Source organism: Bos javanicus, chromosome 3 (genome assembly GCF_032452875.1).
Source record: "Bos javanicus breed banteng chromosome 3, ARS-OSU_banteng_1.0, whole genome shotgun sequence".
In the NCBI taxonomy this organism is placed as follows: domain Eukaryota; kingdom Metazoa; phylum Chordata; class Mammalia; order Artiodactyla; family Bovidae; genus Bos; species Bos javanicus.
The window spans coordinates 55203431-55491788 of record NC_083870.1 but is presented as its reverse complement, the minus strand read 5'-3'; the positions used below and the strand labels follow the sequence as shown (position 1 = coordinate 55491788).

The following is a 288358-nucleotide window of genomic DNA, read 5'->3' as shown; positions in this document are numbered from 1 at the left end:
GTCATTTGAACCTTCAGTGAGTCATAATCTTTTTGCTGATGGAGAGTCCTGCTTGGAAGTTGATGGTTATTGATTGATCAGGGTGGTGGTTGCTGAAGGATGGGGTGGCTGTGACAATTTCTTAAAATGAGGTTTGCTGCACTGGTTGACTTTTCCTTTCATGAACGATTCTTCTGTAGTATGCAGTGCTGTTGGATGGCATGTTACCCACAGTAGAACTTCTTTCAAAACTGGAGTTAATCCTCTCAAATCCTGTTGCTGCTTTATCAACTTAGTTTATGCAACATTCTAAATCCTTTGCTGTCACTTCAACAACCTTCACAGCATCTTCATCAGAATCAGATTCCATCTCAAGAAACCACGTTCTTTGCTCATCCATAAGAAGCAACTCCTCACCCATTTAAATAGTATCATGAGATTGCAGTAATTCAGTCACACCTTTAGGTTCCACTTCTAGTTCCCTTGAAATTCCTCCTTGATCCATGTGTTGCAGAATGGATGTTGTGTTAGCAGGCATGAAAACTACCTTAGTCCTATTGCACATCTTCATCAGAGATCGTGAGAAATCAAGTGCATTGTCAATGAGCAGTAATACTTTGAAAGGAATGTTTTTGCTGAAAAGTAGATCTCAACAGTGGGCTTAAAATATTCAAAAACCACATTGTAAACAGATGTCCTGGCATCCAGGCTTTGCTGCTTGCATTTGTAAAGCACAGGCAGAACAGAGTTAGCATAATTCTTAAGGACCCTAGGATTTTCAAAATGATAATTGAGCATTGGCTTCAACTTCAAGTCATCACCTGCGTTAGCCCCTATCAAGAGAGTCAGGCCATCCTTTGAAAGCTTGAATTCAAGCATTGATTTCTCCTCTCTAGTTATGAAAGTCCTCTATGCCATCTCCTTCCAGTAAAAGGCTATTAGATGAAATAGAAACTAGACAAAGTTAAAAATCTGCTATTCGGTGCAGCCACTTTCATTAATGATCTTAGCTAAATCTTCTGGAAAACTTGCTGTAGCTTCTTTGTCAGTACCTGCTGCTTCACCTTGCACTTTTATGTTTCAGAGATGGTTTCTTTATTTAAACCTCATGGACCAACCTCTGCTAACTTCAGCCTTCCTTTCTGCATCTTCCTCACCTCTTTCAACCTTCATAGAACTGAAGACAGTGAGGGCCTTACTCTGGATTAGGCTTTGGCTTAAAGGAAAGTTTTGACTGGATTGATCTTCTATTCAGACCATTAAAACTGTCACCATACCCGCAATAAGGCTATTTCACTTTCTTATCATTCGTGTGGTCACTGGAGAAGCACTTTTAATTTCCTTCAAGAATTTGTCCTTTGTATTTACAACTTGGCTAACTGTTTGACACAAAAGCCTAGTTTTCAACTTGTCTCAGCATTTGATATTCCTTCTTCAGTAAGCATAGTCATTTCTTGGTTTTGATTTAAAGTTAGAAAAATGCAACTTTCTTTCACTGGAACACTTATAGGCTATTATAGGGTTATCAATTGGCTTAATTTCAATACTGTTGTCTCAAGGAATAGCAAGACCAGAGAAGAGGAAGAGAGGTGGGAGAATGGGCAGTCAAAACACACAACATTTATCTGTTAAGTTTGCCATCTCATATGGGCACAGTCTGTGGTGCCCCCAAAACAATTACAATAGTAACTTCAGAAATCTCTCATCACAGATCACCATAACAAACATTTGTTGTTGTTCAGTCACTAAGTCACGTCTGACTCTTTGTGACCCCATGCACTGCAGCATGCCAGGCTTATCTGTCCTCCACCATCTCCCAGAGTTTGCTCAAATTCATGTCCATTTAGTTATAGAGGTCATCTAACCATCTCATCCTCTTCTGTCCCCTTCTCCTCCTGCCCTCAACCTTCCCCAGCATCAAGGTCTTTGCCAGCGAATCAGCTCTTCACATCAGGTGGCCAAAGTATTGGAGCTTCTGCATCAGTCTTTCCAGTGAATATTCAAGGTTAATTTCCTTTAGGATTGATTGGTATGATCTCCTTGTAGTCCAGGACTCTTAGGAGTCTTCTCCAGCACAATTCAAAAGCATCAATTCTTTGGCGGTCAGCCTTCTTTATGGTCCAACTCTCATATCTGCACATGACTACTGGAAAAATTATAGCTTTGACTATATGGAACTTGGTCAGCAAAGTGATGTCTCTGCTTTTTAATAATATGTTTAATAACAAACATAATAATAATGAAAAATTTGAAATATTCCAAGAATTTCCAACATGTGACACATAGACACAAAGTGAGCAAATGCTGCTGGAAAAATGGTGCCAATAGATTTGCTTGATGCAGAGTTGCTACAAAACTTCAATTTGTAAACAATGCAATACCTGAAAAGCACAATAAAACAAGTTATGCCCTTTTTCATTTATCTAAAAATGATTTTACCTTCTCTCAAATCACTGTTAATTTAATAGTCAGTTGCTCCATTGCCTTATGGTAGGCATTCAAGAAGAACTCATTATTGGGCAAAAAAGACATAATTAAAAACAGAAACAACAGATGCATTAAAAATTGAACAGTTTCTTCATATCATTTTGCTGTCTTTGTAAACGAAGTTGAACTGGTTTCATGGGGGCCTTTAATATGATATTCTGCATTGTGGATCTACATTAGAAGAAAAGATCAGCATTTCTCAAATGTATTTCAATTCCCTTCTTTTGTGTAAAGTATCTCTGAAGGAATGACATTCCAAGGAATACAACTTGGGAAACCCGCCCTCAACACTTGTCCATCTTGTTTAATGAAATCACCCTAGCATCAGTCCAGCTGAAGTTTCCATCGTCCTCACTTCTTGTTGTGGACTTCATCTTGACTCCACTCATATTCCCCGCCACTATCATATCCCATCTTTTCATTTGCTATAAGTTGCCCACAAGGTGCTGAAGTCTGTCAAATACAAATCCTCTGTACTTAAAGCACTTCTTGTTTGTCTCTCCTACTAGACTATGAGCTCATTGAAAATAGTAAATATGTATAGCTCATCTCAGTACCCCCCTAATAACTAGCATGGTGTCTGTAACATTGTAAGTCTTATTATATCTATTTATAATTATATAGACATTATCTATATCTATATATAATGTATCTATTTGAAGAATAGATACATTAAATAAGTAAATGAGTGAATAGGGTAATAGGTTTGTCAATAAAGACTAGAAGGAGCAGCTCAGTTCTAATAATACAAAAACATAAAACTTGCATTAAATATGCTAACATTAAAATGGCTTCCTCATTCATTCATTCAATCAAAAAACGTTAAATACATTGCAGACATTGTGCTAAGTATACAAAAGCCAATAAAAAATAATTCAGCCTTCAAGATGTACAAAGTGTAGTAGATAAAAATTTATTTAATGCTTCAAATATTTTCATGTCTGATATTCACAATAATCTAACAATACATATTTTTCATATCTACATTTTAAATCTTTTAAAAAGTCATTTGTAGCTACAAAAGAACCTTATACAATTGTGTAAGACATAAAGTAGAATGACTAAACAAGCTTCTGTGTAGGCACCACCCAATTTAAAAAGCAAAAACATTCAGATCCTCCATCTCCCCTTTTTATTTCCCCCAAGAGAAAATGCAAACTTGAATTTTTTCTTTATCTTTTTTTTCCACTTTATATTTAACTATAATGGTTTTATTAAGCAATATACTACATACTTTTCCATGTTTGGACTACATGTGGAAACATACTGGAAACTTGCTGTTTCTACCCAACATTGCAGTTTTGTCTTGTTCATGTAAGTCTTAATCCACATGGATTTCATTTTTCTATATGTGGTATGAGATAGATCTCCAAAGTCATTGTTTCACTTTCAGATTACCAGTTGTCCCAACAGCATTTACTGAAAAGTTTATCTTTTCCTAACCAATGTGCAGTGTCAATGTCATCTCAGTCATAGGTCAAATTTCCATTTTTGGTATAGGTCTGCATCTGAGCTCTCTTTTATATTTTGTTGGTCAATGTGTATACCCCTGCACCTAATCCCAGACCAAATGAAGAAACAGAGATGCATAGTAAATTGTTAATTTCTCATTTAAAAAAAAACTAAACAGTTCTTTCACTTTGTACTTCTTCTTTAGGAATGTCTCTTTTATTCTTAATCATTTGCTCTTGCATATACATTTAAAACTCATTTTGCCGTATCTCCTTTCATATGTAACTGACTTGTACCTTAAAATGGTTCACAACGAATTATGGTGAAGCCAAATATTGAACCCATTCCAGGGTTTCTTCCATCTAATACCAAGCATTACAGAGGAAATCTATTCTCACATCTTCCAATAAAAGACAAACTTATAAAGCTACTTCAGAATGTATCATGAAACAAATTTATCAGGAGATTCTTCAAAATGTAAAATGTTCTTTAAAACAAAGGGTTCCCTACGCCCATACTAAGGTTTTTCAACATATAGTTATGACGAGACTGCTAGTACTGATTCATCATTCATTCTCCCATTGTTTCTCACTGACAAAACCTTCTTTTTGTTGGGAGATGAGGGCAAAGTGCCCAGCTAATAAAAACTAAATTCCCCAGCCTCCATTGTAGACAGACATAGACACGAACAGAGGTATCCATGTGTCAGAGTTCTGGCCTAGGAGATATAAGTAGGTGTGTGAGGCAGGAAAAATGAAAATACCTAGGGGAGGTGGGGACAGACTCAGCTGGCATGCCCATTCTACACTCTGTGTCCTTTGCTCTCTCACCTTTCTGCATCTTCAAGTGCAGACACGATGGCAGGTGCTACAGCAGCCACTTGCATTTGATCACAAAGGAAAAGCTAGCAAGTCCTTAGAGAACTGATATCCTGCAGTTTCTTACCATGCCTGCCTTCCTGCATATTTTTTGTATCAAGAAATAAAATTAAAATTTTGTCTAACTCAAGCCACTATTATTGATATTTGGGTGTTTTACTACACACAGCCAAATTTAAGCCATACTTGATAAAAGAAATAATTGAATTGCACATTTGTAAAGTTATACCTGCTTACAGTTATCTCTCCCATAGCATATAGCACAGAACTTTAGGGCTTCAAGCAGCCATTAAGTTAAAGCTCTTTGCCAGAGCATAAAAGAGGCTCCAGCTATAGGTATGCCTACCACTCAAGTTGATGGTCAGAGTTAGCCACCTATAAAGCCTTCCTTGGACACGACTGAGCTACTAAACTGAACTGAACTGAACTGAAAGCCTTCCTCAGCGATCAATGCAAAGAAATAGAGGAAAACAACAGAATGGGAAAGACTAGAGATCTCTTCAAGAAAATTAGACATACCAAAGGAACATTTCATGCAAAGGTGGGCTCGATAGAGGTCAGAAATGGTATGGACCTAACAGAAGCAGAAGATATTAAGAAGAGGTGGCAAGAATACACAGAAGAACTGTACAAAAAAAATATTCATGACCCAGATAATTACGATGGTGTGATCACTCACCTAGAGCCAGAGATCCTGGAATGTGAAGTCAAGTGGGCTTTAGAAAGCATCACTATGAACAAAGCTAGTGGAGGTGATGGAATTCCAGTTGAGCTATTTCAAATCCTGAAAGATGATGCTGTGAAAGTGCTGCACTCAATATGCCAGCAAATTTGGAAAACTCAGCAGTGGCCACAGGACTGGAAAAGGTCAGTTTTCATTCCAATCCCAAAGAAAGGCAATACCAAAGAATGCTCAAACTACCACACAATTGCACTCATCTCACACGCTAGTAAAGTAATGCTTAAAATTCTCCAAGCCAGGCTTCAGCAATACGTGAACCGTGAACTTCCAGATGTTTTTAGAAGCTGGTTTTAGAAAAGGCAGAGGAACCAGAGATCAAATTGCCAACATCCACTGGATCATCAAAAAAGCAAGAGAGTTCCGGAAAAACATCTATTTCTGCTTTATTGACTATGCCAAAGCCTTTGACTGTGTGGATCACAATAAACTGTGGAAAATTCTGAAAGAGATGGGAATACCAGACCACCTGACCTGTCTCTTGAGAAACCTGTATGCAGGTCAGTAAGCAACAGTTAGAACGGGACATGGGACAACAGGCTGGTTCCAAATAGGAAAAGGAGTACGTCAAGGCTGCATTTTGTCACCCTGCTCATTTAACTTATATGCAGAGTACATCATGAGAAACGCTGGGCTGGAAGAAGCACAAGCTGGAATCAAGATTGCTGGGAGAAATACCAGTAACCTCAGATATGCAGATGACACAACCCTTATGGCAGAAAGTGAAGAGGAACTAAAGAGCCTCTTGATGAAAGTGAAAAAGGAGAGTGAAGAAGTGGGCTTAAAGTCCAACATTCAGAAAACGAAGATCATGGCATCTGGTCCCATCATTTCATGGCAAATAGATGGGGAATAGTGGCAAATAGTGGAACCAGTGGCAGACTTTATTTTTCTGGTCTCCAAAATCACTGCAGATGGTGATTGCAGCCATGAAATTAAAAGATGCTTACTCCTTGGAAGGAAAGTTATGACCAACCTAGATAGCATATTTAAAAGCAGAGACATTACTTTGCCAACAAAGGTCCGTCTAGTCAAGGCTATGGTTTTTCCAGTGGTCATGCATGGATGTGAGAGTTGGACTTGAAGAAAGCTGAGCACTGAATAATTGATACTTTTGAACTACGGTGTTGGAGAAGACTCTTGAGAGTCCCTTGGACTGCAAGGAGATCCAACTAGTCCATTCTGAAGGAGATCAGTCCTGGGTGTTCACTGGAAGGACTGATGCTAATGGTGAAACTCCAATACTTTAGCCACCTCATGTGAAGAGTTGACTCATTGGAAAAGACCCTGATGCTGGGAGGGATTGGGGGGCAGGAGGAGAAGCGGACGACAAAGGATGAGATGGCTGGATGGCATCACCGACTCAATGGACACAAGTTTGAGTAATCTCCAGGAATTGGTGATGGACAGGGAGGCCTGGTGTGCGGCGATTCATGGGGTCGCAAAGAGTTGGACATGACTGAGCGACTGAACTGAACTTAGCTGGATGCCCCATATAAACTTTGATTGTTACTTCCCTCCAATTTCCCTCATTCTGGGGTTTGACATAAATCATGCTATTTTAATAAGCAGATATCAACACTTCAAATACTTTTCAAAAGAGTCATAAGCCCTTGAAAATGAAAGTGAAAGTCACTCAGTCATGTCTGACTCTTTGCAACCCCATGTACTATACAGTCCATGGAATTCTCCAGACCACAATAACTGGAGTGAACAGCCTTTCCCTTCTCCAGGGGATCTCCCTAACCCAGGGATCAAACCCAGGTCTCCCACATTGCAGCAGATTCTTTACCAGCTGAGCCACAAAGGAAGCATAAGCCCTTAAATGCAGGCAGAATTGTTGCAGGAAGGGGGACCCCTTCCAGGGCCTGAAACTGGGCTCTTGTCTAACACTCAGAAATGAATTGTCTGAAGAGACACATGTGCTGACAAAGCGAGAGATTTTATTGGGAAAGGGCACCCGGGTGGAGAGCAGTACGGTAAGGGAACCCAGGAGAACAGCTCTGCCACAGTCTCGGGTTTTATGGTGATGGGATTAGTTTCTGGGTTGTCTTTGGCCAATCATTCTAATTTGGAGTCTTCCCTGGTGGCGCATGCATTGCCCAGCCAAGATGGGTGCTAGCAAGAGGGATTGTGGGAAGTGGACATACATGCGGTGTCTCCTTTTGACCTTTCCCAAACTCTTCTGGTTGGTGGTGGCTTATTAGTTCTGTATTCCTTACCAGGATCTCCTGTCATAAAACAACTCATGTGAATGGTTACTATAGGGCTGGCCAGGGTGGGCGGTTTCAGTCAGTGTGCTTCCCCTAACAACTCCCCCCTGAGAGACTTCATACTCAAGATACTTCTTGGGAATTGGGGCAGAGGTCTCTTTCTTCTGTAACTTCTTCCTGCTGTGCATGGGTGTAGGCCTGCCTAGTAGAGCAGAAGTCTCTCTCTACCTGATCAAGGTATTTTTTGCCTGAAACCAGCATTCACCCTTGTAATAACAGCAATTTAGTTTGAAACTGTTGGCCCCTCTCAGAGATGAAATAGACAGGGGCCAAACAGGAGACCTAACAGGATGGTCATTTCTGGTCCCTGGAAACAGACGGCAACATTTGGGGTGAGGGTGGCAGGGTTTGTGACTCTTTTTGATTGGTTGGTGGTGAGGCAACAGAGCTGTGCTTCAGAAATATTGAGTTCTGTCTGAAGTTACCATCCTCCACCTGGGTGGGGGCTCAAAGACGTTGTTATGCATATTTCTTTGAGTAGGAACCGGGACCCTGTCTGGAGGCTGTACCAACCTTTGATTGTTTCTCCTGTTTCTGTATCCCCTCCCTTCCCTGATTAGCAATTGTTTGAATCCGCCCTTTGGAATTCAGGGAAGGTCAAGGATGCTGAATGAAGCCTATATCCTACAGACAAGAAATGGAGAACACAGAGCAGATCTCTGCTCCAGAGCCCAACAGAGTCCTGCTCAGTTTTAATTTAGGGAACTGGGCAACTATGACTGTGATAACTCCCTGTCAAAATGGAGCATAGGACTGCCTCAGCTTGGAGAATAGACACTGAATTGGAAGTATTTCTGAGTTCCAAGTTCTAGATCTGAGTCTTGTATGATTAAAATCTCAGTCCCTTGGTCTGCCATTTTTGTGTAACAGATCCAGTTAGAAGTAGTTGGAGGAGTGATAACTGGAATTTAGTAGACAAAATAAATCTCATTTTTTTTTAGAAGAATAAGCCTGAAACCCAGTCTGGACCTGGCACTTCAGGGAGACTTGTAGCCAGGTAGCCAGTTGCCTAGTTTTATGAAAAGTAAGGTTGCAGTTACTAGCTTCCAGAAGACATTGTTTTGAGAATGTTGGCATCCAAGCCTGACACGACTCAGAAAACTCAAGTGTTTAGCAATACAAGGTCTAGTCTGAAAGTACACCCATAGCATCACCCAGTTATTTCCCAGGATGTCTGAACCATAGCTACTCTATTTTGACTTTTAATTGTAAAGTTTTCCTTAATAGCCAAAGCAGATTTCACTGTTAATGACATCAGTGTTTCTCTAGGTATGAGAAGATGCAAGAATTGGGACTTATAAAATCTTCTCCTGAAAAGATCTAACTATCTGAAGGACTGTTCTGCCAGTTTTTTTCCCAGAGCACAGAGTGCCTCGTTCCTGATTTTCACCCTGAACTCCTTTCAGGGAAGTTGAAGGTCAGCAGTTGCAGTGGTCATGATTTAATCTTTGTAGATGTAGATGGCAAGTGTCAGTCTTCAGTTGGCAGAGTCTCTTTTGGCTCATAAACTTGACCATGATTTTGAGGGAGGCATTTCATGACCATTTTATCCCATGGTGCTGAGAATGTCCATTCTCAGGTTTGGCAAAAATTTTGTTGACAGGCCACTCAATGTGCTTGCTGTTACTGGACTAGGCCATAAAACAGTATCCAAAATTCTCTGGACCACTGGTCTTACTAGCCTTTTGGTCCAGGAAAACATTCCCTCTTGTTGCTTCTTCCAATATCTAGAGTTACACTGTTACCATCATCGATCTCATGTGGAACTATATATTATCCTATCAAAGGCCTCAGTCACACATTTGGCAGTGTAAGAAACAGCAATTCTGTAAAACAGGTGAAATACAAATAACATAGCCAGCAGTATTAGTAAAGTCACAAGTAAGACTTAAGAGCTTCCATTAGATGTAGCCTAGTATATCCCAGGTCATCTGACTTAGTCTACTCTGTACGAATCTTTATCTTCCAGGGAAATTATATATTGGCACTGTCTATAAGGCACATAGCCCAGTGTTCTAGTGTTACTAGACTGAGATTTAACATTTTTTGAAATATCCTTTTTTTCCCCTAAAGTTACTCTCATTTTTATCAAATATAACCAAATTAAGGCTAGTTGGTTTGCAAAATAAGTCTGTTCTCACTAATTTTGGTCTGATGATTTATATAACCATAATTGATCATAGACTTTTTATTTTGCTGAAACATTTATAGAATCTCAGACTGAACTTTTAAAATAAAACAGGACTGGGAAACACACCAAAGGCTTATCACAGATTTTGCCTAACAAATCTAGGTGAATTCTTCCCTTTTTAAGGTCTCAAAAATTCCTTGAGATTTTTGTACCTGTTAGTGAGATAATCTTCCTAGCTCATTTGATAAACTTACTGGAAACCTAAGAGTTTCAAATTTCTGGAGGAGTCAGATAGAGAGAAATATAATTGTTTTGTTTATAACATATAATTTTACCAAAGCATTGTCATAATTAGTTTGAGAGGAAGGTTTTCTCTACTCCCGGAAAATGTAAGATTCAAATCCATAATTTTTCAGATAGAAACCATAAAAGTTATAAGCATATTCGCTGGTTCATTCAGTCCTTTTGGTAACTTTTGTGAAGTCATCAGGTTTTCCATTAGAATACCAGGACAGATCAGAATGTTAAGAACTCCATATAATTTCTAGGATATCTGTATTAGTAATTTTACCATACATTATAACATGAGCAGATGTATTACTCATTTGATAATTTTTTATGTAATTTAATGAACCAAATAAACACAGTTTAATATCTCTCTTTGGGATGTTTCAGGGGCCCTCTGAAGCACCCCGAAATTAGCTAGAGGTCAAAAGAACTTCAAAAGAATTCTATTTAGGAAGTTTTATCGAAAAGATCAATTAAAAGGATTTAGAACATTCGGTCAGATTTAGTCCGTGTTGATGGGTGTATCATTTTGCTTGTTGATATGTCACAACAGGCTTAAATACCAAGGTTCAAGGTCTAGTGAAAGTCAGCTCCGCCATCTCGGACCCAGTTGACTCTAACCAGTTTTCTTATGGCTGTGTCATTTCTAATAAAATCCATTTATCTAACTAACTGTAATCCAATTTTAGAAAACCCTGATCATGCATAACTCTTTTTAGTATTTTTTCATACCTTTTTCTTTTTTTTTTTTAACTGAAAACACACTTCTTACTTTCCTTTAGCAACCAAGAACTAACTTTTATATTAGCATTTTATAGATTGGTGAGCATAATTACCAGTGATAATTTCTAAAACCCTGCTTTCTTAGAACATTTTAGGATGGCACCAAACATTATTCATTTATAGTCCCAAATGTCTTTAGTTTCTTTGTAAAAGGAAATTAGTATTTAGTAGTAAATGTTTCAAAATCTTATTTTATTTGGAAATGACCTAACTGTTCAATAGACTTCCAACACTTAGCACACTTGGCACAACCCTTAGAAATTTAAGTTATGCCAAGCTGGAGAGACAATTTTAGACAGATATTTCTAAAGAATAATCATTCTTAATAGAGTTTACATAAAAGCTCATATCTCATTTACATTTTTTTTAGAAGTTTCTTCACTTGAGGTAATTTCCTTGTTGACAAACTTGTAATAGAAATAATATTTAACTTATATTAAACCTAGGTACAATGAAAATATTCTACTTAATGTTAATTACTCTAAGACATGTCTATATTAGATAGGTCAACAAACAAACATTAATATCAGGTATTTAATACTGAATATTTCCCACTTCACATGAAACTAGAATTTATTGTTTAATTTAGAATTATTTGATTTGTAAGGACTTACTTTTCTTTAAGCCAATTAAATAGAGTTCATTTACAAATTAACCTCAAAAATATTACTCAGAGACAAAGACATACCAAGACATATTTAGACAGACACAATGCAAGATCTAGCTTCATTTTCTAAGTTTAGTCATGAATTAGATATTACAATATAAAATTTACTAATCTATAAAAAAACAGTTGAAAGAGATGGTCTAGATAAGTGTTCCTGAGAGCCCTGGTCTCAAGGCACAGGGAAAGAAAATCAAGTTCTAACAAAATGGCAGCAGATCTAAACCAAATGGTAGCCAGACAAAGCAAAATGGCCATCAAAAATCACAACATAGAACACAGAGTTAAAACACACATACATTCCTGGCAGTCCTCATCAGACACTCCCTTAAATACAAGTATACAGTCTCTCAGAAAACCTCCTATAAAGACACAAAACTTCAGATCCAAGTACTAACAGAGTAAATGAAAATATCTCAGGTCTTCAAACATTTCAAAGGGAGGAAAGGAAGCCAGGTTGAAAGAAGAAGGGGGAGGAGGAGGGAGAGGGAGGCGAAAGGGGTGGCCTTACGGACGTCTCCTGCCACCTGCAGATACCCAGGCGTTATGGGACTTTACCCTGGGCCTCCAGAGAAAGGAGGACTAGAACTCGGCCCTACCAGAACCAGAATTCAAGTTCTCTGCCAAGAGGAGGTGATCAATCTCCAATCCTCAGCTCAGGCTGAGGCCCTTCAACCAGATTCCTGCGTCCAGGACCCGGGGACTAGAAAAATGGGGAAGGATAGGAAAGGTTAAGGAGAGGAAAAAGAGAAGGAAGGGGAGAGAGGTCAATAAAGTCTCTTGTTCCTTACCAGTCGAGGCACTCTGGCCAGTTGTCTGCGTCAGGAGGAGACTAGGGACAAAAGGGTCCCAATTGCAGCTGCTGGGTCTGGTCCATTGGCAGGCAAGCTGGCCCCTAGGTACCCCGAGTGGTCAGGATGTCAGTCTCAGTGAAGAAGAGTCCCCACCAGAGTCGCCATTTGTTGCATGAAGGGGGACACCTTCCAGGGCCTGAAACTGGGCTCTTGTCTAACACTCAGAAATGAATTGTCTGAAGAGACACATGTGCTGACAAAGCGAGAGATTTTATTGGGAAAGGGCACCCAGGTAGAGAGCAGTAGGGTAAGGGAACCCAGGAGAACAGCTCTGCCACGTGGCTCACAGTCTCGGGTTTTATGGTGATGGGATTAGTTTCCAGGTTGTCTTTGGCCAATCATTCTAATTCAGAGTCTTTCCTGATGGCGCACGCATAGCCCAGCCAAGGTGGATGCTTGCGAGAGGGATTCTGGGAAGTGGATGTACATGCAGTGTCTCCTTTTGACCTTTCCCAAACTCTTCCAGTTGGTGGTGGCTTATTAGTTCTGTATTCCTTACCAGGATCTCCTGTCATAAAACAACTCATGCAAATGGTTACTATAGGGCCTGGCCAGGGTGGGCAGTTTCAGTCAGTGTGCTTCCCCTAACAGAATGGTAGGATTTAGTCCAATTTCCCTTGCAGATCTCTGTCATTCTAGACACTGATCATCTGGCAAGGCATCAAGCTAAAAGTTATCAGGGAATCAGACACTTAAGATATAACCCTTGTCCTGAAAGAGTTTATAATGTAATAAAGAAAATAGACTCACTTGATGATTCAGCCTTCTGAGGTTGGGACTCAAATAGCTGAGATATGAGATTGAGTGAAAGGTCAAAGGGAACCAGTTCATTTCTACAGTTCATTTTTCTGTCATGGACCCAGAAAAAAAAAAAAAAAGAATTGTGGCAACATTTTGCTTATCTCAGATGTCAGAGAATACCTGTTTCCTTAATTTTACATATAAGATTTCTGTTCTGTTTTATTCCTATTTCCTTATTTTGCATAATGAGTACTATCCCCATTAAATCTGTACGTCCCCAATCCCTTTAGAAAAAAGAACATAAAACTAATTTATGTGATATAATGCAAAGATCATTTGTTTTTGAATGGTAAATATTGGTTCTAAGACTCATTAGCTATGTGATTCTGAGCAGGTCATCTAACTTTTCTTAACACCATGCCTCTCCCCACAGCCTGAGTAAAGCCCCTTACCATAAGGAGTTCTTATGAGGCTCAAATGATAAAAATAGGAATTGAGCCAAAAAAAAAAAAAGCAATGCATTGCAAATCTATCATAAACAAGCACTATTCAAAACATAGTGAATGAAAAAAGACACTTCCTGCCCACATGTACTTACAGTATGAAAGTGAAAGTGAAGTCGCTCAGTCGTGTCCGACTATTTGCGAATTACAGTATAGAATGTGAAAAAAGACATGTATAATAGTATCAGTAGTGAAAGTGTTAATAGGAAAAATAAAGCAGGCTATGTAATTATCATTATAGTTGAAAATAAGGCACTATTAGGGGGAAGTACCTTTTTTGGTATGCTCAACAAAGAGGAGCATCATTTGAACAGAGTCCTAAATGAAGTGAGACAGACTATGCAGGTATCTGGAGAAAAGCAATTTCAAAGAGACAAAAAAAGGTAAAGGCCTAGAGGCTGGAGTGTGTTTAACCTGTCAAGTACCCAGCAGTTATCTAGTTAGCAGGACAGAACAGTTCCTTTGCAGCTCTGGGAGTTCCAGCTGACCGTTCTGAAACGAAGTTGCATCACTGCTTTATCTCCTTTGCTCTGGACTCTGTACCATGACACAAGCTCTTTCTTCTAGATTCCAATAACACAAGCATTCTCTCTCTTCTTCTTTTACTTTTAGCTTAAGCCTAGATTCTCACCACAGATACTTATAGTGTTCCCTTTTTTTAAGTTAACACACATTGAGAGCTAAACATATATCGAGCACTTTACTTACTAAGCAGTTTGTGTATCTTAGGTTATTTGATCCTCACAAAAATCCTAGAATGTAGCTATATTGTGTTCCACAAATGGAAATAGCTTTGAGAGGTTAATGTGGTCACGTTCACACAGCTAATCAGAGCTTGAGTTGGAACTTGAACCTAAGCCATCTCAGGTTTATGCCCAACAGATTAACCACCATTCTACGCTGCTTGCTTGCAGTTGAAGAAGGATCCTGCAAGCCCATTGATGAATAGATTTGACATAGTCTGTTTCAGAGAAAATCCATTTTCATAATGAAATGATTCCCAGCTCTAGCCTTTCAGAACTTCTAGGGTATTTGCATTCATGCATACAACATTTCTTGAGCAAAAATTATGTGTAAGGAGTTACGCGGGGTTCTGGGGACACAGTAAGCTGCTGTGAGTTGTCTTTGTCCTAACAAGTCAAAGGTATAGAAAAACCATAGAAATGAAATTCATTTTCTTCCTTTAAGAGCATGATGTCACACAAATAAAATAACAAAATAATTATAAACAAACCGTTACTAAACTCAACTGCAAAGAAAAGTTGAAAATCACCTCTCTAAAGAGGTGGTCTTAAGTAGTCTGCCCTGTCCTAATCAGGTCCCATTTACCATCCCAAAGGGACTTCTCTCTACTATAGATTTTAAAATATCCCATTATAAGAATTAGCATTAGGTCCAAACATGTTCTTTATTGTTTGATGGTCTCCATCTATGTGCATTTTTACTACTTAGGGTTTGACAGGCTACAAACTAAATTTCAAAAACCATAAAATCTTAAAATGCTATTAACTCTCAGTGAACTTATTCTTTCATTTCCTGCTCCTTCACCCTTATTAGAATTTCACCTTTTCTCTTTCCTCTATGAATTCCAGGCTCTGTGTGCCTACGCAGGTGAATGGCGAGCAAGCAGCAAGACTATATTGATTCTGTTCTTATGCTCCACAGAAGATTAAATCCTGTCCTTCAACTACAGACTACAAGCCAGTGAAGCTGAGGAGCAATCGAATAGCACACTCTGTTAGGCAGCAATGAATTTTATGACGTTTAAATGATCCCTAATGACTTTGGGGGAGAAAATCCAAGCTAACACCAACAGCACTGTGGAAGAGCATTTTCTGGGATGACAGAAACAGTCTGTGTGTCCAGTTCAATACAATAGCCACTAACAATGGTGACAGAGTATTTGCAATGTGGCCAGTGTGACAGAGGAATTGAATTTTTAATTTCATTTCATTTTAATAAATTAAAATTTTAAACCCCATATTTGGCTGCTGGCTACCATATTGGTCAGCACAAACACATAAGGGAAAGATTTCCCTTGATGTTTAAATATTCCTAATGGCATGAAGACTGCTAAAATTCTTAAACTGACTTCTATCATAAAACAATCATTTCATAATCCTCATCTTAGGGCCTGTACTGCGAATAAAAGGTGGCATTAACCTGATTTGTAAAATTACATTTTCTTCTCGAGTGGCAACTGCAGATGTTATAGCTTGTTCATTAATGCCACAGAGCTAAATGTGCTACTTTAAAGAGATAACATTTACTAGAGCAAGATTTGGGGCATATTCAAAATGAGACTCTACCTAAAAGGCCAAACAAAGCTTTTCAGTCCATCAATGAAAGAACTGACAAAATGTGGTTTATACATAAAGTAGAATATGATTTAGCCTTAAAAAGGAAGAGATTCTGACACAATCTACAACGTGGATGAACCTTGAAGACATTAAGTGAAATAAGGTGGGCACATAAGGACAAATACCACCTGATTCCACTTACATGACTTCCTAGAGTCATCAAAACCCCAGAGACATACTGTAGAAGGGTGGATGCTGGGGGCTAGAGAGAAGGGGTAATGGGAGTTATTGTTTAATGAGTGGAGACTTAAGACTTAAGACTTCCAGTTAAGGAAGAGGCAAAGTTCTAGCAATGGATAGTGGTGATGATTGTACAATAACATGAATGTAGATAATGCCATAGAACTACAAACTTTAAAATGTCTAAAATGAAAAATGCTATGCTATATATTTTTTACCACAATAAAATATTTTTAATAACTAATTCTTTAAAAAGCACTTCACATGATGAGTTCTTACAGAGCAAATCACACACTACAATGAAGCTAATCCTCAGTCTAACCAAAGCTCATAAAGGAAAAGTACAGCTCAGATTCAGCAAATAGTTCAGTTCAGTTCAGTCACTCAGTTGTGTCCAACTCTTTGTGACCCTGTGGACTGTAGCACACCAGGCTTACTTGTCCATCACCAACAAACAGAGCTTGCTCAAACTCATGTCCATCAAGTCGGTGATGCCATCCAACCATCTCATCCTCTGTCGGTGCCTTCTCCTCCTGCCCTCAATCTTTCCCAGCATCAGGAATGAGTCAGTTCTTTGCATGGCCAAAGTACTGGAGTTTCAGCTTCAGCATCAGTCCTCCCAATGAATCATCAGGACTGATTTCCTTTAGGATTGACTGGTTGGATCTCCTTGCCGTCCAAGGGACTCTCAAGAGTCTTCTCCAACACCACATTTCAAAAGCATCAATTCTTTGGCACTCCACTTTCTTTATAGTCCAATTCTCACATCCATACATGACTACTGGAAAAACTATAGCTTTTACTAGAGACCTTTGTCAGCAAAGTAATGTCTCTGCTTTTTAATATGCTGTCTAGATTGGTCACAGCTTTTCTTCCAAGGAGCAAGTGTCTTTTAATTTCATGGCTCAAATTCCTAATAACTTAGACACACTCCTTAACTTGAGAATGTGTGACTGGGTGATTTTTACTTTTTGTCTTGGGATCAACTTCATCAGTAATGTTGGCCTGTGGAAATATTGAATTGCCCTAGGGTGCACTACTGACAGCAACTGGTAGCAGAGAAATTCTGATCTAACTTAACTTCCAGTGAAAGACTGCACTGAGCACATAAACCACAGACTGATAATGTGAAGGAGGAGGGAGCTATTAGATTGGATGGGCCAAGGTCATGTCAGTGGCGCTCACAGCTGCAAACTTAAGACCCAGAATATGCCTCTATATAGTAGACATTTAACAGGTGTGCTGATTGTTTTCAGCAAAACAATGAATTAATTAATCAATAGGAAATATTTCTGCTTTGAGCCTAACCTGCATCTCCACATGTTGGGCTGGTCAGGAAAATAGATGGTATGTTATACCTGAATTCTATTCACTTGTGGGATTGAGAAATAATCAGGGGAAATAATTCTTCTAAGAGTCAAGCATGTGCCCTTGACTCAATAACAATGTTTCAGTTACACAGAGAATATTTATTTTGAGAACATCAAGGTTTGTGTTACTCATAATTGTCTTCCATCCCAACACCTAGTCTTGTTGTGAGCCCTAAGGAAAGAAGAAACCATGCAGAAAATCTCGATTCACTAAAATGTCTATGGCATCTTGGAAGCCTTCATCAGGATTTCATCAAGACCAAAGATGGGGGTGGGAAGTGATTTAAAGTGTAGCAGGATGGGTAGTGGCTTGAGTTGACACCACTGGTTTTAGCAGAAATGGCAAGACTAACATTCTCTATCAACGGCTTTTGAGAGAGACTAGAAATTACACCTGACACAGACTTCAGTGCCCTCAAAATGGACACTTTCCAAGTTTCCCATAGTTGAAATTAAAGGGATGTTTACAAATATGAAATGCATCCCGAAGAGTTTCAGAAATATTTGAGGACAGTTTTGTAGAATCCTGGAGGTGGATGAAGGCAAAATTTCAATAATTATTATCTGTTATCATCATTGTGTTCCCAGGTTGATGTTAACAAAGATGGCACACTTCCACTTGAACACTGTGACTGAGAAGATTACTGGGCTCATTCTTGATGGCACAAAGCCATCAAGAAAAAAAGGAAAGGATCACACTCCCCAGTCTCCTTTGTAGCTGCGAATGACCACATGACTCAGTTCGAGCCAAAGAATGTGCGCAGAAATAAAATATGCTCCCCTAGCGGACATCTCCCCAGAGTAGGAAATTGTAACCCACTCCAGTATTCTTGCCTGGAAAATTTCATTTCTTAGCACCTCGCAACCCTTTCTTCTTTTATGTGCCGGTTTCATCTTCGGGCTGTTTCTTTAATCAGACAAAATGGTAGAAACATTTCTAAGCTTCATATCTTCACCTTCAAAATCCAATGGAGAGCTTGGAGAGAGGAGCCTGGCAGGCTACAGTCCAAAGGCTCACAGAGGGTTGACCACAACTCAGCAAGTGAGCATAGTGGATATTTGGCTGGCCTGGAGTTACTTTCATTGATGCAACCAGGGTAAGGGGGATGCTACCAGCATCTAGTGGATAGAGGGATGCTGTTAACCATCCTAGAGTATACAGAACATCCTTCATTAACAAAAAATAATCTGGCCCAAAATGTCGATAGTGCTAATGTTGAGAAACTGATTTAAAGAAAACAGACATATCCTTGTCTTCTTTGCCCCTTCCATTGGAATTGGGACACAATCATGACCCATGTTTGACTGTGGAGATGAAAGCAACACCCTGGAGAAGATGGAGCAACATCCTAGTCCTTTACAGTTTTACAGCACAAAGTTACTACACCATATCAGATTTTAAATGAAAGTGAAATACACTTCTATCTTGTATAATATATTGTTATTTTGAGTCTTTATTTCATGGGTTGAAATTATTCCAACCCATACAAAAACTAAAAAAATTTTAAGTAATTCATTTGTTTGTTGGTTTGTTTTTTAATTTTTGGCTGCACTGGTTCTTCATTGCTGCCCACAGGCTTTCTCTAGTTGTAGCAAGTAGGGGCTACTCTTATTGCAGTGCACGGGCTTCTCACTGTGGTAACTTCTCTTGTTGCTTGTTTTCTCCATGGCATGTGAGATCTGAGCGCTTCCTTGGTGGCTCAGTGGTAAAAGAATCTGCCTGCAATGCAGGAGACCTGGGTTCAGTCCCGGGATTGAGAAGATCCCCTGGAGAAGGGAATGGCTACCCACTCCAGTATTCTTGCCTGGGAAATCCCATGGACAGAGGAGCCTGGCAGGTTACAGTTCATGGGGTCGCAAAGAGTCGGACACGACTGAGCTTCGGACACGACTGAGCTACTAACACTTTCACTTTTCATGTGAGATCTTACCAGTTCAAGGATTGAACCCATGTCTCCTGCATTGGCAGGCAAATTCTTTAACACTGAGCCACCAGGGAAGCTCTCCATTGGATTTTGAAGGTAAAGATATGAAGCTTAGAAATGTTTCTACCATCGTGTCTGATTAAAGAAACAGACCAAAGATGAAACTGGCACATAAAAGGAGAAAGGGTTGTGAGGTGATAAGAAATCATTTGATCCCCCAGATCAAACTGCACCTATGACAAGACCTACCTCTGGCCCTTTTATTTGAGCCAATAAACGTTTTGTTACACAAATTTGAGTTAATTACTTGGTCACCTGCAACCAAAAGATTTCCAAGAGATACAGAAAGTTTTATGGTGGAAAAAAAATTCTGATAAGAGAAGGTTCACATGTGGGATCTTTTCATTTTACTCAAGAGTTAGGACATCATCTGCAACATTTCCTGTATCAGGAAAACAATTACAACAGAAGTTTCACCACTGCCTGTGTACTAGGGGACTGGGTGTAAAGAGATTTGAATCACTAATGTTTCTTGGTGTGACATATGCCTCTTAGACTTTAGTCTACTACCCTCATGTATGACACACCTGTTTCTCTTCCCCTTACTTAACCTTACCCAGGTATCCAAACAATCAGACTGGAGAGGAACTCTATTTTCTTTCATGTTGTTATTCTTGTGTGTTTCATGTTGTTAGTCAAGGCTAGAGATGTTTAGCAATCATTCTGAGTATGTTTGATTGCTCAATTTCCCTAGGAATCATAAACTGTCATCCCTAAATAAATTGACCCAAATTTGTATTTGGGTTTTGTAAACTTCCACTTCATTTGCCTTTTTCTTATTCCTCAGTTCCAGGTTCCCATTTTTATTAAACATTGCTTAAGAATTTATTTTCTGCTCAACAAGCTATCAACTTTAAGAGAACTTTGGGAGAAAATTCTTGTTTCCAAGATTTAACTGTTCTAATAATAGGATGTTAGGAAGGTGCCATGGCAGGTAATATTGTGGATGCTTTCAGACTAGAAGACTTGATCACTCAGACCAGACAGTTAATATGCTTGTGTCCATGATAAAAGTTTTAGTTCCCTTGTTGTCCTGTATTGTTGCAGTTAGTGGTCAGCCTCTGTGGTTGTTCTTGATCTTCATATATTACAGTGGTCATGCTGCTCTTGATTCTAATATATGGAGAACATTGTTGCCCCAGGTCTAGCCTATACTCAATATAATAGCCATAATTGAATGGCTCTGTAACCTAGGAAAGAACACTGGAGTGGGTTGCCATTTCCTTCTCCAATGCATGAAAATGAAAAGTGAAAGTGAAGTCGCTCAGTCATGTCCGACTCTTAGTGACTCCATGGACTGCAGCCTACCAGGCTCCTCTGTCCATGGGATTTTCCAGGCAAGAGTACTGGAGTGGGATGCCATTGCCTTTTCCTAACCTAGGAAAAGGTATCGAAATGCTCCAAGACCCAAATGAGAACAGATGGGAACCCAAATGAGAAGAGTGGTATTGGGTACCACTGGTAATTACAGTGTTTCAACTCAAAGAGTCATATCCTACAACCAAAAGCTTTGGAATCTTAGCAATCCACTTCCAGGGATTTATTTTAAAATAATAAAAGACCTAGAGAGCTGTCAGGGATGTTACATTTCAATCTAAGACTTGAGGTCAAAGAACAGTTGCAAATGGATAAACTCCACACCTTTCACATATCAGATAATCAATGGAACTAACTACTACATTGGGCTTCCCTGATGGCTCAGTGGTAAAGAATCCACCTGCCAACGCAGGAGACACAGATTCGATCCCTGAATTGGAAAGATCTCTTCGAGAAAGAAATGGCAACCCATTCCCGTATTCTTGCCTGGGAAATCCTATGGATAGAGGAGCCTGACAGGAGTCAGTCCATGGAGTCGAAAAGAGTTGTAAACAGCCACTAAAAACAACAACTACTACTACATTATTCATAAACAATTCAAGAGAAGATTACCTGGCAGAGCAGCTACCTTGACATTTTTATTAAACTACACTGACGCTTGTCTAGGGCCTTGGCATACAATGTTCTCTCTACTTGGAACAGTCTGTCTCCTCTCTGCCCTGCTGTTACCTGTACTTCCCATGAGACCTCAAGATAGCTCATATTTTCCCATGAGAGCTGAAAGATCAGCTCTTTTTGTGGAAAACCTTCCCTACCTAATCTAACCATCCCACAGTTTCCAAACTATGGTCTTTATAAAACTTAACATAAAACTGAGTTTAAATTGTCTATTTATTGCTTACACAAGAGTATAACTTCCATGAGGACAGAGATAGCTGTTATACACAAATACTAAGTTCTCAATAAATACTTGTTGAAGCAGCAGATTGATGGATAGCTGAATAGTAGGAAGGATGAATAGATTGGCACAGTGCATTTTCTCATGGTTGCACATTGTAAATCTGAAAAATGACAGGCCCACATACAATTGCAAAGCATTCTTAATTTTCAAAGTGTTTTCTTTACCTTACTTCCCTGAGTGAGAAATAAAACAAAGGAAAATCTTTTAAAATATGTGTGTAAAGATGGCTTAAAAGATAAGAAAGTACCAAGAGTTTTAAATGACTTAAGAAAACATAATTGTATGGAAATCTGGATTTCTGAATTCTAACTCTGTATTTGTTTTGTTTATCCATATTCCTCTCCAGGATTTGGAACAAGGGCTTGAGTATTGAAAAGGCCATTGAGAAACCCAAATAGCGTGACTCTTCATACACAGTAAGATGTTATTCTACTGCCATCTTAATATCATCAATCATTTGTACTAGTTAAAATGAAGATATACTCAATGATGTTATCAAGAAAATGAATGAGGTTAATTGAATATGACCAAACTGCAAACATATATGATTGCTTTGACTCTACACAATGGCCATGGGTTTTGCATATTGTTGTTTTCTACGGGGCTGAAGATTACAGTTTTGATTAATTCTACTAATTCTGGGACTTAGAATCAAACTAAGAGGTATGCAATTCTTAGGCCCTTTCTTGTCCTTTATAAACCTTCCTTGGGAAGTCTTGAAAATGACTTTCAAAAACTGAAATTAGTTTTCTTTCTAATCCCCTAGAGATCAATGCAGTGAATTTCATCATGCCATGATGATTAAAAATGCTGAAATGAGTCATGATATAATTAGGAATTTCTTTGTCCAAATCAAGCCCCATGAACTATATCTCACACTGATTCAATTTATAAAAATCCGTCTGTTCTTCCTGATGCAGGAGATGAATTTTGGCAAGGAGATTTAAAAATCTCATAACTTTAAGTATATTTATTTAATCAGTCAATTTTTCTAAATGGTACTAAAGTGACTCAGGATTTTCCAGGTGGCTCAGCAGTAAAAAATCCACAGGAAACGCAGGTTCTATCCCTGGGTCAGGATCCCCTGGAGTAGGAAATGGCAACCCAGTCCAGTATTCTTGCCTGGAAACTTCCATGAACAGAGGAGCCTGACTGGCTACAGTCCATGGGGTCGCAAAGAGTCGGACACAACCGAGCAACTGAGCACACAAAACATCTCAGGAAGTTGGCAGCTTATGCAAAGACATAGTAACAGAGAACAAGGAACACTACAAAACCTGCAGGAAATTCATGCAGTACATGCAGCATGAAGTACATGTAACAAAATGAAGGAACTTTTCCTCTTAGCCACTGGTAGGATAATTCCTCTAGGAGCTTAATTGACATCATATTTTTATTAATAAATAAAAAGTTTAATATGCTACTTGGGATGAGAGGTGAGACTACAAGGGACATATTTAAACTAAAAATAATGGCACTACACAAGAACGGAATCTAGAAATAGAAGGCACTTTGTTTTGTTGAGCTCTTGGATGGAGTTGGGAATGTATATTTATAAACAGGGGTTAGAACAAAGCCAAATTGCTCAGTATAACAAAGGGATGAGTGTAAAGAGCTGGGGTGTGGTGCAGGCATGAGTGGATCCAAGAAGACTATATACCTTGGGGGGAAAGTAAAGACAAAGGGAAAAAAATTCTAGGAGTTCCACAGAAGAAAAGAAACTTCGGGGGGAAAAAATGTCAGATGGTAAATTGGGGATTGTTACTCTACCACATGTGATGGAATATTCCCTTCCTATCCCCTGTGAATTCTTAGTGCTTCCCACTAAGACTTTTGTAAATATGAATTTGGAAAGAGAATGTGAAGACATGCAAGTGTTCTATGTCCATGTGGGTGTAAAGTAAAAATAAGGCTTGCTTTTACAGAGGAGACAGCTGGCCCCTGGGCGTCTATACATTGTAAGAGGACAGTGAGAAGGAATGAGTCTGGAAGGATAAGCAGGGTAATTTTATGACAGATCATGTGAGCCATCTAAAAATGTGTGCATCTTATCTCAGGGCTAATAGCAGTGAAAAAGATTGAAGGAGAAGAATGACATCATCAGGTTTGTACTTAAAAAAAAAATTACTCTAGCAACAACTCAGAGAATGGGTTAGAAGAAGTAAGATAGAGGCAAAGAAAAGTTACAAAGCTTTGCAGCAGTCTAGACAAGAAATAAAATTGGCACTTAGTAACCTTAGTTCTTGGAGAAGGAAATGGCAACCCACTCCAGTATTCTTGCCTGGAGAATCCCAGGGACAGAGGAGCCTGGTGGGCTGCCGTCTATGGGTCGCACAGAGTCAGACACGACTGAAGCAACTTAGCAGCAGCAGCAGACAAGAAATGGGAAAGCCTTGTACTGATTGCAGTAGCAGTGGAGATGGAGAGAACTGACAGCTGGACATACTAAAAAGCTAAGAGTCAGTGGGTCTCAATGACTGACTGGATGAGGAGGAAGGGGTGACCAGCCTCCTTAGTTTGCCCAAGATGGAAGGGTTCCCAAGATGTGAGACTTCCAGCTTTAAAATGGGGACAGTTCCAGGCAAGTCACTCCAGTTTCCATAGATGTAGGAACTTCTATGCTAAAACCCAGAAAGTCCTGGAAAAACTGAGATGAGGTAATTATCTTAAATGGGAGTTGAAGTTGTGGATGAGTGAGTATGATATCTAATTTCTGGCTTGGGAATGGAAGTATCAGTCACTGAGACAAGGAAGACAGGAATAGGAACAAATTCAGGTGGGAAAACAAATACCATTTCATTTTGGGACATGTTTCAGAAGCCTATAGAACATGAAAGAGGAATATCTAGGAGACAATTAGAATTTTTAAAGAATCTGGTATTGGGGTAAAGAATGAAGGGAAGAGATAATTGGGGACTTTGGGATCAACATGTACATACTCCTATATTTAAAATGGATAACCAACAAGGACTTACTGTATCACACATGGAACTCTGATCAACGTTATGTAGCAGCCTGGATGGGAGAGAAGTTTGGGGGAGCGTGGATCCATGTATATGTATGGCTGATTCGCTTTGCTGTCCACCTGAAACTATCACAACATTGTTAATTGGCTATACTCCAGTGTGAAATAAAAAGTTTTAAAAGATTAAAAAAAAAAAGAATCTGGTACTCAAGCTATCTTTCTTAAGAAAGGAGATTGAATTTTAAGTATAGTGTTGGGAGTTATTGGCATATAGTTGGCACTTGAAGCTACGCGAATGAATAATATTGCCCAGGGATAGTTTATAACTGAGAAGAAGAGTGGAGGAAAGGAAGAGGAGGGAAGAGAAGGGATAGGAGGGGAGGGAGCTGAGGACAGATCCCTGGGAAACATCAAGACATATTCACAAGACATAAAAGGTGACTGAGATGGAGCAGCTATAATGGCAAGATAAAAACTAAGAATGCACTGTCTAGAATTCAGGACAAGACAATGTTGGAAGGAGGTGAGGTCAGTGTCAAGTGTTGCAGGCAGATCAAGTAAGATAAAGACTGAAAATTATCCTTTGGATCTAAGCACAACAGATCATTATTGATCTTGGTGAGAGTACTTTTAGAGAAATGGTAGAGAGATGCTAGACTGAGGAATGAATGGCAGATAAGAGAACAGAGATAAAGAGTAAAAACAAACAAACAAGTCTATTTCAAAAAGTTTCAAAGGAAGAGAGATATAAGTAGAATATATGGAGGAAGATGTGGGGTTGAGGAAAATTTTTTTATAATCAGTATCTTAGCCTGGGTCCTCTAGGAAACGGAGCCTGAAGTAAAGATCAAAACACTCTTGTTTGTGAAATCTGAGTCCAGGGATGTAGGGGTAAGGAAAGGGGGAAATAAGGCAAGCAGAGGTGCAAAGCAATGTTATAAGCTGCTTGGAGCCCTGATTGCCACTTTATAATGATGCACAAAGAAACAGGGGAATCTGCAGGCCTTTTTGAAAAGCTGTCAGAAGCAATCACACCTCAGTAGAGCCCGCAGAGAGGAAAGGTTGAGGAATTTATTTTATCCCTTCCTACTCTTGAATCTCACTGGTCATTTCATTCCACTGGGCACTTACTCCTCCACATTCTAGGCTATATCATCTGGCCTTAGCACTCATCAGGATGTTAAATTCCATGCCTGTAATGTAGTTTTTAATCCAATATGAATGAAACATTAAGGGCACCTTGGAACAGAGGATTCAACGTGTGGATCCAGGTGCTAGTGATGGCTGTGGTTAATAGCCCAGACCAGGGACCAGCAGTGTCTTTGTAAAGAAAGTAACCAGGATAGTCTCAGGTGGACAGCAAAGGGACAATCACAACATTGTTTATCAGATATAATCCAATATAAAATAAAAAGCTCTTTAAAAAATAACCAGGAAAATCTGAGAAGGTGCCCAAAGTTTGTGTTTCAATTACTGGAAAAGACTTAACACATTTAGTCGCTGGGGTGGAGTCAATAGAGAAAAGGTTGAAGGCATAGGAGAGAAGGAATCTCTTTGACTGAGAGGTTTGGCTACCGAAAAAAGAAGGTGGAGACAGAAGTAATTTCACAGGAAAGATGAAAGGAGATTGTCAATTCCCCACTTAAACTCTATTAAATTTCCTCAGTCCTTGAACATATTTATTTAGTGCTCACCTCCCTGATACTATTTGAGCTGGGCACCAAGAAAAGTCAACACTATAGTCCACCAACCTTAATCTAATCTTCCTCTAACTTTAGAAATCGTATGTAGAGTTCTGTGCTCTTTGGGGACAGAGACAAAGATATAGGGTAGAATAAGATATATTATATATTATAGGGCTTCCCTGGTGACTCTGATGGTAAAGAATCTGTTTGCAGAGCAAGAGACCCGGGTTCGATCCCTGGGTTGGGAAGATCCCCTGGAGGAGGAAATGGCAACCCACTCCAGTATTCTTGCCTGGGACTTTCCATGGGCAGAGAAGCCAGGTGGGCTACAGTCAATGGGGTCGAAAAGAGTGGGACATAACTGAGCAATTAACATTTTCACTTTCTGGTGGTTCAATGGTAAAGAATCTGCCTGCAAGGCAGGAAACCCGTGTTTGACCCTGGATTGAGAAGATCTCCTGGAGGAGCAAATGGAAACCCACTCCAGTATTCTCGCCTGGGAAAATCGCATGGGCAGAGGAGCCTGGTGGGCTATAGTCTACAGGGTTGCAAAGAGTAGGACATGACTGAGCAAGCGACTGAGCACACACGCAAGCTATTATAATCAAATATCGTCAGGAAAGTAACAACCCAGATAATATCATCAAGGAATAAGGAATGGCACACTGCAATTTTCTGGGAAGGCCTGTTGGGCAAAGATTGGAGAGACTGGCAGTGAGCCACCATCTAGGCTTTTAGCATTTCTGTAAGACCTGGGTGCTGATCTTTCTTTGTCATCTACTGATTGTATCTGCCAAAATTACTTAAGCTTTTTAAGTCTTAGTTTCCTCTTTTGCAAAATGGAGATGATAATAATTGTTCCTAACACATTGAGTCAGAGAAGGCAATGGCAAGCCATTCTAGTACCCTTGCCTAGAAAATCCCATGGACGGAGGAGCCTGGTAGGCTGCAGTCCATGGGGTCGCAAAGAGTCGGACACGACTGAGTGACTTCACTTCCACTTTTCACTTTCACACATTGGTGAAGGAAATGGCAACCCACTCCAGTGCTCTTGCCTGGAGAATCCCAGGGACAGGGAAGCCTGGTGGGCTGCTGTCTATGGGGTCGCACAGAGTCGGACACGACTGAAGCAACTTAGCAGCAGCAGCAACACATTGAGTTTCTGTATTAGATAATATATGACAGGAAAACAGTTTGCACAGCACCTGGAACATGCTAGGCATTGTTTTTTTATGGAACCTAAAGCTGTGCTAAGTGTTGAGGATTAGCATGATGAAAAACTCACAGATCCCTAAACCGGATAACCTTGCCAAAGGGGTAAAAAGGTTCATATCAGACACAGATCATCGATGGGGAAGCCTCTGCACTCTCTGCTTCTGCCCCACTCATGACACCTCTGCCCTGGCTCTAAACACATAGAAATTCTGGACACAATTTAACAACAATGACAAACTTTAAATACACAGCTAAATTGTGAACAAGAAAGAAATACTATCTAGTTGTTAGAAATAAAGACAGAATTCAAAGTGAGAGCCATGAGCAGAAACTGAAGCCAAAATTTTACAAGGTGATTCAAAAAAATAGAGGCCTGGAGTCTTTAATACCTACCTGAGGGACAGGGGAGTCTAGGGCTCAGACACCTGATCTCTGGGACCTGGAACCAAGCTACCTGCATAAGCCTAGGAGCAAGGAAGGCTGCTCAATATGTGACATGGACCTGAAATAGGATCATCTAGGCTAGAAGCAGTTCTCTGTATAGTACAGCAGATTAAAAACTTCTAAAAAAAAATTAAATCTGTGGTCTAAGTTGCACAGGGGCATGTGGTCTGAATTCAGACTACCTGTAAGTGAGGAAACCTAAGCTAGGAAGTTGACATAAACCTGGGCCAGAACAGATGGAACTTTTAAAAGTAAAAGTAAGCTGGACACTGTTCATAGGAATATTTCCAGGACCTAGGACTCCCATGAAAAACAACTTACAGGAAGAATCAATGCACATTAAAAAAAAAAAAAAGAATGTTTATCTTTAAGAACAAGAGGAAAATAAAAATCTAAAATAAACTTCAAGATAAAGGGAAGTGTTCAAAATTATAAAAGAAGAATCTAATAAGGCAGTAAAAGAACAGTGCTTCTGTAAAACACAGATCAAATAAAAAAAATTCTGGAAATTAAAAATATAAGCACTAAAATTAAATATACAATGGATAGGTTGAAATGTAAAGTAGACACAGCTGAAGAGAGAATTGATTAATTAAAACACAAAATCTAGAAAAATTACTCAAAATGCAACCTAGAGAAAATAAGAGAGGAAATAAATGAAAGCAAAATTAAGAGAAATAATGGATAGTGTGCTGCTGCTGCTAAGTCGCTTCAGTCGTGTCCGACTCTGTGCGACCCCATAGACGGCAGCCCACCAGGCTCCGCCATCCCTGGGATTCTCCAGGCAAGAACACTGGAGTGGGTTGCCATTTCCTTCTCCAATGCATGAAAGTGAAAAGTGAGAGTGAAGTCGCTCAGTCGTGTACGACTCTTAGTGACCCCATGGACTGCAGCCTACCAGGCTCCTCCGTCCATGGGATTTTCCAGGCAAGAGTACTGGAGTGGGGTGCCATTGCCTTCTCCGAATGGATAGTGTAGGAAATTCCAATAGGAATTTCAAAAGAGTAAGAATCAGAAAGATGTAATATTGGAAGACAAAATGGCAGGAAATGTTTCAGAATTGAAGAGAGACCCATGTATAGAATATGAACGGTATATACACCATTTTAGGACGCACAGCACATATACCATTTTAGTGTGTTTGACTCTTGTCTGTCTCAAGTCTACTGTCTCTTTGAGCTACTACTGCAGTGATTGACCTCATTCAGGCAAAACGCTTACCTCATCCTCATGCTGCACACTGTCCCTTGTTACCTTGGCGCTTCTATATTGATATCAAGGTCCAGACGCTCCAGTGCCCGTATATGTATACCCCATGAATGAAAGGGAAAAAACACTCCACGGGTGAATCTCTGACATCAGCTAGGTTGTGTGCTTATCACGAATCAATCTGTGGTGTTTTCATTACTCTAATTCTTTACCGAATTAAACATTTTATAAACTGATGAAGTATGTGTGAGAAAAAAAGAGAATTTTTTAATGAAATTTAAGTGGAAAACTTTGATAAGACTAGATGAAAGCAGTTGCTAAAAAACCTTACTGTCAAAGGTAGATGAGACAAGCGTAAAAAATTGGGGAAAAAGTTAAAATCTCAAGGGATACAACACTAAGATTGCTTTGCAGGTATCTTTAAATTTTTGTTTGGCTTTCAGGAAATGAAAATTGGAAAACATAGGCAATGCGTTATGATCATGACTGAAGAGGAAAAAAAAAAAACTTTAGAACAAGGTTACATTTTAAAAACAAGTCCTTTGCCTAACATCAAAATATTGATGAACTAAGACATCCCTGGTGGTCCAGTGGTTAAGAATTTGCCTGCCAATGCAGGGGACATGGGTTCAGTACTCTGGGCCAGAAAGATCCCACAGGCCATGGAGCAACTAAACCAATGCACCACAACTACTGAGCCCTGTGCCCTAGAGCCCGTGCCCGACAACAAGAAGCCACCACAGTGAGAAGCCCAAGCCCTACAATAAATTAGCCTCCACTCATCACAACAAGAGAAAGCCCAAAGGCATCAACAAAGACCCAACACAGGCTGAAATAAAAATAAATAAATACATTAAATTTTTTTAAATAATGGTGTATATATGTACATCTTTGGGATTTAATACAATATAAAGTAAAATGTTAATGGCATTCTCAATAGCCTTCCATTACATACTACTTCCATACTTGTCTTCCAAATGCTGTGTTTGTTTCCCAAATCCAATCACTAAGCTAAATCCAGTGGTTTAACCAATTCTACATAATTTTACCTAGCTTAATTCTCCAATTTTATTTTCTAGTCATATACCTTAAGTTTAGCTCAATTAGACCTGTAATTCTTTGAACACAGGCTCTAATTTTAAGCTCATGCTAGTCTCTTTAACTGGAAGAAAAGGAAGGAGAGAGGGAGACAGAAAGGAAAGAAGGGAAGGAGGAAGAAAGGGAGATGAAGCAAACAGGAAGAAAGGAAGAAAAGGAGGAAGGGACAGAGACAGGAAGGAAGAGAGGAAGGAAAGGAGGGGAGGAGATAGGGAGGGAAGGAGGCAAAAAGGATTAGCTGGATGAGCTAATTTCATCTCATCACCAACGCTCCCAGGACATCTGTCCTCCCACTCAGCTCAAACTACCCCATTTATTGTTAGTCTCACTCAGTCGCATCTGACTCTTTGCAACCCCATGGACTATAGCCTGCCAGACCTCTCTGTCCATGGGATTTTCCAGGCAAGAATGTTGAAATGGGTAACCATTCCCTTTTCCAGGGGATCAAACCCAGGTCTCCTTCACTGCAGGTAGATTCTTTACTGTCTGAGCCACCAGCAAACCCCATTTATTACATGTATTAAAATCTATGGATTCACAGTAATGGGTTATTACATGGGGCAAGCACAGGAATGTGGGCTTCCCAGGTGGCTCAGTGGTAAAGAGTCTGTCTGCCAGTACAGGGAACCGTAAGAGACGCGAGTTCAATCCCTGGTTCAGGAAGATCTCCTGGAGTAGGAAATGGCAACCCACTCCAGTACTGCCTAGAAAATTCCATGAACAGAGGAGCCTGGCGGGCTACAGTCTTGGGGGGTCTCAAAGAGTCTGACACAACTGAGCACACACACAGTTACACAGGGAACACATCAACCCATGAAAGAGTATAAATGAAGCCAACCCTGTGGAAGAGAGCAGAATTCAAAACTTTTGTAAGTAAAATATAGGTAGCTAACTTTTAAAAGGACAGATGTAAATTTCAAGTGATATAAAGAGCTAATGTTCACTTGACTGTTTTATTCTGTAAATTTGCTTCAGTTCACAATCAAAAGAAATTTGTCAATATATACAAAATCTTCTACGAGATGAGACGAGTTGTGAAGTCAATTAGGGGAAACTAAAGTACTCTGGATTGGAAAGGAAAAGACAGGACCCTCTGTTGGTTAACAGTCAGTTAAGCCCCAACAAAGGACTTCTAAAACAACTGACTTTGTGATTTCAAAATAATTTCTAACTTAAATATTGAAGCTTTTGAATCTCTTCACTTCTTTCTCACTCCTGACCCAAGAAAGTTAATAATTTCGTTAGTTTCCCCCCTTTTTTTTGCATTACATTTCTGTCCGTAATTTTATTTTTCCATTGATCCAATAAAGTTTTTCTTAAAAGTGACAGAATTATAAACACTCCAAGTTAGAAAAGACCTTGGGCTATTATCTTCCATTTCGCTATTTTCAGACAGCATCACAATAAAGCTATCCCAGGCAGATGAAGATCTATGTTGTTTTTTAACCTCCAGAGAAGATGCTACAATCTGCCAACACTGACAACTCACACTGTCAGAAAATTCTTCCTCATATAATCTAAGTCTCTCATGCTGCTGTTCAAATCAGTTTCCACTCGGCAGAGCTGAGTCAATATTGAGAACAGCTGGTCTTCAGTCTCTATGTAGAAATTCTTCATTTGCTGCCACTGTAATGTAATAAGATTGAATTTTCTGTATAGCTTTGATTTAGTCCTTAGCTTATATCCTTCTCCAAGCTGATTAACCCCTGTTCCCCAACCTACCTGGAGAGTTCATTCAAACTCTGATCTGTACTCCCACTTCACTTTATAAGCTTCTCTACCAGAACATTATTTCAATTTAGTGTGATTATATGTATACAGGACTATTTCCCCACACTTCCTCCTGCCTTATTTGTGTGCCTATCTCTGTGATTAACATACAATAGGTCCTCAATAAATGACTATTGAATGAATCAGTGAATTAATAAATGCCATCCCGATAAACAATTTTCTTCCAACATTTCAGGCATGGTTGTGGCCATCTTCTGTTAGCTAAGTTTCTTTGTATAACACATAATATAAACCAATTCTAGCAGTAAAAGCAAAAGCAGGGAAGTGAAAGCAAGAATATCTTACAGAATCCAAGAACTAAAGGGAGGCTCAGAAAGGATAGGATCTAGGGCAACTCCATGTATTTCTTCTGCAAGAAATTGTGGGCCTTCCTTTCAGAGCACTACACTGTGTCTCAGCTACCAACTTCCAGTAACACTGATGCTCTTCTAGCAACATTTCCATTTCATGGGAGAAATAAGCCCATTGTCTCACTTTAGGTGAGATGACAGACTGGAATCAACAAGCCATGGTCCAGGGAACTCTTTCCTAACAATGAGATGGCTGTCGAGACAAGGGCAGAGAGAGCCCCTCTCTGTGTATCTTGGCAGCTCCTCAGAGAAGCGGAACCCTAGACTGTGGAGTCACCACGAGAAGTGCCCACTCAGGCTCGTTGTCACCACTGAATTCTTGTGAGGATGTCACAGCTAAATAAATAAGGTAAACCTTAACCTTTTTTAAAACTATTTTCTTTAGGCCTTCCATTACCAAGATTTAAGAAGATAAAACATTTATATTACAGTGTTGCAGTGTAAATTTCCTTTGAATTATGGATCAGTACTTGAGTTAATGACAAATATTATTACAAGGTTTACGGCACACAGAAAAATCTCCCTTTCTGAAATTTGATGCAATTTATGTATCACTGAATTGGTAGCAGACTTATATGTGAAATACTGATTAGCAAGAAACAAATAGTGGCCAAGGCCACAAACATGCCCCAATTGGCTCAGTATCCCTGAAGTATCTGGTCTTGAACTTCCTCAAGAGCATACCTGCCAAAAAGACCCTAGAAAAGAAGGGGAGGAACAATGGACCAGCTATACGGCAGTAACACTCTGCAGTGATTCAGGAGTATTCCATTTAAGTCAGATTCTTTCATATTGTTTAGCCCATTTTGTAACTGAGTTAAATACTTAGAGAGGTGAAAATAAGCCACCAATTCTTTCTATCCCCTCTCACAAAGAGGAGGCAGCTTCTCCATTCCCTAAATAGGGGATGGCCTTGAAACTGGGTCTAACTGAATGAGGAGGAAATCAGATTGTGTGCATTACAAGGCTATGCCTCAAGAGACCTTACGAATAAGCCAGATAAGAGGATAAGAAACCATGTGGAAACTTCCATATTTGGGAGGGTGGGGGATTGCAGAAATAGATAACATACATCACAAAAACTCACAGCTAATTTCAGACTATAATAAGAAAATAGGGATCCAATAAGGCATTTACATTATATATATATATTTCAGTTTAGTTCAGTCGCTCAGCTGTGTCTGACTCTTTGTGACCCCATGGACTGCAGCACGCCAGGTCTCCCTGTCCATCACCAACTCAGAGCTTGCTCAAACTCATGTCCATAAAGTTGGTGATGCCATCCAACCATCTCATCTTCTGTCACCCCCTTCTCCTCCCGCCTTCAATCTTTCCCAGCATCAGGGTCTTTTCCAGTGAGTCAGTTCTTCACATCAGGTGGTCAAAGTATTGGAGCTTAAGCTTCAGCATCAGTCTTTCCAATGAATATTCAGGACTGATTTTCTTTAGGATGGACTGGTTGGATCTCCTTGCAGTCCAAGGGACTCTCAAGAGCCTTCACCAACACCGTAGTTCAAAAGTACCAATTCTTCAGCACTCATTTATTCTTATAGGCCAACTCTCGCATCCATACATGACATTTGCAAAAACCATAGCTTTGACTAGACAGACCTTTGTCAGCAAAGTACTGTCTCTGCTTTTTAATATGCTATCTAGGTTGATCATAACTTTCCTTCCAAGGAGTAAGTGTCTTTTAATTTCATGGCTGCAATCACCATCTGCAGTGATTCTGGAGCCCAAAGAAAGTCTGTCACTCTTTCCACTATTTCCTATCTATTTCCCATGAAGTGATAGGACCAGATGCCGTGATCTTCATTTTCTGAATGTTGAGTTTTAAGCCAACTTTTTCACTCTCCTCTTTCACTTTCATCAAGAGGCTCTTTACTTCTTCTTCACTTTCTGCCACAAGGGTGGTATCATCTGTATATATGATTCCAGCTTGTGCTTCATCCAGCCCAGTATTTTGCATAATGTACTCTGCATATAAGTTAAATAAGCAGGGTGACAATATGCAGCCTTGACGTATTCCTTTCCCAATCTAAACCAGTCTATTTTTCCATGTCCAGTTCTAACTGTTGCTTCCTGACCTGCATACAGATTTCTCAAGAGGCAGGTCAGGTGGTCTGGTAATCCCACCTCTTGAAGAATTTTCCACAGTTTGTTGTGATCCACACAGTCAAAGGCTTTGGCATAGTTAATAAAGCAGAATTAGATGTTTTTCTGAAACTCTCTTGCTTTTTCGATGATCCAGTGGATTTTGGCAATTTGATCTCTGATTGCTCTGCCTTTTCTAAATCCACCTTGAACATCTGGAATTTCATGGTTCATGTATTGCTGAAGCCTGACTTGGAGAATTTTAAGCATTACTTTACTAGTGTGTGAGATGAGTGTAATTGTGTGGTAGTTTGAGCATTCTCTGGCAATGACTGTCTTTGGGATTGGAATGAAAACTGACCTTTTCCAGTCCTGTGGCCACTGCTGAGTTTTCCAAATTTGCTGGCATAGTGAATACAGCACTTTCACAGCATCATCTTTTAAGGCTTGAAATAGTTCAACTGGAATTTCATCACCTCTACTAGTTTTATTCGTAGTGATGCTTTCTAGGGCCCACTTGATTTCACATTCCAGGATGTCTGACTCTAGGTGAGTGATCATACCATCATGATTATCTGGGCCATGAAGATCTTTTTTGTACACTTCTTCTGTGTATTCTTGCCATCTCTTCTTAATATCTTCTGCTTCTGTTAGGTCCATACCATTTCTGTCCTTTATTGAGCCCATCTTTGCATGAAATGTCCCCTTGGTATCTCTAATTTTCTTGAAGAGATCTCTAGTCTTTACTATTCTATTGTTTTCCTCTATTTCTTTGCATTGATCACTGAGGAAGGCTTTCTTATCTTTCCTTGCTATTCTTTAGAACTCTGCATTCAAATGGGTATATCTTTCCTTTTCTCCTTTGCTTTTCACTTCTCTTCTTTTCACAGCTATTTTTAAGGCCTCCTCAGACATTTTGCATTTCTTTTTCTTAGGGATGGTCTTGATCCCTGTCTCCTGTACAATGTCATGAACCACGATCCATAGTTCTTCAGGCGCTCTCTCTATCAGACCTAATCCCTTGAATCTATTTGTTACTTCCACTGTATGATCGTAAAGGATTTGATTTAGGTCATACCTGAATGATCTAGTAGTTTCCCCTACTTTCTTCAGTTTAGATGCTTCAAGATGATGCTTCCATAAGCCTCTTATCCTTCTCCATCAGAGGGCAGACAGACTGAAAACTTTGGAACTCGGAAGGTCATAATGGCTGAACTCTTACCTATAAGAAATCGGGGACATAAAGACCTTTGTGCCTGGAAGCCCCACAGGGCCCTGCTTGGTTTCAGTACCTCTTGCTTTTTATTTGTGCTAAGTCTCTTCATTTGTGTCCAACCCTTTGTGACCCTATGGACTGGAGCCCACCAGGCTCCTCTGTTCATGAGATTCTCCAGGCAAGAATACTGGAGTGGATTGCCATTTTCTGTCCCAGGATATCTTCCTGACCCAGTGATAGAATCTGTGTCTCCTGTGTCTCCTGCATTGGCAGGCAGATTCTTTACCACTGCGCCACCTGGGAAGCCTTTTATTTGGTATGACACAAATCATAGTCTTCCTTCAGAAATTTTTGATATGTGTTTTTCTTTACCATAAAATTAATAAGTAAGTCCAGCTTAGTTTCCTAACGTTTTCGAATGATGTTCATACTTAAAATGTGGTTAATTCATGATCATTCTTCTCTAGGTTATTTAAGATATTCAGACAGCCCATAAAATCTTTTTCCAAATGTAAAACCATTTGCAAAATTCTTGCCTCTCTTTTTGCATCATTTACTGAGAGAATTAAACTTATGTTTTATACGCTTCCAGTTCTGTTCTCCTGAGTGAATTATCTGAAAGTTAACTGGGTAGTTGAAATCTATGGTCCATCTCCCTGGATGTAGAGATTTGGCTTTGTTCCACTTCATCTTCCCTGACTTCCTGATTTGGAGATCTGTCACAAGCCCCTGCTGTGAGAGTGTCTTTATTCTATTTTCCTTATCTTTACCCAGAGACTTTCAAGAACTCTTTGTTCCTCCTATTTCCATAGTTACTTTGGTATTTGAATATCTTCCTAGGTCTCATCCTGCTAGAGAGAGAAGTTTATGGATGCTTAGCCTGAATATGGAATGAGAGCTGGGATACTTTATAATAAGCACAGAAGCCAGCCTAGGAATTCCCACAGCTGGTCATATCATATAGCCTTCTGTACTCATTATTTTTACTATGTTCTTTGATAATATTCTGCTTCTCAAAGACTAAATGAGTCAGTTTCTTGCCCTGAAAAGAAAAAAATCGTATTCATTTTGTGTGGTTCCACCTTTTATTCATTTTTAATCTAATATCTTTATTGTCCTTGTTTCCAGTTTCTGATTTTCTCTTCTCCTATAATGATTATTGGGTTTTCTTCCCAGGTGGCTCAGTGGTAAAGAATCTTACTGCCAGTGCAGAAGAACTGGATTAGATCCCTGGGACAGGACAATCCCCTGGAGAAGGAAATGGCAAAACCACTCTGGTATTCTTGCCTGGGAAATCCCATGGACAGAGGAGCTTGGAGGGCTACAGTCAATGGGATCACAAAAGAGTCGGACACAATTTAGCCACTAAACAACAACAACAACAACAAAATACCTTGCTTACTCTAAATCGAGCCTCTTTTTTTACCTCAGAAAAGAGATAGTAATCACTCTGATAAACAGGAGACAAGAAAAACTAAGTTCCATAGAATAAGAGTTGGAACATTATTTTAAGAGATTCCTGCATTCTTACTATTTCTCCAGGCATCAATATACCAGGCACCTCTATTCACATTCATCACTTGCTCTTCCAAAAGAAATAATGCTTTTCTGGAAGGTTGGGAAGAGGGTGGGAGGGTACTCCATGAGAAGACCAAGACACTATTGCCTGAAAACATCAAAAATAAATCACAATCCTTTTTATTTGGAGTTTATATTAGGGGGAGGAGAGAGAAAGCAAAACTTTGATCTCTTTCTTCAAAAAGCATTTATTGACCACTTTGGCTATACAGTTTACATCTGCATGTCTCAGTTTCCAAAGTGCTCCATGTAAATTATATGTGAGATAAGTAGGCAGATAATGAGTTATTGCACATGAAACACTTTAATGATAATACACTGTATACATGCAAGAAATATTTCCATTTTACATGTTAAGCAAATGGCGGTCTCAAAGAAGCTGTGAGACCTGCCTAATCTGATATGCCTGTTCTCCTGACCCCTGGGAACCTCTGAATCACACCTGTGAGTCTCCTCTGTGCAGATCTCTGACTTTAAAGAGTTTACATGTATGTTATGGGAAAATGCTGTACACAAAAAAGAACAAATAACATCACCACCACCACTATCATCATCATCATTTAGTGCTTACTTTCTGCCAGGCATTGTTTTGCCTGCAATGATTCATTTAATTCTCTCAGCAATCTTGTTAGATAGGCATTATTTTTATTTTCAGTGTAGCATAGAAATAATTAAGATGCAGAGAGGTTTAGCAACTTGACTGAGATCACCAGGAATAGTGAGTGGTAGTACCAGGATTTGAAATCAGTTTCCTGGCTCCTGAGTCTATACGTCACAGACCACTATACTTCACTGCCTTTCTACAAAACAGTATATGGAATTCCATATTCAGTATATGAGTGTGGTAGAGCATCAGGGAGATTCATGTTAAGGAAAAGAAAGAAAAACAAAGAGAGATGGATAGAAGGAGAAAGGAAGGGAATGGAGAGGAAGGGAGGAAGACAAGAATTTGTGTCCCAAAAAAAAACTAGTATAGAACAGAAATTTAAGTTAAGATTTACTTAACTGGAAAAAGCTAAGAAAATATCATAAGCAAAAAAAGAAAAAGAAAGTCTGTGCTCGGTATTTTCAGGAACTACCAATGGAACCATCTGACTAAAACTGAGGATTTAGGTAAGGGCATAATAGAAATTAACACTGGAGTGTTAGGTATGAATAAGTTGCGACTGGTCTATAATAAAAAGCTAACTTTAGGACTCAGCAATAAACAACAGAAGACCAAAATGCCTTCTTAGCAAGAGGCTGAAGTCCTCGAAAATCTGTTTTTCTGTCATAAACAGAATAGATTAGGGAGGGGAAGACACAAGACCTGTGGGGATGAGTTAAGCAACTCTTGCACCAGCCCCTGGAGGTCACAAGGGCTTAAACTAGAGCGATGTGAAGAGGAAGGGAAGGACAGAGAAGCCCAGTGGACATCATTCACAGAAGATTCATAGGTTCTGGTGACTGACAGGATGGAGCAAATGGGGAATGCAGAGCTGACTCGACACTTCCAAGCCTGTGAGAATGAGAAAATGATAAATGTCATTCATGAGAACAGGGTGTTCATAAGGGAACTGAGTTGGAGACACATTTGATTTGGACATAGTAGATCTGGCATGACAGGGTGACATCAAAGGGGAAATATCAAGGAGTCAATCAGCAAGTATCTATTGAGCCCCTACTTTGTGTTAAGGCCATGTGCTGGTGCCTGGGGCTACTGCTGTGACAAGACAGACAAGGTCTCTATGCTTGTGGAGCTTGGGGTAGAACCTGGACAAATAGAAGACTAGGCAGACTTGAAGAAAAGTCAGGGACAGAGATCAAGATTTCGAAACTCCCTATCCAAAGTGGTGACTAGAACCAAGATGCTGTCCTATACTCTTTCTCTCGCTGGCTCTTTCTTTTTTAACCTTCTAAGAGATTCTTAGAAAAGACCCTGATGCTGAGAAAGACTGAAGGCAAAAGGAGAAGGGGGCAGCAAAGGATGAGACGATTAGATAGCATCACTGACTCAATGGACATAAATATGAATCTGAAAAGACTCTGGGAGATAGTGGAGGAGAGAGGAGCCTGGCATGCTACAGTAGTCCATGAGGATGCAGAGTTGGACACAATTCAGCAACTGAACAACAGAAGAGATTCCGTTATTATTATTTAGGCTCTCACCCCATCAATTGAATTACTGTTAAGAGTTGTTTTTCTTCACAGAGAATTAAATTTTTTAAATGCTTACTTAGGAACCCAAAGAAGCAGGGAGGTATTCCAGGTCAAGAACTTGAGTTTGCTACATCCTACAAATAGGGATGATCAAGCTCCCGTCACAGCCAGCATCAAACAAGAAGAGAAGAATTAAAAAAAAAAAAAAAAAAGTAAAACAGACAATTTATTTTTAAATTCTACACAACAATCTATTTGCTGATAAATGAGCTATGGCCCCTAATGTTGGCCACACAGTCCCTAGACCAGTGATGACTTTGCAGCTCATATCTGTGCATATCATTAGACCTTTTGCTTTCTTAATTACAGAGCAGAGAAACCAAGATCTTGATCATTTTTGATGTATAGGTCAAAGGTTGAAAATGGTGCCAAGGGTTAGATTGGCCCATAGGCCTGTTTTGTTTGGTCTGCACAGTGTTTGCTTTTTTTTTTTTTTTTTTAAGTTTGGGTCAATATTTAAAATTCAAGTTTTGAATTTAGAGGTTATACACAAGACTCAGGATTTCCAGATGCTCCTGAAAAATCAGAGTACCCATCAACAATGGGTTAGCTTTTCTGGCTGACAATATTGGAACAGAATTAAGTCAGATCTGTTCTTTTGGACACAGCTCATACCTTCACACGAGAAATACAACCTTTCAAATGTGTAGATCTCTGCAGAAGTTCAGCAAAGGCCCTTGTCTGCAGGAGATAGTAGAGCAGAGGTCTGTGGCCCCATGCTAAACTGATATATTAGTAGGAATAAAAATGAAGGAGTTAACCAATAACCAATAGAGGGCTCTTTCAGGAGAAAGGGGCTTTGGTCATTAACAGTGAGACCTTGAACAAGTAATTTATATTTTCTAAAACTTAGGTCTCTAATTTGTAAAATGAAATTAATAGAATTTATCCCCCTAAATTGTTGATTCCATTTAATGAGGTCATGTTGCATAAAACCCTTAGTACAGTACTTAGCTTCAGGTGCACATACAAGCTGGTTTTTCTATATATTTTATTCATCCATGTTCATTGTGCACCTCTTGGGGCACCCCCCCCCCACCCAGAGAGTTAAAAAGCTGGCTTAAGACTCAACATTCAAAAAACTAACATCATTGCATTCAGTCCCATCATTTCATGGAAAATAGATGGGGAAACAATGGAAACAGTGACAGACTTTATTATCTTGGGCTCCAAAATCACTGCAGATGGTGATTGCAGCCATGAAATTAAAAGACGCTTACTCCTTGGAAGAAAAGCTATGACAAACCTAGACAGCATATTAAAAAGCAGAGATATTACTTTGTCAACAAAGGTCCGTCTAGTCAAGGCTATGGTTTTTTCCAGTGGTCATGTACGGAAGTGAGAGTTGGACTATAAACAAAGCTGAGTGCCAAAGAATTGATGCTTTTGAACTGTAGTGTTGGAGAAGACTCTTGTGAGTCTCTTGGACTGCAAGGAGATCCAACCAGTCCATTCTGAAGGAGATCAGTCCTGAATATTCACTGGAAGGACTGATGCTAAAGCTGAAACCAATACTTTGGCCACCTGATACAAAGAACTGACACTGGAAAAGACTCTGATGCTGGAAAAGACTGAAGGCAGGAGGAGAAGGGGACAACAGAGGATGAGTGGTTGGATGGCATCACCGACTTGATGGACATGAGTTTGAGCAAGCTCCAGGAGTTGATAATGGACAAGGCAGCCTGGCACGCTACAGTGCATGGGGTCACAAACAGATGGACACCACTGAGCGACTGAACTGAACTGACTGTGACATCGGAAATATATAAGAATAAACATCATTCATGTCCTTGGGGAATTCCCTAGTAAGAAGTCAAAGAGTTCAACAAAAAAGAATTAGCAAGAGAAAAAAGTTTCTGAAGTGGACAAAACCATCTAAGATGAAAAATTAGAAATAAACAACTGGAAAGAAGCAAAAGAGGCTCAAGACCATAGTCAAGAAGATTGTATATGGGAAAATATCACAAAAGGTGAAAGCGAAAGAATATTTTAGATTATGCTGAATTGGGGATTTCTGTAAAGAAAGAATGTTTTAGATCATGTTAAATTTGGAATTTCTATAAAGAAACAATATTCTTGCTCCACAAAATATTATCTTCAAACAATAACTCTGTGACAACTAACCCCTATAGCACTTGCTACATATCAATCACCATTCCTAGTGATTTGCATATATATATATGTATTAGTTTATTTACTTTGCAGAACAACTTTTCAGATAGGTTCTATGATTTACCTTTTACAAATGAATAAATAACAGCACACAGAGTTCAATAATTTGTCCAGGGTTATTCTACTATTAAATGGTGGATCTAAAATTTATAATAAAACTAGGCATGACCATAACCGATGCTCATAAGAGAATCTGGAAGTAGATCCAGGAAGAAGGGAGGTATTTTCATAGCGGAAACCCTTCCAAGGGAAAAAGAAAATGTGGTCTAACACATCAACCCAAAGTGCTGTTCTCCTGGGATACATATGCAGGTAACTTCATGGAATCTGTCCATACACTTTTTCTGATCAACTTTGCCATCAGGAAATCTTGGCTTTAGTGCCAAACCATGCTTTTGAAGGTCTGAGGAAGAATGAAGGGAAGAAGATCTGACTTCGGGCATGTCCAGGAGCAAGCACACCATCTCTGCTTTCCAGCTGACTGCTAAGATTTTAGGAGAGAAAGCTGGATTTGGAAAGTGAATGACTGATCACATAAACAATGTCATAGGATGGGATTTGGGTTTCTCTCACACTGAAGATATTGCAATGAAGAGACCTTCTCAGAGTAGGAACACGTTACTAGCTCAGGGAAGCAAGAGATTCCCAGTGGCTTTCCAAATGGATCCTGAATACATGTCATGATTCAGTTACATGCCAAATCAATACCAGGAAATCCACAAACACACAAAAGTCAATAATAATACTAGGACAATTTTACGGAGTACTTATTCTGTGTCAGATATAGTCCCAAGTGCTTTCCATGCAATATGTAATTTAACCTCACAACTCTATGAGAGGGGCAGTATTATTTTCATTTTATGGATGAAGAAACTGAGACACAAATGCCTCCACAGCTAATAAGGTCTGACATTAGAGTTTGAACCCAATTAGCCTGACCTGCAAGCTCTGTTCATTTCCAAGGCAAACCATTCAATATCAGAGTAATCCAAGTCTATGCCCCAACCAGTAATGCTGAAGAAGCTGAAGTTGAACGGTTCTATAGAGACCTACAAGACCTTTTAGAACTAACACCCAAAAAAGATGTCCTTTTCATTATAGGGGCTTGGAATGCAAAAGTAGGAAGTCAAGAAACACCTGGAGTAACAGGCAAATTTGGCCTTGGAGTATGGAATGAAGCAGGGCAAAGACTAATAGAGTTTTGCCAAGAAAATGCACTGGTCATAGCAAACACCCTCTTCCAACAACACAAGAGAAGACTCTACACATGGATATCACCAGATGGTCAACACCAAAATCAGATTGATTATGTTCTTTACAGCCAAAGATGGAGAAGCTCTATACAGTCAACAAAAACAAGACCAGGAGCTGACTGTGGCTCAGATCATGAACTCCTTATTACCAAATTCAGACTTAAATTGAAGAAAGTAAGGAAAACCACTAGACCATTCAGGTATGACCTAAATCAATTCTCTTATGATTATACAGTGGAAGTGAGAAATAGATTTAAGGGCCTAGATCTGATAGATAAGAGTGCCTGATGAACTATGGATGGAGGTTCGTGACATTGGACAGGAGACAGGGATCAAGACAATCCCCATGGAAAAGAAATGCAAAAAAGCAAAATGGCTGTCTGGGGAGGCCTTACAAATAGCTGTGAAAAGAAGGGAAGCGAAAAGCAAAGGAGAAAAGGAAAGATATAAGCATCTGAATGCAGAGTTCCACAGAATTTTAAGAAGAGATAAGAAAGCCTTCCTGAGTGATCAATGCAAAGAAATAGAGGAAAACAACAGAATGGGAAAGACTAGAGATTTCTTCAAGAAAATTAGAGATACCAAGGGAATATTGCATGCAAAGATGGGCTCGATAAAGGACAGAAATGGTATGGACCTAACAGAAGCAGAAGATATTAAGAAGAGGTGGCAAGAATACACAGAAGAACTGTACAGAAAAGATCTTCACGACCCAGATAATTACCATGATGTGATCACTGACCTAGAGCCAGACATCCTGTAATGTGAAGTCAAGTGGGCCTTAGGAAGCATCACTACAAACAAAGCTAGTGGAGGCGAGGGAATTCCAGTTGAGCTATTTCAAATCCTGAAAGATGATGCTGTGAAAGTCCTGTACTCAATATGCGAGCAAATTTGGAAAACTCAGCAGTGGCCACAGGACTGGAAAAGGTCAGTTTTCATTCCAATCCCAAAGAAAGGCAATGCAAAGAATGCTCAAACTACCGCACAATTGCACTCATCTCACATGCTAGCAAAGTAATGCTCAAAATTCTCCAAGCCGAGCTTCAGCAATACGTGAACCGTGAACTTCCAGACGTTTTTAGAAGCTGGTTTTAGGAAAGGCAGAGGAACCAGAGATAAAATTGCCAACATCTGCTGGATCATGGAAAAAGCAAGAGAGTTCCAGAAAAACATCTATTTCTGCTTTATTGACTATGCCAAAGCCTTTGACTGTGTGGATCACAATAAACTGTGGAAAATTCTGAAAGAGATGGGAATACCAGACCACCTGACCTTCCTCTTGAGAAATCTGTATGCAGGTCAGGAAGCACCAGTTAGAACTGGACATGGAACAACAGACTGGTTCCAAATAGGAAAAAGAGTACGTCAAGGCTGTATATTGTCACCCTGCTTATTTAACTTCTATGCAGAGTACATCATGAGGAACGCTGGACTGGAAAAACACAAGCTGGAATCAAGATTGCCGGGAGAAATATCAATAACCTCAGATATGCATATGACACCACCCTTGTGGCATAAAGTGAAGAGGAACTCAAAAGCCTCTTGATGAAAGTGAAAGAGGAGAGTGAAAAAGTGGGCTTAAAGCTCAACATTCAGAAAACGAAGATCATGGCATCTGGTCCCATCACTTCATGGGAAATAGATGGGGAAACAGTGGAAACAGTGTCAGACTTTATTTTTCTGGGCTCCAAAATCACTGCAGATGGTGACTGCAGCCATGAAATTAAAAGATGCTTACTTCTTGGAAGGAAAGTTATGACCAACCCAGATAGCCTATTGAAAAGCAGAGACATTACTTTGCCAACAAAGGTCCATCTAGTCAAGGCTATGGTTTTTCCTGTGGTCATGTATGGATGTGAGAGTTGGACTGTGAAGAAGGCTGAGTGCCGAAGAATTGATGCTTTTAAACTGTGGTGTTGGAGAAGACTCTTGAGAGTCCCTTGGACTGCAAGGACATCCAACCGGTCCATTCTGAAGGAGATCAGCCCTGGGATTTCTTTGGAAGGAGTGATGCTAAAGCTGAAACTCCAGTACTTTGGCCACCTCATGCGAAGAGTTGACTCATTGGAAAAGACTCTGATGCTGGGAGGGATTTGGGCAGGAGGAGAAGGGGACGACAGAGGATGAGATGGCTGGATGGCATCACTGACTCGATGGACGTGAGTCTGGGTGAACTCCGGGAGTTGGTGATGGACAGGGAGGCCTGGCGTGCTGCAATTCATGGGGTCGCAAAGAGTCGGACACGACTGAGCGACTGAACTGAACTGAGCCTGACCTGAAGCCCATATTCACCACAATTTATTACAGGTACACATGTAATCTTGATTTCTAAATACCTTTTAACTAGACTAATATTTTTCACTCAACTCACAGCACATTTCAGGCCTTATTAAGGCCTGAGCCAAACTTGTTTCTAAACCTCAGAAGGGCTCCTAGCATTTCTCTCCTGCTAATGCTTCCCTGGTGGCTCAGTGGTAAAGAATCCACCTGCCAGTGCAAGAGTCGTGGATTCAGTCCCTGGTCCAGGAAGATCCCACATGCCACAGAGTAACTTAGCCTGTGGGCCACAACTACTGAGCCTGGGCCCTAGAGCCCAGGAGCTGCAAACTGCTGAGCCTATGTGCTGCAACTAGTAAAGCCCATGCTTCCCAGAGCCCGTGCTCTACAGCAAGAGAAACCACTGCAATGAGAAGCCCACGCACCACAGCTACAGAGTAGCCCTTGCTCAGTACAACTAGAGAAAAGCCCACGCAGCAATGAAGACCCAGCACAGCCCAGAAAATAAAATAAATATTAAAATTTTAAATAAAATAAATAAAATGTAGGTATAGACATAAATAGCAATGTAATGCTAGTTCCTAGACTTATTGAGAATGAAATAAGTATTTGAAGTTTGATTTGGTGAGCAAATACATCTTTAAGTCTATAAAGATTAAGTAGTGATGTTTTCTATTTATGTGGAGTAATTGTCAATTAAGTGGCATAATAAGATAGTGAGTCTATTACATACTTACCAGATCGAAGTTGAATAAAATCTTACCCATGAAAAACTAAAATCTCTTCACTAAAGTCATATAACGGTTCACCACTAGATGGAGCAACTAAATTTTGTATTTTTTCACTAATGGCAAACCTTCAAGCTTGTTTTGAATTTAGTCCTGATTTTAGGTTACTTATTAACTGTGCTCTTTTTCCTTATCAGATGTTTTGACATTTATTACAGTGTCTAGTAGAGAAAATTTAATGAAACAGCATTGCTATTTAGTGCATCTGATGCTTGTAGACATAAAGCTTTGTGAGAAAAAATTGGTCAGACAAAAGTTCACAATTTCAAGGAAAATACATAAGAAATTCAACTTAAACAGATTTTAATATGCTTAACAACTGCCTTAGCTGCCCTCCTATCTGTAATCTCCTACCGAACAATGTGCCTCATCCAGTCAAACCAAGCAAAAAATACCCTTGACCCACTAGAACAAATTTCACAGAGTTGGTTTACAGATGGCTTCATGTACTGATGGTTTTGTATGTGCATTAAACAACATAAGTCCTGGCTGGAAGAGCCAGGATGCTGTTTGACAGTGGGCATAGGAAACACAACAGTTTAGGGGTAATGATTTCTGTGTAATTGAGGGTCATTTTCCTAGACAATGTGTATTATACTTTTCCCATTGAAAGCCAGAGTAATCATCATTTATTTAATAGATATTTATCGAGAGACTGCTAGGTGCTGGGCATCATAATCTCTATGACTTTCATCTCAGAGATAGAACCTTGTCTCAGAATTGGGCTGAGCTGACTGTGAGATATCAAACCCCACAGAACATTATTCTGAGCATCATTGTTAAGATAGCTACTGATAATATATGTGCTTATATTTCAAGCTGAGCCATATTCATATAATTTTGTGTTGTCATTATAAATACCTGAGTTAGGGAATGCTTTTGTATATAACATTAAAATTCTCTCTGGACCAATTATAAGGGTCAAGATTCTGTTGATCAAAAAAAGCAAGTCAGGTAAGCAGCCCCTCTTAACAGAATGCTGCTGCTGCTAAGTCGCTTTAGTCGTGTCCGACTCTGTGCGACCCCATAGACGGCAGCCCAGGCCCCTCTGTCCCTGGGATTCTCCAGGCAAGAATACAGGAGTAGGTTGCCATTTCCTTCTTCAATGCATGAAAGTGAAAAGTGAAACTGAAGTTGCTCAGTCGTGTCCGACTCTTGGTGACCTCATGAACTGCAGCCTCCAGGCTCCTCCATCCATGGGATTTTCCAGGCAAGAGTACTGGAGTGGGCTGCCATTGCCTTCTCCCTTAACAGAATGATACCTCACTAAAGCTTTTTCCTGCCTGAATAGGCCAGCTGCACTAATGCTGGCTTTCCTCATAAGCTGGTTGGGTTAGGCATTCACTCACAGACCATTTCATTTTATCTTATTTAGACTTTGAATAAGCCTGATTATCTGGTTTCCTAGTCCTTAGCAGATTTGAAATAACAAACAAGAAAGAGAATGATAATAACAAACATTTATTGAGTATCCATTATTTTCCAGGCATTGTTCTGGCCAGTTTTATTTCACTTAATCTTCATGACAACCTCATGAGGTAGGTGCTATTATTATCTGCCACTTCATTCATGAGGAAACTGAAGAGCAGAAAGGTTAACTTGCCCAGGGTTTCCTGCTCTTACAAGACACATCCGAGATTTCTACCCAAACAGCCTGGCTCCACATTCCCTCTCAAGTCCACTACCTCTACTGTGAAGAAGGGATATTAGCTGGCAGGCCTTAGACAGCAGCAAGAAATGGCTTGACAGCAGGGGAAAAGAGGACATTTGAATGGCAGCTGAACTGATTTAAAATTCGCAGTAACCTTGGATCATTTAAAACACCAGAAAATTGTTCTTTAATTACATGTTTTCTGGATTTTTTTCAGGATACTTCAGATTTTAAGTATTTATTTCCATAATCTCCATAGTGACACTCAAAATTTTCCCACTGTTTTTCCTAATTTTCAATTAAGAAAATAGTTACTACACACAAAACTTTCTTAGCAGTAAGTGCAGTCAATGATGTAGCTCAGAGATCACGAGAGTCAGTGTCTGAATGTGCCTGTGTCTTGGAGGAAATATCACTGATCCAAGTTCTCTGAAAGTTATTTGTGTTCCGAGTACTAGGGCCCATGATTAGGGGCCAGGATTTCTATAAATGGGGCCCTGGGGTGTATGCAGATGGCCTCTGCTAAGGAGAAAACTTAGAAAGAAGCCACCACAAATCTTATTCAGGTGGCAGGGCATGTGCCCCACCCCACTTGCAGAGCTAGTTACCGGACATGCAAGTGCAGTTCTCACAGCCAGTCCTGTGACTCAGCCGAAGACAGGAAAGCTGTGGTAATACAGACCCCTATCCATAAGACAAGTGAACATGAGGGAACACTGGGGTACTACTGCCTGCTTCCCTAGAATCAACATCCCGAGCTAACTTTTTGGGGTATGCCTCCCCTTTTTCCAAGAAAGGAAAAACTAGAAAACCTTTGGTGGGATTCCGTCAACCTCCTATTGTTGTTTAGTCAGTAAGTCATGTCTGACTCTGTTTATGACCTCATAGACTGGAGCGCTCAAGGCTCCTCTGTCCATAGGATTTCCCAGGCAAGAATACTAGAGTGGGTTGCCATTTACTTCTCCAGGGGATCTTTCCATCCCAGGGATTGAACCTGCATCTCCTTCAGTGGCAGGTGAATTCTTTACCACTGAGCCACCAGGGAAGGCTGTTAACTTCCTATAGGAAGACAAAAACAGTATAAAATAAAAAGCTCAGTGTATAAATTATGCTAAGAGTGGGGTGGGTACAGGGATGGGTCCACATTTTATGATGCCTGATGCTAGCACAATTTGGGAGTATCTTTTAAGAAAAGGAATAAAAACTTATGAATTTAAAACAGGGTCAAAAATGAATATTTATACAGAATAAGAACAGAAATTACAATAAATTACAAATTTTGAAAAGCTGAAAAATATCACAAACTTCCCTAAATCCAGAAATATAACATTTTACTAATTAATTTTATGATAATGTAAAATAGTTCGCTGTATTTTTGGCTATGTATTCTCTGATAACATCTTTAAATGATAACGATTTTATAAAATTATCTATAAAAGAAATTAAAAGATAATTTGTCTTTCCTCTAGAATGACTGATCAAAGATTTTTAGTTCCCTGATCAGGGAGCAAACCTGTGCTCCCTGCTTAGGGAGTGCAGAGTCTTAAACACTGGACCACCAAGGAAGTCCCCGAAGTTCTTTATTATTATATTATTATCAATAGATTAGAAAAGTTTCTTCCAGGTTCACAGTTTATTATTCCCAATGTCATTTTTAGGACTGCTGTCAAACTCTGAGAATATCAAATTTTTATTATAAATCAACTATAAGATTTTAGGGCAATTCAAGTTTTTTCGGCAGGAACTATGTTAAGAATTTTGCTGGCATATTGAGTGCAGCACCTTCACAGCATTATCTTTCAGGATTTGAAATAGCTCAACTGGAATTCCATCACCTCCACCAGTTTTGATTGTAGTGATGCTTTCTAAGGACCACTTGACTTCACATTCCAGGGTGTCTGGCTCTAGGTGAGTGATCACACCATCGTGATTATCTGGGTCGTGAAGATCTTTTTTGTACAGTTCTTCTGTGTAGTCTTGCCACCTCTTCTTAATATCTTCTGCTTCTGTTAGGTCCATACCATTTCTGTCCTTTATCGAGCCCATACTTGCAATAAATGTTCCCTTGGTATCTTTAATTTTCTTGAAGAGATCTCTAGTCCTTACTATTCTATTGCTTTCCTCTATTTCTTTGCATTGATTGCTGAGGAAGACTTTCTTATCTCTCCTTGCTATTGTTTGGAACTCTGCATTCAGATGCTTATATCTTTCCTTTTCTCCTTTGCTTTTTACTTCTTTTCTTTTCACAGCTATTTGTAAGGCCTCCCCAGACAGCCATTTTGCTTTCTTGCATTTCTTTTCCATGGGGATGGTCTTGATCCCTGTCTCCTGTACAATGTCACGAACCTCCATCCATAGTTCATCAGGCACTCTATCTATCAGATCTAGGCCCTTAACTCTATTTCTCACTTCCACTGTATAAGCATAAGGGATTTGATTTAGGTCATACCTGAATGGTCTAGTGGTTTTCCCTACTTTCTTCAATTTAAGTCTGAATTTGGCAATGGTTCATGGAGTTCATGGTCTGAGCCACAGTTAGCTCCTGGTCTTGTTTTTGCTGACTGTATAGAGCTTCTCCATCTGTGGCTGCAAAGAATATAATCAATCTGATTTTGGTGTTGACCATCTGGTGATGTCCATGTGTAGAGTCTTCTCTTGTGTTGTTGGAAGAGGGTGTTTGCTATGATCAGTGTGTTCTCTTAGCAAAACTCTATTAGCTTATGCCCTGCTTTATTTTGTACTCCAAGGCCAAATTTGCCTGTTACTCCAGGTGTTTCTTGACTTCCTACTTTTGCATTCCAGTCCCCTATAATGAAAAGGATGTCTTTTGGGGGTGTTAGTTCTAAAAGGTCTTGTAGGTCTTCATAGAACTGCTCAACTTCAGCTTCTTCAGCATTACGGATTGGGGCATAGACTTGGATTACCATGATATTGAATGGTTTGCCTTGGAAATGAACAGAGATCATTCTGTCATTTTTGAGATTGCATCCAAGTACTGCATTTCGGACTCTTTTGTTGACCATGATGGCCACTCCATTTCTTCTAAGGGATTCCTGCCCACAGTAGTAGATATAACGGTCATCTGAGTTAAATTCACCCATTCCAGTCCGTTTTAGTTTGCTGATTCCTAGAATGTCGACGTTCACTCTTGTCATCTCCTGTTTGACCACTTCCAATTTGCCTTGATTCATGGACCTAACATTCCAGGTTCCTATGCAATATTGCTCTTTACAGCATTGGACTTTACTTCTATCACCAGTCACATCCACAACTGGGTATTGTTTTTGCTTTGGCTCCATCCCTTAATTCTTTCTGGAGTTATTTCTCTACTGATGTCCAGTAGCATATTGGGCACCTACTGACCCAGGGAGTTCCTCTTTCAGTATCCTATCATTTTGCCGTTTCATACTCTTCATGGGGTTCTCAAGGCAAGAATACTGAAGTGGTTTGCCATTCCCTTCTCCAGTGGACCACATTCTGTCAGACCTCTCCACCATGACCCATCCATCTTGGGTGGCCACACATGGCATGGCTTAGTTTCATTGAGTTAGAAAAGGCTGTGGTCTGTATGATCAGATTGGCCAGTTTTCTGTGATTATGGTTTCAGTGTGTTTGCCCTCTGATGTCTTCTTGCAACACCTACCGTCTTACTTGGGTTTCTCTTACCTTGGATGTGGGGTATCTCTTCACGGCTGCTCCAGCAAAGCACAGCCATTGCTCCTTACCTTGGATGAGGTCACCCCTCCTGACCTTGAATGTGGAGTAGCTCCTCTTGGCCCTCCTGTGCCCATGCAGCCACCGCTCCTTGGACGTGGGGTTGCTCCTCTTGGCTGCCACCCCTGACCTCAGACACGGGGTACCTCCTCTCAGCGGCCACTGACAGAATGACGACTTGTACCAGAAAGCCTTCAGTTAGCAATTATTATTAAAGTCTGCTCACAGTAAAGCCAATCTACTGACACCGGGTTGTGTTGAAGGAAAGTGCAGGTTGCAGTGATGGAAGTGTACAAAAGAGTCCAGGAGAGCTAGTGCTGAAAAAAAAAAAAAACCTGAACTCAATATGCCAGCCAATTTGGAAAACTGAGCAGTGGCCACAGGACTGGAAAGGTCAGTTTTCATTCCAATCCCAAAGAAAGGGAATGCCAAAGAAATGCTCAAACTACCGCATAATTGCACTCATCTCACACGCTAGTAAAGTAATGCTCAAAATTCTCCAAGCCAGGATTCAGCAATACGTGAACCATGAACTTCCAGATATTCAAGTTGGTTTTATAAAAGACAGAAGAACCAGAGATCATATTGCCAACATCTGCTGGATCATCAAAAAAGCAAGAGAGTTTCAGAAAAACATCTATTTCTGCCCTATTGACTATGCCAAAGCCTTTGACTGTGTGGATCACAATAAACTGTGGAAAATTCTGAAGGAGATGGGAATACCAGACCACCTGACCTGCCTCTTGAGAAATCTGTATGCAGGTCAGGAAGCAACAGTTAGAACTGGACATGGAACAACAGACTGGTTCCAAATAGGAAAAGGAGTACGTCAAGGCTGTATATTTTCACCCTGCTTATTTAACTTATATGCAGAGTACATCATGAGAAACGCTGGGCTGGAAGAAGCACAAGCTGGAATCAAGATTTCTGGGAGAAATATCAGTAACCTCAGATATGCAAATGACACCACCCTTGTGGCAGAAAGTGAAGAGGAACTAAAGAGCCTCTTGATGCAAGTGAAAGAGGAGAGTGAAAAAGTGGGCTTAAAGCTCAACATTCAGAAAACGAAGATCATAGCATCTGGTCCCATGACTTTATGGCAAATAGATGGGGAAACAATGGTAACAGTGGCTGACTTTATTTTTTTGGGCTCCAAAATCACTGCAGATGGTGATCGCAACCATGAAATTAAAAGACACTTACTCCTTGAAAGGAAAGTTATGACCAATCTAGATAGCATATTAAAAAGCAGAGACATTACTCTGCCAAGAAAGGTCCGTCTAGTCAAGGCTATGGCTTTTCCAGTGGTCATGTATGGATGTGAGAGTTGGACTGTGAAGAAAGCTGAGTGCCGAAGAATTGATACTTTTGAACTGTGGTGTTGGAAAAGACTCTTGAGAGTCCCTTGCACTGTAAGGAGATCCAACCAATTCATCCTAAAGAGATCAGTCCTGGGTGTTCATTGGAAGGACTGATGGTGAAGCTGAAACTCCAATACTTTGGCACCTCATGTGATGAGTTGACTCATTGGAAATGACCCTGATGCTGGGAGGGATTGGGGGCAAGAGGAGAAGGGGACGACAGAGGATGAGCTGGCTGGATGGCATCACCGACTCAATGGACATGAGTTTGTGTAAACTCCAGTAGTTGGTGATGGACAGGGAGGCCTGACATGCTGTGATTCGTAGGGTCACAAAGAGTCAGACACGAGTGAGAGACTGAACTGAACTGAACGTTAAGAAACTCCTTGAATTCACAACATTCAATTGGCCAGGTTGCTAGGGTCTTGGAATCAGCCCAGCCAAGTGTTGAGCCCTGAAGCTTAAGCTTCAGTGACTTCATGATAAACCCTCTCCTGGGTAAGCAGACAATTTCCAGCTGAGATTTGGGAACCAGTAGAAAGCTCAGTGGAAGATGTCTAGCTACGCATAGCGGAACACTCCCACAAGTGGCCATCTGAAGACTGGGAGCCACTTCTAATCTTAACGACTAAGCCACACAGCATCAGCAACAACACAGAGGCTTCAGCTAGGGGATAAATCTCTGCAAGCAAAATAAGGAAGCACTGCGTGAATTTGGACCATGTCAGTCAGTGGTAAGAGTAGCCAGAGCTATCATACATTATTGGTCAAAGGGAAAACATATTCCTTCTATTTCCTTTCTCAAGGCCTGACTCCTTTAGAAGAGGTTTAATAAAATGCAGAGGCAAAAGGAATAGTGCATCATAATAGGTGGTTTTCAAAAATCAATACTTTACTTCATTTTAGAGGAGACCTAGAAAATATGGTATTGCAATTGATGTTTGGAGGTCACTCCTGATAAAACAGTGTATTGGCTTTGGAGGCAAGTGGACTTAACCTCAGACTTCATCATCCAGTTTAAATTATTTTAATATTGATTGATTAATTGATTTGGCTGTGTCAGGTCTTTAATGAGGCATGCAGGATCTTCATTGCATCATATAAGATCTTTCACTGTGGTGAATAAATTCTCTAGTTGGGGTGCTTGGACTTCAGTAGTTGCGGCCCAGGAGCTTAGTTTCTCTGCAGCATGGGGAGTTAGTTCCCTGACCAGGAATTGAACCTGAGTCCTCTGCATTGCAAGGTGGATTCTTAACCACTGGACCATCAGGGAAGTCCTCAGTTTCAAAATGTATTAACTCATGCTACCCTGGTTTCTCCTATACCCAATCCATACCCCATCTCCTTCATCTCCAAACAACTGTAAAAACAAATTCCAGGAATCATAACTGCTCATTGGCAAATATTCTAGAATGTATTTCTGAAAGAAAGGGCTTGTTTTGTTCAGCTTGGGCCACTCTAACAAAATACCATAAGCTGGGTAGCTTATAAGTGACAGAAATTTCTCACCATTCTGGAGGCTGAAAATCAGAGATCAGTATGCCAGCACATCAGGTTTTGGCCCTCCTCCAGGCTGCAGACAGCTGACTTCCAATTGTAACTTCACACGGCAGAGCCAAGAAAGGAAGTAAGCTCTCTCCTGCCTGTTATAAGGGCATCAATTCCATTCATGAAGGCTCCGCCCTCATGCCCTCATCTAACCCTAATCTCCCAAAGGCCCCATCTCCTAATACCGTCACACTGGGGAAGGGGTCAACATATGAACTTTGGGGGATGCAAGAAATAGCTAGTCATATCTTCCTTTACCAATGTAAAAAACCAAAAACTTAAAAAATGAAAAACAAAAATTTTAAAAAAACAATGAACTGAAAGTGAAAAAAAAAAAATGTTTAAATCAGTTTTTTCCAGTATGCATACATGGCAAATTCTGGACTTTGATTCATCCTTATAAAATGAAGACAATTCCTATCCCACGTAACTCTCATTCTCTCATCATTATTACAAAGAGCAAGTAACACTTCTCAGAGCTTTAGTACTTCATCTATAAAATGGGAATAATATAAAGTTAACCTTATAAAGTTGCTATGAATATTGGAGGAGATGAAACATTTGAAATATCTGGCACATACCACCATTGAGAAAGAGATTAGTTCTCTTTCACTTTTGAATCCCAACTTCAACTTCAAACAATACTGCTACATTTCATGGTGTACAATCCTTGCTCTGATATTCTCTCTCAAGTATTCACAACAATCTGGAAAAGTAAATAGCTCAGGTTGTGTGTAATCCAGGGATCAGAGCGATTGACTTGCCCAAAGCGCACAGCTGTTTAATGACGGAACCAAGATTTGCATAGAAAAAGCTCCTTAATCTTCTGTGTTCTTTTGAACCTGTGACTTCAAGTGAAAGCTAAGTTTTATTCTGAATATTAGTTCACAAAGGCATATATATATATATAATAGTCTTAAGGAAAAATTCCATCTAAAATGGTTATATATTTAAAGTTTTTCAAACTATTTTATCTCAGAAATTTGTTTCTTAGATGTTCAGGACAAGAGGTTTCAGTTTTATCTATGCCAAAATGAGCTATGTGAAGGCTTTTAAAAACAACTACATTGACACTCAAGTGTCCAATTTGTACATATTTCAAGGGCAGTTTTTTTAAAGTTGAATGTCTATTGGTTTTAAATAATCACATTTTAAATCTGTTAATGATAGTTCACAATGATTTTTAATTTCTTAACAAACATGCCTATATTTTCCAGTAAAATAAAACCAGAAACCATTCCTGCAAGAAATACCACAACCTGACCAAATGCTCATTCTAATTAGAATGTTTATTGCAATTCAGGTTGCAGGTGGCCCAAAACCCTTTAAATTTCCTTGATTTGGTGTACTTAGAAAGTAACAAGTCACAAAGTGTGTAGCTTTCCACCACAGCTCTTCCACTAGAAAGAACAGCATGCGTTCGCTTAACCCACTTCATCTGGGTGAATACTATGTCTTTCTCAGCTACAAACCTGTAGGAAAAGTTATCTTACAGCTCAATAGTCCTGTATTTTCTTTACATGAGTCTCACATGATTCTTAAGGTCATTTCTAGGTATTTTATATAGTTTCCTGCTATTGTAGGTGAAATTCCCCTAGAGGGATTTTTTTCACTGATATTTGCTGTGCCTGAGGGCTTAGTCACTTCAGTCGTGTCCGACTGTTTGCGACCCTATGGATTGTAGCCCACCAGGCTCCTCTGTCCATGGGATTCTTCAGGCAAGAATACTGGAGTTGGTTGCCATGCCCTCCTCCAGAGGATCTTCCCAACCCAGGGATCAAACCCACGGCTCTCAAGTCTCCTTCATTGGCGATTGGGTTCTTTACCAGTAGCGCCACCTGGGAAGCCTGGTATTTGCTGATACATAAGTAAATGATTGGGCTTCCCTGGTGGCTCAGTGGTAAAGAATCCGACTGCCAATGCAGAAGACTCAGGTTCGCATCCCTGGGTTGGGAAGATCCTCTGCAGAAGGAATAGAAATGGCAATGCAATCCGATATTCTTGACTGGGAAATCCCATGGACAGAGGAGCCTGGTGAGCTACAGTCCATGGGGTCACAAAAGAGTCAGACATGACTTAGCAACTCAGCAACAACAAGCAAATTATTGCAAACCTGGGTGACAGAAGCTCCTAAATATTTCTGGTAATGGATAATCACTAGCCAAAAGATTACACCAGAATTCAAAATGACCTTGAAACATTAGCAAAATGTTAGAAACAAAGAATACAGTATTTAGCGGACCAGGCACAACACAAAACGACAACCACCCATTTTTCAAAAAGAAAGGGATTCTGGAGAAGGCAATGCCAACCCACTCTAGTACTCTTGCCTAGCAAATCCCATGGACAGAGGAGCCTAGTAGGCTGCAGTCCATGGGGTCGCTAGGAGTAGGATACGACTGAGCGACTTCACTTTCACTTTTCACTTTCATGCATTGGAGAAGGAAATGGCAACCGACTCCAGCGTTCTTGCCTGGAGAATCCCAGGGATGGGGGAGTCTGGTGGGCTGCCATCTCTGGGGTGGCACAGAGTCGGACATGACTGAAGCGACTTAGCAGCAGCAGTGGCTATACAAAAGACTGTCAGCAAAACATGTAGGGTCAAAGTGAATAAGTAGCTGACCATGAATGAGCAATGAAGCCCTATGTTTTTTCTTATCAGGAATCTGGTATGTGAGAACCGCCAGTCCACATCCCTGGTGTGTTCAGTGCTAGTGGAACCTCTACCATGACACACACTAATGCTGACAGGCACCTCTTTAAGAGCAATGCAGAGATCTTAGAACCTAAGTTGACATGACAATGCTGAGGACACCTATACGTTTTTTTAAAAATTAGAAGATGGAATTACCAAAAAGATAAAGGTGCTATAATAATAAGACAGAGACCAACAGTAGCCATGTACACAGATGACACAAGATAAAACAGGCTTAACCTACAACTTGAAGTCTTGCCATAAATGGCAATGTTTTTGGATAGCAGGTTTATTAGTCACTAAAATGGATTAACACATGAGATTGTCAAATTTCCTGTTCTGGAAATGTAATTTATTAAAGTTCTCTACTGTGTTTCTCAATTCTAAGAATACTGACAACTCCAGTGACCTCAGGCTGTTTTTGAAGATGCTAGTGGCTAAGATATCCACAGCTAAGAAAGTAAATAATTCACCTTGCTCCTGAATACAAACAAAAGGATAGTCCAGCTAGTGAGTGACTGGGAAAGAACAGAGTGTTTATCTTACAGTGCTTAGTGGAAGAGGAACATGGCGTGTTTGTTATACCCAGCAACCATCCAGGTCTAGTCTGTGGTGTCTGCTGTGTTTCACAAGAAAAGACAAGGAGAAGCAACTTGGAAATAAGGTAGGATCTTGTTGGATCAAATACAAAACTACCTCCTAACACAGGCAAAAAGAGACTCCCAGCATCTGAGAAACAATCCTTAATCGAGAGGGACAAATTCATTTAAAGAGGTTTTGGACCAAGGTATGAGAGTTTAAGGTTGGTATGACCTCTTAGAGAAAAACGTTAAGAATTGATAGGGAAACATAAGAGCAGTGCTAAAGATTATAGCACAGATGAAGAATTACTCCATGCTTCATTTAAAAATAAAGAGGAATATACCTTTTTTTTCATGGTATATTTAGGATTATTTGAGATATGGCCTCTTGAACTGCCCCAGATCAGTACTGATGTTTTTATTCACCTCTTTCTGGAGCCCCATGAAGGTCACTATTCATTTTTTTTTTTTTTTTTTTTTGGTACATACCAGTATGTTTTCCTTTCCCATAATCCTATGTTCTTCCCTTTGTAATATGCCCTTTTCTTACTTAAAACTTATTCTACAATTCATTACATTCATGCTAACAACTGTTTCCTATTGTCTTAAACTTAACCTCATGAAAATGTGCAGATAGATCTGTAACGCAAACTGACTCTCCCTAAATTGGCTGTCTTACAGTTTGCCCCCTGTATTCATATCATTTCCTGACCTACAATTCACTACACTAGCAGTACAGAGCAATGACACTGAGTAAGGCTAGCTGTGAAACTGGAAATACATGTGGAAGAGTCAGTCTTCTACTTACAAAGGAAAACTATATTTAGAATACCCATAGTACAGAGACTTGAGTTGGCATAGTTTGGAACAGAACATGTGCTCTCATTTTGAATACAGGGAAGTAATACTTTTTCCCTTTGATTTTCTTTGTCAAAATTTTCAGGAGATGTCCTTAAATTATCAGATTAATGCTGACCTGAGACGGCAGAGAAAGGATTCCAGTTCTTACTCTGCTGACAACAGATCTTTACATATGGCTAGATTATAGGATAAGTCAACATATTTTTTAGAGGCACGCTCTTGTTCATAAGGAATCCTTGGTTTGGTCTAAGTTAGGCTTTAATTGTTTTCAGAACATTTTATTAAAGCTCCAAATATTATAATTAATACACACTAATAAAATATTATTTTAGGGTCATTAAAAATGATGAAAATAATACAATATTCGATAGCTCAGTGAAATCTAAATTTGCATTTTTATCATTTGAGACTTGGCAGAAATAGCAATCAAATATTACTCTGAATCAATGTAGATTACAAGGGGCCTTGTAAGAATCAATGTAGATCACAAGGGGCCATACAAACAGATAGGATTTTAACTGAGAAGTAAGGGGGAGCCACCTTAGAGGAGCAGCAAAATCTGATTTGCATTTTGGAAATGCATCTCTAGTGGAAGTAAATACATCTAGTGGATATATTACGAGGAAGTGAGGCTAGAGACTGGAAGCCTTTTTGAAGGTGATTGCAGAAGCCCAGAGGCGATAACAAGCATCTGAGGGAGGATCCTAAGGCAATGGCCATGAGGATGATGAGAAGATTAATCTGAGATAAAGAGTAGGTTTGACATGACTAGTACTAGACGAGAGATAAAATACAGAAATGAGGAGGCCTTACAAATAGCTGTGAAAAGAAGGGAAGCGAAAAGCAAAGGAGAAAAGGAAAGATATACCCATTTGAATGCAGAGTTCCAAAGAACAGCAAGAAGAGATAAGAAAGCCTTCCTCAGTGATCAATGCAAAGAAATAGAGAAAAACAATAGAATGGGAAAGACTAGAGATCTCGTCAAGAAAATTAGAGATACCAAGGGAACATTTCATGCAAAGATGGGCTCAATAAAGGACAGAAATGGTATGGACCTAACAGAAGCAAAAGATATTAAGAAAAGCTGGCAAGAATACACAGAAGAAGTGTACAAAAAGATCTTCACGACCCAGATAATTACCATGATGTGATCACTGACCTAGAGCCAGACATCCTGGAATGTGAAGTCAAGTGGGCCTTAGAAAGCATCACTACAATCAAAGCTAGTGGAGGCGATGGATTTCCAGTTGAGCTATTTCAAATACTGAAAGATGATGCTGTGAAAGTGCTGCATTCAATATGTCAGCAAATTTGGAAAACTCAGCAGTGGCCACAGGACTGGAAAAAGTCAGTTTTCATTCTAATCCCAAAGAAAGTCAATGCCAAAGAATGCTCAAACTACCGCACAACTGCACTCATCTCACACACTAGTAAAGTAATGCTCAAAATTCTCCAAGCCAGGCTTTAGCAAATACATGAACCGTGAACTTCCAGATATTCAAGTTGATTTTAGAAAAGACAGAAGAACCAAATATCATATTGCCAACATCTGCTGGATCATGGAAAAAGCAAGAGAGTTTCAGAAAAACATCTATTTCTGCTCTATTGACTATGCCAAAGCCTTTGACTGTGTGGATCACAACAAACTGTGGAAAATTCTTCAAGAGATGGGAATAACAGACCATCTGACCTGCCTCTTGAGAAACTTATATGCAGGTCAGGAAGCAATAGTTAGAACTGGCCATGGAACAACAGACTGGTTCCAAATAGGAAAAGGAGTACATCAAGGCTGTATATTGTCACCCTGCGTATTTAACTTATATGCAGAGTACATCATAAGAAATGCTATGCTGGAGGAAGCACAAGCTGGAATCAAGACTGCCGGGAGAAATAGAAATAATCTCAGATACGCAGATGACACCACTCTTGTGGCAGAAAGTGAAGAACTAAAGAGCCTCTTGATGAAAGTGAAAGAGGAGAGTGACAAAGTTGGCTTAAAGCTCAATATTCGGAAAACGAAGATCATGGCATCTGGTCCCATCACTTCATGGGAAATAGATGGGGAAACAGTGGAAATAGTGGCTGACTTTATTTTTTGGGGCTCCAGAATCACTGCAGATGCTGATTGCAGCCATGAAATTAAAAGACACTCCTTGGAAGAAAAGCTATGACCAACCTAGACAGCATACTGAAAAGCAGAGGCATTACTTTGCCAACAAAGGTCTGTCTAGTCAAGGCTATGGTTTTTTCCAGTGGTCATGTATGGATGTGAGAGTTGGACTATAAAGAAAGCTGAGCGCTGAAGAATTGATGCTTTTGAACTGTGGTGCTGGAGAAGACTCTTGAGAGTCCCTTGGACTGCAAGGAGATCCAACCAGTCCATCCTAAAAGAGATCAGTCCTGAGTGTTCATTGGAAGGACTGATGCTGAAGCTGAAACTCCAATACTTTGGCCACCTGATGTGAAGAGCTGACTCATTTGAAAAGACCCTGATGCTGGGAAAGATTGAGGGCAGGAGGAGAAGGGGACGACAGAGGATGAGATGGTTGGATGGCATCACCGACTCAATGGAGATGGGTTTGGGTAGACTCCAGTAGTTGATGATGGATAGGGAGGACTGGCATGCTGCAGTTCATGGGGTTGCAAAGAGTCAGACATGACTGAGCAACTGAATGGAACTGAACTGAGGATAATTCTAAGTTTTCTGGCTTGACCAATTAGGTGGCTAGTGGTGTTAATAACTAAAGTAGATAATATAGAAGGAAATGTAGATTTGAACAAAAACAATAAAATGAGCTTGGTTGAAGATAAATGGGGTTTGAGGTAGAACTATTTGGTTGTTCTTTAGAAATATTGTGATTAGGACAAAGATATGAGCAGGATAAACATATGCATAAGTAAGTAAGTGTTAGTTGCTCAATCGTGCCCGACCCTTTGTGACCCCATGGACTGCAGCCCACCAGGCTCCTCTGTCCATGATATTTTCCAGGCAAGGATACTGGAGTGGGTTGCCATTTCCTTCTCCAGGGGATCTTCCCAACCCAGGGATCGAACCCATATCTTCTGCACTGCAGGCAGATTCTTTACCAACTGAGCTACAAGGGAAGCCTAATTAACAGGAGTTGATGAATTGGCTCAGGTGTGAAACACTGATTCCTAGCCATTTCCCAGGCCAACATACCTGCATGATATATCACAGCCCCATTGGTGACTGTGGCAATAGTGGCTTTATAGGTATGTGATCTTAGCACTCTCTCCTTTGAGTGTTGAGAAAGAAAGTGACAGAATCCTTAAGAATGGATATACTTAAAGCACTACTGCTTAAACTCAATGTCTACAGATCACCCAGTAAGCTTGTTAGAAGGAAGATGCCTAGACTCACCCTCAGAGACTTGGATTCATGGTGTAAGACCCAGGACTACACTTGTTTAAAAAGTAACTTCTACTATGTTGTATACACACTGAAGTTTGAGAGGTTCTAATAAAAAGAAATAAGAAAAGGTAGTTAGAAGTTTGCATATGTGAATTGTACCTTTAAAATGACCATGTATTTTACTTCAATCCAATTATTCTTTTTGTTTGTTTTAAGTTCACGGTTTTAGTCAAAATCTAGAGACTATTTTTCCTAGAAAAGTTTGTAACAAACACATTTTCCTGCTTTGATTCATAGCAGCATGATTCCCAAGACTTAACAAGGAAAAAACCTAAAGTTAAAAACAAAACAAGCAGTGAAAAAGAACTGGTTTATAAAACCTGGAAATTCCTAATTTAAAATTTTAGACTCATTATGCTTAATGGAAAGGGTGCTAGACTGAAATTCAGAAAATCTGCATTATTTGGTATTAGTACTAACCTTGAACAAGTCCTTGGAAGTTTCTAGGCCTTCATTTTCCCATTTACCACAAGAAACCCTTGCGTTGGGAAAGTCTCATAAGATTCTAGATAAAGATGAAGTGTGATCTTTTAACTTGTATAGTAAGTTGAGTCAAGTAAAAATGCTATTAGTATTTAACCATTTTGACCTACAAAAAAATGGCAATTTCATATGTTTCAACATATCTAGGATCAAGCTGGAGGAGGCCATGGAAACCTACTCCAGTGTTCTTGCCTGGAGATTTCCCATGGACAGAGGAGCCTGGCAGGCTACAGTCCATGGGGCGGCAAGGAGCCAGACACGACCGAGCAAACTAAGCACAGCACAGAACAGCACAGGATTGAGCGGACCCACTAGGCAGGAGCAGCCCAGGGGCTCTATATCACCCCATCTCACAGTCACAGTTGGCTTTATGTTCTCCAGCTACAAGTAATCTTTCTCTACGGCCACAAGCAGAGCAGACACACATTTCCATCCTTCAGGTTCTGTGATTTCAAATTGAATACTCCTGAAGAAGGATTCAGATTATCATGGCTTGGATCATACCTTCACCTCAGCCAAATGCTGCAGAGTACCATTTCTGGATGGAAATGGATCACTTTCCTGTCTTAGTGACTAGAGGTATAGAATATCATGAATGGCTGCTGTTAGTCCCCTCAAAGAGGTGTGGTACTGAACAGACAAAAACTAGATATCCTCTACATGTCTGTATGTCTCTGGGTGTGTCATGACTTAAACCATACTTTATTCATTGAAAGTAGACATTATGAACAAACCAGCCAGAAGGAAGATGATTTTGATTCAAAATCTTTATGACTTGGGAAGTTATTTCCTTCTTTTGAATCTATTTTCTCATCTGAAAAAAATTTATTATAAATACCTCAAAGGTTTATTATAGGATTATATGACAGTATGTATATGAAAATTTTCATGTGTATGACATTATAAAATACTACAGAATTTAAAGAATCTTTCATTCAATAAACTATTGAGTACCTACTAAGGGCTGTGAACCTTGTTAGGTGTTGGGAATATAAAGATGAATACAATATGGTATTTTTCCCCTTTGTAATATCACAATAGAGTAGTATAACACCCAGTATTTAAATTACCTCAGTGCATCTTTTAAAATATTTTAAATAGATCAAGTGCTTGACAGTTGAGTCAAAAGAGTACAGTAGTTTAACAAATGCATGCATGCATGTTCAGTCACTTCAGTCATGTCCGACTCTTTGCAACCCTATGGACTGTAGCCCACCAGACTCCTCTGTCCATGGGATTCTCCAAGCAAGAATACTGGAGTGGGTTGCCATTGCCTTATCCAGGGGAACTTCCCAACCTAGGGATTGAATCTGCATCTCTTATGTCTCCTGCATTGGCAGGCGGGTTCTTTACCACCAGCGTCATCCAGGAAGACCTTTACAAATGCAGGGGTAGGCAATATATTACAGAATAGAGATATTACTAAAAATCTGAGTGTAAAATGAATTTCTTCAAAGCAAATCTTTCACTTGATTTACCTGTATTGACAACACTTTATTTGGTTCTGTTCACCTCTTCAGCAAATGATTAATTTCTTCAAGATTAACATTTATTGCCTCAAAACTGGCTTTTATCAATAAACAATCATGTAGCTAGTATTCTATTCTATGTCTTATCTCTATACACACTTAGCCTGAAAACAGCAATTCTTACCACATAGTCTCTTGCACACACAATTTTCAAACTCTTTCCTAAACAAATCAATTTTGAACTTGATTTGTGTTAGTTTTTATTTTTATCTTTTCTTGGCACAATTCTCTTATTGAATTGTATTGTCCCACTCAAGCTCATGCCTTGGGAAAAGGTTGGTAAAACTGAGACTTGTCTATAAAATGATCTTACAATTGTCCTGCCATTTGGAATCTAAAATTACCAATATCACTCAGGACAGTCAAACATTTCTCACAGTGGTCTACATTCTCATCATTATGAAATACATTTTGAAACAAGACTCATTCAAAATGTTCAGATCAGATCAGATCAGTCACTCAGTTGTGTCCAACTCTTTGTGACCCCATGAATCGCAGCACGCCAGGCCTCCCTGTCCATCACCAACTCCCAGAGTTCACCCAGACTCACGACCATTGAGTCAGTGATGCCATCCAGCCATCTGTCGTCCCCTTCTCCTCTTGCCCCCAATCCCTCCCAGCATCAGAGTCTTTTCCAATGAGTCAACTCTTTGCATGAGGTGGCCAAAGTACTGGAGTTTCAGCTTTAGCATCATTCCTTCCAAAGAAATCCCAGGGCTGATCTCCTTCAGAATGGACTGGTGGGATCTCCTTGTAGTCCAAGGGACTCTCAAGAGTCTTCTCCAACACCACAGTTTAAAAGCATCAATTCTTCAGTGCTCAGCCTTCTTCACAGTCCAACTCTCACATCCGTACATGACCACAGGAAAAACCATAGCCTTGACTAGATGGACCTTTGTTGGCAAAGTAATGTCTCTGCTTTTGAATATGCTATCTAGGTTGGTCATAACCTTCCTTTCAAGGAGTAAGTGTCTTTTAATTTCATGGCCACAATCACCATCTGCAGTGATTTTGGAGCCCAGAAAAATAAAGTCTGACACTGTTTCCACTGTTTCCCCATCTATTTCCCATGAAGTGATGGGACTGGATGCCATGATCTTCGTTTTCTGAATGTTGAGCTTTAAGCCAAATTTTTCACTCTCCACTTTCAAAATGTTAACAAGATTAAACAATAAATTCTAAGAAAGTTTTCAGGAACTTCCTGCTAAAAAATATTTGCTTGCTCTGCACAGTTTATATGACAATCACATATTTATTCAGCATGAATTGGCCACACTGCAATGAGTTCCTGTCACTATTGCTGCTGCTGCTGTTGCTAAGTCGCTGCAGTGTCCGACTCTGTGCGACCCCAAAGACAGCAGCCCACCAGGCTCCCCCATCCCTGGGATTCTCCAGGCAAGAACACTGGAGTGGGTTGCCATTTCCTTATCCAGTGTAGGAAAGTGAAAAGTGAAAGTAAAGTCGTTCAGTCGTGTCTGACTCTTAGCGACCCCATGGACTGCAGCCCACCAGGCTCCTCCACCCATGGGATTTTCCAGGCAAGAGTACTGGAGTGGGGTGCCATCGCCTTCTCCGCCTGTCACCACTAGAACTGTATAAAATTCTCAAACCAAAGGCTAGCTTAGTGTTCATAATGCCACTCCTTCTTGCTTGTACTTTATACTTATTGTTCAGTTTGGCATGGGTTCCTAGCTCACTTTGCCTGGCTTTGCATATTCATTTCTTCAGCAAATATTTACTGTATCTTTGAGGGGTACATACAAAATTAACAAGGCACAATCTTTGTTCTCAAGGCCCTTACAAAGCAGTAGAGGAGACAGAGACCTAAAAAGACAACACAGGAGAACAATGTAATATGGGAAGTATGGTTTGTGTCTATCTCCTCCTAGTTCCTTTAGGTGATTCTTCCTCAACTCTACTGGTCTAAAAACTCTACTGGCTGATCATATGGGTTCAAGGATGGGCATGAAACTGGCCCACGTCTATCAAAGGACTCCTCAGAGCTTTCCTGCTGGAGTTAGAAGGGGAGGAGTATCCCTATGTCACAAGCTTCAGGTGTGGAGCCTGAAGCATGCAGGTGATTTCACTACTCGAAATGAGAAGTAGCACTTTTCCCACCATATGCAGAAAACAATTCAGGAGAGACCACAGGTAACATCCGAGGAGTAGCAGAGGAGAGCAAGACCTGAGAGATGAAGAAAGCCTCGCTGGTCCCTCGGTCTGGTATGCCTGAAGCTGTCACTTCCCTAGACTGACCATATGGGGTGGTAGGCAATTCTGGGACAGTATGGGTGGCTCCATAATCATCAGGGATCCAGGCTCCTTCTGCTTTTCTGCTCTGCAGTCCTTAACATTTGACTTCCATCCTCATGTATCAACTGCACTTTCAGGCGCACTTTTACTACAGTCTCCATCATTTCTTAACACCTCTGGCACAGACACTGTGTTCTGTGCCAGTTGTCATTTATCCTCAAGTGGTGTTGTTTTCCTTATGCTCTGCCCACTTCACTCTTTACTCACTTAAACTCTGTAGCTTTGAGAGTATTGTCCCTAATAAAAATCAAGAGGGACATCTACTTAAGTACACTCCTATTGGGCTCAAGCAAGAAGTCTAACCACTCCTTTGTTGTAAATCTTCTGAAGAAAAAAAAGACTCATCAATGGCAATGTTCTCAACTCCAGGGGTATGGGACAATGGTGTATCTACCTATTGTGAAGGAGATGAGGTATATCTAGTAAACTTACTAGATAGATGTAGATTGTTTTTAAAGTTTGCTAACAGTGCTGTCTTTCTTTTTAGATAAGACTAAAGTTCATTCATATAATAACATCATTTTCTGTCTCTTGTATTCTTGTATGCTTGATAAAATAGGAAGATAAAAGGATCAGAAGTACTGGTTAATTTACAACCTTGAAGCCTATTTAAATATATTCATAAGTGTGTCATGGGGGGATGGGTGGGAGGCTCCAGAGGGAGTGAATACAGGTGTACTTATGGCTGATTCACATTGTTGTACAACAGAAACCAACACAACATTGTAAAGCAATTATCCTCCAATTAAAAAAAAATGTGTCAGAGATTTGAGCATCCTTTATATGCAGTAGCAGCAGAATATCTTAAGTATAACCCCAAAGCAGGCAGACATTATGATAAAGCTTGGAAAGGGACAGGGAGTAGAGACCAACTGTCATCACTAAATATGCAAGTCATTTCACTAGTCATGAAAAGTGCCAAATGGGATTCGCTTGCTGGCCAAATGGGGTCCTGTGTGAACTTTAGCATATGTCAGTAGTCTCCTGGGAAAGTCCCACCTTAAGATTAGGAAAAGAAGATTGATGTTAGATTTAGGAATGGAGTGTTGTGGATAAGGAAACGGAATGATCTACTTCTGAGACCATGGCTTGCTCCTCTAGTAATTTGGAAGGAGCAAGCTGTAAATAAAGGGTATCTAAGACGAAGAATTTCAAATCAGAGATGGTGCTGCCAGAGATGTGGACTCTGCTACAAAATTTGTCTCAATAGAAAAATAGAAGGAATCTAGGCCTTCAGATGTAGCTGTTAGCCCCAAACAATGAAAAAAAAAGAAAATCACCTGAGAAAAATACTGGCAAGAACCTAGATAATAATTTGATGTTAGTGATGATGGCAATAAGCAGATTTTAGCAGCAGAAAATGGAGCAGCCAATTTTATAGGAACAACTCATCCAAAAATTGTGTGATTTGGGAGAATGCTTAGTAAGAGATATTATGAGCCTATGAGTTATATTAGAGACTGTGACTAGCGAAGTGGCCTTAGGAAAAAAAATAAGGGATAGAAGTAAGAAACAGTTCAGTTCAGTCGCTCAGTCGTGTCCGACTCTGCAATCCCATGAATCAAAGCACGCCAGGCCTCCCTGTCCATCACCAACTCCCGGAGTTCACTCAGACTCACTCACGTCCATCGAGTCAGTGATGCCATCCAGCCATCTCATCCTCTGTCATCCCCTTCTCCTCCTGCCCCCAATCCCTCCCAGCATCAGAGTCTTTTCCAATGAGTCAACTCTTCCCATGAGGTGGCCAAAGTACTGGAGTTTCAGCTTCAACATTAGTCCTTCCAATGAACACCCAGGATTGATCTCCTTTAGGATGGACAGGTTGGACCTCCTTGCAGTCCAAGGGACTTTCAAGAGTCTTCTCCAACACCATAGTTCAAAAGCATCAATTCTTCGGTGCTCAGCTTTCTTCACAGTCCAACTCTCACATCCATACATGACCACTGGAAAAACCATAGCCTTGACTAGACAGACCTTTCTTGGCAAAGTAATGTCTCTGCTTTTCAATATGCTGTCTAGATTGGTCATAACTTTCCTTCCAAGGAGTAAGTGTCTTTTAATTTCATGGCTGCAGTCACCATCTGCAGTGATTTTGGAGCCCCCCAAAATAAAGTCTGACACTGTTTCCACTGTTTCCCCATCTATTTCCCATGAAGTGATGGGACCAGGTGCCATGATCTTAGTTTTCTGAATGTTGAGTTTTAAGCTTACTTTTTCACTCTCCTCTTTCACTTTCATCAAGAGGCTCTTTAGTTCCTCTTCACTTTCTGCCATAAGGGTGGTGTCATCTGCATATCTGACGTTACTTATTTCTCCCAGCAATCTTGATTCCAGCTTGTGCTTCTTCCAGTCCAGCGTTTCTCATGATGTACTCTGCATATAAGTTAAATAAGCAGGGTGACAATAGACAGCCTTGACATACTCCTTTTCCTATTTGGAACCAGTGTGTTGTTCCACGTCCAGTTCTAACTGTTGCTTCCTGACCTGCATACAGATTTCTCAAGAGGCAGGTCAGGTGGTCTGGTATTCCCATCTCTTGAAGAATTTTCCGCAGTTTATTGTGATCTACACAGTTGAAGGCTTTGGCATAGTCAATAGAGCAGAAATAGATGTAATAAAGTAATAAACAGAGTAATAAACAGAGAGGACTTGGAAACTGACAATGGATAGGTGGGAAGGGAGTAGAGAGGTAAGGAATAAAAATTCACTTTGTTATTTTAGGTCTAAATAACTAGAAGAAATATATTAAAAAATATAGATATACTACCTTCATATAAATAAAGAAAACTGGTAGAAAGATTATTTTAAGGGGAAAGGTGATATATTCAGCTCTAGATAATTTGAGTTTGAGGTGAATGAGAAATATTCAAGTGGAAATGTTCAGAAGAGTCAGTAACAGGAAATGTGAGACTGAAGTTAAATGAGAGAGGTCAAGGTTACAGTTCTAGATTGGAAGCTATTCTCAGTGATATTAGTGGAAGCCAGAAGAGAAGATGACATCACCAAGGGAGATGCTAGAGACCAAAGTGTGCCACGTGAGCAAGTCTTTTCCCTTGTTCATGCATATTAACCTTAAATATGCGTACTGCAAATACTCATTTATTGCCTTGAACTGGTGATCATTTATAGCCTATCGTCTGAAACATAACACAACAGGGTACTTGGTTTGAATTTGAATTTCAAAATTAGATTAGTGCAATCAAGAAATTTAAATATATATGGTGGGTGAGAATATTTGGATACCAAAAAGTTGCTCCTAACTTGTGTTATAACCTAAGTTTAGTGACAGGTACTTTAACATTTAAGCTTGCTGCTGCTGCTGCTGCTGCTAAGTCGCTTCAGTCGTGTCCGACTCTGTGGGACCCTATAGACGGCAGCCCACCAGGCTCCCCCGTCCCTGGGATTCTCCAGGCAAGAACACTGGAGTGGGTTGCCATTTCCTTCTCCAGTGCATGAAAATGAAAAGTGAAAGTGAAGTCGCTCAGTCGTGTCCGACCGTCAGCGACCCCATGGACTGCAGCCCACCAGGCTCCTCCGTCCATGGGATTTTCCAGGCAAGAGTACTGGAGTGGGTTGCCATTGCCTTCTCCCATTTCCTTCTCTAGCCAATACTAAATGCATAGGTTGACTTTCACATAATATTTTTCCTTAATTCTATTGCGATATGTTTTTTTAAAGAAGAATTTCAAAATCACTTCTGAATTTTTTAAATTGTATGGCTTTAAGTTAGATGAATGAAATATGCCTTTTCAAATATAGCGTTAAAGATTTTAGTACATGGTATTATCCAAACTATTAATATCTGTGTTCATGTTTAATTATATAAAGAACATTATGCAAATATTTACCTGAACAAGTAAGATATCATTATTAATGATGACTTGTGAATATAATTAGAAATGAGTAATTAGGAAAAATACGACAGTAATAAAGAGTATATTTCAAAAGTAGTACACTAGGGATATGAAAATAAGCCCTCTATATGTCCTTTATATACCAGTAGAATATGCATATGGTGTTCCTGCCTATGAAATGATTTGAAATGGAAAGGTAGGAATAAAAGAATCATAATGATCTCTTATCCTCAGAGTAATTTTAATCTTAGCTACTGTATTCTATTACTCAGATTTGAATAGACTAGGTATCTTAGAGAAAGTCTTATCCTCTGAAGAGCAGATTGTTATCTTATCTTCCAAAATAACATATTAAAAAAGGAGTTTTGAGGTTGGTGGATCAAGATGGAGAGTAGGAATACTCTGAGCTTACCTTCTCCCATGGACACACCTAAACTACAACTACATATAGAACAATTATCTCTGAGAATGACCTGAAGTCTAGCAGAACAAATTTTCTATAATTAAGGATGTAAAAAAAAGGCCATACTGAGAAGGGTGGGAGGGGCAGAGATATGGTCTAATCAGAACCCACATGCCTAGTGCAGCAACCCACAAGAAGAAGGGTTATCAGAACTAGGAGGTCTCCTCTGAGGAGAAAGGGGTCTGAGCCTCACATTGGGCTCCTCAGCCCTAGGAACCAGCACCAGGAAATGAGCCCCCATTACACCTAGCTTTTAAAAAAACAGTGGGGCTTACCTCTGGGAGAGGAGGAGGGCTGTGGGAAACCAAGACTCCACTCCTGAAGGGACTTGCATAAAAACTTACTTACTCCAAGTCCCAGCAGAGAGGTAGCAGCTTGGAAAGCACAAGGGTCATATGAAAAGAAAATTCAGATTTTAATTTTAGAGCATGTGCCAGAGGGAAGGGATCTGATGGAACTCTCTCCAGGTATGGAAGCATTCAAGGCACCATATTTTCTATTAAACTCTCCTTCCATCTAGCTGGTACAGAGCTGGTAGCTACCATTTTTGTCACTCTCTATCAACCTTGCTAACATCATGCACCTTGCCCAGGCATTCTTCTGAGGACCAGCCCTGCCCAATAGGCCTGCCCTAGGAGGCCCGTCCAAAATGGTTCCCACCCCTCCCCACTTGGTGGGCAGCACTGGCCTGCACCAGCAGTATCCCCCCAAAATGGCTCCTGCGCTGGGGGGGTCCAGCCCACACATCACTGTGCTCACAACAGCTATAGCTGGACATCACAGCCAGTCATGCTGGGGACAAGTCCTGCACATTAGTGTGCCCATAATAGTCATAGCCAGGCCTCTCAGCCAGCCAACTCGGGGGCAAACTCACCCACCAGCAATCCCACAGCAGTCACAGCCTAAACACAACAGTGAAATACATGCAGCACATACAGGGGATACCCCTAGAGCACCTAGCTATGGGGACGGGGGGCTGGGGATAGTTCCACTGGCCCCACTGAACACTTCCTACATTAGGCCACTCTTTCAAGACTAGGAGACTTAGCTGACTTACCTAATACATCGAAACAAACATGGAGAGTTAGGTAAAAACGAGGAGACAACAGAATACCTTCCAAAGGGAAAAATAGGACAAAACCTCTGAAAAGGAACTAAAGAAATGAGGGTAAACAATCTACCAGGGAAAAGGTCAAAGAAATAGTCATAAAGACACTTACCAAATTTGAGAGAAGTCAGTGAAAGGGTCAACAAACAGAAAATATTAAAAAGAACCAATCATAACTGAAGAATATGATAACTAAAGTGAAAAATACACTAGAGGGAATCATCAGCAGATTAGAGGAGGCAGAAGAGTGGACTGAGATCTGGAAGACAGGGTAACGGAAATCACCCAATCAGAACAGCAAAAAGAAAAAAGAGTTTAAAAAACGAGTGTAGTTTAAGGGACCCCTGGGACAATATCAAGCATGCTAACATTTTCATGATAGCGGTCCCAGAAGGAGAAAAGAAAGATATACAAAATCCACTTAAAGAAATAATGGCTGAAAATTTCCCTCACCTGGCAAAGAAAACAGACATCCAAGTCCAGAAAGCAAAGAGAGTTACAAATAAGATGAAATGAAAGAGACTCACACCAAGGCATATTAGAGTTAAAAATAAAATAGAGAATCTTAACAGCAGCAAGAGAAAAATAACTAGATACGTACAAAGGAACTCCCATAAAACTATCAGCCAACTTTTCAGTATTGACTTTACAGGCAAGAAGGGAGTTACACTATACATTGAAAGTACTGAAAAAAACTTACAAATAAGAACACTCTACCAAGGTTATCATCAGAATTGAAGGAGAGATAAAGAGTTTACAGACAAGCAAAAGCTAAAGGAGTCTGTCACCACTAAAATGGCCTTTTAAGAGATATTAAAAGAACTTGTTTAAAAGAAAAAGAAAAATCCATAACTAGAAACAAGAAAATTATGAAAAAAAAATTCACTGGTAAAGGCAAACATAAACTAAAGGTAGTGAATCAACCACCTACAAAGCTAACATTAAGGTTAAAAGACAAAAGCAGTAAAAAATCATCTATATCAAAAATAACTGAGTGTTATATAAAATTAAAAGATGCAAAATATGATATAAAAACATAAGGCAAGTGCTTTTAGAACATACTCAAACTTGAGTGACTATCAAAACAGACCCTACATACATAGGTTGTTACATATGACCCACATGTTAATCATGAACCAAAAACCTGTAATGGACACACAAAAAATAGAAAGGAATGCAAACATATTAATAACACTAAAGAACATTATCAAATCACAAGAGAATAAGAAAGGAACTGCTGCTGCTGCTAAGTCGCTTCAGTCGTGTCCGACTCTGTGCGACCCCATAGACGGCAGCCCACCAGGCTCCCCCGTCCCTGGGATTCTCCAGGCAAGAACACTGGAGTGGGTTGCCATTTCCTTCTCCAATGCATGAAAGTGAAAAGTGAAAGTGAAGTCGCTCAGTCGTGTCCGACTCTTCGAGACCCCATGGACTGTAGCCCACCAGGCTCCTCCGTCCATGGGATATTCCAGGCAAGAGTACTGGAGTGGGTCGCCATTGCCTCCTCCAAGAAAGGAACAGAGAACTACAAAAAAAAAAAAAAAAACCCTAGAAAATAACTCACAAAAGGATGACATGTACATACTTATCAATAGTTACTTTAAATGTAAATAGGCTACATGCTTTAATCAAAGGATATAGGATGGCTGAATAGATAAGAAAAAAACAAGATCCATATATATGTTTACCACAAGAGACTCACTTCAGATTTAAAGACACACATATACAGATAGTGAAGGGATGGAAAAAGATATTTCATGCAAATAAAAATAAATATGAATGGAAATAAAACTGGGGTACCAATACTTAGACAAAACACAAATATTTGTCTCTCCTAACAAGAGACAAAGAAAGACATTAAATAATGTAAAGGGTTCAAGCCAACAAGAAGATAAAATACTTGGAAATGCATATGTACCCAACATAGGAGCACCTGAATAAATAAAACAAATACAGACATAAAGGGAGAGAATGGCAGTAATATATTAATAGTAGGGGATTTTGACACCTCACTTACATCAAAGGATGGGCCATCCAGACAGAAAATCAATCAGGAAACACTGGCCTTAGACAACACACAGATCAGACAAACTTAATGGGTATATGTAGAATATTCTACACCAAAACAGAATACAGATTTTTTGCAAGTGTAAATGAAATTTTCTCCAGAATAGATCAAACGGCATGCCACAAAACAAGACTTCATAAATTTAAGAAGGTTAAAGTCATATCAAGTATCTTTTCCAACTACATAGTATGAAACTAGACATTCATTACAAGAAGAAAACTGGAAAAATAGGATAGTACTTGGCATAAATGTTTATTATTGTCATAAGAAATCTATTCAAGCCATGCAAATACACATATACACATAACACATACGTATTATATTTTGTTGTTTGTGACGGTTAGGTACAAAAAGTACCAAGGTAAACAGGTAGGCACAAAAGGAAGCTTCGATTCACTCTCAAGAGTTACACTTAGAGCTAGTATAGGACCTCTGGAGAGAGGTAAAATTGAATGTGTGTTTTATTTAACTTCAAGTTCTACTGTTGTTTTAACCTCTTTGCTTCTTTATTCTTTACTGTTTACTCTTTGTGACTCAATTAAACAGATGCCAATATAGTCATGCAGAGAAATACAAAATAGTGCCAACACAGTCAGGTGAAAACAATAACAATAAAATTGTAGGAGCAATTTGAACTAAAGCTAGAACTCAGATCTTAAACTCTGTCTAAAATGAAAAGGAAGAATTTTCTTTTCTCTAGGTTGGCTGGTCATATTGATCGCATTCACAGGCTAATTCAAATTAAGAAGCAAATGGGACTCTAATACATTCTTTTGATATTTAAGGAAATTGAATTTGGGTCACAAGTAACAAGTTGACAATTGATGGACAGAGAGTTGAATAAGTCATCCAATTAATTTAATTCTAATATATACATATATCTGTAAATATTTTTGCTTTCAATTGCTAAATGTAAACATAATTATTCTATTTTGCTATCTATTCAGATACTCTATTTGACAAGTTGAGAGTGGTGAACTGATGTAAATTTGAAAAAAATGTATAGATTTGACCAAAGGAAGAATTTTAAGATTGCAATTCATGGGGAAAAGGCGGATTATTTTCTTTTGGAAATTTTAAAGTTAGAGTTATTCTCCTAGTTGGGTTAGGTACAAAACACTTTAGAATTCTAGATTCTTAAAGTATAACAGTTCAGTTCAGTCGCTCAGTCGCTCTTTGCAACCCCATGAATCGCAGCACACCAGACCTCCCTGTCCATCACCAACTCCCGGAGTTCACCCAGACTCAAGTCCATCGAGTCAGTGATGCCATCCAGCCATCTCATCCTCTGTTGTCCCCTTCTCCTCCTGCCCCCAATCCCTCCCAGCATCAGGGTCTTTTCCAATGAGTCAACTCTTTACATGAGGTGGCCAAAGTACTGGAGTTTCAGCTTTAGCATCATTCCTTCCAAAGAAATCCCAGGGCTGATCTCCTTCAGAATGGACCGGTTGGATCTCCTTGCAATCCAAGGGACTCTCAAGTGTCTTCTCCAACAGCACAGTTCAAAAGCATCAATTCTTCAGCACTCAGCCTTCTTCACAGTCTAACTCTCACATCCATACATGACCACAGGAAAAACCATAGCTTTGACTAGACGTACCTTTGTTGGCAAAGTAATGTCTCTGCTTTTCAATATGCTATCTAGGTTGGTCATAACTTTCCTTCCAAGGAGTAAGCATCTTAATTTCATGGCTGCAGTCACCATCTGCAGTGATTTTGGAGCCCCCCAAAATAAAGTCTGACACTGTTTCCACTGTTTACCCATCTATTTCCCATGAAATGATGGGACCAGATGCCATGATCTTCGTTTTCTGAATGTTGAGCTTTAAGCCCACTTTTTCACTCTCCTCTTTCACTTTCATCAAGAGGCTTTTTAGTTCCTCTTCACTTTCTGCCATATGGGTGGTGTCATCTGCCTATCTGAGGTTATTGATATTTCTCCTGGCAATCTTGATTCCAGCTTGTGCTTCTTCCAGTCCAGCGTTTCTCATGATGTACTCTGCATATAAGTTAAATAAGCAGGGTGACAATAGACAGCCTTGACATACTCCTTTTCCTATTTGGAACCAGTGCGTTGTTCCAGGTCCAGTTCTAACTGTTGTTTCCTGACCTGCATACAGGTTTCTCAAGAGGCAGGTCAGGTGGTCTGGTAATCCCATCTCTTTAGGAATTTTCCACAGTTTGTTGTGATCCACACAGTCAAAGGCTTTGGCATAGTTAATAAAGCAGAATTAGATGTTTTTATGGAACTCTCTTGCTTTTTCGATAATCCAGTGGATGTTGGCAATTTGATCTCTGGTTCTTCTGCCTTTTCTAAATCCACCTTGAACATCTGGAAGTTCACGGTTCACATATTGCTGAAGCCTGGCTTGGAGGATTTTGAACATTACTTTACTAGCGTGTGAGATGAGTGCAATTGTGCAGTAGTTTGAGCATTCTTTGGCATTCCCTTTCTTTGGGATTGGCATGAAAACTGACCTTTTCCAGTCCTGTGGCCACTGCTGAGTTTTCCAAATTTGCTGGCATATAGAGTGCAACACTTTCACAGCATCATCTTTCAGGATTTGAAATAACTCTACTGGAATTCCATCACCTCCACTAGCTTTGTTTGTAGTGATGCTTTCTGAGGCCCACTTGACTTCACATTCCAGAATGTCTGGCTCTAGGTGAGTGATCACACCATCGTGATTATCTGGGTCGTGAAGATCTTTTCTGTACAGTTCTTCTGTGTATTCTTGCCACCTCTTCTTAATATCTTCTGCTTCTGTTAGGTCCATACCATTTCTGTCCTTTATAGAGCCCATCTTTGCAATAAATGTTCCCTTGGTATCTTTAATTTTCTTGAAGAGATCTCTAGTCTTTCCCATTCTGTTGTTTTCCTCTATTTCTTTGCACTGATCACTGAGGAAGACTTTCTTATCTCTTCTTGCTATTCTTTGGAACTCTGCATTCAGATGCTTATATCTTTCCTTTTCTCCTTTGCTTTTCACTTCTCTTCTTTTCACAGCAATTTGTAAGGCCTCCCCAGACAGCCATTTTGCTTTTTTGCATTTCTTTTCCATGGGGATGGTCTTGATCCCTGTCTCCTGTACAATGTCACGAACCTCATTCCATAGTTCATCAGGCACTCTATCAGATCTAGGCCCTTAACTCTATTTCTCACTTCCACTGTATAATCATAAGGGATTTGATTTAGGTCATACCTGAATGGTCTAGTGGTTTTCCCTACTTTCTTCAATTTAAGTCTGAATTTGGTAATAAGGAGTTCATGATTAAAGTATATATATGGACAAAAAGATCCAGACCCTGAATTGAATTGATGCTGTAACTGTGGGATATTACACTTATTCTGCATGTCTGTCTTCACCAATCTATTGTGAGTAATTTCTAACCATGTGAGGTAAAGAAGGAGGTGAGTAGCGGAGAACAGGGGGTCTGTGTCAGGGGGAAAATGATGGTATGTTGGAAAACATATTTTGCCACTTATAGATATAACTACCATTTTTCTACAAGCTACCTCCATCAAAGAGATACATTGATATCTCAGCACGTGTAGAAAGAATGAATATGTAGAAAACCCTGACTATCACACTTCAGATCTTTCTCAGGAATGTCCTATCTTTCATCCATTAACATTGCCTTAGACAAAGATGTTCTGTATGCAGTGCATACTGGTAACACATTACATATTTAATATATTTTAGCTTCGTTTTTCACAAAAATTTTTATAGCTCCTGGCCTCATTTACTTTTCAAAGAAAAACAATGAATTGAATGTATTATTACAGCTAAGAAATTTAAATTTCTTTCAGCATTTAAGGGATAAGAGAAAGCCTGAATTGAAATCAGCTTTCACTTGGTACGTAGGGCAAGGAAAACAGGTGTTAATGAAAAATGATTCACTTAGAGCTGTCATTACCAGCATTGTTAATCTATATCAGAAGCCAGTGGGAGGAGAAAAATGCATTAGAAGGTTAATAGTTTTGGAATGACAGTTCAAAAATGAACATTTGAAGTAATGCAAGATCTGCTAAATAATCAACAGGCTGTAAAAAATTATTTGCTTTATTTTTCTGTTAACTATACTCAATGCCAAACTGAGAAGTTGAAAATGAGAAAATTTTATCTGCTGGTTTTGTTAAATATAACAGAATTTTATCATTATACAGTTATATGCAAACAATGTCTACACTGTGAGCTATAACATATGGGCATAACATAAATAGTATCTATTAAAATAACTGAAGAAAGTAACAAGTGAGCATTTATTTCCCATTATGTATCTCCTCTTGGAGAAGGCAATGGCACCCCACTCCAGTACTCTTGCCTGGAAAATCCCATGGAAGGAGGAGCCTGGTAGGCTGCAGTCCATGGGGTCGCCAACAGTCGGATATGACTGAGCGACTTCACTTTCACTTTTCACTTTCATGCATTGGAGAAGGAAATGGCAACCCACTCCAGTGTTCTTGCCTGGAGAATCCCAGGGACGGGGGAGCCTGGAGGGCTGCTGTCTATGGGGTCGCACAGAGTTGGACACAACTGAAGCGACTTAGCAGCAGCAGCAGCATGTATCTCCTCTATGTATCTATGTTCCTTTGTCTTTATTCATATACTGATGAATATATTATAATGAATTTAAAATTTTAATACTGTTTGATCAGTATCAAAAGTTATAATGGAAATGATTAATGTAATATTTTATTAACTGTTTTAGTACAAAGAAGTATTTATGAGAAGTGTTTCAAGTCAGGAAGGCATGCATTTCTTAGGTGAATTACTCCAAGTACAGATTTTATCAGCAAAAGAAAACAGTGCAAATGGATATTGATAATATAGGTAAGCCATTTACCACTATTTAAGAAGTATTTATACTAAAACAAACATAATCTGGAAAAAAAACTTTAAAAAACTTATGTTCCTTTGAGTGAAAGCCCATAAAATATGTTTATACCCAAAATAGGTTGTATGATTATATACCCATTACTAAAAACTTTAAAAAATTCTCATTTATAAGGTCAGTCATTTTCATTCTTTGTTTTAATATAGATAGCTCTGAAGAGCTTTCCATTCTTAGCATGTGAAAAATAGGAAGTGTTTTTCTATGCCACAGATGAACTCATAAGAAAATCTTTGAATATCTTCTCTGCAGCCCCAATTTCAAGTCAATAGATTAAGTGCCCACATTGTTTGCAACTAAGTCACAGCTGTCTAAATTGCTTCAGAAATGTTTAGCAGATTGCTTTATAGCAGGATAACACAGTTTGAACCACAGTTTCTTGAATACATCTTGCTGAGAGCTTATCTCATTCAAATGATGAAGGCAGCTGAAGCATGGTATTTGAATCAACCACATTTTGTTCTAATAAAGGAAAATTTTAGGAAGCTCTAGTTGTGATAGGCAACACAGTAAAGCAATTGAAATGTGGATATTATATTTTACACCATTCAAACTACTTGCGTATATGTGTGTGGTGATATTTTAAAAATAAAATTTTTTCATTTGGCGAGAAGCTTACAGTTAAACTGTAAAAGCAATATACAAATCATGTGAATTGCCAACATATAAAAATAAATATGCAAATGAGTATAATATTCTTTTCCAAAATAGCATCTTTAATAGGAAACACTTCATAAGAATCTTTACAGAGTGATGTATTTTAAAGTCATTTTTATATTTCATAAGTACTTATAACTAGCAGTTCTTATTTTTAATTAGAAAATACACATCTCTTCAGCCATACCTGAATAAACTAGATACGAACATGAGGAATGGGTACATTCACTTCTAAATTTTAAAAATTCTTATCAAAGAAGTTCTTATAAAGTACTTTCTACACATGAGCTTTACATATACTAGATGCTGTTGTGATTACAGAAGTCTGATATATATTTTTTTCACTCAAGAAGCTAAAAATCTACTTGGGAAACATGAGTATAATAGGATCCTAAGGTGTGTGGCTTATAAATATAAACCCAGTAAGTTGTAGATACTTCAAAAAGTTGTTGAGAAAGTGAATGTGTTATATACAAGTTAAATTTTGTTTTTAACTGATTAGAGAATGTATTTAAATATTTCAGAAAAAATCTATCAATGGCAAGTTTGAGAAGAAGGCTTATCTAAATATCCAGCTTGGAATGTATGCTCCAACTATCTATTGCCATGTATTGAGTTGGTCAAAAATTTCCTTTGATTTTTTTTTGAGTAAAAATAAAAAGACACATTTTTCATTTTCACTAAGAACTTTATGGAACAATGGATTCACCATTTTATTACACTACCTTATGCCATTTTTCAGGTAACTTCATAACTCCATGTTCCCAAAGGTTTTTAAGCAAAGAACTGTTACAGGTGCCTTTTCCAGTCTTCCAGGAAATTGAAAATTTTTTCCATTAAAAGAATTTTGTAAAGACCAAAACAAATGGATATCCAAAGGTGCAACATCTGGTGAATAGGGCAAATGAATCATAACTTCCCAGTCAAGCTGTAAGTTTTTGCCTGGTCATCAAAGACACATGCAGTCTTATATTATCCTGAAGGAAGATTATGCATTTTTGACTAATTCCAGATGCTTTTCATTGAGTGCTGCCTTCAGTTGGTCTAACTGGGAGCAGTACCTGTTGGAATGAATAATTTGGCTTTCCAGAGGATCTCATAATAGAGGACTCCATTCCAATCTCACCATATACACATCATCATCTTCTTTGGATGAAGACTGGCCTTTGGTGTGCTTCATGGTGGTTCATTTGCTCCATGAACTCTTCCATTCCACATTATTGTACAGTATCCACTTTTCATTGCCCATCACAATTTGTTTGAAAAAATGGAACATTTTCATTACATTTCAGTAGAGAATCACATGCAAAAATAAGGTTCCAACGGTTTTTTTGGCTTACCTTATGTGGAACACAAGCATCAGAGTGATTAACAAAACCAAGCTGGTTCAAGTGATTTTCATCACTTGATTTGAATATTTTGAGTATGTTGGCTATCTCCCAGGTGATGTAACATTGATTGTTCTCAACTAATGTCTCCATTTGATCACTATTAACTCCAACTGGTCTATCTGACCATAGAGCATCATTCAGCAAGAAATCTCCTGCAACTAGAATTGTCTTACAGAAAAAACAAAATGGACTTTTTGGCCAACCCAATATACCTATTGCTCCCAACCCCTGAAACAAACAATTCTATTATGCTCACAAATTATAAATTCAGAAATTTGGACAGAATATAGCAGGGATTGTCTCTTCCCATAATGTTTATGGCCTCAAATAAAATGATTCTAACATTTGGTGACTTGAACAAACAGGGGCTGAAATTGCTGAGACAAGATTCGTTACCAAAATGGTTCTTCACTCACCTGTTTGGGGCCTGGGCTAAGATGATTGGAAGGTTGGGCTTAGCTGGGACTGTCGACCAGAATATTTACATACAGCCTCTCCATGAGGCTTTGGCTTCTCACAGAAGGGTGGCTGGATTCTAAGAAAGCTCAGATTAAGAGGGAGTGTTTTAAGAAATAAGTGTTTTAACATAGTAATGTCTGCAGGAGGAGAAGGGATGACAAGATGAGACGGTTGGACAGCATCACTGACTCAATGGACAGGAGTTGAGCAAAATCCGGGAGATAGTGAAGGACAGAGAAGCCTGGTGTGCTGCAGTCCGTGGGATCTCAAAGAGTCAGACACAACTTAGCAACTGAACAACAACGCTTGCCATGACTGTGGAAAAAAAAATTGTTTTTTTTTTTAAACTGACACAATGTATGTTTACTCTATGACACAATGTAGTCACTCAGTGACTAAAGAATCTGATAGTTACAGATCTGGAGCTTCCATTTTAAAGCTTGAGAAATAGAACACTTTGCTGACTATAAATTCTATGTAATGGATACTGTGAATTGTCAACCAAAATCCAAATTCCTCTTCTTCAGTAAAAGGGTTGACCCATGACTAGTCAGACAGCACAAGTCTCAGCCTCGTTTGAGGCTGTGTGGTCAAGTACCTACATTCTCACAATGGAAAGGAAACAGAAATGATGTGTGCTACTTTTGAATCTGGGCCTTAAAACAAAGTACATATCATCCTTCATGCTCTTTTTTCCCTCCTACAAGGTAGATCATGGAGTTGCTTGACCCAGCTTCAACCATGCAATTGAAAATAATGCCACAGAGGATAGTAGAGCAGTAAAATAGAAAGCCCCTGGATTTCTGGATGACCTTATGGAGCATAGCCATTCTGAAAATTTGGATTTCATGTGTGTGAGGGAGTAATACATTTTAGTGTTTTTTAAATCACAGTGTTGTCTGTTAAAAGTTTAGCTTTACTCTAATTTAGACAGTAGATGCACATGACTTAATAGTAGCTGGGTGCTAAAGAAATGATGGTAAGAAAAGCCAATTCCCTGTTGTCCAGCTCCCAAACACTTTAAAATGCTTGGTATGACTGATGTTGCATTCTTTGTGTCCATTCACTTTTATTGACATTTTGCAGTTGCCGAAGTTTTCTTCTTGAGGAAGTGCCACTAGCAAAACGGTCATGTTTTACATAATTCTTTTTTCATACCTATACTCCTTTTCTATTTTGAAAAGGATACATTCTTCATGTACCACATCAATGTTCCACTTGAAAACTACAGAAGTTTGTAATTATTTTGATGTGGTTGTAGAGCTTAAACTCCGGAAATACAGAGATCATACATCCATATTCACATTCAGAGAAATTGTACTAATTCAGAATCATCAGAAGTAGCTTCACAGGTTAGAAGAGCAGTTCACAAAGTGTGGTTCAGGTGGTCAGCAAGGTCAAACCTATTTTCATAATGATATTAAGGTGTTGACTCATCTTTTTCACTTTTATTCTCCCACAGATGTAAGGTGGAGTTTTTCAGAGGCTAAGTTCATGGGAAGAGGTCATCACTCTGATAGACAATGAAACGTGAATTTGTATATACTTGTACTTTAAAAACTTCAGTTTTTAACTTCTAACACAGTATACATTAGGAGCTGTAACCCACATAAAAGTTCTTTAGTCTCCAATAGTTTCTTGGTCTAGAAAATTTTAATTTTTAATTATTAAAATGCATTACAGAATACTTTATACATTCCAAAAGAACAAAAAGTTAACAGAAATCTATATACTAACTACCAGATGGTTTGCCAATTATAGAGTATATTTCACTTGAATTATGTAAACATAGAACACCTTTTTTGCAACAGGCAAATGAATGGCTACATATTAATTTTTTTTTTTTTTTTTTTGTCCAGTTGACATTTACTCACCAGTGAGACCTCAGAATAAGTATAAAGTACTTGGGAAAGAATCAACTGACCTGTGTTTAAGGACTCTGAAATCACCTTCTTTGTTATTATGTCTCTTTAAACTACAAGCCCCATGAAGACAAAGACTAGGTATGTATTGATAACCATTATACAGCAAGTGACAAAGAGGAAGGACTTTTCTCTTTCCAAACAGCAGCTTTTTCTGCATCTTTGGACACATGGCAGAAAATAGTCTTTCTAGCACTAGGACCTAACACTTCCCACTCTAGAGCCACCAATTGACCAGCATTTCAATATTCTATTTCCAGTAGAGTATTCTATTCTAAACTTGGACCTGTTCTATCATGGTCTATCCATAATTTTATGGATGATCTAGGTAAAGACAAATCAACATGGCTACAGAGACTTCTCTGGTGACAGAAGCGATTCTCAGAGAAGGGAATGAGGCTGAGCAGATGCCTCCAAAAGTACCTGCTACGGTCACTACAGAACTCATGTGTTCTGAACTTTAACAATCTTGCTCTTGAAATTATCTTCATAGAGCTTGACAAAGGGTTCCTAAGGAAGAAAAGGGTGGTGACCAAGTAGCTCTGACTCTGTCTCTCTTCTGAGTTTGCCTCTCCTTTGGGAGTCTCTAACTTTGATTACCACTGTTACTTTACTTTTATCCCTTGGGAGTAGGGAGTTACTCTTTCTTTTTTTTTTAACACTAACATTGCAAAAACAATAATAACAAAACAAAAACAAAAAACCTCTCCATGAATGCTCCATAATGCTGTTGGAGAATTTCAAAAAACACTTTACTATTTAAGAACAAAAGAGAAATTGACAAATACAAGTAACAAAAACAGTGTGACTCACAAAGTAAAGGTTTCTGACCCTTTCCCTGGAATACAGTTCTTGTCTCATTTCTAAGAGAAAACAGAAGCCTTACCATTTGAATAGCTGACTGTCTCTTGCCAGCAGCCCAGAACCCAACAAAAAATAAAGTTCACTAGGATTTTTACTGTAACATTTCTTCTTTCTTAAGAAAATAGAAGATACTTTCTAATTATTGTTAATTAAAACTATTCTACATGTTTGGTCATTTCTATTTCTTAAAGACTTTATTTTCTTAGACTCCAAAATCACTGTAGACAGTGGCGACAGCCATGAAATTAAAAGGCACTTGCTAGGATTTTTACTGTAACATTTCTTCTTTCTTAAGAAAATAGAAGATACTTTCTAATTATTGTTAATTAAAACTATTCTACATGTTTGGTCATTTCTATTTCTTAAAGACTTTATTTTCTTGGACTCCAAAATCACTGCAGACAGTGGCGACAGCCATGAAATTAAAAGGCACTTGCTCCTTGGAAGGAAAGCTATGACAAACCTAGACACCTTATTAAAAAGCAAAGCCATCACTTTGCCAACAAAGGTCTGTATAGCCAAAGCTATGGTTTTTCCAGTAGTCATGTACAGATGTGAGTTGGACCGTAAAGAAGACTGAGAGCCGAAGAATTGATGCTTCTGAACTGTGGTGTTGAAGACTCAAGAGTCCTTGGACTGCAAGGAAATCAAACCAATCAATCCTAAAGGAAAGCAATCCTGAATTTTCATTGGAAGCACTGTTGCTGAAGCTGAAGCTCCAAAACTCTGGTCACTTGAAATGAAGAGCCAACTCATTGGAAAAGACCCTGATGCTCATGGCAAAAGGAAAAGGGGGTGGCAGAGGATGAAATAGATAGCATCACCAACTCAATGGACATGAATATGAGGAAACCTCAGGAGATAGTGGACGACAGAGAAGCCTGGCATGCTGCAGTCCCTGGGGTCATAAAGAATCAGACACGACTTAGTGACTAAATAACAAAAACAACTTCTTAAAGACCTTTAAAATATCCATGAAAAAAATTAATAGCTACCTTCATAACTAGTGACACAATTCAGATACTTTTTAGGTCTTTAATTTCTTATATGGAAATAAAATTTTAAAAACCCTCTTTTTCATTATTTTTTCCATTGTTAACATAAATGATACCATAACTTGAGATGAACTGTATTTAGGATTCTCTAAAGACATTTGCAAGTAGGGATTGAATACAACTCATTTGAAGCAACATGATATATGTGTCCATTAAAACTTTTTCAAGTGTGCTTCATTTTGATAAATACATTACACATTCTATTACTTGGTCTTTCTCCTCACTATTCCCCCCATCATAGACTGGGATCTGGGTAGTAGTACCTTAAGCTAATTTACTGTTTAAATCACCACATTTTTTAGATTCTCAGGCAGTTTTTATATTGTCTTGATTCCCTTTTGTATTGTTCTCCCCAACATAAACTAACATCAGAAATAATTCCCATAACTTTAAAAACTTTTTATGCTGGTTGCTTACATTTACATGTGATACCTGAAATTAAAATTACTATCAATACTTGATTTAGCATTGGAAACATGTAAAGTTTGAAGTCTTTTTCTTTGGAAAAAATATTAGAGAGATTATGTTTTGAGTTCAATTTAAATGAGGAATCTATTTTAAAGTACTTATAGCAGCATGCTGTAGGTTTAAACAAGCACAGAATTGGCAATTAGGAGACTAAGATTCCAATTTCCATCTCTGCCACTAATAATGTTTCCATGCTAATTAGTTAAGTAAATTATGGCTTATTTTCTTCTACCTATAATAAGAATTGGACTCAACATTTTAAGTCTCTTCTAGTTTTAAAATTCCACAGTACTAATAGGTGAACACTTTTATATCTGTTTATTTTTAAAAAGAATGCTCATTGGCTATCTAACTCCTTACATAGGTATTTTAAAATTACATCATTATTAAGCACTTGCTATGTGTGTCAGCCATCTTAAATCCATTCTGAAAAAAGGCAAAAGAAAAACAAGCAAAATATATCTCATGCATTTGATGCCATTGAACTGTACACTTAAAGTTAGTTGATATATGTTTACTACACACAGACTATATATATATATGTTCAGTTCAGTCGCTCAGTCGTGTCCGATTCTTTGTGACCCCATGGACTGCAGAACGCCAGGCCTCCCTGTCCATCACCAACTCCCGGAGCTGACTAAAACTCATGTCCATTGTGAAAGTGATGCCAGCCAACCATCTCATCCTCTGTCATCCCCTTCTCCTTCTGCCTTCAATCTTTCCCAGCACCAGGGTCTTTTCAAATGAGTCAGTTCTTCACATCAGGTAGCCAAAGTATTGGAGTTTCAGCATCAATCCTTCCAATATTCAGGACTGGTTTCCTTTAGGATGGACTGGTTGGATCTCCTTGCAGTCCAAGGGACTCTCAAGAGTCTTCTCCAACATCACAGTTCAAAAGCATCAATTGTTTGGCACTCAGTTTTCTTCATAATCCAACTCTCACATCCATACGTGACTACTGGAGAAACCATAGCTTTGCCTAGATGGACCTTTGTTGGCAAAGTAATGTCTCTGCTTTTCAGTATGCAGTCTAGGTTGGTCATAGCTTTTCTTCCAAGGAGTAAGTGTCTTAATTTCATGGGTGCAGTCACCATCTGCAGTGATTTTGGAGCCCCCCAAAATAAAGTCTCTGTTTCCATTATTTCACCATCTATGTGCCATGAAGTAACTGGACTGGATGCCATGATTTCTGAATGTTGAGTTTTAAGACAACTTTTTCACTCTCCTCTTTCACCTTCCTCAAGAGGCTCTTTAGTACCTCTTCACTTTCTGCCATAAGGGTGGTGTCATCTGCGTATCTGAGGTTATTGATACTTCTCCCAGCAATCTTGATTCCAGCTTGTGCTTCATCCAGCCCGGCACTTCGCATGATGTAATTTGCATATAAGTTAAATAAGCAGGGTGACAACATACAGCCTTGATGTACTCCTTTCCTGATTTGGAACCAGTGTGTTGTTTCATGTCCAGTACTAACTGTTGCTTCTTGACCTGCATACAGATTTCTCAGGAGGCAGGTCAGGTGGTCTGTTATTCCCATCCCTTGAAGAATTTTCCACAGTTTGTTGTGATCCACACAGTCAAAGGCTTTGGCATAGTTAATAAAGCAGAAATATATGTTTTTCTGGAATTCTCTTGCTTTTCCAATGATCCAGTGGACGTTGGCAATGTGATCTCTGGTTCCTCTGCCTTTTCTAAAAAGAGCTTGAACATCTGGAAGTTCACAGTTCACAGTACTGTTGAAGCCTGGCTTGGAGAATTTTGAGCATCACTTTACTAGTGTGTGAGATGAGTGCAATTGTGCAGTAGTTTGAACATTCTTCCGCATTGACTTTCTTTGGGATGGAATGAAAACTGACCTTTTCCCGTCCTGTGGCCACTGCTGAGTTTTCCAGATTTGCTGGCATACTGAATGTAACACTTTCACAGAATCATCTTTTAGGATTTGAAATAGCTCAATTGGAATTCCATCACCTACTTCCACTAGTTTTGTTCATAGCGATACTTCCTAAGACCCACTTGACTTTACATTCCAGGATGTCTGGCTGTAGGTGAGTGATCACCCCATCATGATTATCTGGGTGGTGAAGATCTTTTTCGTATAGTTCTTCTGTGTATTCTTGCCACGTCTTCTTAATATCTTCTGCTTCTGTTAGATCCATACCATTTCTGTCCTTTTTTCTTGAAGAGATCTCTAGTCTTTCCTGTTCTATTGTTTTCCTCTATTTCTTTGCATTGATCACTGAGGAAGGCTTTCTTATCTCTCCTTGCTATTTTTTGGAACTCTGCATTCACATGGGTATATCTTTCCTTTTCTCCTTTGCCTCTCGTTTCTCTTTACTCAGCTATTTTTAAGGCCTCGTCAGACAACCATTTTGCCTTTCTTTTTCTTGGGGATGGTCTTGATCACTGCCTCCCGAACAATGTCACAAACCTCCATCCATAGTTCTTCAGGCACTCCGTCTATCAGATCTAATCTGTCGAATCTGTCTGTCACTTCCACTGTATAATTATAAGGGATTTGATTTAGGTCATACCTGAATGGTCTAGTGATTTTCCCTACTTTCTTCAGTTTAAGTCTCAATTTGCAATAAGGAGTTCATGATCTGAGCCACAGTCAGCACCTGGTGTTGTTTTTGCTGACTGTATAGAGCTTCTCCACCTTGGCTGCAAAGAATATAATCAATCTGATTTCAGTGTTGACCATCTGGTGATGTCCATGTCTAGAGTCTTCTCTTGTATTGTTGGAAGAGGGTGTTTGTCATGACCAGTGCATTCTTTTGGCAAAACTTTAGCATAAACTCAGGCCTCGTGGTGGCTCACTGGTAAAGAATCTGCCTGCAACGCAGGAAACGTGCAGGAGACACGGGTTCAATCCCTGGGTTGGGAAGAAAGGAAATGGCAGCCCACTCCAGTATTCTTGCCTAGAAAATCCCATGAACAGAGGAATTTGACATATATGTATATGTATATATACATACATATACATATATCTGAATTTGGTGGGACCCCAACATTTCACAATTGCCATATAAAATTGCATTACAGTTTTGGATACAAGTTGGTTTCTGCAAAGGATCAGTCACTTTGGGGACAAAGACTTTCTTAATCTTAGCTGTAGCTCCAGGGTCTAGAACACTGTCTGGCTCTTACAGGGAGGACATTCGTTCTGGCTTTTCCAAGTATTTGATATATTTTAATTATCATTTTCAACCAATCAACGTACTAAACATGTTGTTACTGTTTAGTTGCTAAGTAGTGTCCAAGCCTTTGAGAGCCCATGGACCGTAGCCTGCCAGGATCCTCTCTCCAAAGGATTTCCCAGGCAAGAATACTGGCATGGGTTGCCATTTCCTTCTCTTAAGAGCTCCTTCCCACCCAGGGATCAAACCCACATTTCTTGCTTGGCAGGCAGATTTTGGCGAATTCTTTACCACTGAGCCACCTGGAAAGCCCAATGTATTAAACATATGATCAGTTTTTAAACGTATGAAATACTTATCAGAAAAAATCTTTATCACGTGGAGTACAGAAAACATCAAAGAACACTAGGCCTTCAACAAATGTTTGTAAAACAAATGCATTAGACTTCAGAAGACAAAAAGATAAACTTAAGCCCTAGCATCAGCCCAACAGATCTTACATGCAGCAATAAAAGTTCAGGACAGCATACTTAAAAAGTATGCTCATGAAACCATCCGTCAAGTAGCTAGCTAACTAAACAATCGCTATCACTTTCCTTAAACAGCTTTTAACAAAGCCAAGGTGTCTCAGTCTCATATAATAAGTCACCCAGTTGCCTAGAATATCCATTCACTACTCAGACAAAAGCTAAGGGTCGGAGATTTTATTGACATTCCTGAATACTACAGTGTCATTTCTTGAACCCAAACTTAAGACTATCTAACTCTAGGTTACTAACAGACAGGTTAGCTTGGATGTTTACTACACCAGGGAAAGCTGGCTTTTCCCCATTCATGAGGGTAAAACCGTCCCACCTCCTTCACTTTAGATTCAGTTAAACAATTCAAAAAACTACCTAATTAAATTCTAAGTTCAGCGGAATGCTACAGCCCAAACCATAGTGCTAGCGGTAATCGGTCTGCCAACGCAAGAGACTCAAGAGAGACGGGTTCGATCCCTGGATTGGGAAGATCCCTTGGAGGAGGAAAAGGCAACACCCTCCAACATTCTTGCCTGGAAAATTCCAAGGACACAGGAGCCTGGCGGGCGACGGGTCCATGGGATTGCAAAGAGTCCGACACGAGTGAGCACACACACACACATACATACATATACCATAGTGCAGCGCTTAGGAAATGGTATCTTTAAAACACCGTGCATTAAAAGTTGCCAAAGGTCGAGAGCCGCTAACACGTCTTGAAATGTACAGACCACGCCCAAGTTTCACCAGCTGAGCACCTTACTGGTCGCGGAGCGGCGCAAAGCAGGAGAGAGAGCAAAACGCACGAATTAATCGCTTGGGCTGCGGACTAATCTGTAAGGTTTGAGTCTCGAAACTTTTGGCGTTGTGGAGGTTAGAAAGGGGTCCCTTTGCGTTAGGCCTAAACTTGGGCTAGAAAAGAGAAAGGGGCCTGGCGAAAAGAAAAGGAGTAGGCTCCCGACTTCCAGCGTTCTCGGCAGGGCCGTTAAACGCAGCAGGAAAGCGGGCGTGTGTTTTCTTCTTCCATTTCCCGCCTCCCAGGAGACGCGAGCCCAAGCCGTTCCCCTCCTTTTCACCCCGACGGGGTCCAATGGCAGTCCCCGCCGCGGAGTCGTGTCGAAAGCCATCCCGCCCTTGGGGTCCCTACGCCCCACCTTCCCAGCCCGGCGGGAGGCGGTGGCCGTGGCCGTCACGTGACCTGCCTGCCGCCAAGTGAGGCCGCTTTTGCGACGAGGTGACAGCCAAATGGTGCGACAGGAGGAGCTGCCGCCGCGGCCGCACCGCCCTGCACCGAGAGGTTTAAGGCGGCTCCTGGTGTCGCCCAGAGGCAGCGACTGAGCAAGGGAGTCCGGCGCAGACGGGCGGGCGAGCGGCGGCGGCGGCGGGCGGCGAGGGGGAGCCCGCTACTAGTACCCTCGCTCCCCGCCGCTCTCCATGAACCTAAGCCGCGCCTCCAGCGGGGGCTGCGCCTCCATGAATCCCTAGGTTTTTTCTTTCTCTCCCCACTCCTCACCCCCCACCCCGGATCCCGTCCCGCCTTCTCCCTTCGCCGGCAGCGGCTGCGTCCAGGTGCGGAGTTCAGAGCGGATCGCAATGGCGTCCAATCCCGAACGGGGGGAAATTCTGCTCACCGAACTGCAGGTAAGGGCCGCGGCCCGGGCGCGAGGCGGTGGCGGAGGAGAGAGGGAGGGAGGGGGAGGGTCTGGCTCCGGGTAGGGGGCCGTGGGGAGCCGTGTGGCCGCCGCGCCCCTAGCCCGCTAAGTGCGGAAACTCTGGGATGTCACTCGGGAGCCGCTTCCTTCTGAAGCCAGAGCCTCTGGCCCCGCTGGAGCCCTGGCCTGCCACCGCTTTAATTTGACTCTACCCACCAGAGGGACCCCATCTTGCGGCCGAATTCCGCTCTCACTCGGTGCGGGGGCGGCCAGCCCGCTGCCCCCTTCTTAGTGTCAGAGCCGCCCGCGGACACCCCTGGCGCCCCCTCCCTCCTCTTGGCGGGGCCCCGCCCCGCCTTTCCCTAGAACACCGCTCCTTAAACTCCTTTGAATGACTCCCAAGCTGTTTTCTCGTCCCTCCCCTTCCCCTCCGACTCCGCACAAAGAGCGCCCCCATAACTTCCAGCCCCCAGACAAGTTTTTTTTTCTTTCTTTTTTTAAGGGGAAAAAAAAAAAAAAGGGAGGGGGGGAAGTATCTCACCAAATGCTTGCTTCACTTCACCAGCCCTCTTCAGGTGACTAGATTTTTTTTTTCTTTTATCTTGCGGGCTACTCTTTTTTGTTGTTGTTGTTAAACGAATAGATACAGGTCCCCTTCTCAACTACTCCCCTGCTCAGATCCGGAAGCCCAGATGCTGATGCTTTTCAGGCTTTCATTTTCCCTCCTGTTTGAATACCAGAAAAAGAGCTACAGAAGTTGTTTACAAAGGGCAAAGCAGTCGACTCAGGGAAAATGTTGGGCACCACATGCTTGCAGAAGACGAGAACAAAATAGATCGCTTAATTAGTTAAGTCCACGTTAAGTAGCAATATTATTCTTTCCATTTTCCAGCTAAATATTTGATGATGTAGGCATGATTTTTGTTTTTAGATCTCTATGATGTGCGCTACCTTGTAGAGTTTATTTTTTTACTTTGGAGTGTACCAGAGATGTTTACATCTGGATTAAAGTTTCATGCTTGTTCTCTGACTTAAACTTATTTTGGTTTGTTTAAATATAGTCGTTTTCTAGCTACTTGAAGATTGAGATGGAAATTAAGAGAAGAAAAAAATAGCCCACTTACATTGATGTTTTGTGTATGTGCTGGGCAGTTAATTTTTTTGAGAAAGCTTAATCTAGGCACCCTGAAGGATTGATTCTTGATTTCAAAATTCAGTTGCTTCTACATTTTTTGCTGTTTAAATATATTTTTCGGTAAAATCCTGTATTAGTTGGTTTATTGTGCATTTAGATGTAAGCTTGACGGCACTGTTGTAATACTTGATATTTCCTCCATGAAAAATAGAAATTTCAGTAAGGTGTATCAATGCACGTTTGTGAATTTGGAATCCTTTAGAAACGCACAGCTGAATTTCATATTACTGAACATGTTGCTGTATAGTGTTCTAATTACTCTTAGCTTTTTCTAAGGAGGTCTTACAACATACCAGTTTGCTAAATGAATGGAATTTGTTTTATTACTTTACATGAGCTTTTGAAGTGAAATTTGAGGCACATTGGAAACGCTTTCCATTATCTAGCCTTGAAATATGAAAAGCATACTAATGACTGAAAAAAACCTTGGAAATGACAAGAGAATTTTCTTTGAGTAGAGTGGCTTCAGAATCATAAAGTATTTGGTATCCTTATTTGTATTTATAGAGAGTTGACATAAAAGATTCTTACTTTAGCACTGAATGTGAAAATATATTTTCATCTGTATTAAAATATAAGATTTAGAAACTTTTGATAAGACCGGTTTTTACAGTAACAAGGAAGCATGTTAAATAAATAGAAATATTTAAACATGAGTATTTTAAAAATGGGACCAAACTAGGGGAACATCCAATCTAAAGCTAAACTTTTAAATAAACTAAAATATAACTCCCTCCAGAAAAAGCATAGTTTTTATTAAGTGTTACTGATAGGCTGTCATGTATATCCAGGGCATTTTTCTTGGTATACTTGACTCTTAGTTCTAATAAAGGTTATTGCATTTGAACTTTATCATGTTTATTAAAATAATTGAGAATAGTATTTATATCGGCACTCAAATAAACCATGATAAAATTTGCTTCACAAGTATTATGCATCTGTTCAGACATTCTATTATTTCATTGGGTTATGAAACTAGAATATAGTAACCAAGTATTTATCAAACTTGTTTGGAGAACCAATTTTTAAAAACCGTCTAAGTTGTTTGAATTTATTTAAATTGAAAAGTTGTTTAATGTGAGGTTCTTAATGCTTTTCTGCTGTAAAGATTTTAAGTATTTAAATAGTCATTTGTATAGCAAAATTTTTAATTGTTTAGTTGAAAACTGTTACTTTCCCTTATCTCACTGAAAGTTACATGTTACAGCCTCTTTTAATGAAATTGATATTTATTTAGAAATATTGTATATCCAACTTTTAAAAATTTATTTTTCAAATTATATTATGGAATTTGAAATACTTTTCTACTTGAGATGAAACCAATAACTTTTGGTTATGAAAAGACAAAGAAAACCTGAAACCAGTCTTATTAATTACTGTAATATTTTTGTATAATGTAATGTTCCTCATTCTTGTTAGTCATTTAGGAGGCTTATTCAGCAAGGAATCATTAGTAAAGTATACACAAACTTTGATGGCTGGAGGCTTTAATGTGTAAGGAAGAATATTTGCTGTGGTAAAAACAAAAATAGGCTGTTAAAAAATATAAACTTGGTTGGTAATTTCTAATTATCTCTTATAATTAACTATGTCCTGTTCTCTTGTTTTTTATTTGAAGTGTAGTGGGAAAATTAGTGAGATACTTTTGTAAAGCCAAAGAAATTAAAGTTTAATACCACAAAAACTGAATGAAAACTATATAAAGAATCTCAAAATGAAAATGTTGGCTATGACAGTAATTTTGTAGAGTGCAGACTCAAATATTGAGTAGCATACTAATAAAATTACCTGGTTGATTATTAGAAATTCATCTTCATCAGAATGGTTAATAAAGTGTTGGGAATCTTAAGTTCCCTTCTCAGCAGAATTTGTTTAGGTAGAGGTGACTTGCTTAAGTGGAAGGTTGAGTTAATTAGTCTTAAATTACAGGGATTCATTTCAAGAAACATTTATTAAGTAGCTACCAAAGGTCTATCAGAGGGCATAAAGATGACAGGATATGGCTTTCACTTTCTACAGGAAAGTACAAAAACATTTCTTGATTATCTGCACTATGTCAAACAATGTACTTGGTACCCTGTGTACTTTATATAATCTTGAAAACCATCCAGTAAAGTTAATGTTGTTATTTCCATTTTACAGATCAGGAAACTTAAGTTCAGAAATAGTAAGTCATTCATGTTCACACTGTAAGTCTTGAGTTTGAGTTTGGATTTATATCTTTCCCACTATACCATTTGTAATATGTGGACCCATAAATAAATGTTTTGTATTCTGATGTTGTAAATATGTGAACTTTCTAAAAATTGGCCCAGAATATAGTTAAACAAAGCTAACTTTAATTTAAACTTCTCTTTATTAGGTTCCTCTATAACAAGGAAAAGTGATTTCCACATTTAGTTAGGTCATTTAACAGTACTTTATTACTGCAAATAAGGTGTAGCATTCTATAAAGAATAACAGTACAAATAACCTTTTTTTCAGGTTTTCTTCATTTAACAATTACTGTTTCTGATGAAAGTTGTTAAATGTTTGCTCAAAACTTTCCAAAAGATTTCATAGTTCTCTGTAGACTATCCATAAGATAAACTTTGCTTTAAAAATTTAAGCTATGTAACCAGGCTATGCATTTAACACTGAGTAAGTACTCAGTACATTGATTCAAAGGTTCAGTTTGTTACCTAGGATGTCTTGACTGTTAGAAGTTGCTTACGATTACTTAGTTTTCTTTAGTTTACATAGCTAATCCCTTGTCCCCAGAATATTCCCTTTAAAAGTTCAAAAGGATTTCTGCACTAGTTATGTTAAATCTACATGTGAAGTGAAGTGAAGTCGCTCAGTTGTGTCTGACTCTCTGCGACCCCATGGACTGTAGCCTACCAGGCTCCTCAGTCAATGGGATTTTCCAGGCAAGAATACTGGAGTGGGGTGCCATTTACTTCTCCAGGGGATCTTCCCACCCAGGGATCGAACCCGGGTCTCCCGCATTGTAGGCAGGTGCTTTACCGTCTGAGCTACCAGGGAATTTTACCCATTTGATGGGAAGTTAGGAGGTGACATCTATTTTGCAGTGATACTGAAAAGTAGACAGTGTCTGTGTTGTGAGGATTAAGACGTCAGTGTGAGTTGGAGGAATGTAGTATGAGAATGTAGGCACATGGGTAAGACAAGTTTCACAGCTTTTTTCAAGTTATCAATGACTGGATGGCATCACTGACTCAGTGGATGTGAGTCTGAGTGAACTCCGGGGGTTGGTTGATGGACAGGGAGGCCTGGCGTGCTGCAATTCATGGGGTCGCAAAGAGTCGGACAAGACTGAACGACTGAACTGAACTGGATGTAATACAGGTTTATTCTAGAAAATCAGGAAAATGCAGAAAAGCACAAAGAAAATAAAATGTGTTCATAGTCTCATAGTTCTATCAGTCAGTTAACTGACAAACTTTTCGAACGTATGAGTCCCAGGGCATTTGAGTTCATTTCCTCTTTTTCTTCGCTTTTATTAAAAAAAAAGAGGGAGAGATATTTGACATACAATGTGTAATTTTAAGGTATACAACATACTGATTTGTTATTTTTTCTTCCTTCTGTATCCTATATTGCTGCTGCTACTGCTGCTGCTAAGTTGCTTCAGTTGTGTCTGACCGTGTGCAACCCCAGAGACGGCAGCCCACCAGGCTCCCCTGTCCCTGGGATTCTCCAGGCAAGAACACTGGAGTGGGTTGCCATTTCCTTTTCCAATTCATGAAAGTGAAAAGTGAAAGTGAAGTCGCTCAGTTGTGTCTCACTCTTAGGGACCCCATAGACTGCAGCCTACCAGGCTCCTCTGTCCATGGGATTTTCCAAGCAAGAGTACTGGAGTGGGGTGCCATTGCCTTCTCCGATATCCTATATTACTTACTAGAAATTTACAGAGAAATGAGGTTCATAGAGTTTTAAGACAGAAATAACTATAAGTTAAAAGTTGCCACTAGTTCTTGATAAATGGATCTAATTAGTTTTATTGACTGTTTTTGTCTCAAAATATTTTGATTTTGAGTAAGTCTTTGTGCTGAAACTAGTATTATAAAATGATAGCTCTAAAATGGTCATGTTTTCTTATTGTCTCTAATTAGTACAATAGAGATTAGTTCTAGTCTCCTTACAGCTCCTACTATTCACAAATGATCAATATATATTTTAAAATTATTTTAAGTTTTTATCTATTTGTTTTTGGCTGCGCTGGGTCTTCATTGCTTTGCAAGAGCTTTCTCTAGTTGCCGCCAGTGGAGGCGTTGTGGTGTGTGGAGCACAGACTCCAGGTGCACAGGCTTCAGTAGTTGTAGCACGTGGGCTCAGTAGTTGTGGTGCATGGGCTTAGTCGCTCCACACCATGTGGGATCTTCACAGACTAGGGATCCAACCCACATCCCCTTCATTGGCAGATGGATTCTTATCCACAGAGTCACCAGGGAAGTCCTGTTACCAGTGTTGAGTAGGAAAGGTATGGACAGGGAGGCCTACTGCTGCTAAGTCGTGTCAGTCGTGTCCGACTCTGTGCGACCCCATAGACGGCAGCCCACCAGGCTCCCCCGTCCCTGGGATTCTCCAGACAAGAACACTGGAGTGGGTTGCCATTTCCTTCTCCAATGCATGAAAGTGAAAAGTGAAAGTGAAGTTGATAGTCATGTCTCACTCTTAGCAACCCCATGGACTGCAGCCTACCAGGCTCTTCCATCCATGGGATTTTCCAGGCAAGAGTACTGGAGTGGGGTGCCACTGCCTGTCTCTCCAACATTGGGAACTAACAAGACTGAGCGACTGAACTGAACTGAACTGAAGGGCCTTTTCCAGGTGTTTTCTTTTGGCCCCAGGGCTTTGCATCTGATTCCTTGGGCTCTCCTTTCTGATTTTTAAATTTGGCAACAGTAAATTTTCATGTCTCTTATCATGTAGTTCCTCTGTGTCTATTTTTAAACAAATGGGAAGAGTGGAGTGGTAGTTTGTAGAGATGAATATCTCTTAAAATAATGTTACTTCCAGACGCATATATGATGTGTGAATAGAGTAGTTAATTTTGTGTCATTTTCTAGTATTGTGTTCTATGTTAAACAATTGTCAAGTGTCTACTGTTTTTCAGAAACCCATCTTACCTAAAGAAAAACAAAATAAAAACTTAAAGTCATATACTGATCAACTGGCTCCACCTAAAGAAAAACTACTTACAACTGAAGGTAATAAACTTAAAGTCATATACTGATCAACTGGCTCCACCTAAAGAAAAACAACATAATGCAGTTCTATTCCCTCATAAATACCACAGCAAATACCACGTCACATTTAGTTTTTCACAATCTCAGAAACCTTAAAGTTTTCTAACAGTATATACATAACTATTATCTGTTAAAAATGAAGAACAGGAAAGCCTGAGGAGTGTATTTGATGATGATAATAAATACCTTAGATCCGAAGGTAACATCTGAAGGTAACATCATTTAGACATCAACATCTAAATGTTGATGTCATGTTATAGAGATGAACTGATAGATAAGAATTACATAATATATACCATTATTATAAGAATTTGTCTATTTTAGGAAATGGCAATGTTTAGTTTTTATAATTGGTTGAAGCTTTACTGCTCTGGCTTACAGACATCTTAATTTATTGGAATGTTGTTATTATAGAATTAAGAATTTATTTTAGATTGCAGAAAATATACTTATAACCTAATATGTGTGCTGAAATTATGTATTTTACAATTAATCATATTGTTTTCCCTTTGCTATAGTTATTTGTGAAGTAATTCTCTAAGGAGGTGCTTCTTTTGTCTGTTTCAGAATTTTCATTGAACAAATTTCATTAAATTTTCAGATTTTATTTTTCTTTTTATTAAACCTTAGGTACACTGGTTTGGATTAATCATTATCCATCTATATATATTGTAATAAACACCCAGGAATCACTACACACTCCCTAACTCCCCCACAAAGCTAGGATCTTAACCTACACATGGCTTTTCTTTATTCCATTCCCCTACCTCCACTTTCTTGTCATCCAGAGTAACCATCATGTTGAGTTCTGTGTTAATTCTCTTTCTTTGAATTCAGTTTTCTTGGACATATAATTCTAAAAGTTGTATCTCTTTTTTTTTTTTAATTTTATTTTTAAACTTTACATAATTGTATTAGTTTTGCCAAATATCAAAATGAATCCGCCACAGGTATACATGTGCTCCCCATCCTGAACCCTCCTCCCTCCTCCCTCCCCATACCATCCCTCTGGGTCGTCCCAGTGCACTAGCCCCAAGCATCCAGTATCGTGCGTCGAACCTGGACTGGCATCTCGTTTCATACCTGATATTTTCCATGTTTCAATGCCATTCTCCCAAATCTTCCCACCCTCTCCCTCTCCCACAGAGTCCATAAGACTGTTCCATACATCAACGTCACTTTTGCTGTCTCGTACACAGGGTTATTGTTATCATCTTTCTAAATTCCATATATATGCGTTAGTATACTGTATTGGTGTTTTTCCTTCTGGCTTACTTCACTCTGTATGATAGGCTCCAGTTTCATCCACCTCATTAGAACTGATTCAAATGTATTCTTTTTAATGGCTGAGTAATACTCCATTGTGTATATGTACCACAGCTTTCTTATCCATTCATCTGCTGATGGACATCTAGGTTGCTTCCATGTCCTGGCTATTATAAACAGTGCTTCGATGAACATTGGGGTACACGTGTCTCTTTCCCTTCTGGTTTCCTCAGTGTGTATGCCCAGCAGTGGGATTGCTGGATCATAAGGCAGTTCTATTTCCAGTTTTTTAAGGAATCTCCACACTGTTCTCCATAGTGGCTGTACTAGTCTGCATTCCCACCAACAGTGTAAGAGGGTTCCCTTTCCTCCATACCCTCTCCAACATTTATTGCTTGTAGACTTTTGGATCGCAGCCATTCTGACTGGTGTGAAATGGTACCTCATAGTGGTTTTGATTTGCATTTCTCTGATAATGAGTGATGTTGAGCATCTTTTCATGTGTTTGTTAGCCATCTGTATGTCTTCTTTGGAGAAATGTCTATTTAGTTCTTTGGCCCATTTTTTGATTGGCTCATTTATTTTTCTGGAGTTGAGCTGTAGGAGTTGCTTGTATATTTTTAAGATTAGTTGTTTGTCAGTTGCTTCATTTGCTATTATTTTCTCCCATTCTGAAGGCTAAAAGTTGTATCTCTTATTGAGTTGTTTATGGTCTCTCCAAACTTGATTTTTCACTTATATTGCTGATTGAACCATATTGTATTTGCTGTGTAACATTTCAATGAGTAAAATATTCAGCTCTCCCCTTATGGGATATTTGGATAGTTATCCACTGATTTTTCCTTATTGGGTGTTTATTTTATGGTTTTTGTAATTGTGAACAATGATGAATGTTCTGTGCATATTTTCTTCTTGCATATATATGAATTTCTGTTAATTATACACCAACATGTAGAAATTGTCAGAGAAGGCAATGGCATCCCACTCCAGTACTCTTGCTTGGAAAATCCCATGGATGGAGGAGCCTGGTAGGCTGAAGTCCATGGGGTCGCGAAGAGTCGTACACGACTGTGCAACTTCACTTCCACTTTTCACTTTCACGCATTGGAGAAGGAAATGGCAACCCACTCCAGTGTTCTTGCCTGGAGAATCCCAGGGACAGGGGAGCCTGGTGGGCTGCCGTCTATGGGGTCGCACAGAGTTGGACACGACTGAAGCGACTTAGCAGCAGCAGCAGCAGCAGCATGTAAAATTGTTACTTCACATGGTAATGCCCAGCTTCCAGTGTGGTGGTGCCAATTTATATTCATGTCAGCATATAATAGATAAAAGATCCTTTGCTTATCCATCTTCTCTGACATTTGGTATTGTCTTAATGTTTTGCAGATGAGGAAAGTGAAAAATGAGATCTTATTATGGTCTTGATTTAGGTCTTGATTTACATTTTCCTGAATTGGTTATTCAGTTATATGCATAGCTTGTCAATAAAGTGCTGTAGTTGATCAGATTTAATATTGAATATAAATAGAAAATAGTCTTCTCTTGCAGGATTTATTGGTATTTACAGATCTAGAATACTAAATACAGTTCTTATCATTTCTGTGGTATCTTTTGATGAAAAAATTAATCTTTATTTTAGATAAATTTATTGATGGTCTGCCTGAAAAACTTTTTGACAAATTGAGCACTCCTTAAAATTCCACTAAGAAAAATGCATTTGTTGAATATATAAATATATTTATATCATATAATCAAGAAAACTTTATAACTTAAGGTACCTTTTTGATAAATAAGTAAATTTACTGATTGATCATGTAGCATTTTGATCCACTGGCAAATTAGCCTGCTTCCTATTTTGCAACTCTTGTAACTGAATATATTATCCAATATGGCAAGTATGTGTCAATACTCATCCAGTTGTTAAACTGGATGTGTATCCAATTGTTAAATTATATGTGTATCAGTTTCAGGACAAGAATTAAATCTTACTGGATTTTCTGTCCCTAGCACCTGACATATGGCTTATAGTTAATATATGCTTGCATAAACAAATGCATAATAAATGATGTCTATGACTAATTCTGTGACCAGTTACTACATCTGACTTCTCTGTATCCCTAAAGGTGATCATTCTTTCCCTGGTTGACCAAACTAAAAAAACCTACTGGTCACTTTTACTTGACTGCTGTCTCAGCCTATTCGGTTGATTCTTCTACTTATGTAAAGTGAATTCATTCATCACTTTGCCACTATGTAAGTTTGGACTCTGATTATCATTTGGATTGGATTGCAATATTCCACCTCTACCTTTTCAGTCTCATTCTGTTTTTGTTTAGACTGTGTACAACTGCTAGATTGAGAAGTTGTCTGCAGCTTCCAAGGACTCCTGACTGCTTGTGAGATATAGTCCTAATTTCTTAGCTCAGCACTGAAAGCTGTCATTGTTGTGGCCTCAAAATACCTTTTAATTCTTAACTCTTTTCATGCAACCTGTTTTTTAGGCATACTGTGATTAGCGATTTTTTTCTCACCTATATTCTGTCTATATTGTTACATTTTATCAACTGGAATGCTTCTTTAGGACATAGTTTAAATCAGCTTTTTAATTTTTTTCCCTTATATTCCCCTAGTCATGAATAATGTCTCCTCAAAACTTAAGTAGGCTATTTTCTATCTCATGACTTTTACCATACATTGTATTCCACTGTAGTTGTTTGTATCCTACCTCATCTTCTCTCCTGTGTTGAATGCTTAAAATCTTTGATGAAAAGAACTATATATGCTGTCTTCATCTTTACCGTTTTGTCCTGAGCAGAGCAACTTGTACACAGTAGCTATTTATTAAAGTTTGAGAAGGCAATGGCACCCCACTCCAGTACTCTTGCCTGGAAAATCCCATGGATGGAGGAGCCTGGTAGGCTGCAGTCCATGGGGTCGCTAAGAGTCGGACACGACTGAGCGACTTCACTTTCACTTTTCACTTTCATGCATTGGAGAAGGAAATGGCAACCCACTCCAGTGTTCTTGCCTGGAGAATCCCAGGGACGAGGGAGCCTCATGGGCTGCCGTCCACGGGGTCACAGAGTTGGACACGACTAAAGCGACTTAGCAGGCAGGTTGAATAAATATCAGTCTTTTGCCTAAAAGTCCCCAAATTTTAAGTGTATTACTTTAAACTGTTTTTTTTTCTTCTATTTTTGCTGTGGTATTTATGAGGGAATAGAACTGCATTATGTTGTTTTTCTTTAGGTGGAGCCAGTTGATCAGTATATGACTTTAAGTTTATTACCTTCAGTCGTAGTAATTTGGTCTTCCCAAGTGGCTCAGTCGGAGAAGGCAGTGGCACCCCACTCCAGTACTCTTGCCTGGAAAATCCCATGGATGGAAGAGCCTGGTAGGCTGCAGTCCATGGGGTTGCTAAGAGTGAGACATGACTATCAACTTCACTTTCACTTTTCACTTTCATGCATTGGAGAAGGAAATGGCAACCCACTCTAGTGTTCTTGCCTGGAGAATCCCAGGGACGGGGGAGCCTGGTGGGCTGCCATCTATGGGATCGCACAGAGTTGGACACAACTGAAGTGACTTAGCAGGTAGCTCAGTAGTAAACAATTCACCTGCCAAAGTAGGAGTCACAGGAGCCACAGGTTCAATTCCTGGTTCAGGAAGATCCTCTGGACAGAGGAGGCTGGCAGGCTATAGTCCTTGGGGTCACATAAGAGTTGAACATGACTGAGCCTTTGAGCATGTACATAGTACTTTAGGGATCCTAAATTACCATGGGATTACATAGTAATCCTAAATTCTTGAGGAATTCAGAATTTCCATAGGACAGAGGAAGCAGGCTCCTCTGTCCATGGGATTTCCCAAGCAAGAATACTGGAGTGGGTTGCCATGTCCTTCTCTAGGGGATCTTCCTGACCTGGGGATGGAACCCATGTCTCCTGCTTGGCAGACAAATTCTTTACCAGTGAGCCACCTGGGGAACCCAGTATGTAAGTTACAGTGTACAATATAGTGATTCACAATTTTTAAAGGTTATGCTCCATTTATCAGTTCAGTTCAGTCGCTCAGTCGTGTCCGACTCTTAGCAACCCCATGGACTGCAGCACGCCAAGATTCCCTGTCCATCACCAACTCCTGGAGCTTGTTCAAACTCATGTCCATCGAGTCGGTGATACCATCTAACCAGCTCATCCTCTGTCATCCCCTTCTCCTCCTGCCTTCAGTATTTCCCAGCATCAGGATCTTTTTCCAAGGAGTCAGTTCTTCGAATCAGGTGGCCAAAGTATTTTAGTTTCAGCTTCAGCATCAGTCCTTTCAATGAATATTCAGGACTGGTTTCCTTTAGGATAGACTGGTTTGATCTCCTTGCAGTCCAAGGGACTCTCAAGAGTCTTCTTCAGCACCACAGTTCAAAAGTATCAATTCTTTAGCACTCAGCTTTCTTTGTAGTCCAACTCTCACATTCATATATGACTACTGGAAAAACCATAGCTTTTTATTATAAAATATTGACTGTATTCCCTGTATTGTACACTGTATCCTTTTTGTACCTCTTAATCCCCTACTACTGTATTGCCCCTACCTCCACCCCTCTCCCTACTGGTAACCACTAGTTTGTTCTATCAGAGTCTGCTTCTTTTTTGTTATTTTCACTAGTTTGTTACATTTTTTAGATTCTACACGTAAATGACACCATACAGTGTCTGGCTTATTTCACTTAGCATAACACCCTTCAAGTCTATCCATGTTGCTACAGATGATAAAATTTCATTCTTTTTTATGGCTGAGTAGTATTCCTTTGTGTGTGTGTGTGTGTGTGTGTGTGTGTGTGTGTGTGTGTGTAACACGTGCACGTACCACAATTTCTTTTATCCATTCATCTGTGGGTGGACACTTAGACGCTTAGATAGCTTCCATATCTTGGCAAATATAAATAATGCTGCTGTGAACATTGGGATTCATGTATCTTTTTGAATCTTTTGTGGTTTTTTTGGATATACAGGAGTAGAATTACTGGGTCCCGTGTAGTTCTATTTTTAGTTTTTTTGAGAAAACTGTTTTCTGCAGTGGCTGTATCAATTTACATTCTTACCAAGAGTTTAAGAGGGTCCTCTTTTCTCCATATCCTCACCAACGTTTGCTTATTTTAACTTTTTATTTCATCTTGAAGCATAGTCGATTAACAATGTTGTGTTAGTTTCAGGTGTACAGCAAAGTGATTCAGTTATATAATACATGTATTTATTCTTTTCACATTGTTTTCCCAGTTAGGTTGTTACATAATGTTGAGGGGAGTTCCTGTACTATACAGCAAGCAGGTCCTTGCTGGTTATCCATTTTAAATAACAGCAGTGTATATACATGTCAGTTGGAGAAGGAAATGGCAACCCACTCCAGTATTCTTGCCTGGAGAATCCCAGGGACAGAGGAGCCTAACGGGCTGCTGTCTATGGGGTCGCACAGAGTCGGACACAACTGAAGTGACTTAGCAGCAGCAGCAGCAGCAGCAGCATATACATGTCAATCGGAAACTCCCAAACTATGCCGGAGTGCATAGTTCTCCCTACCCCCACCCCTCACCTCTGTTAACTATAATTTCCTTCTCTAAGTCTGTGAGTCTGCTTCTGCTTGGCAAATAAGTTCATTTGTATCTTTTTTCTTTAGATTCTGCAATAGGGGATATTATATAGTATTTTTCTTTTTGTTATTTGTGTTGTTTTTGTTGCTAGCCATTCTGACAGATGTTAAGTAATATCTCATTGTGGTTTTGAGGTGCATTTCCCTGATGTGTTTTTTTGAATGATTTACATAAAATTCCTGGTATATAGTAAACAGTAATCTTTCCCTTGGAAGTTTATATTTTAGGATTACTTCATTTTTCTTTAAATATTTAAGTTTTGTGGTTGACAGGCTGACCGAAGTTGGGCGTAAAAGCTCTAGAGAACTGATCATACTTCATAGGTTGTTTTCCCTTTTCTTCCCTCTTTTGCTTCATGTAGAATATAATGTGGATAGCTGTCTAAAAGGTGTATGTGTTTCCATAATTGTCTTAATTTAAAGTATCAGTATGCTGAAGTATGGTGTGTAAGAATAATAAAAGAAATCATAGATAAATGATGAACTTCCAGGATTAAGCTTTCATTTGAGAATCTGTTTCTTTGTCATGCAAAAAATATGCATTGTAAATATTGAGCAGTAAAACAGTTCAGAGATTTCATGAAGCAGTTTAAGTTCAGATTCTTGTCCTTTCCCAGAGGACTTTTTATAAATTTGAACTAAGATTATGTAGTTCAAATTCCAAAATGGTCCTGTACATTTCAGCATTGAAAAAACAGACTTGTGGCAATAGACTTCTGAATTTTAATAAGTAATATCAACTCTAATTGAATATACTTGAGCTTTGATGTGTAAGTTATAGTAAATGTCCAATTATCTGTTGCTTATTTGATAGCATAATTGACTTTTCATTTTATTTCTTTGGAGACCTTGTCTTTGCACTCCAGCATCAAGAGAGTTCTTTTTACTATAATTTTTTTTCTGGTGTGTGTTTTCATTGTGTTAAAACCTCATAAAACACTGTACAAAATTCTACAGTTAGTTTTGGCTTGTCCTTTTAAGGACTAGAAATCTTAAGTATCAGATCTAAGGTAAAATTATTTTAGTTACCAAATCCCTAAAAAAAAAAGCACTTAACTAAATCTTAAAAAAATGGACCTTTCCTTTCCTTTTCTTTGAAGTTGGCCAGATGGTGAATAGCCTGTATTTGACTATACTGTAATGGTAATCATAGAAATGGAACTAGTATTAGTTATAAAGTTCTCTCATATAAAATAAAGAGGAAAACATTGAAAAAATATGAGTAATATTACTAATGGCAATATCACTCTATGTTTGTGAAGCATTTTTGAGCACTGTTATATGTATTATTTCAGTTGATTCTTAATCCTTTTAGTTAGGCATGAGAAGGGATTATTATACCCAGTTTACAGGTGTTCATGTTTACTCAGCCAATGCTTGCTTTAACATGAACTGTTGTCTTCTGATTCCTACCCTTCATTTTAGTCTTCTATACAATTCTAGTTCGTTAACTTTTAAAGTTGTAATTTTTTTCTTTAGTATACCTAAAAATGGTTAACATTATTAGAGCTATTTTAAAAATGCTTGTCATTTTTTTTTCAAGAGAACAGAACTATAAAGGTAATATATAGTTTCCAACTAGCTATTAGTATTCATGGTAGTATCAAAGTCCTCTGTAGAATTTTTGTAATATAAAAATACTGTAGAGGTGTAGTGATGCCGGCAGCAGTAGTATGTAACTTCTGGAGAGTTTATCATGATTTAAAATTTATACAAAATTTAAAAATCATTTAAAGAAGCTATTACTAATGAAGTTGAATCATATTATGTAAATTATGTTAAAATGGGCCAGTCATGTTACCCACAATATCAACCTGCAAAGTGTTTCATTGTGCATGAGATGCATTAGTGCAATGAAAAAATACTTGTTTGTTTTATATCATTTAAAGGAATAATATATTTATTCCTATAAGTGATGTTAAAGTTTAGTCTGTACTTTTTTCTAGTTTTTGACTGTGGGGTCAAATATAGTAACAAACTGCTTTAAATATAAAAGTTTTTAAAATTTTTATACAAGCTTCATTTTATATACCCTTTTCCACTTGAGCATCTAATAACTTTCCTAAAATATTTTGTTGTGATGGTTTAATATTTCTAGTGATTGGAGCATTTGGGCCTAAATACATTCAAATAGATGTGTGAGAAAAAAGATGATCTGTTTGTTTTTGTTATCTACATTAATTTTATCCTCCTATCTTGCACTTAAGCAATTTCTCATTAGTGGTAGTATTCTCATCTCTACCCTAGTTTTTCCCTGCTAGGCTCTTTACAACCTGAGAGCTGTACTTTTATTATGCCCTTTTACTAAAATAGAATTCATGTTATCTTCTAAGAAAGTTAAAAATAACTGTACAGTTAACTGAATGTATTTCTGTTTTGTTTTTCTTGTTGCTCATTATGTGACTCGCCCAAGGCCGGCTCTATTGCCAGGGCCTAAAACCAAATTAAACCAAACAACAAAACAGACAGTACTTTACAACTCAGCTTTGACTTTACTTTGTCTAGCCTTGTGCCTTCTTAAAAGAGACAATACTCTCTGTCCAGCTACATCCTGAGGAAGTAGAATGCTCAGCTCTTGGCTCTAGTGGGTTAATCTAATACACCTTTATTCCTTATGGGCTTACTATAGCTTTTTCTCAGCAGATCTGATGTTTTCATGTGTAGGAAGCACGGTATTCCCTTTTTTGGTGACTTTAGATTTCCAGTTAGCTATTTTATCAGAAGTACTTATTTGGTCAGATTATGATGCTTTTAAAAAGTTTTTTGATTGTGGTGAAATGTACATGACATTTGCCATCTTAATAATTCTTGTGTGCCTTAAGTTCGGTGGCATTAAGTATATCCACTGTGTTGGGCAGCTGTCACCACCATCCATCTGTGGAGCTCTTCTCAGCTTAGAAAGCTGGCATTGTGCAACCATTCGGCACTAACTTCTCATTACCATCTTTCTTCAAGTCCTGGCAAAAACTGTTCTACTTTCTGTCTTTATGAATTTGACATATCAATGGAATTATGCAGTGTATATCTTTCTGTGGTTGGCTTATTTCACTTCACATAATGTCCTCAAGGTTCATCTTTGTTGTAGCATGAATTTCCTTCCTTTTTAAGCGTGAATAGTATTCTGTTGTATGTATATACCATATTTTGTTTATTTACCCATTAACGGACACTTGGGTTGCTTACTTTAATGCTTTTCTCTTCATATGTATTACACTGAGGTATTATACCTAGTTGTGATCATTTGATAGGCTGTAACTGTTCAGTACAGTAGCCACTAGTCATATGTGGCTATTAAAACAAATTAATTAAAATTAAAATTTAATTCTTCAGTTGCATTAGCTACATTTTAAGTACTCAGTAGCCATATGTGGCTAGTGACTGCCTTAGGAAAGCATTGATATAAAGAACATTTTAATCATCACAGAAAATTCTGTGGAATAGTACTATATAATGAATGCATAGGCCTATTTTAATATTTTTAAATTAAGGAAAACAGAAAAGTCTCTTGTGGATTATGGAAATATTTTTATTTGTATTTGAATAAAGAAATGTTTTCGCTTTGCTTAGAAAATAATTACGTCTGTTTAAAAATAGTGTTCTTTTGTGTTTTTTTTTATAGTGAGTCGAGGTTTTGGTTCACACTGATGGGGAGGTGTTAAAGTACTTTGTACTGAATGAATGTTAAGTAAATTGGTTTTCAAGGGAAGTAAATAATGTCTTAGGAGTTTATTCATTAAAAATGTATAAAGTGTCATATATATTTATATATATCAGAGATTTTCAGAAAAATAGATTGCGTTTAAAATGCTGTTTTGTGTCCATCATTCTCTTAGGACAATATGTGTTGTGTTCTCTTTTAAGAGTTGGAGTTTAGTTGGTCTCAGGTGTAGAAGACAGCATATGATGATTAGTAGTAATTTTTCCAGTTTTTCTTCATGTTGAAATCTTAAAACAGCTTTATCCTAGAAATTTTATGTTTAAAATTTTTAATTGTGTTTTTTATCAAGATATAATTGCTATATAACAGTGTAATAGTTTTAGGTATACAACATTAATGATTTGATACAGTATATGTTGCTAAATGATTATCATAATAAATCAGTTAACATCACTATCACACATAGTTACACATTTTTCTTATAAGAACTTTCATAAGATCTGCTCTTAACTACTTTCTAATATGCTATACAACATTGTTAACTAGAAATTCTGTACTGTATTCTAAGCATTTTTACTGTCATTGAAATTAGATGAAGCTTTTCTCTTTTTTTGCTGACAGTCTCAAATGCCATCTTTAGAAAACTAGGGGGCAAGTAGGGTGTGTGTGTGTGTGTTTAGCATTCCTTCTATTATTCTGCATTGTGTGTGTTCGTTAATACCAGTTTGTTGACCTGTCTTTTTAGATTACTTTTTAAAAATTTATCAGAGGATATTTTTAAATGCATGAAACAGTTTTTTAACCTACTGGTTATGTTTAGAAATTATTTTGATTGCTGAATAATTACTTGAACTTGAGAACTTATTTAAATCTAGCATTTTTATAGTAATTTAAAAAATTTTATTAATTCTGAGTATATTATTTGAAAGACTGTAAGTCAAAAATAAAATTCCTCATTTCTTATGAATAATGGTTCATATATTTCTTTTCAGAAGTTAATGGGAAATTGATCTAATTTCATTTTTCAAAGTCTATCAAATGACTTTTTTTATATCAAAACTTTTAACTGTTATTGCACTAATTTGAAAACAGTTTTTAGTTTGAACTAATATTAAGGAGCAAAAAATTAGGCAGTGTTTGTTCTGATCTAGTGGAAAGAGAATGGAGTGATATTGACAATAAGCAACTTTGGAATAGGTATCTTTTTAGGCTTAATTATTGAAATTGGACTAAGAAAGGATACCAGTTCACATTCCAGCTCTTTGTAAAACAGAAACTTTTTGTTTTTCTGTGAATAACTTGGCTTCCTATAGTTACAGTTAATGAGCTGGTATGATAATGAGAAGTGGCTGAAGCTGAGGAAAGTAGATAATTTTTTAAATCTTGTATATGTAGATACCATAAAACACCTACAAATAATATACATTGAGTTCAGGAAAGAGTTATAAAACCAGAATTGCACAATTCACTATTTGAACATTAACATTTTATTTTTATCTGATGTGCTTAAAGCAATTTTTTTTCATATCTAGACAAGGATAGAATTCATTAATTCAGTCAATAGGAACGCCTATTGTGTGTCTGCTATTGTTATCAGTATAAGCAAATGAATTTTGGTATTATTGTGAAATTAAAATAAGCACCTCTTAGTTTCAGCAGTCCTCAAAGGAAACTTTTTAAAAAATTAGTTTCAAAAGTTGCATTATTAAGATGTGTTTTTGAGAGACTCTCCTTGAAAGGCAGTCATTAGGCATTGCCAACTAGACAGCATATGAAAATTTTTTATTCAGAACTTTTCATTTCTAAAAAAAGAACAGTTTATTTTAAGGACTTGTAATGTTGAAAGGATTATGTGTCAAACTGGCCATGCGATTTTAAGTGCACTATAAGTTTAGAAAACTGATCAAAATTATTTCTTATATTACTCAATAAAAAATAATTTTTAAATGTCCATAGAGTTTAGAGCAGAGGTCGCAAGTAATATGCCTTCACTGTCTAGGCAAGTAACAAAATAGTGAAACAGTTGAGTGTAAAGAACATACACACAACATGGAATTGACAAGTGTAAAAGCAACTGGCAGCAATCATTTCTTGACTGTGGTCATTTGTTTCCATGCTTTTTTTCCCCATTCTCTCATTGCTTTTTTGGGAGGAGAGATGCTCTAAATTTTAAAATATTTGTTTAAATTTTTAAAAGACTTCAACAAGGCATTTGTAGGACCCTCTCTTCGAGTACAGTAATTTGTCTTTATTAAATATTGAAGTGCCTACCATATTCAGGTACTATGTTAAGTACTATAGGGTATACAAGTAAATATTGGACCTGGCTACTTCCCTTTAGAACAATAGTACTTCTTGGGATGGTAGAAATGTCATATATCCTTATGGTAATTGTTCCATATGGTAGCCACTGCTGCTGCTGCTGCTGCTGCTGCTGCTAAGTTGCTTCAGTCGTGTCTGACTCTGTGCGACCCCATAGATGGCAGCCTACCAGGCTCTCCCGTCCCTGGGATTCTCCAGGCAAGAACACTGGAGTGGGTTGCCATTTCCTTCTCCAATGCATGAAAGTGAAAAGTGAGAGTGAAGTCGCTCAGTCGTGTCCGACTCTTAGCGACCCCATGGACTGCAGCCCACCAGGCTCCTCCATCCATGGGATTTTCTAGGCAAGAGTGCTGGAGTAGGGTGCCATTGCCTTCTCCGATGGTAGCCACTAGCCACATGTAAATCATGGCTGGAGGTCACACAGTTTCTAAGGGTGTTGTCCAGGCAGTTGCTATAGGACTTCAGAGAGGGGAGTGGTCACTTAAAGATAAACTTTAGAGAGGAGGTGAAGTTTAAACTGGCTCCAGGGATAGGTGGAATTTTATTAAGAGGAAAAGATGTTCTTGGAGAGTGGGATAATGGGAACCAAATGCATGCAGGCAGGGATAGTTAAAGAAAACTTTTCATTCTGAAGGCTGCCTCAAATTATGTTTCTTGTTTTTTTCCTATTTTGACAGGCAGATACTTTAATAGTTGAAGTTGGCCTTGATGTATTTGCTGGTTCTAAACTTTGGTCAATAGCTCAAGAAATAAGGCATTGTACTGTTTTTTATTCTTTGAGGTGAACAGCCAAAAAGATGTAAAGAATGTAAACTTTAAAAAAATAGCTTTAGTACCTTTCACTCAGTTTCACTGTGAGTCTAACACTACTGTAAGAAATAAAGCCTTCTACTTTATATCATATTTACTCCTTTTCCTTGAAATATGCAGATTTCACCACTTTTAAAGTTTTTTCATCAGTTATGCGTTTTCTTTCTTGGATGATGAAAGATATTTTAACTCAGAGAGCTAAGGGGAAAGCAAATGAAAGCTCTCAAATGCTTAGTTTTCATGAGATATCCTAGTTTCAGTTGAAAATTTTTTCTATTTAATAGTTGCTGAATCTTTTTTGGGGGAATTTAACTTGCAGCATAGTGTTTGAAGTATTATGTGTCTGTTCATTCATATATCACTTTAAAGGGACTTCTTAAGTAGTTTAGACAGGGAAATCTTTGGCTAATGCACTGATATTTTGTGTAGAAAAATGTTTTGTGAATTAAAATACTCTAAAACCCTCTTAAATAATACCTTGTGAGAGAGCATTTCCTTGATTGTCTTATGTAAAAGTAGCAGTACTTTCCACTCTACCTTCCAGCACTCCTTTCCCCCTTCTGCTTCTGTGGTTTATTTATGTAGATTACATGAAATAGAGCATGTATTCCTCCTTTATGTGCCCCATACTTAGATGGGCACTCAGTAAGTAGTCTCCTCTAACCTTCCTCATTCATGATGAGTAAGCAAACTCTTGCCTTTTAAAATTTATAGTGAGAGATACTTTTTAAAGTGGTAGTAGTTATTTTAATTTATGCTAATAAATGGAAATTGTTTTCATGTATTACAATAAAACCTAAAGCATGCAAATAGTTTTATAACCTAAAGCACTGTTTCATCATTGTTATTACCATTTATTAAACACTTGTTATGTGACAGTCATCTGCTGGACATCTTACCCTTTTTATTTCACTGATCCTCACAATAACTCTATGAAGTATTATTTTCTTTATTTACATATGACAAACTGAGGCATAGGGAATTAAAATTACTTGCTGATATTACACAGCAAGTTAGCTCAACAGGCATATGAAACTAGGGCTGTCTAAGCCAGTGCTTTTGTTTGTATATTTTATATTTTAGTTTTTTCTTCCAGTTTTATTGAGCTATAATTGATATGTCATACTATATAAGTTAAAAGGTATATAGCATAATTATTTGACTTAACATACACCGTGAAATAATTATCACAGTAAGTTTGAGCATATATCATCTCATTTCTTAAAGAGAAACAGGAAAAATATTTTTTTTCTTTTTGGTGAGAACGCTTAGGAATTTACTCTAATACCAGTATATGTATATGTATATATGTATATGTGTATATGTATATGTGTATATGTATATATAACACAGAGCAGTGTTAATCATATTTATCATGTTGTTTGTTATATCCTTGTCCTCATTTATGTTATAATCCATTTCCTTCTCCCTCCACCTGTGGTACCACCTGTGGTAACCACAAATCTGATCTCTTTTTCTATAAGTTTGTTTGTTTGCTTGTTTTTGAAGTATAATTGACCTACAGCAATATGGTAGTTCTTGTTACACAACATAGGGTTTGGTATTTCTGTACATTTCAAATAATCACCACAATAAGTCTAGTTAGAATATGTTACCACACAAAGATATTACATAGTTACTGACTTTATTCCCCAAATTGTACATTTTATACCGATTACTCATTTATTTTGCAATTGAAATTTATATTTCTTAATTTCACTCACCTATTTTTTTCCTCCTCCACTTCACCCAGGGATCAAACTTCAGTATCTATTCCATGATATATTTATATACACACCATACCTTCTTTATGCATTCATCTATTGATGGATGCTTGAGTTGCTTCCATATCTTGGCTGTTGTATATTGTATAGGCACAGAGAAATAAAATTACTTGTTTATGTTACATAGCAAGTTAGCCCAACTGGAATTTGACAGTAGGTCTATCTAAATCTAAATTTATGCTCTTTTCAGGTATAGTTCATATTTTAACATTTTAAACAATTATAGAGGTGTACTGTTGAATTTTGTAATAAACATTTTCCCCATCACAGATGTGATTTGATTTACTATAGAATTTTTAGAACAACATAGTGTGATAAAAAGCTGAGGCATCTTGTCTAGTCTATAGATCTATAAAGTATTAAGTGAGAGGGCAATATACCAATTTAGCCTACAGTATATCAACTTAGCCTAATCTAATTTTACAGATAAGAAAAATGAGACCCAGAGAGATTAAGTGATTTGTCTGCCATCACTAAGTAAGGGAATCGAGACTAGAACTAAGGTATACCAAGTCGAGTAGAATATGGTTTTTAATAAACAACCTTGAATGTAATAAAAGGAAAATATAACCATGTCTAGGATAAGGCAATAAGATAATTAAAAGGCTTTCTCTTTAAAAAAAAACCTTTCTTTGTTGAGATCTAATTGACATACAGTAAACTGCACAATTTGATATAGTTTTGGCACACCTCTACACTCATGAAACTATTACTCATGAAAGCAATCATCATAATGAAATATCTGTCACCCCCAAAATTTCTTTTTGACCCATTGTGATCTTGCCATTACACACTCTTTCCTCAGTTTCCAGGCCCAGAAAACTGCTCTCTTTCTTTCTTTTTTTTTTTTTTTGAAGATTTTTTTTTTTAATGTGGACCATTTTTAAAGCCCCTTTATTGAATTTGTTTCAATAGTGTTTCTATGTTATGTTTTTTGCTTTTTGGCTGCAAGTCAGATGGGATCTTAGCACCCTGACCAGGGATCAAACCCACACACCCTGCACTCGAAGGCAGAGTCTTAACCAATGGACCACCAGGGAAGTCCCTTTCTAAAGTATAGATTTATTTGCATTTTCTAGAGTTTTACATGAACGGATCTTACAGTGTGTACTTTTTTTTAAAACATAATTTCTTACACTGTAGTGATTTTTGAGATTTTACCATGGTATTGTGTATAGCCATAGTTTGTTCCTTTTTGTTGCTGAGAAATATTCCATTGTGTGGATATACCACAATTTATCTATCTGCCTGTTCATGGATATTTGGATTGTTGCCAACTTTTGATTACAAATAAAGCTACTTACTAAGTTGGACTTCCCTAGTGGTTCGGTGATTAGGCCTCCATGCCATTACTTCAGGGGGGCATGGGCTTGATCCCTGGTTGGGGAACTAGGATCTGGCATGCTGTGTGGCCAAAAAAAAAAACAAAAAGCAAAGCTGCTAGGAACATCTGTGTGCAAGTATTTTAATGTATTTATGCTTTTATTGTTTTTGGGTAATTGCTTATGAGAAAAATAATTTGGGTATGAAAAATATCTCACTATTTTAATGACGTCTCCTAACAGAGGTTTGGTGGGTTTCACTTCCTTATTGTTCATTCTGAATTTTCCCTGGTTGTGGTTTTTTGTTTGTTTTATTAACCAAAATATTGAAGGAAAGCAACTCTAATATTTTACATTTGTTCTTCCCAGGGTGCTTTAGATAATGTCAAAAGTAATCCACGAATAATTTACATTTGAATTGCTGCAGCACTTGGATCAATAATTGTTTTTACATTTTTCTTTTGAATCATTTTAACTTATTTTGTGTATTTGAAGAAAATCTAGCTTATCAGACAGTATGTGGGAAGAAAACTTACTTGCCATTTGGTTACATTCAGTAGCATGACTAGCACGAATGCTGATTGACAACTTGGAGTGGGGAGGGGAATCTCAAATTATTATTATTGTTATTGTTTCCTTGATACATAATGCCTTAGTGCCATTCTATAGATTTGCAGTAATAGCCTACCTGTTATCCTCTAACTACGGTGTTTGTGGTTTAACCTGTCCAACTTGTAGTTCTTGTGTTAATGTGAATAGAAATAAGGAAACTAGTTATGGCTATTGACTGGCTTTCTGGAGGTTTTTGTTATCTAACCCCACCCATAATGGAGTATGTCATTTTATAAGCTGTGTTCTATTTAGTAATAAAGAATAAGATAGTTCAAAGTCTTATTGTAACTATTTATCTTACTTTGGGGTACTGCTTATATCAGTGGAAAAGTTGGTTTTTCATTTTGGAGAATGTGAAATTGGATGTGTTGTGATATGATAGTCATATCACTTCAAAATTACCAATTTTAAATTGTGATTAAAATGTAGTTTAAGTATTCAGACATAATTCATCGATGGGAATAAAGTATATGTTTTCCAAATAAAGTAGTCTAAACCCTTTAAACATATGAAGCATTGATTTTTAACATTGTTTTTAGAAATTACATTTATGCCATAAATGTCACCTTTTGCTGCCTGATTTACATAACATACATAGAAAATTTGACTCGTTCTTGAAATATGTAGTACTTCTTATTTCTGTACCGGATGACTTCAGTGGTAATTCTTTTTTCTTCTTTTCCACTCAGGTATTATTTCTCACTGAAGTATGTCAACTTTACTCCACTCAAAGCCATTTCTCCATTCAATAAATATTTACTGAGCACCTTCTGTGTTCAAAGCATTTTGGGGCCTGGTCAAAATGTTCAATAATGATCAAATATACTTCCTTCTTTCAGGGAATTTAAATTGTGAAAGGGAAGATAAATGTTAAGAAATTATACAGGGATATTGGGACTTCCTTCTAAACTAAGATAATGAATGGGGGGTTCAGTTCAGTTCAGTCGCTCAGTTGTGTCTGACTCTTTGCGACCCCATGAATCACAGCACGCCAGGCCTCCCTGTCCATCACCAGCTCCGGGAGTTTACTCAAACTCATGTCCATCAACTCGGTGATTCCATCCAGTCATCTCATCCTCTGTCATCCCCTTCTCCTCCTGCCCCCAATCCCTCCCAGCATCAGGGTCTTTTCTGATGAGTCAACTCTTTGCATGAGGTGGCCAGAGAATTGGAGTTTCAGCTTTAGCGTCAGTCCTTCCAATGAACACCCAGGACTGATCTCCTTTAGAACAGACTGGTTGGATCTCCTTGCAGTCCAAGGGACTCTCAAGAATCTTCTCCAACATCACAAAGGAAGCATATAATCCCGGATCATCACTAAAGCAAAACTTGTTTGTAGGATTCATAATGGATACAATGTAAAGTTTGGATTAAAATTAGAACTAAAGACCAATCTGTTCGTTAAAAAAGTTAAAACAATTTAAGAATTTTCCATTGGTCTTACAGCAAACCAGTGACAGATCTATGACTAGAATTTCAGTTTTCTTATTCCTAATATCTCTCTCTGTCTACTGCCTTTAATATCCTACCTTTGCTTTATCCATTGTCGATAGTTTTGGTTGTGAGAAGAGTTTCTGTATTGGAAGCATATGAGAGCCTGATATTTGCACATGCTCTCCCTTAAAATAGACATGATTTTCAACTACATTTTTTATTGAGATGTCATTTTGCCAGTAATAATTTTAGTAATATGGAATAAGAGATACGCAGATGACACCACGCCTATGGCAGAAAATGAAGAGCCTCTTGATGAAAGTGAAAGAGGACCGTGAAAAAGTTGGCTTAAAATTCAACATTCAGAAAACTAAGATCATGGCACCTGGTCCCATCTCATGTCAAACAGATGCGGAAACAATGGAAACAGTGAGAGACTTTATTTTGGGGGGCTCCAAAATCACTGCAGATGGTGACCGCTGCCATGAAATTAAAAGACGCTTACTCCTTGGAAGAAAAGTTATGACCAACCTAGACAGCATATTAAAAAGCAGAGACATTACTTTGCCGGCAGAGGTCCATCTAGTCAAAGCTATGGTTTTTCCTGTAGGCATGTATGGATATGAGAGTTGGACTATAAAGAAAACTGAGCACCAAAGAATTGATGCTTTTGAACTGTGGTGTTGTAGAAGACTCTTGAGAGTGCCTTGGACTGCAGGGAGATCAAACCAGTCAAGGGAAATCAGTCCTGAATATTCACTGGAAGGACTAATGCTAAAACTGAAACTCCAATACTTTGGCTACCTGATGAGAAGAACTGACTCATTTGAAAAGACCCTGATGCTGGGAAAGATTGAAGGCGGGAGGAGAATGGGATGACAGAGAATGAGATGGTTGGATGGCATCACTGACAGAATGGCAATGAGTTTGAGTTAGCTCCAGGAGTTGGTGATGGACAGGGAAGCCTGGCGTGCTGCAGTCCATGGGGTCACAAAGAGTCGGATACGACTGAGCGACTGAACTGATCTGATAGGAGATATGATTGAGCTGAAAAAATGATTTCCATATTAATGAAGTTATTAAATCATAGATGTTTAAGTTATTACTTTGGATATACCAAGCATTTTAGTAAAATGATACTTCAGGAATGTTTACTGCTGTTGTTGTTCATCTGCTAAGTCATGCCTGACTCTTTTCAATCCCTTAGAATGCAGCAGGCCAGGCCCTCTATCCTCCATTGTCTCTCAGAGTTTGCTCAGATTCATGTCCATTGGGTAGTTGATGCATTTTAACCATCTCATCCTCTGCCACCCCCTTCTCCTGTTGCCTTTAATCTTTCCCAGCATCAGGGTCTTTTCCAGTGAGTTGACACTTCATGTCATGTGGCCAGAGTATGGGAACTTCAGCTTCAGCATCATTCCTAACAGTGAATATTCAGGGTTGATTTCCTTTAGAATTGACTGGCTTGATCTTGCAGTCTGAGAACAGCACCGCATTTGGAAAGCAGAAATTCTTTGGCCCTCAGCCTTCTCAGTGGTCCAATTCTCATGTCCATGACTACTAGAAAAATCATAGCTTTGAGTATATGGATCTTTGTTGGTAAAGTGATGTCTCTGCTTTTTAATATGCTGTCTAGGTTTGTCATAGCTTTCCTTCCAAGGAGCAAGTGTCTTTTACTTTCCTGGCTGTAGTCACCATGCACAGAGATTTTGGAGCCCAAGAAAATAAAATCTGTCACTGCTTCTACTCTTCCTCCTCCTATTTGCGGTAAAGTGATGGGACTAGATGCCATGATCTAGTTTTTTTGATGTTGAGTTTCAGGCCAGCTTTTTCATTCTGCTCTTTTACCTTCAAGAGGCTCTTTAGTTCCTCTTCACTTTCTGCCATTAGAGTGGTATCATCTGCATATCTGAAATTGTTAATATTTCTCCTGGCACTCTTGATTTCAGCTTGTGATTCATCCAGCCCAGCATTTCACGATGTATTCTGTATAGAAGTTAAATAAGCAAGGCGAGAATATACAGCCTTGTTGTACTCCTTTCCCTATTTTGAACCAGTCAGTTGTTCCATGCAGGGTTCTAACTATTGCTTCTTGATCTGTATACAGGTTTCTCTGGAGACAAATAAGGTGGCTAGTGCTCCATTTCTTTAAGAATTTTCCTCATTTTGTTGTGATCCACACAGTCAGAGGCTTTAGTGTAGTCAATGAAACAGAAATAGATGCTTTTCTGGAATTCCCTTGCTTTCTCCATGATCCAGTGAATGCTGGCATTTTGATCTCTGGTTCCTCTGTCTTTTCTAAGCCCAGCTTGTACATTTGGGAAGTTCTTATTTCATGTACTGCTGAAGCTTAGCTTGAAGGATTTTGAGCATAACCTTACTAGAATGTGAAATGAGAGTAATTGTATAGTAGTTTGAGCATTCTTTGGCACTGCCTTTCTTTGGGATTGGATTGAAAGCTAACCTTTTCCAGGCCTGTGGCCACTGCTGAGTTTTCCAAATTTTCTGACATATTGAGTGCAACACTTTAATAGCATCATCTTTCAGGATTTGAAATAGCTCAACTGGAATTCCATCATCTCCACTAGCTTTGTTTGTAGTAATGCTTCCTAAGGCCCACTTGACTTCGTGCTCCAGGATGTCTGGCTCTAGGTGAGTGACCACACCATCGTGGTTACCTGAATCATTTAGACCTTTTTTGCATAGTTCTTCTGTTTATTCTTACCACCTGTTCTTAATCTCTTCTGCTTCTGTTAGGTCCTTGCTGTTTCTGTCCTTTATTGTGCCCATCTTGACATGAAATGTTCCCTTGGTATCTCCAGTTTTCTTGAAGTGATCTCTAGTCTTTCCAATCCTATTGTTTTCATCTATTTCTTTGCATTGCTCATTTAAGAAGGTCTTCTTATCCCTCCTTGTTGTTCCTGGAACTGTGCATTCACTTGGGTATATCTTTCCCTTTCTCCCTTTCGCTTTGCTTCCCTTTCTCAGCTATAATGTTTGTAAAGCCTCTTCAGACAACACTTTGCCTTCTTGCATTTCTTTTTCTTTGGGATTGTTTTGGTCACTGTCTCCTGTACAGTGTTCCAAACTTCCATCCATGGTTCTTCAGGCACTCTGTCTACCAGATCTAATCCTTTGACTCTGTTCTGCACCTCTACTGTATAACCCTAAGGGATTTGATTTAAGTCTTAGTTGAATGACCTAGTCATTTTCCCTACTTTCTTCAATTTAAGCATCAATTTTGCAACAAGGAGCTCATGATCTGAGAGCCACAGTCAGCTCCAAGTCTTTCTTTTTGCTGATTGTACAGGGCTTCTTCATCTCTGACTGCAAAGAACATAGTCAAGCTGATTTTTGTATTGACCATCTGTTGATGTCCACGTGTAGAATCATCTCTTGGGTTGTTGGGAAATGGTGTTTGCTATGATCAGCATGTTCTCTTGACACACCTGTGTTAGCCTTTGCCCTGTTTCATTTTATACTCTAAGGCCAAACTTGCCTGTTATTCTGGTATCTCTTGACTTCCTACTTACACACTTCAGTCACCTGTGTTGAAAAGGATATCTTCTTGTGTTAGTCCTTCAAGGTGTTGTAGATCTTCGTTCAACTGGTCAACTTCAGCTTTTTCAGCATTAGTGGTTGGGGCCTAGACTTGGATTACTGTGATGTTGAACGGTTTTCCTTCGAAGCAAACCAGTATCATTCTGTCGTTTTTGAGACTGCATCCAAGTACTGCCTTTCTGACTCTTGTTGACTGTGAGGGCTAAGCCATTTCTTCTAAGGGATTCATGCCCATAGTAGTAGATATAATGGTCATCTGAATTAAATTTGCCTGTTCCCATCCATTTTAATTCGGTGATTCCTAATATGTCGATGTTCACTCTTGCCATCTCCTGCTTGACTATGTCTAACTTACCTTGATTAATGGACCCAACATTTCCAGTTCCTTCTTTCTGGAGCTGTTAGTAATTGACCTCTGTTTTTCCTTACTAGCATATTGGACACCTTCTGACTGGGGGGGGGGCTCATCTTCCGGTGCCATATCTTTTTGCCTTTTCATGGGGTTCTTGTGGCAAGAACACTGGAGTGGTTTGTCATTTCCTCTCCAATGGACCACGTTTTGTCAGAATGCTACACCATGACCTGTCTGTCTTGAGTGGCCCTGCACAGCATAGCTCATAGCGTCATTGAGTTACGCAAGCCCCTTCTCCATGACAAGGCTGTGATCCATGAAGGGAGGAATGCTTCTAAGACCCTACAATTGTAGATAGAAATATGATCATTTACTAATATATTGCTGAGGAGATAGAGAGATGAAATCTCCATAATTTCAAATATACAGTATTAAAATGAGGTTTGAGGAATAGTAACCAAAATTTGAGGAGGAAGGAACTGTATTTTATGTACTTTTCTTTCATTGCCCACTACAGTTCTAATATAAACATATTTATGATTTGGTTGGTTTATAAAATTACTATATTTGGTATATTTATGTATGTGTAAGCCTGCTAAGAGAAATGGAAACTTTAAGATAACATGGCTGCAATTTTCAGATAAAGTAGATATGTTTCTGTGAATTTCAATCTGAGCCACTGCTTTATAGGAAGAATGGCATGATCATCTTTGTATCATCAGTGTCTAGAACTCTACATTTAATAAATTGTTGCTGAATGAAGCAGTTTTGAAAATGCAAACCTGTATGCTATGTTATAGGACAGAAGATGAGAGTTCCTATGCCAAGACCCAAATTATGGTTTATATCTGAACAGACTACTCCCACTTCTTGTGAATGTTTTTGTAGTACCTTGTGGAATATGACTTTTGTAGGAGGAACATGCTTGCAATTATGATTATTGTATACTACTATATAATTTGTCAAGAGAACTAAACATTCCACGTTCTAAATTGTTAAGAATGTGTGATTCCTTCAGATGGGTAATAATCAGGGGTTTTATGAGTTATTAAAAACAGTATATTAATGTACTGTTATATGTACCATAAAATATAAAATATTTTAAATTAAGGCTGTAATTCAGAATCCGTTTACGACACCAACTTGACTCCTAATATATTGGTGTCATTTTATTTGATATATTAATATTTGTGAACATCATCTTTACAGTATGAGAAAAAATCAGTGAGATACCACTAAAAATGTAATTAAGTAATAGCTAGGAAGCTTCATTTTTAGTAATTATAAAAGAAGCTTATGTATTACATTGGACATAAATTTAAATATGTATTTAATACTTACATTCAGTATACTCTGTAACATACCATTTAAACTTAATTCTTATCATGTTTTCAAGCAAATATATTCTCTGAGTAGAACAATTTTAAGAGGTTGGGGGGCCATTACCTTCAAAATTTCAGACAGGGGACTATTCTACATTAGATGACCATCCCAGAAATCTGTAGTCTTCCGAAAGTACCTTCTCAGTAATGAAATCTAGTATCTTTTACTGTTAGATAGCTCCTCCTCTATTTTTTGTATCATTCTTTCAAATGTGCATAGGGAGTATTAACTACCCATCTAAAGAAGTAAACATTACAAGTGCAATTGAATGAAGCCTTCTGGATACCTCTCTCTAGCATTTTTTCCCTTCCCATCCACCTACTTTACTTTATCCCCAACTACTTTACTAAATCTGGTATATTTAGAAATCATTTCCACACCAGAAGTTATTTCTTGATAAAAACTCTAACTCTGAAACTGTTTTTTCTTGTGTAATCAGCAGACCTGAAGACCAGTATGGGCGGTGTAGTGGTTGCTCCTGTTTTCTTTCATATACCACATTTCCATCAACTTGCCAGTAAAACCCTGTAACTTATCCTTCACTAAGTTTTAACTTGTTTCAACCAAGTCACTGGGTTCTTTTTTGTTTCTATTTGTAAACAGTTGTTACATATCTAGCATTAACTAATTAGGTTTACTTCTTCCGGGACCTTCTTTTGTGTTCTGTATAGTTTCATTGTTGTTCCCCAGGCCCAGCTCTGAGTAACTGACAACTTGCTTTCTATTTCTTCACCCTAATCAGTAAAATAAAACATTAAATGAGAACCCCAGGTCTGTTCCCCACTTCTGTCCTCTCCCTTTCTCCCCTCCTTTTACCGTCCTTCCTCCCTCCCTTCTTCTCTCCTGTCTGTCCGTCTGTCTATAATCTGTTTATAATCTTAGTTTGATTGCCTTTTATTGTATACTTTCAAACAACATGGGCATCTCTGGGCTTTTCCTTTCCAATCTCTTTTCTCTTAATATCTCTTTATTCTTACGCTGCCAAATTCTTACATTATGCTTGAAGGAAATATGCTACATATATTTTGTTTATGCCTATGTTTTAAAAAATATTTGCCATTTTAGCTAGCACATTGGAGTTTTTGTGTGATAGGTCTGCTCTAAATTAAGCATGACAAATAAAAATTAATTTTAGTTCCATATTTTCTTCACTTTGATATCCTATAATCTTTTGCCAAAACACTTTTTGACTGGTTTTAGCGATAATGGTAATGATTGAACTGATGCAGATTTTTGTATTTTACTAGTTTAATCAGTCTATATTCTCTCAAGATAAAACTTTGGTCTTGACTCTTCTGGTATACTTGTAGTTGTTACTATTTTATTAGAGGCTTTTGGCTTTCTTTGTCATAGTATTTGACTCTGCCTGGTCACTACTTCCCTACCTATCTGACTGTCTCTATCTTATTGTCGTCATTATAACCAAAATTTCTGAGTATTTCCAGAATTATCTTAGGAGGTGATAAAGCCCCTAGTAGAAACTCTGGCTAGAAGAAATGACTTGTGGTTCACAAGTATAGATGAAACAAAAATACAGTGTGTAAGTAGACCTTTAAAAATTTTGTTTACCCTTTGTTTTTAAAAGTTTCAGTTGAGGTTCAAGAGGGAGGGGATATATGTATACCTGTGATTGATTCATATTGATGTATGGCAGAAACCAACACAATATTATAAAGCAGTTGTCCTCCTATTAAAAATAAATAAATCTTTTTAAAAAGTTTCAGTTAAAGTATAATAGTAATAGGTGTTTGCAACTGTTATCATTATTTCCTTTAGTATTAGGTCTAGGACTATAGACACAAAACAGGGTTTGTATGTTTTATCTCCTGGGAAGCACAGGAATGGGGAAGGTTTGGAATGAAGATCACCAGTTTTACCTTCAGTCCTGTGAGGACAAATAAAATCTAGACACTGAGGATTTGTTTCTCTGATCGTCTAGAGCACTGCTTAATATAATTTTTGAAGTTGTTTAAATTTTTAACATGATTAATTTTGTATAAAGGAGGTATTCTGGGAAGTTAATTAGTCAAGGCCTTGTTGTATGCCTTTTTGTGAATATGGTGTATTTTCCTTAAAAGTCCTTTTTGCATATTAAGCTCCTAAGAAATAGGTAATAGCTAGAACTGGTTGACAGTTCTATTCCTCGTGTTTTGAGAAGTCTCCATACTGTTCTTAGTGGCTCTATCAGTTTACATTCCCACCAACAGGGTAAGAGGGTTTCCTGTTCTCTACCCCCTCTGCAGCATTTATTGTTTGTAAGTTTTTTGATGATGGTCATTCTGACTGATGTGAGGTGACACCTAGAAGTATGATTGATTTTTGAGTCTTCTTGTATCCTGTGATACTATTGAACTCTTTTATCCTAAAAGTTTCTGGTAAATTTCTTGGGATTTCCTATGTAGATGACCATGTTATCATGTAATAATGACAGTTTTACTTGCTTTCAATCCATATGCCTTTTATTATTATATTGCAGTAACTAGATTGTCCAGTACTGTGTTGGATAAGAGTGCTGAAAGTAGACATGCTTGTTCTGATCCTGCTCTTATTTAGCCTTTCACAACTACATATAATGTTAGTTGTAAGCTTTTTCTAGGTGCTCTTTATCAAAATGGGGAAGTTCTCTATCCTAGTTTACTGAATTTCTGATTGTGAATGCATATTGAATTTTGTCAAATGCTTTTTTTCTGAATCGTTATGAACTTTTGTTCAGCTTAAAGTAGATATGAATGTCTTTTTTAAACCGTATGTCCAGTGTCAAGTACAGCATCTAGCACAGGTAATAGGTATTTGGTAAATATTTGTGGGATAAATGGATCAGTCCTGTTTGGTCAGGATATGGGACAGTCAGATTTAATCAGGTGTTTATCCTTAGAGATCTGTAGGATCATGTAAGAGCATCAAGGGGCTTCCCTGGTGGCTCAGATGGTAAAGAATCCACCTACAATGCTGGAGACCTCGGTTTGATCCCTGGGTTGGGAAGATCCCCTGGAGGAGGGAGTGGCCACCCACTCCAGTATTCTTGCCTGGAGAATCCCCATGGACAGAGGAGTCTGGCAGGCTACAGTCTGTGGGGTCGCAGAGAGTTGGAACAACTGAGCAACTAAGCATAGCACAGCAGAAGAGCCTCAAAGACCTCACTAAAATCATATGGTTTGAGTGAGATAAATATTTCCCAGAAGCTCAGGGGAGAAGAGCATGCAAAATGAGACAAAAAATTACTAGTGGCATCCTTTAGAACAGGGTGGAAATACGACCCTGAGTTCAATTTTGTGGTGTAAAATGAGATTATTTAGAGTGATAGAGAAGACAAACATTTATTGTGGAATATTTTTCTTAATATTGGAGAAAAATCATATATAGAAGTTTGAATTGAAGTTATCATTAATAAATTAGAGAAAATTTTAGGTTTCAAAGCAGGGTGCTAGACCTGTCAATATTATTTGGAACTCTGATTTGTGGTAAGAGAAAACTTGAAGTCACACTAATTCAAGCAAAAAAGGAATTGGTTGGCACTGTGACTAAGAAGTAGGGGCATGAGGGTATGTTTGCTTTCAGTTCAGTTCAGTCGCTCAGTTGTGTCCGACTCTTTGTGACCCCATGAATTACAGCACGCCAGGCCTCCCTGTCCATCACCAACTGTCGGAGTTCACTCAAACCCATGTCCATTGAGTCAGTGATGCCATCCAACCATCTCATCCTCTGTTGTCCCCTTCTTCTCCTGCCCTCAATCTTTCCCAGCATCAGAGTCTTTTCAAATGAGTCAGCTCTTTGTATTAGTTGGCCAAAGTATTAGAGTTTCAGCTTCAACATCAGTCCTTCCAATGAACACCCAGGACCGATCTCCTTTAGGATGGACTGGTTGGATCCCTTGCAGTCCAAGGGACTCTCAAGAGTCTTCTCCAGCACCACAGTTCAAAAGCATCAATTCTTCGATGCTGGAAATTGCTTATTTCAAGTACATAACTACTGCTAAACCAATCACTAAATCTAAGGATTGAATACTCTCATCCACATGCAGCTTATGCTTCGTTTTGTGACAGGAATGGTGGAGAAGCCAGGCAAATTTTTTTAAACAAGTCTCTTTTTTAGAATAATGACTTTATGTTTTGTTTTTTAAGAGGATTGTTGTCTGTGCCTGCGTCTTCTCAAAGCGTTAGGATGGTGAGGTAGAAAGTGGGAAAGAAAAGGAAAATTGTTTTTTCTTTTTTAACGTAATGATAATGTTAAACCACCCCCATTCCCACTTTTTATCTATTGAGAACCAACAAAATGCAAATCATAATCAGAATTAAAGAGACTGCTTAAAAATCTCATTGTCTGTCACCTGGATTACTGCAGTAGCCTCTGTATCATGTCTATTGTAGTGTAATAAACGCACCTCAGAATTCTTTGGGTATAAGAGGTGTTTCTTCTGCCAGTCTTGCCTGTGCTTAATTATGGAGCATCATTCATCTGGTGGCTAAGCTGGACTGGAATGTCCACTGTGGCCTCTCTCACAAGCCTGGTGCCTCAGCTGGAACGGCTGGGACAGCTGGAAAGCTTTGGTTCTCTTCCACATGGCCTTTCTCCACATGATCTCTCTCATTCTCCAGGGGCCTGCTGCTAGCAGAATAATCAGGACTTCTTTAAATAGTAGTTGAGTTTTCAAGAAGCAAAACAGAAGCTATTAGGCCTCTTGAGGCCTCTCCTTGAAACACCCTGCCCATCATCAGAATGTTATTTCCACTCTACTATTAGTTAGAGTAAGTCAAAAGGTGCACTTTGAGTCAGTGTGGAAGGAGGCTACATAACGATATGAATATAGAGAAGCAGGATTCGTTTGAGGCCATTTAGTAACAATCTGCCATAGCTTCATAGCAGGTTTCCCTGCCTTTCCTTGCCCCGCTCAAATGTACTTTTAACACAGGAGGTCATACAGTATCACTTCTCTGCCTAAGCCCTATACCATTTCATTTTGAATAAAAGCCGAAGTCTTTTTATTGGCTTATGAGGCCCTATATAATCCTTAGTCAGATTGGGATTTATAGTTCATCTGAAACACAAAGTACAAAGTAGGCAGTCTTGGACTTGTGTAGCAATTCAAAAAAGCTGTCAGTGTTCTGGGCTCTTCCTCTGCTTTGTCATCCTTGTTGTTTTTGTCCTGTTGACCTATTACTGTCATAGGATGGCTCCTGCACCTTTGCCTAGGCTTTGGGTGTGCATTCTAGGCAAAGAGAAATGGAAAAGTGGAAGCTTCTTCCAAAATCCTGGGTGTCTCTTTGACAAGGATTTTCATATGACTACTTCTAGCTGCAAGGGAGTCTGGTAAAGTAAGAATTTTATCTCTGCACTTTGTTGCATCTAACAAAATGGAAGTTTTCTTAGTAAGGAAACAGGGGCTGGATATTATCTGTCAGTGCTATGAGCCAGGAACTGTACCGTTGCTATAAAAGCACACTTAGAAATAATACAGTCAAGGTAGTTATAATAATTCCATTGTACTGAAAAAGAAATTGAAGCTTTAGCATGGTTACAGTATCAGAATATATGCATGGCTAGTCTGACTCTAAATGCTCAGTCCTTTCTGTCACACTGTATTCAGACTGAACTTTTTGTTAAAACACATGTGTGTTCACATGTGCACCACACATACACACAATATAGCCAACATTTGCTGCTTCTTTAGATTTTGTTTGGTTTTTGTGTCTGTCTTCCTTAATAAATAGAATACTTGAAAGAAAGTAGAATTGTGTCGTTTCCATTATCTGCTGTTGCTGCTAAGTCGCTTCAGTCGTGTCCGACTCTGTGCGACCCCATAGATGGCAGCCCACCAGGCTCCCCCGTCCCTGGGATTCTCCAGGTAAGAACATCCATTATCTAGCACTCAGTGAATATTTGAATAAATGAAGTTTTGTTTTGTTTTGTTTCTTTTAAATTAAAAGATGGGAGAACCAAACATAATTTGGCAGATGGGCAAACAGGTACAGAGGGATAGGATAACATGCTTGGGTTGTATAACTAGTGACATATAGTTGGTGTTAGAAGTGGCTTCTTGCTTTCTGGTGAGAGCATTCTCTCCTTAGATGTGGAAAGTTGGATTAGGATGATATGAGAGAATAAGAGGAAATAGGTCCTGTTAGTATCTCTGAATTTAGGCACATAATAGTCCTTAGTTAATGCAAATCAGTAAAATAAAGGGAAATGGATACTCCTCTCAGAAGGTAGTATGGAGTAAAAGAGCACCAAACTAGGAGTTAAGAGAATAATATGCTAAACATAACCAGGTCACTGACTTTTATTTGTGACCTTATGTGCTTTGACCCTGCTTTCCTCAAAACTAAAATCAAGGGAGTTATACTACATGATCTTTGAAATTTCTTCTAGCTAAATAGTGTATGAATCATTATACCCAGTGAGTTTTTATAGGTTCTCTAACATTTCTTGGCATCTATCAGGTCAGGCTGTTTTATATTTCTATAATATAGAGAAAGTAACAGCTTTTTCACTTCTTCTCTGGGAACTTGGCCAGTGAAAAGTAAACATCCTTTCCTGTTTCTCCCTAAATGAAGTACTTGGTCATAAGTGACAGACTTTTTTCTTCATTTTGTTCATTGAATGTGATCCTGTTCTTATTTTAATGTTTTTCTTAACTTCACTGTGAGTTTGTTGAAATATAGTAAATTGAAAATGTCAAGTTTATGTTTAAGCCTACAGATCAGAATTTCAGTATTTTGTAAAATAAAAATAGTTGTATTTATCAAATACATATTAACACATTTGTGTATTTGAAAATACTTGGCTGGCACATGATGTGGTCTAGTTATAATAAGTGGGATGTGTAGTCTCATCTTTTGCAGTAGAATTGTATTGACTTGAAATAGCCTAGTTAAATAATAGCAAATATACTGTAGAGTATAAGATATCATTATAAGCTTTTATATGTGCCAAAAGTGAAATAAAGGGAAAGTTACTTTTGATGTCTTTAAAAAATAAAGACTTTTTTTTATTATAAATGTCTTTTTAAAAGAAAGACATTCCTAATTAGACAGGCAGCATATATTAATTGCTCTAAAAATTGAGAAAATATGGAAAACTTTGAAGAACAAAATGAAAATCCTTCTTAGTTTTTTTTTCTTTTAGCTCAGACATAATATTTTAATCTCTCCCCTTCCAGTCTTTTTTTTTTTTTATTCTTATTTTAAACATATTTTTAAATAAAATTGTGTGTACACAGCAGCAATACACTGAGGTGGACATACTACTGAGAAATAATAAACAGTATAAATAAAAGAAACTTTTCTTTATTCCCCATTCTGTTTGAAATTCTTTTGTTATGACACTTGGCATTTTGAACTTTCTCTTTCCTATATGTTTGTTTAAAGCCCTGCTACTTGTAAGTTTGTATGGGAGTCTGTCTGTGCCTAGCATATATTATTATTTTAAAAATTACTGCATTTACCATTCTATAGAGTAATTATCTTATTAGTTTACATTTGTCAAAGTAGAATTACTGGGTCAAAGGGAATCACTATTTTAAAATTTCTTCTTACAATCTGGATTATTGCCAACAGTATGATTAGAAAAGTCTTTGTCAATTTAAAAGGTGAAAATGGTACAGTCTCTTCTGTGATAGCACAGGTTTTTTTTTCAATAGAAATTAACACATACATGAAAGTGAACAAGGGAATGATGTTAAAAGTATAACGTGGGCACTGGCTTAGTTCATCTGTCATTTTCCCAAGAATGTTAATATTTTGAAGCAGCTGGGTTTTAGATTTTTTTAATTTTAGAGAAAGCCTTAGCAGTATATGAAGACCTTAAGATAAAGGCTGAAAATCCTGTTTGGTAGTTTGGAGCCTCTGTTGTTATTAAAGAATAGTCTTCTGTTGATCTAATTATCATTCATTTGCAGGTGAAAATACTTCTGTTTTCTTTGTTGTTTTTGCTGTTATATTCATTTATTTTATTTGCAACTTGGGATGACCTTCCAGTCTAAGGGTATATCATGCTTCAATTCTGGAATATTCTCATGCATTTATTTCTTCTTGTAGTGCTTCTCTCTCCTTGTCTTTATTTTCTTATTCTGGAGCTCTTATTAGGTGGATTTGGATCCTCTCATTCTGTCTTCCAGGCCTTTTAATTTCTCTTTTATCACTTTATGATGAATTCAGAGTAATTCCTTCAAGTTATCTCTCTGCCAGTATACTAATTTATTAGCTTAGTCTAATCTGCTATTTAACCTATCCACTGAGTTTTTAATTTTGGTTCTTTCGAACTCAATCTAATTTTTGTTCTTTTGTTTTTTATTCATTAAAGTCTCTATTCCTCCTTTTATCTGTTTCTCTACATGAAATCTACTAACCTAAAAATCATTTGATTGTACTACTATAGATCCAAAGTGTTAATTTTACTAATGGTTTCCTTGATTTTGGATTTGATCCATCTGATTTGAATGACTGCATTAAGGATATGGATGATATAAAATTTAAAGTACATTAAAAATAGGTAGGATGAGTCATGAAAGAGTTGAAATATTTTTTGAACAGTATTTTGTGACAGTGGATTTGGATTGATAGTGAAAGGAATAGGGTATAAGAAAAAAGATATAAGAAAATATAGCAGCAAAAATGTTAGATTAATTTATGTAGAATGGAGTGGCTAACTAAGCTTGTTGATTTCAGTGGTAATTAATGGTATTTCTTTTTTGTATAGATGCCTGGAGAGTCATGAATATTATTAGGAGTTTAGTTTTATGTTTAGGATTACGTTTGGTTTTTCCTTTTCCTTCCTTTTATCTCTTTACTTTCCGAACATATTAATGAATTTAAAAAGGTGCTTGTGATTAGAAGATGGATCAAACTTTGCTTCATTTTGAAAACATGGGAAAAGGTTACCTACCATTTACTTTTGGAGGAGACCTGAAGTTCATTATAATAGGAACACAAAGACTTGACTAGTGGATGAAAGTGAAACACTTATAAATGTAAATTAATATAATGTTCCTACAGCCTTTCAGAGAACCTACTGCGACAGAGATTATCACTGACGATTTTCACTGGTTAAATAGCTGTTTATTTTCCCGAGGCTGATTTATTTCACTGTGTCAAGATTATTATTACATTGCCTAGTATTGATTCCATTCATGATGTAATTGCTCTTATTATTTTTTAGGGTAGAGACATAATTTAATAGATGGAATAACTCATTTCAGTGTTCCAAATGGAAGAAAATTATATTTTCCAATAACTTTCACAGTTTATTGCAACTAAAATTTTCAGGAAAGGAGTAATAGTACTGTAACCTTTTATCAGCTGTTAGGGGGCATAGTTTATCTTCAGTTCAGTTCAGTAGCTCAGTGATATCTGACTCTTTGCAGCGCCATGGACTGCAGCACACCAGGCCTTCCTGAAGATCACCAACTCCTGGAGCCTTCTTAAACTTATATTCATCGTGTCAGTGATGCCATCCAACCATCTTATACTCTGTCGTCCACTTCTCCTCCCCCTACAATCTTTCCCAGCAACAGGGTCTTTTCAAATGAGTCGGTTCTTTGCATCAGGTGGCCAAAGTATTGGGGTTTCAGTTTCACCATCAGTCCTTCCAGTGAATATTCAGGACTGATTTCCTTTAGGATGGACTGATTGGATGTCCTTGCAGTCCAAGGGACTCTCAAGTCTCCGACACAGCAGTTCAAAGGCATCAGTTCTTCGGCTCTCAGCTTTCTTTATAGTCCAGCTCTCTCATCCATGCATGACTACTGGAAAAACCATAGCTTTGACTAGACAGAACTTTGTTGGTAAAGTGATGTATCTGCTTTTTAATATGCTGTCTAGGGTGGTCATGGCTTTTCTTCCAAGGAGCAAGCATCTTTTAATTTCATGGCTGCAGTCACTATCTGCAGGGATTTTGGAGCTCTCCTACCCCACCCCCCAGAAAATAAAGTCTGTCACTGTTTCCACAGTTTCCCCATCTATTTGCCATGAAGTGATAAGGCTGGATGCCATGATCTTAGTTTTTTGAATGTTGAGTTTTAAGCCAACTTTTTCACTCTTTTCTTTCACTTTCATCAAGAGGCTCTTTAGTTCGTCTTCACTTTCCGCCATAAGGGTGGTGTCATCTCTGTATCTGAGGTTATTGATATTTCTCCTGGCAATCTCGATTCCAGCTTGTGCTTCATCCAGCCTGGCATTTCTCATGATGTACTCTGCATATAAGTTAAATAAGCAGGGTGAAAAATACAGCTTTACAGACTCCTTTTCCTGTTTGGAACCAGTCTGTTGTTACATGTCCAATTCTAACTTTCTTCCTGACTTGAATACAGATTTCTCAGGAGGCAGGTCAGCCTCATCTCTTTAAGGATTTTCCAGTTTGTTCTGATCCACACAGTCAAAGGCTTTGATGTGGTCAATAAAGCAGAAACAGATGTTTTTCTGGAACTCTCTCACTTTTTCGATGATCCAGCGGATGTTGGCGGTTTGATCTCTGTTTCCTCTGCCTTTTCTAAATCCACCTTGAACATCTGGAAGTATGTTCAACACAGTTCACAGTTCACGTATTGCTGAAGCCTGGCTTGGAGAATTTTGAGCATTACTTTGCTAGCATGTGAGACGAGTACAACTGTGTGGTAGTTTGAGCATTCTTTGGCATTGCCATTCTTTGGGATTGGAATGAAAACTGACCTTTTCCAGTCCTGTGGCCACTGCTGAGTTTTCCAAATTTGCTGGCATATTGAGTACAGGACTTTCACCGCATCATCTTTCAGGATTTGAAATAGCTCAACTGGAATTCCATCGCCTCTACTAGCTTTGTTCGTAGTGATGCTTCCTAAGGCCCACTTAACTTCACATTCCAGGATATCTGGCTCTAGATGAGTGATCACACCATCGTGGTTATCCAGGTCGTGAAGATCTTTTTTGTATAGTTCTTCTGTGTATTCTTGCCACCTCTTCTTAATATCTTCTGCTTCTGTTAGGTCCATACCATTTCTGTCCTTTATTGTGCCCATCTTTGCATGAAATGTTCCCTTGGTATCTCTGATTTTCTTGAAGAGACCTCTAGTCTTTCCCATTCTGTAGTTTTCCTCTATTTCTTTGTATTGATCACTGAAGAAGGCTTTCTTATCTCTCCATGCTGTTCTATGGAACTCTGCATTCAAATGGGTATATCTCCTTTTCTCCTTTGCTTTTAGCTTCTCTTCTTTTCTCAGCTATTTGTAAGGCCTCCTCAGACAACCATTTTGCCTTTTTGCATTTCTTTTTCTTGGGGATGGTCTTGATCACTGCCTCCTGTATAATGTCACGAACCTCCGTCCATAGTTCTTCAGGCACTCCGTCTATCAGATCTAATCCATTGAATCTATTTGTCACTTCCACTGTTTAATTGTAAGAGATTTGATTTAGGTCATGCCTGAATGGTCTAGTGGGTTTCCCTACTTTCTTCTATTTAAGTCTCAGTTTGGCAATAAGGAGTTCATGACCTGAGCCACAGTCAACTCCCTGTCTTGTTTTGCTGACTGTATAGAGCTTCTCTATCTTTGACTGCAAAGAATATAATCAATCTGATTTCAGTATTGACCATCTGGTGATGTCCATGTCTAGAGTCTTCTCTTGTGTTTTTGGAAGAGGGTCTTTGCTATGATCAGCATGGTCTCTTGGCAAAATTCTGTTATTCAGTTCAGTCACTCAGTCATGTCCGACTCTTTGCGACCCCATGAACTGCAGCACGCCAGGCCTTCTGTCTGTCACCAACTCCCAGCGTCCACCCAAACTCATGTCTATTAAGTCGATGATGCTATCCAACCATCTCATCCTCTCTCATCCCCTTCTCCTGCCCTCAATCTTTCCCAGCATCAGGGTCTTTTCTAGTGAGTGTGCTCTTTGCATCAGGTGGCTAAAGTATTGGAGTTTTGGCTTCAACATCAGTCCTTCCAATGAACACCCAGGACTGATCTCCTTTAGGATGGACTGGTTGGATCTCCTTGCAGTCCAAGGGACTCAAGAGTCTTCTCCAACACCACAGTTCAAAAGCATCAATTCTTCGGTGCTCAGCTTTCTTCACAGTCCAACTCTCACATCCATACATGACCACTGGAAAAACCATAGCCTTGACTAGACAGACCTTTGTTGATAAGTAATGTCTCTGCTTTTTAATATGCTGAGACATTGGGTTGGTCCCAACTTTCCTTCCAAAGAGTAAGCATCTTTTAATTTCATGGCTACAATCACCATCTGCTATAGTTTATCTTAAGTTATTGATTATATTCTATTTATCTCCTGTTCCTTTCCAAAAGGTATTTGAGCCATGTCACAACAAAAGATGGGAATAAAATATGGTTACTAAAAATCCTTTTAGGAAAGGAAGTAAACATGGTAACTCCATATGGTTTATATCTAATATCAAATTCTAGCCAGTATAGTTGCTGTGATTGAATGTCAATTTTGCCTTTGAGCTTCCTGGACTATGAATTCTCGTTATCACAAAGAGGAAAGCATGACTTCCTTAGCAGTGATAGATTTTCCTGAATTCTGAATGAAGAATATTAAATAATTATATCATAATCAACAAATCATTAAGAAAACAAAACAGAACCACTCTGCCAGGCGTAAACTCTGGTCTCAAATTGTTCACAGTCTTTGGAGTTGTCAGATAAGAAAAGGAATACCTGTTTAAATAAAATCCACATTATCAGAGTACACAGGAGAGAGGCATTTAATCTAAATTCTAAGAGAGGGCATAGGCAGGAAATTCTTTTCCAGGAAAAAAATTATGGTAAACTTTGAGACAAAATTAAAGTTAACTAAGAAAAGAAGGGACTAGGAAGAGATAATTGAAAGAAGAAGGAAAAACAGTACATCCTAAAGGTGCAGCATGCATAGTAGCTAAGCCAGAAGAGGTTGTCTTTGGCATTTAATTTCTGTAATTTGATATGATTGGAATTTAGGGAGCAAATTGAAGTAGGAGTTGAAGTAGCCCAAGGGTAACTGTGTGTGGGGGGGGGGGGTTGTTTTTGGGTTTTGGTTTGTTTTTCTTTTGTTTTTGAAGGTGATAGTCTTTGTCTGACTCTTCATGACTCCATGGACTGGAGCCCTCCAAGCTCCTTCATCCATGGACTTCTCCAGACAGAAATATTGGAGGCATGGGTTGCCATGCCTTTCCCCAAGGGATCTTCCCAACCCAGGGATCCAGCCTAGGCTTCCTACGTTGCAGGCAGATTCTTTACCATTTGAGCTATCCAGGAACCCCCTTTTGTTTTTATTAGCCTTTAAATATTAGTACCACAACTTCCAAACCTGCCACAGAACTCTCTAGGGTGCCTCAGCAAACTCTCAGGAAGCTGCAGTATACTTTAAAATTTTCAAGGCAACACAGTGATACCATTTGTTGCATACCATGTGAGCTAACCAGAGTCTGTAAAACTTCAATATTAAGGTTATTCTACAACCCATATGTACTGGCAGAATAGGAGATGAAGGTGGGGAATGTCCAATCTGATGTCAGGTTTTGAGAAATTCCAAGTTACCCAGTGTGCAGATCTTGTTAATAAGTAACTAGTTATTAAAGGATGAAATAAAAATTAATTTTTCTTTCAATGTGTATTATTTTAAAAAGATACTAAATTATTACAAGTATTGATTAAGTTATTTAGACCTTCAGATCAGATCAGTCGCTCAGTCGTGTCCGACTCTTTGCGACCCCATGAATCGCAGCACGCCAGGTCTCCCTGTCCATCACCAACTCCTGGAGTTCACTCAGACTCACGTCCGTCGAGTCAGTGATGCCATCCAGCCACCTCATCCTCTGTCTTCCCCTTCTCCTCTTGCCCCCAATCCTTCCCAGCATCAGAGTCTTTACCAATGAGTCAACTCTTCGCATGAGGTGGCCAAAGTACTGGAGTTTCAGCTTTAGCATCATTCCTTCCAAAGAACACCCAGGGCTGATCTCCTTCAGAATGGACTGGTTGGATCTCCTTGCAGTCCAAGGGACTCTCAAGAGTCTTCTCCAACACCACAGTTCAAAAGTATCAATTCTTCAGCGCTCAGCCTTCTTCACAGTCCAACTGTCACATCCATACATGACCACTGGAAAAACCATAGCCTTGACTAGATGGACCTTTGTTGGCAAAGTAATGTCTCTGCTTTTCAATATGCTATCTAGGTTGGTCATAACTTTCCTTCCAAGGAGTAAGCGTCTTTTAATTTCATGGCTGCAGTCACCATCTGTAGTGATTTTGGAGCCCAGAAAAATAAAGTCTGACACTGTTTCCCCATCTATTTCCCATGAAGTGATGGGACCGGATGCCATGATCTTCGTTTTCTGAATGTTGAGCTTTAAGCCAACTTTTTCACTCTCTTCTTTCACTTTCATCAAGAGGCTTTTGAGTTCCTCTTCACTTTCTGCCATAAGGGTGGTGTCATCTGCATATCTGAGGTTATTGATATTTCTCCTGGCAATCTTGATTCCAGCTGTGTTTCTCCCAGTCCAGCGTTTCTCATGATGTACTCTGCTTATAAGTTAAATAAACAGGGTGACAATATACAGCCTTGACGTACTCCTTTTCCTATTTGGAACCAGTCTGTTGTTCCATATCCAGTTCTAACTGTTTCTTCCTGACCTGCATACAAATTTCTCAGGGGGCAGATCAGGTGGTCTGGTATTCCCATCTCTTTCAGAATTTTCCACAATTTATTGTGATCCACACAGTCAAAGGCTTTGGCATAGTCAATAAAGCAGAAATAGATGTTTTTCTGGAACTCTCTTGCTTTTTCCATGATCCAGCAGATGTTGGCAATTTGATCTCTGGTTCCTCTGCCTTTTCAAAAACCAGCTTGAACATCAGGAAGTTCACGGTTCACATATTGCTGAAGCGTGGCTTGGAGAATTTTGAGCATTACTTTACTAGCGTGTGACTACTTAATAAATGGAATTGTTAGGTATTTCTTTATACCCCTAGTCTATGGGGCATAAAGAAAAAAATTCCTGAGACACTTAAGTTCTGGATTAGTACCTAGTATTAAAGTACAGATTTGTGAAAGCAATTCATGTGGTATTTTCTAAGTCTATAAAGATAGAAGCAAAAATATCAGATATCTAGAGGAATGCAGTTAGCTTAAACTTTTTCATTTAAGAATTGTTTGCCTCAGTTTACTTTACCTAAGCTAGACAACAGAAATTTGGGATTTTCTGTTTTTATAATAATCCTTTGTATTTGATGACCAGTCAAAGGTGGATTTATAAAGTTTGGAAACTGAATAAATAGATGTTAGGACTGACATTCCATTATAAATAGTGATAAACCTAATAGACATTTTAGTCCAGATAGGAGATCACTCTGTTTGTATTTAAGGCCAGTTGGTGTAGATCATCTATTTCAAGAATTTGTAAGAGCTAAATTGTACATACAGATATGAAGTTTTATTTGTTCTCCTTTTTTTTTTTTTTTGGTCAGAGTTTCAAAGGAGCTCTTGGCCCTAAAAGGTTAAGAACAAATTTATACATCAACTATATACTTCATTTTTGGGCTTCCCAGGTGGCACCTGTTAAAGAACCCTGCCTACCGATGCAGGAGACTTAAGAGACTCAGGTTCAATCCCTGGGTTGGGAAGATCCCCTGGAAGAAGGCTTGGAAACTCACTCGAGTATTCTTGCCTGAAGAATCTCATGGACCAAGGAAACTTACTGGTGGGCTACGGTCCATAGGGTCTCAGAGAGTTGGGCACAACTGAAGCGACTTGGCACACACATACTTCGTTTTTTGCATAGTATGTCTTTTGGCACCAGGTAAATTCGTACCAAAGCCAAGACAAAATCCTGGTCTTTGCATCTGTTAACACACTATTTTGCAAAATACATGTTTTTCAGAGGTTAAGAATTAGACATAATTCTTGCACCAAGAATTTAAATAGAAATAATTTTATGGGTGTGATGAATTCTCAAAAAAATAAAAGAAAATCTTTTAATTACTTAGATCTATGGTTCAAAAGATACATAAAGGGTGAACATCTCTTCTGTGCCTTTCACAAACTTAATTCCTCGTCCCAAAAGTAAAAGTTAACTTAAAAACCAATAGTGTTATAGTATTCGAATTTAAAATAGTGAATGATGTATCAGTACAAATAGCCAGAACATGTTTTCTTGTTTTAAATATGGATTAGATGTGCTTACCTGATTTGATTTTCATTTTAAGATGAATAACTGATACTTTGTATTGTCTTAGCTTCTATCAGTAGGATATGGTTTAGACTTTTTTTTTTAGTACTTATTTTTATGTAATGTCAACCAAATTATCAATTGGGATAGTTAGCCATGAAATATATAGAGTTCTAAAATAGTTTTCCCAAGCCCTAATACTTTTAATTGCTTAACTAAAAAGTGGTCATAAGGATATAATTTTATTTTTGCAAATATTATTTTACTTTTAAGAGATTTCTTATAGAAGATAAAATAGAATTTTGTCTTACCTATGGAATTTAATAATAATCTTTACTTATTAAGTGACTATATACTGGGCCAGGAATTATATTTGGAATTTCACATATGATATTTTAAATTACCATGTTACCTCTGAAAACTGCCTAATATTTATATGTTGCAGACAATTAAACTGAGTATTTGAAAGGTTAAATAACTTTCTCAACTTTCACCGTTTAGGTGCTGCTAGAATCTAATTTGGGCTTGTGGAATATCAAACATTCACTGTTTTTACAGCCCAAAGATGCCTTTGTGTGCAGATGTGTTTATTTTAATGTAAATTTGTCAGGTAATGCTATTTAGTGAGTGGGCAAAGATTTTGAAGAATTGCCTTTAGTACAATTTTATTCTTATACTGAATATTTTACTGAGCAAATAACTTTTTCTAAACTCCCACATTTGTATGTTTGTTTTTTTTCTGTAGGGCGATTCCCGAAGTCTTCCTTTTTCTGAGAATGTGAGTGCTGTTCAAAAATTAGACTTTTCAGATACAATGGTGCAACAGAAATTGGATGATATCAAGGATCGAATTAAGAGAGAAATAAGGAAAGAACTGAAAATCAAAGAAGGAGCTGAAAATCTGAGAAAAGTCACAACAGATAAAAAAAGTTTGGCTTATGTGGACAACATTTTGAAAAAATCAAATAAAAAATTGGAAGAATTACATCACAAGCTACAGGAACTAAATGCACATATTGTTGTATCAGATCCAGAAGATGTTACAGGTATTTTATTTGATGTTTATATAGTGTACTAACAAGAATGTATTATTTTACAAATAGTAAGATTTTTGCCATGTATAGTCTTTAGCCTTAACAAAAGTACAGGGGGTATATTTTCTCCTACAGTTAAGGTCTTATTTATATTTTATTCAGAAGTGCATTGAGTTGATGGATGTGAAGATTAAAATATTTACTTAGAGATGAGTAATTCTGCTGTCTACTCTCTTACTCTCTGTCACTAAGACATTACTTATTTTCCATTATTTGTGTTTTGTATTGGATCAACCACATGCTCTTACCTGATTCATTCTTGTGATCAGCAACACAAGTTTGCCAGATGACTTTTTAAAGTTAAAAATGCACTGTATGACCAAGGGATATTTTTATTTTTTTGCAAATGTCATTGTTCAAACCTGTGACCTCTGTTCTTTGTGCTCTAAGTGACTGAATTAACAACTTACACTACCAGGCGTTTTGTTTGAAAAAGAAGAAAAACGTTTAAAAAGCCAAATATTACTTTTTTTCCTTCGGTATAGAAAATGAAAGGAAAATACAACCTATAAGTCCAGCTTAAGAGCATAATTTCTAAACATTAGAATTAACAGATGTTCATGTTGGAAATTTTTCAAATGGTACAGAAAATAAAAATAGAAAAATGACCTCTATTAAGTCTAGGCCCTCTCCCTAAAGGTACTATTGCTTTTTTTGTTGTATATCCTTACAGAAAAAAAAAGTCTGTATTTGTATCAGTGTTCATCCATTTATATTTATACATTCTTTCCAAACCTTTTTACTTAACAAATCATATAAGACACATTTGATCTAAGTTTTGTCTTTGCAAAGAAAATATTTTAAACTAGTAATTTAATGTCTATAATCCTTAGTTTATTTATTTGCAAAGACAAAGAGTGGTATATGTAGAGTGATGTATCTAGCACCATAGCAATTTTAGAAGAACCTGTGTGATTAGCTAAGAAAAAATGATATAAGTAAAATTAAAGTGAAGAAAGTACATAAATTTGATTAAGATCCATAAGTTGCCAATCTTAAATGTTGTACTTCTGATATTCCATGTACTTGATAGAACTTGTTTTAATACATTCCTTTCAACATCTGGGACTTACCTTAGGGGTTTCATTTGGAGATTCAATGTAGAGATTTTAATCATGTAAGAATAATTAAATCTTAAAAGTGAAAGAAATCATAAAGAAACCAGTCTTCTTATTTTAGAACTGAAATAATCCCAAAGATGTAAATTAGTTTGCCCAGAATTACAAAACTAGCTAAAGAACTCTTCAATCTAGTATTTTTTTATCCACGTATTCAATAATTACATTATAAATGGAAATTTGTATTATGAAATGCTTTTTTTAGCAATATCATATAAACTTGGAAATAGCCTGTTCTGTTGGAACTCTGCCGAGCTCTACATTCTTTGCCCATTACTTCTTTAGGAGAGTTCTAAAATAAGAAACTGTGCTGGAGCTTTAAACTCCATTTAGAGAAAACATTTTGCTAATCACAGAATACCAATGACTACCTTCTAATTGGAATATAAAAGTGTTTTTGCCACACAGAGAATAGCCCATTTGGTTTCCCAAGTCATTTTTAAACAACTAACTTTACTGAAGTGTATAAATTACTTATGATAAAATGCACATATTTTAAGAATATGATTTGATGTGTTTTAACAAATGTCTGTATCCAGGTAACCATCACTACAGCTAGGGATCCTGACCATCACTTCAGTGGTTCTTGTATAGTATACATAATAGTCCTGTCGATCTCTGATTCCCATGTTTGGGTTTAGGTAACCACTGGTTTGCCTACTATCACTTTAGATTAGACTTGTCTTTCCTAGAGTTTCATATGAAGAAATGACCTTATAGACCTTCTGTCAGATTTCTTTTCTACCTCAACACTCAATTTGGATATCACTGAATCCTTCCTTGACTTTCTCTGATTCTCTATTCTGCTTTATCCACTCATTGTTGTATTATGTTGTATTACAATTTATTTCTGCACATTTTGATAGTACTTACTAAACTGTATGATGCTTGAGGACAGGACCATTGTTTTTATTCAGGTATTTTCAAGGTTTATCATAAAAGAGTGGAACATAGTAGGTGTTGTGAATATTATATCTCAAAAAAAAAATCCCAGTAAATAAATATATTAGTTTTTATAATTATAATAATACCAAACCATAATTTATCATGGTATTTTATTTAATAACTTGGGGAATAAAACCTTAAATAAAGTTTTATGATAAATATTTCCAGAAACTTTCTTTGCTGTTCATTTGACTTATCAGATAATTACAGGGCAGATGTTCTATGAAACATAACTTTCTAGTGTTACTTCTTAATGCTTAAGTTTGTTGCAATGAACTTGACAAGTTGGTTAAAATTTGAATGTATTAAAAAAAATAGTTCTCTTCACAAATGCCATATGCACACATCTTGGTGATGTTTGTTTGTTTGTGTTTTTTTTTTTTTTTTTGCTTTTGTTTTCATTTTCTCTTATAACTTGAGTGCATTAAAATCAACAATAGCACAGGGGATTAAGGTAGTTAATCATTAATTTTTACATCAGATTGCCATGCAATTTTATGTTTTACATCACATACTAAAGTAGACAAAATCATTTAACTTGATTAGATCTGACATAAAGAGTCAAGGACCTGGTGTTTGCTTTCAGTTCTCTAAAGTATAAGTATGTGCACATACTTACATGCAGAAGTATTTGGCTAATTCCTGTTGACTTGAGGGTATGTGAGCAGAATGAATGATTCAAGGAGACAGGGATAGAATATAAATTTGCATTGTATATATGATTGCCATGTAAGCAGTTAGGAGACCTGCTTTCAACTCACTTCTGCAATAATTAACTCCTTTAGCCATTAGTTTCTAATTTGTAAAATAAGGACATTTATCAGATAAAATTTAAGACTTTAGCCATAAAAGTCTCTGAAATATTGCTTATTATAATGTGAAGATGATCATTTGAGACTGTTAATGTCTAAAATATATGTGTTCGTTTATTCTTTAGTAGTAAAAAGTGAATTTTTTTTATGTTCTCTTCATGTTTATGATACTATAAGCTTCCTATTCACCTTCCATATATTTATAGGATAGTCTCATGGAGTATTATTATTATTCCCACTTGGAAATGAGGCTGACTGTACTTTGTGAAAACAGTTTTGAATCTCTGTAAAGTGGATTTGTAATCTAGGTCATAGTTGATAACTAAAACTCTTAAATATTTAAGAAAGAACTGATTTTCTGAATCTTTAGAATCTTATATGTTATCCCTAAAGAAGAGGACAAGAATATTTCTCATATTTTATTAGGTATAACTAATCATTTGTATAGTTTAAATCCCTCTGTTTTTACCTTATTTCCTTCTCTTTCCCTCTTCCCATTTCCATTTTCTCTGACCCCAACATGCTTAGATTGATTTTTTGCCATTTGAGGTGGGGAATATTTTCTTTAATATGTAGAATATTCAGAAAGGCAGTATTGATTTAATATAGAACTAATAGTGTTGGAATTTTGTGTGTGGTTTTGCTTGTTTGTTTTGGCCGAAGTGCACAGCGTGCATTATCTTAGTTCCCCAACCAGGGATTGAACCCATGGCCCCTGCAGTGGAAGCACAGAGTCCTAACTATCAGACTGCCAGGAAATTCCCTGGAATTTTTTGGAATTAACTTTGGAAACTTCTCAATTTCTGAGCTGTATCTGTATCGAGGGAGCCAACTTAATAACTAAAATGTAGTTTATGAAGTCTTTCTTGAATGAGTACAAGTGAGAATTTAAATTTCTTTTTTATTATTGGCCTATCCACCTAAATGTAGCATAGAAATTATAGTTGACTTTTATGTTTATTAAAAGGTGTAGCTTGATTTATTATGCTATTTCTACATAATCCTTATTTCTGATTGAATTTCTCATTTTGAGGTAAGCATATGTTGAATTAAGTTGTGAACTTCTAAGGAAAGGATTGCCATTAGGTTGGTAACTATAATCATTAATTAACAAGTCACTTTTAATGCCTCTGGATTTATTTTCTTGTCTTTAAAATCATGAAATTAGTTGATTCATAGACATCTAATATGTGAATTCTTGATGATATATTTTTTAAAGTTAATACACAGTAAAACTGATTCTTCCTGGGTCCCTCATTCAGTGAATTTTAATACACAGATAGGTTCATCTAAATACCACCACAATCAGGAAAAAGGGCAGTAGTATCCCTTTGTAGTCACACCCTCTTCCTACTCCATATCCCCTGGCAACCACTGATCTGTCCTCTGTCACTTATAGTTTGCTTTTCAAGAATATCATATAAATGCAGCCATAAAGTTTATAACCTTTTAAGTCTGACTTCTTTCACTCAGCATATTTCTGTTTGAGATTCATCTAGGTTATTGCATTTAGCACCAGTTTATTCTTTTTTACTGCTGAGTAATAGTCCATCATATAGATGTACCACAGTTTATTTATTCATTCTTCCACTGGGAACTTTAGAGTTCTTTTAAATTTTTTGGCAGTTAACAGTAAAGCTGCTATAACTGACCATTAACAGGTTTTTGTTTGAACATGTTTTCGGTCCACCTAGGTAAATACTTAGGTGTGTGATTGCTAAATCATATATTAATATGTTTAATAATACAGGAAACTGCCAAAGTGATTGTATTATTTTTCCAGAGTGGCTATATTATTTTTCATTCTCACCAGCAATATATGAGAGTTCCAATTGTACCACATCCTCTCCAGCACTTGGTATTGTTAATGTATTTTTTTAAGCAGTTTAACTGGTGTGTAGTCATTGACCATAAATATTATTATAATTAGGCAGAGGAAAGAAAAAAAATGGCACCATCTTAAGCAGAATTTATGAAAGAATTGTGCATGCTGTAGGTACAGAATGTAGGCCTTTTCTACCAACAGTTAGGCAGTAAGCAGTTTTTGAACATTAAGGTGTCATGTAACAGATGAAGGCAGTTATGAAATTTTAATGCCTAAGTCGCTTATTTTAAACAAAAAAAATTACAGCCCACAATCTTGTTTCTTTTTTTCTTAATCTCAAGATCATCAACTAAGTTTTGTTTGTTTCATATCTGTATCACCTAACATCATGCCTGAGAGTAAGCAGGTCCTCATTACCTGTTTGTTGAATAATCAAAATGAGTTATCTTTTAAGTCTATATATTAAAAGCAATCTTTGAGCTGAAGATTGATCAGACTGCCAAACTCATAGCTTTGTGCTTCTCCCTGATCTTAAGTTGCATTGGATTTGTTGTTAAAAAAGCCCCATTTTCCCATCTCCTATGTGGGTTAGCTAGGGTGTAGTCTAGATGTTTCTGCCACATGCCAGATCAGCCTCAGAGCTCAGAAGGATTTATAGCTACTCAATGGTTCTATCAGAGAAGGCAATGGCACCCCACTCCGGTACTCTTGCCGGGAAAATCCCATGGATGGAGGAGCCTGCTAGGCGGCAGTCCAAGGGGTCGCACAGAGTCGGACACAACTGAGCAACTTCACTGTCACTTTTCACTTTCTTTTTTTTTTTTTTTTTTGACCTGGTGAACAAAGAAACTTTAGTTGCTCAGTCATGTCCAACTCTTTGTGACCCCATGGACTGTAGCCTACCAGGCTCCTCCATCCATGGGATTTTCCAGGCAAGAGTACTGGAGTGGGTTGCCATTTCCTTCTCCATCATTTTTCACTTTCATGCATGGGAAGCCTGGTGGGCTGCTGTCTGTGGGGTTGCACAAAGTCGGACATGACTGAAGTGACTTAGCTTAGCAGCAATGGTTCTATCCAGCTTCCCTGGTGGTTTAGCCAGTAAAAAATCCACCTGCAATGTGGGAGACCTGGATTTGATCCCTGGGCTGGGAAGATGCCCTGGAGGAAGGCATAGCAACTATAATATTCTTGACTGGAGAATCCCCATGGACAGAGGAGCCTGGTAGGCTACAGTCCATGGGATAGCAAAGAGTCACACATGACTAAGTGACTAAACACAGCACAGCACAGTGGTTCTATCATTTCATAGACATTTTTTCCATATGTTTTGACTCTAAACTTCAGTCGTCAGTTTTGTTTTCACACTTGGGGCCCAGTTACTGACTTTTATAAATTAGCTCGGGGCCTTCTCAGTACTTCATTCCTTTTTAGTGCTGAATAGTATTCCATTATATGAATATACCATGTTTTCCTTAGTTATTCACCAGTTGATGAGACATCTGGGTTGTTTCCACAGTTGACCTTTTATAGATATTGCTGATACGAACATTCACATACAACTTTTATATAAACTTATCTTTATGAAGGTATTTAACTTTTCTAGAGCATTTTATTTCTTCATGTGGATTTAAGTTACCAGCTGGTGCCATTTCTTCTCAGTCTGAAAGACTTTTAATATTTCTTGTAAGAAAGTTCAGATAGCAATAAATTCCCGCTATCTTTGTTTAACTGGGAATTATTTCGCCTTCATTTTTGAAGGATAGTTTTGCTAGATATAGAATTGTTGGTTAACGGTTTTTCCATCTAGGACTTTGGCTGTGTCATCCCACTTCTGGTGGTCCTTTATCCTTTCATATGAGGAGTCTGATATTCGTAGTTATTGTTCTGTATGTAGTGAGTCTTTTTCCTCTTGCTGCTTTCAAGATTTTCCTCTTTGTTTTCAGTTTTTAATGCTTTGACTATGATGAGCTTTGGTGTGAATTTCTTTTGTATTTATCTTGAGCTTCATAGGTGTGTAGATTAATGGTTTTCATCAAATTATGAAAGTTTCTGGCTTTCATACATTTTCCTTTCCTTTTTCTGTTGCTGGTATTTCTGCTTAATTAAAAAAGCATCACTACGAACAAAGCTAGTGGAAGTAATGGAATTCTAGTTGAGCTATTTCAAATCCTGAAAGATGATGCTGTGAGTGCAGCACTCAATATGCCAGCAAATTTGGAAAACTCAGCAGTGGCCACAGGACTGGAAAAAGTCAGTTTTCATTCCAATCCGAAAGAAAGGAAATGCCAAAGAATGCTCAAACTACCGCACAGTTGCAGTCATCTCACACGCTAGTAAAGTAATGCTCAAAATTCTTCAAGCCAGGCTTCAGCAATACGTGAACTGTGAACTTCCAGATGTTCAAGCTCTTTTTAGAAAAGGCAGAGGAACCAGAGATCAAATTGCCAACATCCACTGGATCATGGAAAAAGCAAGAGAGTTCCAGAAAAACATCTATTTCTGCTTTATTGACTATGCCAAAGCCTTTGACTGTGTGGATCACCACAAACTGTGGAAAATTCTTCAAGAGATGGGCATACCAGACCACCTGACCTGCTTCTTGAGAAACCTATATGCAGGTCAGGAAGCAACAGTTAGAACTGGACATGGAACAACAGACTGGTTCCAAATAGGAAAAGGAGTCCATCAAGGCTGTATATTGTCACCCTGCTTATTTAACTTATATACAGAATACATCATGAAAAACACTTGGCTGGAAGAAGCACAAGCTGGAATCAAGATTGCCGGGAGAACTATCAATAACCTCAGATATGCAGATGACACCACCCTTAGGTAGAAAGTGAAGAGGAACTAAAAAGCCTCTTGATGAAAGTGAAAGAGGAGAGTGAAAAAGTTGGCTTAAAGCTTAACATTCAGAAAACGAAGAACATGGCCTCTGGTCCCATCACTTCATGGGAAATAGATGGGGAAACAGTGGAAACAGTGTCAGACTTTATTTTTTTGGGCTCCAGAATCACTGCAGATGGTGATTGCAGCCATGAAATTAAAAGACGCTTACTCCTTGGAAGGAAAGTTATGAGCAACCTAGATAGCGTATCGAAAAGCAGAGACATTACTTTGCCAACAAAGGTCCATCTAGTCAAGGCTATGGTTTTTCCTGTGGTCATGTATGGATGTGAGAGTTGGACTATGAAGAAAGCTGAGCACCGAAGAATTGATGCTTTTGAACTGTGGTGTTGGAGAAGATTCTTGAGAGTCCCTTGGACTGCAAGGAGATCCAGCCAGTCCATCCTAAAGGAGATCAGTCCTGGGTGTTCATTGGAAGGAATGATGCTAAAGCTGAAACTCCAATACTTTGGCTATCTCATGCAAAGAGTTGACTCATTGGAAAAGACTGATGCTGGGAGGGATTGAGGGCAGGAGGAGAAGGGGACGACAGAGGATGAGATGGCAGGTAAGGCATCACTGACTCGATGGACATGAGTTTGAGTGAACTCCGGGAGGTGGTGATGGACAGGGAGGCCTGGCGTGCTGCGATTCATGGGGTCCCAAAGAGTTGGACTTGACTGAGCGACTGAACTGTACTGAAAAAGTATAATATTCTTATCTTATTTTTATACTTAAGCTTGGTTTGTTGGGGTTTTTCCCTGTGACAGCATATCATAGTCACAGACAATGATGGGTTAGATGTTATGCTCAAATGCTTTGGGTCAGATAATCTTATACCCTTTGCTGGTAGGAATGCAAAAACAGTACAGTCACTTGGGAAGACAGGTTTGTTTTTTTTTTTTTTTTAATTAGAGTATAGTTGCTGTACACTGCTGTGTCATTTTCTGTTATACAGCAAACTAAATCAGCCATACATATATACTCCTTTTTTTGGATTTCCCTTCTAGTCAGGTCATCGCAGACACCAAGTAGAGTTCCCTGTGATATACAGTAGGTTCTCATTACTTATACATTTTATACATAGTAATGTGTACGTATCAATCCTGATTTCCCAATGCATCGCACTCCCCCACTTCCCGTTGGTATCCATTAATTTTTTTTATACATCTGTCTCTTTGTTTCTGCTTTGCAAATAAGATTCCACACATATGTGTTAACATTATTTTTCTTTCTGACTTACTTCACTCTGTATGATGTCTATGTGTCCATGTACATCTCTGCAAATGACATAATCTTTTCCCTTTAAATGGCCAAGTAATATTCCATTGTATGTATGTACCACATCTTCTTTATCCATTCCTCTGTTGATGGACATTTAGGTTACTTCCATGTCCTGGCTATTGTAAGTAGTGCTTCAGTGAGCATTGGGGTGCATGTACCTTTTTGAATTATAGTTTTCTCTGGGTATATGCCCCGGAGTGGGATTGCTAGATCATGTGGTTCTTCTGTTTTTAGTTTTTGAGGACTTTCCATACTGTTCTCCATAGTGGCTGTATCAGTTTACATTCCTACCAGTAGTGTAAGAGGGTTCCTTTTCTCCGCACTCTCTCCAGCATTTATTGTTTGTAGATTTTTTTAATGATGGCCAGGTATATCACCAGTGTCAGGTGATATACCTCATTGTAGTTTTGATTTCCATTTCTCTAATAATGAATGATGTTGAGCATCTTTTCATGTGTTAGCCATCTGTATCTTTGTCTTCTTTGGAGAAATGTCTAGGTCTTCTGCCCATTTTTTGATTGGGTTGTTTGTTTTTTTGAAATTGACCTGCATGAGCTGCTTGTATATTTTGGAAATCAATCCTCTGTCAGATGCTTTGTTTGCAACTATTTTCTTCCATTCTGAGGGTTATCTTTTTGTCTTATTTATGGTTTTCTTTGCTGTGTTCAAAATTCTCCAAGCCAGGCTTCAACAGTATATGAAATGTGAACTTCCACATGTTCAAGCTCATTTTAGAAAAGGCAGAGGAACCAGAGATCCAATTGCCAACATCCACTGGATCATTGAAAAAGCAAGAGAGTTCCAGAAAAACATCTATTTCTGCTTTATTGACTATGCCAAAGCCTTTGACTGTGTGGATCACCACAAACTGTGGAAAATTCTTCAAGAGATGGGAATATCAGACCACCTGACCTGCCTCTTGAGAAATCTGAATGCAGGTCAGGAAGCAACAGTTAGTACTGGACATAGAACAACAGACTGGTTCCAAATAGGAAAAGGAGTCCATCAAGGCTGTATATTGTCACCCTGCTTATTTAACTTCTATGCAGAGTACATCATGAGAAACGCTGGGCTGGAAGAAGCACAAGCTGGAATCAAGATTGCAGGAGAACTATCAATAACCTCAGATATGCAGATGACACCACCCTTATGGCAGAAAGCGAAGAGGAACTCAAAAGCCTCTTGATGAAAGTGAAAGAGGAGAGTGAAAAGTTGGCTTAAAGCTCAACCTTCAGAAAACGAAGATCATGGCATCTGGTCCCATCACTTCATGGCACATAGGTGGGGATACAGTGGAAACAGTGTCAGAGTTTATTTTTTTGGGCTCCAAAATCACTGCAGATGGTGATTGCAGCCATGAAATTAAAAGACGCTTACTCCTTGGAAGAAAAGTTATGAGCAACCTAGACAGGATATTAAAAAGCAGAGACATTAGTTTGCTGACAAAGGTCCATCTAGTCAAAACTATGGTTTTTCCAGTGTAATGTATGAATGTGAGAGTTGGACTATAAAGAAAGCTGAGTGCTGAAGAATTGATGCTTTAGAACTGCGGTATTGGAGAAGACTCTTGAGAATCCCTTGGACTGCAAGGAGATCCAGCCAGTCCATTCCAAAGGAAATCAGTCCAGAATATTCATTGGAAGAACTGATGTTGAAGCTAAAACTCCAATACTTTGGCCACCTGATGCGAAGAACTGACTCATTTAAAAAGACTCTGATGCTGGGGAAGATTGAAGGTGGTTGGAGAAGGGGATGACAAAGGATGAGATGGTTGGATGGCATCACTGACTCAATGGACATGAGTTTGAGTAAACTCCAGGAGTTATTGTTGGACTGGGAGGCCTGGCGTGCTGCAGTCCATGGGGTTGCAAAGAATCAGACACAACTGAGCAACTGAACTGAACTGAACTTGGCTGTGCAAAAGATTTTAAGTTTAGTTAGGTCCCATTTATTTTTGTTACTCTAAAAGGTGTGTCAAAAAAGATGTTGCTGAAATTTATGTCAAAGTGTGTTGTGCTTATTTTTTCTCTTAAGAGTTTTACAGGATCTGACCTGTAATCCACAATCCTATCCATGCTGTTTTTGTAAAATACTAAGAAAGTTCAATTAAAGGTTGTAGTAGTTATAAATTATTTCAGCAAAATTACTTCAGTTGAGTGACATCTGACAAAGGTCACCCTGAGTACACAGAAATCGTGATTAAGATCCATTAATAACTAATGAGCATTTATTATAATCTGGACAGTTTCCAGATGACTGTATAAGGTAAGCATATCTGTTTAAACAAGAAAGCTGCATCTGGAGGGAAATAACACAGTTAACATAATTGTAACACAGGTCAAGAATCTGGAGCAGCTTATTTTAAAAATCAGTGTATAAGTAAAAACCAAAATGTTGACCAGTGAATAGTAACTGAGAGACATAGATTGTCTTTGTGAGAGAGGTAAATAAATAGGAAGATAGTGCTTCAGTATATTACTGCCTTTATTAATTTAGATTTGGCTAGATTTACTTCAATTATATTCAATTATATTTCCTCTTATTTAAAAAAAATTAAATAGTTTTGTTCCCTAAACAGACATCCTGGCTATACAAGACAACATTATGAATATTGAGCATTGGGAGTCAGCTAGGTGTAAAGACCATAGTTTATATAATCCAAGGTCTCATCCCAGCTGGGCCATCATGTATTTATGTGGTTGTATACCACTTGTAGTGGTACAGTCTCTCCAGGCCTTGTTTCTCATTCATAAAACAGAGAAAATACAGACTATTTATGCTCTTTCTATGGTGTTTGGTGAACAGGGGTTTTAATAGCCTAAGAAAAGGTCAAGTATGAGGCATTTAATTGTTGTTCTTTAGTAACTAAGTCATGTCCAACTCTGCAACCCCATGGACTGTAGCTTGCCAGGCTCCTCTGTCCATGGGATTTCCCAGGCAATAATATTGGAGTGGGTTGCCATTTCCTTCTCCTGGGGGATCTTCCCAACCCAGAGATCGAATCTGTGTCTCTTGCATTTGCAGGCCAATTCTTTACCACTGAGCCACCAGGAAAGTCCATGAGACATTTAAGCTTTTCTGAATCTGAACATGAAACCTGTATTGGCATGTAAGTAAAATCTGAGGAAACTTTCCTGAGGCTGGGAAGTAAAGATTCAGTTACAATACTAACCTCCAAGAAAATCAAGGAAACAGTTTAAGGCTGAGCCTTAGTTAGAAGTCTTCTATGGATGAGGACTGCTCCTGTGTTCTAGAACTCTTAACTCATTTTGAAAGCCAACCGCTCAGTTGTGGATTTAGAGAAAATACTAAAAGCACCAGAAACAGTATATCTGTTGCTCTGCACATTGTTGGGGAAACTACTAGCAAATTCCATTTTTACTCATCTTTCTGCCCTTGGAAAATGTTATCCCTAAGGAGAATAACACGAATAGAGAATTGGAAAAAACATATACTTCTGGTTCATTGACTAAGCTAAAGCCTTTGAATGTGTGGATCACAACAAACTGGAATATTCTTCAAGAGATGGGGATAGTAGACCACCTTACGTGCCTCCTGAGAAACCTGTATACAGGACAAGAAGCAACAGTTAGAACTGGACATGGAACAATGGACTGGTTCAAAATTGGGCAAGGAGTACGTCAAGGCTGTATTAATGTCACCCTGCTTATTTAACTTATATGCAGAGTACATCATCCGAAATGCTGGGCTAGATGAATCACAAGCTAGAATCACAATTGCTGGAGAAATATCATCAACCTCAGATATGCAGATGATACCACTTTAATGGCAGAAAGGGAAGAGGAACTAAGGAACCTCTTGATGAAAGTGAAAGAGGAGAGTGAAAAAGTTGGCTTAAAACTCAACATTCAGAAAACTAAGATCATGGCCTCCAGTCCCATCACTTCATGGCAAATAGATGGGGAAACAATGGAAAAAGTGACAGACATTTTTTTCTTGGGCTCCAAAATCACTGCAGATGGTGACTGCAGCCATGAAATTAAAAGACGCTTGCTCCTTGGAAGAATAGGTATGTCAAACCTAGACTGTTTTAAAAAGCAGAGATGTCGCTTTGCTGACAAAGACCCATATAGTCAAACCAACGGTTTTTCCAGCAGTCAAGTATGGATGTAAGAATTGGACCGTAAAGAAGACTGAGTGCTGAAGAATTGAACTGTGGTGCTGGAGAAGACTCTTGAGAGTCCTTGGACAGCAAGGAAAGCAAACCAGTCAATCCTAAAAGAAATCAACCCTGAATATACCCATTGGAAGGACTGATGCTGAAGCTCAAATACTTTGGCCACATGATGCAAAGAACTGACTCATTGGAAAAGACCCTGATGCTTGGAAAAATTGACGGCAAGAGGAGAAGGGTGTGACAGAGGATGATGATGTTGGATGGCATCACTGACTCAATGGACATGAGTTTGAGCAAACTCAGGGAGATAGTGGTAGACAGAGTGGCCTAGTGTGCTGCTATCCACGGGGTTGCAAAGAGTTGGATGCAATTTGGCAGCTGAACAGCAACAAGGAGCTTTTAACCATGTCGTATTTTCTGCTGACTTCTAGAGTGGTATTTCAAACCAAGATGGATTTTCTGGGCTTCATCTGAGAATTTATAGCCTTATTACCTTTTGGATAATTACCTGAATATAGGTATTATCCTACTGACTTTGCCTTTTGTCATGTTTAAAGTTGAACTCTTCTTTTCTGGAACACTGCCTCTAAATCTTTCCCTTTTGTTTTCTGCCTTGTTAATGGCATGGGCCCCATAATCTATAAATGAAATCTGACATTTACTATAGATTTCTTTCTCTCTTTTTTACTTTCAGGCTTCAGTGTAAGTCATTTCACCAAGCCTGTAGATTCTACCTCTGACACAGGTCTCGAATTTGTATTCTCAATCCTCACTGCTAAAGCCTTCAAGTTCAGGTTTAATCCAACCTAAACAGTGCTACCAGTAATTTTTACTTAGTATTCAGTTTTGATCCTGTTACTTTCTTGCTTTAAATCTCTCAATGACTTTCCATTCTTTACAGAATAGAGTACAAATTTATAGCATTACAGAGATACCCTTCATATAATCTGGGCTCTGTCTCTTACTTCAATTCGGACGCTGTTCCTCCTAAATCTAATTTTCCCATCTCCTCCTACCATTTATATTTGCTTTCTCTCTCTCTCTTTTTTTAATCTTTCTTCACAAGTGTTTGGGGTGTTTGTGTGTTTGTATGTGTGTGTGTATTGGTAGAATCTAGGTGGTGGGAATATGGGTGCTCACTACACAATTCTTTGAATTCTTCAGTATACTTGAAAATGTTAATGTATGCACACATATACTATTTAGAAATGGACACGCATACCCCTTTATGTACATTTATAGACTGTATCTTCTAAGCTGTCTGAGAAAAGGAATTTTTTTCTCAAGTCCTTTGCACAATACCTGAATATTTATGATGTAACCATTTCCCTGTGTTAAATTCCCTTTGTTCGAAATATCTAGGGTGGTTTCTCTTTGTCAACTAGACTCTTAGTGGTATACCTTCTTTCCATACCATATAAGAAATTTAGAATAATTTCAGTCTACTTAACTCCACTTATGTGCTGTCATCGTTCATATTTTAGTTCTATCATTGTATCTTCAATTCCATAAATTAGATTAATTATTATTTTATATAGTCATTGTTGGTTTACATTTATTTTCTTTGTACATCATTTCCTCATGCTTCTCAGACCTTCCTTCATTTTGTTTCTTTTTCTTCTTAAAGGTATAGACTTTAGAAAGATATTTTCTCTGGTATATCATTCTAGGTTGGAATTTAATTGCTATCAATAGCTGTAAACTATTATTTTATGTCTTCTGGATTGCCCTGTAGTTGAATAGGCAGCTGCCAGTCTAATACTTAAACTGTGCTGATATTCTGCCCTTTCTCCCTAGATGTTTTTAACAAGCTATTTGTCTACAGTGTTCTGTATAATGGTATAGGTTTCCTTTCATTTGATCTGCTTGGGATTTGTTGGGTTCCTGAATCTGAGATTTGTGTGTTTCATTGATTGTGAGAAGTGCTTAGCCCCTCTCCAATATTGCTCCTCCTCTATTCTCTCTTCTCTTTCATTTTGTTGCTCTAACTAGACGAATAGTAATTTCTTCAAGTCTTTGCTCATTTCTGTAATAATTTCTTTCTGCGTGTCCAGTTTGCTCTTGACCATGTATATTATATTTCTAATTCTGCTGTCCATCTATCTATATACATATATATATATATTTTTTTACTACTACAATTTATGCTTAGTTTTGTTAATCTTTGACAGTCTCTTGCTTTAGTCATTCTTTTGATACGTTTTTAATTTAACTTTACCTATAAAATATACTTTTTCACATTTTGTACAACATAATGACAACAAATAAAATCTTTGCTATGCTACTCCTAGTTTTTTCCTCACTCCTGGTGAATTTCTTTTTCTGCCTGTACTTTGTGATTTCTAATTGTTGTACATTTTCACTGGAACTTTACCTGTGGGAATTATTTTAGTGCCTGGATTTAAAGTGCCTTCTTTCAAAAAGGATTTGAATTTGTTTCTGTAAGATGCCTGAAAGCATTAATCTGAAGCCAATTAAAATCAATGCTTAGTTTTGGCAGGGTCGCATAGATAGTATGGTTTCCTGTGTCAAACCTGTATGAGAGCAATAGGAATTTTGTTTTTTGTTTTTTTAAAGAATATCTATTTCCCTTCCCCCTAGTCACCCCAAGCCAAAGGCAAGTCAATAAATTCAGCTGTTATGGATGACAACTTTGAGGTTCCTGTCTTTAATCATGTTTTTCCTGATCTGACTGACTACTTTGTAAGAGTCCTTAGGCCTTTTCTTGAACTCTTATTAAAATCCAAGCTTTCCTTTACTAGGATGATGAGAACCCAATAAGTACTTTTGTTCAGAAAAGCAAAACCATTCTCAGAAGCACAAAGGTACAAATGTCTACTTATATCTGTCCTGGAATTCTGTCACATGCATCATGAATGCACTGCCTCCTCCCTAGCCCCCAAGTGCAAGTAAGTCTGAGAAATCTTGCTTTTTTGTTTTTATTTTTCCCTTAAGCTGCCTCTTATTTTAAGCATGAAAGAAGGAGATTACACATGGAGTATTAAGTTAGTCAACCTACCTTGTCAGGTACTTAAAGACTTCAAATATTTCCTAGCTAATTTATTTGAGGTGTTTTGTAGCACTGTGATTTTTTTTTATAACTGTTATCTCTTCTAGAGTTATTTTTGTGGAATTATAATTTCCTAGAATGTTTTCCAAAGCTATCACACACACAAAAAAACAGTTACAGGCCAATATCACTGATGAATATAGACACTAAAATCCTCAATAAAATACTAGCAAACCAAATCCAGCAATACATTAAAAGAATCATACACAACGATCAAGTGGGATTTAGCCTAGGGAAGCAAGGGTTTTTCAGTATACACAAGTCAATCACTGTGATACACAACATTAACAAATTGAAGAAAAAAACTGTATGATCATCTCAATGGAAGCAGAAAAGACTTTTAATAAAATTCAACATCCTTGTATGATAAAAATTCTCCAGAAAATGAGGATAGAGAGAACATACTTAAACATAGTAAAGGCTATATATGGCAGTCCCAGAGCTAACATCATACTCAGTGGTGAAAAGTAGAAAGCACTTCCTCCAAGATCAGAAATAAGAAAAGATTCTCACCGCTTTTATTTAACATCATTTAGGAAGTCCTGCTGCTGCTGCTGCTGCTAAGTCGCTTTAGTCGTGTCCGACTCTCTGCATCCTCATAGATGGCAGCCCACTAGGCTCCACCGTCCCTGGGATCCTAGCCACAGCAATCAGAGGGAGAAAAAAAAAAGGAGTCCAAATTGGAAAGGAAGAAGTAAAACTGTCAGTTTCCAGATGACATTGTGCTATACATAGGAAATCCTAAAGATGCCACCTAAAAATGCTTATCAATGAATTCAGTAAATTTGCAGGATATACAGTTAATATACAGAGATCTATTGCATTTCTATACATTCACAATGAACAATCAGAAAGATAAGGAAACAGTCCCATTTACCATTGTATCAAAAAGAATAACTAAGGAGGCAAAAGACCTGTATTCCAAAAACTATAAGATTCTGATGAAAGAAATTAAAGATGACACAGATAGAAAGATAAACCCTGTTCTTGGATTGGAAGAATCACTATTGTTAAAATGACCATATTACTCAAGGTAATCTACAGATCAGTGCAATCTCTTATCAAAATACCAATAACATTTTTCACAGAACTAAAACAATTTTAGAATTTATATAGAAACACAAAAGTCCCTGAATAGCCAAAACAATCTTGACAAAGAACAGAGCTGTAGAAATCAAGCTCCTTGACTTCAGACTATACTGCAAAGCTACAGTTATCAAAGCAGTATGGTACTGGCAAAAAATCAAGGGAATAGGCTAGAAAGCCCAGAAATAAACCCATATTCTTATGGTCAATTAATCTATGACAAAGGAGGCAAGAATATACAATGGAGAAAAGACAGTCTCTTCAGCAAGTGGTGCTGGAGAAACTGGACAGCTGCATATAAAAGAATGAAATTAGAACATTGTCTATCGTCATGTACAAAAATAAATTCCGAATGGATTAAAGGCCTATTTAAATCCAAAAATGTTAAACTTCCAACAAGAAAACAGGCAGAACACTCTTTGACATAAATCATGGTGATTATTTTTTGGAACCCTCTTGTAAAGTAAAGGAAATAAAAGCAAAAATAAACAGATGAGATCTAACTAAAAAGCTTTTGCACAGCAGAGGAAACCATTGATAAAAAATGTATTGAATGGGAGAAAATGTTTTCAAATGATACAACTAATAAAGGATTAATACCCAACATACGTAAACAGCTCATACAGCTCAATGCTTTTTAAAAAATTTTAAAATAGCCCAAAGAAATGAATAGACACTTAGCCAAAGAAGAAATGCAGATGGCCAACAGGCACATGAAAAGATACTCATTATTGCTAATCATCAGAGGAATGCAAATCAAAACCACAAAGAGGTATTGCCTCACATCTGTCAGAATGGCTATCATCAAAAAGCCTATAAAAAAACAAATGTCTGCAAGGAGATGGAGAAAAGGGAATCCTTGTACACTGTTGATGGGAATGTAAATTGGTGGAACCACTGTGGAAAAAAGTATGGAGATTTCTCAGAAATAATATGACTCAGTAATTGCACTCCTGGGTATATATCCAAAAAAAACCCAAACCACAAATTCAAAAAAAATGCATGCACCCCAATGTTCATAGCAGCATTGTTTATAATAGCCAAAGTATGGAAACGACCTAAGTGTCCATTCTCTGATGATAAAGAAGCTGTGGTGTGTATGTGTGTGTGTGTGTGTGTGTGTGTGTATATATATATAATGGAATACTACTCAGCCATAAAAAGAACAATTTTGCCATTGTAGTCACATGGATGGACTTGGAGGACATTGTGCCAAGTGAAATAAGTCAGAAAGATAAATACTATATGATACTGCTTATATGTGGAATTTAGAAAGTATGAGAAATGAATATAACATAAAATAAGCAAAGTTGTTGCTAACAGAGAACAAGCTAGTGGTTACCAGAGAGGAGAGGAAAGTTGGGGGAGGGCAGTGTAGGTGTGGGAGAATGAGGTACAAACTATTGAGTGTAAGATAAACTCAAGGATATATAATACAATGCTAGTAATTACAAATATTTTGTAATAACTGTAAATGAAAAGTAACCTTTAAAAATTGTATAAAAGTTAAAAGAAATTTTAAACAAATAAACTAGAGAAAGTAGCAGGTTGAAAGAGAAAACAGCTAAAATCTAAAGAATACAGCACAGTGTTTTTCTAACCTCTAAATGAGTAAAAAGTGGGCTTTATAAAATAAGACATTTCTAAAGTTGAATTTCTGATTGGCTTATGTATACTTGTGACTTTTGCAAATTACTTAGTCTCTCTGAGTATGCTTTTTTATTTGTAAAATGAGGTTATATTACAAAATTTGTGAGTTCCTTTGGAGATTAGATGGCAGAAATATCGGCTGCTTAACTGAGCCCTGACACGTAATTTTATTGAGCCTTACGTTTTAGCCTAAGCACTATTCAGGATTTATCTTCACAGTAACACCCAATTTGTGGTTAGATAATTATAACACAGATATTAAGTATCTGATTAAGATCACACCAATAAGTAACAGTCACAGGATTTTAACTCAGACATTCTGACCTCAAGAGCCCAGACTTTAACCATTGTGTTCTTTGTTTTTTTAAATTTTATTTATTTATTGGCTGTGCTGGGTCTTTGTTGTTGGTTACGGGCTTTCTATAGTTGGGGCAGGTGAGGGCTAGCTACTCTTTGTCTTGGTGTATGGTCTTCTTGTTGTGGAGCACAGGTTCAGTAGTTGTGGCACACAGGGCTTATTTTCCCTGTGGCATGTGGAATCTTCCCGGATCAGGGATCGAACCTGTGTCCTTTGCATTGATTGATAAGTGGATTCTCAACCACTGAACTGTCAGGGAAGTCCTCCAGTGTGTTATTTCTTATGTTCTTAAAATTCTTTTAAAACTCAAGATTAATTTTCCGTGGAAACAGTATTAGACATTATAATATTACAAATTGACCAACTGATAGAATGAATGGCTATTTCAGTGTTGTGGATAATGTGCTTTAAATGTGCGAGAATTTCTTATTTAGTATCTTTAATAGTTTATAATCTAGTTTCTATGTAAATGCCTCCAGAGACAAGGGATTTTATTACATTTTTAAGGTAAACCATTTAATTTTTAGATAACTCAAAATATAAGGAATTTCTCTTTTTCTGTGATAAAAGTTTTGCTATCGCTACCTTTACCCATTGTTTCTAACTCTCTACCCTAAGAGAAGATTGTGAAAGGACAGTTTCTTTCATAATTTTTTAAATGTTTAGGCAAAAATCATTTCTCTTTCTCACTGTAGGCTAAACACCATCAAATATTTTATAAGCAATACATTTCCATACATGTCTCTAATGAGGACCTTTTAACTCTGATTGCATTCCAGTTCTTTTTTAAAATGTGCTTACTAGAAATTAACTTTATGTACCAGATTTTTTATAATTTTTTTCCCAAGAGTCTTATATCATTTATGTTTTAAAAAAAGGGAAATGGAGGAGAAAACGTAATTGTTCATAAATCTGAATATACTTTTTAGTCATTACTGTAACGTGCATTTGATTTATGTATTCAGCAAACACTTGTACACTGACTAGTTCTAGTTAATGTTTATTGGATTTACTATGCACCCTGCCCTTTTCTAAGCTCTTTACACATAACATTTAGTCACAATAATTCTGTGGGGCAGAGGTCATATTCACTATTTAACAGATGAGAAATATGAAGCACAGAGCTATTAGATAATTTATCCCATATCTCATGGTTTGTACTAAATCTCAGGGCCCAAACTGAGATTCAGACCTAGGCACAACCTCTGAAGTGTGTGTGGGGGGGTGTGTTTGTGTGTATAGTTATGTCTTAATCTAGGCTACTTTAACAAAATACCATAGGGACTTCCCAGTGGTCTAGTGGATAACACTCCACACTACTAATGAAGGGGGGCCTGGGTTTGATCCCTGGCCAGGGAACTAAGATTACACATACCACAACTAAGCCTGTGAGCTGCAACTCCTGAGCCCACACACTGCAGCTAGAGAAGCCCTTGTGCAGCAATAAACACCCAATGAAGCCAAAATAAATAGTAAATAAAAATATAATAATAATTAAAGGAACTACTTCTTAGCAATTAAAAAAAGAATTTAAACAAAATTTTAATTGTTTTAAATTCTTTTTGTTTAAAGAATTTAAACAAAATACCATAGACTATGGTTTTTAAACAAAATACCATAAACTAGAAATTTGTTTCTCATGGTTCTGGAGGCTGAGAACTCCAAGATTAAGGTGCCAACATGGAGTTACAATGATGGCCCTCTTCCTTGTTTGTAGACATCTTTTCACCATATCCTTACGTAACTAAGGGAGACTACCCTTATGACCTCATTACTCCTGAAAGCCTCACCTCCCAAGTTCTCTCACATTAGAGGTTCAACATATGAATTTTGGGGGTGAACAAACATTCTGTGAAATATGTTTAATAGTTCTTTTGTGTGCCTGAAAAATTATCTACCTTTTATAGTGGTTTTAAGTGTATGTCACTTATTAAAAAAATCAACTTTCGGAGCAGTTCATTTGTAATATGAGAATTTAGTAACAATAAAAACCATTCATGAATTTCAATCCTAGTTAATAACTCTGACTCTACCTATTTCCTGATGTGTAAAGCGTGCCTAATATCTGTCTCAAATGGTTGTTTTTCTTAAATAATTAATATGCATGTGTACACATATTTGTGTGTATAAATTATACTGTTAAATATGTAAGTATACACACAGAGTCTAGGACACTTGTTTACAGGACTTACAAACAGCTAAAAGGTAGCATAGCACAGCAATTATTAAGCTAGACTTTGGAACAGAACTGACTTACTAGCTGTATGACCTTGGGCAAGTTTCTTAACTTCCCTGTGCTGTAGTTTTTTTTTCTGTAATATAGGTATAATACTTGTTACAGGGCGGTTATGAGGCCTAGTGAGTCAAGAAAGTCCTTAGATCAGGACTTACACCTTGTAAAGTAGCTATATAAATTATAAAATGGTATTATTTTGTATCAGTATATAACATAGTATCTGTATTTTTGTAAGTTCATTAACTTGGTGTGGATAAAACACAAAATAGTGAACTTCAATATGAGGAATTTTAGATATGTGGTCAAATTATTAGATGTGTTTCAACAATAATGGATTATCAAGAATAATTAGAATGTTATATTTGAAGTTTTTGTTTTTGTTTACAAATAAAAGTACCATGGTATGCTTTATGAAAAGCAGTGGACTTAAATTTTTGGTCTTCCTACACCCCCTACCATCATAGTTGAAAATAAAATGTGAAGGCTTTATGCATACACTTAGATTATTACTTAATTAATGCTAGTATGATATTTGAAGTACCCTTAGTCCTGTTTATAAGTAATTATTTTAGTAGAGTTTGTTTGAGAATGCTTTATTTTCTAACTAATCAGGTAATAAGTAGGGAATTTAGTTTAATTGTTGAACAGATTAGTCAAAATGATTTAATTATAAAGTAATTGTGCTAGTAAAACTTTGAACAGTGATTAAACTCAGCTTCAGACTCAGGATAGTCACTTCTATAGTATCCTTGGCAGGTGGTCCTACAACTCCACTTGAATATTTTCCTGACTTAAATTCTCATATTATCTGTAAGCGTGAAAGTGAAGTTGCTCAGTCGTGTCCGACTCTTTGCGATCCCATGGACTGTAGTCTACCAGGCTTCTCTGTCCATAGGATTTTCCAGGCAAGATTACTGGAGTGGGTTGCCATTTCCTTCTCCAGGGGATCTTCCTGAGCCAGGGATCAATCAAACCCAGGTCTCCTGCATTGCAGGCAGACGCTTTACCCTCTGAGCCACCAGAGAAGCCCATATAATAAATTCTCATATTATCTGTAAGCATAAGGAGATTCTATTTAAATGACTTTAAGCTTATCTCAAACTTTATAATTCTTTATTCTTTGAAAATATTAACTTGCAATTTTAAGCAGCAATTCATCCTAGTAAATAATTTTTAATGTGCTGCTTGACTTACAGATTGCCCACGGACTCCAGATACTCCCAGTAGTGACTCTCGTTGTTCCACCAGCAATAATAGGTTGATGGCCTTACAAAAACAATTGGATATAGAACTTAAAGTAAAACAAGGTGCAGAGAACATGATACAGATGTATTCGAATGGATCCTCAAAGGTAAGTACAGTAAATAAATGCAGGCGTATACAGTTGATTCTTGTTATTCACAGATTTCCCCATGTGTGATTTAGCCTACCTGATAAAATTTATTTGAAACCCAGAATCAGAATTTGTGGCACTTTCACAGTCATTTGTGGACAGGGTACAAAGGTATAAAAAATTTATCTGATGTGAATGTTCACAGTCGATGTGAATGAAGTGATACTCTTCTTGTTTAAGCTCTTATACTGTAAACAAGTATCCTTTTCATGGTTTGTTTAGTACTACATTTCTTGCATTTTTTGCTTTTCATAATTTTACTGTTTAAGCACTATATTAGGATTTCTGAAATCTCTTTAACCTCCAAATTTATAAGTATTGACAATAAAACAAGTTGGAAACTAAAGATTTCTAAAGTAATACTTTCTAAATTGCTCATTTCTACCAAAATCAATCAGTACAACTTTTTTAAGTAGAATTGTCTGAGTAAAGGGTGCAGAGGAACTGTCCACAGAAAACTGCAACTTTTCTGTAAATCTATAGTTGTTCTGTTAATAAAACAAAATTTATTTAAAAAGATTTAAGCTATAATGAGTTTTCCATCACTACATACAGATCTTTAAGAAAGAACAAATGAAAAGAGAAAACATTCTATTGTTAATGATTGGACTCATCTTTGGGTGCTTTAGGGCATCTGGTATGGACATGTTACTCCTAACTGAAAACTAGTGTTATAGGGAGCACTTGTTATTAATGGGAGTGTGTCCTTTTTCTGAGATGTAATGTGAAAGAGAAAATGTTAGGAACAACCAAACCAGTTTAACATGAAGGTCCTTTCCAATCTAAGGTTTTACAGTTTTATAGTTTTCAAAAAGTTTTAGAAAGGTGGATTTATTATAAAATCCACCCTTTTACTTTCAGCTTATTTATTTTAAAGATTTTTGTCTCTGTGAATTAGTTTCTTCCATATTTTAATAGAGATTTCATAATTTCAGAATAAAAGTGAGTAGGAATTTTTTTTTTTTTTTTTTTTAAGTTTAGCAGGAATTTAAAATTGGGGGAAGAGAAGGGGACAGTGGGCGTCTTTGCTTGGAGACATGTACCTTACCTGTGTGTGTGTGTGTGTGTGTGTGTGTTTATAAATAAGATTTTTTTAAGCTTAATTGTGAAAATTAGTTTCATTATGTGCCATATTTCAAAATAATTTTAAAATTATTTTTAGAGAAATGTATTGTTCCTACTTGATATATTATTTGCATGATTTAATACTTAATAGTATACTACTTCACTAACTTTGAACTTTTATTATGGGGTAGTAGAGTTGATTTTTCTGTGTTATTATTTTTAGTATTGATCATTAGTTTGGGTTTTTGTTTTTGTTTTTTTCCCACTTTTATCAAATGTTATTTTGGGCTTCCTTTTTAAAAAGCAAATATGGTGTTCTTGAAACTGTGAATGCACCATATTATGCTGAGTGTTTTGAAATGAAAACATACTGGAGTAAACTTTTAACCTAGGGTTGATGGATTAGATTGAGAGATTGATGAATCCTTGAAGTTATAAGAAAATTGTAGCCTGCCAGGCTCCTATCTCCATGGGATTTTCCAGGCAAAGATACTGCAGTGGGTTGCCATTTCCTTCTTCAGGGGATCATCCTGACCCAGGGATTGAATCTGCATCTCCTGCATTGGCAGGTGGATTCTTTACCACTGAGCCACCAGAGAATCCCCATATTCTGATACATAAGATGAATAAGAGGATGAATAAGAGTGCCACAGGTTTCGCCGTACTCTCAAAGTGGTCTGTAAGCAACACCCTCCCTTTCCCAAATTTAATAGATTTATGGATGTATTAAAAGGAAAACATAACTTATAATAACCACAGGTTGAAAAATAAAGAGGCCTGTGAGTAGAATCTGATAAAACAAATGGGTAATTTCCATTTGTTTTTAATTAGCCTTTTATTTTTGATTAGATTCATTAATTTGAGAAGGGGTCAAGTTCAATATCCAGAGCATATCAACAGCCATTATAGTCTTTGAGATAGGTCTGTGAGTTATTCTTGTCTAGATTTGGTTCTAATAGTAATAGTCATCAGTTCTAGCAGTTATTCTCGATGAAAAGCCATGAACTAATGGGGAAATATCTGAATCTCCAGAAAGGCACAATAAGACTTTTTCTTTTTTCCTTTTCCCCCACTGAAAGAACTTTAAGCAATGAGGTATAGTGAGAGGTGTAGCTAGCATAAAGACAAACCAGATTATAAGTACTTTGTACAAAATTAAGCAGTTGAAATTGTATCTTATAGGATGTGTGGAGCCGCTAAAAGACTTTTAGCAAAGAAAATATGTGTTCAGATTTAAAATTTAGATAGTTCACATCCGTCTTCCTCAGACTTGAAAAATTAATGAGAGGGTCAAGTCTACAGACAGCAAGTTTAAGGAAGCTTTTGTAGTAGTTCAGGTTAAACATGCTTAAAGCCTCTTACAGCACCAGTAAAAAAAAGAAAAAGACAGAGTCAAGCAGTTTTGGTAGAATAAATATTATGTACTGTCTGGATATGAGGAAGAAGGAAGAATCAAAGATAATTCTTAGATTGGTTATATGAACAGACTGATAAATGGTAGTATCCTTCACAAAAATAGGTATTTCTTAATGAGGAGCAGATTTAGGGATAGGTATGACTAATTCAATTAGGCAGTAGATAGTCCCCTTCAGAATTTTGCTTATTTGATTCTGTGATACAGTTTTTACCCCTGTACATGTTAGAGCCTGAGTTGTCCTTTTGAAAGGTAAGTCAGATATTTTCACATGCTTATTAAAAACCCTGCAGGGACTTTCTAGTAATTTTAGAACAAAATCTTACAAAAGAGTCCTTACTGTGATCTGCAAGTTCATACATGATTTACCCCTGGCTACCTTCCTACCTTATCTTCTAAAACTCTCTCATTCGCTCTCATTACACTCTAGCCATACTGGCGGCTTTACTATCTTTTGGACATACCAAGCACACTTACCTCAGAGCCTTTGCATTTACTGTCTCTGCCTAGATAGCTCTTCTCCTAAGTACTTTCATGGCTTTCTCACTTCATTACAATCTGTGCTCATATGGTACCACTTCGAAAAGTTCTTCGTTACTATCCTATGTAAAATAGCACCCCCTGCCTCTCTTTATCCCTTTCACTGCATCACCCCTGAAGTAATACACAATTTCTTTATTTTCAACATTAAAATGCAAATTCATGGCTCTTAAATAGTACATTGATTTTCAGAATAATTTCTGAGGGCTTGATAAGACATGTTGAAGAAATGTTCCCTATTCTTATATTCAGATGACAGACCAAGGTGTTCATTAATATATTGGATTATTTCTAGCCTCTACCGCTTTTGAAAAAAAATGCCTCTACGTTTTTTCATTCTCTTTCATCATTGAAAGTACCTGGCCATCTATCTAGGCCTTCCTTTCCCAGTCTTTTAAAACAGATAGCCAGTGGGAATTTGTATGACTCAGGAAACTCAAACAGGGGCTCTGTAATAACCTAGAGGGGTGGGATGGGGAGAGAGGTTCGAGAGGGAGGGGACATGTGTATACCTATGGCAGATTCATGTTGCTTGGCAGAAACCAACAAAATTCTGTAAAGCAATTATCCTTCAGTAAAAAATAAAAATAAAGTTCACATATTCCAGTCTTATATATACCAAGGGAACATTTCATGCAAAAAAGGACAGAAATGGTATGGACCTAACAGAAGCAGAAGATATTAAGAAGAGGTGGCAAGAATACACAGAACTATACAAAAAGATCTTCACGACCCAGGTAATCATGATGGTATGATCACTCACCTAGAGCCAGACATCCTGGAATGCGAAGTCAAGTGGGCCTTAGGAAGCATCACTGCAAACAAAGCTAGTGGAGGTAATGGAATTCCAGTTGAGCTATTTCAGATCCTAAAAGATGATGCTGTGAAAGTGCTGCACTCAGTATGCCAGCAAATTTGGAAAACTCAGCAGTGGCCACAGGACTGGAAAAGGTCAGTTTTCATTAGAATCCCAAAGAAAGGCAGTGCCAAAGAAGGTTCAAACTACTGCACAATTGCACTCATCTCACACACTAGTAAAATAATGCTCAAAATTCTCCAAGCTAGGCTTCAACAGTACGTGAACTGTGAATTACAGATGTTCAAGCTGGTTTTAGAAAAGGCAGAGGAACCAGAGATCAAATTGCCAACATCCACTGGATCATCAAAAAAGCAAGATGGTTCCAGAAAAACATCTATTTCTGCTTTATTGACTCTGCCAAAGCCTTCAACTGTGTGGATCACCACAAACTGGAAAATTCTTCAAGAGATGGGAATACCAGACCACCTGACCTGCCTCTTGAGAAACCTGTATGCAGGTCAGGAAGCCTCAGTTAGAACTAGACATGGAACAACAGACTGATTCCGAATAGGAAAAGGAGTACATCAAGGCTGTATAATGTCACCCTGCTTATTTAACTTCTATGCAGAGTACATCATGAGAAACGCTGTGCTGGGTGAAGCACAAGCTGCAATCAAGATTCCCAGGAGAAATATCAGTCACCTCAGATATGCAGATGACACCACCCTTATGGCAGAAAGTGAAGAGGAAATAAAGAGCCTCTTGATGAAAGTGAAAGAGGAGAGTGAAAAAGCTGGCTTAAAGCTCAAAATTTGGAAAACTAAGATCATGGCATCTGGTCCCATCACTTCACGGCAAATAGATGGAGAAACAGTGGAAACAGTGGCAGACTTTATTTTGGGGGGCTCCAAAATCACCGCAGATGGTGATTGCAGCCATGAAATAAAAAGACACTTATTCCTTGGAAGGAAAGTTATGACCAAGCTAGACAGCATATTAAAAAGCAGAGACATTACTTTTGTCAACAGAAGTTCGTCTATTGAAGGCTATGGTTTTTCCAGTGGTCATGTATGGATGTGAGAGTTGGACTATAAAGAAAGCTGAGTGCCAAAGAATAGATGCTTTTGAACTGTGGTGTTGGAGAAGACTCTTTGAGAGTCCTTTGTAGAATGCGGAATGCTAATTACTAATAGTCAACTATTTTATCTAGTCTGTTAGGCTGTGTGCTCAGTCACGTCTGACTCTTTGCAGCCCCATGGACTGTAGCCCGCCAGCCTCCTCTGTTCATGAGATTCTCCAGGGAAGAATACTGGAACGGGTTGCCATTTCATTTCCTTCTCCAGGGGATCTTCCTGACACAGGAATCAAACTCACATCTCTTGCATCTTCTGCATTGGCAGGCAGATTCTTACAACTAGTACCATGTGGTCTGTTAGGTTGAACCAAATGAAATTGCTATTTGTTTAGTTAAAATCAGTCAGATATTGGCATGTTCTTATGGTTCAACCTATTTATATAAAATTTTTCTCATAATCTTAGGATAAAAATCAATATTTTTGTAATGTATAAACCAAGTCTTATGCTTTGGATCTAGCTTTTCTCTTGCCTTGAATGTATTAGGTGCTCAATAAATAAGTCCATTGAATGCCTGAGAAAATACAACTGATAGTAAAAATTCATTGAATGCTGGAAAGCATTAGACTAACATTCAGTAACCGTCAATTGCCTGTGATAGGTAATATCCAATATCACTTTTAAAAACCTTTTTCACACTTTAGCATCTGTGCAGATCTTTCAGAAGTCCATGTGGAAAAATCATTTACCTTGTAAAATGAAATACAAATACTTGTCTTTGTGTGTTAAATTAAAATAGTTAAGAAGAGTATTTCTAAAGAAGTAAATGACAGAACTACTGTTTACAGATAGTGATAAAAGTAATAAGAGGAATAGCTTATTTGAAAAGCCTAGTATTTTAAAAACACTTTACTTAATATTTATACTTTTACATTAGAACTTCATTAAAATAATATAATTAATCATTGTTTTTATTCCTCTAAAAGACAACGTTTTAATGGCAATCATGCTAGGCAATATAATTTTAGTTTTATCTAATGCTTACAGCAGCTCTCTATTGTAGAGAATGGTATTCCTATTTACATGATTTCTTTAGGAAAGCTATATATCCCATTAAATTAGACGTTTTGAAGTATTAATATTTCTATTATTTTAATCTGGTCTCAAAGAAATAGAAAAGTTATTTTGAATCTTTAGTCTGATTTTCCTCCTGGATAACAGAAGGAAATTTTAAAGTTTTTTTTTCATTTTAAACTTGGAAGATTAATATGTATATTCATAAAAGCATATATAATGAGTCATAGACAGCAATTAGATTCAAACTAATGTCCTTAATGGTAAAGCATAGTTTTAAAAAAGTATAGTGTGTGTGTGCACGTGCATGCATGCACAGATACACACACACATTTCATGTAAATGAATATTTAAAGGACTTAGTAAACTATTTAAGCCCAGCTCCTTAATGTGAAATCTGAATATTTTATTTAATAAACAACAAAGTCTGACCAGATGCTCGTTCCTAAATTATTAACTGTAGGAATAGGAGAGAAATGAAAGAAAAATTCATGTATTTGCTAATTGCTTTTGCCTTCAGTGCATGTTAACCTAGTTCGGTGTTTAACATGATACATTTTTCACTTCACTTTTTTTTCCTTATATATATTGTCTCTCCCATCATAAATATCTCCATTCTCCCCTTTATTCAGTGTCATGATATATTGTGTGTGTTTGATTTATTGAAATGATGCTGCACATCTGATGCTTGTCTCTTAGCTTCTAGTATTTTCAAATTAATACAGACTGCCTTAGTAGAGATGTGTAAACAATATGAAAAAATTGGTCTTTCCTATGATTGAGTGCTTTCTAACTTGATGCTTAGTTGTATTTATCATTCCTTTTTTTTTTCTTGTAGATTGAAGCGTACTAGACTTTGACAGCTAATATAACTAACTAGGAGATGGCATTAACTTCTGTTACTTGTCTCATGACTTAAAAAAAAAAGAAACCCTATATTGGTTACTGTGGCTGCTGTAATCAGTTAACAAATTCATTGGCTTAAAACAACTCAACTTTATTATGTTATAGTTTTATAATTGAGAAATTGGAAATGGATTTCACATTCTGGAGTATGTAGGAGAAAGTTTGTTTCCTTGACCTTTTTAGCTTCTAGAGGCTGCCATGTTCCTTGGCTCATGGCCCTATTCCTCTGTCTTTGAAGCTGAAAACAGAGGCTCCTGTTCTTCTCACATGACCTCCTCTTCTGCCTTCCTTTTCTACATTTAAGGACCCTTGTGATTACATTGGGCCCATCTGACTCTGTATTTTAAGATTGGGTGATTGACAGCCTCAGTTCTATCTGCTATCTTAATTCCCCTTTGACATATAAGGTAACAAATTCACAAAGTTTGGCGGATTGCCCCATGGACATCTTTATGTGGATTGTTATTTTGCATACCACAGTTCCTAAAATGGTAAGTTTTTTGTGATTCAGTGTTACCGGAACTTGAATGAGAAGAAGGACATTATTTCACTTAATTCAGGCCCTTTCTTGAAGTCTTGAGACATATAACAGAAGTTTATTCAGTAAAACTAACTCCCTAGCTTTTAACTAATGGAATTGTTTTTCTTATTTTCCATCCGATCAGTTTGATAGTTTTTGAAAGTAAATATATCTACAAGTATATATATTATAGTACTCAGAAATATATTCTTTTGATCTTTGTTTTTCACTTGCTGATATCATTTGATGTTACTTAGAAGTTATAAAAATGTTTTATTTGTCTGTGTTTCTGCTTACCTTTTCAAACTTTCTTTTCATAGGATCGGAAACTCCATGGCACAGCTCAGCAACTGCTCCAAGACAGCAAGACAAAAATAGAAGTGATACGAATGCAGATTCTTCAAGCAGTCCAGACCAATGAATTGGCTTTTGATAATGGTGATGGAACAGATAAAATTGTCATTTCTTACCATTATGGGCATATATAGTACTAAATTAATTTTATATAGGAAAGAAGTGGTGGTTCAGAATTAGGGAGGAAAGAGGCATACTGTTTTTTATCTTGAGTTTTTATCTTTGAGTTTGAGTGGCAAAAATAAAAGATTGTGTATTTTAACATTATGTCTGTTAAGTGTTTATTTACTTCAATGTTTATTGATTTTTAAGTACTAACTTTTCTTTTAGAATAAGGATTACTTTCTTTTTCTTGAGTTTTAGTTACTATGTATTAGAAAGTCAAATAAATGGTTCAATTAAGTTTTCTTTTTCCCCTTCTTTAGCCAAACCTGTCATAAGTCCTCTTGAACTTCGAATGGAAGAATTAAGGCATCATTTTAGGATAGAGTTTGCAGTAGCAGAAGGTGCAAAGAATGTAATGAAATTACTTGGCTCAGGAAAAGTGACAGACAGAAAAGCACTTTCAGAGGTAATTTTAAATAAAAATTTTAGCTTAATAAATACTCAAAGAATATAATTATTTAAATGATAATGTTATCTTTTCCCTTTGTAAGGCTCAAGCAAGATTTAATGAATCAAGTCAGAAGTTGGACCTTTTGAAGTATTCATTAGAGCAGAGATTAAATGAACTTCCCAAGAATCATCCCAAAAGCAGTATTATTATTGAGGAGCTTTCACTTGTTGCATCACCAACACTAAGTCCACGTCAAAGTATGATATCTACCCAAAACCAATATAGTACCCTGTCCAAACCAGCAGCACTAACAGGTATGTAGCATATATCTTCCTGATTTTTTTTCATGAGTTTTTAGTCTATATTTGGTTCTGATTTAATAATAATGAATAAAAATGTGTTTATACAATTTTTAAGTATTGTGGTGAGATAGAACAGAATTTATTATTTTAACCATTTTAAAATAATGGTTAATAACATTTTAATAATAACCAGATAATGGTTAATAATATTTAATAATATTTTAAAATAATCAGAATTCATAGGCATTTAGTATATCCACACTAATTGTACAACTCTAACCGGTTTCTGGTTCTGGGATATTTTCATCACTGCATAGGGAAACCCAGGACCCATTAAGTAGTCATTCCCAATTCCCCCTTTCCCCTCAACCCCTAGCAGTCAAAGTTGATTTTCTGTTTCTATAAATTTGTCTATTATAGATGTTTCCTATAAATAGAATTTTATAATTTGTGGCTTTCTTTGTCTGATTTCTTTCATTTTTCTGTACTGTTTTCAAGGTTCATTCTTTTTAAGACATATATCAATACTACATTCCTTTTTATAGCTAAATATTCTGTTGTACAGGTATATGTCTGATTTTATTTATCTGTTCATTAATTGATGGACATTTGGGTTATTTCCACCTTTTGACTACTGTGAATAGTGTTTCTGTGAATTTTTGTTTGCAGGTTTTTGTTTGAACACCTATTTTCAGTTATTTTTAGAATATACCTAGATGTATAATTACCAGGTCATATGGAAATCTTATGCTTATATTTTTGAGGGACCATCAAACTATTTTCCATAGGGACTTCATCATTTTACATTTCCAACAGCAAAGCATGAGGGTTCCCATTTCTCTGCATTCTCCTCAACAACACTTGTTACAGTAAGTCTCCTAGATACAAACATGTTCATAAGTCCAATTGTTTATAAGTCTAACAAAGTTAGCCTAGGTTACCAAACACAGTCAGTTGTATAATGCTGTACTGTAATAGGTTTATAATGCTTTTCACACAAATAATACATAAAAAACAAAACATTTTTAATCTTACAGTACCTTGAGAAGTACAGTCGTACAGTACAACAGCTGGCATACAGGGACTGGCATCAAGTGAACAGGCAAGAGAAGTTGCTGAGTGGAGAAGGGAAAGGGGGTGTGAGATGGTAGAGTTGAAGATTGTCAGCAATAGGAGATGGAAGGCAAGCTGCTATTTCACTCACGCCTCATGTTGATGGCACAGGTTCTGGTTCTTTGCTGGATTCAGTTCTATCTAGCTCCTGGAAAAAATGATTCAGTGATGTTTGTTTATGCTCAGCCTCTCAGTCATGTGCAAATCTTTGCAGCCCCATCAGCTGTAGCCTGTCAGGCTCCTCTGGCCAAGCCAGTGTCTAGTTAGTAGCTCTTGTCTTTTCTCCTCATAGATGACACCATAGCACAGGATTGCATTCTGAATGGTTGTTGCAACCTTTCATGTACTGTTCTGTGTTCAAGTCCTGGCCTCAAAAACTAATAGTGCCTCCTCACATAAAGAAAATCCCCTTGCCATTTCCTGCAGCATGAGTCTCTTCAGTTCTTCAGTTACTTCTTCTTCCTCCTATCTCTGTTTGTCCTTTCTCTGGGCCTCCAATTCCAATAGGTCTTCATTAGTAAGCTCCTTATATGGAACAACAAGTTCAGTGAAGTCATCCTCTTGCAAATTTAGCTTAAAATAATGATACTGTGCTACTGTACTCTATATAGTGTGTGCATGCTAAGTCACTTCAGTCGTGTCCAGCTCTTTGTGACCCTATGGACTGTAGCCCGCCAGGTTCCTCTGTCCATGAGATTCTCCAGGCAAGAATACTGGAGTGGTTTGCCATTCCCTCCTCCAGGGAATCTTCCCAACCCAGGGATCGAACCCACATCTCCTGTGTTTCCTACATTGGCAGGCAGATTCTTTACCACTAGTGCCACCTGGGAAGCCACTCTATACAATACGGGTACAGAAAAATCACAGTCACTTGTAGAGGATGCATACTCATGACGGTATACCCCAAACGCGTGAGCTAACTTATATGAGCATGACTGGACATGAACACATGTTCACATCTTGGAAAGTTCTCAACTTGAAGGTTCATTTGTGGGGAATTTACTGGATTTTTCCTTTTTTTAAAAAAATTACTGCCATCTTAGCTTCATTTTTGAAAGTGTGGTAGTGGTAGCAAAGTCTCCAACTATTTTTGTAGATTTGCTTGTTTTTCCGTTCAGTTATATAAGTTTTTGGTTCATATGTTCTCAGGCTCTGTTGTTCAGTGCATATGTTTATAATTTTTTATCTTCTAAATGGATTGACTATTTTATCAAAATGTAATATTCTTTTTCTACTGTAGCAATTTTGGATTTAAAGTAGTCTATCTGATGTTAGTGTAGCCATTCTAGCTCTCTTTTGGTTACTGTTTACACTGAGTATCTTTCTGTTCTTTCTCTTTCAATTGATATATGTCTTTGGTTCTAAAATGAGTCTTTTTTAGACAGCATATAATTTTGTCACGGTTTGGGTTTGTTTATTTTAATCCATTCTGTCAGTCTCTGCCTTTATTTTGAACAGTTTAATCCATATATGTTTAAGATAATTACTAATAAGGTGCAGTGCAATTCTGATGCTGACTACCCAGAGTTAGGTCAAATTTCATAGGTTTATGGCATAGTCCCCCACAAGACTGCCTTCACTTCAGACACAAGCTGCAAGCTAGGGGTTTCCCCAACCACTCACACTTCTGACCAACTGGCTACAAATTTAGGGGTTCCTACTACCACCTCAGACAAAGTAATTCCATGGAACAAGTCACAGAACTCAGAAAAGCTCTATATTTATAAGTAAAATTTTATTATAAAGGCTACAAATTAAAACCAAAGAAGAGACAATAGGGAGAGATCTGGCAGTTTCCCTGCTGTCAATATGCATCACCCTCACAGAACATCAATTTCTGTTTTTAGCCAGTAATAGCTCTGACTATTCAGAATTTTTATTGTGGCTTTATTAGTGGGTTGGCGAAAGGGTTTGTTCGTTTTTTTCCATAAGTTGGCTCTAGTAGTACTTAATTGTCTTTAACTTCATTGGAAAAAATTTTGTTGGATTGTATTGTGACAGCTGTCATATCAGCATGCATTTTTTAAAAACTTGTCAAAATTAATGAATTTTTGTGTAGCCATTTTAATATTGAAGGGGGCAGGAAAGAAGTAACATTTTAGCGTGTTATGCTTTATTATTTCAAGAAAGGTAAAAATAACAACTGAAACACAAAAAAGAAAAAAATTTGTGCAGTGTATGGAGAAGGTGCTGTGACTGATGGAATGTGTCAGAAGTGGTTTGATAAATTTTGTGCGGGAGATTTCTCACTGGATGATGCTACATGGTGGGGTAGACCAGTTGAAGTTAATAGCAATCAATCAAGACATTGAGATCAGTCAATAGTATACTATGCAGGAGACAGCCGACATACTCAAAATATCCAAATCAAGCACTGAAAATAATTTCCACCAGTTTACTTATTTTAATCACTTTGGTGTTTGGGTTCCACGTAAATTAAGCCTTCTGGTCTATATTTCTGCATGCAATTCTCTACTTAAATGTAACAAAAACGTTCTGTTTTTAAAACAAATTGTGATGGGCAATGAAAAGTGGATACTGTACAATAATACGGAATGGAAGAGATCATGGAACAAGTGAAATGAACCACCACTAACCACACCAGAGGCCAGTCTTCCTCATAAGAAGATAATATTGTATAAATGGTAGGATTGAACTCTTTCCAGAAAACCAAACATTTAATTCCATCAAGTACTGCTCTCAGTTAGACCAACTGAAGGAAGCACTCAATGACAAGCATCCAGAATTAGTCAAAAGAAAATGCATTATCTTCCATCAGGATAGCCTAAGACCACATATGTCTTTGATGACCAGGCAAAAACTGTTACAGTTTGGCTGGGAAGTTCTGATTCATCTGCCTTATTCCCCAGACATTGCACCTTCAGATGTCCATTTACTTCAGTCTTTACAAAATTCTCTTAATGGAAAAAAAATTCAATTCCCTAGAAGACTGTAAAAGACATCTGGAACAGTTCTTTAAAAGATAAAAAATTTTGGAAAGATGGAATTATGAAGTTGGACTGAAAATTGGCACAAGGTGGTAAAACAGTGAATATATTGTTGAGTGAAGTTCTTGGTGAAAATGAAAAATGTGTCTTTTATTTTTACTGATAAAAAACCAAAGGAACTTCTTGACCAACCTAATACATAGGAGCAAGTGATTGAATCATTGGCCACTTGATTGAAATCAGTCTCTAGACCCTGACCTTTTCCAAAAGAGCATAGTTCTGACTGATATGTGGGTCAAAACATGAGCCCTCTAACCATATAGTTGGTCTTTGTGTTATAGCCAGCCCCCATTCTGGAACTGTGCACAGGCCTACTGTGAGTCATTTTGTTAGCATAAACTCACATGTGGTCTGAGGAGTCCACCATGAATAACAAAGATACTGCTATTACTAGGGAACTGACAAGGGTTTAGAAGATCCCTCTTAAGAACCAGGGAAATAAACCAGCCAAATTCATTATTATGGAACAAAAAGGCTTACTTCTACCATTTTCCTATTTGTTTTCTGTAAGTCTTCATCTTTTTTTCTGAATTCTTTTGCTTTCTTTTATGTTTGATTGAATTTTTCTAGTTTACCTTTATTTATTCTTTCCTTGACTTCTTTTCTGTATATTTTAAAATTATTCTTAGTGGTTACTCTAATGATTACAGTTAATATCCTAAGTTTATAACAGTAGGTCACAAAAACTCTGCTCCTATACGTCTGTGCATCCTCATCATTATATTTTTGCTGACATAGAGTATGTCTTTATGCACTGTGTGCCCATTTGATTAGATTGTATTATATATTATATTACAATTATTGTTTTATCCATGTCTTTTAAGTCATAAAGTAAACATGGAGTTACAAACTGAAAATATATTAATAGTGATACTGGCTTTTTAATTTACCTATGTAGTTAGTTTTACTGATGCTATTTTTTTTTCTATGATTTCAAGTTACTGTCTAGTATTCTCTTTCATTTCAATCTGGATGATTTCTTTTAGTATTTCTTCTAGGAAGATCTGCTAGTGATAAGCTCCCTTAACTGTTGCTTATTCTAGAATCTTTTATTTCCTTCATTTTTTGAAGGTTAGTTTTGCATATATATCATTCTTGGTTGACAGGCTTTTTCTTTCAGCATTCTAAAAATATCATCCCAGCCCCTCCTGGCTTTTATGCTATCTGATAAAGAATCAAGTTTTAATCTTATTGAGGATTTTTGGTAACTAATGATTTGCTTCTCTCTTGCTGCCTTCAAGATTCCCCTTTTTGTCTCTGGTTTTTCACAATTTGATTATAATGCATCTCAAAATGGTGATTTCTTTTGAGTTTATTCTACTTGGATTCTTTGAGCTTCTTGATGTGTAGATTCATGTAGATTCATCAAATTTGGGATGCCTGTGCATGTGTGTGTGTGTGTTTATTACTTACTTTAGAGATTCACATATGCATATTGAACTTAATACAATCTGTGATCATAGTATATACTCTCTTCCAAATTAGTTGCTGACCCTTGAGTAACGCAGGCTAGGGATGCCAGGCCTCTGCAGTCACAAATCTGTATATAACTTCAATCAACACCCACATGTCTTCAGACTCAACCAACTGTGGATCATAGAGCACTATGGTTAAGTATTTAGTGAAAAAAATTCACATGTAAGTGGACTTGCTCAGTTCAAAGCCATGTTGTTCATTTCCAATCTATATCTTCTAGTTTTGTTTTTACTTTAAAGAGCAAAAAGCTTTAAAGGTATAGGTGATCCATGTTTGATTGAATTAGTGCATATGGGATTACAGATATGGAAAACCTACTATGAAGTTACATGCACATTTTTGACTCTGCAAATGGTCAGTGTCCCTAACTCCCACATTGTTCAAGGGTCAACAAAGTATTTTTTTTCAAAAAACAAAACAAAGCATTGTCCTTTATATCTAGTGACTCATTATTCTTTCTGCTCTTGTTGTACTTGAAATTTTCTGTTAAAATTTTCCTCTAGCCTATAGTCCTTTCTTTAGCATTTATTGTAGTAAACATGTGCTAGAGTCTAATTTTTCCAGTTTTTCTCTTCACAATAACATCCTTCATTCCCCAACATTGAATTTCCTTCATTTTTTTTTCCCTTTCTTTTCCTAAGACTGCACTTTCAATTCAGGTATCTTTAAGTTTTCTGATTTTTCAGCCTGCTCAAATATGGTGTTGAACAACTCTAGGAAACTTTAAAAATTTCAATTAGTGTACTTTCCAGCTCCAGGATTTCTATTTGGTTCTTAGTTATAAATTCTATGTCTTTATTAATATTCCCTATTTGTTGAAATACTATTCTCCTTTTTCCCTTTTGGTTTCTTTTAGGTCTTTGAGCACATGTAAGCTTTGACCATTTGTAAGACAGTTGGTATAGTCAATCCAACTACTACTTTGTGTAGTAAATCCAATGTTTTGACTTCCTTATGGATGGAGAAGGAAATGGGAACCCACTCCAGTGTTCTTGCCTGGAGAATCCCAGGGACAGGGGAGCCTGGTGGGCTGCAGCCTATGGGGTCGCACAGAGTTGGACATGACTGAAGCAACTTAGCAGCAGCAGCAGCAGCGGGGATAGTTTCTGTGAATTTCTACTTTTCTTGTGAATTGGCCATACTCTCTTATTTATGTGCTTGCCTCATAATTTTTTATTGAAAGCTGGATATGGTGAATATTACTTGTAACTCTGGAATATAGTCCCATTTTCTATAATTTCTTATTGCTGTTTGACACAGGATGTAGTTGTTTAGTGACTTTGTAATTATGTGTGGTCACTGAAGTCTCCATTAAGTTATTAGTCAACTAGTGTTTTGACAGACTTTTTTTTTTAATGCCTGCAGGTAGAAAGAAAAATTTGCCTTACGTTTGCAGCTGAATTCTTCGTTTGTGTGCCAAGGCATACTTTCAGCATTCACCCAAGCATTTTATAATTCTGCCTTTTCTTGTACAGAGCTTGATTATCAGCCTGATGTGAAAGCTTAGTGCCTTCTTAGATCTCTTCTGAGGATGTCTGCTTTTGCAGCTAGTCTTCTGGTTTTCCAGTAACATGTAGAAACATTGCAGAGCTCTTATTCCCTAAAACAGCTTACTTCCTATCTCCCGCCCCCCTAAGACTATAGGATATCTCTTAAATAATATAGACAACTGATACCCTTTGCTCCAGGCTTCATTTGCCTTTCAATGCCTTGTACTTAGCTGTTTCTCTGCTTTGAAAGATTTCTTAGTTAGTTGAAAGAAAGGTAAACCTTTTCCGTTAGTCCTCCAGGGAGCCTTCAGAGAGGTCAAAGCAGGCATCCAGAGTTCTTTGAGAATGTAGTCTTCTGTGCTCCCTCTGGCACCAAGAACCTGAATCAGAAATAAAGCCTGCTGTCTTCGGGACTCCTGGGCTTCCCTCGTGGCTCAGTGGTAAAGAATCTGCCAGCAGTGCAGAGGACACTGGAGCTGTGCTTTTGGTCCCTGGGTCAGGAAGATCCCCTGGAGGAGGGAGGGCAAGGCACCCAACTCCAGCATTCTTACCTGGAAAATCACATGGACAGAGAAGCCTGACAGGCTACAATCCATAGGGTAGCAAAGAATTGGACATGATTTGAAGTGACTGAGCACAGACACCATCATCAGGACTATCACCAAGCCATTGGGGTTGGGGAGAGGAGAGATGAAGCTGAGATAAATTAAAATGCCCCAAAGCTTTCCTACCAAGTGTTCATTGCATTTTTTGATCAAGCATTTGCTTGGTTGCAGTAAACCTTTGACTGTTTCCCAGATTTCTGGTAGCGTTTATTCTAACCAGTTTTCCTGATTTTGTTTGTTTTCCTGTGTTTCTGTAAAGAAATTGCCTTTAAAATTTGCTACCCTACCATTTTCTTACCATTACCTACAGAGATTTTTATGGCCCATGTGAATGTGACATTTTGGATACACAGGCCTTCCCCATCCCCAAGAATCTTTAAATTATCAATATGAATGTCAGCAGGGGCTTTGCCTTAAAAATAATGTCATTAAATATTTTGAGGATGTGAAAGTGTTCTTCAGAATTGTACAGCATACTGTCATATTCTAGTAGCTTTGGATATCATTATCAGTTTTATATTATGGCAGACTTCTACATTAAATCTTGAAGGACAAATTTATAGTTGGACAGTGCTGTTACTACTATTAAGATCACTCTAAAGCTTCAGTTACCAAATTGAGTTCCTAAATTTGTGGTACCTTGGGATACCAAGTGAATTCACAAGTTACCCTGGGATGCCAACTGAATTTTCCTTCACTGCTATATTAATAAATACTATAGGAAAATCAATATGGAATAGAAAATAATGGTGGCACTTTTCAATCTAATTCCAAAGTTTGATAAATTGTACAGTGCCCAGTAGGTACACATATCTCATTAGGAAGTGATCATGGTTATTTAAGAATGAAATATGATTACTTTTCAGTATATTTTTTTTTCAAATAGTTATTAATTTGTTATAATATCCTGTAAAACAGAACTGTTCGGTGTATCATTTAGACTACTAGCACAATGAAAAAGTTGAGATACTAGGCTACTATGAAACAGAAAAGCTTGGAAGCCTCTGGCCCAAACTTTCTATTGTATTTTAAATGTTTAAAGTATTTATTGTTTAAAGCATTTATCTTATGAGGTATCACCTCGCACTGGTAAGAATGCCCATCATCAAAAAATCTACAGACAGTAAATGCTGGAGAGAGTGTGGAGAAAGGGAACCCTCTACACTGTCATGGGAATGTAAACTGGTATAGCCACTGTGGAGAACAGTATGGAGGTTCCTTAAAAAACTTAACAGTAGATACCATATGATCCAGCAGTCCCATTCCTGGGCATATATCTGGAAAAAAACATAATTTGAAAAGATTCATGCACCCCAGTGTTTATTGCAGCACTATTTACAATAACTAAGACATGGAAACAAGCTAACTATCCATCAACAGAGGAATGAATAAAGATGTGTTACATATAAACAAAAGAAGAGACTTTTGGACTCTGGGAGAAGGCGAGGGTAGAATGATTTGAGAGAATAGCATTGAAACATGTATATTGTCATATGTGAAATAGATCACCAGTTCAGGTTTGATGCATGAGACAGGGTGCTCAGGGCTGGTGCACTGGGATGACCCTGAGGGATGGGATGGGGAGGGAGGTGGGATGGGGGTTCAGGATGGGGAACACATGTACACCCATGGCTGATTCATGTCAATGTATGGCAAAAAACCACTACAATATTGTAAAGTAATTAGCCTCCAATTAAATAATTTAAATTTGAAAAAAGGAAAAAAAAAGTGTTACATATAAATAATGGAATGTTAGTCAGCCATATGAAAGAACAAAATAATTCCATCTGCAGTGACATGGATTGACCTAGAGATTGTCATGTGCATGCATGTGTGCTCAGTTGTGTCCAACAACTGTAGCCCGCCAGGCTTCTCTGTCCTTGGAATTCTCCAGGCAAGAATGCTGGAGTGGGTTGCCATTTCCCACTCCAGGGAATCTTCCCAACCCAGGGGTTGAACCTGCGTCCCTTGGGTCTCCTGAATTGGCAGACAGATTCTTTACTACTGTGCCACCTGGGAAGGCCTAGACTATCATACTGAGTGAGAAAAGCAAATATATGACATTACATATGTGGAATCTAAAAAACAGGGTACAAATGAACTTACCTATCAACACAAAACGGAAATAGAGTTACCAGTATAGAAAACAAACTTATGGTTACCAGGGAGTAAGGTGGGGCTAGGGATATTGGGAGATTGAGATTGACATATGTACACTACTGTATATAAAATAGATAATTAATAAGGACCTATTGTATATAACACAGAGAACTCTACTCAATACTCTGTAATGGCCTATATTGGAAAAGAATCCACAAAAGAGTGGATATTTGTATACATACAATGATTGACTTTGCTGAACACCTGAAGCTAGCAGAACATTGTAAATCAACTATACTCCAATAAAAAATTTTAAAAGTAAATAAAGCATTTATCTTTCCAACCACATCCTCTATAACTTGTATCACACATCTTCTGTCACAATCTGATTTGTGCACAGTGCCTATTAAATGTCTTTGACTTATTATATGTCTCCTTTTTTAAAAATCAAAACTGGAATATAGACCTGTGAAGAACAAAGACTTTGTCATCTACCTACATGTACTCTTAATCCCCATCACAGGGTACTTTATACATTCATTTCAGTTCAGTTCAGTCGCTCAGTTGTGTCTGACTCTTTGCGACCCCATGAATCATAGCACGCCAGGCCTCCCTGTCCATCACCAACTCCTGGAGTTCACTCAGACTCACGTCCATCGAGTCAGTGATGCCATCCAGCCATCTCATCCTCTGTCGTCCCCTTCTCCTCCTGCCCCCAATCCCTCCCAGCATCAGAGTCTTTTCCAACGAGTCAACTCTTAGCATGAGGTAGCCAAAGTTCTGGAGTTTCAGCTTTAGTATCATTCCTTCCAAAGAACACCCAGGACTGATCTCCTTTAGGATGGACTTGTTGGATCTCCTTGCAGTCCAAGGGACTCTCAAGAGTCTTCTCCAACACCACAGTTCAAAAGCATCAATTCTTCAGCACTCAGCCTTCTTCACAGTCTAACTCTCACATCCATACATGACCACTGGAAAAACCATAGCCTTGACTAGACGGACCTTTGTTGGCAAAGTAATACATTCAGTAGATACTTGGTAAATATTATTTGATAATAAGGCAGGGACTGTACTTATCTAAGTTTCCCCATCTAATGGCTCAGGACTGAACATAATATTCAAAACTTAAGAAAGATTCACTGGTTAAAATACAGTTGCTAAAGTTATACTTTTAGAAAAGTAATAAAGCTACATTTTAGAAAATCAGCTCATGTGACTGGAAATTATTTTCCTTTTCTAGTCTAGATGGTGCCTCTTCCTAACTCTTTAACCTTTTTTTAGTTCTGTCCATGTTCTTCATTCCCTTACTTTACTTTTAGTGATGTAAGCCAAGCCTAAAAGGAAGTATCTTAAGATATTTTGGTTTTTTAAAAAATTGCTCTAATTATCTACTGGACTTTAAATTTGGAATTAACTAGGAAGAGAAACAGTAGTGGTATTAATAAAGGATTAGACATGATAAAGGATTAGTCTAGATAAGTAGTTGGAGCATTTACTGCCCTGACTTTTTACTGCATGCTATTATTTATGGTTTGTCTCATTTACACTTGTTTCTTTTGCAATGCTATGCTTATAATACTAAAATTTACAAATTACTTTGATACAAAGTATGATTGAATTTTTTAGTCCAAAATTTCAAGACTAGTTTCAAGTTTTTATCAAAGATTTCCTCAGAATTAAAACAAAAAAAAGTTACTCAATTGTACCAAGTTGAAATATTGAATTAGTAAAATTGACGTAAAATAATTTTTCCAGAAAGTAAGAGAAATTAAAAAATATTTACTTATTCTAATGGAATTCATAGCTATTGCTTATGAACATTTACTTCTTGGCTTTGCTTGTTTTTAAAATTTCATATTATGGGTTATAAAAGTAAAAAATTTAATTTTAAGCTATTTCTTATATGGTTATATGCAGATGCAATTGTGTCACCTCATAAAAGAAAGAAACTTCTATATACTTAATAAAGATCTTAAATATCTCCAGGTTTTTCCCTAAATGAAAGCAGGTGTTGAACATTGTCATCTCCTAATACATTGAGATTACTAAAATATATAATTATTTACCAGGATTTTGAAGTAGTAACCAGATGTTTTCAGTTTTCCCAGGATGACTTTTACATCCAAACATTTACAGTGGAAATGAACTAAGTTTACCACCTTAACAATAACAAAAAAAAGCAAATAAAACACACAGACACAAGTTGTTTCTTTTGAACCAGAATTGAAATGATATTCGTTAAACTTACAATGAGCCTTCATACTTTACAGTGAGATAAGGTTTCCATAGCCAAACCAAAAATAAGTTTGAACTTTTCCCTCATGCTTAGCCATCTTTATTGGGATATATTTGAAGTAATACACAAATTTTTCTGGTTTTAAATATAGTTTTACAATTTTTAGTGAATAAATATACCTGAGCTACCATTATCGATATCCAGTCTATAGAACAGTTTTATTGCATATATTTGAATTATATAATTTGAGAAGTTTTGTTATATATTTAAAGTATGAAACCATCACCACAAATCAAGATAATTATATATATCATCTCCAAAAGTATCCTCATGTGCCTCTGTGAAACCCCTCCTTCTTTCTCTTTTCCTGCTTTCTTTCCCCATACCTGTCCCCAGGCAAATCACTGGCCTGTTTCTGTCACTGGATATTAGTTTGCATTTTGTAGAATTCTGTATTAATTGAATCATACAGTGTATACTTTCGTGGGGGAAATCTGGCCATTTTCACTCTGAATAATTCAGAAGAATTGCATGTATCAGTAGTCCCTTTCTGTTTATTGTTGGTACTATTTAATTGTGTGACTATACCATAACTTTTTTACCCATTCACCTCTAGTTGATAGTTGGGTTGTTTCCATTTTGTACTTTTTTCAAATATAACCGCTAATAACATCCTTGTATAATTTTTGTGTAAACGTGCATTTCACTTCACTTGGATAATACCTAGGAATGTTGTAGCTGGATCACATGGTAGTCTTCTGATAATGGGTTCTTTATCCACTTTTATATTTGAAAAAGCTTCATTTTTGAAAGATATTTTCAGTAGATTTAGAATTCTAGGTTCATGGTTTGTTTCCTCAGTACTTTAAAGATATTGCTTCTCTGTCTTGCTCTCATTGTTTCTAATGAGACATCTGCTGCCGTCCTGATCTTTGTACGTACTTGTCTTTTTTTCTCTGGTGGCTTTTAAAACTTTCTTTTTATCATTTGTTTTGAGAAATTTAATTATGTTATGCTTTGGTGTAATTTACTTATTTTTCTTTTGCTCAGTGTTTATTGAACTTCTTGTAAAGTTTCAAGCACATTATAGTTTTAACCATATTTGGAAAATTTTTAGTCATTATTTTTTCAAATGTCTCTTCTGTTCTCTCTCCTCTCTACTTTTCATGAAGGTCTTTCAGTACTCATATATTAGGACACTAGAAGTTAAGCTCACAGCTCACATATGTGTTGTTTTGGGAGTTTTAATTTGTTTTTTGTCCTCCAAGTCTTTCCTTTCTATCTTCTATTTTTGATCATTTATATTGCTCTAGCTTCAAGTTCACTAGCCTTTTCTTTTGTGATGTGAATGTGCCACCAATCCCATCCAGTTTGTTTTTTTTCAATCTCAGACAGTGTAGTTTTCATCTCTAGAATTTTTTTCTGTTTTTTTTTTTTTTTTTTATTTCTTTGATGTCTCTCTTCAACATTTTAAATAGAATATATTTATAGATAACTGTGTGAATGTCTGCTAATCGTAATATTTATATCAGTTTTATTTTTTAAATGGGTCCTACTTTTCTGTTTATTTGCTTTCCTGGTATGATAGGCAGAATATTAAGAATGACTTCCAGAATCCCTCCCATGTGAATATGATGGAGCATCACTTCTGTGATATGGCAAAGAAGAGTTTTACATACGTGATTAAGGTTACTACTCATTTGAGTTAATGTAAAGGACAGTTATCTGGATCAGCTTAATACAGTCACATGAGCCCCTCAAAAAGCAGAAGAATTTCCCTGGCCAATTATTATTATTAAAGCTGCTCAGTCGTGTCTGATTCTTTGTGACCCCATGGACTATATAGTCCATGGAATTCTCCAGGCCAGAATACTGGAGTAGGTAGCCTTTCCCTTCTCCAGGGAGTCTTCTAAATGCAGGGATTGAACCCAGGTCTCCTGCATTATGGGCAGATTCTTTATCAGCTGAGCTACAAGGGAAGCCCAAGAATAGTGGAATGGGTAGCCTATCCCTTCTCCAGTGGACCTTCCCCACCCAGGAATTGAACCAGGGTCTCTTGCATTGCAGGTGGATTCTTTACCAACTGAGCTATGAGGGAAGCCCTCCCTGGCCAATGGAAGAAGGGAAAGTCAAAGAGATATGAATCATAAAAAGGATTTTATGTGCCCTTGCTGGCTTAGAGATGGGGTGGGGTCACATGACAAGGGATGCAGCTCACCTCTAGAACTTGAAAATAGCTCCTGGCTGTCAGTAGCAAGGAAATAGGATCCCTATTCTTATGGCTTCAGGAAACTAGATTCTACCAGTAACCTGAATGAGTTTAGAAGCAGGTTCTTCAGAACTTCCAGATTAAGAGCCCAGCCTGGCAGACACAATGATTTCAGCCTTATAAAATCTTTAGCAAAGAATGCAGACCCTCCCACTCAAGCTCTGGCCTACAGAACTATTGGGTAATAAATGGGTGTTGTTTTAAGGCACTGTGTTTGTGATAATTGGTAATACAGTAATAGAAAACAAATACACCTGGTAATCTCTGAGTGAATGCCAGACATTTTGAATTTTAGCTTGTGAGGTGCTGGGTATTTTTGTATTCCTACAAATATTACAGATATTTTTGAGCTTTATTCCAGGTCACAATTAAATTACTTGGAAACAGTTTGATCTTTTGGGTAATGCTTTTTTTAATTTTTTTTTTTTTTGAATTATTTTTGGCAGTGCTGGGTCTTCGTTGCTGCACACAGGCCTTCTCTAGTCATGGCAAGCAGGAGCTACTCTTTGTTGTGGTGCCTAGGCTTCTGTTTATGTGGCTTCGCTTGTTACAGAGCACAGGTTCTAGAGCCCACGGACTTCAGTAGTTGTGGCTCGAGGACTTAGTTACCATGCGGCGTGCAGAATCTTCCCAGGCCAGTGATTAAACTCGTCCCCTGCATTGGCAGATGGACTCTTAACCACTGGACCACCAGGGAAGTCCCTGGGTAATATGGGACTACAGCATTGTTTAGTCTAAGGGTAATTATTCTGTGTTCCTGAATCAAAACTGAATACTTAGTCTGAGGAAGCTTCTGTACGTCTCAGGAATTCTGTCTCTGGATAGCTGTATTTTTTCCTTTATGCTGGCTGTGAAGTCTAGCCCTCTCAGTGCAATCTCTCTCGTTTCTGTCTGCTTAACTCAGGTAGTCCACTTGGCTCCCCCTTTCTGTACTGTACTGATGTCCATTAGCCTTTAACACTTTTTTTTTGTACTCTTTTTTTTTTTTTTTAAGTTGTTTGAATTGAGAGTAAATACAGACTTTCTTTACTCTGCTGAAAGTCCTTTGGTTACTTTTAAATAATTAAAAACTTTAAATAAAATTAAGTTTTAATTATTTAAGTTTAATGGGACAGCTTTTCCCAGAAGATACTCTTCCTAAAGTGCTTACTATATGCAGTATCTAAAATTTTAATATTGAAGAACCATTTTAAAATTTTAGTACACTAACTCTAGCCCAAATGATGACAAAGCCATATCTCCAGATAGCTAAGCTCAGAGGTCCTCAGTTTCATTTGAACACCTTTCATATGTATTTGCCTAAGAAAACGACAATTATTTTACGCTTGGATAATTATAGCCCATTATTACTTGACTAACTAAACTATTAAAGTGAAAAGATAACGTTATTTTACATCTCAAATAGAACAGAAATCCATCTATTCAACCCCCCCCAAAAAAACCTATAGTCATTTTCTATGTTAACTGTGCAATTATTAAAAACAACTGTTATTCACATAGTCAGATTTCCTTGTTTCTAATTTCTGTATGTCTGTTTTAATAGGCATATTATTTAGCTTTATATTTCCCCTCCCACTTGTTTTATCCATATAATTCTGTAATTCTTCCATGTAATTCCAGAAGTGACTATTCATATACACTAGAAGATGATGTAACTAGTTTTGTTCTGTGCCCTGTAGACAGCATTTGGGAAGTGCTTTTCTTTCTATAAATTTTTTTTATAGTTGTCTTAAGTGAGAGTTTTTAATAAATTTTCTAAACAAAGCAAGAAAGAAGATAGTTACCTCAAAGAACCTCTGGGAGAAGAGATGTTGTTATTTTAGCAAACATTTCCCCCCCTATTTCTTAATAGTTAACAAAGACATAATTCTATGTGTGGAGAATTAATGTTTTCTTTCTTGATACTTAAATATGCTATAGGTACTTTGGAAGTTCGTCTTATGGGCTGTCAAGATATCCTAGAGAATGTCCCTGGACGGTCGAAAGCAGCATCAGTTGCACTACCTGGTTGGAGTCCAAGTGAGACCAGATCATCCTTCATGAGCAGAACAAGTAAAAGTAAAAGCGGAAGTAGTCGAAATCTACTAAAAACTGATGACTTATCCAGTTCAGTAATCAGATTTTTTTTTTAACAATCAAATAACAAATTAAAGTCCAATACAGAGGGCTGAGCGGTGGGGACAGAAGAGTGAGAAGAGTGAAAATTGGACAACAAACTTTACAATTATGATTTCCATAATTTAAAATATCAAAAGCTGTAATGACAGGAAAATTTTAAAGGCTACAAAATTTACCATACTGAAAATTTTGGAAAACTGAATGACATTTAGCATTAATTTCTTTAGAATAATGAAATACTGAACACCACTCTTTATGACAAACTCTTTGTGTCACATCTTGATTCTTTAAATGGAATAATGACACTTCTAAAGTAATGAAGAAATTTTGATAAATATCCGTGTTAAATTAGGATTATAGCCTAGTGTCCAAGAAGTAAACTGAAATGGGGGAGTGGGTAAAGAATAAAATACAAGAGGTTTATGAAGTACTTTGGAGATACTCTGAAGTAGTCATAATCTATGATATATAACTGGTGGGAAAGGCATGTAACAATTCAGCCTAGTACAGTATATCTGCTTTCCTGTATATGGAGAGAGACTTTAGGAAAAATGTAAAAATAAAAATCATTTAAGGTAAAACCTTAATAAATAGCAAATGTAGAGGGAGAAAAACTGGGTGATTGATAATAATATATAAAAATACACCCACACATACATGTGTGGCAAACAACTACTGGCCACCTGTAAGTCCTTTCAGTAATTTTCTGATGTAAACGAAATAGCAATTACTATTTATGTTTTTATAAAACACAAAAGATAACTTGGAAGGGTCTAGTAGAAGTGTGTGTGTGTGTTTATATACAGCTAGCTGTTTAAGATTTAAAAGCTTCAGTAGTGAGTAAGAAAAACTTATTTCAAAGTCCCATAAGACTTTTGTTGACATAAAACAGTGTTATTTCTATTTTAAAGGTTTTAAAATACTTAATCAAATTTTAAATTGTAATTACAGATGATGTCTGTGCAGTTTTGAAGCTGGACAATACTGTGGTTGGTCAAACTAGCTGGAAACCCATTTCCAATCAGTCGTGGGACCAGAAGTTTACACTGGAACTAGACAGGGTAAGATGAGAAACTTTTTACCTGAATTTTCATTATATTTATAATTCATTTTTCATGCATATTTTATGTTTTAGAAGAGTTTGATAAATTTTATTCTTAACAGAATCTAAGAAGAACCTAGGTATTTTTGACATTTCTCATCTGATGAGGTATATATAAATCTACCTTATCAGATTGCTGCAGGAGCTTTCATTTGTGCAGTGATTTGAAAATATATACTTTGTACTAACCTGAAAGATCGACAACCAGGTGAGATCTAATATTGAACTATTTTTTGAATTTTAATAATGTGCTGTCTAACCACTAAGGAGATTTTTCTGACTCACCACTTGTGGGTTATATTATCAAAGCTGCATTTGAAGTGAACTGTTGTGCTCAGACAGACATTCCTCCATGTATCTCAGTGGATTTCATGGATACTATGAGTGGCTAGAATGTAATCTGTAATCTGCTGCAGAACCCAGCAGAAGTAAACTTGGTCCAGAGTAGAGTTAAATCCATGGTGATAATTTTACTTACATTCTGATATATCCATTGGTGTGTGGGAAGAAAATATTAAAATTTAATCATAATTTTATCTAAAAGATAAGAAAGATGTTTTTATCATTTAGTATTCAGGTTAATGGTACATATGTCTTTAAAAAATTACATATATTAGTGAAAGCAGATTTATAGTGCTTAATGATGATATGATGTGGCACTTACTACTCTGGCCTCTACTTTTAAATATTTTTTCTGGTTTATTTCTTTTCTATCTCAGAGGCAGCATCTTAATCAGGCCCTCACCATTGCTTTTCTTGGTTCAAATACTATGTCACCCACTTAAATGTATTTGGACAAATGCTTATCTTTTTGTGTATATCAGTTTCCTTATCTTTAGTACTATCCACCTCACTGAAGGGCTTTCCTGGTGGCTCAGCAGTCAGAGAATCTGCCTGTAGTGCAAGAGACGATTTCCCTGGACAGGGAAATGGTAACCCAGTCCAGTATTTTTGCCTGAGAAAGCCCATGGACAGAGGAGCCTGGCAGGCTACAGTCCATGGGGTTGCAAGGGTGGGATATGACTTGGTGACTAAACTACCACCACTGAAGAGCTTTTGATAGGGAAATTGACATCTGATTTAGATGATCAGATGTAAATAATACAAATATTGTTGTTGTTGTTCAATCGCTAAATAGTGTCCGACTCTGCAATCTCATGGGCTGCAGCATGCTGGGTTTCTCTGTCCTTCACTTTCTCCCAGAGTTTGTTCAAACATATCCATTGAGTCATTGATGTCAGCCAACCATGTCATCCTCTGTCACTCCTTTCTCCTCTTGTCCTCAATCTTTCCCAGTATCAGGGTCTTTTCTGATGCTCTGAAAGAGCTCTGGAAAAGAGCTCTTTTCCAGAGTCAGCTCTTTGCATCAGGTGGCCAAAGTATTGGAGCTTCAGCTTCAGCATCAGTCCTTCCAATGAATATTCAGGACTCATTTCCTTTAGGATTGAGTGGTTTGATCTCCTTGCAGTCCAAGGGACTCTCAAGAGTCTTCTCTAGCACCACAGTTAAATGCATCAGTTTTTTGGCACTCAGCCTTCTTTATGGTCCAACTCTCACATCTGCATGACTACTGGAAAAACCATATCTTTGACTATGTGGAGATTTGTTGGCAAAGTGGTGTCTCTTTTTAATACGCCATCTATGTTTGTCATAGCTTTTCTTCCAAGGAGCAAGTGTCTTTTAATTTCATGGCTTACAGTCACCATCTGCAGTGATTTTGGAGCTCAAGAAAATAAAGTCTGTCACTATTTCCATTGTTTCCCCATCTGTTTGCCATAAGTGATGGGATCAGAGGCCATGATCTTCGTTTTTTAAATGTTGAGTTTTAAGCCAGCATTTTCACTCTCCTTTTTCACCTTTATCAAGAGGCTCTTTAGTTCCTCTTTGCTTTTTGCCATTAAGGTGGTGTCATCTGCATATCTGAGATTGTTGGTGTGTCTCCCGGCAATCTTGATTCCAGCTTGTGATTCATCCAGCCCAGGATTTCACATGATGTTCCTTGCATGTAAGTTAAATAAGCAAGGGCTTCCCTGGTGGCTCAGACTGTAAAGAATCAGCCTGCAGTGAGGGAGACCTGGGTTCAGTCCCTGGATTGGGAAGATCCCCTGGAGGAGGGCACGGCAACACACTCCAGTATTTTTTGGAGCTTCCCTGGTAGCTCAGTTGGTAAAGAATCTGCCTGCAGTGTAGGAGAACTGGGTTTGATCCCTGGGTCAGGAAGATCTTCTGGAGAAGGAAATAGCAAACCACTCCAGTATTCTTGCCCATGGACCAAGGAACCTGGCAGGGTGACAATATACAACTTTGATGTACTCCTTTCCCAATACAAATATAGAAGCTAATAAAAAAGTTACTAGCCCATAATGGGAAAAAGTTTATAAAGGAAGAAAAAAAAAGCTCTAACAATCAAATCTTAAGCAGTGTCCCTAGCATAGGAAAAGAAGGAAGATTTGCCAAGGAGAAGTAGAAAACTCTGGGTAGAATCAGATCATAACCTTATGAAAGCTTATCCAGTATCTAGTGAAGAGTTGCTAGGATGTTGAGATGATGAAATTCCTGTTACAAATGAAACACTTCAAAGCAAATGGGATTTAAAATCAATTATAGATTTAACTAAGATTTGGTAACTGTCTTTAAAGTGAAAAGGAGGGGCTTCCCTTGTGACTCAGTGGTAAAGAATCCACCTGCCAATGCAGGAGACATAGGTTCAATCCCTGATCCGGGAAGATCCCACATGCCACAGAGCAACTAAGCCCCTGCACCACAACTGTTCAGCCTGTGTTCTGGGAGCCACAACTACTGAGCCCATGTGTTACAACTACTGAAAGCCCGTGTGCCCTAGAGCCCATGCCTGCAACAAGAAGAAGCCACAACAGTGAGAATCCAATGCACTGCAATTGGAGAGTAGCCCCCACTTGCTCCAACTATTAGGTTCGTACAAAAGTAATTGCAGTTTCAGACCACGAATTTTAAATCATTATGATTAGGCTCAAACCCATTTTTAGCTATCAAAATAGGAACCATTGCAATCAATACATTTTGCCAATGAGAAATGAGATTGTTTTTTCTTATACCATAACAATCATGCTTCAGGATTCAATAAACTTTTTGAAAGCATTTTCTGCCTCCTGCTGCTTGTGTGTTTTCCCTGCATAAAGTTGTTGAGATGCTTGAAGAAATGGTAGTTGGTTGGTGAGAGGTCAGATGAATATAGCGGATGAGGCAAAACTTCATAGCCCAATTTATTCAACTTTTGAAGCATTGGTTATGCAATTACGCAGTCAGGCATTGCTGTGGAGAATTGGGCCCTTTTTGTTGACCAATGCTGGCGGCAGGCATTGCAGTTTTGGTGCATCTCATCGATTTGCTGAGCATACTTCTCAGATGTAATGGTTTCTCTGGGATTCCAAAAGCTGTAGTGCCTCAAACTGGAAGCAGACCACCAGAAACCATGACCTTTTTTTGGTGCAAGTTTGGCTTTTGAAAGTGTCTTGGAGCTTCTTCTCAGTCCATCTGCTGAGCTGGTCATTGCTGGTTGTCATACAATCCACTTTTTGTCGAATGTCACAATCTAATTGAGAAATGGTTTGTTGTTCTTGTGTATAGTAAGAGAACTTGTGTACAGTAAGAGAAGACATGCTTAAAACAACAGTTTTTTTTGATTTGCAGTCAGCTCATGAGGCACCCACTTATAGAGCTTTTTCACCTTTCTGATTTGCTTCAAATGCCAAATGATTATAGGATGGTTGACGTTGAGTTCTTCAGCAACTTCTCACATAGTTGTGAGGGGATTGGCTTTGATGATTGCTCTCAGTTGGTCGTTGTCAACCTCTAATTGCCAGCCACTATGCTCTCCTATCCTTGGCAAAACTTCTTGAACCACCACTGCACTGTCTATTAGCAATTCCTGGCCAAATGCATTGTTGATGTTCCGCGTTATCTCTGCTGCTTTATGAACTCAAAAAGTCATTCAAATAAAAAATGTCACTTGAATTTGCTTTTTGTCTATCATCATTTCTATAGTCTAAATATAAAATAAACCTCAATTATTAAGTCATCAGCAAAAAACATAAAGTAAGAAATTCACATTAAAGTGATGTATAGTGTTGTTGTTCAGTCACTAAGTCGTGTCCAACTCTTTGCGACTCCATGGACTGCATCACACCAGGCTTCCCTGTCCTTCACCATCTCTTACAGTTTGCTCAAACTCATGTCCTTTGAGTCTGTGATGCCATCCAACCATCTCATCATCTGTCGTCCCCTTCTCCTGCCTTCAATCTTTCCCAACATCCAGGTCTTTTCCAATGAATCAGTTCTTCACATCAGGTGGCCAAAGTATTGGAGCTTCAGATTCAGCATCAGTCCTTCCAATGAATATTCAGGGTTGATTTCCTTTAGGACTGACTGGTTTGGTGTCCTTGCTGTCCGAGGGACTATCAAGAGTCTTCCCCTACACCACAGGTTGAAGGCATCAGTTCTTTGATGCTCAGCTTTCTTTATGATCCAACTCTTAACATCTGTACATGACTACTGGAAAAACCATAGCTCTGACTATATGGACCTTTGTAGGCAAAGTAATGTCTCTGTTTTTTAATTTTTGTCTAGGTTTGTGATTGCTTTTTTCCCAAGGAGCAAGTGTCTTTTAATTTCATGGCTGCGTGAAATTTATACATCATGAAATTAAAAGAGCAGGAGTCACCACATTTATTTAAGAATGTATTCCAGTATCAAATGGCAAAGTTCAACAATGCGAAAGCGCAATTACTTTTGCACCAACCTAAACAGAAAAGCCTATGCAGCAACGAAAACCCAGCACAGCCGAAAATAAATAAAATTATTGTTATTATTATTATTTTTAAATTATACGGAGGAACACATAAAACAAAAATTTAAGTAGGGATAGCAGTGAGATGTCCATTTGTGTGTATTGACTAAATGGATTGGTAGTAACTTCCTTAAGCTCACTGTTAAGGTTTATTGGATGAGTTGTTGTTTATGCTGATCAAGTAGCAGTGTTTGCCAAGTGCTTTAAAAGGGGCAAGTGGTAGGTTGTAGTACGTGTTCTGTTCATCCTTGAACATCCTTGACTGTATGCTTTGTGAGTGTGGAAGATAAAGCAAAATCAATGATGATAGATTTTATTTCAGTACAAAGAATAGTACTGTTCAAAAATAAATTGCTACAGTAAGTTCTCTCTCAGTGAGGTTTTTTAACTTCTCATTTTATATCAGAGTATAGTTGATTAACAATATTTTATTAGTTTCAGTTCAGTTGCTCAGTCGTGTCCGACTCTTTGTGACCTCATGAACCACAGCACACCAGTCCTCCCTGTCCAACACCAACTCCCGCAGTTCACCCAAACCCGTGTTTGGGTGAACTCAAATCCTTTGAGTCGTTGATGCCATCCAACCATCTCATCCTCTGTTGTCCCCTTCTCTTCCTGCCCTCAGTCTTTCCCAGCATCAGGGTCTTTTCAAATGAGTCAGCTCCTCGCATCAGGTGACCAAAGTATTGGAGTTTCAGCTTCAGCATTAGTTTTTCCAATGAATATTCAGGGCTGTTTTCCTTTAGGATTGACCGGTTTGATTTCCTTCCAGAGTGATTATATATCGATAAATTTCAGAGCTGATAGTAGGCCAGGAGTGTCCTTCAGAATGTTCTTTCTTCCTTGATAATTTGTATGAGATAGACAGTTAACAGTGGCAAAAATGAAGAAACAGCAGAAGATGATGAAAACCTGGTAAAGAGTGAATAATTTACTATTATCCAACCTATACACTTAGAAAACTACAAAGTTTGATAACTGTTGTTTGGTAATGTTTTACTTGCACTGTAATCTTCATCTGAAATTGTTTTTCTTCTTCATGACATGAGACTTTCTTCCCACTTTGGAGTAATCTCTCTTGAAACTTTGAAGACACTGCATAGCTAAGTAAAGCTATTCATCCCTTAGGTCAGTTTGACCTTCTGGGTTCCTAATGTGCATGTTACCTATCCCTGACTGGATTAGAAGCTCCTCTTTGGGGAAGGCCACATTGCTAAGCATGATAAATACTTCTGTTTATGTAGTATATTTTACCTTTCATGTGCTTTTTTAGTTTTTATTTTATCCCTTATATTTTTAGAATATTTATTTATAGAAAATGTTTATAGAAACATTTATAGAAGATATTATTTTAAACTGACATGTTCATGCTCAGCATTTTGCCTAATGTCAAGCTTCTTTGCTATGACATTCTAGAACTAAGTTGTCTATACTGTTTCTTTCTTTTCCAAAATACAAAAGTTCATAGGTCTTTTCATTTATTTTTTAATTTATGTTGTATTTTTGGTCATGCCATGTAACTTGTGAAATCTCAGTTTCCCAACAAGGAACTGAATCCAGGCCATGGCAGTGAAAGCCCAGAATTTAAACTTCTAGGCCACAGAGAACTCCCAGATAGATCTTTTTAGAGTTTTGAGATACTCTAGAAATTATCTAGATTTAGAATGATCTAGAAAAGTTAAAATTATGTTCCTGGGAGCTCGGGGCTCTTGTAGAATCATTTCAGATACAACACAAACTATTTTTATGTATGTGTTTTGATTTTGTTTTGAGATTCAGGGTAAGATGTCATTTGAAATTTGGCAGTTTAAAAAAAAAGTTTTGAAAATTACTGATGTAATCCAGCCTCCTCATTTTACAGATTAATAAGGATATTTTGTGTTCTAGAGGTTAAATAACTAGCCCAAGGTATAAACTAGGATTCTGAAGTGTACTATCAGTTCCGAGTTCTTTCTGTTCTTATCAGGTTACCCTTTTTATATTTTCTTATAAAATTTCTTCTTTATTAATGTTTATTAGAAACACAATAGCTGTCTAATTTCACATTTTTTCTGAATTCCCTCAGCCTTCCTCTAGTAAAAAGTTTAGTCCTTCCATGAGAGATTGAAATAAAAAGCAAGAATTCTTATATATAACCTCTTCCCATTCACATTTCCTTTTGATTAACTTTGCTAATGTAATGGGGAACCATCTTTATCAATATTAGAAACAGGATGAATTGAAGCTTGGAAAAGTTTTAACAGGAACCAGTTCTGGAGAAGGCAATGGCACCCCACTCCAATACCCTCGTCTGGAAAATCCCATGGACGGAGGAGCCTGGTAGGCTGCAGTACATGGGGTCACTAAGAGTCAGACACGACTGAACGACTTCACTTTCACTTTTCACTTTAATGCATTGGAGAAGGAAATGGCAACCCACTCCAGTATTCTTGCCTGGAGAATCCCAGGGAAAGAGGAGCCTAGTGGGCTGCCGTCTATGGGGTCTCACAGAGTCGGACATGACTGAAGCGGCATAGCAGCAGCAGCAGTTCTGTTAAGAGCAGAGTACTAGAGAATGTTCACTGATCAGTGGAAAAAGAAGAAGAGAATATTGACAAAGTGGGAGCCAGTAGAAAGGTTGTAGAATTTGTGGATTAGAAGTAACAGTGAGGTTGAAGGATCAGTGGATGTTGAGGGGCTAGAAAGATTGAGCTACTAGAATGTTAGGAGGTGATGGTCAGAGAGAAGGATGCAAACAGCTGAGGCTGTGGAAAGATTATAGATACTGGTGGGAGTGAGAGGCTGAAATGTAGGAATGAGGACAAGATTAGTAGAGAACTTCTCAAGGGATTCCTATTTATTGTTTTTGCATTATCAGAAATTGCCAATACATACTATTAAACTATCCACACTCCTGTCCTCATTCTTCCAAATAATTAAATCAGTAACTTAGGGTTTATATTATTATGAAAGTGAAAGTGTTAGTCACAGTGTGAAAAGTATAACAACTTTTAAGTATTACTAATTCCATCCCCAGCATCAACACTACTTTCATTTGCCTGACTCAAAACAAGTTTTCCTCCCTGATACTGTTGGAGAATACAGAAAGTAGACTTCTCCATTTCTAGTTTAAAATAATGTAGTCTAAACTACCAACCTCTGGTTCAATTATGTAGTTTATAGTTCCGAAGATAACTGTTTTCAAAATACTTAAAATTCTAACTTGAATAGAATAATATAGCATTAATACTTATCACTTCTAAATGCCATTGTTGATCTTGAAATAATTATACTTCCCCTTTCATGACAAATATTCTCTGCATTAGTAATATCAGAAAGAAGCAGTGAGGTAGGAGGTCCTCAGCTCATGTGCTCACTGCTAAGGTGTCTTTTCCTCGTCATTTTTCCTGATTGTCTGTGAGACCTTCTAGCACATTGTGTCTTGACTGATTTTTTTCATGTGTTGTTTTTTGTTAGTATTTTCTGTAAGTCAAATGATTTTATTATGCATACTAGGAGTTTAGATAATAAGATGCATAAGTTCACAAACTGAAAGTTTTTATATGAAAGAAATAATGTATTACTTTGTTGAGCCTAAAGGAAAAAACATTTATCTCTATGGATGATCCACAAAATTCTGAAAAACAAAATAATGGAGAAGTCATGCTTTATAATTTAAATGTATGTAGATTATGACTTGTATGTAGAGGTCTATTTATGGCTTTGCCTCCAAATTATAAACTGTGTTCTACAAGTATATTTAATAATTGATTGTTAAAACCTTAAATATATTTTTCCACATAAGCATTATTTTTATAGAGTTTTCCCTCATGTAGATATGGTATAATATACTTGTCCCTGGTTTTGTGCAGCTTTTTTGTTTTGTTTTGTCTGATTTTGTAATAAATGAACATCTTTCTGTAAAAAACTTAGTTTTCTGTTTAATGCTGACCTAATCAGACCCCTATTGGTCCTGTTACTCAGTAGTATTCTTTAGAAGATTAAATGATCTAACATTCTTAAAAGTGTTTGGCATAGTGTGTGGCACACTGAAAGCAGAGAATAAATGCTGTTTACAGATGTTTTCCTGATTTAGCATTGAGATTATAAGGTTTGGACTTCCCTGGTAGTCCAATGGTTAAGACTCCACACTCCCAACACAGGGGCCACAGGTTCAGTCCCTGGCCGGGGAAGATCCTACATGCCACATAGCCAAAAAAATAAGAAAGAAATAAAAAGGTTTGAATTGGGTTCTTTGAGGTGAACACTGAGGTCATACAATAGCACAACAGATGATACCAGTTGGAAGAGGAAAATCCAAAAGATATTGAAGCTGTGAGATGGGGAAGAGTTTCTGTGGTCATTCGTCTGTATTGTTAGTTCCCAGTTATGTATTCTTTATCTAAAAGAAATACCTTAACTGAGGAGTGTCAGAATATGAATTTCTTCCTTTTAGTAAAATATATGTTTGTTAAAGTAATACATAACAGAGAAACATTATAAAAGCACTCTTTAAAATAGTGTGACCGTTGTGTATGTTATCTTTGTTTATTGTATTTGTACTTTGTACTTTTTGTAATATTTTTTCACGTTTGTCCAATGATGTCTTCCCTGTTTTCTTTATTTTTTATTTAATTATTCTAGTCACGTGAACTGGAAATTTCAGTTTATTGGCGTGATTGGCGATCTCTGTGTGCTGTAAAATTTCTGAGGTTAGAAGATTTTTTAGACAACCAACGGCATGGCATGTGTCTCTATTTGGAACCACAGGGTACTTTATTTGCAGAGGTAATAAATGTATTTTATTTTAAGTATGCATAACTGCAATTGAAGTTATATATGTAAGCAACATGATGTAGAAATGGGAAGAGTATTTAGGCTGAATGACAGATAACTTGAATTCTTGGCTCAACTCTGCCACTAAATAGTATATTACCCTAAGACAAATCATTTTTCTTTTCTAGGTCTGTTATCTTATCTAGAAAATGAGGGGATGGAACCAAATTATATCTTAGATTCTCTTAAGTTTTTAAAACTTAGAAAGTTTACTGAATTTCATGAACCATGAATCTAATGCTGTATTCATGTCAACTTAAATTTTCTTCACTGCAGGTTACCTTTTTTAATCCAGTTATTGAAAGAAGACCAAAACTCCAAAGACAAAAGAAAATTTTTTCCAAACAACAAGGTAATTACTAAGAAATCAGGTAGAGAGTGTTTTGGTGTTATCTTAAATATTTTAAATGTACATACTGTTTAAAAAGTGATACCCATCTTTGCTTTTTGCTTATTTGTTCAGTTATTTACTTAATTTTATTAGGGAAAGTTTTAAACATATATAGAGAGACTAGTGCAATGTAATATCACTCAGTTTCAACAACAGTCAACTCATGTCCAATTTTGTTTCATCCATGTTCCATCACTCACAACTTCCTCAGCTTATTTGAAGTGAACCCAGACATCATATTGATTCATCCATAAATATTACAGTATCTCTAAAAGATGAGAATTCTTTTTTTTTTCAACCTTAACCACCTATCATTACTAGACTTAAATGAGCAATTCCTACCTATTTATTTTTTAAACAGATTTTGCTTTTTTGCACTAGCCTTTAATAACAAATAGTTAAGAACTTTTTTTAAATGACAGATACTGTTTGTTCTTCATAAATTATAAACCAATGAATATGAATTTTTCAGTTATGGCTTTTGGTAATAAAAAAAAATTACTTGTTCGGTTTTCTTTATTTACAATATCCACAGGCAAAACCTTTCTCAGAGCTCCTCAAATGAATATTAATATCGCCACATGGGGAAGACTTGTGAGAAGAGCTATTCCTACAGTAAATCATTCTGGCACCTTCAGCCCTCAAGCCCCTGTGCCTGCTACAGTGCCAGTGGTTGATGTACACATCCCTGAATTAGCACCTCCAGCTAGGTATGCATTTTAACATTATTAAGCTTTTATAAAATAATTATTGTGACACTCATACATTTTGATTACAGTGAATCTATTACAAGTCTCATTTTTTCCAAATAGTATTTTGAAGTTAGTACTCGACTTTTAAAAACAATAAAATTGTTTGCTTTAATTTTAAAGCTATTTAAAATATATACTTTTGATTACTGCTTTTGGTGAATTGCTTTATCTTTTATAAGTGATTCCACAGTAACCAAGTTGGACTTTGATCTTGAACCTGAGCCTCCTCCAGCCCCACCACGTGATTCTTCCCTTGGTGAAATAGATGAATCTGCAAGAGATTTGGATACACCAGGACAGGTAAGGCATTTTAAACCTTGTATAATTCCTTTCACCAAATAAATTACCAGTTATAGCATCATGGTAATTTATCAGCTGTAGCATCATTGGGCTTCCCTTGTGGCTCAGATGAGAAAGAATCTGCCTGCAATGTGGGAGACTGGGATTGGATCCCTGGGTAAGGAAGATCCCCTGGAGGACATGGCAACCCACTGCAGTATTCTTGCCTGGAGAATCCTCATGGACAGAGGAGCCTGGAGGACCACATGGGGTTGTAAAGAGTCAGACACAACTGAGCAACTAACACTATAGCATCATAGTGAATGAGATGCACTTTTAAGCTGTTTCTTGTGAGTGAAACATAAAAACCTCTGGATGCCCATGAGCCACTAGAGATGGAATAGGTTGCTTATTCTAGGAGCCTGGGAGTATTGCTGATATTAGATGAAGTATTTCCTGACTGTGCATCTTCTAACTAGGTTAACATAATACCTGAAAATGCATATAAAATGAAAGTAATGTATTCATTTTTTTAATTGAAATATTGATTTACAACACTGTTTCAGGTATACAGCATAGTGATTCAGTATTTTTTTCAGAGTCTATTTCATTATAGCTTTTTACAAGATAATGGTTATAATTCCCTGTGCCATACAATATATCCTATTATCTGTTTTATTTATAGAAGTGTGTATCTAGTAACCCTATACCCTTAGTTTGTCCCTCTCCTATTCCTTCTCCCCCTGGTAACCACAACTTTGTTTTCTAAATCTATGAGTCTATTTCTGTTTTGTAAATACATTCATTTATATTATTTTTTAGATTCCACATATGGGATATATACCATTTCTTCCTCTGACTTACTTCACTAAGGGTAATATTCTATAGGTCCATCCATATTGCTGTAGAGGGCATTATTTCATTCTTTTTGTGGGCAGAGATTAATTTTCCATTCTATATCTATATAGCACATTTTAAAACAATTTTATTGAAGTATAGTTGATATACAATGTTGTGCTTAATTTCTTCTGTAGAGCAGAGTGACTCAGTTATACATATAAATATTTTTTTCCATTACAGTTTATCGCAGGATATTGAATATAATTTCTTATGCTATATAGTAGGACCTTGTTGTTTATCCATCCTGTATATAGTAGTTTGCGTCTGCTAATCCCACATTCCCAATCCTTTCCTCCCCCAACTCCGTTGCCCTTGACAACCACAAAGCTGTTCTCTATATTTCTGAGTGCTTTGTTTTGTAGATATGTTCATTTGTGTTATATTTTAGATTCCACATATAAATGATATCATGTGGTATTTGTCTTTCTCTTTCTGACTTAATTCATGTATCATGATAATCTCTAGGTCCATCCATGTTAGTGCAGACAGCATTACTTCATTCTTTTTTAATGGCTGAGTAATCCCACTGTGTGTCTGTGTGTATATATACACACACACACACCAAGTGTTCTTTATCCGTTCATCTACCAGTGCACATTCAGGTTGTTTCCATGCCTTGGCTATTGTAAATAGTGCTGCAAGAACATAGGGGTGCATGTATCTTTTTGAATTAGAAATTTGTCTCAGTATATGCCCAGGAGTAGGATTGCTGGATTATAGGGCAACTGTATTTTTAGTTTTTTTAAGAACCTCTGTACTGTTTTCTATAGTGGCTGCACCAATTTACATTCCTACCAACAGTTAAGAGAATACCCTTTCATGTGCCTATTGGCCATCTGTGTATACCGCATCTTCTTAAACCAATGGTCTGTTGTGGACACTTTGGTTGCTTCCATGAAACTAGCTATTGTAAATAGTGCTGCTGTGAACACTGGAGCTCCTGTGTCTTTTCAAATTAGTATTTTTATTATTCATTTTTTACATTTTTAAGATAAGAGTAATATTATAATTAATGACCAAAAAAATGAATATCTAATAATAATATCTGAATTTTATTTTCTCATTCATATTTATATTGACTTAACATTTTTTCTTTATTCTTACCTAATAAGTTGTTTTCTGAATGTTTCTATGATTTAATGAGTGTTTAATATTTTGCAGGATTCAGAAACTGTTTTTGATACTGAGAATGACAGAAACAGAATACTTCCAAAATCTCAATCTGAATATGAGCCTGATATCCCTCAGTCAGGCCTAGAGTATAGTGGTATTCATGAACTTGAGGACAGAAGGTAAAGAATATATCCACAGCTTTACTTACCTGTTTGGTCCCATGCTTTTGCCTTATTTTTAATCGGCATTACTGTTTTCAGATCTCAACAAATGTTTCAGTTCAGTCTACAAGACTTCAGATGTTGTGCTGTCTTGGGTAGAGGACATTTTGGAAAGGTAGTCTTTTAAATTTTCTTTCTTTGTAGGCATTCTAATCATTCAAATGAGAAATAATTATTTTAATCTAATTTCAGGTGCTTTTGGCTGAATATAAACACACTAATGAAATGTTTGCTATAAAAGCCTTAAAGAAAGGAGACATTGTGGCACGAGATGAAGTAGACAGGTTAGTTTTTAAAAATGAAATTGTTACACTTTTCTAAAGTTATGACTTATGAAAATCGATGTATTCTGTATATATCGAAATGACAAAATTATCTCTTTCAATAATACAGTCGATTGTTGAATAACATGGTCTTCAACTACGTGGGTTCACTTAAATATGGATATTTTGCATTTAGTAAATGCTGTAATATTACGTAGTTTGTGGTTGGTGAATTCATAGATGTGGAAGAACTGCAGATACATAGGGCTGACTGTAAATTATGCATGATTAACCCCCATGTTGTTCAGGGATCAACTGTTATAAGTAAAGAAACTAAATAAATTAATGCGTGAGGTGGGTATTGATTAAATATTGTTTTTCTTTTTAGCTAATTCCCTCTTCCCATTCTTATGACATTTTACTGCTTGGTGAATACCAAAAAAAGTCGATGAAATCTTTAAACTAATTCTAATAAGTTTTTATACTTGGAAATGTTGAAATATTTGTATGAATTAGGAACTGTTACACATCTGTGGTTGGGTGAGGCTATTTCTCATTTCATACTACAGAAGTAATAAGATGTCATTTACAAGTAATCTTCAGTTAAGTGGTTAATTCCTTCTGCTTTTTAAAATACACCTGTATCTATTTTCATTTCTCTTAATATGGTAGCTTTTGACCACAGCATCTTTCCTTTCTGTGTGTAAATTGGTATGGATTCATCTTCATATATGATTATTAAAATGTAAGGACTTTGGGGATAATATTGTAATTAGGTTAGAGAATATATTTTAAAAAGACTATCTCAAATTAATGGAGTGGTTCAACCTGGAAATTGTTGTATAATAAAATGGCATTTTATTACAGAAAGAGACATTTTTTTATATTTAGAAGAACCAGGAAGCATCAGTTGATATTACTAAAAGACAGCCCTATGTAATGAAAACAGCCTGGGATTATGAGTGAGAAGATTCTCTAGTCCTGATTGTTCCTTCTTAATTAATGATTTGATCCCAGGGCAATTCACTGAACATCTTTGAGCCTCAATTAACCCACATATTTTTAAAATACATTTTTTGGTAATACTTGCCTTACTGAATTGGATTATTGCCATGTAATATATCAAATTGCTATTTTTAATATATTTCCATTGTATGGGAAGTTCTTAGAATTAGGATCAATCTTAAAAGATGAGCGTTTCCTTTATGTAAATCTTTTCCTTTTGGATTTGCCTATTTATTTTTTATCTGTTTCTCATACTCCTCAATTATGTCAAAATAAACTCTTCCTTGATCTAAAACAACTCAGGATTTTGCATAATATTTATAAAATATTCTGAACACCATAGTATATGCTAGCAGTTACATCAGTAGTTAAAGCAAACCTTTAATTACACTGTCAGTCTGTTTTTAATTACAGTAATAGTACGGTCAGATGTTTTTCTGGAAGAATATTTGCTTTATTCCAGATCCATAATGGTAAATTCATTTATAGCCTAAAATAATAGTTAGTAATATGAAAGTGGTAATTACTTGGTGGTTTATATAACTTTCTGCTACATTGTTACTGTTTTGAGCCACATCTCTGTAGGAAAAAAAACTTTGCAATTAAATATAGATAGAATAATGTTAATATTACTATTAAAGAAGAATGTCTGGATCAGAGGATGAAGCTTTAGCCAGATTCAGTGGACATGGGTTTGGACTCCGGGAGTTGGTGATGGACAGGGAGGCCTGGCGTGCTGCAGTTCATGGGGTTGCAAAGAGTCAGACACGACTGAGCAACTGAACTGAACTGAGGACATTACCCCTACTTTAACAGGTGGCAAGAATACACAGAAGAACTATACAAAAAAGATCGTAATGACCCAGATAACCACAGTAGTAGGCTCACTCACCTAGGCCAGATATCCTGGAGTGCGAAGTCAAGTGTACCTTAGGAAACATCATTATGAACAAAACCAGTGGAGGTGATGGAGTTCCAGTTGAGCTATTTTAAATCCTAAAAGATAAGGCTGTTAAAGTTCTGTACTGAATATGCCATCAAATTTAGAAAACTCACTCAACAGTGGCCACAGGACTAGAATAGGTCAGTTTTCATTCCAGTCCCAAAGAAGGACAACGCCAAAGAATGTTCATATTACTACACAATTGCACTCATGTCACACGCTAGCAAAGTAATGCTCAAAATTCTCCAAGCTAGGCTTCAACAGTATTGAAACCGAGAACTTGCAGATCATCAAGCTGGATTTACAAATGGCAGAGGAACAGAGATCAAATTACCAACATCCTTCGGATCATAGCAAGCGAGGGCTTCCCTCATAGCTCAGTTGGTAAAGAATCCACCTGCAATGCAGGAGACCCTGGTTTGATTCCTGGGTCAGGAAGAGCCGCTGGAGAAGGGATAGGCTACCCACTCCAATGTTCTTTGGCTTCCCTTGTGACTTAGCTGGTAAAGAATCCACCTGCAATGCGGGAGACCTGGGTTTGATCTCTAGGTTGGGAAGATCCCCTGAAGAAGGGAAACGCTACACACTCCAGGTTTTTGGCCTGGAGAATTCTATGGTCCATGGGGTCGCAGAGTCGGACATGACTGAGCGACTTTCACTTTACTTTTCATTGGATTATAGAAAAAAGCAAGGGAATTCCAGAAAAAAAATGTCCTTCTGCTTCACTGACTATGCTAAAGCCTTTGACTATGTGGATCACAACAAACTATGGAAAATTCTTCAAGAGATGGGAATACCAGACCACCTTACCTGCCTGCTGAGAAACCTGTATGCAAATCAAGAAGCAACAGTTAGAACTGGACATGGAACAACGGACTGGCTCCACATTGGGAAAGGAGTACGTTGAGGCTGTATATTGTCACCCTGCTTATTTAACTTATATGTAGAATACATCATGCGAAATGCTGGGCTGCATGAAGTACAAGCTGGAGTCAAGATTGCTGGGAGAAATATCAATAACCTCAGATTAGAGGAACTAGAGAGCCTCTTGGTAAATGTAAAAGAGGAAAGTGAAAAAACTGGCTTAAAACTCAACATTCAAAAATCGAAGGTCATGGCATCTGGTCCCAAATGTCATTTGTCACTTCATGGCAAATAGATGGGGGAACAATGGAAATAGTGGGAGACTTTATTTTCTTGGGCTCCTATTACTGCAGATGATGACTGCAGCCATGAACTTAAAAGACACTTGGCCCTTGGAAGAAAAGCTATGACAAACCTAGACAGTGTATTAAAAAGCAGAAATCCTTTGCCAACAAAGGTCCGTGTAGTCAAAGCTATGGGTTTTTCCAATAGTCATGTACAGATGTGAGAGTTGGACCATAAAGAAGGCTGAGTGCCGGAGAATTGATGCTTAACTGTTGTGTTGGAGAAGATTCTTGAGAGTCCCTTGGACTGCAAGGCGATCAAACCAGTCAATCCTAAAGGAAATTAATCCTGAATATTCTTTGGAAGGACTGATGCTGAAACTCCAATATTTTGATCACCTGAAGTGAAGAGCTGACTTGTTAGGAAAGGTTGTGATGCTGGGAAAGATTGAAGACAGGAGAAGGGGACGACAGAGGATGAGATGGTTAGATGGCATCACTGACTCAATGGACATGAGTTTGAGCAAGCTCTGGGAGATGGTGAAGGACATGGAAGCCTGGTGTGCTGCTGTTCCATGGGGTCACAAATAGTCCAACATGCCTGAGCGACTGAACAACAACAAAATTAATCTCAGTTCAGTCCCTCAGGCGTGTCCGTCTCTTTGTGACCCCATGGACTGCAGCACACAAGGCTTTCCTGTCCATCACCTACTCCCGGACCTTATTCAGAATTAATCTAGCCTTAGTGAAAGGTTGATGAGTGATCTTCATTTTACTTCAGTTATAAATTCACTTATTTGGTAACATGGAAGTAAAATAATCTCCAGTAGAAACAGGGAAATATAAAATTCAGAGTGAGAAATAAAACTCGCTCTTAGAGGAATTTGAGGAAAGCATCAGAAAGAGAACAATTATAGGAAGGCAAGAAAAAAATTAATTTAGGAAATAAGAAAATAGATTAGCATGTTTTTAAAAATAATGTAACTTGAAAGTCTGAATAGTAAATAACTAAACAGAAATCCACTATATCCACTTTTCAGTTCATTCTTTTAATAGATCCATAGAATTCAATGTTATTGCATATAAGTGCAGTTTTTTAATAGGTATTTCTGGAATACTTGATGGTTCTTAATGTCAGTTTTATTTTCTAAATTTTATTTTTCTAGTATGAATCTTATTATTTTACTTATAGAAAATTCCAGACCAACTTATTTTTTGTTTTTTTGGTTTGTTTTTGTTTTCTGCTGCTTTTATTGAGACAGAATTGACCTGCAGTACTGTATAAGTTTAAGGTGTACAGCCTCATTATTTGATTTATGTACATCTTGAAATGATTATCACAGTAAGTTAAGTGAGCATCATATAGATACAAAATTCAAAAATAGAAAAATACATATTTTTCCATGTTATGAGAACTCATTATTCTCTCAACAACTTTTATATATAACATACAGCAATGTTAATTTTATTTATCATATTGTACATTATATCTCTAGTACTTACTTATCTTATAACTGGAAGTTTGAACATTTTTTACTGCCTTTACATAAATTATGCACTAACTTCAAAGTAATGCAATTCATGTACGAAGATCACGTTTTCCACCTACCAATAGTTGAACTTCCTGAGTGCCATCTTCCCCTACTCCTAAGTAAGAATGTTAAATATATGTTACAGTTATGCCTCCTCATTCAGCTTGGTTTCTGTACCAGTTCAAATTTCCAAGCAAAAGAATAGACTTGGAAGTACATTTTTGCAGTTGCAGAACAAAAACATGGCTAGCCAGATTTTTTATATATTATCATATATACATATATATGCTTTAATCCTAAGATTAGCCTTATTAGTGATATAATTTTCTACTGACCAAAATAACTATTTATATAGTTTTTAAGTTTCTAACATATCTAATAATGTACTAAAGGAAGTATGCAAAAAAAAAAATGTTAGAATTGAACTAGTCACTTAGGGAGATAAACCATAAATACGTTATGCAAATAAAAGAAATTAGATATGCTTGAGTTAAAGATAAACAACAGACAGTCACAGCTCATAAAAGGGGAAACATCAAAGTGACAATGCACTGGTGGATGTAGGTAAGACCTTGTAAAGAAGAATGGATTGTGCTGGTCTTTGGCAGATGGAAGATATGTGGGAACATGGAGAGGAGAAATGACAATTTAGGGAAAAATGTTTTGGACAAAATGAATAAAGTTTCAAGTTTTTCATGGACTTTTAAGGAGAACATACAATTTAGATTAAATTGGGAAAATTTAAAGACTTATGGAGCAGCTTTTTGGTGTGATGTAACATGCTTAAAATTATTATTCTTGTTTGGGTCTGTAAAAGAGCTTTCCTCCTTTACCTAAGGTCTATATCCAGTCCTCATCAATATTGTCAGTCCTCATCAAAGAATTCTATGAATGGGATTAAAACCATTTTAAGGAGCACTCTCATCAGTTCTTTAGACCATTTATATGTTCAACACAGGTCTAACCTTATAGTTACCCATCCAGTTGAGAATCAGTAACTCACCAGTAGTGGATTAGTAATTCATGCATGACTGATACACAGTGAAGAGGCCATGTTTGTCGTCTGCTTGACAACAAAACATCTTGTCAGTTTGTTATTTCATGTGTATATTTTATCCTAATTAGCCACAATTTAGATAGACTGAGTAAATCACTTGTCTTAGAATCTAATTTGCAGATCTTGCCCAATTGTACATTATTTTCCAATACATTTAAATGGTGATAAAGTCAAAGCTATTAACTTTTCTTTTTAATCATCTGTGAATTTATTTCTAATAGTGACTTAATTTGCAGTAGCATTTAGAAACCTTGCAAATGTATGTAGACATAAGCCAAACACTCTAGAAGCAATTATAATGGGGGTTTCTGAGTATATATAAAATTATAAACAAACTGTATGAAATAGAGGGTAAGAGCTCATCTAGAATATGACCATATTAGATCTACTGTAAACACTATTTCATAGGAGCTATATTTACTGTATTTAAAACTGAAGAGATGTTTTAGTTCATCATTCAGAATACAACTATATTAACAGCATTGAAAATTCCATGTTCCTTCTACACAACAGTTATACTTTTAAATGTTTTAAAATTCTCTTTAATTTTCTTGAGTCATAGCAATATAGTCTGGATATCCAGACAAATGCTTTAATCTTTAACCTGTTAAAATTAATTCTTAAGAGATCCCAAAGAAAGGAGAATGAGTCTACCTCCTTCTAACATTAGAATTTTGGTTTGGTATTTTGAAATCAACAACCACATATACACATAAACACAAATCTAAACAATTCATTAATTTTAAAAATAAAAGCATTATTAATGCTTTTCAACAAACTTTAATAGCAGTTTTTTATTCTGGTCTCAAAAACAAACCAAAAAATGCCTATTTTATGTTAGAAACATAAATGTAAAATTAAATTTGTATATTGATGAGTCCTTAAAACGTTAATTCAAAGTTATATTTGAATAATGTTTGACCTGGTTTTCTTCTGCTTTGAGGTTTTTTTTTTCCTTTCAGTTATATGTATACGTGTGTCTATTTTTCAAATTCTTTTCCCATTTAGGCTGTTACATATTATTGAATAGAGTTCCTTGTTGGTTATCCACCGTAAATTTACCAGTGTATATATTTCTGCTTTGAGATTTAAGTCAGGTTGATTTACTAAATGTTTTCAGGGGACAGAAGGTTGGTATTTCTTGCCATTTAGGCAAAATTAATGTTTCAGAGTCAATAAGTTTGACCACTGTTCTTTTAAACAGTTTATAAGAATTCTTACAGGGAAAACCTGTGATAGCTATATAGATTTTATAGATAAATTGTATCATTCTCCAAGAGCTTCCTATAAGCATGTTATAGAATTCTCCATGAAACTCCTTTATTTTCCAGTAGCCTTCTAAATTAAAATATTATATAGTGTATTTTTACCTCTCAGCTTTATATGATAGAATATTTGGATACCATAGTTTGTGAATTATACACTATCCTTGAAATCACCTTGATGACAAAGTCTATATTTTAAAATTATGCTTTAGGTTCCTAAATCCTCTGACCAATTTCTGAAAAATGTTCACAATTCACTTGCAATTAAGACATTTTTATGATTACCACTAGTCTTATGTGTGCTACTCTGATACTATCAATAGTGAATTTTATGTCATGGTAATCATATTTAGATTAAAGTTATTTATATATCACATAGCCCAAATTTTCAAAGCATTTATAGCAAAATGACATATTTTATGGTTTTAAAGTCATAATGATTAAGAGCTTCGCTTATTTTAAGAGTTTAGTAATTTTTAAAGAATGTTATTTGCAACTAGAACTTTAAAAAAAAATACCAGTGATATTTTAATGTTTTCTCTTACAGCCTGATGTGTGAAAAAAGAATTTTTGAAACTGTGAACAGTGTAAGGCATCCCTTTTTGGTGAACCTTTTTGCATGTTTCCAAACCAAAGAGCATGTTTGCTTTGTAATGGAATATGCTGCCGGTGGGGACCTAATGATGCACATTCACACTGATGTCTTTTCTGAACCAAGAGCTGTGTGAGTATTTAGACGTTTCTCTGAGTTTCTTCATGACTGATTGCTTTCTGGGAAGAAAGAAAACTCCCTGAATTTTAGATTTATTTTTTTCCCTCAAATGGAAAATAGAGGAAGGAGTCTTAGAACTCTTTACTTGCCTTTTTGCCATATATAAATGTATCTATTTTTCTCTGTTGTTCATGTTGAAAATTTCATGTATTACCCTAAGTCACACTTGATAAGTTAGATATACCATATAGGTTTGTTTTAGTAGAATTTCTTTTTTTTCTAGTATATTTTATCCCTAATTAATGCCACCTGGGACCATAACTTTAAATATTAACTATACTCAAAGTACATTGTTAAGTGAAAAAAAAAATTTAGAAGAGTTCTTATCTTATATTTGTATGAAATATTTATATTTGCATTTTAAGGGGTAGTTTAAAATAGTATGCCTTAAATATTAAAATACTTAATGCATATGCTTAAAATATCTCTGAAAAAATATAAAAGATTGATATGCATGTCACCTCCAATGAAGGGTGTAGAATCCAGATTTGTGATAATAAATAACTGAGTATACTGTTTAAAATTTATATTTCACTGAATACTTACTGGATGTCAGGTACTTTGTTAATTATTTTAATTTATCACCATAATCCTTTTTGTAGTTTTTGAGTGTGACATTATATGGAAGTTTTGCTTATTCAGATGCAAAAGAATAAATAATAACAAACACTTGTGACTAAACATAATGTGTATATATTCTCCCCTGTTGTTATCTCAGTTCTGTAGCTCTTAAGTGTGGAGCTAGGGATTTGACCCCAGGAAAATTTACTCTTAATAGCTATACTCTATGTGCAGGTGTTCACCAAATTTATGTGTCCAGCCCTTGTATCGTTCCTAAACTTCCAACTCTAATAGCATTCAGCAGCCAACTTGACTTTTCCCTTTATGTAGCTGATAAGTATTTCAAGTATCTCAAAATGAGCTCCTGATGTTTTCCATTTCCCCCCACTTCACCCACCACTCCCCAGCCTGTTGCTCTTCTAGTCTTCTCTCTTATTAAATGGTAATACCATGTACCAGTTGTTCAGACCAAAACACAAGGAGTCATTCTTGATTCTCTTTTTTCCTTACCTGCAACATCTAAATTCTGCCTCCAAAATATAAAAATCATAAACCAGTGATTAGTAAATGTTTGTTGTTGTTGTTCAGTCACTAAGTTGAGACCAACTCTTTTGTGACCTCATGGACTGTAACCTGCCAAGCTCCTCTGTCCATGTGATTTCCCAGGCAAGAATACTGGAGTGGGTTGTCGTTTCCTTCTCCAAGGTATTTTCCTGACCCAGGGATCGAACCTGCATCTCCTGAATTGGCAGGAGGATTCTTTACCACAGGGAAGCTCAGTAAACCTTTATTGGGTTTATTATAAAATCTTTATCTCTTGTCTGTATTCTGACAACTGACATTTGTGTAACATTTTTACTTTCCTCCCTTTATTTGATTCTTACCATAACCATTAGAGGTATAACAGAACAGATAGTAGTACTGTCATATTTTCAAATTTCAAATAAATAGGGCATTAGTTCTGGTGGATAGTGAAGCTTTCAATAAAGGAGGCAAAAGCCACAAAATAATAGGCGGCCATTAAAAATTTGTTCCCTGCATATTTAAAAATTAAAAGCAGGCCATCTAGACTATGCCTAGCCCTGTACTAACTGCCATGGACATTTTGTTTTTGTTTTGTTACGCTTCTTTTTTGAGATAAATGTAAATTCCTATTCTGCATTAACACACTTTTTATTATTTTTGAGAGTACAGATTACATAGTACCAATGAAACAATTAACCCCAGTGAAATACAAGAATAAAATGCTACATTGCAATACTTTATATCTGCAGTACCTCCCTTTAATCATTCAGATCTCACCTGCAATGTCATTTCTTTGAAGGTCCTTTCTTGAGTACTTTATCTAAAATATCACTGTATCAATAATGTCTAAATCAGGCCATTCTATTCTGTTTTATATTTTATGTTCTCCATTCCACTTTATTTATATCTGAAATTGTCTTATTTATTTTTTACATTTTTGGTTGTCTGTTTCCACTCACTAAAGGGGCACAATGATCACTTATGTCTATCCTGTGTACTAGTAGAACACCTCGAGGGGAGGGGTGGCTCACATATGCTAGGCAAACATATTATTGCTTGAGACAATAGAATCAAAATTAGTCCTAGCCTTGCTGTGTTCTAGCTATGTGACTTTAAATTAGTTACTCTGTGAGAGCTTCATTTTCTGTTTCTGTGAAATATTTATCTTAAAGGTTTAATTTGAACATACTCCCTGTACTCAGTTATTTACTAAGTATCATTAGGACAGTCTTTTTACAAATAAAAGAGAAATCAAGGTATTTTTATAATTGTCACAGTTTTGTTTTGCCACCAAAATAAGTTTGCTTTAAAAAAAAAATACCTTAAGCAAGTTTAGAATCACATTGTTTTAATGGACTTCACTTCTGATAATTATTTAAGATCTAATGTATAATAAAATATTTATTAATAGTTGAATTTTAAAATTCTCAAAATTATGGCTCCATCTTTATAAAAATAAGTAAACACAAAACATATCTGCATTATCTATATGTACAAATAAATGCATTCTAAAAGTTTGGCGAACAGTCACCAAACTAATAAGAGCAATTATCTCTATGGATAGTAGTGGCGTTAGGATGAGATGGAGATGTATGAATGAAAAATTGTGCTTTGGGGTACGGGTGTTATGTGTTTTTTATAGAGGAAATATCCTTGTATTACTTGTAAAATTAAGATTCTCTTACGTGTCTCCTTGTAGGCTATTCTACACTGAAGACAGCCCTGCATTTTTTAATTCATTCATTTATTATTGACCTACCTCCTCATTCATTAAGGCTATTGTGTATCAAGCATTTTGCTCAGCATTTAGGCTGAACTCTGAAAAATACAAACATGGTCCAGTCTCTCAAGAGTTAATATTCTAGCTTGGTTGAAGTTTTCCTAAGATCGAAACCTATTTAGCCAATTTCCAGACGTCTTCACCTGTCCCGAGGCAATTTGAGGTCAATAGGCAAACACAAACTCACTTTCCCCACAAAACTTGGGCTACTTCTATTTCTTCACCTCTTCATTATAATAAAAAGGAAACCTTGAGAATCATTTTCAGCTTTTCCTTCTCCCTCATCCTTTATATTAATAGCTAATGAGACACTAAGTCCTGTTGTGCTCATTTTAAAGTTTCTCTTAAATCAATCTCTTATTCTCTTTGTGGTCACTACATTAGAGGTTCTAATGATCTTTCATCGGTACTGTCACTTCAGCTTTATCTGTTCCTTATCCCTCTGGATATCTACCTACTTGCACTCCAGCCTTCACACTACTGTCAAGAAATTTCTCTCTAACATAAATCTGATCATTCTGCTCTCTTTAAAATGGTTTGATTTAGTATTGCTAAAAGAAGAATTTTCAGTACAGGCATACCTCAGAGATATTGGAAGTTCAGTTCCAGACCACTGCATTAAAACAAATATCATAATAAAATGAGTCATGTGAATTTTCTGGTTTCCCAGTGCATTTAAAAGTTACATTTACACTATACTGTAGTCTATTAAGTGTATGATAGCATTGTCTTTTTATTTATTTTTTTTCTTGTTTTTTTTTTTATTTCAGTCACTTACTCCCAGCATTGTCTTTTTAAAAAATGTACATACTTTAATGAAGAAATACTTTGCTAAAAAATGCTAACTATCACCTGAGCCTTTGCGATAGTAATGTCAGAGATCACAGATCACCATAACGAACATAATGGTGATGAAAAAGTTTGACATATTGAGAGAATTACTAAAATATGAAACAGACACTTGACGTGAGCAAATGCTGTTGGAAAAATGGCACCCATTGTGTTTCTATTCAGGGTTGCCACAAACCTGCAATTTGTTTAAAAAAAAACCAAACAGTTATCTGTGAAACACAATAACAGTGAAAATGCAGTAAAACAAGGTATGCCTTTGTTCATAATATGACAATCAGGGTCTTTTGCAACTAAATCTCAGGCTGTCTTCTCAGCCTCATCTTCCACTACTTCTTCCCTCAGCATTTACTTCAGCCACAGACTTGTTATTGGTTGTCAAACATGCTATGCCTTGTACACCGCTATTCCTTTCCCTCTTAGGGAAATGCCCTATATTTCCCCCACAAAAGTTCTACCTTTTATAACATCCTTCTGCCTCTATAATGGCATATTGTAATTTTTTCCAAAGAACCAGATCAAATATCTACGCTTAAGGACTTAAGTGACCCCCACCCAGACGAAGTTAATGCCTTCCATTTTAGAGACTGTATTTTTCTTATTTTTAAAAGACTTAGCACATATCTTACATGTCTGGCACATAGTAAGGACTCAATATTTGTGAAATTAGTTGACTAGAGTTCTGCTTCAAAGCATAAAGGTATAAACTCTGGGATTCAAAAACAGTGGAATTTATTAAAATTCTTTGATTTAATTCTTGAAACAGATTTTATGCTGCATGTGTAGTTCTTGGGTTGCAGTATTTACATGAACACAAAATTGTTTATAGGTGAGTAAAATTTTGATATCTTCTAATTGCTTATTGATATGAAGTAGAATTAAAGATAATTAAGAATAGTTTGTGTTTAACCATCTTCATAATTTTCTCTTTCATATGGTAAGTGACCACTAAAAAAGTTAAAACCCAATTTTGAAAGACATAGTTAACATAACAATTATATGATGAACTTCTCTGGTCCTCTGACCATTACCTAATTAGAATAGTCAAATTGTAAGCTGGCCTGCTGCTGCTAAGTCGCTTCAGTCGTGTCCAACTCTGTGCAACCCCATAGACAGCAGCCCACTAGGCTCCTCTGTCCCTGGGATTCTCCAGGCAAGAATACTGGAGTGGGTTGCCATTTCCTTCTCCAGTGCGTGAAAGTGAAGTCGCTTAGTTGTGCCCCACTCTTAGCGACCCCATGGACTGCAGCCTACCAGGCTCCTCCACCCATGGGATTTTCCAGGCAAGAGTACTGGAGTGGGGTGCCATTGCCTTCTCTGGTAAGCTGGCCTATGATAACACAATTTACCAACAATATTCATCCTGGTGAATATTTCTATTCAGTTGATCTACTATAGAAAATTTCTATAGACTACTACTACTGAAAATTTGTTCATGATAAGTGGCTTGTGCCATTTTGCTTCCTTCATTAAGCCTTGCTTAATGAAGTGTACTTGAGGACATAGCTGATTAGCTGATTTATGTACTGACACAAACTCCTTACCAAATTGTAAACCAGTTAGAAATACTTCATAGTCCAGGAGCTCGTCTGTGGCTAACACCTTGAACAGCATTGCTCTAGATCAGACAAATTGTAGGAAGGCCAGTCAGAATTAAAAGACTATAAACATGAGTTTATTCAACTTCTAACAATGTTTTCAAGGTAATGGTTTCCTCATGACCTTATTATACTCAAAGAATAAAATATTTTCAAGTTAATTTGTAATCATTTAGTATGACTTAATAACTCCCTCTTTATTTTGAATTATTCTCTTAGAATGTTAAACCTGCTTGCTCATACCCTATTTATGCTGTTCATTTGACAGTTCTTTCTTATGGATGGTATGTAGGGAATTCAAACAAGTCTGAGAGTTCCCTGGTGATCTAGTGGTTTGGATTCAGCGCTTTCACTACTGTAGACCAAATTCAGTCCCTCGTACAGTAACTGAGATCTTACATGCCACGTGGCATGGCCATTAACTTATTTATTTATTAAGCTTGAATAACATGAAAGTATAGGTATCATGAAAGATACATGAACTCTTTCTAAGCTTTAAAATATATATTTAAATAAATAAAACATTTCTCTTGGATACAGTCTTACTTTTCTACATAATGGGGGAATATTCAGAAATTATATTTTGTAAAGTAATAATCTTGCCCCAAAATGAAAATGAATATTTATAATATAGTATTTATAGTATATCTCAAACCATAATATGAAAAAACTCATTTTTTAGTAAAGAGAAAGTATAACTCATATTAAAATGATGTTTCTACTTTATTATCTACTGATTTTATTGATTTTTTTTCATTTTGCTTTTTTTTTATCCTGAACAGAGATTTGAAATTGGATAACTTATTACTAGATACAGAGGGCTTTGTGAAAATTGCTGACTTTGGTCTTTGCAAAGAAGGTAATTGGATATTTTAAAGTGCCTTTTCTAATAAATTACTATTGCTTTGTTCTTTGGAAGTTTTCCTGATTTGTCTATGGAAAGCAAAATGTATTTTTTAATTTATTAAAAATTAAACTTTATTCTTTATTGAGATATTACAGATTGCTCATATAACCTAATCTATAACAATTATTAAGAATTTATTCTGTGAACATGAATAAGATTAGGTTTTCAGAAATCACAGTATGGAAAATAAGACTCTCTTTGTATGGTTAATAATTTTGTCACTACTCTAAGAAAGCATTGGTTAATCACCAGATTTTTTGCTTTGCTGTGATTGTGCAGAGTAAATTTAAATTACATATGCCTAAAAACCTCTCCTGCCTCTTAAAACTTTCAACATTTTAAATAGGAAAAAATGCATATGTATTTTATGTATATATATGTGTGTGTGTGTACACAGAAGTAAATAAATACCTAAACTGGGACAATTTGAATCATATGTAGCATAAGAAAGTGTAAAAAGCATGGGCTTAGGCACCACCCTTGAAGCCTGACTCTGCCACTTATTTGCTCTGTGTCTTTGGACAAGTTACTTCTAACCTCATGGAGTCTGTTTTCTCAGCTATAAAATAAGTGTAATTCTTCTTGTTTAGGAGTATTATGACAGCTAGAGATAGTGCCACAGTTTGTGGCACTGTGCCTAATTCAGTAAATAGGCACATTTAATGCATTGTATTGTAGGAAACATGGTCTCCCTCTCTACCCTGGTACTTCTTGTTTCTTATTCAGCTTTCTTCCCACCATATGCTGTAGTGCTCGGCACATCTTGAGTATTCAGTGAGTATTTAATTAATAAGTAGTTGGATAAATGAATGAATGTCTTTTGTAAAGCTTTGTCCGTTATTTACCCACTGACCTCCTAATTATTGAATCCAGTGAGTTTTTTTCTTTTATTGGATCTCTCTGTATTGGACATGTACCAAACACTGTTGACTGAAATGGTTTTGTTCCTCGGAGTCTGGCCTTAGCCCATTGCTATTCTTAGGTAGTTTTTAGCTAGCCATTATATACTGCTGCTAAGTCGCTTCAGTCGTGTCTGACTCTGTGCAACCCCATGGACTACAGCCTACCAGGCTTCTCTGTCCATGGGATTCTCCAGGCAAGAACACTGGAGTGGGTTGCCATTTCCTTCTCCAGTGCATGAAAGTGAAAAGTGAAAGTAAAGTCGCTCAGTCGTGTGACTCTTAGCGACCCCATGGACTGCAGCCTACCAGGCTCCTCCATCCATGGGATTTTCCGGGCAATAGTACTGGAGTGGGGTGCCATTGCCTTCTCCTAACTAATGATTCCCAAATCTATCATTTCCTTTCCAAACATATATAGTCAACTATCTACTAGACAGTTTTACTTGAACAGTCAGTCAGTAGGTACCTGAATCACTATCCAAACAGAAATAGTTTCTTTTCCTCAGTCTCACTGGCAGTTGATGGAGCCATAATCCTGTCTCCCAATCCGAAAATGTGAAATTGTTCTGGACTGTCTCCTCTTCATTACTTTCCACATCCAGTTAATCACCAAATTGTATTAACATCTACCTCCTTAATGTTTTTTTTTTTTTCAAACAATATTTAAGTTTTTCATCTCCCTTCTATTTCCAATCATCATCTTGTTTTAACAAGGCTACTTTAATAGCCTCTTAACTTTTCTGTCTCTATTCTTTTTCTTCCTCAAATCTCAACCTGCCATATAATTGCTAAAATACAAAAGAGGCCCGTATAAATTCAAAGCTGAACATGGTACGTCCCTACTAAAAACCTTCAGTGACAAAGACGTGATATATCTTGCCTCACCTGATCTGCCTGCCTCCTTCTCCAGCCAGATCTCTCGCAGCTTGCTTCTTAGTACCTTCTGTTGCAGCAAAACCAAACTGCTTACAGTGTTTGTCTCTCCACCACTATCACTTATCTCAACTCTATTTGCTTCTGCTCATCCTTTATGCTTCTCAAGTATCACCTGCACATATAAGCTACCTGAGACTCATCTCCTCCTATCCCAAGTACCAAGTCAGCTTTCTAAGATGATCTGATCATCATAAGATGAATGAGCTTTTAACACTTTAGAATACGTTCAGACATTTTCTTCAATAAGTAGAATTTTATTTGACTAATTTATTACTGTATTATGAGAAACATATTTGGGCTTCCCTTGTAGCCCAGTCGGTAAAGAATCTGCCTGCAACGCAGGAGACCTGAGTTCGATTCCTGGGTCAGGAAGATACCCTGGAGAAGGAAATGGCGCCCTACTCCAGTGTTCTTGCCTGGAGAATCCCATGGACAGAAGAGCCTGGCAGGCTATAGTCCTTGGGGCCGCAAGAACCAGCCACAATTTAGTGACTAAATATGAAGAATGTATTTAGAAAACCAGTTAGCTAAAATGTTAATACTGTATCTCTATATAATATAATACACTTATTCAACTCTTGATTCAACTCTTGATTATCCAAGGGTTTGCTTTTGGTAGTTTTCAGACTATACTCAATGCTATTTTTATAATAAAGCAAGTAAGCATATTTTAAAAATTTAATTGACAGGGTAGAAATTAAAGTTTAGAATAAGTTTTTTTTTCTTTTGTAACTTCTTAGCAGCACTTATAAAGTAATGACAAGAAAGAAAAAATAAGTAGTAAAGTGAAACATGGAAATTTTATTTTTATCCATTAATTAAATAATAGAGTTGCAGTTTACTCCATATTAATTCATAGCATTTTCTTTAAAATCTTTTTCATGGGCTACCCTGGTGGTCCAGTGCTCAGGACTCTGAGCTCTCAGTACAGGGGATCTGGATTTGATTCTGGATCAGGGAACTAGAGCCCACATTCCACAGCTAAAAGATTCTATGTGCTGCAGCTAGGATCTGGTGAAGTAAAAAATAAATAAATAAATATAAAAAAAGAATCTTTGATGTATTTTGAGTTTGATCACCATGCACAAATGGACACCTTTAATTTTGCTTCCTAGCGATATCTTCTGACTCTTAAACGCTAGATTTTTTCTTTGCTAACAAATACCTAAATTTTATCTTTTTCAGGAATGGGATATGGAGACAGAACAAGCACATTTTGTGGCACTCCTGAGTTTCTTGCCCCAGAAGTTTTAACAGAAACATCCTATACAAGGGCTGTAGATTGGTGGGGCCTTGGTGTCCTTATATATGAAATGCTCGTTGGTGAGGTAAGTAGTATAAGATAGATAAAAGGGAAAGATGATTGAGAGAACAAAGCATGGCATTTATAAAACCACTTAATATGTTTCCTGCATAAATAGAACTTAAGCTTTATAAATACTTACATGTATTAGTAATGCTCATGATCCTATGTCACCTTCACTGTCTTTTTTAGGTTGTTATGTTTGTGGAATGTATACCAGTGGTTTGAAAATAGTTTATCTGAGTGTTGCTATGGGCTTCCCAGGCGGCGCTAGTGGTAAAGAACCTGCCTGCTTGTGCAGGTAGACATAAGAAATCAGGTGCAATCCCTGGATCAGGAAGATCCCCTGGAGGAGGGCAAGGTAACCCACTCCAGAATTCTTGCCTGGGGAATCCCATGGACGAAGGAGCCTGGTGGGCTCCAGTCCCTGGGGTCACAGAGCGTAGGATGCGACTGAAGGGATCTAGCACACTTGCATGGTTATATTGTATGATTTTTAAACACAGTCATACATGACTGATCATTTCATAGGAAATAGAAAGCAGGAAGACTGATAAAAGGAATGTACTCTGTATCTATAAAGAAAAGTCAGCTATGCATTGGTCAGAAATAAATGTTACCTTCAGAAGCAATATAGCAGAATTGAAAAGATTAACATTTTTTTCCTACTATTTTCTTTATATTAATTTAAAATAAATTTCTGGGAATAACTTAGTTTTACACAGAAATTGTTACCACTTAGAAAACAGTGAATTATATCTAATTAATAAAATAGTAAGAAGAGATTAATCTATTTTGTTATAAATTGTTGAAAATGATTAATTAGGGTGGAATTAAGAAAGAGTAAATATTTTTTAGACAAGTAATTGAAAACTACCTAGGTGGGCTTGATGGTCTTGAGATGAAAGAAAAATTTTCTTAGGGAATTGGTTCCTTGTTCTGCAGTTTTTCCAATGCCAGTGACCAACCTTCTAGGCATGACAGAACTAGTAGCTGAATGAATGAATGGCTAAATTGTTGAATGTCAGAAATTTCTAGTTTTGCTCTGTGATTGTCATTTAGTGGCACTTATCCCAAACAAGTAAAGAAATGATTTTAGTTCAACCACTGACAGTGACCTTTGATATGTAAATTGGAATGGAAACTTGGAAAAGAAATAGTGAATTAAAATATATACTATGTGCTAGGTAGGCACGGTTCTATGTGCTTTATAAGTATTAGCTCACTTAATTTTTCACCAACCTTTAATGAGCTCAATAGTAGTCTTATGTTTATTTCCATATGCATAATTAGAGACACAAAGAAGTTAGGAACTTTAAAGTTTTACAGCTCTCATATAGTGGAGCTTGGATTTTAACTTAATCTCTAAACCATTGTACTTTGCTGCCTCCAAGATAGGGGATCCACACAAATTTATTTCACCTCTGTTTAGAAAAGAGAAACGCATACAGTGCTTTAAGACAGAAAGATATATTTTACACCTTATTCACAGTTTTCTTTACTTTCTACAAGTGCCAGAAGTACCATAATAGTTGTTTCTATAAGCTCTGATATACTTAAACATTTTTTAAGTAACATTTTTGTTGCTTTTTTTTTTTTTAATTTAGTGTTCAATTATGTATGAGATTTGTTACCAAAAATTAGGTGCTTGCTTAAAATTTACTCTTTGGAGATGACATGCAAAAAATGAGAGTCTGTTATCAAATACTATAGAATTAAGAGCCAGCTAATTTTACTCCCCCTGATTCTAAAGTATCAGGGAGATTTGGCAGTGAATAGTGAGGAAGTTCCTGTTTCATATTGTTTAAAGGAACTTCTCATTGGTTAAGCTCTTACTAGGAGATAAAAGACAGTGAATCTGGCTATTTCTTCACAATTGCCTTTTGCAATTTAATTTCTTTTTAGCACCTCCATAAAAGGAGAATTGGGAAAAGAAAATTAAAACTCACTGGTACATATATTTTGTAATTTTATAGCACTGGTGAAATCTTAGCATTACCTTTTCTTAAATTTATAAAAGTGAGGTTTGGCTAAAGTTTATATCTAATTCCTCTATTAAAACAAATGATTGAAAACTCACTGGATATATCATATTTTCAAATTTGTATGAGTTATGAGGACTTGAATCAACCCTAGGAATAAGCTAACATCAGGTCCCCTTTCTCTGTGCCAAAGAAGAGTGAAGGTATCAGAGAAGTTTAAAATAACCTTAGATACTAGACTTAGATCCTTGACATCTGAACAGACTATTGAATTCTTTTAATATGTGCTTAAAATAGATTTGTTAACCTTCCATTGTTAGTACTGTTAGCTTAAAATCTATTTACAGAAAAAACTTTAACAGCTTAACAAGTATGTAAATATATTTTCACTATTCAAAGACTTGTGGAGTGAGTTTTCAAATACAAAATTTACTTATCACATAGGAGTCAAAATTGCTTCGTATTACCATATGAAATTCTCATTGAAAATCCTTGTGAAATAGGATTTTCCCCTGACTTATTGTATCAATCCCAGAAATTATATTGTCCCATATAACAGGTGTTCAGTGTATGTATTTTGAGTGAGTAAATGAACAAGCCTGATTTTGTACAACAAGCCTGAGTTTTATCAGGCCAAAACTGAAATTTTGATAACTGAAAAGTTTGAAATTTTCTTAGATACAAACAATAATATTAGCAGTTCAGCTTTAGTATGTTGGGTTCTGAAATGATTTTCATAGGTTCCTCAGGTCAGAGATCCCTCTCTTGTTGATACCGCTTTCTGCTTGGCTCTTGTTCTTTAACAACCAACAGGAAGTAAGCAGCCAACTCTAAGGTGTCTAAAATTCTGAGGTAATAAGTCATATCTCATAGCCATATTTTCAGTGTAGTTGAGAGTTTATCCCTATGTACATCAAATTGTTATACTGAATGTTTATTTAACTACTTTTTTTATTACTCAGCATAATTACTGTCACTATGAGCAACCATCTTAACATTCTTCTGCTGAACTGCCTCAAGACCTGTTGTGTATAGAGCATTAAATATGCCTGAAAATAATGTGATTTTTGGCTCCTTTCAGTTTAATTTTGTTTACAGTTGCTTCTTAGTACAGTCAAATTGTCTCTAATTGTGTTTTGCCATTATTAATTTAATACTGACTGGAATTCAGAACACATTCATGTCTGATGTATCTCCACAAACTGTGCTTCCCCCTGTAGTAACACTTCACCTTTTGCATTTCCTTCTGTCTTTCCACAAGATTTCAATAAGTGTATATGGTGTGTCCTCTGGATTATAGATACCTATCTGTTGTGTATCTGTTGTAGCTTCTTGTAGTCCTTATTTGTTTTGGTGGAGGGTTCTTGTTTGATTTTGTTTTTCCTTTTCCTTTTTCTTAGTTTCCTCACTACATGGTTCTTTGTTGTATTTCAGAACTTTGAATAGATAAGATTTTACTATATTGAAACACATTTTGACTAACTCAGGGATATTTCTTCTAGTCTCCCTTCCCTGGTGATGATGAAGAGGAGGTCTTTGACAGTATTGTAAATGATGAAGTAAGGTATCCAAGGTTCTTATCTACAGAAGCCATTTCAATAATGAGAAGGGTAAGAATTTTGTTGTAATATATATATTTTATTTATAAAATAAATACGATACTCAAATACTTTGGCCACCTGATGCAAAGAACTAACTCATTGGAAAAGACCCTAATGATGGGAAAGATTGAAGGCAGGAGGAGAAGGGGACAACAGAGGATAAAAGGTTGGATGGCATCACCAACTCATTGGACATGAGTTTGAGCAAGTTCAGAGAGGTGGTAATAGACAGCGAAGCCTGGTGGTAATGGACAGGGAAGTCACGGGGTTTCAAAGAGTCAGACACGACTGAGCGACTGAACTGACTGATATTAAGAATATGTCCCAGTAGCATTTTAGAAATTGTTTTTCAGTCTTAGATGTTCATGGTTTAGACAAACACATACTAAAAAAAACTCTAAAAGGTTGCAAGTTACGAGAATCCTTCTCAGTGAATCTCTGGTTTTATACTTACTTTCTTCCTTTGTATTGTTTTAGTTATTAAGAAGAAATCCTGAGCGACGCCTTGGAGCTGGTGAAAAAGATGCAGAGGATGTGAAAAAACACCCATTTTTCCGAGTAAGTGTGAAAGTTTACAAATTTTCTGAAACTCTAGCAGTTAGAAGTAGGAAACTAAACTGGTCATTTTATATTTTGTAATCCAGCTAATTGATTGGAGCGCTCTGATGGACAAAAAAGTTAAGCCACCATTTGTACCTACAATTAGAGGACGGGAAGATGTTAGTAATTTTGATGATGAATTTACCTCAGAAGCACCTATTCTGACTCCACCTCGAGAACCAAGGATACTTTCAGAAGAGGAGCAAGAAATGTTCAGAGATTTTGACTACATTGCTGATTGGTGTTAAGTTCCTACACACTGTGAAACCAAGCAGACTGACTCACAAGAAGACCTCTTAAAAATAGCAGCCCTTCATTTGCTCTCTGTGCCAACAAAAGCTGAGTTTTTTTAAACATATGAAGATGTGTTTAAAAGTACTATTCTAATACCTTCTTGAAAAGTGGCTTTTCAATGTATTTTAAACAAAATTCTGAACACTGGAAACAGTTTTATGGAGTTTAAGCTGAATGAACATCGGCCATGAAAGTCTATCACAAATGAATACTTTTGGATCAATAGTCTTATTTTTTAAAATCAGAGGGGAAAAAAACACTCTTCTGCAGTCCCTAGCTTTGCCATATGCCTGCCTTAAATGGAAGGAAAGTTAATTAGTTAATTTTCCTTAGGTGTGTTTTACAAAAAGAGGAAAAGAGGGCTTAGGATGTTATTACTATTCACACGTAGTATGATTCTGTTTGAATAAGGCAAATGCTCTTATTTTTTTAAAGAAATTACTGTAGTATCCAAAAAAAATGTAGTAATAGTTTGTGCACATTTTGGGGCTTTTTTAAAATGAAATGAATTGATGTCTTGTATTATACATTTTCTATATTTATTAGAAAATTTTTATTGCCTTATCTTTACCAACCATGTTAACAGAGCCTCATAGCTTTCCAACTGAGCTACTTGCCAAACGATCTTATTAAATCAACCATGCTGAAACAAACAGGAACAACTAAACATCTGCATTTACTTAAAATTTTAAGAATGAGGACTTAATGATCTTCCTGAACCAAGACACTGTTACCTGTATGCATTCCCAAAGTCTGGATGCCTAGTACATTCAGTCACACTTTCTTCCAGAATCAGTGAACTGATTGCTCCTTTTTTTGATATGCATTGTACATTTATCAACCTAGTTCATCTTGTTCTTGTGTCTACTGTAGAAGGGAACTATATCTTTGTTAAAACATATGGATTATCATTGTATACATGCTGTGAACATGTATATGTGCAAGTTGTAATGTATTCTATGTTGTAGGTTTATTATTTAATTTCACCACTTCATCACTTTTGTACAGTGGCCAAGCAGACACCTCAGACTCCAGCATTTACATTAAGTGCATTTGTACATTTTAGGCCACTGGATCCAGATTTTATATTGGCAGTTACTGAGGGCAGAAGCAATATATTATAACAGAATGTATAAATATTTTTGATAAAACAGTCTATATTTTATAAAAATTATTATAACACTAAAGCTGTACCTCAAAAGTCTCAAAAATAATTTGATCAAATACTTTGTACAAGGATCCATTTGTGGCTTTTTAATGCCCTTATAGGAAAGTCTTTTTGCAAGCCATGACTTTTCTACTTGCCTGGAGTTTTGGTTTTTTGTTTTGTTTTGTTTCAGTTATTTTCCCTCCTAGTCCATGACTTTATTGTTTTTCCTTAGTTCAATAATAACATCTTTGATTCCGTGCTTAGTGTGTTAGCGTTGTCATACCTCAGGAAGAGCAAGTTGTTAACTAACCAATAATGAGTTAACCATTTAATCACTATTGTCTTATGTCTTAAAAATGCTGAAGTTTAAATCCTATGAGAAAATGAAATCCTGTTGATTTATAGAGGTTTTTTGAGCTTAAAACATATATGAATATTCCACCTTGCCAGGGTATGTTGGCATGTTTTTGCTATACTCTGAGAACAGTTAAAATTGTTCAGAGATAATTTCTATTTCCTTATAAATTGATTATAAACCATGATCCCTTTGGGGAAAATCTTATAGGAAAAGGGAGCAATATGTTGTTTTAAAATTATTTTAAAATGCCAGTTCACTTCCTTGGTAAAGGACAATAGAGGATCTTAGCCAAACTGTCTGCTTTTAATGTAAACAGTGTTAATACAACATTAAAAAACACTAAATACTTTTGAGGTACAGTCTGCTCACCTTTTCTGGTTCTCAAATATGCATAGAAAGCAATGTCTAAAATAGGTTTTTAGCATTAAAAACTGACATAGCATTTTGTAACTACACAGTGTACAGAATTTTTTTTTTTAATTAAAGTCAATCACTAAAAAAATTAGAGGGCAGGGTATATTCACACAATTAAGCTGAAGAAAGCACTAATTTTTTTCTGTAGTTTTAAAAATATATATATTTTAGTCAGATTAAAAATTTTTAAACTCTATAGAGTGTAAATATATTTTGTTATTACTGTATGTGTAAGTGACTGCTCAAGCACTTTGTAAGGAAATTAGGATATTTTAGAATGGTACACTATGCATTCAAGTGAAATGTGCCTTTATGTCATTTTAAGAAAAAGTGTTTTGCAGTCATAAATTACCACAAATGCACAAATTAAAGTTTAAATAGATTGTAATTTGTAATTTTGTTTTTAAGTATTATTTCCTTTTGGAAACTTACTGTTGGTCAAAATATGTATTAGCTTTACTATATTCAATATCCTGAAGACAAGTTAGCTTTAGTTAATCTTCTTGCAGGTACTTTTAGTCCTGGGGAAGGGCAAAATCATTAAGAATCCAACCGAATTTTCTACTTCACTGGTAATACTGGGAACATTTTGCATTTTTTTCCTATAAGTTTAGTAGCATCTTTCATTCAGTGGTTACTTATGCAATGCCTTCCGTGTGCTAGACACTAAGTATAGAAAAGTACAAAAAAGAAAGCACCAAAGTCTTCATAAATGAAGAATGGTATACATTAATGCTAAAATGTATTATATGTACTTTTGTTTGAGATTAATTTATTTAATTTTAGGACATGACTTTTTGAAAATAGGTAAACGAAAACAGATTACTAGCCATTTTGTAGTCATCTTATTCAAAAATTATGAATGGAATATTTTAGAAATGTAAAAAAGATCCATGCTATCTCTGTGACACAAATTAAGGTCGTAGTGTAAATCACATTATATGTTGACTAAGTGAAAGCTGCATTATAGATTGAAGTCTAACAGAAGTTTTACAAGTGCTGCTAATCTTTCCAAAGCACTGAGGGGTGAGTATGAGAAACCCAAAAGAGCAAATGCCAACCCATGGATCGTATTTTTAATTCAGAATTCTTATTTACCTTCTAGCTATTTTTTGATATCTAGTGTTTCTCTGATATAAGCTTCATATGTATATACAAATATAACTGTGTATTTATAAACATATGTATATAAATATATACATACATAAATAGAGGTAAGTTTTTAAAGTATCTTCTAAGTGTCAAAAATCTTGCATGATTTCTACTTCTAGTATCATGACTAAGTAGAAGCTCTCAGACATCCAAAAGGACAATATTTTGAGTCATGGCTAGTCTCATTAAAGATAAAAGTGGTCTCTGGCAATTCCTCACTCCACAGTAGTCAAACAAACTTTTGAGCATGAATCTGGACACACTAAGGCTTCAGCATCTAAGAGTTAGGGAGTATCCAAGCACAAGAGTGAGAATACTCAGAGAGTAGTCCAGAGAAGTTGGAAGTTGGAGAGGATAAGAGCCAGGATGGAGGGTAGCTGACTTTGGAAATGCAGGCACCCAGAAGAAATAGAGTTGCCAAGGATGGATTTCTGTAGCACCGCTGTTATGGGGATAACAAACTTTGGAATTGCAATAGAACTTACATTCTGTGCTAAAATTCTCTAGAGGAGCTCAAGTTCTATTTTACATATCACTGTCTGTCTACTATAGTAGAATCAAATATTTTCTGAATGAAAACTTCTCTGGAATGGAAATATATAGGATTTTCACAAATCAAAATCAAGCAGTACACTATCACAGATCACCAAATAGATGAGTGACAGGAAGTTATCTTTAGTGAAACCAATAAAAAAAGCAAATATAGACATCCCCTTCAAAAGACTGCAAACATTAGGACCCTTAGATGCAGAATATAACTATATAAAAATGTTTATATGCCTAAAATTTATCAGCATAAATATGTAAAATGATATTTGAAAGAAATTAACATTTTGAAAAAAAATTTTTTTAATATATATAATTGACCAAGTTTGAAACTCAGTGGAAGCATTACAGCAGATGAGACAGGTGAAAAAAGAACTTAGTAAGTCAAATAAAGCAATGAGAAAATGAAAAATCTGAAAGGAGGTTTAAGAGGTGTGGAAGATGGGAGGGAGACTCAATCAGAAGAAATGGAAGAGAGGCAGTATGTACAGAGATAATGGCTGCAAATTTCCCAGAGATGAAAAATATTTAAGAAGTACCATATTCTCCATGCAGAAACATAAATTTATGCATGGAATCATTGTTGTGAAGCTGCAAACCACAAAGGCAACATCTTGAAAATACGCAGGGGGAAAGGACTAATAGTTTAAGGGCTTCCCTGACGGCTCAGACAGTAAAGAATCTCCCTGCATTAACAGGAGACCTGGGTTCCATTCCTGGGTCAGGAAGATCCTTGGAGAAGGAAATGGCTACCCACTCCAGTATTCTTGCCTGGACAATTCCATCATTGTAGCGAAACTGCAGACCGCAAAGACAACATTTTGAAAATACCAGGGAGAAAGGACTAATTATCTATGAAAGACAAACAGTTAACTTTTCAATAGCAGCAATAGAAGCAATGGAATATTTTCAGAGCATTGAAAAATGAAATGTCAACCTGGAATTGTGTAGAAAGTAAAATTATATTTTTTAAGAATCAGAGCAATTTAAAATATTTTTTAAAAGAGTTTGGATCAAGAGTCGTACTCAAAAGGAAGTGCTTCAAGAAGAAAGAAAATGATCCCAAAATGATGATCTAAGATACAAAAAAAAGGCTTGTAAGCAAATAAAATGGTAAACAAGGAAATCTAAATAAACCAAGTCCACACATAGAAGCCTTTTTTCCCCTAGGTTAAGTCAACAGAAGCCTGGATAGCAAATGTAAGAAAGTGGAGAGAAGATCCGAGCTAAAGTATTCTATTGTGTTGTTGGGGTGTCAAGGTATTGATTAACTTTAGTTAAATGTATAATCATAAAATGTCAAGATATTCACTGAATATAGTGTATATAAATTTCAAATCAAAGATAAGATGGTAGAAGTCTAAATGTATAGCAGTGTAAATAGAGAAAGCTGGTTAAAGGCTTTAGTTAAAAGCAAAGTAAAAAAGGAAATTGGCTTTCTAATGTTTACAAAAAGATCAATCTAAAATATACATACATAGAGAAGTTGGATGTAAAAGTAGGAGGAAATGTATATGATGCAAAAACCAGTCAAAGTGAAGGTGTGCTAGCTTTACTTAATATCGAACAAAACTGATTTTCGATGCATCTTGAAAAAAAGACGTTTTTGTTACCAAGAGTGGAGTGTTTCTACACAATGATAAAAGATTAAATTCACCAAAAAGGTACAGTAATTCAAAGCACATATGTATCTAATAAAGTAGTCTCTAAATAGAAACTTTAAGAGCAACTTAAAAATAACAAATATTCATTAGGGTGGAGAGTTCAACTCACATTCTTGGACAACAGACTTTTTAATTAGCAAAGATATAAAATGTTGAAGAAAACAATAAGCTTGGTCCAGTGGGCATACATGGATTTCTGCATCCAACAATTAAGAGAATCTACATTCTTTTCAAATACATTTACAAAATGGAGCATTTACAAAAATTGCAGAAAATTATAAAATTATACCAATTATATTTTCTAACTAGTTAGAATAAAAAGATTATATATGAATTTTATCTCATAAATATTGATATAAAAATACTAAAAAATATTAGCAAATCAGATTCAGTGATATATATAAAACACACTATTCCATTAGCAAATTAAGGATGACTTAGTTTAGAAAATCTGTAATTGTCATTTACCATAGTAACAGGTTATAGAAGAAAAGGTAATAGATTTAGAAACAGCTGATCACATTCATGCTTTAATAGGGCATGGCAGAGTTGGTTAAACTGATAAGTGATATATATAGTAAAACAAAAAACACAAGTAACAAAACTCAATGGCATCATCCCATATGAGGAAACATTCTCTTTAAAACTGGGGAATAGGGCTAGGATGCCTGTTATTACTACTTTTCAACATTGAACTCTGCTACTCTCAATAATATAAGCATTCAAAGGAGGATGTAAAATGGTTGTTATGATTATCAACCTAGAAAACTCAAAGACTACAATTAGCTAACAATCATAGTTGATCTAAGATTCTGGTTATAAGATGAAGATACAAAAAGCCGGTGACATGTCTTTGGATCATTATCAAGTAATTAGAATACAAAATATTTTTAAAAAACAACCTTTCAATAGCAATGAAATTTAAGTTACCTAAAAATAAATTTAACAAAAGATGTGCAAAATCAGTTGTTTCTGTTTTTTTTTAATTCTTTACAGGGAGACATTAAAGAAGACCTAAGTAAATGTAGAAATATCCCATCTTATCATGTGCTACCAAGTTTTCCTCAAATTGCTCTGTAGGTTTAATGCAACTCCAGTCAGAGTTTCAACATCTTTTTTTGGTAGAACTTTACAAGGTCATTCTAAAATTTATATGGGGCTTACCTGGTAGCTCAGCTCTTAAAAGAACCCACCTGCAATGCAGGAGATCCCGGTTCGATTCCTGGGTTGGGAAGATCCCCTGGAGAAGGGAACGGCTACCCACTCCAATATTCTGGCCTGGAGAATTCCATGAACTGTATAGTCCATGGAAAGTTTATATAGAACAAAAAGTCAATAATAGTAAAGAATAGTTTTAAAAATTTCTGAAGAACAAAGAGGAGGAGAAGGAATTTACCCTACCACATATGAAGAATTTAAAAAGTGTAGCAATTATTTGTAGAATTGGTACATATTACAAATTAAACAATAAGGCCAAGGAGCAGACCCACACACATATATATATATAACTTGATATACAAAAGAAGCAACCTGGGGACTTCCCTGGTGGCACAGTAGATACGAATCCGCCTGCCAGTGCAGGGGACACAGGTTCAATCCCTGGTCTAGGAAGATCCCAGAGACAACTGAGCCCATGCACTGCAACAAGAGAAGCCTCCACAGTGAGAAAGCTGCACACCACAACTAAAGAGTACCCCTGTGCACCACACCCAGAGGAAGCCCACACAGCAATGAAGATAAAGTCAATAACAAGTTTTAAAAAGAGCAATATGACAATTTAGTGGAGAAAAATAATGTTCCATAGAGCCAGGAAAATTGCTTACCCATATGGAAAGGGAAAAAGAAACTGAATTTCTGTGTCACACCATCCTAAAATTTCAAATGAATTTAAAAAAATGTCGAAAATAAGACATCAATCAGTGAAAATACTATATACATAGGATAAGAAAGCACTAAAATGTAAGAAAAATTCATAATTCAACCATAGTAAAATTCAAAAGTTCTGTTTATGAGAAGACATCATAAAGTAAAAAGGCAAGTCACAAACTGGAAGATTATTTCCATCATGTAACAGAATGATAGCTAATATACATTAAAAGTTCCTGAAATTCAATAAGGAAGACAGTGACAAAGTTCAAAAGATATGAACAGATATTTCACATGAACAGTATATGTGTCCAGTCTCAACTGTTCTTAGAAACTACAAAATCAAGACCATACTGAGATAAAATTGTGTGCTGTGCTCAGTTGCTCAGTCGTGTCCAACTTTTGTGACCCTGTGGACTGTAGCCCACCAGACTCCTCTGGCCATGGGATTATGCAAGCAAGAATACTGGAGGTGCCATTTCCTCCTCCAGAAGATCTTCCCAACTCAGGAGTTGAACCCACATCTCCTGTGGTTCCTGTATTGGCAGGCAGATTCTTTACCACTGAGCAATTGCACACATTCAATTGACAAAAATTTTACATTCAGCTCATATCAAGTGGTAGAGATGGAGTGGAACAAAGATCTTGTGTAAATTGTTGTGAGGAGTATAAAGAAATAGCCTCTGGGAACACAATTTGGTGTTATCTTGTAAAGTTGAACATTTACATACTTTGGTTCCCAGCAGTTCCACTTGGGTACTATACTATAGCCTTCCCAGGTGGTGCAAGTGGTAAAGAATCCGCCTGTCAATGCAGGAGATGCAAGAGACATGGGTTCAATCCCTGTGTTTGGAAGATGCCCTAGAGGAGGAAATGGCTACCCACTCTGGTATTCTTTCCTGGAGAAAGTGCATTGACAGAGGAGCCTGGTTGGCTACAGTCAGTGGGATGGAAAGAGTTGGACATGACTGAGCATACAGTGCACTGTATCCTAAAGAAACTCTTTCTACATACACACAATACTGTTCCTGGCACTATTTGTAAGCAAAATTGGAAACACCCCAAATAGTTATCAATGGAAGAAAATGGTTTAATAAAATATAATTAAACCGTGAAATATTACAGAGCAATGATGATCAACTGCCCCTATAGTGAACGGTACAAAAGAGCAAAATATGTGAAAGAAGCTAATAAAGACTATGTACAGTGTCATAGAAGTTTTTGAAAGTTAAAAATTAAGCCAAACCAAACATAAATGTGATAAATTGCTTTTCTTTTCTTTTTTAAGCAAGTAATTGTTGAAAAATAAAGATAGGATTATCTGATGAAATGGAAGAATATGATAGGGGTGGAATACACATGATGATGCAAAGAGCTGACTCACTGGAAAAGACCCTGATGCTGGGAAAGATTGAAGACAAAAGGAAAAGAGGGAAGCAGAGAATGGGAGAGTTGGATAGCATCACTGACTCAGTTCAGTTCAGTCACTCAGTTGTGTCTGACTCTGCGACCCCATGGACTGCTGCACACCAGGCTTCCCTGTCCATCACCAACTCCCGGAGCTTGCTCAACTCTTGTCCATCAAATTGGTAATGCCATCCAACCATCTCATACTCTGCCGATATTTGAGCAAACTCCGGGAGATAGTGAAGGACAGGGACGCCTGGCCTGCTGCAGTCCATGGGGTTGCAGAGAGTCAGACATCACTTAGCAACCGAACAACAATAATACTGATAGGTAGAAGTTTAGATCTTCCGTTTGGATGGTGATTTAATTAGTTCAGTAATATTAATAAATTATATACTCCTCACCATCTTGAATCCTCACTTTTCTCCTCTTCTACCTTATATTGCCATCTCCATCATACTGTTTAATGTATATCCTCAGCCCCCTGCTCCTCTCTTGCTTCTTAACCCTGTTAAACCCATCCAAATCTGTATTAAATCTGTTTCTGCATCTAAACAACCATGCTAGCTTGTCTCACTACCATGAAGTGAGCCAGTACGAAATTTCCTTAGTCTGGTGGTTCTCAAACTTTAAAGTGTATTAGGATCTCAGAATCATTAGATCAACTTGTACACGAGGCTTATCAATCAGATAGTTCGTTTTGGGTTTTTTTTGATATTGGTTTGTATGAGTTCTTTGTATATTTTGGATACTAACTCCTCTGATACATGGTTTGCAAACACTTTCTCCCATTCCATAGGTTGCCTTTTCATTTCGTTAATATTCTCTTGCTGTGCAGTAGCTGTTTAGTTAATGTAGTCCCACTTACTTATTTAGCTTTTGTAGCTTATGCTTTTGGTATCATATCTAAAAAGTCATTGCTCAGACCAGTGTCAGGAAACTTTTCCTATGTATTTTTGAAGTCTTATGGTATTAGATCTTAGGTTTACATCTTTAATCCATTTTGAATTAATTTTTGTGAATGGTGTCAGAGATCCAGTTTCATTTTTTTGCACATGGTTGTCCAGTTTTCCTAGCACCCTTTATTGAAGGGGCTATCTTTTCCCCATTGAGTGTTCTTGGATCTCTTGTCAAATATTAATTGATTATAAATGTGGAGGGGGACATATTTCTGGACTCTGTACTGTGCTATGTCCACTTTTATGCAAGTACTGTGCTGTTTTAATTAGCTATGTATTTTAGTTTAAAATGAGCAAGTGTGAATGAATGCCTTTGGTTTTGTTCTTTCTCAAGATCACTTTGGTCATTCGAGTTTCCTTTTGTGGCTCCAAACAAATTTTTAGTATTATTTTTTTCTATTTCTGTGGAAAATATCATTGGAATTGTGACGGAGACTGCAGTGAATCTATAGATAACTTTGAATAATACAGATGTTGTGTATAGAAACACAACTGATTTTTATATGTTGATTTTACATCCTGTAACTTTACTGAATTTGTTGATTCTAATTTTTTTTTGTTTCAGTCTGTAGGATTTTCTTTATATAATATCATGTAATCTGCAAATAACAACAATTTTACTCCCTTCTTTCCAATTTGGATGCCTTTTCATTTCTTGCTCAACATTTTTCTCACTCCAGTTTTGATCGCTTGCTGACTTTGCTGTAGCTTTATTTGCTTATACGTTGGAGCCAGAAATACTGTCTTTATGTCAAAGCGATCAGTTTGTCCTCCAGCATCAAAACACATTGCCGTTATTAAGATGAGCATTAGTTTAAGTGATGGGCTTGCATCTATACCCCACCGAAAAGTAAGTTGTATACTTACCGAAAAGTAAGTAAGTTGTATACCCCACCGAAAAGTAAGTAAGTAAGTGTGTGTGTGTGTGTGTGTGTGTGTTGTATACCCCACCGAAAAGTAAGTAAGTAAGTGTGTGTGTGTGTGTGTGTGTGTGCCTCAAGTGTGTGTGTGTGTGTGTGTGTGTGTGCCTCAAGTTTTTAAGTATTAGGATCACTTAGCACAAACACCTGTGAAAGGCATGTGAAATTGAGACCAGCTGAGAGACAGTTCACTTCCCTCCCTCCCTTATCATGTTCACTCTGAAAAATAGATTGATTAAGATATGGAGTAAAACAGGAGACAAACTGGTAGCAAAATTTACTTTTCTTTCTCTCTTGTATGGGTGTACATGCCAAGTAGGTATTTGTATAAATGAAATATGTGCTTGATGTTGCCAAGGATATATAATTATGTAATTTGTAAAACACCCCTCCTGTCTTCAAATAATCAGCACTGTGTATCTCCTAGGCATGAACATAAACAGAAAGAAATCTAAGAGATCAAGATCACCATCTTGGCACTGGGCTTTCCAGGGCAGTTTAAGCGTTCCCATTTTCACTGACATTTTAGATCTTGCCTTTTATCCCCACCCACTTTTTATTCAGTTCTATTTTATTCACTTGCTTGTCATCCTAATCAGATCTCTGACCTGAAACCATTGCCTGCTTGTGACCTTAGTATTACCACTTTTCCCTGTTTTTAGAAGCACAACAGTAATATTTAAAAATTTCAGTATTCTACCATATATGATCGCATTTAATCCCCAAGGCTATCCCTGTGAAGGTGGCCAAGTGAAGTAAGTTGCCCCAGCTCACACGGCTGCTAAGTGGCAGAGCCAGAACCTTGAGCCCTTCTTTGCCCAGTGTTTTTTTTTTTTTTTTCTTGTTATGCTACAAACCTTTTAAGTTGGTTTTAAATTAGGCCAGTAGATAGTCAACTCCCCCTGACAGTAAGATGAAGACAGAATAAAATTAAAACTCCGCTTTACTTTCCCCCAGGAATACTAACTACATCAGTGGTATTACATACTTCTTATTGTATTACATCAGGAGAAATGTAATATCACATTTTTCCAGTAAGTTTGATCACCTGTTTAAGTTGATGACCATGAGAGCTCTGTTTGTGAATATATATTTTTCCTTTATAACTAACAGACAATCTGAGACAATACATTTTTTTTCCAAACAACCTTCCTCCCAATACTTACCTGAATAACTTACTACATTGGGAGTTGCAGAATAATTTTCCAACGCTAGTATTTCATCTACATGTGATAACTGCCATTCCTGTTAAGTTTTCCCTTTATCCTCCTAACCTCACTTAAAAAATAAAATTGAGTATTGTGTGGGTTTTTTAAAAATCATTGTATTATAATCCATTGCTATTACTATTTTTTTTCTTGGATGCTTCAATTGTCCCCAGACTTGAACCCATTGGTGTTTGAGTACCTCCTTGCTTGCTTGTGCTATGAGATGTTCTTGTCCCACTATATGCAATCCCTGCAAAAGCTGGAATTAGCCCTTTTTATGAGAAAGAATATTTAGAAACTTAAAATCTGCTGTTGTGAAGTCATGATTTCTAAATCCTTTCAGTTGATATAGAAATAAACCTTTTTCAAAATTATGAGTTTATGCTGATTTAAATGGAACATTGCAGGATTCTTTATCAACTTTTCTTCATTTCATATTTTTATGTCTGTTCTGCCATTATAGACCCTCATTTTTAAGAGTCTGTATTTGTGATTCAGTTTCATACTAGAAAGCATTTTTCACTTGTTTTAGAAAAACTTGTTCAGTTTACCAAAGTGATCACTATATTTGAAAAGTAACAGGAGGGACTTCCCTGGAGATCCAGTGGTTAATACTCATTGCTTCCACTGCAGAAGGCACAGGTTTGATCCTTGGTCAGGGAACTAAGATCCCACATGCCACGCCACATGGCCAAAAAAAAAAAAAAGAAATGATATGAAAGCTTAAAAGCTTCATGTCACTACCTTCAGTGCCTCAATGGGAAATAGGCAAACACATCAATGGTCCTGAAAAAATCCAATTTTTAGGTAATTGTTGTTACAGTTCCTAATTTCTATTTTCTTTTTTGCTATTTATACAAAGTCATCACACTCACAAGTTTATTTCTCCTAGTGTACAGATTCATATTTTAGATTCTCAGTGGAATCCAGGTCAGTATTTTTGACATTGATAGCATTATGGTGAATTATAGTATTTGCTTCTTCATGCTTTTTATATTTTAGTGAGCTGTTTTTGAGTTGCTGGTTTATTTTGTGAAATATGGATATAATATAAAAAAATTATGAAAAATGTGAACTAACCAAGACTAAACAATATGCAAATGAAAATACCTTATTGCCTTATCTGATTGGCACAGTCTGTGTAGGTGCATGCAATATTTAAGAATGTAATTATTAACAAGAGTTAGGTTTCTATGGAAATAGTAACTACTTTTATCTTTTACAAATTTGAAATTGTGTGAAAAAACCTTAATCCCAGTAATTTTATCTTTGGCCCCCAAACTGCTTATAAACCACTTAGTAGACTTCTAGGGATTTCCAGCATTTAAACACTGTAAAAAAAAAAAAAAAAAAGTCATAGCGTTTTCTAATCCACCATCCTGGGCTCATCAAAACCCAGGCTTTTCTGATAAAGCAAATAAGTTGCAATTTGATTTCTAAAGAACCCCTGATGCCTCCTTGGTACCTGCTTTTTCTTTACACACTGATACTACTGCTTCACTATTCCTTCAAGTTGTGTTATAGTCTAGTTAGAATAGGTAAGAAATAAATGCCAAAATGACCTTTTAAATGTTGTCATTTGAGGCCAATGCTCTACATCAGAGACCTTTGAAATGAGGCCTATGAAGAAAAAAGCAGTCTAAATTAAAGTGTGCATTAACTGTTTGAACTGGAAATTACTTCTAGTTTAGTTAATAGAACTATATAAATTAAAAGTAATGCATATATATGTATTTCTTTATTCTGTGTTGTGTCTTTTCCATGTTGAGATGTCCAAGCCTAGAATTCGGGAAGAGGCCTGGGCTGGAGAGGTTTACAGTGGGAACAAGGGGCGATCTTTCAAGAAGTTTGGCTATGAGAGCAAGAAAGTGCCAAGGAGCAAAGAGTTTAGGGCCCAGAAGAGACTGCACTGTGCTTACGTGTTGATGGGAGGGTGCAAGCCAGCCAAACTGCTGTCATGCCCACAGGGTCCAGGCAGTAGGAGGCCACCTGGTTTGATTCATGGTGATCATTTTCAGTCTTCCCAGAGATGGGCCTAAACCCAGTGAACTCAATGGTAATCATTTTCCAGATTCTGCTAAGGGAAAAACAATCTTTCTCTGACCACTCACTCTCAATATAGAATTAATCAAGTTCTCACTTGATCCCCCACCATAATCTGCACAATACTCTCCATGCTGTATTGCATTTATTTGTGTACATGTCTCTTCTCGATAAGTTGTGTTTTATTCAGCTTAGATGCCAAGTGCACAGCTCTGTTGCTGATGCACTGTAGCATTCAATAAAGAGTAATAGGCTTTTATTAAGTAATAAGATTCATTAAAAATAAAATCAGGCCTTTTGTATTACTCTACGGAATCTTCACAACAACCTTGTGAAAAACGGTAAGTATTCGCAGTTTCTAAGTAAGAAACCTGAGACTTAAGAAAGCTAAGTAACTTGTGCAAAGTCACACAGTAAGTGGAAGAGAGTCAGGACTCCAGCCCAGTCTTTCACAAGATTCATGTTCTTAAGCTCACTATAGTCAGTTGGTGATTGAATAAGTGAATGACTGGATGGGTATAAAGGAATTCAAAGGGATAAAATTCCCATAAATGAACTACCACACCACTTTTTAAACATAACACATACTCAGAATGTGTAGTTGCTTAACAAATGCTTTTTGTTGGAAAAAAAATGGAACAGTTGCAAAACTGAAATTAAGGGTAAACTGTTAACCACTGGAGGCTTCTTGCTGTCTTATTCTTTGTGGAATACAAAAAGGATTAACATCCATCCTATCTTTGTTCATCTTTGTATACACTGCTTCAAGAGTTTAATGATACTAAAAAGACCAACTCTTCATGGGAAAAGAAAGTGTCTTTTGCTTTAAAACTTACCTGCAAAACAATAAGGCCCTATAGCAGAAAACTATATTCAATATTGTGAGATAAACCATAATGGAAAAGAATATGTATACATAATATGTATGTATATCATACAAGAATGCTGCTGCTAAGTCATTTCAGTCGTGTCCAACTCTGTGCGACCCCATAGATGGCAGCCCACCAGACTCCCCCGTCCCTGGGATTCTCCAGGCAAGAACACTGGAGTGGGTTGCCATTTCCTTCTCCAATGCATGAAAGTGAAAAGTGAAAGTAAAGTCGCTCAGTCGTCCAACTCTTCTCGACCCCATGGACTGCAGCCTACCAGGCTCCTCCGTCCATGGGATTTTCCAGGCAAGGGGACTGGGGTGGGGTGCCATCACCTTCTCCATCATACAAGAATATGTATACATAAAATAAATGTATACATATATATAAATATATATATAACTGAATTTGCTGTGCAGCAGCAACTAATGCAATATTATAAATTATGTATCAATAAAATACAAAAATAAATTTTTGAAAAATAGCACTATTGCCTGAAAAGACCACACAAACCTATTTATCCTCTTCTGCTTCAGGCATAAGGTTGACTACATCTGTAACTGTCTCAGAGGCACCCAGAGCAGTATGTGAAGCCCTTGCTTGCAGTACGTGCTGGGTGCGACTGCCGCTCATGGTCCCCAAGGCCACCAGCCTAGGCTTGTTGGTCCCGCTGGCATTGTGTCAAGCCACCCCATGACTGAAATAACATGGGGATGTCATGATCTCAAATTTGAGATCTTAATTTATATCTAAATTAAGAACTCAATTTTATATCTAAAAAACTTCAACAAAGTCTGGGATTTTTGGTTTGTTTTTGGTGGGTAGTTTTGCTTTCTAGCCTCTGCTATTCAGGGATGTATGCTAGAAAGAAGTTAGTGAAGTGAAAGTCGCTCAGTCATGTCTGACTCTTTGCAACCCCTTGTACTATGTAGTCCATGGAATTCTTATCATTGCATAATAATTACACTATATTCTACAGATTGAACTTTACTTAAATCATTCTAAAAGTGCCCTTTGTTCCCCTTCCCCCATTTTTTTTTTCTTTCAGCATTCTGAATTGTTTCTTTAGGTTTAACCTAAAGGCAATTGTAAGAAAATAACCCAAAGAATTCACCTTTATTTCAGGTTGCTTCTTCAGACAATACAAGGTAAGCTTTTACCAAACCCGCTCATTATTTTCTCTGAATCATTGCCAGGGTCATTTTCATAGTAAGAGTTGAAAGTTTCTCTTTTTAAGTAAACTACTCAGTTCTAGAAACTTGCATAGAATGAGAAAAGAAACCTAAAAAGTTTAGTGCTTAACCATTTGATCTATAAATGAATCATTTTAGTCATAAGGATATACTCCAGTGTGGTTTCCTATCCCAAAAAACAAATCAACCCTCTTAATTAAAGTCAACCAATTTTTCCTATTGAGGTATAATTGAAAAATGTCACATTTCATTATATTTATATAGTTTCAGGTATATGACATAATGACTTGGTATTTTTATTGGATTGGCCAAAAGGTTCATTCAAGAAATTGTGTTGTAAAGTTATCACCACAATAATTCTAGTTAACATCTGTCACAATACATGGTTACAAAATTATTTTTCTTGTGATGAGAACTTTTAAGATCTATTTTCTTAGCAACTTTCAAATAAGCTATAATCACCACCTATATTTTACATCCCCATGACTTACTTTTTAATGGAGTATAATTGCTTTACAATGTTGTGTTACTTTCTGCTGTACAACGAAGTGAAGTAATTTTATGAGTTTATACCCTTTGGTCACCTTCAGCCATTTCTCCCACTCTCCCCACCCAAGCACCAGTTTGTCCTCTGTGAAGTCATTTTGGTTTTTGTTTTTGGATACCATGTGTGAAATTGAACAGTGTTTGTCTGACTGATTTCACTTAGCATAATGTCCTCAGGGTCCATCCATGTTGTCACAAATGGCTGAAGACTATTCCATTGTATCTGTATATCGCGTCTTCTTTATCCGTTCAAGCATCAGTGGACACTAAGGTCATTTCCAGAGCTTGGCTGTTGTAAATAATGCTGAAATGAACATGGAGGTGCATGTATCTTGAGTTAGTGGTTTCATTTCCTTCAGATAAATACCCAGAAGTGTAATTGTTAGATCATATGGTAGTTCTATGTTGTTTTTAAGGAATCTCTATACTGTTTTCCATAGTGGCTGTACCAATTTACATTCCCACTGATAATGCATGAGGATTCCTTTTTCTTCACAGCCTTGTTTAACACTTGCTTATTGTCTTTTTGGTAACAGCCAGTCTAATAGTTGTGAGGTTATACCGTACCGTGGTTTGGATTCGTGTTTCCGTGATTATAGTGATGTTGAGCACCTTTTCATGTATCTGTTGGGCATCTGTATATCGTCTTTGGAAAAATGTCTATTCAGATCCTTTGCCTATTTTTTTAATTGAATTGTTTGGGAGAGAGGTTGCTTTTGTTTTGGTATTGAGTTGTATATTATTTTGGATATTAACTCCGTATCAGAGAGATGACTTACAAGTATTTTCTCCCATTCTGTAGGCTGCATTTTCATTTTGTTGTTTCCTTTGCTGCACAGAAGTGATTTCACCTCACTAGTGATGTGAACATTTCACCCTAATGATGTTCTTACTGTAAAATGAAGGAGTTATAGTAGGTCATTCATTTTTAACCTTCCTTTCAAAATCTCCAACACGTAACAAAGTCAGAGCAGAAGCAGGCTGGGGGCCCAGGTCATCACACAGTGGAAGCCTGTCTTCCATCGAAGCCCTAGCCTACATAGTTTGATGTCCATGCTACTGGAAAACCCTTAATGAAATGCCTTTTAGAGTTGTCATTCAACATCCACCATCTCCAATATGATGGCAGACTCAAAAGTCAGAGAGCTAAATTGTGGTGTAAGAGCCCAAATCCAAGCCCCTATTTTGTACTGAAGAATATACCTCTGCTCACATTGACAAATTAGGAGTGAGAGGAGCTGTTCAAATACCAGATGTTTGTTGGGCCACAGCAACGCAGCAGGATGTTGAAAGTTCTGAGTCCTTTTCTGATATTTCATTGTTAAAGAAACTGATTTCTGCATGTTAATCTTGTATCCCACTTCAACATCCTAAGATAAACCATAATGGTAAAGAGTATTTTTAAAATGTATATATGTGTATAACTGAATCACTGTGGCTATACAGCCACAGTGATTTACACATTGTAAATCTTCAGTTTAAAAAAAAAGAGGAATGATGAACTAAAAAAAAACCCAAACCAAATAATGGCTGTACCAACCATAGGTTGTTGCAGGTCAGAAAGACTATGAGGTTATGGTACTCTGCAGAAAAAAAGTTTTATTGTCAGTTTTTCCCTTCTCCTCTTTCCCCAAGTATGAGCTTGAGCCTCCCAGAATGGCAGCTAAATGTCCCCCCAGCCAGAGAAATGCCAGTAAGAATTATGAATGAAGTTTGTGCTTTTGAGAGACGCTGGTGCCCTGATGGCCTGGAGATCAGCTGAATGGCAGTTTCACAGTGACACCTTAAGATCTTGAGATCCTGATGAAAGAAGTATGTATGTGTAATATCTGAGATGGGGAGAGCAAGGTGTTTAGGGGGCCAGGGAATCTCTCAGTAGCTCTGCAATTGGCAGATGAGATTAAAACTCCAGCAACAGGAAAAGTCAGGGCCACTGACAATTGGAAATATTGGCATGGGGCACAGAGGCCTCTTGGCTGGATTAGGACCAGATGGGTAACAGGCTGACCCCTCCCAGCTGTTCATCTTGATAATTAAAGTAAATCTTGCACCTGTGATACAAAATTAGCTCAGAAACCAAAGATAACCCTGGGTAAAGTACATTTGTTGCTCTGAACACAAAGGCTTACTATCAAGAGGCATTTAGTTTAAGCAGCATTTCAATTAGTCAGATAAAAGAACAGTTTCTAGCTATTAACTCTTTGTCATCTGAGCTGATTTAAAAATAATGCAAACCTCACTCTGAGGAACTTTCCCCAGAGCCAGATACAAATACTACATTGAATAATTCTGTTCATTTAGAAACCGGTCTATTTGAAAGCTACGACTAAAATCAGTCCTGAAGCAGCATCCTATGAAATAAACTTCAACTTTATGGTTTAGTAGAAAAGAACACTGGATTGAGAGACCACCAGACCTGAGTTAGTCCTCTCTCTGCTAAGCAAACTTGGACACAGCTTTTGGTTTCTCTGTGCTTCTCTCAACTACAAAATAGGGAGATTAAACTGGAGTAAACTCAGATTCCATGAAATTCATAATCAAGTCCTTGAATGAGATTATTAGCAGAGAATGCCAATTATTGTGGCTTTCAGTTAAACCTTTGTTTCAAATACCCAAATGGAAGGGGCCACAGTAAACAAGTTTTCTACTGTTCAAAAGACGCTGGCATGCACTTTACCGTCATTGTTCATAGAAATGGCTTGCACAGCTCACTAATATCCCTAAGTTGCTGAAATGTAGGCCCTCGAACAGAAGGTGGCTTCAACTTCTACAGCTCTCAATGAAGTGGTGAGCTTTTGCCACCTTGAGGTTAAGACTCTAAGTGCTGTTCTCTAAAAATGCAAATACACCTCCTGCCTACAGCTTACTCTTTAAACAGTTTCATTGATCCATTTTTTAAAATATATTTTTAAAAAAGACCAAGTTATTGATATAGCTGAGTAGCAGGAGCTAGTTCCCTTTTCTTTTTGCTTACCTACATTTTTCTAGTTATCTTATGGCATCTGGTCCCATCACTTCATGGCAAATAGATGGGAAAATAGTGGATGACTTTATTTTCGGGGGCTCCAAAATCACTGCAAATGGTGACTGCAGCCATGAAATTAAAAGACACTTACTCCTTGGAAGAAAGTTATGACCAACCTAGACAGCATATTAAAAAGCAGAGACATTACTTTGCCAACAAAGGTCCGTCTGGTCAAAGCCATGGCATTTCCAGTGGTCATGTATGGATGTGACAGTTGGATTATAAAGAAAGCTGAGCCGAAGAATTGATGCTTTTGAACTGTGGTGTTGGAGAACACTCTTTAAGAGTCTCTTGGACTGCAGGGAGATCCAACCAGTCCATCCTAAAGGAGATCAGTCCTGGGTGTTCACTGAAGGACTGATGATGAAGCTGAAACTCCAGTACTTTGGCCACCTGATGCAAAGAGGTGACTCATTTGAAAACACCCTGATGCTGGGAAAGATTGAAGGCAGGAGGGGAAGGGGATGATAGAGAATGAGATGGTTGGATGGCATCACCAATGATGGACATGAGTTTGGGTAAACTCCGGGAGTTGGTGATGGACAGGGAGGCCTGGCATGCTGAAGTCCACGGGTTGCAGAGTCGGACACGACTGAGCAACTGGACCGAATACATTTTTTAGCCAAGAAAATGAAAAGACTAAACAAATATTACTATACCCAAACTGCAGCTTTATTTTAAAAAGAAAATATAACAAACAGAAAGAAATTAAATACCAAAATGCTGGTGACTATTTCCAGGTGGCTCATGGGTGTTTTCATTATGCATTTTCTAAATTTCTGTAATGCACATGCACTAACCTTTGATAATTGCAAAAATAACTTTTAAAAAGATCTATTTATCTGGTTGCAGCTTGTAGAACGTCATTACTGAACAGTGGTTTTGTGGTCAATCACTAGAAATTGTGGAGCATTAGAGGAGGGAGGCTACTGCTCTCAATCTACACTTGGAAAGATGGAGATGTGTGGTGCCCAGGAAGGGAGATGTGATGCCCAGGAAGGGAGAGTAACCTAGGATTCTGTTTCTTCCTAGGCCCCACTCTGGGTGAGATAGGCTCTACGTGCCTGGAGTCTACATTTCATCACTATCCTTGCAATCCTTTATTTGGGTTATAAGTGTTCTTCTGTCGATTTGTCTAGTATTCTCCCACAGCTGTGAGTAGTGCTATGTCAATGTCCTACATTTTGTGCAAGGGAGAAATATCATTTGTCTTCATCGTCTGATACCTTTCCCTTCCATGGTCAACAGAAATGACAGGGGAGGTCTGATCTTCTAATAGGGAAAATTCCTTCCTGGACCAGGGCTGGAATTTGCCCACCAAGGCCACAACAGGAGACTGTCTTTTAAATCTAGTTAGTACTGAAAAGTGAAGTGTTAGTCACTCAGTCGTGTCTGACTTTTTGTGACCCCCATGGACTGGAGCCCACCAGGTTCCTCTGTCCATGGAATTCTCCAGGCAAGAACAGTGGAGTGGATAGCCACTGCCTTCTCCAGGGGATCTTCCCTACCCAGGGATTGAACCCTGGTCTGCTGCGCTGCAGGTGGATTCTTTACTGAGCCACCAGGGAAGCCCAAACTAGTGTTAACCTCTTTACAAATGTGTAAGAACCATGAGACCTATTTTGAAGCAGTACAGTTTATAGAGATGTTTAGCATGGATTCAAGGCCCCAGTACAAACTACCTAATTAGCAAAAGGGCAAAATGTTGTTGGTCTTCGCTTACACTGCCTAGCAGTCAGTTCAGTTTAGTCGCTCAGTCGTGACAAGAAACCTTAGTGTTTGTCAAAGACTGATATGCAAAACATCTTCACATCACAACCACCGAGGGGGGGTGCTTGATAAAAAAATTCCTGGACATCCTCAGGCCCAATAGTTTCCATTTTAAATACTGTTTTAGACTATGAGTATCCAAAATGTAAAAATAACAAAGAAGTATAGATATGCAGATTCTATAGACTAAAATGTAAACATCTGAAAACTGACATCTGGCTCTACTACTAATTATTTCGCTCAACTAGCTCACTGAGAAAAAACACATACTTACACATTCTTACATTTCTAAAGCCAGTGCCTTTCAAGGCCCCGTTTAATCACTTCTTGCTTATTAATACACAAGTATTAAAAAATCACACACATACCCTCTTTCAAACTGCAAACTAAATATGTTCAACAGTGGTTCCTCAAAAGCCTATTATTTCCACAACTTTATTAAAATAAGAAAATTAAATATATATGAAAACAGTAATGGAAAACAAGGACCTCTATCAGCTTTATTAGCTGCAATATGCATTATATGTGATTATATATATAAATTAAAAAATTACGTATGTAACATAATTATAACAAAAACTTTAGTTTTGAAAAACATTTTATTCAAGAATTTCAAATATTTTCCAAAATACAGTTTCCTAGATTGCTACAAAAGAAAGCAAATTTAATATGAAATTTAAATCATTAAATATGTTTCACTAGTATATACATACAGAATGCCAAGCAATTTATATTTAGCCCTGGAATGCGTACCATGTCTTTTGTTTTTCCTTATTAAAGGCTCAATCCAGCACTTGGTATATATAGGCTATGTACAACAGGCAAAGTTCAGTGTTCACAGGAATTTCACATTAGCTTCCTCAACTTATAGCTGTGGTAATTTGTCCACAGGGGTGTCAAACTTGAAGTCTGTAGGAAACAGATCTGGGGCCCGAGGATAGATTAGTCTGTACGACTGCCTGATTGTAACATCAGCAACACCAGCAATATCTCCAATCTCTAAAAGACAAAAATCAAAGTATTAAGTATAACTTCCATCCTACCTCCCTTCCACCTGCATTCTAATTTTGGGACCTGGTAGTATAAAATGTCTAAGTGAAAAAACAAAAATACTTTTTAACAGTTAAAAAGTAGAAAGTAGGGCTACAGTAACAACAACAATGGTCTCAATATCTATTATCTCAAAGGGTTGTTGTATTAACATTAAAAAGTTTACTATATGTAAAACATCTGAACAGTTCAGGGCATAGCAGAATGTGTGGTAACTATTATATTGCTTCCTATATTTAGAACTGACTTCTTCACAATACATTTTTTTGAGGATCACAGAAGTAATCCACGAATACATTCTTATAAAGAAATTCACTTTATTATTTCTGTGTTTTAAAGTTCCCCTACATCTCCCCTAGCAAACCTCTGTTAAGAGGTTCTTATAAGGTTAAAACCAAATGGGATCACACTATAAATATTCTTCTCCAAACTTTTTTCTATTTAACACATCTGAGATCAAATAGCTATATATTACAGCATGATGTAGATGGTTTTCACTATTATACACATACTGGAGCATATATATTGAGCTCATTTGAGTTATTTCTATAGTCTATTAAGGAATCCAAGAATGTGCATTTACCATTCAAACTCAAGTGTCACTTTTTTCTTTTTTTAAATGAAGTCCCAAAGGACTGCCACATGACAATTATTTGGTTAGTTATACTTAAAATAGATTTTTAAAACACATCCTTTAATACAACCTCATTTTATCTTTTCAGAGTTTTATCTTTTCCAGTTCAAACTAGTGAGATTTTATGGCTTCAAAGTGTGGATGTGGCCATCAATAAATAATATTAAATTTCCTTACCTTATGTTACATTATATTTTTCTGGACATAAATACCAATTTATATAAACTATTTGTATATCAACTAGCTGCTGGGCAGGGAAAGAAAGGACCTTATATTTCAAGAAAACCCTTCATGTGAAACACAAAGTGTCAAGAAGATTAGAATAAACTTTATAACTATTAATAGGAATGAAGGTAAGGACAATCTGTCCAGCCACAACTTCTCAATTTTCCAAGACGACTCAAAATTTTCTTGAAAAATGCAAGTGGAGCCCAAAGGGAATGGATAATGGCACATTTAAATAACTAATGGCTGGCTTCTTCTGCCTAATCATTCTTCTATCTAATTTATTACTTTTATTAACATAGGAACATACAGCGTAAGCTGAGGTAAAAGGCTATTCTGAATAGGGTATTAAGTTATTGCAGCAAGTAATTTCACTACCTCACTTTTAAATTTAGGACTGCTCCTTTTTCTTTACAAAACTTTTTGAGGATCACAGAAGTAATTAATTACTGAATGCCGTGTGTTGTGCTGGAGGAGAAAATGGCAACCCACTCCACTATTCTCCCCTGAAAAATCCCATGGACAGAGGAGCCTGCTGGGCTCTAGTCCAAAGGGTCGCAAAGAGTCAGACACAACTGAGTGACTGAGCAGAGCACAGCACACAGCTTCTCCTTCTTTATAAATCTTTTTGAGGATCATAGAAGTATTAACAAATACATGCTTATAAAGAAATTCACTTAATATCTGTCTGAAAGTTCTACAACAGTAAATTAAAAAATAGCTGAAGGCTGAACAGTATTTTCATGAAGAAACTGAACAGCATACAAAAGAAGAAAGGGAATAGATTTCACAGAAAGGTAAAACCTGATGGTCAGCACACATTTATAGTGTGCGTATCTGTAGGGTTCAGGCCAGCTCCAGAGAAACAAAGAATGGCTGCCTCCTATCAAGATTCAAAAGGTAAGTTTTGAGGTGGGAAAAAAACAAGACTATTCCAAATAGCCAGAAATATTTAGGGGATACAAATAAAAACAACTTCTAAAAATGAAAAAAAATATATGAACTAAAATTACTTAATTCAAAATGAAGAAAAAAGTACACGGGGTTATGCCTGCAAAATATTTTTATTTATGAGCCACTTAAAAGCAAAATATTGTATTTTCTTAAGTTTTGATGCTAAGGAACTACCTCTTAAACACAGGCTCTGGATATTTACTGTCACACCTCAGAGAACTGCAGGTTCAATTCCAGACCCCTAAAATAAAGCCAATATTGCAATAAAGCCAAACACATGAATTTTTTGGTTTACTAGTACATCATAAAAAATTATGTTTACACTGTAGTTTATTAAGCGCGCAAAATAATTTTGTCTAAAAAAAGAATGCACATACCTTAATTAAAAAATACTTTATTACTAAAAACCAAAAATGTTAACCATCATCTGATGAACAGAATTGCCATAAATCTTCCATTTGTTAAAAAAAAAAAAAAAAATGCAGTGTCTGTGAGGTACAACAAAATGAGGTATGCCTGTACCTGCCTCATAACTTAAAATGGAAATACAATCACATACTACAGCCTTCACAATTTTATCAATACTCCTCCTGATGAAGAATCCTACCTTTTTGGGTCCTTTTCTCAGCTGATGCCTGTGAGGCCATGTAAATAGCAGCTGCTGCCACAGATATCGGGCTCCTTCCAGGAACCAAATCCAGCTCCACAGCTTTACGGGCTATATGAGTCGCTGCCATCTGTACTTGCTTAGGAAGACAAAGGTTGGAACAAAACCTGGACATGAAGTCCCCAGTTGTAATCAAATCCACACTGGTTTCTAAAGCTTTCAGAATAAGTTTAAAACATCGACCAATTTCTTTCTTAGAAATTCGTGATACAGCGCATATTTCTAAAAGACAAAAGAAGTTTAAATAAATCAATCCACCTAGGCCGTGTAGTTCACCTTAAAAATCTATCATTTTTTATTATAAAAGTCATATACTGCAAAGTTCTATCCTGCCTTAAAGATCAATCTAATTCTGAGTGACACTTCTCACAAAACTAATTTAAAATTTCTCAATTTACATGTTTACAAAAGCTTTTTAAAAAAAAAAAGCTAAATGTAGGTCTTAATATTTCAAAATATTAACTTCTCTGAAGTTTCAATTCATGCAAGTTTCTTCAATCAATCAAAAATGTCTTTGATATGTATTAATCTGTTGTAAGGGGTGTATCAAGAAAATGAAAGAAAATATTCAAACTAAAGAAAGCCTCTCAAGTTACACAGTGTCATACATACATGTAGTCCCTGCAATTACAGATACATCAAAATGTGATTAAGTATTTGACCCTGTTCTAAAATATCAACTAACATTAAGAATAAATTTAACAGAAGTCTTAGTTTTAGTTGCAAGAACCACTGCCTCTTCAGTCTGACACAAGAAAACATATAAAATATTCTTGGATGAATAAAGGGTAATTATAGTCTTAAGCTAAAATGTACAAGTATCACAGCAACACTGAATAAGCTGTCATGTTTTCATGCATAAACTGAAAACTACATGAAAAATATTAGTTCTATCAAAGCCTTCAACCTAACTGAAAATGAAAACTGTCTAACTCAAGAGAAAAAATTTCATTGATTCTAAGACTTGACTCTCTGACCTGTAGAGACCTGTGCTTGCTGGGAGTGGAAACTTTGCTGTACATCCAGTGTACAGACTTGCAACAAAGGATTCTGAGGCCAGGCCTCAAAGCTCACAAAATACAGTCAGAAGACCTTACTAGCAAAGAACATGGGGCTTACGTGAACTAACATGACTTTACATGGGAAAACAGCCTGAAAAGAACATGATCAATATGATCATAGAATTTTTGTCAAGGAACAAAATAAGGTGCTGTTTAGAAAGATACTTAAGTGGATTACTGTATGTAACCAGGAAGCTTAATTTACTAAGCATCCAAGCTGCTTGACTTTGGCCTGTCACTTTAATATGAAATAGATTAACATTTATATCTAAACAATTAAAAACTTACCTTTAAATGTTCTAGGAACCCCTTCCTGTCTGCAGGCAATATAAAGACAAGCAGAAGCTATGGCATCATTGGCTCTCCCCTTTAGGCTCTTCTGTTCATACACTTGCTTGAATAGGTTATTTGTTCGATCCTTCAAAGCAGAGAAAAGTGAAAGTCGCTCACTCGTGTCTGATTCTTTGCGACCCCATGGACTATATATAGTCCATGGAATTCTCGAGGCCGGAATACTGGAGTGGGTAGCCTTTCCCTTCTCCAGCAGATCTTCCCAACCTAGGGATCGAACCCAGGTCTCCTGCCTTGCAGGTGGATTCTTTACCAGCTGAACCATGAGGGGAAGTCCTCAAAGCAGAGAAACTAAGTTTAATTAATTCTAGGCCATTTAATTAACCATAATAGCAAAATTTCATGTGTTCACTAAAATTATGCTAAGTCAAAGCCAGCACAGTTTACAGAATATAGACAAGAACTTACAACTATATTTCGAGGGAGGTTGATTCTGTCTGCCATGGTAGTGATTTCTTTAAATGCATTCATCATTGCCCGATCAGAACTGCTCATGGTTCTCCTATTCTGGTACTTAGAATTACCAAATTCATCAAAACTTGCAGCTCCTGTGCCCTATAAAACAAAGTTTTATAACTTATGCAAAAAAAAATCTGAAAACCTGAATGAACAATTATTCTAAGAAAACAACTTGCACAATCTGACTCCATATTACCCAAGAAATCTACCCTGAGCAACCTCTATTCCTCAAAAGAAAAAATACCAGGTTAAGGTGGTTTTAAAGAGTTTTTCTAGCAAATACTTTAAATGAAAAATATTATTATAGAATTAATAACATAAACCATGAAACTTCACAGACCTAGGAGAAAAATCACAATTATCTCCAAAAGGTGCTTAAAAAGGTAAGCAAACAAATCTCCCAAGTCCAGCCCCAGCACACTGATTAATGGAGAAACATTAGCAGCATTACCACTAAAAGTCAGAAGACAAAAATGCCTCCTGTCACTACCATTTTCTAACACTGTACTAGAAAAACTAGCTAATATAACTATAAAATGTAATTATATAGCAATTATATTAGTATAATTATATTAAAATTCAGCAGGAAAGAGATGAGAAGTACAAATCTGAGACCAAACTGATAACTTATCTTCAGATAATATCTTTGTATATACCTAGAATTATTCAAGAAAATCACTCAAACTGTAATGAATTCATCAGAGTGGCAAGGTCAAAATTAACAAATGAAAGTCAATAGCCTACATACATGTAATCAATCAGAACATGCAAGAAAAACCTGCAATTACAACAGCAACAAAAAAATCAAAATACCTAGATTAACTTAGAAAGAAAACTTTAAAACACCCACTGAAGGATAGATATGACCTAAGGAAATACATACTATATTTCTGGATAAGATTTTTCATTAAGATGTCAGTTTTCCCTGAGCCAATTTGAAAATAAATCTAACCAGTGAAAATAATTACCAAGTTTTTGTTTTTTTTTTTAATAAACAAAGTTATCCTAACATTAAATGGAAAAGACCAGTGAAGAAAATGCTGAAAAGGTTATAAAACAAGATTAATGCTCCCAAATACTAGAATAGCATAGTGTGTCCTTAGACAACTAGACCAGGTTAAGATAAAGGATAGGAAGTCCAGAAATATTCCCAGATACATACAGAAATTTAACATATGACAAATGTAGCATCTTAAAAAATTTCTTTGCCACAAACACATAAATAATTGTCAAAGGAATCAGAAGAACCCAGTAGCAGTGGTTACCTGTTTCTGATAGGGAAAAGGGACTGCGGTAGAAACAGAGTTTAGGGGTCAAGAGTGAGGAAAACTACTGTTCTTTTTACATGTTTTTGAATCATGTATCTCCTACTGGAAAAACGTAAACATTAAAAAAAGTAACAGTATTAATTAGTTGCAATCTTGAAGTTTATAAACGTTCTTAGTAATTTTTCCAGCCACATGCAGAAACTACCTACTTTAAAATACTCTTGAATATTGTCAACTTTTTAACTTAGCCACACCATGTTTTTCAAACTTAGTATGTAAATTATAGGGCATGAAAATATGACCTGCTTTTGCCTAATTTCTTAAAAATGGACTATGCAGTAGTATAAATTAAGTCCTAAAATAGCATATGCTTCCTGGATGAGTTCTTTGAAATAATGCCACTATTACTTCCAATTTAGATAGCAGAGCAAAAGCCAGCCAGGCTGCCAGGAAGATTATGCTACTGCTTCTATATAACAGCAGCAGGTACCATTTACTGAACACATTATATACACTACATGTGTATAGATACTTTATACATATTTCCATGTAACCCTCAAAATGTCTCTAAGGTTGCAGTATTCTCACTTTACTGATGAGAAAAGTAAAGCTTAGGAGAGTCATAAATTCACCACTATTAGCAAATAGTCTATTATACAGCAATCCAATTTATCTTAGTGGTCTTGAGGGAAAAGAGAAAAGATTACTAATATTCAAGGAGCATTTTAATATGAACTCAAAGAGCCTACAACACTCAAATTTTGGGGGCAAAACTGCTTCATTAAAACAAGGGCCTGAGATAGAGAGTCTGTAACTTCAATGTATTAGTTTCCCATTTAAGACAGAAGAAATAAATAAGGCAACCATCATTACCAGTAGTCTTACTGCTGATCTTACTCTCAGACAGAGATTCCTCACTGGGAACAGTGACTGATAATTTTGCAAAGTTTCCAACTCCAGGTCTTTGGTCAGTCTGCACCTGGCATTTCCTGCCCAATGGATTTATTACCTTGCCAATCATAGTAGACAAATCTCCATCACTCAGAAGAGGATTCTGAGAATCTCCAACTCGAGATGGATCTTTTGTTGCTTTATCATTGCTGAAAGTTCTCCACTCAGATCCTACATCGATAACTCGGTCACCTGAGAATATAAATGGAAATCTGAATTGTCTCATCAAGATAGGATTTATTTAACACAGCCTAATGCCCAACTTAGCGCTTTTATTCCCAGAAAATCTCAACATGAACATCAGGCTTCAGCTTAAGTATCTTGTCTCAGATATTTATCTTAAAGTATTCCTATTGTGACAGTTCTATAATAACCCTCTTTAAACATTACGCTATGATTAGTTGTATTTTAACTCCTGGAATAAGGAAGTAGACAAAATAAAGACAAAAATAAAGTTAAGCAATGTGGTAAAAAGATAAAGTAACAATGAAGAATCAAGATTTGAAAAAAAAAAAAAGAATCAAGATTTGAACAAAACGTGCAACAGGCACAGAAATAAAAACCAAAAAACACTGTTCATGATGTTATTAATACACAGTTTAAAGAAATTACAAAGTTTTTATGGGCAATGCTCTGCAAAGAACTAAGCCTAAGAGGATACTTTAGTAACTATCTGAAAATACTGAAAATATTTGGGGGTCAAATAATTCTTACAGAATAAACTTAAGCCTAGAATCAGTAAGCAGAAAGGTAGGTAAACTTTTCTTTTTACACAAAAAAGCAGTGGCTAAAAACGCCATGCCAAGAAACCAGACGGGTAGATTTGGTGTAGATTACTGCTTTGAGGGGAATGCTCAATGGCTGGTAAATACCTCTACCAGAGACAAGTGTTAACAAGAATACCTGCATACGCTAGTCACTGTGCCCTTTGTAAATGTTATTTTTCAATCCTTAAAGCTTTATAAAAATAGATATCACTTTTATTTTATTAGAAATAAAATTAATTTGCCTAACATCACACAACTAAAACTGAAATGCAAATGGGATTCCAGAATCTGTTCTATACTGCATTTATAAAACATTAGCTTTTCCACCAATGTGATAAAATTAAAAGCAGGAACCAGACCATTTTCATCTGTGGCTATATATAGCAAACAGAAAGGAATGGAAGAAATAAGTTATCTCAGTAGTTAAAAAAAAGTTGGTATTGACAGCCAATTAATATAATGGTTAAAATTATGGACTCTTATCAGTTGCTGCTTAGCCTTGGACAAACTTCCTCATTTCTGTAGTAGTGCAATGATTCAGCTTTAAATTTCCCCAATTACCTTATTTTAAATTAAGTAATACAGTTTCAATCCATATGAAGTGCTTAAAAACCAGTTCAAAGTAAGTTGCTTGTATTAGCTATTTAATGCTATAAAAATAAGATGACATTCTGACAGTTTGATATTAATTCTGAATAAGAAGAGCACCAGTTATAAAACATTAACCTGCATTAGAGTGCTCTGCTGCAGTATCTGGTATGTAGGACAGCAATGGCACCCCACTGCAGTACTCCTGCCTGGCAAGTCCCATGGATGGAGGAACCTGGTAGGCTGCAATCCATGGGGTCGCTGAGGGTCGGACACGACTGAGCGACTTCACTTTCACTTTTCACTTTGATGCATTGGAGAAGGAAATGGCAACCCACTCCAGTGTTCTTGCCTGGAGAATCCCAGGGACGGGGGAGCCTGGTAGACTGCCGTCTATGGGGTCACACAGAGTGGGACACGACTGAAGTGACTTAGCAGTAGCAGCAGTAGGACAGCAAAGGAGGTGGGGAGAAAACAGAAGGAAGGAACTCAACGCAGACTGCTGCACTTTCTATATACGGTAAACTAAAATGCTTGTTAACAGAGTAGAGTGATCTGCCCTTAGGGTTTTATTTTAGAAAATAAGTAAATACATAACAGAATCATTCCTGATGATTTTGAGAAGATATTTTCTTCTTTGAATACTCAAATCACTTGGGAATAACCAGATCTCACTTGGACTATCACGTGTCCATGTCACAAGGCAAGTGGGATAGAGTTAGGAACACCACTTGCCACACCTTAGGAAATGAAAATGGCCAAGGAAAGCAGAAGCAAGGAGATCAGGTAAGGCAACTTCTGTGGATCAGAGATTCAGCAGGTGGCCCAAAATAAGGAGAAAAAGTTACATGAATAGGATGGTCAAGATGCATTTCTCTGCTTCCTCCTCATAAGAACAAACATCACTAAACATGAGAAGCAATTCTAATTAATTGAGTTTTAAAACTTAAATGACATTAATGTAAAATGTGTAATTGTGCAGAGTTTTACTACAATACTAAGCAAGGCCCTGTCTTAGAGAGACTACTCTAAAGAGACTGATTTTTGTTCCTTTTTACAGAAGAGTAGCTGCTTACAAGAAATAGTTATATAAGCAAAATAAAATTACCTGTATTCCCAACACCCAAAGATAGCCACTGTCAATACTGTGGTATATATTTTCTTTTCCATTCATCTGTATACATATGTTTTTCTGTGAGATTAAAATTATAGTGTCTAGTCCATTACAAGCTCTTTTCACTAAATTTCTAATCAAAACACCAAAACAAAACTTTTAGACAAAGTTTAGCCCTTTCAATAGTATCCACTCATCAAAGTGTTGCCATGTCTCCATTCTTCCTGTTTTCAAAGGGAGAAAAGTGAATCTAACTTTCCTAGTCAGTAAAATAAAAACACACAACAAATAACTACTGCAGCCTTCAAATCCAGAGTTACTTAAAAATTTAAGTGAAAAAAATCAAATGCCATCATTAACTTTTAACACTTTAATTTACACAATGGATGTAAGAAGAGAATACCTTCCTTATCTTACTAGCGTCTTTTCAGTCTCTCTGGAACACTAAAGATAAAGTACTAGTTTGCTAGTAGCATGCTTCATTTCACAGCATTTTCCTTTTGACCCAAAATTAACTTACCATGAGTTTCTTTTGTACTTGCTTTTACTGCCTCAAAAAAGACAAATTGGATTAGGAGGGGGGAAAAAAAAAAGTTGGCCTAGGATAGTATAAATAGAAAGCCCAGAACTGGGTAGTGATGTAATTTTTCCACATACGTGGGAATGGTCTACATGACTCATTCAACAATCTGTAGTTTGTGCTCAGAGTCATTCCCTCTTTTTATACTTTACTGCTCAAAACATAGTATTTATAGAAAATAAAATTTCCAAAATAACTCAAATAGCACATCATGAAACTACAACTAGACCATCAGATTATGTGCATGAGTAATAAGAAATACAGCAGATCATTCAGAAAAAAAGAACACATAAAAGATTTTCTTGAAGAACATCTAAATGCGGTAGCATTTTTAAAAGTTGCTCTGGAAAGAAACTGCATTACAGAATCTTTTCAAGGAATAAGTGTACAAGGCAGCCATACTGTTTAGGTATAGTCAACCTTTGACATGCAGAAGCCCAACAATTAGCACATACGTGCATAACATATAACCTTACATAGCCCTCTGTTCTACCAACAGAGAAACATGCCAACTTTTAACAGTTCCTTTTTAAACCACACCCTGATTTTTATAAAATCAACATCAGATAAAAAGTCTGTATCACAGCACTACTACACTATATATAATACCACTATTCCTCCCTCCATCTATATTGTGTGATCTCTTCACACTCTGATCAAGTTTCCCATCCAAAAAGGTAAAGAGATTCAATAGTATACACACATGCACAGTTCTCAATCCATGTTATCAGAAAGGTGTCTAAAGAGTATCAACGAAGATATTTTACTATATTCTAAAGGAATGAGTTTCATCTCTCTTTTTTCAGGAAGAAATTGAGAGTAACTGCCAAAATCATTCACACTAGTTTAAAACTGTTCAACTACTTTGGCACACACCTACCTTATGATTTGTGCACCACAACTACTGAGCCTCTGCTCCAGAACCCAGGAGCTGCAACGATTGAGCCCACATGCCGCAGCAACAGAAGCCCAAGCACCCTGGAGCTCGTGCTCCAATGAGAAGCATGCTCACTGCAACTAGAGCGCAGCCCTTGCTCTCCACAACCAGAGAAGGCCCAGGCAACAATGAAGACCCAGCACAGCCAAAAATAAATAAATTGTTTAAAAATCTCATTTTCTAACTAGAAATTGCTATTGTATTTCACATGCCTATATTCAGCTACTTTTAATAGACTTAATTTTTAAAAAATGATCTAAACAATCCAGACATAGAGTCCCATCAATGGCAAGGAATTGTTCCCTTTCCAATGCTTAACTCCCATTTATAATTTGTATCTAAAGCACTTGTCAGAACCTTCAAAACAATGCCTTTAACACAAAAATGTCCCCAATACTTTGACATTATGCATGAAAGTGACAGGTGAACTGAAAGTCTTCCGTTAAAGCATCAAGCATCATTGTACTCTACCTCAGAGCATCTTAAATGAGGAAAAAGTGTTGTGCTTATTAAATGTCTATCATCTCAGTAGACTACAGTATTTATTACGTATTATCTTCTTACATAGCACATTGTAGGCCATTATTCTTCTAGTACTTTCGCGAAACTAAATTATTTGGAGATAATAAACAGATTCAGCAGTTAGGTGGCTTAAAACAAAGATTTCTTTCTTATTCATATTACCTGTGTATAGCAGGGGACAGAACTGCTTTCTATGCAGTCCTTACTCAGGATGATGGAATTGCTACTTCTTGAGGCAAGCCAGTCATCATGGCCGGGGAATGAATTATGCACTGACTTAATCGTTTCCAATAGTAACATTTCTACTCACAGGCCACCAGCCACAGCCAAAGCCAGCCATGGGATGTTTAAATTCAGAGCGAGCGGGGAAATAAAACTGTACCATGTGGCCCAAGAAGTATCAGTGAGTGGTCACTGGTACTCAGCAAATAAAATCAGCAAATAAATTTGACAATCAGCAAATAAAACTCAAGCTCTGTATTTTTGTGGATTTATGTATAATTTTTAAAAGATTGTTCTATGACTTCCTTCTGTCACAAGACAAACAGGACTGAGAGTTAACTTCACTGTATTAGCATTTGTCACAGAGAAGTAATTCATCAGTAAAATTGTAGGTCCCTTCAAGGTAACATTTTTACTGGTTAGCTGCATACAAATTTCTGTTAATAAAACTTTTTAAATGTTAAGGATACATTCCCCAGTGGTGCACAGGAGTCTTGATTTTGCAACCCTAAGGTCTTCTGTGAGCAATGTAAAGTTTTCTTGTACCTTTAATACTTGATCATATTCACCTGCATCTTCAAATAGTACCATAATGGCTATCCTGTCTTTACCACTTTCCAAAATTCACTCTCTATATTCTCAGGTTTGTTTTCTGTTTTACTGTTTCAATTTTCTAGAATGTTAAGTCAGCTTATTGCTATCTAAAACAGTTTTACTGTGTTTGTCTCCTTGTGCTATCTTCTTTCTTTCTGACCCTTGTTAATAGAGACATTAAAGAAGCTTTATTTCACTGATCACAAAAAAGTAGTTATTTTCTATAATTTTTTACTGGTAAACTATATCAGGAGAGGGCTTCCTTGGTAGCTCAGCTGGTAAAGAATCCGCCTGCAATGTAGAAGACCCTGGTTTGATTCTTGGTTCAGGAAGATGCCCTGGAGAAGGTAATTGGCTACCCACTCCAGTATTCTGGCCTGGAGAATTCCACAGACTATCAGTCCATGGGGTTGCAGAGTCAGACACGACTGAGCAACCATCACTATTATCAGGAGAAGAATTTTCTGTTAAGTCCACAGGACTGCTGTTCCTCCATTGTAGCTTGTATTCATAAGCCTCAGGTTGATTTTTATGCTTATTCATCCTATAATGAATTATCAATCAAAGTCCACTGGAAAACCTTCCAATCCACCACCTCAAGTATTCTCAGCCTCTCTGGATACTCACAAATCCCTGGCAGACAAAAAAGAACCCAAACAAAACTAAACTTCTGGTATGATTCAAAAAATGTATCAATATTAGAAAAGATACAGGTAGACTTGTAATTAAAGCAAAAACAATAAAAAGTAACTTGAACAAGATAGAACTTTCTCAGGTTACCAGTCCATGAGTTATACTAATAGTTTTGGATTAGTGTGACTCCCTATCTTTTTGATAAGCCATCCTCATGATGATTTGCATTCTGCAGCATATGATGACTATTGGTAGTTCCCTCCATCATATCTGTATTCTAGCCAATGGGAAGCAGAAAAAGGGAAAGCACATCCCTTAGGGCTGGTTCTAGAGGTGCACAAATCTTTTCTACTTTACAGTGCATCTTAGAATTCAATCACACGGCCACAGCTAACTACAAGGGAAGCTGGGAAATACACGCTAGCTGAGCAGCCATGGAACCAGTTAAAATTCAGGGATTCTTATTATTAAAGAAAGAACTGGGGCTTCCCTGGGGGTTCAGTGGTAAGGAATCCGCCTACCAATGCAGGAAACAAGGGTTCCATCCCCGGTTCGGGAAGATCCCACATGTGGAGCAACTAAGCCTGAGTATCACAACTATTGAGCCTGTGCTCTAGAGCTCATGAGCCGCAATTACTGAGCTTGGAAGCTGCAACCACTGAAGCTTGCATGCCCTAGAGCCTGTGCTCCACAACAAGAGAAGTCACTGCAATGAGAAGCCCACGCAACACAAGTAAAGTAGCCACCACTCACCACAACTAGAGAAAAGTCTGTGCAACAACGAAGGCCCAGCACAGCCAAAAATAAATAAATAAAATTACAAAGAAAAAAACAATATATCAATAATACAGTGATCTTAAAAAAAAAAAAAGAGTTCAGTAATAGCTACTGGGAAACAACCAGCAGTTTCTGCTATATGGAGTAATGGGATCAGGAGAAAGAAAAGTATATCTCCTAGAAACAAGGTACTTTGCCTGACAGTCTAAAGGAAACAGTACACAGGGGCAAATTAAACATTTAACCTTTGTACCAGGCAAGCTACTAAAGCTACAACCAATGGTATTTTGTAGTACAACATTAAAATCATAATGGCTTAAGATAGCAATTTTAATAGAGGGGAAAACTGCAACATACCAAAAGCAGCCAGGAAACCAATATTGGAGATATAGTCTGACTTTCTAGCCTGACCTAGACTCAGGATATTTTTGTTTTCTGTTTTCTATTGTAAATTACAAAAGAATTTTTTAAAAAGGGATACTGAGAGGAACTGCCCAAAATTCCAAATCTTTCTGCCATCTTTCTGGAAAAGGATTTAAGTTATTTTGGTGTACCACCCACCTCTACTAGAGAATTCAGAAGAGTCTTAGAACAGTATTTCCCAAGCCATTTGTTTTCATATGTTAGATTTATCTAAAACCATTTAATTTAAAACAACAAAAGTTTTAAAAAGTGCTGGTAAGTCTAAAGCTTCAATAATCAAAATATATTATTATTCAGGACTTCCCAGGTGGTGCAGTGGTGAGGAATCCACCTGCCAAGCAGGAGACATGGATTCAATCCCTGGGTTGGGAAGATCCCCTGCAAGAGGAAATGGCAACACACTCCAGTATTCTTGCCTGGGAAATCTCATGGTCAGAGGAGCCTGGTGGGTCTCTAGAGTCTGACATGACTGAAGCGACTTAGCACACACTGGGCTTTTACTAAGTTTCAGGCACTAAATGCTTTACATATGACATCCAGAACCTTTCCTAATATTTGAGAGACCTGAGGCAAAATTATAAGCGGAGATCAACAGGGTCAAAGAGTCAGATACGAAACTATTTAGGACTAAACAACAAACAACATTTATTATTATTTAAAATGGATAAGTCCAAAGCATTGAATTTTTAAATTAGGTGCCCTGGAAAACTGTTTAAGCCATCACATTGTATTTTTTTAAATCTAATGCTGAAAATGAAATGCATCATTAGCTTCCACACCTTCCTCAGTCATCTAACCTTTCTCACATTTCAAAGAATCCAAATTTTTAGTCTAGGGTTACTATATATTCTTATCAGAAATCGTACATTGATGATATCTTTGAAGGGAACTTTGGTCAAGAGATACTTCATAAAAAATACTATTAATAATATAGTCAGTCTCTAAATCAATTTATGTTTCCACAATGCAAACCAGGTACCAACTCATAATGAATTATCCTTTAGAAACAAACCAAATCATGGTTAATTTCCCAGACCAGCCCATAAAAGCCTATTTTATCCATGTTTAGACCCTTGGAGATGGGGAGAACCTGTACAAGTCAACAGTGATAATTACCATTTGGAAAATAGTTCCATCCTTGAATATGTGAACAGACCTTGCTTCTCCTGAAATTGGCAGATTTGCAGCAGCAGCATCTAAGCTAAGGAGCTATGCCTCTGGTATAAGATGCATCTTAACTTAGCCACAATAACATTTAGTCATTCACACACTAATCCATTCAGGCCTCTATCCTATGGCGTATGTTTCTTTACCCCTCTACCTGAAATGACTTTCCCTCCATAAACCCTAACATTCTTAATGATCGATCATGTTTTCAATGTAAATTCAACAGTAATTTCCTCAGGAAGTCACCACTTCCTTCCCAGTGCTCTCCTCAAACTCAAACTCGGAAGATCTGTAATAGAACTTTTACCACTTTGTTGTTTTAATTCACCCCTTCCTTCCACACACTAGCCAAAGAGCTAGTCCAGAGCTTGCTTATTGCATCTCATCTTTCCAACACTCTCCCTGACCAGCAGTGCTTAACAGAAGTACAATGACCAAAGGCCTTTCAAGTCCAACAGATCTAGATTTAAGTGACTGTGTCACTTACTAAACAGAGAATCTTGAATTAATTACCCAAACACTCCAAGCATCAGTTTCCCTTTCTGTGAAACAAAAACCTACCTCAAAGAACACCTGTGTTACCCAAACAAAATTAGTTATTCTCTAATGCTTAAGTAGTGTCCATATTAAAAATTCTGAATTAGGTAAAAACACTGTGTCTGAGGGCTTACAAGCCATGACAAAGCAAGAATCTGAAAATGAATACAAATACTCCTTACTTTAAAAATATAACTTGGCCATCTTAAACTAAATGTTTTCCTTTAGGAAACATTGCTAATTCAAATTTAAAGATGATAATCTGATAATGTTTAAAATACTATAATTGCAGCATTAAATATGCTAGACCAATAACAATCTCTCAAACACATTTTGCAAATGACCTGCTAGGGAGAACGGCATCTCAGACTTAGAATCATCCTTTTTCCTACAAGGTTAAGAAAAAAGGAGTACTTACATTCCCAAAATATGTATCACTGAAATCTCATACTAAAATTCTACTGTTTATTTTATACATTACCTCATTTGATTCTTAACAGTTCCTAGTAAACATGAGATTTATGGTACATGCCCTTGAAGGGGGGCCATACTTATTTTACATATAAAGAAAGCTAAGCTTGGAAAAATTATACAACTTGACCTAAGTCACATAACTCATTAAGTAGTAGAGCCAAGTCTAGACTCCAGGGCCAAGGACTACTAGTTTTTCCAGGAGCTATGGACACACACAGATATCTGGTTTACAGGAATAATTTGAAGTCTAGGTCTAGAGACATGGGAAACATGAGGGCAAAGATGAAAAGCCTAAAGAGGTACAGAGATCTCAAAGAATGTGGCAATTTCTAAAATTTACAGAATAGATCTGTTTAGAGTTTCTGAAAGTGGAGCCTGCAGTCTTTTTAAACTGCTTAATGCATATTCACATTCATGTCTCAGATTAACTGGTATTAATAATATCCAGAATAACTTAAGAGGGGAAGGTCAAAGTGATTCATTTTTCTCTTTCAAATTCATCTATTCTCCCAAGAAAAAGAAATGCAAAACAGCAAAATGGCTGTCTGAGGAGGCCTTACAAATAGCTGTGAAAAGAAGAGAAGCGAAAAGCAAAGGGGAAAAGGAAAGATATACCAATTTGAATGCAGAGTTCCAAAGAATAGCAAGGAGAGATAAGAAAGCCTTCCTCAGCGATCAATGCAAAGAAACAGAGGAACACAATAGAATAGGAAAGACTAGAGATCTCTTCAAGAAAATTAGAGATACCAAGGGAACATTTCATGCAAAGATGAGCTCAATAAAGGACAGAAATCGTATGGACGTAACAGAAGCAGAAGATATTAAGAGGTGGCTAGAATACACAGAAGAACTGTACAAAAAAGATCTCCATGACCCAGATAATCATGATGTTGTGATCACTCACCTAGAGCCAGACATCCTGGAATGTGAAGTCAAGGGGGTCTTAGGAAGCATCACTACGAACAAAGCTAGTGGAGGTGATGGAATTCCAGTTGAGCTATTTCAAATCCTGAAAGATGATGCTGTGAAAGTGCTGCACTCAATATGCCAGCAAATTTGGAAAACTCAGCAGTGGCCACAGGACTGGAAAAGGTCAGTTTTCATTCCAATCCCAAAGAAAGGCAATGCTCAAACTACCGCACAATTGCACTCATCTCACATGCTAGTAAAGTGATGCTTAAAATTCTCCAAGCCAGGCTTCAGCAATACGTGAACCGTGAACTTCCAGATGTTCAAGCTGGTTTTAGAAAAGGCAGAGGAACCAGAGATCAAATTGCCAACATACGATGGATCATCGAAAAAGCAAGAGAGTTTCAGAAAAACATCTATTTCTTCTTTATTGACTATGCCAAAGCCTTTGACTGTGTGGATCACAATAAACTGTGGAAAATTCTGAAAGAGATGGGCATACCAGACCATCTGACCTACCTCTTGAGAAACCTCTATGCAGGTCAGGACGCAACAGTTAGAATTGGACATGGAACAACAGAATGGTTCCAAATAGGAAAAAGAGTACATCAAGGCTGTATATTGTCACCCTGCTTATTTAACTTCTATACAGAGTACATCATGAGAAACGCTGGGCTGGAAGAAGCACAAGCTGGAATCAAGATTGCCGGAGAAATATCAATAACCTCAGATATGCAGATGACACCACCCTTATGGCAGAAAGTGAGGAAGAACTAAAGAGCCTCTTGATGAAAGTAAAAAAGGAGAGTGAAAAAGTTGGCTTAAAGCTCAACATTCAGAAAACTAAGATCATGGCATCTGGTCCCATCACTTCATGGGAAACAGATGGGGAAACAGTGGACACAGTGGCTGACTTTATTTTTCTGGGCTCCAAAATCACTGCAGATGATGACTGCAGCCATGAAATTAAGATGCTTACTCCTTGGAAGGAAAGTTATGACCAACCTAGACAGCATATTAAAAAGCAGAGACATTACTTTGTCAACAAAGGTTCATCTAGTTGAGGCTATGGTTTTTCTAGTAGTCATGTACGGATGTGAGAGTTGGACTATAAAGAAAGCTGAGTGCCGAAGAAGTGACGCTTTTGAACTGTGGTGCAGGAGAAGACTCTTGAGAGTTCCTTGGACTGCAAGGAAATCCAGCCAGTCTATCCTAAAGGAAATCAGTCTGGGGTGTTCAATGGAAGGACTGATGTTGAAGCTAACACTCCAATACTTTGGCCACCTGATGCGAAAAGCTGACTCATTTGAAAAGACCCTGATGCTGGGAAAGATTGAGGGCAGGAGAAGGGGACGACAGAGGATGAGATGGTTGGATAACATCACCGACTCAAGGGACATGGGTTTGGGTGGACTCTGGGAGTTGGTGATGGACAGGGAGGCCTAGCGTGATGCAGTTCATGGGGTTGCAAAGAGTCGGACACGACTGAGCGACTGAACTGAACTTAAACTATTCTCCTGTATTTTCCTTACATTACTTTTAAGAAAAACGAAGGAATTCTGTTTTAAATGGTATTCAAAAAGTGGCTTTAAGTTGATAACACTATTTCTATACAACACTTCACTGTGAAATCCTAATTTATAAAAGCCTTGATAATTTACTAACTTAATACTTTACAGCCTATAAGTCATGTATAAACAATGTACAAGGTCACATTTATGAACAAATTGATAATCTAAGTATGATTATACTGCCACCTAGTGCTCGACTTTTATGGTGACATAATCACACAGGACTGTTGGGGGGGACCCACAATCAGTGCTGGTGGGGCCAACAGTTTCATGGTAGAAATGACAAAGCTTTGCTTTAAAAATTGGCCCTATTTGAGAGATCACTACCAATGTCTTAAGGGTCACTGACAAAACAGCCGATGACAAATACTTCAAATGTCTAAAATAACAATCTTATAATTCAGATGTCAACTGTTACATATGTAAGTAGTTTTACAAAGAGCTAAAAAGAAATTGGAAACAATCTAAATTATAGGAGAGACTAAATACTACACAACCATTTAAATACTGGGGAAAAATTAAACAAGACATCAAATTGTATTTTCCAAAGATAGCAGCAATAATATCTCCCATCCACATATTCTTCTGCAATATGACATTGTTACCCTCACACTGGGGCTTCCATGGTGGCTCAGCTGGTGAAGAATCTGCCTACAATGCGGGAAACCTAGGTTCGATCCCTGGGTTGGGAAGATCCCACAGAAAAGGGAATGGCTGGCTACCCACTCCAGTATTCTGACCGGGAGAATTCCATGGCCTGTATAGTCCACAGGGTCACAAAGAGTCAGACATGACTGAGCGACTTTCAGTTACTACCCTCACACTGAGGTGGGGCTATTTCTTCTCCCCTTCCAGTCTAGGTGGGTCCTAGGACTGCTGTGACTAACAGAATACAAAAGTGACCTTGTTTCAAGGCACAGCCCTTAACTACTTGAGTCCAGCTTCCATTCTCCCTCAGAACACTTGCTCTTGGGATATCTTTCTTAGAAACCAACCATCATGTATGAGCTATTCTAATACAACTACGGAAAGGCTTTCGAGGATGACACTTCAACACAGGGAGGGTCAAGGAGCAGAAAGGTACCAAAATGCAGGTGAGAAACCATTATGGAAGTGCACCCTCCAGGTCCAGTTAGGGCTGAAACAGTGGCCTAAGTGACTCCCTTCACAAATTAATGACATATAAAATTTTGAGCAAAATTAAATGGCTGTTACAAGCCATTAAATTTTAAAGTGGTCCATCATGTAACTGAAACAGAAACTGGTTCCAGAAAGTATGATGTTGCTTTAATAAAGTCCTAAAATATGTGGCACTGGTTTTAAGACTGAGTGATGGGCCTCAAGTAGCCTACAAATGATGGCTTGAAGGACAGTGAGAAGTGTTATTAGAGACTATAAAAAGATATTTTATATCACACAAAACATATTTTTTGTATTATGAATTATTTCACTTAAAAAAAAATAATAGTAATGGGCACTCTTACTTGATGCCTCAGTAGAGAGGGGTACAATATGGCTCCAAAAATGACAGTTAAGCAGTATCTGGTCTTGAGTTTAAAATTAAAGGGAGTTAGTGACAATGGGATGCCCTAAGTTTCAAGAACACATTAATATTAAATATTAAGTACAAAGTTGTCCAGAAACAATTCTAAAAGGGCTTGTTTCTAAAGTTGTCTGGTGACTATTTAAACAAAAAGCTATTCAAAGTGCTTGTTCAAGAAATGTTATAGCCTAAAAACTTTGAGGCAGTGTAAAATTTCATGGCAAGTATAATCAAACTATGTACACCAAAATTATTTATTAGAAGACATATGATGATGCTATCTAAATATAAATCACTATGAACATCAATCTCTCAAATGTTTAAAAAGTTACAAATTTTATGCCCTCAGTGGACTACAGAATATTTGCCCAGCTTAATTTCTTCTCTATCTCCAGAGTATTAGAGATAAAAGTTGAACTGAGCTGACAAAAGAAGAGCATATGCCTTTAAATCAAAATGATGATGGAAATCTGATTTATTATTAATATATGACAATGATATATGTTTCTGTATATATGTACATATGTGTATGTATTTTTAAAATTTAGACTCATGGAAAGTCATGATCAATTAAACTATTTTCAACATAATTTGGCTGATGGTAACATCAGCAAAATGGAACTTTCTGTTTGCAGACTCTTTCTTGCTTGCCTCCTCTTGTCTGGTCATGAAATATATTCTTCACTTGCAGGGCATCATATTATACATTTAACCACAATACCTGTGAATGAGGCTACTGTGTATGTTAAGACAAAAGTTTGTTATATTTTATGTCAGAAAACCCAGCATCACAAACAGATATTTCTATATATAGAAAAGTTTAATCAGATTATACTTCAAATTTTTCAGGCCTTAAAATCTAGCCTAGGGACTCCCCTGGTGGTCCAGTGGTTGAGATTCCACCTTGCAGTGCAGGGGACATGGTTTTGATCTCTGGTCGGGGAACAGAGATCCTACATGTCATGGGGCAACTAAGTCCACATGCCACAACTAGTGAAGTGAAGAAGTGAAGTCACTCAGTTGTGTCCGACTCTTTGCAACCCCACTGACTGTAGCCTGCCAGGCTCCTCCGCCCATGGGATTTTCCAGGCAAGAGTACTGGAGTGGGGTGCCATTTCCTTCTTCAGAGGATCTTCCCAACCCAGGGATCGAATTTGGGTCTCCTGCACTGCAGGCAGACTCTTTACATCTGAGCCACCAGGAAAGCCACAACTACAGAGTCTGTGCACCACAATGAAAGATCCTGTGTGATGCAACTAAGACCAGATGCAGCCAAATAAACTGGAAAAAAAAAAAATTAGCTTACATCGTTAGAATGAAAAATACCATTTTTGATGCTGTTCAATAATAATAATAAAGCAAAATTAAAAGGAAATTAACTGTCTTTGGTTAGAGATAGAAAAAAAAAAAGTAAAATTTAGGATTCCAAGCACTAAAAAGAATATAAGACTTGAGAATTATATCTTCCTTCTCCAGTTACTTAATTTTATCCAACTATCTTGCCAGTTACAGCAGAAGTGAAGCTGATGGAAAGACTGGAAATATAATACAGTATTTTTCCACTATTTCTTTTTAAATGGCAACAGAAGTTAAGAGAACCAAGAAACTGAAATTCTAATTAATCTTCTGTCTCTGTCTCACTCTTACATATAATCAGTTCAATTTTACTACTTGGTAAGAATTAGAATGCTCTCATTTAACTTGGGGGTCAGCAAACACTTTCTGTAAAGGGCCATAGAAAACATTTTATAAAGGCTTTGTGGGTCCAGAGGCCAAACTGAGGTTATTATTTTATATATATATATATATATGTAATTAAACAAAAAGAGAAAAATCCACTAGTTTTTAATTGATTAAGAATATAATAATGACCAAATATAATTTGTTATAATACAATTTCTACTACTAGGAATAACAGAATTCTCTTTTGAAGGGATAACATATCACTTAATCAGAGTTCAAAGTTAGTGTTCCTTAACCATCAAAAAAAATTTTTTTTAATCAATTACAAATGGTCATCTGTCAGTGTTATATTAATAACATTTTATATATCTTACTTTTAAAAATGTCTTCCCTCATGCAGACAAGTACAATCAAATACTGACATTAATCCACAAGCATTTCTAATAGAGCATATTCACTGTTTGGAAGGCATTTATAGAATCTTATTACATTCTTCTGATATTTGCCTTTTATCATGTCACTATATTGTAGATTAAAAAATCACTTCTAATTAAAGGTTAGGTAGAATCTCCTTAATTGCAGTTAAGCAGCTTTAAAATATGAAAATTTCCTTTGCACTTGTATCCTGGTCTGAAAAACACTGACTAAAGTTTGAGTTTGGAAAATATATCCACTGCAGATTTGGGTGGGAATTAAAATCTTAGTTTTTGTTTTAACTTCTGACAACCATGAAAGTACATAAGATGTATTAAAGCAATTTGACATTACTTATGTTTTAAATAATGCTAGTTGTCAAACTGGCTTTACTACAGTGTAATCAATCACCACTTTGCCTTTGCAGTTCTAGATTGAATTTATTAATAAACACTAGCAACTCTGCAGGAAAACCTAATTTCTGAAGCCATTTGTGTTCAACAGTAGTGGCTGAGGGCAATACTGGCTCAGAAAAACTTCAACCTTGCCCCAGAGCTTTAAAAAAGGTCACAAGAAAACTTTGCCATTATTAAGTTACCAAATGACTGTGTGGTTGGGCAAGTCAAGATACTCAGCTTCTATTTCTGACAAAAATTTATAGAACTGATGACAGTTAAGTCCATGAGACTGAATGAAATTCACTACTGACATTATATATATGGATCAATAACATGTGATGAATTCAAACCTTTTTCACAGCATAGCAGATGAATAATACAATGGATAACTATACACTTGAAAAATCTTCCATTTTCACAATCTTTATAAGTTTGTCCAACTAAGTCTTCTGCACTACACCTTATTTTTAACACATCCTAGCAGATTCCACTTCAGGTTGTACTAAATCAGTATTTTGGCAATTTAATTTAGAAGTAGTTTCTCCTGTAGTTGTTCCATGCAGCTGATTCAATCTATGAAACTCTGCACTGACTCTGTGAATAAACAAATCAGCAATATCAACAACACCTGTCTAGTCATCAAGAGTCTAGGAAAAATACTTGAAATAAATTATCTTGTTTTTAATTTACTACTGATGTCACTGCCAACGTCCTCAACTCTTCAAGCAACTGTTTCTTCTGAGAGGTTAGCAGTCTTAACTAAGTTTATAGTCTCTAGACACATTTCTTTAGCTATTACAAACACACACAAATAACTCATCATTGGTAAATGATCTTCCCTGTTTGGCCCACAAATGAGCCACTCAGAAACTTAACTGCAGCCTTATTTTTATTCTTTTACTTTTGTGAAGAAATTCAGCTGTGATGAGATTTTCTACTTGACATTTTCTAAATTTTATGATCACTGTTTTCCTGAATTAGCAGTACTGTGATGAGTGCTTAGCCTGATAATGTCAATTGTCTTCTTCTGGTGTATCTATAGTATGGACCACATGATAAGGACAATGATTCGCCATTTCGTCCAGTTACAAAACTTATGCTCTGCTGCTAAGTCGCTTCAGTCATGTCTGACTCTGTGCGACCCCATAGACGGCAGCACACCAGGCTCCCCCGTCCTTGGGATTCTCCAGGCAAGAACACTGGAGTGGGTTGCCATTGCCTTCTCCAATGCATGAAAGTGAAAAGTGAAAGTGAAGTCGCTCAGTCGTGTCCGACTCCTAGCAAGCCCACGGACTGCAGCCTACCAGGCTCCTCCGTCCATGGGATTCTCCAAGCAAGAGTACTGGAGTGGGTTGTCATTGCCTTCTCCGACTATGCCTTAAAAACATGACATTCAGAGTTCTTTTTTTTTCTCATTTTGACTTGATGGGTATGCAATGGTAACAAAATAAATAAATAAGAGTTGCAGTATGGAGGTATGCCTGGCACTCAAAATGCTGCGGATTTATAACGGATTTGTGGTGCACTGAGCGGCAGTATGATGTGATGAGAACAACATGTAAGGTTTCTTTTTTTTTTTTCATTTTAACTGGAGGCTAATTACTTTACAATATTGTAGTGGTTTTTGCCATACATTGACATTTTCTTTTACAACCACTAAATTCTGCTATGCAACATGAAAGCAGCCACAGACAATACATAAACAAATGAGTGTGACTATATTCCAATAACATTTTATTTTTAAGTTTGACTTTGATAATATTTTCACATGTCCCCAAATATTATTTTGATTTTTTAACTATTAAAAAAATGGAAAAGTCATTCTCAGCACACAGGGCATATAAAAATAGGTGACAGGTCATAATGGAACTATGGCAGTGGAACTAGACTGCTGGACTACTTAATCCTCAGTTTCTGCCATCTCTAAAATGAAGATATACCTCATAGGTGTCACTAAGGAAAAACTGAGTGAATATGTAAGTCATTTAGAACAGTGCCTAGCATATAAGCTTATTAACTGTTAATATACTTACTGAGTAGAATGTAATTGCAAATGGGTTTCAATTGCTACTAACAACTCTGTATGATTTAAAACTCCCACTGGAGGTCTGAGGCAAGCAGCCTACTCGGATGAATATTGCACGTGCTCCAAAAAAGACACTTCCACAGTGTAACACTATCCATGTTTCTGTTACACTGCCCACAAGCCTGCTAGCAGTTTCATTCTTGAGTATTTCAAACCTTGAAGTATTATACCTTTTCTCAGGTGCTGGAGACAACCCCACCATAAGAAAAATTTCTGAACAGACTATCTCTATCCTAAAGTTATACTACAGATCTAGATTAGTGAGCAAGTAGGAATAAAGTGAAATTTTAAGAAGCAGTATTTTGGGCAATAACAATTTTACACTAGAAATTCATAAATAAATCAGTCTGTATGAGCAAATGAAATTTAAACCAATCTTTTTTTGATGACTAAAAGGCCTTGCATGAGACTCAATACCTCTATAAAGACATACCTTTATTACTGCAAAATCATTCATGCTTATCTAATTTCATTCCTCTGAAACAAATCATGTTTAAATATAAGAAAATCACAAAAGGTAGATTACATTTATTCATTATTTCCATATGCACAAGTGTGCATCAAATATTTAAGCCAAAAAACTCAGGAAACAAAGGACTAAAGGCCTTTCCTTCTGGATTAATTACCTCCATTTTAGATGTCCATCCTACCCCACATTATGAAGTATATGTGTTTCTATAGACAGTAAAATATGGTCTCTGATTTTACTCTCACTTATTTCCTTTCTTCTAAATCTATTTGCTTTACAAAAAAATATGTATTACCTGTAAGAGGAAAAAGTAAAAATGTATTCATTAAAAGAGAGTTTGGAAAATATACAAAAGCAAAGTACCCAAAAGAGTGTTTTCAATTAAAATCATAGTAACTGCTTACCTACAACCAGGCCACATTCAGGACAGATCATATCACCAGCTCTGTAGTCCTCCACTAGGATCGCATCTGGATGGTTTGGACATGTGACTCTTGGAAGAGCATCCAAACTACGTGGGAAAAAAAAAAATTTTTTTTTAAATATCCTTCTAACCAATATGCAACACACTACTAATCTTTCGGAGGGGGGAAGAGGTGGATTCTGAACACTTTCCCAATAAATTTACAGTACATTTACACTTATAAGACATTTAAGCTCAGATTTCAAAGTAAACATCTTAGTTACTTTAAATCCTACTTAGTAATTAACAGATAATACTGGAACTGCCTTTTGTAAGAATAGTTCCTGGTTTGCAGAATGGAAGGTTTTAAAAATGTAAACAGAAAACAAGCTTTTTTTTAACATGCAGACTACTAAAATGTTTATAAATCTTGATTGGTATGGAAATGACTACCTACCATCATAACACGGAACATATACATATAACCATCTGGTCTGCGACCTTTGACACTTACTTCTCTGGTGAGAGAATAAATTTCAATTCTGTGTTTTTCTACTCGCTGGATACCTTAGTAATAAACTTGAATGTACACTGAACCTAAAAAGGATACAAACCAAGGTGGTAGATGTGGCTCTGCTGAACTTAGGATGATTTCATTTAGTCCAGAACTGAGTTTGTTAGCACTCAAGAAATGACTTCAAAAGCTACTTTTAAATCTATTTGTGATATTAATAATTTGCTTATTTTATTTTGAAAGTAAGGCAGTATGGGAAAGACACATCAGCCGTAAGTGACCTGACAGAATCGGTTCTAAAAACTATCCAAGATATTTAACATAGATTTAATAATTATTTCTATGGCTGTGGTGTCTTACAATCACAAATGTCTGCTATCATTGAAAATAAGCTCTTTTTAAAAGTTCACTTGAAGTAATACAGAACAAGCTTCACAAACATATATATAAAAGATAACATCAACTATTCTTGAAGTATGTAAACAGGTATCTGTGGTTTTGGATAAAGTTTCTCAAACTAGCAAACACAGTTCAGAATGGTAACTTTCAACAGAGGTAATATCCACTGAAAAACTGATAAAATAATCCATATTCCCAAATGTACACGTTCAGGTTAACCAGAACACACCTTGAATCTTCTCACTGGGAAAACAGGGAATGGAGGTTTAGTTTATATTCATGCTTATTAGACTCTTAAGAGTCCCTTGGGCTGCAAATCAAACCAGTCAAACCTAAAGGAAATCAATCCTGAATGATGCTGCACCTAAAGCTAAGCTAAAGCTCCAATACTTTCGCCACCTGATGTAAAGACATAACTCACTGGAAAAGACCCTGATGCTGGGAAAGACTGAAGGCAGGAGGAGAAGGGGGTGACAGAGGGTGAGATGCTTGGATGGCATCACTGACTCAATAGACGTGAGTCTGAGCAAACTCTGGGATACAGTGAAGCACAGGGAGGCCTGGTGTGCTGCAGTCCATGGGGTTCCAAAGAGTTACTGAACAACAACATGCTTATTCCATAAACTTCTACTAGGAAAATATTTTCATAAATTATAATAAATAAAACATTAAGAAATTAGTATAAATTATTTTTTTAAAACTGTGTCAAAATAAAGGACAGTGTTAGAAAAGTAACAGTAATTACAAATGTGTACAATGGGCAGCCATGTGGCACACAGCATTCAAAGGACTGATATATTTTGTACTATTAAAAAGTAGAATACTGTGTGCATGTATATGTATATAAAAATGATATGGGAACAATTCAAAGATATGCTGAATGAAAGAGTAACATAGGGATTTCAGAGAAAACTGAAAAAAGAACTACAGTTATATGCAATAACATGAGTAAATCTCCAAATGCTGACCAAAAGACACCAGACACAGAGGAATACATACGCATTTATATATAAAGTTTAAGTTAGGCAACAAATCTATGGTGTTAAGAATAAGGATGTGGTTTTCTTTGAGAAAGAGTACTGACTGAGGGCATAAAGGAGGTTTCCAGAGTGCTGCTGCTGCTGGTGGTATTTGATCGAGAGACTTGGGTGACAGCTACGTGTATGTGCTCACTTTGTAAGTGAACTGCACACTTAAAATCTGTGTGCTAAATAACTTCACAAAAAAAGGTAAAAAGCGAGAGAGCATTCATTTTTTATATTAGACTACTTTTTGGAAGGAAGAGAGGTTAGGATTATATGCATATGTTTGTGAAACCACAGAATCACTAGGAAAACACCAAGAAACTGGTTACGATGACTGCTCTGGAGAATTAGATGGTTAGGAGTGAGGGAAAAAAGAAACTGCTTTTCTTCTTGCTTTTTATGATTTGCATGTGTTACCTATTCAAAGTAAAACTGTGCTCAAGCAGTTAACTTTTAATTAAATAACCCACAAGGGTAATACAAAAGAGGAAGCACAAGAGTAGGGCAGTGGGGGAAGTAAGGGAAAGAAACGAGAGGGAAGGAATGGAGTAAACCACCACCACTGACATTAGAACTACTTAGGCTGCCTAAGAAGCCACGAAATTCCAAACTTCATTTTATAGCTATCCTTTACTGGGTGCCTACTGTGTGTCTGCGGCTGCTGCTGCTGCTAAGTCACTTCAGTCGTGTCCGACTCTGTGCGACCCCACAGACGGCAGCCCAGCAGGCTCCCCGTTCCCGGGATTCTCCAGGCAAGAACACTGAAGTGGGTTTCTATTTCCGTCTCCAATGCATGAAAGTGAAAACTGAAAGTGAAGTCGCTCAGTCGTGTCCGACTCCTAGCGAGCCCATGGACTGCAGCCTACCAGGCTCCCCCGTCCCTGGGATTCTCCAGGCAAGAACACTGGAGTGGGTTGCCAGTTCCTTCTCCAATGCATGAAAGTGAAAACTGAAAGTGAAGTCGCTCAGTCGTGTCCAGCTCTAAGCAACCCCATGGACTGCAGCCCACCAGGCTCCTCCGTCCATGGGATTTTCCAGGCAAGAGTACTGGAGTGGGGTGCCATTGCCTTCTCTGACTGTGTGTCTAGTACTGTACATATATTATTAATCTTCATTAGCAACCCTTCAAATTAAGCATTACCTCTATTTTAAAGATTATGCTCAGAGAATGATTTTCCTGAAGTCACAGAACTAATGAGTGGTAGAGTTTAGATCTGAACTCATAACATTTGTGTTCTTCTCTGTGAAAACACCAAGCAGTTTCATAGTCCAGTAACTGTCCCTCTTTCTCAGGGGAAAAAAGCTATCACAGAAATACTAACATCCACCTTTGTTCTCATGGGTAGAAAAAACTCAGAGATGGACAACTGCAATAAGCCTAGGAAGAATTTATTTCAAAGAAATATCTGAGATTTTTTCTTTTAAAAGAGAATAAAGCACACAAAGGAAATGTATTTTTTTTCGGTAAAGAATCAATCAAGTGAATTTACTATATTTAACTACTACAGTATGTTATAATAAAGCCCCAATATAACCATATTCATAGTAGATCTGCCATAGGAGAATGTTATATATAGGTGTCTTTGGGAAGCTAGTTCTCCATTTACCTACAAGGAAGCCTAACCTGACAGAGCCACACCCAAATAGAATGATTGAGCATTTAATCACAGAATTACAATCAGTAAACAAGTGTCACTGGCCTTAAGAGTTGTTTCCAAGTAGTTTAGTTAAGGCTGCCTCCTGCCCCATCTTTTAAAAATACAGTAACATAAAGTAGTAAGGCTTGGTACTCACCAGAAAGGGCCTGGACTACTCAAAGCTTATTATTTTGTGATGATGGTTTTCATCAGGAACTCAATTCCAAAGATGAGAACAAGTTCAGAAAAATTATGCCAGAGTTACCTTGGCTTCCAGAAGCTACAGAACTTAATCTGATACGTTTAATACATTATGAGTTACCAAGTGTGATACCAGGAAACATATCTGAAATTCTATACTCTGTTCTAATACTAACCTTGGAAAAGTCAACATGGGCATGACTCAGTTTACACTTAGGCAAAAATCCTAATATCTACCTCATACTAGTCATGAGAGACATAATTAGGGTCTGCAAGCATTTTTCATGTCACAGGATTAAAGGCTGTCTCTAATGGCACTGTATGCATTTGCAGTAGGTATCAATCAGTACATCACATTTTTAAAATATATTAGTGACTTTCCTGCTGCGGCTGCTGCTAAGTCGCTTCAGTCGTGTCCGACCCTGTGCGACCCCACAGATGGCAGCCCACCAGGCTCCCCCGTCCCTGGGATTCTCCAGGCAAGAACACTGGAGTGGGTTGCCATTGCCTTCTCCGAGTGACTTCCCAGTATACGTTAATTTTCTGCAGGCAAAATTTTCTTCAGGAGTATACAGATGACATCTCTAAAGAAATCTCTTAAGGAGACTTATCAACTCTTCAGAAATGCCTTAGCTTCCACTTCAAAAGGCCTCGGGGATGGCTATCAGTTTCCATCAGGTTTACCAACGCTGACGTCCCTAACTTTTTGCCAGATGGATAAAGGCCTAGAACTAACCCCTTCCCGCTCTCTAGAAGAGGATTCAAGGACCCTCGGCTGGCAGACCAACAGATTAAAAAAAACAAGCGTGGAAAATCTAAGAAAAAAGGACAGTTGGATCATACGCAAAAGACCCGAGGCCAGAGGCTGGGGACACCGGAGCCCCTCCACACGATAATGCCTGGGTGAGAAAACGACCAAGGACGCTGGAGGAGAAACGCCGGCGGCTCGTTACCCCCTGCGACACCCCTGACAGCCCTGCGTCTGGATGTGCCTTTGTCCCGGGCGGCCAGCGGCTCCGGCTGCCTCTCCCCGCACTTCCGAGGCGTTCTGCTCGATGAAGCAGCGGGAGCGGCCGCCCTGCTAGCCCCGGCACTCGACGCCCGCCCTTCAGCTGGCTGGGCTCTACATGACGTACTAACCGGCTGGTAGACGCCATCTTCACGGCCACTGCGGCTCCAGCTACAAACAACGACAGACGCAACCTCAGACAGGAAGAGACAGTGGCGACGAAACGCAGCGAGACTGGCTTTTATAGGCGAGTCGCCCACGCAGTCGTAATAGGGCGTGGCTACGGGTCCGGAGAAGAGCCAAGAACAGTGAGCTCGGGTACGCCCCGTGCTTTGCGTTTTGTTATTTCCCTATTCACTTTCGGTCATTTTCTATGTGGCTGGGCAAATATAGGAAATCACCCGGAAAAATTCCCAAGGGCACCCTGCAAACGTGCTGCACCAGAGATACCTTCAACTTGACTGAGTTACAACACAAAATACTGAGCTTCGTGGAGGGGGCAAAGCCCCCATCAGTTCAGTTCAGTTCAGTTCAGTCGCTCAGTTGTGTCCGACTCTTTGCGACCCCACGAACCGCAGCACGCCAGGCCTCCCTGTCCATCACCAATTCCCGGAGTCCACCCAAACCCATGTCCATCGAGTCAGTGATGCCATCCAACCATCTCATCTTCTGTCGCCCCCTTCTCCTCCTGCCCTCAATCTTTCCCAGCATCAGGATCTTTTCAAATGAGTCAGTTCTTTGCATGGCCAAAGTACTGGAGTTTCAGCTTCAATATCAGTCTCACCAATGAACACCCAGGACTGATCTCCTTTAGGATGGACTGGTTGGATCTCCTTGCAGTCCAAGGGACTCTCAAGAGTCTTCTCCAACACCACAGTTCAAAGGCATCAATTCTTCAGCGCTCAGCCAGATTCTTTATAGTCCAACTCTCAAATCCATACATGACCACTGGAAAAACTATAGCCTTGACTAGACGGATCTTTGTTGACAAAGTAATGTCTCTGCTTTTTAATATGTTGTCTAGGTTGGTCATAACTTTCCTTCCAAGGCAAGTGTCTTTTAATTTCATGGCTGCAATCACCATCTGCAGTGATTTTGGAGCCCAGAAAAATAAAGTCAGCCACTGTGTCCACTGTTTCCCCATCTATTTGTCATGAAGTGATGGGACCACATGCCATGATCTTAGTTTTCTGAATGTTGAGCTTTAAGCCAACTTTTTCACTCTCTTTCACTTTTGTGAAGAGGCTCTATAGTTCTTCCTCACTTTCTGCCATAAGGGTGGCGTCATCTGCATATCTGAGGTTATTGATATTTCTCCCCGCAATCTTGATTGCAGCTTGTGCTTCCCGCAGCCCAGCGTTTCTCGTGATGTACTCTGTATAGAAGTTAAATAAGCAGGGTGACAATATATAGACTTGACATACTCCTTTTCCTATTTGGAACCAGTCTGTTGTTCCATGTCCAGTACTAACTGTTGCTTCCTGACCTGCATACAGGTTTCTCAAGAAGCAGGTCAGGTGGTCTGGTATTCCTGTCTCTTGAAGAATTTTCCACAGTTTATTGTGATCCAGACAGTCAAAGGCTTTGGCATAGTCAATAAAGCAGAAACAGATGTTTTTCTGGAACTCTCTTGCTTTTTCCATGATCCAGCGGATGTGGGCAAAGCCCACATCCCCGAAGGCTAAATACCCCTCCCCCAGCCTGGAGTCAGCTACTCCAGTTTGACCACAATTCTTACTTGGCAAAGGGGCGATTCCACCAAGGTATTTAGAAAAAAGAGAAATTCACTTAGATCAGCTCCAACAAGTGTCAATTCAGGCTCTATCATCAGCTAGCAAGCTTCTTAGGCACGTCCTTTGCACTTTGGGGTAAGCGGTAATAGTATATCTGCCTTGTGTACCCTTTTAGAATTGGCAGGAGATGAAACAAAAACCATATGAGATCACTGTACCTGTGAGGCAGGGAGATGTGGGTCCTACCCTGACTGTTGTTTTCATGATCTTTGCAAATGCGGCATAGCTGAAATATAGAGAACTTAGCAAAACTGGTTAGATACTGCAAAAGGTCTCTAGGTTTATTAATTAGCCAAATGTCAGAATAGTAATAAAAATAACAGCAACACTATCACTACTTTGCTGAAAACAAATCACCCTTGACCTGGAGGGAATTGGAAGAAAAAAAAGGTGCCCCGGGGCTTCTATGGGGAGGAGAACTTAGAATATAGTGGCTGCTTTGTTCTTTGAGAATGGGACTTAAATGCCACTGAGCCCTCATTGTTTTCTTGCACGGTGGGACAAACTCGTTTCCTTAGAAAGAACAAGAGGCCAAAATTTAGGCACTAAAATCCAGATGGAGTTGGGAGAGCATTTTGTGTGTGTATGTGTTGGGGGGTGTCTTCTGTGCCCTAATACTGTAATTTAAAAACTTGATTGTGCTTTTGTGGGGGATTTCTCCCTCAATATCTGGCAAAGTTTCAAAAGGCCAATTTTTTTGAGCTGTGCCAAGTAAAACCCCAGAAAGAGATTGGGGGTGCTGCATCCTAATCCAGCAGAAAGTTTTCATAGTGGAGCATTTTGGCTTGGGAGAAGAAGAGAGAGAGGAGAAGGAAGGGAACTGGGCACCCCTTGAGAATCAAGATAAGGACCTAATTGTTTATAGTAGGCATTCAGTAATGTTTGTGGAAGGAAGAAACCATCAAAGAAATTGAAACCTCAGAGGAGGTTTCAATTTCAATTTCCACACCACAGGATTTACCTGTTAAGAAATCAGTGATTTTTAGTAATTTTACGGAGTTGTGCAACCATCCCCACAATCGAGTTTTAGCACATTTCTGTCATTCCAATAAGATCACTCATGATCATGTACAGTTAATGCCCACTCCATTTCCAAGACTAAGAATCACTCATCTACGTTCTGTCTCTATGTTGTTGCTGTTCAGTGGCTAAGTTGTATCCGACTCTTTGCAAGCCCATGCATTGCAGCATGCCAGACTTCCCTGTCCTTCACTGTCTCCCTGAGTTTGCTCAAATTCATGTCCATTGAGTCAATGATGCCATCCATCTCATCCTCTGTCACCCCTTTTCCTCTTGCCCTCAGTCTTTCCTAGCATCAGCGTCTTTTCCAATGAGTCGGCTCTTTGCATCAGGTGGCCAAAGTATTAGAGCTTCAGCTTCAGCAGCAGTCCTTTCAGTGAACATTCAAGACTCATTTCCTTTAGGATTGACTGGTTGGATCTCCTTGCAGTCCAAGGGACTCTCAAGAATCTTCTCCAAACACCACAGTTCAAAAGCATTACTTCTTCAGCGCTCAGCTTTTTTTATGGTCTGACTCTATAGATTCGCCTTTTCTGTACTTTTCATGTAGCTGGAATCATAGTAAATGTGGTCTTTTATGTCCAGCTTCTTCTTCTTGGTTTAATGTTATGGAGGTTCATTAGATTTATCTTATGGCCTCTTTTGGAAGCATTTATATGTAAGTGTCTGTTACAAAAGTGTCTATATGATGATATTGCAAAGGTGACAAATTCCTAACTTAAGCAAGATTTGACAAATATTTAACTGGAAATTATGGAATATTTGAAATATATCATGTGACATATTCTGCTGGACTAGGAATAACTGAGGATTCACTGAAATGTATGACTGGCTCTGACTAGGATTCTTTTGGAAATGAGATAAAATGCCTGGAACATTAGACAAACCTTGCTTGCCTGGTGGCTGAATGGCCATATGTATTACTTCTAGAAATGTGAGGAGTTCGTATTTTAATTTTTAAAATGTTTTATTATGTATGAAGATTTTCAAACACACTAAAAATTAGAGAAAATACTATAATCCTCATATACCTATCATCCCAATTAACGTTATCATGGTTATCATGAATTTTCCACATTTGTTTTATGTATCCTTTTCTTCCGTGTTTTCTCCTTTTGCTAGAGTATTTTAAAAAACAAATCCCATATATCATCTTGGTGCATACATTACTCTACATTTTTAAAAAACGTGGACTTTTAAACCTTTTTATACAGCTAAATTGTTGTTGTTGTTGTTCAGTCACTAAGCCGTGTCCGACTCTCTGTGACCCCATGATTTCATGGGATTCTCGTGGTAAGAATTCTGGAATGGTCTGCCATTCCCTCCTCCAATGGGCCACATTTTGTCAGAACTCTCCACTATGACCCGTCTATCTTGGGTGGCCCTGCATGGTGTGGCTCATAGCTACATTGAGTTATGCAAGCCCCTTTGCCACAACAAGGCTCTGATCCAGAAGGGGATAGAGCATAATAACACTTACAAAATTGCCAATGATATTTTTGCTCACTAAGTTTCCAGGTGGTAATGGTCCTGGGCCTGCTTCTTGCTGGTTTGGCTACACTGGGCAGAAAGGTAAAGCCCTGCTGAAGGTGGCAGGGGGCCAGAGAGGGAAAGGGAAGGCCCCACATGGAACTGCAAAACCTAGGTAAGTTCTTGAAAGTAACCCTGAGCTGCTTCTGCATTGGGCCATCTGTGAGGCACCTCATATTCATCATCTTATCTAGTTCTTAGTTATCTTGTCAGGCAACAATTATTAGTCTCCTTTTAAAATCTTAGGTTGAATAGGTACATTGCCCAGGGTTACACAAATAAGTTCGTGCTGATGATAGAATTCAAAGCCAGGAATGACTGACACCAAAATTGTCCTACTTCTCTGCAGGCCTACTATGTAACTGTTACTGCAGGACTATATTTTTAAGCCCAAATCACTGTGCCCCAGGAAATACAGGTTACATCTGTAGAAGCATTCATTATCCTTTTGATTCTTTAATAAAGGCATAAAGTTTTATTTAAATTCAGGTAGAAGTAGTAATAAACATTAATAATCATGATATTAATAGTATTAGTAAGCACTCATATAGCACTTACTATGTGCCAGGTACTATTTTAAGGCTTTGCATATATTAAATATTAACTTATTTAATCTTTCCAACAACTTTATAAGTTGGATACTATTATTGTCCCCACTTTATGCATGGATAAATTAAGGCACAGAATGGTTAAGTAACTAGCCTGAAGTCACACAGCTTGTGAATAGAAGAGCTCGGATTTGGAGCCCAGCAATTTGGCTCCAGAGTCCTATTAGAAACTCAATATACAGAAATTCAGCTTACAGATTTTAAGATCAGGAAATGAGTTTAACAAGCAGTGTACCTGCAGCTATTGTATGGGCTTGATTTTGTGGGGCAGCTGTACTCCAAAATATTCTAGCCAGCTGTCTGCCTAGGGACCCTTGTGTTTGTCAGTTCATTACTACCTAAACTGAAACGTGCTTGGCTCATGTGCTTAGTCCCTGCCTGGCCAATATCCCATTGCTAAATGTACTTGCATACGTGATCCTGAATTTAACCTTTCCATTTGTTTGTTGGTTTCTTTGAAAGCTTTGATTCTCCTGTACTTGCAGCTTGTTGTCCATTTAAGAATAAATCTATTTTTCTACTGAGAAAAGGCAGCAGCTTCTTCAAGTGTTAGTTAGGATGGAGAATATAGGCTTAAAACATTAATATTCTGTAAGTAGAAAATATTGTCATTTTCTCCCTACAGAATCAAGGAAGAAGAGTGCAGAAATTAACTCACTTTTTAATTCAGTGTTCAGTGGGCAGTAGTTTCTTTTAAACTTCTAAATTACTCTGCTAAAACAAAACAGAACAAAACAAAATAACTCTAAAGGGTTCACACTAGTAGCCTGTGACTTTTAATATCAATATTTTTTCCAAAAAGATGTCATTTGACAATAAGTATATGACTTCGAAAGTTATGCTACACTATTTAATGTCATTTTATTATATGTCTTGGAGTCAATATTTTTTTCAAAAATAACAACATTCTCATTTTATAATTTAAAAAAATGGGGATATTGAATGATATATGAGACTATAATTTTCTAAAAATGTTTCTTAAGTCATTTATTTAATGTAAATAAGATTTGGCTTTAAAGTCCTACAGTGGTTTTTGTGTAATGAATTGTTGGGAGAAAATGAGAACATGAAATACATTCATGTGATCCATTACTTGATACTTTTTAAAGACAGAATTTTAACATTACTGTTTCCACGAAAATCGCATGTTAAAAACCTTATTGTATAAAATGCCTATTTTCAAATAATCTTTTATTATTTGTGTATTAAATTGAGTTTATTAATTATAAAGTATAACTATGTGATAAGAATATAAAATTGCTCTCATTACTGTTTCTCCTAATGGCCACTCATTGCTCACAGTATTATAAATTGATACAACTCCTTTAGAAAGCAACTCAGTGATACTCCAAAATGATTTACATGTAAAAGCCTCTTGAGCCAGTAATCTCACTTCTGAGATCTGGAGTAAGGAAATAATCTAAAATATGAGATACTATATTCATGAAGATGTCCATTGCGGTGTTATTTATAATTTTAGCAAGATAAATGATAAAAATAGGAAAATTGCAATTTTTGTTGTAACATTATAAAACAGAAGCAACATTTACCTTTGAAACAGGAGAATAATAAAATCTCAGTGCAATTTAGGCAGCAAAACCAAGGCATGTGCCGAGACCCTTTTCTAAGCAACGCTTTACCAGGGTTGATTCTGTTTCTACAGGTGCTTGAAAATAAATGGTGGTGAGCTCACTGAGAGGTGAGGTATCCTAATTTATTGTTTGGACCTTTGTGACTAATCTTTCACATAGAGAAGACATCCAATAACTGTGGTTTAAGTGAGCTATTGGTTGATTGAATGAAAGAATAGATTTTAAAATATCATAATATCAGTATTCTGACTATTATTATTCACAATAATTAAACCAAATTAGTGAAGTTTTACAAAGAGTTTTCCCATTATGGCTAGCTTTTCCTCTCCACCCCCCCAGTACTTTCTCTTATCTATAGAATTGTATATTACCTGCTCATTCTATTTTCTGATCTTTCCTACTACCTAAGATTTTGCTCTTTTGCATTAACGAGATGAAAGGACCCACCCCACACTTGTGAAATAAAGCATTTTTCACCCCCTGTCTTGCCACTAATCTTAGCCAAAATGGGTAGTCTCTACTCAGTTTCTCATGTTCAGACATCAAAAGAGTCCATGTTATCACTACTAGTATCATTATTATCTGAGTATTAACAGTGTGCCCACTATTTTTTCCTTTATTTTATTCATTTTTTTTGGCTGCTCTGCACAGCATGTGGGATTTTAGTCCCCTGATCAGGGGTCCAATCCACATCCCCTGCACAAGGAGTGAGGAGCCTTACCTACCAAACCAGTAGGGAAGTCCCAACAAGGTGCCCACTCTTAATGAGTATTTTAAATGACAGTATGGTAAGTAATTTCCATATATAGCTTAATAGATGTGGTGTTCGGTACACTATCAGGTATTTAAAATACTTTTATTGGGATGGGTTCTTTCAAGTTAAAAAAAAATGAAAGTTAACATGATTGTAGTTTTTCTATTAAAACCGCAAAACTGACAAAGGGTTAGCGATCTTCTACAGTCTAAATGACTTTATGGCATTTATATCCAGATGCAGTATAAAAAGCTGCATAGGAAGCCCCTGTCACTTAATTGAATTCATCTGTTCCCACCCAGTATTTCGACACCTAAGGCTAATTTTGTAGAATTCTCATCAAAATGCTCACTTCTAATATGTCTTTGGACTATCATCTTTACTTTTTCAGTTAGGTTAAATTCTGACTGTAGTCTGATGTTGTTGTCTACTTTGTGAGTGAGGGGTTGGCTATGTCTCTCTGAGTTCTTTTCTGTTATGTGGAAGTTAATGTTTTTTTTAAAAAATCCCCTACAAACCCGAGGTTGGTGGTTTGATTTTACAATAGAGATCCTAAGAATTTCCCACTAAACTAAATGGTCACAACTTTCTACATCTAAAATAACTAAACTTGCTTGAGTCTTTCCAATTTTCATAAAATTGTTCCAGAGTAAAATGATACAAGCTACACTTTGAGTTAATGAGAATTTAGTTAAAACTTGCTTTCAGACAGCTACATACTCTGTGATAGATTATTTCTTTTACTCAAAAGGATTTGGATCTATTAATATGGCAATATACTTTTCCACTTAATTGATTATGAAATAGAGAGAGAGATACGTAATTTCTTAAGATCATTTGTTGAGCACTGTATACAGCTATTCCTATTTCCTGAACAAAATGCTATGCATGGGGATGTGACTTCACACTGGCAGTCATTCAGTTCCTCTGACTTCCCAAGCTCCTTTCACCTCAGCATCTGGGCCAAAAGATGTCACTATTTACAGCTCAACTCATATTGCTATGTTGAAATTGTATAAGCAACGGCCTGACAGTCTTGAAATTATGTATTTTTTCAAATATTTTATTTGAGGAAATTAAAACTAAATCTGAGCATAAGAAAGATTTTATTACTATTTTGATATGGTCCAATAACTAATTTGCATAATTTAAATTCATGTAAAAGGCATACATATCCTGCCTGGGCATAATCATCTATTAATACATTTTTATTTTTTTTGCACAAACAGGTCACATTTGCACAAATAGTCTCTTCATTTTTTTCAAGTAATAGAGATGAACTGCATTCTTACTAGATCTCATAACCTAACAATTTTGCCAATAATGGAGGAATTAGTTATTTCCAGTTTTGTGATATTATGGTAATGCTGTCATGAACATCCTTGTTCATAACTGTGAGTGACAGTTTGCATGTTCAAAGTGTAAATACCTAACAACAGAATCAGGGTATCAAAGGACATGTTTTACAATATTTTGATAGATACTGTGGAATTGCCCTCCTCCACCATTTCAAGTGTCCATTTCCCTATGTTCAGAAGGAGATGAGACAGCATTATCAGCATCATTTCAGACTGAGAACCAAGCCCTAATTTATTTCAGTTCAGTTAAGTTGCTCAGTCATGTCCGACTCTTTGCAACCTGATGGACTGCAGCACACCAGGCTTGCCCATCCAACACCAACTCCCGGAGCTTCCTCAAACTCATGTCCATCAAGTCGGTGATGCCATCCAACCATCTCATCCTCTGTTGGCTGCTTCTCCTCCTGCCTTCAATCTTTCCTAGCATCAAGGTCTTTTCAAATGAGTCAGTTCTTCACATCTGGTGGCCAAAGTATTGGAGGTTCAGCTTTAGCATCAGTCCTTCCAATGCGTATTCAGAACTGATTTCCTTTAGGATGGACTGGTTGGATCTCCTTGCAGTCCAAGGGACTCTCAAGAATCTTCTCCAACACCACCGTTCAAAAGCATCAATTCTTCAGCGCTCAGCTTTCTTTATAGTTCAACTCTCACATCCATACATGACCACTGGAAAAACCATAGCTTTGACTAGACGGACCTTTGTTGGTAAAGTAATGTCTCTGCTTTTTAATATGCTGTCTAGGTTGGTCATAACTTTTCTTCCAGGGTGCAAGCATCTTTTAATTTCATGGCTGCAGTCACCATCTGCAGTGATTTTGGAGCCCCCAAAAATAAAGTCAGCCATTGTGTCCACTGTTTCCCCATCTATTTGCCATGGAGTGATGGGGCCGGATGCCATGATCTTAATTTTCTGAATGTTGAGTTTCAAGCCACCTTTTCATTCTCCTCTTTCACTTTCATCAAGAGGATCTTTAGTTCTCTGCTTTCTGCCATAAGGGTGGTATCATCTGCATATCTGAGGTTATTGATAGTTTTCTCGGAAATCTTGATTCCAGTTTATGCTTCATCCAGCCTGGCATTTCTCATGATGTACTCTGCATATAAGTTAAATAAGCAGGGTGAAAATATACAGCCTTGACATACTCCTTTTCCAATTTAGAACCAGTCTGTTGTTCTATGTCCAGTCTAACTGTTGCTTCTTGACCTTCATACAGATTTCTCAGGAGGCAGGTCAGGTGGTCTGGTATTCCCATCTCTGGAAGAATTTTCCACAGTTTGAATGATCCACACAGTCAAAGGTTTTGGCATAGTCAGAAAAACAGAAATAGATGTTTTTCTGGAACTCTTTTGCTTTTAAGTGATCCATCAGATGTTGGCAATTTGATCTCTGGATCCTTTGCCTTTTCTAAATCCAGCTTGAACATCTGGAAGTTCATCATTAACATACTGTTGAAGCCTGGCTTGGAGAATTTTGAGCATTATTTTGCTAGCATTAGACAGTGAAATTGTGCGGTAGTTTGAACATTCTCTGGCATTGACTTTCTTCAGGATTGGAACGAAAACTGACTTTTTCCAGTCTTGTGGCCACTGCTGAGTTTTCCAAATTTGCTGGCATAATGAGTGCAGCACTTTCACAGCATCCTCTTTTAGGATTTGAAATAGCTCAACTGGAATTTCATCACCTCCACTAGCTTTGTTCACAGTGATGCTTTCTAAGGCCCACTTGACTTCACATTCCAGGATGTCTGGCTCTAGGTGAGTGACCACACCATTGTGGTTATCTGGGTCATGATGATGTTTTTTGTATAGTTCTGTGTATTCTTGCCACTTCTTGTTAATATCTTCTGATTCTATTAGGTCCATATCATTTCTGTCCTTTATTATGCCTATCTTTGCATGAAGTGTTCCCTTGGTAGCTCTAATTTTCTCGAAGAGATCTCCAGTCTTTCTATTGTTTTCCTCTATTTCTTTGCACTGATCACTAAGGATGGCTTTCTTATCTCTCCTTGCTATTCTTTGGAACTCTGCACTCAAATGGGTATATCTTTCCTTTTCTCCTTTCCTCTTAGCATCTTTTCTCAGCTCTTTGTAAGGCCTCCTCAGACAACCATTTTCTCTTTTTGCATTTCTTTTTCGTGGGGACGGTCTTGATCACTGCACCTGTACAATGTCACAAACCTGGGTCTATAGTTCTTCAGGCACTCTGTCTATCAGGTCTAATCCCTTGAATCTATTTCTCACTTGCGCTCTATAATCATAAGGGATTTGATTTAGGTCAGATGTGCACGGTCTAGTGGTTTTCACTACATTCTTCAATTTAAATCTGAATTTGGCAATAAGGAGTTCATGATCTGAGCCACAGTCAGCTCTCAGTCTTGTTTTTGCTGACTGTGTAGTAGAGCTTCTCCATCTTTGGCTCCAAAGAACATAATCAATGTGATTTCGGTATTGACCATCTGGTGATGTCCATTTGTAGAGTCTTCTCTTGTGTTGTTGGAAGAGGTTATTTGCTATGACCAGTGCATTCTCTTGTCAAAACTCTGTTAGCCTTTGACCTGCTTTGTTTTGTTCTGCAAGGCCAAATTTACCTGTTATTCCAAGTATCTCTTGACTCCCTACTTTTGCATTCCAGTCCCCTATAATGAAAAGGACATTCTTTTTGGGTGTTAGTTCTAAAAGGTCTTGTAGGCCTTCATAGAACTGTTCAACTTCAGCTTCTTCAGCATAACTGGTCGGGGCATAGACTTGCATTACTGTGATATTGAATGGTTTGCCTTGGAAACAAAGAGATTATTCTGTCGTTTTTGAGATTGAATCCAAGTATTGCATTTCAAATTGTTTTGTTGACTATGATGGCTACTCGATTTCTTCTAAGGGACTCTTGCCTACAGTAGTAGATATAATGGTCATCTGAGTTAAATTCACCCATTCCAGTCCATTTTAGTTTGCTGATTTCTAAAATGTCGATGTTCACTCTTGCCATCTCCTGTTTGACCACTTCCAATTTTTGATTCATGGACATTTCAGTTCCTATGCAATATTGCTCTTTACAGCATCAGACTTTCTTCTATTACCAGTCACATCCACAATTGGGTATTGTTTTTGTTTTGGCTCTGTCTCTTCATTCTTTCTGGAGTTATTTCTCCACTGATCTCCAGTAGCATATTGGGCACCTACCGACCTGGGGAGTTCATCTTTCAGTGTCCTATCTTTTTGCCTTTTCATACTGTTCATGGGGTTCTCAAGGCAAGAATACTGAAGCAGCTGCCATTTCTTTCTCTAGTGGACCACATTTTGTCAGAACCCTGTACCATGACACGTCCATCTTGGGTGACCCTACATGGCATGGTTCATAGTTTCATTGAGTTAGCCAAGGCTGTGGTCAATGTGACCAGATGGGTTAGTTTTCTGTGATGGTGGTTTTCATTCTGTCTGCCTTCTGATGAAGAAGGATAAGTGGCTTATGGAAACTTCCTGATGGGAGAGACTGACTGAGGGGGAAACTGGATCTTGTTCTGATTTCTTACCTGACCTCCCTCTTGAGAAATCTGTATGCAGGTCAGGAAGCAACAGTTAGAACTGGACATGGAACAACAGATCTATTCCAAATAGGAAAAGGAGTACTGTATATTGTCACCCTGCTTATTTAACTTCTATGCAGAGTACATCATGAGAAACACTGGGCTGGATGAAGCACAAGCTGGAATCAAGACTGCTGGAGAAATATCAATAACCTCAGATATGCAGATGACACCACCCTTATGGCAGAAAGTGAAGAGGAACTAAAGAGCCTCTTGATGAAAGTGGGAAAAGAGAGTGAAAAAGTTGGCTAAAAACCCAACATTCAGAAAACTAAGATCATGGCATGCAGTCCCATCACTTCATGGCAAATAGATGAGGAAACAGTAGAAACAGTGGCTGACTTTATTTTTGGTGGATCCCAAATCACTGCAGATGGGGATTGCAGCCATGAAAGTAAAAGACTCTTACTCCTTGGAAGGAAAGTTATGACCAACCTAGACAGCATATTAAAAAATAGAGACATTACTTTGCCAACAAAGGTCCATCTAGTCAAGGCTATGGTTTTTCCAGTAGTCATATATGGATGTGAGAGTTGGACTGTAAAGAAAGCTGATCACCGAAGAATTGATGCTTTTGAACTGTGGTGTTGGAGGAGATTCTTGAGAGTCCCTTGGACCGCAAGGAGATCCAACCACTCCATCCTGAAGGAGGTCAGTGCTGGGTGTTCATTGGAGGGACTGATGTTGAAGCTGAAACTCCAATACTTTGGCCACCTAATGTGAAGGGCTGACTCATTGAAAAGACCTTGATGCTGGGAAAGATTGAGGGCAGGAGGAGAATGAAACAACAGAGGATAAGATGGTTGGATGGCATCACCAACTCAATGGACAAGAGTTTGGTAAACTCCAGGATTTATGATGGACAAGGAGGCCTGGCATGCTGCAGTCCATGGAGTGGCAAAGAGTTGGACAGGACTGAGCAACTGAACTGATGGCCATGCTCAGTAAATCTTTAATCCAATTATCTGTTGAGGGCTGTGTTCCCTCCCT

The 288358-nt window shown here is 37.3% G+C and overlaps 2 protein-coding genes across 5 annotated transcripts; one reads left to right on the top strand and one right to left on the bottom strand.

Moving 5' to 3' along the window:
* The first annotated feature begins 90521 nt into the window (after positions 1 to 90521).
* PKN2 (protein kinase N2) lies at positions 90522 to 225143 on the top strand. 3 transcript variants are annotated; one of them, XM_061411355.1, is made up of 22 exons: positions 90524 to 90958; positions 138437 to 138737; positions 161390 to 161544; positions 169299 to 169416; positions 169758 to 169903; positions 169989 to 170202; positions 186408 to 186593; positions 187557 to 187666; positions 197156 to 197299; positions 197624 to 197699; positions 198274 to 198448; positions 198670 to 198790; positions 200831 to 200961; positions 201043 to 201118; positions 201196 to 201287; positions 208764 to 208940; positions 213470 to 213532; positions 215084 to 215160; positions 218232 to 218374; positions 221834 to 221941; positions 222410 to 222490; positions 222577 to 225143. In XM_061411355.1, the coding sequence occupies exons 1-22, from the start codon at positions 90911 to 90913 to the stop codon at positions 222778 to 222780; spliced, it is 2946 nt and encodes a 981-aa protein (XP_061267339.1). In that variant the 5' UTR covers positions 90524 to 90910; the 3' UTR covers positions 222781 to 225143. The 3 variants fall into 3 exon arrangements, with proteins under 3 accessions (XP_061267340.1, XP_061267339.1, XP_061267341.1); XM_061411357.1 differs by having other exon boundaries at positions 90918 to 90958; positions 138437 to 138469; XM_061411356.1 differs by lacking the exon at positions 197156 to 197299 and having other exon boundaries at positions 90522 to 90958.
* Positions 225144 to 242796: 17653 nt separating this feature from the next.
* GTF2B (general transcription factor IIB) lies at positions 242797 to 275372 on the bottom strand. Of its 2 annotated transcripts, none has more exons than XM_061411353.1 (7): positions 275264 to 275372; positions 270349 to 270455; positions 251595 to 251728; positions 249267 to 249413; positions 248796 to 248925; positions 247387 to 247668; positions 242797 to 244915 (listed from the first exon to the last, which is right to left on the bottom strand). In XM_061411353.1, exons 1-7 carry the CDS (start codon positions 275278 to 275280, stop codon positions 244782 to 244784), a joined length of 951 nt encoding a protein of 316 aa, XP_061267337.1. In that variant the 5' UTR covers positions 275281 to 275372; the 3' UTR covers positions 242797 to 244781. The 2 variants fall into 2 exon arrangements, with proteins under 2 accessions (XP_061267337.1, XP_061267338.1); XM_061411354.1 differs by lacking the exon at positions 275264 to 275372 and adding an exon at positions 274080 to 275257.
* Positions 275373 to 288358: the final 12986 nt, after the last annotated feature.

Coding starts and splice junctions, on each gene's coding strand:
- PKN2 (XM_061411355.1), top strand. CDS start 90,911: ATGGCGTCCAATCCCGAACGGGGGGAAATTCTGCTCACCGAACTGCAG. Junction 200,962..201,042: donor CATGAACTTGAGGACAGAAG/GTAAAGAATATA, acceptor TACTGTTTTCAG/ATCTCAACAAATGTTTCAGT. Junction 201,288..208,763: donor GCACGAGATGAAGTAGACAG/GTTAGTTTTTAA, acceptor TTTCTCTTACAG/CCTGATGTGTGAAAAAAGAA.
- GTF2B (XM_061411353.1), bottom strand. Junction 248,926..249,266: donor ACCTCCCTCGAAATATAGTT/GTAAGTTCTTGT, acceptor TCTGCTTTGAAG/GATCGAACAAATAACCTATT. Junction 244,916..247,386: donor TGAGAAAAGGACCCAAAAAG/GTAGGATTCTTC, acceptor TTTGTCTTTTAG/AGATTGGAGATATTGCTGGT.